General features: G+C 37.8%; 5 protein-coding genes across 7 annotated transcripts; 2 read left to right on the top strand and 3 right to left on the bottom strand.

Moving 5' to 3' along the window:
* Positions 1-10,025: 10,025 nt before the first annotated feature.
* On the bottom strand, positions 10,026-30,552 carry CHMP2B (Charged multivesicular body protein 2b). Its single transcript, XM_083124761.1, has 6 exons — positions 30,242-30,552; positions 24,951-25,042; positions 17,705-17,821; positions 14,178-14,358; positions 13,783-13,889; positions 10,026-11,216 (listed from the first exon to the last, which is right to left on the bottom strand). The coding sequence occupies exons 1-6, from the start codon at positions 30,273-30,275 to the stop codon at positions 11,103-11,105; spliced, it is 645 nt and encodes a 214-aa protein (XP_082980887.1). The 5' UTR covers positions 30,276-30,552; the 3' UTR covers positions 10,026-11,102.
* Positions 30,553-63,309: 32,757 nt separating this feature from the next.
* LOC145988820 (protein G12) lies at positions 63,310-106,578 on the top strand. Its single transcript, XM_083124030.1, has 4 exons — positions 63,310-63,354; positions 98,478-98,538; positions 100,773-100,972; positions 104,816-106,578. The coding sequence occupies exons 2-4, from the start codon at positions 98,478-98,480 to the stop codon at positions 105,194-105,196; spliced, it is 642 nt and encodes a 213-aa protein (XP_082980156.1). The 5' UTR covers positions 63,310-63,354; the 3' UTR covers positions 105,197-106,578.
* Positions 106,579-108,998: 2,420 nt separating this feature from the next.
* LOC145988821 (D-aminoacyl-tRNA deacylase 2-like) lies at positions 108,999-125,681 on the bottom strand. The gene is made up of 4 exons (XM_083124031.1): positions 125,604-125,681; positions 123,667-123,798; positions 111,435-111,504; positions 108,999-109,502 (listed from the first exon to the last, which is right to left on the bottom strand). Exons 2-4 carry the CDS (start codon positions 123,796-123,798, stop codon positions 109,174-109,176), a joined length of 531 nt encoding a protein of 176 aa, XP_082980157.1. The 5' UTR covers positions 125,604-125,681; the 3' UTR covers positions 108,999-109,173.
* Positions 125,682-125,929: 248 nt separating this feature from the next.
* LOC145989418 (recQ-mediated genome instability protein 1-like) lies at positions 125,930-147,101 on the top strand. Its single transcript, XM_083124760.1, has 8 exons — positions 125,930-126,117; positions 133,238-133,375; positions 134,226-134,450; positions 135,251-135,384; positions 136,875-137,088; positions 141,411-142,298; positions 143,627-143,722; positions 146,843-147,101. Exons 1-8 carry the CDS (start codon positions 125,998-126,000, stop codon positions 147,002-147,004), a joined length of 1,977 nt encoding a protein of 658 aa, XP_082980886.1. The 5' UTR covers positions 125,930-125,997; the 3' UTR covers positions 147,005-147,101.
* Positions 147,102-150,421: 3,320 nt separating this feature from the next.
* On the bottom strand, positions 150,422-186,152 carry LOC145988819 (uncharacterized). 3 transcript variants are annotated; one of them, XM_083124028.1, is made up of 4 exons: positions 186,032-186,152; positions 160,288-160,738; positions 156,416-156,533; positions 150,422-150,637 (listed from the first exon to the last, which is right to left on the bottom strand). In XM_083124028.1, exons 2-4 carry the CDS (start codon positions 160,722-160,724, stop codon positions 150,608-150,610), a joined length of 585 nt encoding a protein of 194 aa, XP_082980154.1. In that variant the 5' UTR covers positions 160,725-160,738; positions 186,032-186,152; the 3' UTR covers positions 150,422-150,607. The 3 variants fall into 3 exon arrangements, with proteins under 3 accessions (XP_082980154.1, XP_082980155.1, XP_082980153.1); XM_083124029.1 differs by lacking the exon at positions 150,422-150,637 and adding an exon at positions 150,691-152,052; XM_083124027.1 differs by lacking the exon at positions 150,422-150,637 and having other exon boundaries at positions 153,694-156,533.
* Positions 186,153-234,249: the final 48,097 nt, after the last annotated feature.

Raw genomic sequence — 234,249 nt, 5'->3', positions numbered from 1 at the left:
TATGACTTGAAGCCTTATCCATATGGATCATCCCCTGATTCGCGTCCATTCCATACAATTGTGGGATGTCTCTCCGATAGATAGGTGTCAGAATGGAGTCTTGGAAGTATCTGGCATTCACCTTCACGTTTTTGTCCACCTTGCGTATCATCAACTTACCCTCATATCCGAATCCCCTTGCCGTCAATGTCACGGTATGTGACCACCAGCAGTGAGATGGACATATGATTCATCCATTGTGATAACTTTCTTCCATTTGGAACCTGCCAAGTACTTTTCATACAGTTTCACAATGCGTACGTATGAAAACTTAGCATGGAAAAGGGCCATTACGTAACCCTCCCAATACCGGTTGATTTTTGGCACCATTTGATAACATTCACTACAAACACTCACGCACCTACAAGGTCAGACACAACACTGCTCCCGCCAGCAGACCCATAGTTCCAGCATGATATGCCAGGTGGCAGCACTGAATCGAAAATGGTCGGATATAAAGCAAACAACCTCTGTAATCACACACTGAGATTTTAGTGTAAGAATCTAGAGATCTTCGATCAGTATTTCTTTCAGGCACCTTTCCAGCACCGGAGGGAATCTACCGCCTCCCCGGACAAAATTGTACAACAAAACCAAAGTATAAAACTTTTCTGCTACCGTTGTTTCCCTCGCATCGGACCACATTACTTTGTGTGGCAGATATTTTTGCCTTTATATATCCCTCTATAAATAACAATGCCCACACTTGTCCAGTCTTTCAGAAGAAGCAGAATAAAACTGGCCTTATCTCCTCTCTCCCATATCGAATGTGGAGTAGTGCTTTCCACACCAAAAGTGCAGACTTGTTGTCTTCAAAGCCGACGTGGTATTTTCTTTGTAACTGATACACAACAGTATATTTGTAAACGATAAGAAAATCGATTGTTGAGTCAAAGGTGAACTGACTGAAAAGTGTTGAGTTAAAAAAAAAATCTTTATGAGATTGTTAAAATCTAGCCACCGCAATGCTTATTTGTACCTTCGAGAATGTACACGTTACAGACAAGTGGTGGTCTACAAAAGACAAGATGTATTTGAGCTGCATTGCAGTTGTAGCAGTGGGATATTACTGTTCTTTGCTGCACGACAAAAGAAGAATGAAAAGAACAATTACTCTTATTTTAGTATTTCACCGGCAGGACCTAGCAAGAAATCGCAGGAAGTTGTTGGCACGTCTCCTTCAACACAGTCTACCGTGGAATCTTCCAGTTCCATCCTGCATTCTTCAAAATCACCAGGTGCAAAGAAGAACGTCACTACAACAAACAGTGGGAAGAAAAGTGCAATTTGCTGGAGTATAGTGCTGAAAAAGAAAGCGTGTTTTGTAAACTATGCCAACATTTCATGATGAATGACGCGAAAGTTTTGCAAAGGACAGGTGGCATGTTCATAACTGCTCCTTTTACATCTTTCAGAATAGCTTTGGGAAAAAATGGGAAATTAGAGAAACATGAAAACTCTTCAGCTCATACTGTAAGTGTACAAATGGAAAACCTCAAAAGGCAGGCTATGATAAGAACCCGTTTATGCTCAAGTTGTTCAACAGAGTAAAAGTGAAAGAGTGTTAAATGGATTTGAAAATGTTTGAATGTATAATGTTTGAAAATACTTTGCAGGAGCTTGTACTTTTTGGTGAAGGAAGACGTAGCTTTCACTACTAAATATGAAAGCATCATTGAGAGTATTCTGGATCAAATGAGTGTTGAATTTAGAGAAGCTCTGAATGATAGATCAAATTACAGCAGCAAAGACACAGCATGTGAATTGCTGGTGTGTTTGGGAGAAGTATTGAGGGAGGAACTGAAGAAGATGAAGATGTTTTGTAATTTACTTTTACTATTGTAATGCTAATTGCACAAGATAATATTTGGAAATGTTAGACAACAGACTAATAAAAAAGAAACAGAGACAAATAAAAAGAAAAATCTATGTCTTTCCACATTGAATTACTAAGTGTACTTAGGAAACCACATCCTACTTCATTTTTGTTACTGTACGTCATTTCCCACCTGTAACGCTCAGCATCAAGTTCATTGACAAACCTCGAACAACCACTGGTAATTCTAAATGTTAAACGCACATATATGGGTCAATCCATATGAAATCATACCAGCTGGTTGCTTGACCATTTTTAAAAAAGTTTATTTTTTTGAGTGGTGTGAGCCTCATATACTGACAGTTCAGAACCACTCTTATTTTATTTTTACTATCACCAATTTGAAGATGGCGGGCATTTTTTTATCATGGCACGCGTCATTTTCTCCATTCGTAAGCATCAGCGGCAACTTTTTTTTTCTCAGCTCTGGTAAGTCCTACGACAATGAGACAAAATCTGTGATGTTAAGTACATTATAGGCTACAATTATATTTCTGTGTAATTTTCTAAATATTATTCCTTCATAATAAATTTTAAGGTTAAAATTGTGTATTTTAATCGCTCAAAATGACATTTTCGGAAATTTTTTTGAGGGGGAAGGCAGTTTACTTGACACTTGAATTTTTTTGTGCAAGTACCTGTGTACCAATAGAGTACGTCAAAATTATTTGAAGCTTAAGACTTTAATATTTGTTTTTCTAAAGTTCAGGGTTAAATATCTCTGGTGGGCAGTTGTTTAAAAATCTGAAATTTGTACACAATACAGTACTTCAGGATAAGTAACTTCAGTAAAAATTTTGAGTTTGAGATTTAATTGGTTTAGGAGATACAAAACTTGTGAAAAATTCAACATTTTGCATTAAATATGGCATGCCTAATTTCATTTCTTATTAACATTTTGTGTTGAAATTCTGCAAACTGTAATTTGGAATGTCAATGAACAACATTACAATCCTGAAATGGATCTACAATAAAGTATATATATGAGGGCGTGCTGAAAAGTAACGCTTCCTATGCTTTTATTTTCTTTGTTACCTTGTAAACGCATTTTGGATTTTGAGAAACCATACATTGCACTTATAAGACTTTCCCGCTTCTCTATTGAAGGTTTCAAACTTCTATCGCCAGGGGGTGCTGAACTATTGCGAGGAAAATGGCAGCATGTAACCATGCAATGTCGGTGGAGCGCCTGAAGTAGCGTTCAGTGATAGAGTTTCTAAACGCAGAAAATGTGCTACAAATTGACATTCATCTGAGACTGAGGGAATATTATGGGGATGAATGTGTTAGACATCAGTACTGCGCGATCTTGAGTTTATCATGCTCTTAAAGAAAACCCACAGCTGAAAAAATCTCAGCTATGTGAGAGAATGGAGTTAAAGGCCAGGAACTAGAACTGATGGAGGTCATCGGATTCGTGTTCAGCTTTTTAACAAAAAGTACATGTTTATGACCCTGTAGAAAAACAAATATTAAAGTCTCAAGCTTCAAATAATTTTGACGTACTCTATTGGTACACAGGTACTTGCGCAAAAAAATTCAAGTGTCAAGTAAACTGCCTTCCCCCTCAAAAAAATTTCCGAAAATGTCATTTTGAGCGATTAAAATACACAATTTTAACCTTAAAATTTATTATGAAGGAATAATATTTAGAAAATTACACAAATATAATTGTAGCCTATAATGTACTTAACATCACAGATTTTGTCTCATTGTCGTAGGACTTACCAGAGCTGAGAAAAAAAAGTTGCCGCTGATGCTTACGAATGGAGAAAATGACGCGCGCCATGATAAAAAAATGCCCGCCATCTTCAAATCGGTGATAGTAAAAATAAAATAAGAGTGGTTCTGAACTGTCAGTATATGAGGCTCACACCACTCAAAAAATAAACTTTTTTTAAAAATGGTCAAGCAACCAGCTGTTATGATTTCATATGGATTGACCCATATTGTATTTCGCAGATGAGATTCACAACGCCCTCCTTGTTCTCTGGAATCCCCCCCCAGCAAATTTTCTGAAAGAAACACTGTCTTCGATACAAATCTAGGCTATTAAATTTCTTCAAGTATTCATTGATCTTCGAAGAATTTTACCAAAGAAATCTAAAGAAAATTCTTATTGACTACTTAAGGGGGTTCTAAAGCCATGCTAAAGCATAGACCCAAATTTCTAAGGGTAACCGTACAACTAATATAGATTCGGTAAGAAAGAAATTTTCCGATATAAAAGATTGTTTTATTCACTAGAACATGTGAACCTTATAATTTTGTTACGATTGAAGGGATTTAAGTAAATAACAGAAAATATAAGGTCTCCGTCATGTTCAAACTGCTGCGTACAGATGGCACTGAAGTGGTAGTTTTGTTAATACCGGTGCATTTTCTTTCTTTTATGACTAGTATGGAAGACCTCGTGGTGAAACAAAGATCACATGTTCTTCCCGCAAGCATCTGAAATACTATGATGAAAAAATGAAAACATTTCGTACCTTCAGAGGGTAGTGCTTATCATTAAAACTTTTGAAGTGGCGTTTCGTCGCAATATACTCCGTGGTGCAGATTTTAGCATACACTGTTGCCAAGATTTCACTCCGTGCTTTCTAACGATATGATCAATGCAAGTTCTTGAAAGAGTGAAAATCAAACCAAGCTACCAGAGAATATCGAATTCCGTACAGATACGAGAACAAGGGAACAAATATTCCACGGAGGATGTTAAAAACCTGAACAAGCTCGAAGGTAAGTCTTAATATTTAATTACTTGTTGCTTAATATTATCCATCAAAGGCAAAATGTTTGAAATATAGGCAAAATGTATAATTTATTTACATGTTGAAGAAATATCTTCTGATGTAATATCGGTGAGAATATCGCTTGACACTGCATAACTTTTTGAACTTCCAAACGAATTATAACACCATGAAGCCTTGTTTCCATGATTATGAAAAAATATAAATATGCTGACCAAGGCAGTAATTTATTTTATTAAAAACATAAACTAAACGTAACGTTTCAACCTTCTAGCAAGGTCTTCATCAGACTCTGTATCAAGTACAAAAGTCTCTTTTTGTACTTGATACAGAGTCTGATGAAGACCTTGCTAGAAGGTTGAAACGTTACGTTTAGTTTATGTTTTTAATAAAATAAATTACTGCCTTGGTCAGCATATTTATATTTTTTCCAAACGAAGTTGATAATTCTTCGTAAACGTAAAATCAGAATAGAATGTTATATTTTACGTTAGGCATAATCCTAATAACTACCGTTTTGAGATCATTACTATAGCATAAAATATACGTAGCTTAATTAGATTATATTTGATATTATTAAATCAATATTGCATAAAATGCTCTATTTTCATTCCTGTAAGTTAATTTCCAAACCTACGAAACTCGTGCTATTCACATGTACAACATCGGAATGTTTATTACAAATCAGTAGTTTGTTGAAATGTTTTTTACTTTGCCCTTGTACATGGTTGAAATGAGTACTTGCTGACCTATTTTCTACAAGAGTTTTTCTCTTTTTTATTTTTGAAGCAGCTCGCAAATATTCATATGCATTAAGTAGGTCAGGCTAAGTTAGGTTTGATTCGAATAGATGTAATGTGAGATCCCTGAATGTTTGCAAGTTTCGGACACAGTTCTGTTATCTTCCTTTACAGAAACACGTCAGAAAACCGGTTTTGTAAACTGTATGAAGCTCTTCTGTTTTCTTGTCTTTTTATAATTTAGGACGGCTCATAATGAGAGTGCATTTCGTCCAATAACTTGATAACTAAAATCTTACCGTCTATCGAACACAAGTCTGTATGTTTACTGAGAATTTCCAAATGAGTACCGGTATAGATAAATGTTCCCATACTTGCAAGTACAAGGGCAATAATTTAATTGTGGATGACACAGAGCTTCATAGAAATCATAATTTGTCCTGATTATGCTACGTATATTTGGTTCAATATCAGATTGGATTTCAGTATCCGTTTGTACTAAATAGTTTACTTCGAATACCAGTGAGTTTGAAGCTTGACTAGTTTTTCTCTCAGACCTATGACTGATTGATTTTGCATGGAGGCCTATTATTAACATTCCATGCAGATAAAAGTTTTTTTAAAGCTTTTTTGCTTCTTGGCTGGTCTACTATAATAATTCAAATAAAAATATAGTAGGAACTGAATTTCAATTTCATAATGTATACCTGTTATTTTACCTCCAACTTCTGCTCCTTGGAACAATGATGATGAATAATGATTTGATAAAATGGATGATTGGAACAAAGATAATGATTAAATGCATACATGAAACCAGGATTCGAACCTGGAGGAACCTCTCTCCATATAGCGTTGCAATCATCACTCTACTATGAAAATATTTCTAACAATTATTTTGCCAATTTCTATTTTAAGCTCATCATATTTAACATTCATTGTAAAGTTAGATCATTGAAGTGAGCTCATATCGTGAACCAAACTGCCCTTTAATAACAGGACGATATCGTTAAGCATTATAGTGCCAATTGGATCCATTATTTTCAAATCCATTTACTCAACATCTGTAAGTTCCATTATTAACTCAACTTGTCTATGGTTGTAACAATGTAATATCAATATTCTTTAAACATGTTTTGTAAGTTCATAGTCTCATATACAATGTTAAAACTATTTTTATTTGTTCCTTTTGCAGATGAGCATTTGAGAAACTAATCGAAGTGTCTTCTACCAATAGTAAGGAGCACTATTGAAATTTGTACAAAAGGACAATAGGATTGACCGACAATGGCAGTTGCGTACCATGGCAGTTGGTGCATAAGCTTCTACGGAATATACTGTAAATCAACAAAGTGGACTGTTTGAACTTTACATGGAAGAGTACATACATTTTTGCTTGCTAGCGTAGACACTTGATTGAATGGTGATGATTTACTAGAAATCAAGAGTCCAAAATATGCTCAAGAAATTATGTTTCAAGCCTTAATATCTGATGGCAATTGGTCATCAATTGTATATTGTATATTGTTGTATATTAGGGGAAACAGGAGAAAAAAAACAGTGCCAGGGGCGTGACTTACTTGTCTTGTCTGTCAAGCATTGGTACGCATTCATTGATATTCTTGCAAGTTTAAATTTTTAGAGGTATTTTCAAAAATCCTAAGAAAATAAATTTCTTCCTGAATATGATGATGATTTGCAAAAAGCATATCTCTCAGACAGTGGCGGCAATTAGGGGGAGGAGCAGATGGCCCCCACTTTTACCCCAATAATATACAAAACCTCATCTACCAATGGAAATTAAAGTGTCCTTGCCCTCTCCCAGTTTTGGAACCCAATCGCCAACACTGCTCTCAGAGAACGAAATAATGTTTTGCAGGGTACGATAAAGAAAAATAATAAATATGCATTGAAACAACAACGTAAATATGATTTTATATATCCCGAAAATCTAGTTTTAGTAGTCCCTGTAAACAATTATTTTGTAAGTTATTGAACTTCTATTCTAATGGTATTTATTACTGTATTGTATCTTCCCTCGAAATACGTTTTTTAAATCTTCTTTATACACAGAAAGGCTAATTGGGACTGGACCTACAGTTTAAAGTGGGATCCAAACCACTATATATAGTCACCGGCAATAAAAATGGGACACCTATATTCTGAAATACCAGCATCCCTGAAATGCGTTATGTGTTGCCTAACTCAACGGCGGTGACAGAACTTGCCATTGAAAATTTGCTATTACAATTCACTCATCGCCGTAGATTTAGACAACACACAAGACGCATTGCAGAGAAGGGAGACTTTCAGGATCTAGTTGTCCCATTTTTATTTGACGATGACTGTACACTCACCGTCTATCGAACCTGGGACTCCTGTATTATTAGGCGATTACGTCACCACTTTGCCAAGGGGGAGGCTCAACTTCCCTCGCAATTCATACCAATATGTTGCTGAACTCTATGATATATCAGCAGTGTTTGAATAGTTACTCTTTAAAAGTAACTCCGAGTTAATCACTTGAGAAAGTAATTCGCATATAATTACTGTTATTACTGTTCTTTAGAAAGTACTTGACATAGTTATTATTATAGTTACTTTACTCTAAATTTGTTTCATCTCGTTCGGATCATGAGTTGCAAGCGCGATGTCCTTTTCACCACCGATGACCACTAAATGCTAAGCATTAAGTTTCATGAAATTATAGCTTATTTCTTACATTTCATGTACAAACATTGAGGCAATAAAATTCACAGTAAACTTCTGTTACAAAGCAATGACGATTAACATTTCATTTCATTTTGTTGAGCAAACCAAATATTTTTTAGAATTTTTGTTCAACTATAAAATTACTGTGTGTCCATGAGAATTGTTGGAGATTATGTATGTAATCTTATATGGTAAGTGTTCTAATACAAATAAACTTGGGATACATCCTGGCTCTTGACGAAAAAAATACAAAATTGTCCTCATGGTCTCGAGATTTTAATAATCATCAGTTGATTGATTGATTTGCTTTATTTTCCTTCGCTTTTTGTGCCACTCTTAGCTAGTTTACGATGATGGATATGAGTGGATATGATGAAATTGATGAATGGACACACACACGAACATCCATGCCCAGGCCAGGATTCGAACCCGGGACCACTGGCGTCGTAGCGCAATGTGCTAACCACTCCGCCACGGTGGCCGGCTTTAATAATCGTCAATTTACCCATTCTTTGAGGAGAACATTTGGTTCAAGCTAATATTTCTTTCCATGCAGTAAAGTAATTGTACAACTTACTAGTTAGGTGGAAAAATAACTGAGTTACAATTACTAATTTCATAACGTGAGTAGTTTACAGTTACTGTTACTTGAAAATGTTACTGATACTTCCAAAGATTCTACACCAGCTGCAGAACTGAAAACCAGAATAGACCAAATCCGTAAAGAACTATGGAACAGGACATTGTGTGGTGACATGTCATGCAAATAAATTAGATGCGCTACAAAACTGTATTTAATATTGAACTATTATAAAAATAACAAATATGTCTTCTATTGTGTATCCAGGATTCTTCTGACATTTTTCTTTCAAAATCGCGATATTAAAACTCAGTAAAAATAAGGGTGCAGAATTACATGTTTATTCACTTGAAGGATAAAAGATTGAGGATCGTTAGAGAGCGCTAATATTTATAAATATTTACAAGATGTTCACTGAAATTCTGCAAATTTATGAAGAAAATCTGCTAACGTCACCGATAAAAGATATAAATATGTTCAAGTACTGACACATAAAGTGAATTCTACAGTCAATTCAGCATTCGCTTCAAACATAATTGCAAAATGTTTTCAATTATTTTAATTACTCTTCTTTCTTCATGCATTTCATGTTTGAATTAACTACAGCTATCTTTGTATGTTCTCTTCTGCTTTCGAAATATTAAAAGAAATACATAATACAATACAAGGGATTTTATATTACTATTACGACTATTACTATCTTGCATTGCTGATAAATTGTTTTATTTTTTTAAATAAGAACATACAACTAAAATCACATGATAAACAATTACGTTGCTCCACATCTACTTAGATTTTTCAATAAAATCTGCTAACCAACGTGACGTCAAATGACCCATCAAGGAGCACCCTAATCGACCAACCTGTATGTATCTACCTTGATTACGCGGAGATCTGGCAACATGGCCCTCGGTTGCCATGGCAAACGGTGCTGCCATCTGTTATCGAAAAATTACCACAAAATTGCCTTTAGTACGGCCTTAACTGAAAATATAACATGTTTCATGTTCTTTAATTTAAAAGATTGAAGAAATCACACATATTTTTCATGATGTATGTATGAATTGAATATTCTCCAAAAGTGGCAACCTGGTTGATTGTAACTGAAAGTCACAGCTGCATTATGAAAGTTGGGACTCCTAATTTCAAACACTGCATGAAAATCAGGACTAAACTAGTTTTATCTGCAATCCAAAGTACTGTTCTATCAAAGCAATATTTACTCCCTTGTAAATTTTAATTAGCAATCCACCTCAAATGTTATTCACATAAAATTACACAGGGCATATATAAGAGTAGCAGAATAAACAATAGAGTTTACAAAAGGTAAGTTATTGTTTTTATTGGCTTGCAAATCAATTTATACACAAGTATATTCTCTTTATATTACAAAGCTCTACAAAACCAACATGTTAATCAAAATCCTATTTACACAAGACTAATTGTTGCTGGACAACACTTATCTCATAATAGGAAGAATAGGAACTTCGAAACATTGTCCTTTCTTGCCAAGAGAACAAAAATTAGGGGGTCCAATAACTGTCAGCATTGAAGACATGGCCAGTGATCACCCACACTCCATTTAAAGTCTGTGGAGGTTGAAACAGATCCATGGGAATGGTGTTCGATACATAAATGTTCAGAAGAAGAAAGAAAAAAAAAACAGTTCCATTGCAGAAGCATGTTCACTTGATATATGACAACTCAAGTATGTCTTTAGCACATAATGATAAGTAAGATAGGATTGAAAAATTTCCTCCATATTTACTTGTCAATGTTGAAAAACAATAGAGCAGTTTGAACCTTCTATGATGCACCAGCTTCCTAAATACTAATATATTTAAATTCGCTCCAATATTTCTTACCTTATTTTCAGTTCAAAATTACATCACATTATTCTTAAGCACTATTCCAGAAAAAAAACACACACACACACCAACCATCCACCCACCCACCCTTACAGACTTCAGAACAGAACGTATGAGAGGATATTTTTGTTTTAGTTCCAACACCAATGTAAAATAATGAACTGGTCGAAGTGAACAGATGCAAATCTAATTTTACAAAAGCATTTATTTCATACATCTGAACTATCTAGCAATGTACAAATTGATAAACATTATATTGTGTTCACAGGAGAAAATAGTTGCAGAAAAAAATGGCAAACTAAAAAAAATGGTACATTATAAATCCTATGAGTACACTGAAAACTTAAGAAAAATGTGAGTAGATAGATAAACAATATTATTTAGTGCATTTCTGTAAGATTTTTCTTTCTTTTAATATTGATATGCATCCATCACTTCATCTCATGCAGTTCATTAAGCACATTGTGTGCATATATAAATAAGTTGTACTTTTTAAAAGCACAATTAAGTGTAGGCACAAAGATTACTAAATATATTATCCTATGCTTTAAGTCTAGCGAGCTGTGCTTCAAGTTCTTCATCAGTTGGCAATCTTGCTTTGGAAGTTGAAGATTCGCCCAGTGATCCACCATATGCTGAAGGTGCTTCAGCCATCTAATCAAAATAAAATTATAAATTAATATTTGCAAATCCATTTCTAGCGTTGTTGAATAGGCAAACATAAAAAGGTCAAATTATTATTTTCTTTTCAAAAAAATAAATATTCAGTGCAAATTTTTACGGTTAAATTTACTAGTATATTGATTTTGTTTCAATTACGATTGCAACGTGATTGTAATTTTAAAAAAAAGAGATGTAAAGTAAGAAAACTACATCACTCTTGGCTGTATCGGTGGCAAAACACATTGAGTGGTGTGGACTTCCAATCTCACCACCAAAGTTCCAAGGTTTGAATCCCAACCTTGACATGGGTATTATTTGTGAGTGTTCCTTCATCCTCTTATTCACAAATAGCCACAAGTGGCAGAAAAGTCATGTAATATACATAATATAACAAAAATACAAATACATCACTCCTCAATTTTCCAAGGCTCTTTGTGATGAGGATGAACCATGATTACATGAAAGTGACGAAGAGACAATCACCAAGAACAACCACAACATTCAGTGGTGAGATTTAACTAGGTGTGCCAGTTAATAATTCTTAAATTCGTTGCTGGATGGCGCTGGAGGCAAGGGTTGGTGCACAGTCTGAACTGTTACGTCAGTGTGTTGCCAGGACAGTACCTGTCAAAACGCCGTGGATGTGCAACCAATTGCGAGTGATCGTGATATTGGGTTTGTGTGGGGAAACATGTTGACCTTCAAACCAAATAAGGAGCATGTGCGGCACGTCCTGCTTTTCTTGTTCAATCAAAAGAAAAACACGAGTGAAAGACATCGTACCCTTGTGGAAACGTACGGTGACAATGTCCTCACGCAAGACGCGTGTGTGCATTGGTTTCGACGATTCAAAAGTGGTGATTTCGACTTGAAAGACAAAGATTGCCCGGGTCAGCCGAAAAAAATCCAAGATGCGGAATTGCAAGAACTGCCGGAAGAAGATGATGATACGCAAATACAACAACAACTGGCAGAGAAGTTAAATGTTGGTCCCCAAAACAAATCTGATCGTCTTCATGCCATGGGAAAGATCTAGAATGCAGGAAAATGGATCCTACATCATCTGAACGACAAACAAATAGAAAAGTGAAAAAAGATGTGTGAAGTGTTGCTTTCTCGGCATGAAAGAAAGTCTTTCTTGCATCGGATAGTGACTGGGGATGAAAATGGATCTACTTCGAGAATCCAAAATGCAAAAAGTCATGGGTAGACCCAGGGCAACCTTCAACATCGACCACAAAACAACCGAATCACTTCGGAAGGAAGACAATGCTGTGCATTTGGTGGGATCAGAAGGGTGTGGTGTACCATGAGCTTCTGAGACTAGGTGAAACAGTGAATGCCGTTCCCTACCGTCAACAACTCATCAATTTGAACCATGATTGATCGAAAAGTGCCCAGATTGGGCGACAAGACACGGAAAAGTGATTTGGCAGCATGACAAAGCCTCATCACACACAGCGAAAGGCATCGACACCATTTCTGCACTTGGCTGGGAATTCTTGCCCCACCTGCCATACTCACCAGACTTAGCCCCTTCGGACTACCATTTGTTTTCATCGATGTTTCACTCACTTTCCCAGCAACACTTCAACAATTATGAAGATGTCGAACAATGGCTTGCTGACTGGATCACCTCAAAATGTGAACGATTTTTCTGGAAGGGCATCCACAATTTGACGGACAGATGGGCACAATGTATAGCTAGCGATGGTGCATACTTTGAATAAAGCATTTGTTACCTTTCTCCCCAGACACACTTGTTTTCTTTCGGATCAATTAAGAATTATTAACCGGCACACCTGGTATCAATCCAACAACAAGCTCAGGCACTGAAGCAGTTTTAACCCCACTCACATTATCTGAATATGAGGGTACCATGATATGCCTGGAGCAGGAAATGTGGTAGTGGTGATAAAATCACTGGTTAACATCAACTTAAAATCTAGAGGTCCTGGGTTTGATACCTGGTGGAGGCACACGGTGGTTCAGATTCCACTTTAATCTGTAGGACAGGTCCCAATTAGCCTATTTGTGCACAAAGTGGACTTAAAACGAGCTTCAAAAAAGACTTGTGATATTTCATTATTTTTTTTGCATAGCTGGTTTGATAATGAGACTTGCAATTGTTGCACCAAAACAACACAATTATCTTCTTCCACTTTATGACATGGAGATTTTACACAAAGTGCTGCAGATGCCACTTGGAATGGGTATTTTTTTTTCCTGTGACACATTCATCACTCTAGTGTTATCCTGACTGTGATTGTCACTTAGTATGGATGCAAACAGGATTGTCTCATGCAGTATGTTTTACACATAGGCTGATGATCTACTTAGGGCATTTATTTATTCAAAATATATTCTGCTTAGATCATTACCAAGAATTGCAAAAGAAGACAACAGTAACTTCGACACACACATGTCAATGTTCTAACCAAATACATTACCATGGGTCTTCAGCTTGCAATTCCTTACCTTTGTTTCCATTTCCTGATGGGTAAATGAAACAACCAATATACATACTCATGACAAATGAGGCAACACATTTACTCACCTTTCCAGAAATTTCAATTCCTATTTCATCCAGCACTTTCTGCACCACCTGGTCACTTTCCTCTTCATCGCCGGACTCAGACAAAATGTCATCCAAAGTGTCATTTACTATAGAACAAACAATAAATAAATTTTAAAAACAACATTGTAATGTTATTTTTCTGCAAAACAGAAAATAATCGACAAATAAGATGTTTACATGAAACATTATGAGATCTTACACTTGTTTTTTCTGTGAAGTGAAACAGCAGTGAAAATGTATCATTCACGGTAATTGAAATATTGTTTACATGGTAACAATTGCATATGTAATTAGTTTATCAGTTGTTGAAGGTTCCTTTCCATTGTTACAAGCAGAGAACAAATTGTGAGGGTGTGTAAATATTTATCACCTACCCATTTCTTCAGTCATATCCATCTTCATTGCAGCTCTCCCAAACTCCTGCATGTCATGAGCCACCTTTTCTGGTTTCATTATTTTGTTCATGGCACCCATCGTCTTTGCAGTTGTGTTCATTGCATCCGCCAGTTTAACATTGGCTCCCATTGCTTTCGTTTGGGCACTCACAGCTTGAACCTGTTGGAATATGCAATATTTTCACCATCGATAACATTGAAGGATAAATACATCAAACAATTTAATGATCCACCCATGTTATTCTCACGTGTCCCGAGGCTATGGTACATTACATGAGTTTTCCAGGTTAACAGTTCTGAATGTTTAATGATTTTACCCAAGTTTTATAGGAGCATTAGGAATTGCTTTAGAATACTGTGGAAGGAAATCTGAAGCTTGGAGAAAATAACTGGCACAGTTACAAGCTTCAAGGGATCCCGCGTAGCCAAGTGGTTAACGCTCTCACCTTTGGTGTGAGCAGGCCCAGGTTCAAATCCTGGTGTAAGTCACCAAAATTTCGGCACTGACCCAGCATCGTAAGGACAATTGGGGAGCTACTTTAAAGTAGTAGGAAGCACCTGTTTCAAAAGCCAGAAAACAGTGGCAATGGGACTCGATGTGCTGACCATGCATCACCCAATGAAAAACTGCTCTGGCAGGTCCTGGCCCTTAAAGGGCTGTTGCACCATGGAGTTTAACTTTAGTTAAAAGCTTCAGTAATTATCGTTTGCAAGATAAATTATGGTTTGAAAAGTAGCTTCGGCAGGAATCCATGCTTTGCAGCAACCAATCATTCTTGATTTACAGTCACAAAGTTCTGGTAGATTTTCGTGAGGCTCGAAAGAATGACCGAGACCAGAGCTTATGTGATCCGGTGTTGGAAGCACTTACGGATGTTATTTTAAAGATTAGAGCCCTAAATCTGGACTGCCTAACCTAACATCGTAAGCATTTATGGATGCACCCCACACACGTTAAGCAGGCCACAGCAGCAGTCAATATCCAAGATGAGGACGGCAGTAAACAAATGGCTGCTTGCAAACAAAGAATCATATAGCAGTGCATGGAAGAGAAAAATCATTCTCCAGAAAACATGCAGTAAATAATCACTAAAACTCTGAAGTGTGTTAGTAGACATGTATGGAAAGATGAAGAACTAATTTGTTAAGATGACATTGTATCTGGCAATCTTGTAGGAGCCTTTAAAAAAAAGTAATGCCAGTGATTTTTCTTTGTCTATGAAATGCTACAGCAAGCAATCTTTATAAAGTAGATTGCAATCTCTGGAGCATGTTGACACTATGCTGGATTGACAGAACATGTTCAAGCAGCCAATGTCTACAATGCTATCCTTCCACCACACACAAGTACAATATGGCTTCCCCGATGGTGCAGTGGTAGCGTCGTCGTCTTGTAATCAAGGGGTCCTTGGTTCGATACCTGGTGGAGGCACATAGTGGTTTGGATCCCACTTTAAGCTGTAGGTCCAGTTCTGATTAGCCTTACTGTGCATAAAGTGGACTTAAAAACATTAATCAATCAATCAACAAGTACAATATGTACTTAAAATGTAAGATTAAAGGAATTCAATATTTTTTTTTTGTGACAATAATCTTAACCAAGTTAACCTTTTGAGACCCAAGGCTTTTTCACATGTAAACCTCTCTGTCCCGAGCCGATTTTGAGCAAAATGCAGAGTTTCAATTAAATGAGTGTAGATCGGAGACTAATTGCCCTAGAGAGATGAGTGATATACCGTTGTACGCGGAATGAACCAGAGATTCAGACTATATGAAATTTATGCAAATTCGGCATATATGTGGTGGGGGGGGAGGGGCTAACTCTCAAAATTCCAAAATTTCGGAAAAAAATTTGGTTCCCCCACCCTCCCCCCAAGAAAAAAGTACATGACAGTTTCGACATGCACATGGAAATGATCGCTGACATGTAAGGAACACAAAAATATTTGCATTATTATCATATGACCAATGTAACTTGAGTTGTACCCATAAAAGGAATGGTCGGCACGCCACTGATTCAAGCTTCAAAATGCAGCGGTACCTTGAAATGACTATAGCTCAGAAACTAAATGCCCTAGAGATATGAAAGATATACCATTGTACGCAGAATGAATCACAGATTTAGACGATATATAATTTATGCACATTCGGTGTATATATGGAGGGGGAAAGGGGGGAAATCCCCTGTAAATACTTTTTTTTTTAAAAAAAAATGGGGTTTCGCCCCTCACCTTCCAAAAAAAGGATATGAAAAGTTCAAAATGCACATAGAAATTAACGCTGGCATGTAAGAAACAGAAAAATATTTGCATCATTGTCGTATGACCAATGTAACTTGAGTTGTACCCCTGAAAGGAATGGCCACTGATTCAAGCTTCAAAATGCAGCGGTACCTTGAAATGACTATAGCTCAGAAACTAAATGCCCTAGAGATATGAAAGATATACCGTTGTATGCAGAATGAATCACAGATTCAGACGATATATAATTTATGCATATTCGGCATACATATGGAGGGGGGAAAAGGGGGAAATCCACTCAAAAATACTTTTCTTAAAAAAATTGTTTCCCCCCCCCCGAAAAAAATGTCAAAATGCCCAAAATGCAAAATTTATGCAAATTTGGCATATATATGGAGGGGGAAGGGAGAAAATCCCCAAAAATTATTTTAAAAAATTGTCACTTCACCCAAAAAATGTCCTCGCACTTGGGCACAAAACGACACCTACGCACAACATTCACGGACGAAAAGCTAGAACGCAGTGAAAAATGAGCACTGATTCTTGCAGCTTCTTGAAATTCCATTTTTAGACAATGCAGGGTAACCCCTGTCCCAACTTGTGGACACTTGTGCTAAAGAAACAAAGGTTTCCTTCAGCGTGCTTCGAAATTCCATTCTCACAACGCAGATTGAGCAACCAGTCATCCGCCTCCCCCACCCCCTCACGGAAAACTTTCATTTTGACATCGGATACTGATAAACAAGCTTCCTTCGAAAGCAGTTCACAGGCGGGAGTGAAAAGCATTGCTTTAGAACAACAAAGCCGACCTTGAAAAGAGACGCAAAAGAGAAGTCCCTTTTCCTGCCTTTCCCCCTCCATTTTCATGAAGACAAAAGAAATGCAAAAAAACATTTCTGTTAAATACATGTGTTAGGAACAATATAAAAAACAATCGAAATTCTAGCCAAATATAGAAAAGTTATAACGTAAAAACTACAACCTTGACACAGCATCTCGATCGAGACGCTTGGGACAGTGAGGCTTAAATTTGGGTATCTCGATCGAGATGCTTGGGATCCAAAAGGTTAATCACGGAAAATGCTATTGTATCCATGAACCTGTTTAATAATTAATTAAACGGGTACATGAATACACTAGCACTTTTCATGTTTGTATTAATAGCTTACCGCATCTAAAGTTCCTTAACATGAAAAATTAAACTCATTTATAAAATGTTCAAGGAACATGAGTTTGAAGCAGAAATTATATAAAAATGCTACTTACCTTACTACTAGCCGTGAATGTTCTTGTTTTTTGTTTTCTGAGAAGAACTAGCTGTTTGGCCAGTAACTTGCAACCCTCTCTGTTACCCTCTTTGGCCAATTTCTTGATTTCCATCTCCTACACAAACAATGCAAAATTAAAAATGTCAAAAAAGCAGCATTGACTTTCCATTTTATGCTCAGTTAAAGTACCCTTAAGTTTAACTACGTTTTGCAGTTATTTTATATAATTACTACTTGGTATTGTTAATGATGATGTTAAAACACATGGTCAAGTTGGTATGGTATCTGCCTCCACCTGAAGACCTGGGTTAAATTCGCATGGTAGGTTATTTCAGGTGGAAATCTTTCCAACAATGTCTCAGCATGGAGCTGCTCCAGGTTTACCAGCCACCCATAAATGGGTACCTAGGGGCAACCCTGGGGGTATAAGGCAGCAGAGCATGATGATCATGATCATGTTAGCTGCACGATGGACAAGATTGTGAACGTTTGCAACCCTGTCTCCACTTTTTTTTTTTTTACTTTTTGCACGTTTTTAAAATATGGATTGAAATACAGGGTGGGTCAAAAGTCACGATCAGATACTGATAAAATATTATTATTCTGAAAGAAAATGCGGTAAACAATAGAAAAACTGCAACGAACCGAACAAGATACATGAAAGAGTGAAATAAGATGAGAACATGTGTAAGATTAATGTTAGTGCAGCTTTCAGTGGTCGAACTTCTCAGTTCGATCAGATTTAACTGATATCATCAAAATATTTTTGTAATCTTCCACAGTGTTGTACATCTAACACAGAACTAGTTCCAAAGGTCTTCCTCTTAAGTTTCTGTGAATTAATGTAAGTTGGAGCTGGTATATTGAAACGATGAAAAAGTTTTCCCTGATTTCTTTGTACACTTCACCAGTTCATTACTTTTCATGCACCCAAAGGCTAACAATGAGATGCTCCTCAATAAAGGTAAAAATAAGGTTAAGATACCACTGTGCATGTGGGGAGATCCACATATTCTTGACCTTGGTCATAGTTGGGATAATTTGATCAGCATCATGCCCGGCTGACTTCAGGTACCTATTGATACGAGGCTGGGTGGGCCTCAGAGCTGCGCAGAAACAGGGAAATGACTTGGAAAATTTCCTGGTCCAGATCACCTGCCCCGGGATTCTAACCTGTGTCTTCCACGTGGATGCTCTACCAACTGAGCTACCGTGGCCCTTGAAATAATGAATCACCATTTATCTGACATTGTTTATAACACACAAAAAAACAGTCACCTCAGAAACTGTTATGTCTTAATCTTCGTCACATAAACAGAAATACACATATCAACAGTAGAACTTCATAAATAAGTATATTTAAACTTATAACAAGGTGGATTTGCATCTTAACACTTAAAATCATACCTAAACAAGGTGTATATAGTTGCTATGCACAGACTAATGCACTTGGCCATAGCTGCCAGTTCACCATGCATAATAATGCATGTTAAGGTATATAACAGAAACATAAGGTGGGGAAACAAAACACGTGCGTAAAGCATGCTGCCACAATGTGGCTTTCAACTGCAGCATTAAGATGGACCTCTTATCGGAAAACCTGACTTCTAACCACAGTACTGGCATTGACTGACCTTTATCGGAAGACAGACGAATTATTACCACATAACATATGTGAGGAGAATAAACATTCCTCTCGATCTGTGACAAATTTTGATTGTGAATAATGCATTCTTGCACCATAAATATATCTAATCGTGGCTCTTGGTCTGACAGTGTATTTTGACATGCCTTTTCCTGAATAAGGGTACTAAATGTAAGTACTAAATGGTGGTGTATGTATATATTTCTGTCATTACATTATTATCCTTTCATTTGATGTAAACCTTGACAAAATTCAATGTGATCACATGTAAGTAGTATTTATTTATTTAGGTCAAACAGTATTTATAGTGCGGTATACAGAAAGTTCCAAAGTACAGCACTTTTACACATACATTCATAACTGAATATCACAAAGTAAAGGAGAAAATGAACATAAGAATAAAATACAAAATGTTTGACAAGGAGAAGAAAGATATAAAAATCTGAACAATAAAAAAAAATCAAGCAAAAAAACACATATGTCAAACAATAGAGAATCCAAACAAAACATGTATACATTCAAACATTCTTGGTAACATTATACACAGAGTTACTAAATCATGTCAAAATGACTTCCTCCCATTACCCTTATGCATCACTGTTACTGCTTGATAGTTTCGAACAACATATACTGGGGGTTTTTAGGGCCAATTTAATAAGAATATTGGGGAATGATATTTTGCTATTCAAAATATTAGCAACAGCGCAGCAAGTTCCAACGAGGATGGTGGCAGTGGCCACTGAAATTAATCGAAAAAGAAGAAAAAACAGCTTCGCGGATAAAAGTGAGTACTAGTTTCTCCCTATTTAGCTATAAAGTTGGATTTAATATTACTTCTGATATCTACTAATGACTTGAGATTCAATTTAAATTGGGAAAAAATAAATCTAACTAGTGTTTTCTGTACACACTCTTGGTGCAATTCCAGTTGCAAATAATAGTTGTAAATTCTAATATAGATACTGTATAACTTTTAATTTAAATAACATTACAATTAGAGAAATGCACTTTAGATGTCACCATGAATGTATTATGTTGCTCAGAATAACTCTAGCTTTTCCAATAGTTTGTAAAACATGCAAGTTGAAATTCAGATGAGAATTGAATATTAATCCTAAATTCCTTATACAAGGGTTGATCAAATGAAAAGGTACGAAACGTCGTAACAACGGGATCATTTATATAATACCGATGCCACGATGGGAGAACGTAGCGTGATATGTAGGGGTGCGATTGGAGTCGCCACGCGGCATCGGAGCATGCAGGGGAACGCGCATGCGCAGGAGAGAGCAGAGGCTCTGATACAGAGCGCCGTCCAAGTGACGCGGCAGTGCATGTTCGGACAGGATGGCGTTAACATTGGCAAATTCGACTGTTGAGGAGCAGCGAGGCGTTATCCGTTTTCTGACAGCGGAAGGTGTTAAACCGGCCGATATTCATCGCCGGATGGTGAACGTTTACGGGGAAGACTGTGTGTCTGGCAAATCAGTGAGGAAATGGAGTGCCCGTTTTCGTGCAGGCCATGAGAGTTTGCTTGATGACCCGAGACCAGGCCAGACGAACACTGTCATCACGGCCGATCTCCTCGACAAGGTGGACGACCTAGTGCAAAGTGATTGACGTGTCACATTGCGAATGTTGGCGGTAAAGATGGATGTCAGCTTTGGAACAATGTGGACAATTATTCACGACAGGTTGGGTTATCGGAAGGTGTGTGCACAGTGGGTTCCGAAGCATCTCACCGACCAACAAAAGAACCTGCATATGGGGCTAGCAATTCAACATCTGTGTCATTATCAAGAAGACCCTGCTTTCCTGGAGCAGATCGTCACAGGTGATGAGAGCTGGTGCCATCACTACGAGCCAGAGACAAAGCGGGACAGCATGCAGTGGAAGCATTACTCGTCACCTCCCCCTAAAAAGTTCAAAGCCCTGACGTCAGCAGGCAAGGTGTTGCTTACCATGTTTTTCGATGTGCAAGGTCCGCTACTTGTGGAATTCCTTGAACACAGACAAACCATTAACTCTGATGTGTACTGTGAGACACTCCGCAGCCTACGCAAGTCCATCAAGAACAAACGACCGGAGCTGCTCACGTAGGGTGTGGTTCTGCTCCATGATAACGCACGTCCACATGTCTCCAGGGTCACACACGCGGAACTGGCCAGGTTCAAGTGGGAGCAGCTAGACCATCTGCCCTACAGTCCGGACTTATCCCCCTGTGACTTCCATGTGTTTGGTCCCCTGAAAAAGCATCTCAAAGGAAAGCGCTTCACCTCGGACGATGAACTCAAGTAGGCTGTGAAGGACTGGGTTGCGTCACGGCCAAAGGAATTCTGGGAAAAAGGAATCATTCGGCTCGTTCATCAATGGGATCAATGTGCTCAGGCCTATGGAGGATACTTTGAATAAAGTATTCATTTACACCGACAGTGTCGTTTTGTACCTTTTCATTTGATCAACCCTTGTGTAATCAACCTTTTCAATTTTGAAATTCTATATACCTAAAATATTTTTAAAAAATCTGGTTAGATTTTAGGACAAACGTTCAATGTTTGGATTTATCTTTGTTCAAATTTAACCCATTAATTGAGAACCAGTTATTGACCGAATTAATATCTGCTTTAAGATATTAACTTTAAGTGCAAACATTAAATAGTTACTATACTTAATTGTTTTAGCTATTATGTTATTTATATAAATAAGAAATAATAAAGGACCTAAGGAAGATCCCTATGGAACACCAGATTTGATCATACCTTCCTTAGAAAGTCTTCCATCAATCTTAACTTTAAAAGTTCGATCAGTTAAGTAATCCTAAAACCATTTACAGAATTGGTGATTAACACCATACCTACGTAGCAAGTTTGCATATCCATACTTGGTGGCTTACTTTATCAAATGCTTTGGAAACATCCAAGTATATGACATCGACTTGATCGTGTCTATTTAGAGAATTAATCAGTCAGACATGCTAAATTAGTTGTAACTGATTGATCATTAACAAAACCATGCTGATTTTCATTTAGAAAGCACATATTAAAATAAAGGCACTTTATTAATCTTTATTATTTAAGGTAAATAATACTTTCAAATATTTTTGAGAAAGGATCAAAGATAGAAATTGGTCTGTAATTTGTCAACGAGTCTACTCACCTATCTCTGGGTACTGGGGAGATAATAGAAGTTTTCCTACTAGGAAATGTTCCAGATTCCAATGATTTATTGAACACATTGGAAAATGGAACATTTCCTCGTAAATGGAAAACAGCTATTGTGAACAAAGTTGAATTAAAATAAATCTGGTATGATGAGGCTGGATATACACTGATGAGCCATTACATTATGACCACCCTGACCAGGGAACACTTAACGCACCTGGAGAGCAGAGAGTAAAACATGACACACTAGCAGCATGGTATACATTGGGCTGGGCTACAGGCTCGTTGTTAGTAGTCTCTCCGGCGTCAGAATGGGAAAAGTGGCCGATCTCTTCCAGTTTCATAGAGGTCAAATCATGATGGCACGGCACCTTGGTACCAGCATCTCTGAAACAACGCAGCTTGTTGGCTGCTCTCTTGCCACTGCTGTGAGCATATATCAAAAGTGGTGTAACGATGGGCAAACAACGACATGTCGTTCAGCCCTGTGTCGACAGTGGCTCATTGATGCCAGAGACCAGCAGAGACTGTCACGCATTGTTCGGTGTGACCGCAGGGCCACAGTGCATGAAATCGCCTACAAGTACAACAATGGTGACCAGGACAATGTTTCACAGCACATGGTTCATCGAACACTGCTGCACACGGGACTGTGAAGTCGAAGACCCAGTCGTACCCCAATGCTGACTGCACTCCACCGAAAGCAGCACATGAGATGGGCACAAAGTCATTGACACTGAACTGTGGATGATTGGAAAAAGGTCATCTGGTCTGAAGAATCCAGATTCCTGGCTCATCACAGCGACTGCCGATTCCATCGGTGTACGCCAGTTTCCATCAGAGGCTATGGCACATGATTGTACGGTTGGGAGGAGACATAATGGTCTGGGCGATGTTTTCATGGGACACATTGGGGCCCATTATCCTGGTACACTAATCCCTGACAGCTCTCCAGTATCTGGACATTATTGGGAACAAAGTCCATCTGTTTATGTCAACAGTGTTCCCTGCTGGTGACGGCCACTTCCAACAGGACATGCCACACTGCCAGGATTGTGAAGGACTGGTTCGAGGAACATGACAGTGAATTTGCTTCAATGCTGTGGCCCTCAGATAGCCTGGATATGAACCCCATTGAACATATGTGGTTCGACTTGGAGAAGCAGGTTTGTGCTACATCACCACCACTCGCAGTGTACACCAACTGGAGGATCTGCTGTTGCACTTGTGGCATGAGATACCGCAGCATACCTTCCTCAACCTCGTTGAACCGATGCCTCGTCGAGTGGCTGCAGTTTTGTGGGCTAAAGGTGGTCCTACATTGTATTAGGTAGGTGGTCACAATGTAATGACTAGAGACCGGATGTTTAGGCACTAAAAACATATAAAATAGGCAGGCAAATAAGCACTTATAATTTTCAAAATAGGCAGTAAAATAGGCATTAAAATACAAATAGGCAATAAAAAGGCAATGAAATTTAACTCAAAATAATGAAGATAGACATACAACAAGAAATAGGTGTTTAAATAATATAAAGACTTACCTGTACATTCTTTATAGTTGCTTAAAATAAACCAGGAGCAGTCCAATGTTGTACTTAATAAATCACTGCAAACAGGAGTCACGTCAGCCCAAAATTTTTTGTTGTATAATGGCTACACACAATAGTCTGACAAAAGAAATTGTTGGCTACTTCCAACCAGTACGCAAATTATATAAATATACACTTTATCACTGCACACAGGGTTATTTCAGTTAAAAAATTTACACTGTATATTCCACACAGCAGTTCGAACTGAGAAACTGTTTAAATGCATTTCAAGTTTGTACTGTACGGTTTGGCAGTCTCTGAATAAGAAGCACTAATTGCGGTACAAGGTATTTCTTCAGGTGATCAACCGACAAGTTATGTCTACGATCGGACAACACATTTTTAGAATTGAAAAAGATCTTTCAACCTCCACAGATGTTACCGGAACATACTTAAAGCACGCGAGAACATGTAGATCTAACTAAGTTTGTATATTTTCAGCTTTCAGAACTTGTTGAATTGCCCTTAATTTGTCCAAGTTCTTATTAGCTGCAATAACTCGCTAACTGTTATTTTTAAATTTCTTGGAAGCATCGGAAACTAATCCTGGGGACAGGAAATTGTATGCGCAGAGTTCAGTCATGTCCCAATTTTAAAGAAAATGCCTAAAATAGGCAATATCTGGCATTTATGAAATAATATAGGCAATATCGTATGAAATAGGCAAAATTAAATTGGCTTTAAATGAAGCTAATCCCTCCCCCCTGGCCTTCACAACATTCGTTTTCATCATATTTCTAACAGGAAAGAATAGGCATTTTGCCTAACATCCGGTCTCTAGTAATGACTCACCGGTGTACATGGTTTAATGTTGCTGAGGAGAATATCTGAAACAAATAAACTTACAAGCTTTTTCTCTTCTCTCTCCAGCTCTCTTCTATCCCTTTCGATTCCTCTGTTGACATTCCGGAGTTCTCTGTCATTTTGTCTTATTTGTTCTGAAAGAAAAGATCACTGCAGTTGATAATTGTATCATTGAAATTTTAATAAAAATGCAAATTATGGAAGAATACAGCATTAAAATGGGCAACAGTATACCCCCACCCCCTAAAACCTCTTGGCATTCAGGAGACAAAAATTGTTTTGGAGCAAGACAAATTCCCTGTTCCCTCTTTATTTTCTTCGTTTGGGTGCTAAACCCTATGATCCTAACCAACAGTAACTGAAAACTGCACAACTGTTTAATGTTTTTCTTTATAATTACACATATTACATTGTTTAGTTATGATGGTTCTCAAGTCAGGCAATAAGGTTTGTTCTCCAACAATATTTATTTTTCAGTTATCATGATAGTTTACCTTCCTAAATTGCGTTTGTTTCCTTGTGCTTTTGTATCTTCTTTCTCTGTCTTCCTCCTTCTCCTATTAATTCATGAGAGTCAATACTGAACACTTGTAAACCATTCGTTTCTCTTTCAGTATTTTGGAAACGGTAATACAAAATACACATTTCCCATTATTTTATTAAGAATATAAAATTTCGAACTATTGATAGTTTCCATAACTAAAATCTTACATTCGAGTTAATTATTGTTTTACAGCAGTTAAAAAGTTTAAAAATAATTGTTTCGTTTGACTGACATATAATTTATGTTTTGTTTAAAAGACATTTCTTCAATGGGAGGCATTCTGTCAAAAACTGAACAATGAAAACTTTTAAAAAAAGTCAAAGGTTGTTTTTATTCCACTTTGTACTAGATAAGGTAATTGAGGGAACGACTTAAGATGACCGGACCCCTATCCGATTTTCTTCATATTTGGCATACTCGCTAATTGAGGCCTCCTAATCACGAATCTGGGTATATATATATATTTTCCTGATACTACGACGACACCAAATTTTAACTATGTATGCCTAACCTAACCAAAACGGTAAATTTCTCGTATTGGACAAACAGCTGAAATTTGCTACTTCATCTAATTTGAATATTTGTACTTACGTATTCTGCATTGAGAAACATTGCTGAAGGTGGCATTTCGCTTATTTCGTGGAAATAAGCTCTATTTACGACATATCGAGTAAGTTTTCTTCGTTTCTTTTTGCCTTCGGTAACACGCAAAATGGCGGTCACAGTTTCACTACCGTACTCGGCATGCAGTGTTTACACCCCACTGCACCCAAAAATACCTACGTAGCCCCACAAACCATTGACGCATAGCCCCACGAACCATTCATACATAATAGTCCCACGAACCATTTCCGGTAAGGTCACGTATAGGTTACAATAGTTATAAATTGGTTTCGAAAAAAATATGCGTAGCCCCACACACCATTCTCGCATAGCCCCACAAACCTTTGACACATAGCCCCCCAAACCATTTGCGGAAACGTACCTTCTTCAGTTACAAAAACAAGTGTTTGGAAACACTGACCGGGATTACATCATCACACACAAGCTACATCCACCTGGAAGTGAATGGATGCAAGAGCTTTCATGCATCGGTCACACATTTATATCAAAAAATAGATGATTTACCGGCAAAATTCAATGAACAATGCGAGAAAACACTTCCCCAAACTTCCAGAAGTATAAAGAAACTGCATTCGGTAAGTAATTTCTCCTGTAAATTTGAAGAAATCAGGGTAAATTTCTCGTATCGGACAAACGTATTTCTTCAAGTTTACAGGAGAAATTGCTTACCGAATGCAGTTTCTTTATACTTGTGGAAGTTCGGGCAAGTGTTTTCTCCTATCGTTCATTGAATTTTGCCGGTAAATCATCAATTTTTCTATATAAATGTGTGACCAATGCACGAAAGCTCTTGCATCCATTTACTTCCAGGTGGATGTAGCCTGTGTCTGATGACGTAATCCCGGTCAGTGTTTCCAAACACGCGTTTTTGTAACTGAAGAAGGTACGTTTCCGCAAATGGTTTGTGGGGCTATGTGTCAATGGTTCGTGGGGCTATGCGAGAATGGTGTGTGGGGCTACGCATATTTTTTTTCGAAACCAATTTTTAACTATTGTAACCTATAGTGACCCTACCTAACCTAACCTTACTGGAAATGGTTCGTGGGGCTATGTATGAATGGTTTGTGGGGCTACGTAGGTATTTTTGGGTGCAGTGGGGTGGAAACACTGCATACCGAGTACGGTAGTGAAACTATGACCGCCATGTTGCGTGTTACCGAAGGCAAAAAGAAACGAAGAAAACTTACTCGATATGTCGCAAATAGAGCTTATTTCCGTGAAATAAGCGAAATGCCACATTCAGCAATGTTTCTCAATGCAGAATACGTAAGTACGAATATTCAAATTAAATGAACTAGCAAATTTCAGCTGTTTGTCCGATACGAGAAATTTACCGAAATCAGTTTGTCCGATATGAGGAATTTAACACCGAAACTAACCTAACCACATGTCAATGGTTCGTGGGGCTAGCATCAATGGTTCGCAACTATTTTGCAATCCTGATACTACCAAGCCACGGTGGCTCAGTCAGTAACGCGTCTGACTACTATGCTAAAGGTCCCGGGTTCGATCCCTGGCCGGTTCAAATCCGGGAACTTTTCTAACGGTGGAAGCGGCCCCGGCGCCTACCCAGCGTCGAATAACATGGGTACCTGGGGGAAACCCTGGGGGGTAAAGGCGGTCAGGGGCGTGATGCTGATCACATCACCCCCACTCACGACCGGATCAAGAAAGTGTGGGGCGTTACCCCCACACCCCCTATACGCCTTCATGGCGTGGTGCTAAGCACAGGGGAACACTTTACTTTTTTTTTTTTTTGATACTACCAAGACATGGAATTTTAACTATGTTTGCCTAACCAAACCACACGTCAATGGTTTGCAATTATTTTGCAATTTCTAGACGTTTCCGGCAAATTTTGGTAACACTTTACTATACCAGAGACGGATTTCTTCAAATTTACAGGAGAAAGTACTTACGCAAATCATTTTATGTAGCGTTGTTGATGTTCGGGAATGTAGTTTTGATCCATTTTAATGCGAATGCATGTGGTTTTCTACGAAAATCTCTTTCCGACGCGCTATTGCTGCTGCCGCCATTTGCTTTCTGCACGAGAGCACAATACGCTCTTGTATTGTCCGTATATGCTAAATTGAACGAAAGGAGTGCTAATGGAACCTAACCTAACCTAGTAGGCATACCTCGTCCCCGTGATAGTTCGTGGGGCTATCGTGAAGTTTTGGGCTACCTGTGGATGCTTTGTGGGAAATAAGGAACAACAGTAAGTACTCGTTAATGTAAGAAATAGACATTATTTTCGTTAGAAATTCATTATTTCACCTAAAGAAATGTTCCGCAATGCAGAATAGTACGTTATCAATGTAAAAAATTGCGAAATAAATCATTGATAGGTGTCTCCGGTATAGTAAAGTAGTACCCAAATTTTAACTTCAGATTCGTCATTAGCAGGCCTCAATTAGTAAGTATGCCAAATATGAAGAAAATCGGAGAGGGGTCCGGTCATCTTAAGTCATACCTAATTGAGACTGGTTCTACAGTTCAAAGTGGAATCTGAACCCCGGTAACATTATCGTATGGGTAAAACGGATTCCTTCAAATTTCCTTCAAATGTACAGGAGAAAGTACTTACGGAAATCATTTTCTTGAGCGTTTTGGAAGTTCCTGAATGTAGATTTGATCCATTTTAATGTGAATGCGTGTTGTTTTCTGTGAAAATCTCTGTCCGACACGCTGTTTCTGCTCACGCCATTTGCTTTTTGCATGAGAGTGCAATGTTCCGTGTGTTAAGACGATGCAACCCCGTAGCCAGTGTTTCAGCCTCGCCGTGTTTTCACTAGAACCACCTGTCGAGTTCGGAACAAGCCATTTTTCCCGAATGGGTGTCACTTATCGCACAACATTGTAGCAACATTGTGTTCCGACGTCACAGGAGAGAGCTGTTTTTACAATTTTTCTTTGTATTTATGCTAATGGAACCTAACCTAACCACGTAGGCATTCCTCGTCTGACGTCAATATTCAAGGTTGCAAGGAAGAGAATTAACGAATTACGAAAGAAAGATGGTTCCGACCCGAATGGGTGTCACTTATCGCACAACACTGTAGCAACATTGTGTTCCGACGTAACAGGAAAGATCTTTTTCATGTTAGGCAATACAAGCTAACACGTCTCTTAGCGAAAATAATAATTTTTCTTTGTATCTATGCTAATGGAACCTAACATAACAGGCCTAACCTAACCACGTAGGCATTCCTCGTCTGACGTCAATATTCAAGGTTGCAAGATTGTTGCGCGTAAAGGAAGAGCATTAACCAATTTCGAAAGAAAGATGGTTCCGACCCGAATAGGTGTCACTTATCGCACAACACTCTAGCAACATTGTGTTCTGACGTCACAGGAGAGACCTTTTTCATGTTAGGCAATACAAAGGTAACGCGTCTCTTAGCGAAAACATTATTTTTTCTTTGTATGTATGCTAATGGAACCTAACCTAACAGGCCTAACCTAACCACGTAGGCATTCCTCGTCTGACGTCAATATTCAAGGTTGCAAGAGAGTTGTGCGTAAAGGAAGACCATTAACGAATTGCGAAAGAAAGATGGTTCCGAATTGCTGTGTATGGACAATGAACGTGGTAAATCGCAAGGTTATTTTACAAGTTCTACACGTAAATGCGACGTATTAGCATAATTTCAAATAGGGGCACGAAAGTAGATATTTTCCGGTGAACGAGGTTGCACCACTGCATAAATGGACAAAACACTCTCAGAACGCCCCCTAAACCAGTATGCTATCACGGCCATAATGTGTTACAGATTCGAAACAACAAGTAACAGTAAGTACTCGTAAATAGAGAAAATAAACATTATCTTAGTTAGAAATGCAGTATTTCGCCTTAAGAAATGTTCCGCAACGCGTTAGCAATGTAAAGAAGTCCGAAATATATGATTCGTAGGTGTTTCACCCATACGATAATAGTACCCTGAACCCCTGTTCAATTTGCCTCGGGAAACAAACCTAGGATCCACTGGTAAAGCTCTTACGAGAATGTAAAATAAAGTATAAGACTACGAGAAAAGAACCATAATTTTACTTTCCTGTTGCCGATCTGTGTTGAATCAAACAGGTATAGGAAACAGAACCGCTGCAGCAATAAATAAATTAGAGCCATTACATTAATGCTAAACACATTGTGTTTTCTTACCTTTCACAGTTGGTTTCTTTCCAAAAATATTCATTGTAAAATAAAACAAGAATTGAAGGACAAAAGCAGTCTCACTCGTTGCAATCCTAAATTATCGTCACTGAGTCATCATCACATGTACGAACCTAAACACTATATTACTTTCATGTTTCACGTCAATTTATTATTAATAATTACGAAAATTCAGGTGTACCTCAATTCATGATTTTTGCTAATATGAAAATCAACAGAATTTGGCAGACACACAAAAGAAAATAATTTAACAACACGCATTAGCAGAGAAAGCAAACTACGTTGATGATTCGCGCATTCTAACTTCATTTATTTACGGGTCTTCCTCTCCGCACAACATTTTTGCTACCTTGCGTTCTGACGTCAGATTAAAACTGCCTGTGAGTTTAGGTTAGGGCTCTTAGGTTAAGTTCCATTAGCATAAATACAATGAAAAATTATTATTTAGAATAAAAGAACTAAACATAGCTAGCCTAACCTAACAATGTAGGCATTTAGCCTAAAATTAAAAAGCATTTTTCCCGTGACGTCAGTAAAAAGTTTGCTCAAATGTCGTGCGATAAGTGAGATCCTTTATTTACCTACAGAGAGAGTATCAAAGTACACATAACGCGAATTGTCCATTGCCAATAATCATTTTCCATTTTCAATAGTCGGTTTTCTAGTACAATGAATGGATGTAAAACATATTTCATGTCATAGTGCAAATGCCCATTGAACATTTATTCTGTTTGTAAACTACATCCTGACATGACAAGTGTCTGTCTGGTTGACAAGTGACAAGGGGTAGGAGAACAACATGTTGCGAGAAAGGGAAATTGAACCATTTAATTGTGGCTACACTGTGATCAAGATGGCGCGTCTATTCAACAGAAGACTCAATACATCGTTTTATTCAAAGTATATATAATATAGGTAATGTGTGGCATAGGGATTGATTTCGTTGTAAGGTTATGTATTTCAAGGAACTTTCATTTGCTAATGTTTCTTTTTATAAAACTATCATATGCGGGAATAGAATAGAATAGAATACTTTATTAGTCATTAGACAACATGATTGCAATAGACTTCGTCATAATAAGTATATAAATACTAATATAAAAAATTACAAAAGAAAAGAAAATTAAAAATACATATTAAAATATTACACATTCAACAATACAGTTTGCAAATTACACTACATGTTTTATTACAGCGAAAGCAATTGGAAAATAGTACTCTATTTTGATTACAATACAAGTCATGTACAAAAACCCATTTTACAGCTCTGTGATGCATTATGAGTAGACATTTACATTTTACAGACCCTGACGGAAGTGTTCTTCAAATTCCGTGACACTATATATACAATATCGGGTACTTTTTGGTAACAGTAGGATAAGCCGGAGACACTTTAAACTCGGTTGTTTTCAAATAAAAATCATTGCTACTTACCTCATATGCATAGCGGAAGATTTTTCAAGGTGGCCATAACTTTTTTTCATGAAAAAAGCGTTATTTTTAACATTATAAACATTTATTGGTCGTTGCTAATTCGGCGCGCAAATTTTGACTCACGTTGTCTATCGTCAGCTGATATGCAGTATCGTCAGCTGATGTGCAGTGTTTCCAAACTTATGAACCGATAAATGCTGCACAAACTATTCACGAAAGGTTTTTAAGCGAAAATTGAGGCTAGACTCTACTTTACGTCCTTATCTGCATGGTGATTGCTTCTTTACGTTGGCGGTGCGCGATCGTGGTGCAGCACCCGGCATCTCTTCGGGTAAGTACCTTTTTCTTTTTACACTTTCTGTTCACAATAGAACCACTATCCATTGACGGGGTCGAGGTATGCCTACGAGGTTAGGTTAGGCCTGTTAGGTTAGGTTCCATTAGCACTCATTTCACCCCTAAATATGTGCTTCATCATCTAAAAAATTCCTCAGTACGTTCAATTGCGCATATCCGGACAACATCGGTTTTTCTCGATCTACTTCTTCAGGAAAGTTTTGCTCGCTTTGGGATTTACGTTGTTCGATTAATTATAAAATAAGCTTTCCAACGATATATGACACGTATTCCTTAGGAAAAGGACGTAAACTAAAGTCTCACCTTACATTGGAAACAAAAAACCGCTCACACGTCATCTTGTCAAACTTCCGCGTGGTTGCTACACTGTGAGGGGGTTACATAACCGAACGCACGGAACATTTGATTCACGTAGTCTACGGTAATGGCGGCACGAGCTATCGCACAACAGAGATGCATGATTGACAAAAAATACCTTATTTACAGGCAAAATACGTAGCACGATTCTAAAAAACAATATCTCTGGCTTCAGAAAGTGCTCAAGAACACAATTCCGTAAGTACTTTCTCGTCTTTTCTCCTGTAAATTTTAAGAAATCCGTCTCCGACTTATCCTACTGTTACCCAATATCGTACTAATATATTATTAATGTGTTTAGCAAACTGCTTGTTTTCTAAATTACGTATAGAAGCTGGTAGCAAATTGAATAATCTCATTCCATTATGTTTAAAATTTTGTTGAGTCTTGCATAGTCTAGCATAAGGCATTTCTATATTCAGATTGTGCCTTGTATTATAGTCATGTACATTAGAACGCAACCTAAAACTGGGGAGGTTTTTCTTTATGTACATTAAACTATGATAAATATTTATAGAGGGCACTGTCATAATACGGTATTCCTTAAAGAATTCCCTACATGACTCCATATCCTGTACTCCTTTAATACAATGTATAGCCTTCTTTTGCCATTTAAAGACTTCCTTTGCACCTGTAGAGTTTCCCCATAGTAAATTTCCATACAGTAAGTGTGAATGGAAAAGAGCGTAGTACACAGAGATCATCATTTCTTCACTTACAGACCTTTTTAATTTCCGCAATAGATATAAGACACGGGCAAGTTTCTTACATAGTTCATGGGTATGAATTGACCAGCTTAATTTTGTATCTAAATATATGCCAAGCAATTTTACATAATCCTGATTATTTAAGGTGCATGGTGGGTTATTTAAGTAGAAAAAGTGAGTTTCTGTTTTTGTCGTATTTAACACCAAGCTATTTGTTTTAAACCATAAAGAGGAAGCATTTAACATTTCTTTATTTTTGATACTAAGGTTAAGAATACTATGATCATTTGTAATAAAGGTAGTGTCATCAGCATAGATAGCTGTTTTATACGGTAGGCAATTAGGTAGGTCATTCATATAAACTAAAAACAAAAATGGACCTAATACTGATCCTTGGGGGACACCAGACAAAACGTCTAGCTCATCAGATTTCTTATTATTAAATTTTACTATCTGTCGTCGATTAGTGAGATAAGACTTAAGAAGGGATAGTTCAATACCCTTTATTCCATAATACTGTAGTTTTTTAAGCAAGATTTCATGCGCAACTGTATCAAAGGCCTTACTTAAATCTATCAAAGTTGTACATGTATATGAGCCAGACTCGAAACCATTAATTATCTCATTTACGACCGTCTCTACCGCATTAATAGTAGATAGCCCCAATCTGAATCCAAAGTGGGCTACATTAATAAGTGAATTCTGTTCAAAATAAGGGGTCAATTGTTTTTTTACACAGTACTCTATAATTTTAGAAAGCACTGGAACAAGGGATATAGGTCGGTAGTTACCAGGGTTATCTCTGTCACCCTTTTTGTGGATAGGGACTGTTATAGATATTAGGTATAATTTAACAATACAGGGAATTTCTCCAATTTGTTTGAATTTTCGGTTACTTACTAATTTGGGTCTCCTAATCACGAATCTGCACTTAAAATTTGGCGCTCACGTAAAAATTTGGCGCTTATTTGGGGCAGGTGAATCCGGCCACTTTCTAACATGCCCTTAACAGGGAGTCTATAGATATAGGCGGGGCCGCGATAGCGGTTGGGGGCGGTAGGTCGATTACCCCAGGGGCGGAGCCCGGAACCGGCGGGAAATTCGGAAATCGAGGGTGTGGAAATAAGAACTTAATTTCGATTATTTTGCTATTTCCACGTGTGAGCGCCAAATTTTGACTGCAGATTCGTGATAGGGGGGCCAAAATTAGTGAGTATGCCGAATTTCAAACAAAATGGAGAAATTCCCTGTATTGTAAAATCGCTCCGATATTTTTAGGTTATCAGGAAAAATACCATCATTTAATGTCCCATTAATAAGATATGTAATTGGAAGTGCTATTATGTCAATTATATACTTTATAATAAATGTTGATAGACCGAAAAAATCTTCACTATAGGAGTTTTTCATTTTTGACACAATAATTAAAATTTCATCTTTACTAATCTGTATCCACTTAAAATTTATATGATTAAATTGTGGGAAACTTTGCTTACCAAGATAGCCATTAAGATCATTGTTGACATTTTCTTCATAGTTCACAGGAATTTTGTTTAAATGTTCTTGATTGTTTATAAAGAAACTATTAAACTCATTGGGTGTGATACTTGGCAACTTTGTTTCGTCCGTTATCTTTGTTTCCTTTTTGATTATTGACCAGGCAGCTTTGCATTTGTTACTTGCCTTAGCTATGTACTCTTCATTAGCTTTTAGCTTAGCTAATTTTATTTCCTTTCTAAATTTTTTTTTAATCTCATTATAGTTCAATTTAGAAGTTTGATCGCCATTTTTGGCATTATCATGTAGTCTGAGCATAATAGCTCTAAGGTTCGCTAATTTAGGAGTGAACCATGTTAGATGTGTTCTCATTTTCTTCTTACCAGTGCTGATAGTTCTGTATTTTATTGGACAGCACTCATTATAAATATCGACAATTGAATGTGTAAATTTGTTCCATGCTTCAGTCAAATTATTACAGGTACTTAACAATTCATAGAAATTTATTTCATTAAGGCTATCTCTGAGGTTTCTTATGTTAGTTTCACCAAGCAATCTAAAACTTGTAGTTTTTGAGGTGGGGGGTGTGTTATAAATTAAAATTGGTAAAATAAGCCACAGACCGCTGTGGTCTGATAAACAGGGATCAATAGTTCCACAGGATATCATATTTCTGTTAACATTAGTGATCACATTATCAATGCAAGATTTCATTCTAGTTACTTGATCATTAGCATAATAATAATCATAAGACCTGAGAGTATCACAGAATGATTTCTTTACAGCATTATCAATTAGAACATTTATGTTTATATCTCCCAAGTAAACAACATCAAATTGCTTGTACTTATCAATGGACCTTGTAAGTTTTTCCCATTGTAACAAAAACACATTTAAATCTGAATTAGGAATGCGGTATATGGATATGACCACCACTTTCAAACTGTTAAATACAATGCCGGTAACTTCGAATACTCCTTCAACACATAAGTGATGTATATCTAACGGTTGATACTCCTTATTAAAATCGAGTCGTACATAAATACCAACACCTCCATGGATCATAGACTTTCTAGAAAAAATACTAGCTAACTTGTAATTTGAGGGGATGTACATATCTATTTCATCGTTAACCAACCAATGTTCATTAACGGAAAAAACATGACGAGGAAAATCATCCAAAAAAAGTTCCAACTCCGGTAATTTATTTCTAATAGATTGTAGATTAATATGAAAAAGTAATAAATTAGTTGCACTTTCAGGCTGTGAAGTTTGTTTTTTCCCACTATTACTATTCGAACGTACTACTTTATAAAGGCTATCTTGAAGTGGTTTCGTTAGATTTGATTGTTTGACCTGGCTCCACACTGAAGCAGTTTTTTTTATGGAGTCAGGTTCACAAGGGAGTTTCCCTGTTCATACCAGTTCATTGGTATTATTTCCTTGTACATATTTGCAAATATTTTATTGCTTACCTTTTGTATTTCATAACAGACATATTTCTTACCTAGCCTATTAAGGTGAAGTCCGTGGCTAGTGTAAAACCTTCTGCCTATCAAACTTATGTCTACAACACTTACATTTTTGAAATGTTTGCTAAGTTTATAAATTTCTTGATTCACACGATCTATTTCTACATTTACACATGACCAAGGTAGGAGATCGTAACGGTGAGGCACTGTGAACAGAAGAACATTTGTGTGCAGAAGAAGTTGTAATCGTCTCCTCAAAGTTCTCATAAACACACTTGCTTCATTTCTAGCAATGTCATTTGTTCCTGCTAGTAAAACCACGAGATCCTTTGAGCATAATTGCTTGTTTTCTTGAGACACCTCCATTGTGGCTTCCTTGAAAGTTGCACCAGGTTTCACCATACTGAATATTGAGTTACTTACTTGATTTTGTAGTTGCGTAGCTACATTCCTTCCTTGACTATCGGTATACAAGCATATTTTCCCCTTATAACTTGTGTTCTTCAAAGACTTTCTACCAGCGGAAATGCGCTTTGTACTATAGGAGTCTGCCTTGCACTTTAAACTGTTTGTTTCTTCAGGTAAGGTGGACACATCTTGTAGTATCTCGAAACGGTTTCGTGATTGGAAATTGACGGAATTTTCCTTAATGGGGGGGCTCTTAGATCTTTTCTTGTTCTTTATTACAGATGTCCATGTATTGCTAACATTAGAATTTGGCCTACCCGGTAGAGTTGGCCAGTCTTTACTGAGACTATACCTGTAAAGGTCCTCGGATTCTCCTCCTTTGCACTCTAATTGTTTTTGGAGGATTTGATTTATTGTTCGTAAAGACTCCATTTCCTCCGTAAGGTTTCTAATTATACTTTCATAGTCTTCTTTCTGAATATTATAATCATCACGTTGTGCACTTTCCTTTGTCACAGTTTTCTGATAGTTTACGCAAGTTCCACACGCCCACACATTTTCTGGTATATTGGCCTCATTAACATTAGAACATTTTGAGAAATGATACCATTTATCACAGATATCGCATAAAATTCCATTTTTCACTGAATGAGAACATTTACCACATTTACTATCTTGTAAAAACGTTGAGAACTGAGAGCACGAGATACCTACGTCTACCTTGTTAGGCGCCATCTTCTCCATCTAACTCGTTCATTATCTACTTTTTTACGTTCGTACTTACCTATTCTGCATTGCAAAACATTGTTTAACAAGGGAAATTAGTATCTATTGTCGACATATCGAGTAATTATTGTTCTGGTACTACTTTACTATACCGGAGTCACCTATCAATGATTTACTTCGCAAATTTTTAATTTGATAACGTACTATTCTGCATTGCAGAACATTTGTTTAGGTGAAATAATGAATTTCTAACGAAAATAATGTCTATTTCTTACATACGATAGCCCCACGAACCATCACGGGGACGAGGTATGCCTACTAGGTTAGGTTAGGCCTGTTAGGTTAGGTTCCATTAGCACTCCTTTCGTTCAATTTAGCATATACGGACAAGGCCTGTTAGGTTAGGTTCCATTAGCACTCCTTTCGTTCAATTTAGCATATACGGACAACATCGGAATTACAAATTCCACGGCATCATCCACACCCGGCAACAACTTCTCGACACATCATGTTGTAGCAGCAGCGGTAACACTTTACTATACCGGAGACGGATTTCTTCAAATTTACAGGAGAAAGTACTTACGCAAATCATTTTCTGTAGCGTTGTTGATGTTTGGGAATATAGTTTTGATCCATTTTAATGCGAATGCATGTGGTTTTCTACGAAAATCTATTTCCGACGTGCTATTGCTGCTGCCGCCATTTGCTTTCTGCATGAGAGCACAATACGCGCTACTGCTGCTGCTACAACATGATCTATCGAGGATGCATCGTGAAGTTGTTGCCGAGTGTAGAAGATGCCGTGGAATTTGTAATTCCGATGTTGTCCGTATATGCTAAATTGAACAAAAGGAGTGCTAATGGAACCTAACCTAACAGGCCTAACCTAACCTAGTAGGCATACCTCGTCCCCGTGATGGTTCGTGGAGCTATCGTATGTAAGAAATAGACATTATTTTCGTTAGAAATCCATTATTTCACCTAAAGAAATGTTCTGCAACGCAGAATAGTACGTTATCAATGTAAAAAATTGCGAAATAAATCATTGATAGGTGTCTCCGGTATAGTAAAGTAGTACCACAGCAGCAATAGCGCGTATTGTGCTCTCGTGCAGAAAGCAAATGACGGCAGCAGCAATAGCACGTTGGAAATATATTTTCGTAGAAAACCACATGCATTCGCATTAAAATGGATCAAAACTGCATTCCCGAACATCAACAACGCTACAGAAAATGATTTGCGTAAGTACTTTCTCCTGTAAATTTGAAGAAATCCATCTCCGGTATAGTAAAGTATTACCAATTGTTCGTTCTTTTCTCGCTTTCTGAACACGCAAAATGGGGGGCAGATCTTGACTAGCGTTATGTGTCAAACGGCATGCAGTGTTTCAACCTTCTTAACAGAAAAATTCCCGCATAGCCCCAAAAACCATTTGGGATAGTAAGACCATCCACGAATAGCCCCAAAAACCATTCACGCATAGCCCAAAAAACCATTCTGGATCATATAACCATCCACGAATAGCCCCCAAAACCATTCACGATAGCCCCACGCACCATCACGGTAAGGTTAGGTTGCTTTAGGTTGGGCAATATAGTGAAAAAACTGTGCGTTTGGAAACACTTGCTGGGGGATTACGTCGTCAGATACTTGCAACATCCGGTTCAAGTACATGGATGGAAATGCAAGCAACAGCTTTTGTGCATCGGACAGACATTATTATAGAAAAATACATGATTTAGCAACCAAATACATTGTAAAATGCGAGAAAACACTTCTACGACCTTCCGAAATTACACAGAAACTCAATTCCGTAAGTAATTTCCTAATAAATTTGAAGAAATCCATTTCCTGGTTATGACATTTTTGGTAACAGTTTCAACAGATCGGAGACACATAAAATCTGATATTTTGTGTTTCGCATGGTTCGTACTTACCAATTGTGTATTGCGGAACATAGTTCAAGGTGCCATTATGCTTTTTACATGAAAACAAACACAATTTTTCACATTCTGAGTGTTTTTTATATTCCTTTCTTTGCTTCCGGAACACACAATATGGTGGGCACATCTTGACTCACGTTGTGGCTATGCAGTGTTTCAACCTTCTTCACTGAAAAATACCTACTATCGTGTTCATCACCGGTGGAAATTATACATTATGCATGGGTAGCTGACGGATAGCGTCACGAACCATACACGAATAGCCCCACGAACCATTTTCGATAAGGTCAGGTTAGGTTTGGTTACGTTAGGCAAGCATAGTAAAAAATAAAAAAACGGGGGGAGTTGAAACACTGACAGGGGCTTACGTCATCAAACGTTCGCAGCATCCAGTTGTAGTAGGGCAAGCAAATGAAAGCAATGGCAATTGTGCGTCGGTAAGATATTTCTCAAGAAAAATACATGATTTCCCGGTCAAATGTATTCCACAATGAAAGAAAATACCTTGATGAACATTGTAAACCTTGGAGAAACTCATTTCCGTAAGTAGTTTCTAGTGTAAAATTGAAGAAATGTGTCTCCGATGTATGAAACTGTTACCACATTTTTATCAGTTGACTAACTTTTAAGGTAACTTCAACGTGTCCGGTACACAAAATCATAGCCAAGTTAACATATCTAATTCAACAATAAAGAATACAACAAATACGAAATACTGACTTGTGCAACACGTGTGTACACATGAACGAACATACATAGCGTAACGAATTTCACAAAGTTGACGAATGCACTTTCATGTGAAAACTGATATATTAAAAATTAGTATCTTACGCATGCAATAGCGTTACGATTGGTGGAGGTGCGATCTCTGCTTTATACAGCGGAGGGCGGATCCTAGTTCCCCCCCCAGAAATTGGTTGTCTAGATACTTTAATTGTAGGTACAGTGTTGCCTCTTGTGTTTTCTTGGTAATATTTGGTTCGAAAGTGTTAGTTCTCGTTTTGTTGGTTTCTGTTGTATTGGTTCCGCTGGTTTGAAACTTTATTCTTATGGTATATTGAGGTATCCGCCGTGTTTGTTGTCAGAAATTATGTGGTTTTAATGGTTCTTACACGTCAACAGACGTCTGGTGAACGCAAACCCCTGCTTACTGCGACCTTTACGTGTCCTCTCCCTGCTTGCTCGAAGGAAATAATACATACAGAGTTACCTGCCAAAGTGGTGTATTTGAAATACCGGACACATGTGTGTCAAATTCTTCACAGACAGCACTGAAATTGCATTATTAATTTTTATCTTTATGCATGTTGATTTTGTACAGGCTTTTGTGACAGAGGAAAATGTACACATAGATGCAGGCATTGACATTCTTCCCGCAGTCCTACCACAGGACTCTGCAGCTTTTCTTTATGTTATTCATGATCTTAGCACATTTCTACATGAGGCTCTACGTAGACTGGTGACTTCCGAGTCAGGTTGTGCGTGCTACAGAGCTACGAAATTTCATTGGGTCAATCGTTCAGGAAGCAGGAGATCTACGAACTCTTCATACCTGCCTGGATACTGACAATGGGTCATTATACTACTGGCCTGTTTACCTTGAGGCTAGAGTGGGCTTGTACGAACTGTAGTTCATTTAGTGTGTGTATATATATATATATATATATATATATATATATATATATATATATATATATATATATATATATATATATATATATATATATACATACATATAAGTATTTTGTACATATAGTTATATTTGCAGTCTATATACCTGGCTTACGTACTCTCTATTATTATTATTATTATTATTATTATTTTTGGCAAGTTATTACTGTGAGTATTTACCCTTTGCCAATGTTGTAATATATTGTACCAATATCATCATATATACTTGTGAGCATTATTTTTTTTTGTTTCCTTTGTTTTGCAACTAGGTGTAGTTTTGCATTAATTTACATCTTTTAGTACCATTTTTCCTTTACTTCCGTTCAACAATCCATGTCTGGCTATGATTTGGGTCACAATTTCTATTTAGTCTTTTACTTGCTTCCGGTCGAAGCAATATTCCCAGGAAGAAATATACAGGGTGTCATTTTAATGGTGCCCACGGGCCACAGATTCGTATAGAGGACATCAAAACAAACAACATTTCCCAGTAACATTTTTCTCGTTGGTGCGTCGATTCGACGCTACAGCCGTTCAAAAAAGTATGTTTTGCCGCCTGGATGCTGGCAACCCAACACAACATTTGATCGTACCTGCGGCGAAGCAGCACACGGCAGGGTTGCAAGGAACACACAAATTTTGTGAAAAATGACAAACTACCAACCACATTATTAGCTGTAAAACGAAGCGAGAAACGCGTCCAGCAGACCGAACACCATAGCCTACCAGCCAAAAGATCAGCAGTCATCTCAGGGGAAGGGGGAAGTGAACCAACGATATAAGAAATGGTTAAAAACATATTCAAAATGAAATGTCAATGTCGGATTTTGTCTCAGTCTACATCTAAAATATCAACAACAATACATTTTATTGGACTTGCAGCTTACATGTGGCTGTTTGCACCCAACTACAGGGTGCGGCACTTAAAACCTGCCCGTCCCTTCATAAGATATCATTAGATGAACAATTTGAATGATTAAGTGAAATTAAAATCAAACAAAAGCAATACACCAAATAAAATTTAATGTTGTGTGTTAAGATTTCTCACCTTCACAATAGATGCTGAAAGTGTCCTCCACCCACTTCAACACACGTCTGAGCACGTTTCAGGAGATTCATGTACACCTTTGTTAATTCTTGAGTGGTGATGCTGTTCATGATATTCTGGATGGAGGTCTTGAGTTCTTCAATTGTGTGTGGATTTGTTTCGAACACTTTCCCCTTTAACATTCCCCACAAGTAAAAGTCACAAGTTGACAAGTCGGGTGACCGAGGAGGCCAGAGGCCTTTGCTAATTGTCCTCTCTGGAGTAAACATTTCATGCACACGGGATAGTGAAGCATTTGATGTGTGGCTTGTTGATCCGTCCTGCTGAAAGTAACAGAACTGACGCTCCTCTTCTGTCAATTGTTCATAAAACTCTTCCAGAATTCCCAAATACACGTTACTGTCTACTGTGGTTTCAAAAAATATGGGCCCCATAACGTGTTGTGCAGAAATGGCACACCAAGCACCAATCTTTTCGTCATGCAATGGCTGCTCGTGGATTACGTGTGGATTCTGTGACGACCAATAGCGATTGTTTTGGGAATTTACGTATCCCGACAGGTGAAACCACGCCTCGTCACTCATGATGAGCATCAATGGATCCAAAACACCACTGGCAACATTCGTCAATAGCCATGAACAAAAATCCACCCTCTTCCCCGGGTCAAGCTCCCTCAGTTGTTGCACTACACTTATCCGGTAAGGTTTTAACTTCAGCACCCTTAACACACGTCTACAACTTCGCTCACTAGCTGGAACCTGTTGACTTAATTTCTTCGTTGATTTACGAGGACTTCTCGCCATTATGTTCTGCATCTGCCTCCGTAATTCAGGTGTGCAAACAGATGGTCATCTGTCCCTGGGAGCATTTGCAACAGATCCTGTACGCCTCCATTTCCCAATCAAATCCTGTATTGTGCATTTTGCTGGGACAGGACGTTCTGGAAATTTCTCCTGAAACAACTTCCTTGTTTGCACAAAGGATCCGGTGCGCACAAAAGCTTCAACAATTGCAACACGCTCAGGAATCAAATACGGCATTATCACGGCTTCACCCAACAAGGCCTGATTCTCAACTGCTTTCACTCGACCACGGGTTCACAAGCCACCTGTTGGTGAGAAACAGAATTAGTAACTCATGCAATGCCATCTTCTGTTGACATGTTCATTTAGATGTTTTACATGTTCATTAGCAAAGCAATTACATCGGGATTACAGCGGGCTGGTTTTACGTGCCGCACCCTGTACTTGTCAAATATTTGCAAATCTCGTTGCAAGGTTGATATCTACAGGTTTGTGTCCAGATGCCATGCAGTACTTTTGTGCTGATAACGGAAGTATCCGAGGTTCACGTTGTTACATTACGGCTAAAACAAGTACAACCACAGTAACAATCTAATGATGAATCAGTACTGAATATACTGCCCTGTTCACATTTGCAAACTATTACATGTGTATCCGGTGCATAGATAAACACATAGTCGTCTTAGAGCTTGTATTGCTACTACTTATATCCCTGTATTTTCAATCATTTTTGACACTTGCCTCATAATGCTCTGAATATACATTATATTATCTGTTGCTTACCTTTGGAATTTTGAGTTATTTCATTTCTATTTTGTCATCTGTTCATTGTGTCACAGACAACTAGTATCAGAAGAACGAAGTGGATAGACTAAATTGTAGATGCCAACTTGGTAACTAGATTTACAAATATTTGACATGTAAGCTGAGACATGAATTCTATTTTCTTTCTACTATTTTTCGTATCGTTTGTTTACTTCCTGCTAGGTTACAGAACGTGTTTTCTCGTTTTGTGTTACGGTACATAATGTGGCTGATTGTATCTATGTCATTTTTCACAGATTATGTGTGTTCCTGGCAACCCTGGAACGCATCGCTTCATGATGGGATATGACGTCACAAATGCAATAAAATGTTGTGTGAGGTTGCCAGCATTCCGGTGGCAAAACGGGCTTTTTTGAACGACTGTAGCGCCGAAACGACGCACCAACGAGAAAAATGTTACTGAGAAAAGTTGTTTGTTTTGATGTCCTCTATACGTTTCCGTGGTCCGTGGGTGCCATTAAAATGACACCCTGTATAAGTGTATAGTATAGGCACTTATGCTATCTCAAGTTTCAGATATTCAAGATGCTTTTGATATACCTAATTTTATTTTTGGATGATGTTTGGACCATCCCGACTATTAGGCTCATGCCTGGAGCTTACTGGCACCAACTACCCAAGGTCATCCTCTATGAAGGAAGTGTTCCCCTTACCTACATGGAGACTCTTCCCAACCAAGATGTTATCGACTATTCTATGATGAACATCACTAAAAAGGATAAGTTAAATTACGTGGAAACGAAGTAGAAATATTTCATGCCTTGGACAAAATGGTAAGTGAATTTCAACACTTATTTAGTGTTTATTTGAATAATACACACATTGAATTTCCCACACCTCCTGAGGAGTATCCCAGAGCTAAACGTGGACTTGGACTAAACTTCATTGGAAATTTTACTAACTGGTGCTGCGGTATTTTGAGAGAGAACCAGTTCAATGAACACACTCTTAACGTCGAAATACATAAAGTCACGTCTAGTCTTAAAAATGGACATCAGAAAGTTCACCTACTGAAAACGCAAATTCGTGATTTAATTCAACAGACTAACGATATGCTAGTTACCGTTGAAACTCAGGTAAATTTACTAAAATCTAGTTTTGGTAACAAACTTTCAGAATTGGCCAAAATCACCAATAAAACTACTCAAAACTTGAATATAATGGCTTTAAGATCTCTATTATTGCATCAGCTCTTGTTAAGCACTATGATTAATTCCGATATACGAGAATTAAGAACATCATGTTTTGCAAATAAAATTCCATTATATTTAATCAGACCTCAAACATTAAAATGAGACCTGAAACAAATAAAATTTACCTTAGCCATAAATGGATATCAGTTAGCTATACCTACTACTAATCTAATGAAAAATTACACAGTCCCTTTAGCTCATTGTTTGTTCTCACCTAAACAAGTAGTCATCACGCTAAAAATTCCGATCACGAAAATAGCCAAAAACCCTATTCTAGAAGAATTTCTCACGGTTCCATTCCTTTGGCTAAATAGCACTTGCAACATTATCCATCCGCCATTATACTCGGCTACGAGTCCAACTTCGGTTCGACTCTTGTCAGGTACTTTTTTGGCCACCTGCGACCCCCACAATTTACCAATGTGTTACTTACCCCGTTTCGGTCATGATGCCACTTTATGCTCTTCTTGTGCTCAAAAGATACGTCAAGGTGCGACTATTCACGAGTTAGCTGGACATCGCATGTATCAACGTTACGAAGGAAGTAACATAAGTATCGCAGGATCATTACGTAATCACCAACCCACTGCCAAAGATTAAAGGAGAAAGCAACGGTAAAGATATCATCTTTGGCACTTACGAAACTGAAACCGGAGCTTTGGAAGTCATTCTACCATGTAATGGTTCGTTGTCAATAACCGACGTAACACATATCACTAAAACTTTCCCCTGCTCTAGTCAGATGAGCGACAAACTGCATAGTTATCATATTCTGCCGGCCTCGTGGGGTAAAATACCGACGATGAAAATAGATGTTTAAACATTTCAACGACTGTTTAGACTCTAATTGGCCCACGAAAATACTATTTTTAAAGATAACAACTCAAACAGAACCGCTTGAGGAAAATGATGATTTAATTGACGATTTAGACGACTTAGACACCGATATCTCTAAGGGAAACCTTCCAAAATTTCATTAAGTCTAATTTGGAATGTAGCTCTCACTCTAACCACAGCATGGTTGATATATAAATATCGCTTACTGACCACACAATTGATTGCTCTTAAACAAGTACAAACCACAGAAGCACTGGAACCCTCACAGGAAGTATTCCATACAATCATAGATTACTCAATAGTTATAATGATTTTGCTATTAGTTCTCGTGTTTATAATTTGTTTAATCAAGAGATATATATGGAATGTTGTTGCCAACGCAAACCTACTCGGAAAACCCCAACTGCTTCTACCAGTGTACTATTTCATAATGACAAGGTGCAAATGACACCAAAAACACCATGACCTATACCACGTACATTCATACCATCCCATAGCCCGATACACATGAGTATGACAGCATGACTAGCCATCCTGACAATCTTGGTACATTCATCTACATTAATTAACGGCTTATCAATGAAAACCTTTGTCTCTCGGTGAATTTATTTGATAGAAATAGATTCCCCTATCTTATATACAAGTTCTGTTCCTCTGTTGTACCACTTACAGTACAACGCAGCCTTTACTGAGATTGTTGATTGGGAAAATTTACCCTCTTCTTTGGGAAATACCACGATTGCTACTGATCCCGCTTTACAGGGATGGGAGTTATTTTCTTACTTCCAAAACTCACATTCGCTCACTTTTTCTAAAAGATCTAGATATGAACAGAATCCAAACCAGAATACGGCAATTTCCTGCCGGTGATTGGATAGATATTAAAGAACTCGCACGAAGCATCCAACCCCAAATTCTAAATATATTAATTTCTGCTTGTCAGAATAGGAAGATTCATCCTGCTCTGTTACCATTTCACATTCTGTTACAACATATTCAAGCTCTCACCAATAAATTACGGAATTATAACTATACTCTTGCCATATCTTCTGATAATCTCGGACAGTACTACAACACACCATTGGACCCACATATGCACTCATTGCATTGAAAATACCCTTAATACAACGAAGTTCCAGAATTAGGATCTTTGATCTAAATCCCCTGCCCTTCCAGTATAACGATCAAATATATCAAGTGCAAATAGTAAAAGAGACCGTTATCTTCGATGAAATCAATCAAACATATTTCGACCATTTATGTTCCTATGTTCCTTAACCACAGACACGTTATGCTTCATTTCTCCGATTCGGAATGTAGTTGCTGCAGAACACCAATGTGAACATCAATTTTTAACCAGAATGTTCCTTCTGTTGTACGAAACTGTCCCCTACACTGTCATACTGATTCAATAGTTAATTTACCTGTGTTACTAAATGTTTCCACCTATTTAGTACTCTCTCCAATGGACATTGAAATCAAACGTGAAGTGTGAAAGCATCTTATTTAGCTTCAAGAGGAATTCTCCCTATGGCACACTAGTTGTACAACTTGGTTGTCAATGTACACTCTGCGTTCTTTCTAAGTGTTATGAAACACAATTTTTTTGCATATTACCCAATCAGACAAGGGCTCAAATCTCTCACTTTATTCCTATCCATTGAGTAAATTATCAATCCACAAACATCACTAACTACGAATGCACAACTGAATTAATTGACGAACCTGCTTGCTCTTTGGTCGGCCATCAGATACAAGTTGTATCTGATGTTGTGTTGTATTATACAACACTTGAATGAGGACCCAATATCATTAGTCCCTACTCATGCCTGGTTGAGCATTATGACAGGCCTACTCTTCCTTATCATACAAAGGTCATTGCAAAAAATCTAAGCCATCGAGAACTACTTCCGTTCCGGTGGGCACGAAAACAAATATCCTGAGAGCTCCATCTTATGAAGCACCAAAAAGCCCCATTTATGAATGTATTCTCGAATAAACTTCTCTTTACTAATGACACACTGGTTTCAGAGTAAGGACATCTTTATTTTCCAAGATGACCAGGGCCTGAGACAAGTCATCCTTGAGAAGACTCCTGACTCTCCAAGAATCCTCAAACTTAATGGAATCAACTTTGGTGAGGCACTTCTTCAATTCAACATCAGCTGTGTCCTGTGTACACCGCCAAGAGACCCTATGCGCAAGAACTTCCATAAGTAAAAAGTGATGCCTACATAAAAGACAATAATAGCCAGATAATAGGCCAAATTTATTAGTGTAATTATATCGTATGTAAACCAGTACTTCAAAGGCCATATCCATGAACTATATATATATATATACAGGGTTATTATAAATGATGGAGCCATTTTCAAAACGTCATAGGTAGGGAAGTACAGATCCAAATTGAACAAGCTATATACCAATGGAAAGAGGAAGGTTCAAAGTTTCTGGTGGGCTGTGGTGGTTGCGGAAGCGGCCAGTAGAGTTCGCGAGAGGACTGTCTTGTCAGTTGTGAGCGAGATGGCGACCTTGGAGCACAAGGTTTTCTGCGTGCTTGAGTTTGCGAAAAGTGAGTCGCAAATTGCAGTGCAGCGGGCATTCCGTACCAAATTCGGTAGCAAACCACCAGCTAGGAAAAGTATTAGCCGTTGGTTTCAGCAATTTCAAGTGTGTGCAAAGGAAAAAGCACAGGCCGACCGCATGTGTCAGAGGACGATGTCCAACGGATTGAAGAAAGTTTTGTGCGTAGTCAAAAAAAAGGCTACCAACAGACCTAGTAGAGAGCTTGGAATACCCCAACCAACGGTATGGAAAGTTCTGAGAAGACATTTGCTGTACAAGCCCTACCAATTACAAATGGTACAGGCTCTCACACTCAATGACAAAGAGAAGTGTATCACATTTTGTGATTATCTGCTAGCAAAGATGGAGGATGACGCATTTCTACAGCGTGTAATTTTTAGCGATGAAGCCACGTTCCACCTCAGTGGAAAAGTCAACAGACACAATGTTCGCATATGGGGTTTGGAAAATTCACATGCAACCGTGCAACATGAAAGAGACTCACCGAAGATCAATGTGTTCTGTGCCATATCCAGTGCAAAGGTTTATGGACCATTTTTCTTTGCGGAAAGAACTGTAACGGGCATCACGTACCTGGACATGTTGGAACAATGGTTGTTCCTTCAAGTTATGGAAGATTCCCAGGACTTCATCTTCCAACAGGATGGGGCTCCGCCCCATTGGCACTGATCTGTACGAGACTTTTTGAATGACTCCCTTCCTCAGTGCTGGATAGGTCACAGGGGAATTGAGGACCTGGCTCTGCACTTCTGGCCACCCAGATCTCCGGATCTCACACCCTGCGACTATTTCTTGTGGGGTTATGTTTACGTCCCGCCTCTACCAACAACTCTGAACGATCTGCGTAACCGGATCACTGCTGCCGTGCACTCGGTAACAGCAGATATGCTTACGCGTGTGTGGAACGAGTTTGGCTACCGCGTCGATGTTTGCCGTGCAGCCAATGGTGGTCACATTGAACATTTATAACAGTTACAAACATTGTGGTAACAAACTTTGAACCTTCCTCTTTCCATTGATATTTAGCTTGTTCACTTTGGATTTGTACCTCAATAAATATGATGTTTTGAAAATGGGTCCATCATTTATAATAACCCTGTAGTACGCCTGCACCAAGCCCTAACTACAGCGCCTAGAATAACGTAGTGTGGAAAACGGCATGTTTCTGCGCTCTCAGGCTGGTTCCACTCGAAAATGATCCGCTAGAGGTGCTGGTGTTGACCCCGGTGCTTGGTGTTCGACTGCTTATAATGGAAGTAAATGGAGCTTTCGCTGCAACGTCTGATTCTTTTACATGAAGCATTTCTATGAATGTGATAATTGCTATGATATTTGGTACAGTGGTCGCGAAGATATTAACGAACATTCTAGACAGTCGACCACGTCCTGTTATCGTCATACTTTCGTTAATAATACGGGAGAAAAAATACGCGTGGAATGTTCTTGGCAGCTAAATTTTTGTGTATGAATTAGGTTCATTATTATTATCATCATCATCATTTCTTTTAAAGATATACACATTTCTAACGGTGGAAGCGGCCCCGGCGACCACCCAGCATCGAATAACATGGGTACCTGGGGGAAACCCTGGGGGGTAAAGGTGGTCAGGGGCGTGATGCTGATCACATCACCCCCACTCACGACCGGATCAAGAAAGTGTGGGGCGTTAGCCCCACACCCCCTATACGCCTTCATGGCGTGGTGCTATGCACAGGGAACACTTTACCTTTTTTACCTTTTACTGTCTCTTTTCTTCCGCTTTAAACTAATCACGGCGATGATGATGATGATGATTGCATGAAACGACAAGGGGAACCCCACAAAACTTTCTTAGTGCCATCGACATGAGTGTAAGGCAACTTTCAAACCAATGGGACAAGCGACACGGGATGTTCACACTGTCACACTACTGACACACACTTCCAGACTGTAAAATAGCATTCATTGCACATGAGGGTCAAAACAGCAAACGACACGTTCATATGGCATATTCGCGTGCTACTTGTTACTTCGGTCGGAAAGCTCCTTAAAGGAAGGGTGCTGAGACCGAAGCGACGTGCTACAGGGGGAGTTCCCAACTAAGTGACAAGCGACATGGTGCCTTCAGTCTATTTGGAAGCGTTGCTTGCGAACAACAAATAGGCGACACGATAAACCGCACATTACAACAACAGATCTAGGCGACACGATAAGCCACACGTGTCGCTTTGTCGCTTCTGCCTTGCTCAAACTGGGCCATTTCCTCAATAGCTTGCAACATGTTGCCGTGGTTTGTTGTTTGCGCATACACGATGCAATCAGTGTCTTGCTTTAGTGAGATTGCGCACCAAAGCGACAAGCGGCACGCGACACTTATATGACGGTATCAGTATGACTACCATCATAAAGTGAAAAATAAAATAATTTTATTACTTGAAATTTACGATTTGAGGTCGTATTTGGTACTTTATATTTGTACAAAATTAATTTGCACCACTTTGACTTAGTTCTTATTTAAGTACATATCCAAACTTCACGTATTTACAATATTTTCATGATTTAGCGATGTAATTTGGTTTGTGTTCAATAATATGCTTACCGAAAAATTGCCAATTTATGCATAATCGCACATATGTTCGGTTTCAACAGCTTTTATTTGCTCTTTCATTATTATATGGGCGCAAACATGTATTTAAAATGTATTATTAGCATGTACAAACCATTCAAAATTAATTTTGGTTCAATTTCGACAAAAACTTACGATTTGCTAAAATGAGCGCCTTGAAGAGTAATCCTAAACTTGGAAGTAATCCTAAACTTGGAAACATAGCCAACTCACATAAAGGGAAAAATCTAACTTGTGAGTAAATAACCTTTTTCCCATCAAAATTGTAAAACTTAAAATAACGGTAAAAGATGAAAATAAAGTACGTAAACATGTAAAAGAATATTGTAATAACTATTTTATTGTATCTAATCTATTTTACAAACATTTTAATGTATAATAACTGTACAATTCTAAATTTGTAACTTGAAATGTATCCGCGTGTTTGTATTCTGTGAAAAAAGTGGTAACAGTGAGAGTTTGCATACACTGTTTCATCTTTAAGATCATCTTGGACTGACGAGAAGTCAAAAAATGTTTCGGAAAGTGAAATTTGAAGAATTTGATTAAAAAGGAAGATCCGTCGATATTTCATGGCATATCAGCGCAGATAAGTATTATGTTTACTTTTAAAAGTTGAAACTTCATCGCAAAAGGCGTAAAAGGTCCAAAGGACATAAATTTGAGGACCGGCTGGAAACACATAAAATGGCAGCCATCTTCGTTTTATAAAGAATCTACGAATAAATATTATACATGCATGTAGATACTATAAATGAAAGGCCTATTATCGTAAATATACAAAAGTGCTTAATTGGGATGTGGAAAGTGAATGGAACATATTATTTTACATAATTCGTCTTGGTTTTCGCCGATTGATAATCGAGTATTTCTTGCTGAATTACGACGTACAAATCTGCGAAATATCGGAAGAAAATCTTCTTAGAAACAATTTGACTTGAAGTAATAAAAGTAAATATAAACCTGAAATATGAGAAAAGGTTGATGTAAAGCAATATTTATACTTCATTGTACAAATATATACAAAAGAATGTACAGAATTTATGTGTGAACTTGTCTAATTCGTTGTTCAATTTTGTTTAAATATATAGTGCATTAATACTTGATTTTGGTAATTTTCCTTGAGTACTAAGGGTGAATACATACTTGTGTCAGTAATTCAACATCGTATAAATATTGAAAATTGAACTTTTCGTACTTTATCATGTAAAAGATTGAAAACATTTTTTTTTTTTATTATTTTAAATTTGAATACTATCCCGACCGTATATTTCAACAAGCCGAGGAAAAAAGGTCGCGTGAAAATAGATTATAGAGACTCATTTTGTCTCTTAATTCTTAAGAGGTAATTTGTCAAAAATATATTTAATTTGTGTAATTTTGTGTTTAACTTGCTTGTCTATTCCAATATTTTAACAATGACAGAAATTGTTGAAAGAAATTTCACACTTGCGGACATAGTGGGATTGATTAATGCACAAAATAGTAAAATAGACTCACAAAATAGTAAAATAGACGCACAAAATAGTAAACTAGATGCGCAAAATAGTAAAATAGACACTGCTTTGCAGGTGCAAGCAGAACAAAATAGTCTGCAAGCAGAACAAAATGGTGACATTAAAACTGCTTTACAAGTGCAAGCAGATCGCACTAATAGTAAATTGGATACTGCTTTGCAAGTGCAAGCAGATCAAAACAAAAAGGTGGATGCAGCTTTGCATGCATTAACTGAAGCAAACAAAGCACATACCAAGGAGTTCAAAGATCTTAAAATTGACATAGGTCAATTTAGAAACGAATGCATGCTTAGATATGAAAAGGTAGAGAAAGATTTGCATATGCTTGACTCTAAGGTAAACGTTGAATTGGTATCGTTAGCGGAAGATGTTGATAATAAAATCGAGAGTGTGATAGACGATTTGTCAAGACAATTTGACAAGAAGCTAGAGAAATGTTACCAAGCTTGTGAAGAGAATGAAATGTCTTTGAGTAAAGTTAGTAAAAATTTAGGTCAGGTTCATAGTGTAATAGATCAATTACAGTTCAAAAAACCGTTTATGAATATGACAGCTAAGGGTGATCGCTATGACAAGTGTGATGTTGATTACGAATCAGATGTCGTGAAACACGCCAGTCAGTCATCCAAACTTACACCTGACGTTAATAATGATAGTGAAGATGGTAAAAATGTACAATATGTTAAGTTTGCCCCAAAAAGTGACATGGTAAATGATTGTGCAGTTACTCATTTAAATGTCAACATTAGAAAGGCTATGTCTCTGATTGAGTCAAGTTTAACGACCATGGTCAATGATGTACTGACTCCTGTTACGGTTAGAACAAATTTGACATCGAAGAATGAAAATGTGAATTTAAAGCAAGATGATTTTCATGAGCTTGATGCTAGACAGATTGATTTAAATCATGAAAGCCATGAAGGTGAAAGTAGACCTAGTGTTGGTTACGTTCCGCATGACTACAATAAATGTAGACACCTTTCGGGTACAATTTCTAACTCAGAAAGTGATTGTGAGGTCAACTCAGTTCATGATAGTACATGCGTATATGATGGTCCGTATTGTAATACTAGACTGGCTAATAAGCGAAATAAGTTAAAGCATGACAAGTTAACTAGTAGGGTTAGACAAAATGTAAGCAATACTCCTCAGATAACTCCTCCGACAAATGTTCCAAATGTTAAACATTCGGAAGTTGATCCGACAAGAGATTCATCAAAGGTCAGGTATAAGCCAATAATTAAACCACAAGATTTGAGGCACTTCCCTCATTTTGATGGTGTTTCCGCAGACATTATACCATCTGAATTTTTAGAAAAGGTAGAGGAAAACCTGGAAATTTACAATATACATGAGAGTGAGTATATGAATTATTTACCTAAATTACTCACAGATTGTGCGCGTACCTGGTACATTGAAAATAAATTAAAGTTTAAGTCTTATGCTGAGTTTAAGACAGATTTCTTATCCCATTATCAAAACGATAGGTGGAAATCTGTAAATTTAACTAAAGTTCTAAATTCACCTTATGACAAAGACAGCAAAGAGAATTTATTGCAGTTTGCGAATAAGAATTACAAAAAATTGAAATCTATACAACCACACGCTGATGAAGCACATCTTATTGCTCAGTTATCTTCGTTGTTACCTTACAAAATAAGTGAACACTTGGTGGTGAATAATATTCATACACTGAGACAAACATTGCAAGCCATTGAAAATTTTCAGTCTTTGAAAAATAATCCAATTAGGTATATGGATTCTTGTAAAACTTATGGTAACCAAAAGAATAAATCTAAGATAGCTAATGTGTCTATGTTTAAGGAGCAAAATGACCGAAGCATGTCTAATAGAAGTGGGTCAAGAAATTTAGACCGTAATAATTATGTTGGATCTGCTCGTAAATCCTATACTAATGGTAGGACATGGGTAAAAAATGATCAAATTTCTAGAAATATGAATTTGGGTTCGAGGCAGGAAAACTCTTAGATGCTCCTGATACAGGAGGTGTCTTGAGCATCAAAGCGGTTGAAAATCCTCCTTTTACCAAATCTCAGTATAATGCACGCTCAAGTGAAGTAAATAATAATCATCATTGTGATTTAGGTGAGTTCGTTCCTAAGTTAGGAGATCATCAATTACTTGGTGACAGTATGTTAGTTAGGTATGCCAGCTGTATTTTGGGTTACAAATGGAATATGAATGAATCTGCTTCCAGATTCACAGGGTTGTGTGTCTCGGGACAAACCATTGATGATCTGCATAGGCGTGTATCAAACGCTAAGAAACTCTCAGACAAAATATTGGTCATGATAGGTACCAATGATTTAATTAGGAAGCGCAGCTTAGAACAAATGCAGGTGTCTTTCAACAAACTCTTGAATACATTGAAATCTAGATGTGCTGAAATTGCGATACTATGTTTGCCACCTCTTCCTAAATATATGTCATCTCCGCATGAACATTTGTGGCAGACATGGAATAATTTTAATCTATATTTGATGTCATTACAAGATGATTTTAAAGTAAAAGTTTACAATATAGCGCCTTTATTCTTCTTAGAGAATGATTGCATAGATAACTCTTTGTACCAGAAATTCCTTGGTCACCCTTCCAGAGGTAAAGTAGACATGATACATTGGAATTATGCTGGTATGACTAAGGTTAAACAATTTTTGTATAGTATGGGTTTTGGCTGTACACCTTGTACATCCAATGATAAAGTGGGTAGTGATATAAAAGTGCAAGCTACCGTACACAATGTCAATGTTAGTCATTTTAGTGATGCAAACAGCATTGAATGTTATCCCGATGAGAATAACGTTATGTCTTTTCAGAAAAACTAACAAGCGACCTTTGTCTTAAAGTGGGTGATGAAGGTCAAGTTAAGAATCCCACTACTGATAACATTAATCTAGGGAAATGGGAAGAATTTCATAATAGTGATGAATATGAATCAAAAGAAATTCCTACACCAATTAATGCTCTCGGCAGTAACACACTTACTGCAAAATTAAAAGTTTTAATATTTGATAAATTTTATACTGCTCTCTGCGACACAGGCGCAGAAATTAGTCTGCTTTCTAATACTGTTTGGAAAGAAATTAATATTAAAGCCAGTAGACCCAGGCTCACACCTGCGGATAATGTGAGATTAGTAGATTTTTCTGGTAATAAGAAAACCAAAGTATTAGGTATGGTCAAACTGATCATTCAAATAAGTAATTTACAATGTTACGTTCAGTTTTTGGTGGTTCACAATTTACAAGTGGATATCATTTTGGGATTAGATGTGTTATATGCACTTCAAGCATCATTAAATTTTAAAGATCAGACAATAACATGTGGCTCCGATGAAGAACGCACTTTCGCGCGCTTCATGCCAATAATGGAAGATGGCAATAATTTGTCTTATTTTGAGTGTTCTCATGTCAGTAATTATAATGGCTTGGAGGATAAGTCCAAGTTCAACCTACATAAGTTTGAAGAGTACATGAATAATGCTGATTCACTTACAAACGAACAAAAAACTTTGTTCATAGAGTTACTACTCCAATATCAAGAAATATTTTCTAATAAGCCTGGTTTGTGTAACGATTACGTTCACAAAATGGTTTTAGATACAGATCTACCTATAGTAGGCAAAAATTATCCTATACCTTTTGCTTATAGAGATCAAGTACGTGAACAAATAAAAATCATGCTTGATTGGGATGTTATTGAGTTGTCTAATTCAGAATATCTGTCTCCACTTTTAGTAGTTCCCAAATCTGGGGGAGGTATCCGCTTATGTGTAGACCTCAAAAGAGTAAACCAGCATGTTAAGCTTATTCAAGTGCATCCCATAAAAATACGAGACTTATTGGTAGAATTCCAAAATTGTAAATACTTCACTTCGGTGGATCTTTTAAATGCTTTTTGGCAAATAAATCTACATCCTGACAGCAGAAAATATACTGCGTTCATGTTCGAAGGTATCCTATATCATTTTAAAAGAGTTGTATTCGGTTCAGTAAATGGTACAGCTGTATTCGTCGATGCGTTAAATCGTGTGCTTAAGGACTGTAGAGATTTCGTTGTAGTTTATGTTGACGATGTTATCATAAAGTCTCAGGATTTTGCATCTCACATAATGCATGTAAGAACAGTTCTTGAAAAATTAAAGCAGGCAGGCATGACGTTGAAGCTTGAAAAATGTGAGTTTTGTAGATCGGAAATTAAATTTTTGGGTCACATTATTACATCACAAGGATATAAGAAAGATCCTAAGTATGTAGATTCTATTGTTAATCTGCCTGTTCCCAATTCAGTTAAGCAACTGCAAAAAATCTTAGGTTGTTTTAATTGGTTGAGCAAATACATAAAAAATTATGCCATCATAGCACAACCTATGTATGACTTATTGAAAGCTGGTAAGAAATGGCAATGGAATGACCAAGCTTCCACAGCTTTTATAACACTAAAAGATAAAGTTAGTGAACAAGTACTTTTATCTTTTCCTAATTTTTCACACACTTTTTATGTACAAACTGATGCATCAATAATAGGTGTTGCAGGATACTGCTATCAGCTGATTGATGGTAACATCAAACCTCTCGGTTTCGTGAGTAGATTGCTCAGAAGTTATGAAAAATCATACACTTCTACAGAATTGGAGGTTTTAGCAATATTATTTACTATTGATAAGTTCTGTTCATTATTAAAAGGCAGACATTTTATTATCATAACTGACCATAAGGCACTTACCTGGTTAGAAACGGCGCACACATGGAATGCACGTTTAACTCGTTGGTTTGTACAATTACAACAGTATTCCTTCCAGGTTCAATACTGTAAAGGGTCGGAAAATATAATTGCTGATGTTCTAAGTAGAACATTTCCGATGCAAGAAGACCTCTTGTATCATGTAAATTCTTTGCAGTTTAAAGAAATATTAGAATCTTTCATTGAAATAGATGATTTAATAATAGCTCAAGAAAAGGATGACGAATTGAAGGAAATTAGGCAATATATTTTGCACTCTTCAATTCTTAATGATAATCCAAGAAGTAGGACTTGGAATGAGCGTTATCTTCTAAGGGACAATATTTTGTGTGTCAGAGACTTTCATAACGTGCAAAAAATTAGAATTTGTGTTCCAATTGCATTAGTAGGTTCAATATTGAACAAATTTCATGACTTATCGGGACACTTTGGTGCTAGTCGTACACTTTCTCAGATATATAGATACTTCCAATGGAAAGGTATGAAGAAAGATGTACAACAATATGTAGCAGACTGTGATTTATGCATTCGTACTAAACCGAATAAGCATCCGTCTAAACATTTAGCCAAAGTACACATTACTGGCAAGCCTGGGAAAATATTGTTCATTGATTTACAAGGTCCATTCACCATGGGTCCTAAACGTGAACGTTTCTTATTTACCATATTGGATGCAGCATCCAGGTATTTGGTGGCATATCCAGTGACAAACAGTAACGCTGTTACGGTACTGAACAAATTGTGCCATGTATATTTTGTTCATCTAGGTATTCCAGAAAAAATAATTTCAGATAATGGACCACAGTTTCGTTCATGTCTTTTTAATACTAAAATGAAAGAATATGGTGTCAAACTTATGTTTACTCCACCTTACCACCCTTCATCCAACATGGTTGAACGGTATCATTCGGAACTTAACCGTTTAATGAGAGTGTTGTGCATAGATAACCATGCAAAATGGCCACAGCAAGTAACCATGGCTTTGCATTGGTTAAACAATACAATCTCCTCACAAACTGGTTTCGCTCCAATAGAATTAAGGTTAAATAAGGAACCTAACCTACAAATAGGAAATGTCATATTTGATGATAGTACACATCACTCATGGAATGACAAACTGCTTATGGCTCAGATTAAAAGTCATGCAGCTAGATCAAATAAGTTAAAGAAATTGAATAGTAAACAACAAGATAAGATATCAATTTCTTCTGGAAATCTTGTTTTTATCAGAAATAGACAAAGAGATATGGATGATAATCCAATTAAAAAATATTGTTTTCTGTATGAAGGTCCATACTTGTGTATAAATAACTTTGATGACTCTCGTATATCTGTCTTACGTTGCAGTGATGGTATTCTTCTGGAAGACATTGCTATTGAACATGTAAAATTGTGGAAATGTTCAAAAGACAAGAAAATTTCTTGGTTGAACACTTTGCATAATGCGAGTAGCACACATAAAGATATAGTGCAAAACATACTTGATCAAACAGTGCAAGATAAAAGTGTTATTTCTTCATCTGTCATTACAGATGTGTGTACAGTTTGTTCTTGAAACAAGCTTACCTTTAGTGAGGTTAGCCTAAATTGGTAGTACACCTCGTATAAAATATATTAATGGTTAAGTAACCCTTATAGTTATTCAATATTTTTTTTATTGTTGGCCTATAAATGGTCGTACTTTAAATACATTTCTATTAGAGTAATAATTTAGATTTAGTTGTTAGGATTTACCTCATGGACAATGAGATAATAAATAATACATGAAACAATTCAGTGCATCAATGTCACACTTTAGCAATAATTGATAGTTGAGCTGTGATAATATGTAATTTTATGCCTATTTGTCTAAGGTGCAAGTTACTCAAGTTTTGGTTTATAATACCCAGGGAATGATACCAAAAATCCAAATGCTAATTTTATTGTGAATTATTTTGAGTTATTTGATTTCATAAAATGAATCAAATACTCACTGTGTGTAGCAAAAAGTAAGCCAAGAGATCCATGAGTTGATCCGAGCTCGTTGCACATGCGGTTATGCCATAGAGCATAATAACTTGGGGTAGGTTCACGTAAAAGGCAATAAGTAAGTCCTATAGTGCCACTCAAGAAACTGAATATGAAAAATGTTATTAATATTTTTTGTCAATATTATTGAGTATTAACCATTTTATTCTAAATGGCGAAGGTTGACAAAAAACTTAATATGAAAAGTGTATAATTTTATTAGCATAGGATATTGAATGGTACATTTTCTTCAAAAGTTGAAACCTTACTCGAGCGGTTTCTTTTTGTATGATTAGATTAAGTGAGTAATAAGACATTATTTGTACTGGGCAAGCGAGTAGTGCTGGAAAGTTAAGATTGACTTCATGAAATGTTTCGCATACTCAATAGCACCTGGACTGTTGGGGTGATGATTGCTTAAATTAGTAACATTTACATCTGGTATATGGTCATGCTACTTGAGATAGCAGTGCATACAGTTTTGACATTAAGTATACTCTAAAATACCTGTTTAAAATTTCAATCGAAAGTTTTCTCACGTCCACAGCAGTGTGAAATTCCTTTCAACAAAGTTTTCGTATAGTATGGTATAGAACTGATACTTATTGTATGTGTTGTCAATTTTATTGAGCAGTAACCATTTTATCTTAAATGGCGAAGATTGACAATAAATAATATTGAGCAGTAGCCATATTATGAATGATGAAGTTAGTGTGTATTCTTTCACATATTATGTTTTGTATTAATTTAACTAAAGTATTGATGTATAATTTTTGGTAGCTCACTCTACTAGTAATGATGTAGCTACAAATGTGTTAATGTATTAATCTTTGCTTTTGTTTGTCATTTGACATATATTACACGATATGCTATTGAACTTCACCATAACTTTGAAGTTTGAACTTCATTTTAAATGTGTTTTAATATAAAATTATACCATGGTCTTTAATAATAGTTCAGCTCAGAAACATATTAAAGTTTCTTAATATATAGGTAATAAGCATGTTGCCATATAATGTTGGCATTGTATTGGTACTCTTTTCTTTTAGCAATTTTTGTTTTATTGGCAATAACAGATCTTATTATGATCTCATGTGTTGTTACAAGTTTATAAAATTGTAATTTATAATTTGGCGTGGGTAAGCCCATTGGGCGCCAGTATGACGGTATCAGTATGACTACCATCATAAAGTGAAAAATAAAATAATTTTATTACTTGAAATTTACGATTTGAGGTCGTATTTGGTACTTTATATTTGTACAAAATTAATTTGCACCACTTTGACTTAGTTCTTATTTAAGTACATATCCAAACTTCACGTATTTACAATATTTTCATGATTTAGCGATGTAATTTGGTTTGTGTTCAATAATATGCTTACCGAAAAATTGCCAATTTATGCATAATCGCACATATGTTCGGTTTCAACAGCTTTTATTTGCTCTTTCATTATTATATGGGCGCAAACATGTATTTAAAATGTATTATTAGCATGTACAAACCATTCAAAATTAATTTTGGTTCAATTTCGACAAAAACTTACGATTTGCTAAAATGAGCACCTTGAAGAGTAATCCTAAACTTGGAAGTAATCCTAAACTTGGAAACATAGCCAACTCACATAAAGGGAAAAATCTAACTTGTGAGTAAATAACCTTTTTCCCATCAAAATTGTAAAACTTAAAATAACGGTAAAAGATGAAAATAAAGTACGTAAACATGTAAAAGAATATTGTAATAACTATTTTATTGTATCTAATCTATTTTACAAACATTTTAATGTATAATAACTGTACAATTCTAAATTTGTAACTTGAAATGTATCCGCGTGTTTGTATTCTGTGAAAAAAGTGGTAACAGTGAGAGTTTGCATACACTGTTTCATCTTTAAGATCATCTTGGACTGACGAGAAGTCAAAAAATGTTTCGGAAAGTGAAATTTGAAGAATTTGATTAAAAAGGAAGATCCGTCGATATTTCATGGCATATCAGCGCAGATAAGTATTATGTTTACTTTTAAAAGTTGAAACTTCATCGCAAAAGGCGTAAAAGGTCCAAAGGACATAAATTTGAGGACCGGCTGGAAACACATAAAATGGCAGCCATCTTCGTTTTATAAAGAATCTACGAATAAATATTATACATGCATGTAGATACTATAAATGAAAGGCCTATTATCGTAAATATACAAAAGTGCTTAATTGGGATGTGGAAAGTGAATGGAACATATTATTTTACATAATTCGTCTTGGTTTTCGCCGATTGATAATCGAGTATTTCTTGCTGAATTACGACGTACAAATCTGCGAAATATCGGAAGAAAATCTTCTTAGAAACAATTTGACTTGAAGTAATAAAAGTAAATATAAACCTGAAATATGAGAAAAGGTTGATGTAAAGCAATATTTATACTTCATTGTACAAATATATACAAAAGAATGTACAGAATTTATGTGTGAACTTGTCTAATTCGTTGTTCAATTTTGTTTAAATATATAGTGCATTAATACTTGATTTTGGTAATTTTCCTTGAGTACTAAGGGTGAATACATACTTGTGTCAGTAATTCAACATCGTATAAATATTGAAAATTGAACTTTTCGTACTTTATCATGTAAAAGATTGAAAACATTTTTTTTTTTAATTATTTTAAATTTGAATACTATCCCGACCGTATATTTCAACAAGCCGAGGAAAAAAGGTCGCGTGATACTTATCGCTTGAGGATTTCACCAACCGAACGCTGGCCTGTGCTTCCCGTCATGCCGCTACGATGTGAAATGTTGCTCTTGATTGGCTCCTTTCCAAGCAACATGTGTCACTTCGGTATGAAAGTTGCCTTGGACCGAATGACCCGTGTCGCTTTGGTGTGAAATCCTCGTATCGTTTGTCGCGTGTCGCTTTGGTGTAAAATCTCCTTGAGGAAACGGTACAGTCAGAGCTTTTGTCCCTACGGTTCGAAAGGCTGCATTGATTTCCGACTGCTCCCTTTCAAGCGACATTTGTGGTTTGTCGCCTTGGTATGAAATATCTCTCAGGATACTATTTATATTCTAATAACATAGAAAAATAAACTTTAATACACAGTCCAAGACCTGACGTCCTTAATCACATTGCGATGTTTCTTCTTGTGTTACGCATGCTATTTATTTATTAATTTTATTTTACTTTTCTTTCCAAATTAATGCCATTTCGTGACGGCAAATCACTCCACAAATATAACTGTTTCCATCAATTCACTTACCGCCTTTCTAGAGAAACATATCTACACAATATATTCCAAAAACTAACTAAGCCGCATTACTTTCATAAGAAAATTAGCACCTGGGTCGATCGCACTGCCATCTACTTGTCATCGTCTCGGGGAACCAGTTTCTTGGGTCGTTTTCCACACTAAGTTATTCAAGGCGCTGTACCCTAACCAACCGTGGCTACCCCTCCACCCTCATCAACAAACAAATCACTAGAGCCAACTCCCACAACCTCACCAAACAACCCAAAACCAACCCTCCAACTCTGATCACCCAATACCACCCCCACATTACAAAAATCAGACATACCCTCAACTCCCTCCTCCCCATCCTGCACAGTGATCCTGACACCAGGGACATCTTTCGGGATAAACCTAGGGTCGTCTTCCATCCTCCCCCGAACCTCCAAAATATCTTGGTCCGTAACACTCCCACCCTTTCCACACCACTCCCCCCAGCTCACAGGTGCAACAAACCCAGATGCAAGACCTGCCCCATACTCATCACCTCCCCCACCCTCCTGATCCCCACAGCGGCAGGTGAGTTCACCCTTCACCCTAAGGGCACCTGCCACTCATCCAATCTAATTTACACCCTCATCTGCCAAATCTGCGGCAACTTCTACGTAGGCGAAACCTCTTCTCCCTTGAATTTAAGGATCAATAATCACCGTTCCTCCACCCAAAACTCTGATTTCACAGTTGCCATCCACACCAACAGCCATAACACCACCTTCAATAACTGCTTCCGTGTTGCCATCATCCATCTTTTACCCCCCCCCCGCTCTGACACATCTTTCCGTAGGCGATGGGAAAGGGCCTATATAGCAGGCATGCACACCACTATACCCCCCGGACTCAACCTAGCCAACCAGTAACCCTTTCCTCTCCTCCCCAAAACTACCCACCCACCTTACAGTAAACACTGGTTAAAGTACTTTTTCGTCATCTATCAACTGTTTCTGGCAACACTGATCGTAGAGACCCTACGGTCAGTATTCTGTGCCTCTTCTCCTAGTAACGCCGATCTTTTTCCTTCTAACTTGAAAATGCGACTCAGATCGCGAAATATAGAATATTTTCACTTCGTGTGGTAAGTGTTTACTGTCTCCTTCATCATTAGTATTTATCCGCTCTTCTGGCATCTTTTCTGATCCTATTCCTGTGTTTTTATATATATATATATTCTTATTTTTATTTTTAACTCTGACTGCCACATACATTTTATATACAGGGCATGTCAATAATTAGCTTAGATGGGGGCCATCTAAGATAAGGAGGGGCGTTATGTAACACACAGCTCATTGTGTTGCAAAAAGGGCATAGCCTCCAAGGAAATATTAACACACTAACAGGAAGTAAGGACTTATGTCACATACACTTGTGTCATCCTCAAGGCATGTGATTGAGACAAGGCCTTTCCCTCCCCCCTTCTTAGTCAAGGACAAGGTTACCGACAAGGCGACCAACAGGATGTTGAGGTGGCTTAGTAAATATAAACAAGGCCAAGACCTTGGCCCTGACGATAGACCACAAGGCCTCCTAACCACAAAAACCTCCGTCGGGGCCAGCAAGGCCAAATGGACAGATTACTAAAATAGCCACAAGTTTGGTAGCAATAAGAGCTGGGTTGAGGATGAAGACAAGGTGTCGTATTGTGAATATATACTTCTTGCACACAACCGTGTGTGTGTGTCCTGCAGACTGGTGAGACAACGAGAGGCTGCCCTGATTAACGTCGCTGCTGTCTTAGAGGGTAAGACCCATTTTATCTAAGTGGACTTTCCACTTAGAACTTGCTTTCTAGTTAATAGTTAAACGATTGGCCATGAAGTTAGTAATTAGTACTTATATACTATGATGTTAAGATTTAGGCGAATAAACAATTATTATGTCCTGGAACAGTGTTTTTAAATGAAGTCTTAGTATTAAGTATATCATAAATAGTACCTTACGCAATAGCGTTACAGAAAACACTTCCACAACCTTTTAAAAGTCTACAGAAACTCAGTTCTGTAAGTACGTTCTCCTGTAAAATTGAAGAAGTGTGCTTTCCCTATAACAGACTGTTACCGATTTTCTATGTCAGGCTTATCGGGGTGTTTTGTGCTCAGAGTCCTGATGTTGGGTGATCATGTGTTGGAAGCATGTAGGAATGGTATTGTAATGCTAAGACTAGGGTGACCATATGTCCCTTTTTGACCAGGACAGTCCCTTTTCAGAGGCATGGCTTGGGCCAGTCCTGTCCATATTATTAAAAAGCCACTTTTTGTCTCGTTTTATAAAAGCCTAGGAGTTGTCTTGAAAATGAAGTCTAAATTTCAGACACATTTCAAGATGTTTTGTGTGTGTTCTGTTATTTGTAGATCAGTGAATATGCATGCAGTTTTTCTATGGAATTACAAAAAGAAATTAACCTTTCTTTGGTATATCTCTTCCGAGTAACGTGCTTAGTATATCATGCTCACATGTGAATGTTATTGTTTTTTGTCATTTTTTAAAAATATCTTTTCCCATTACTAGAGACAAATTATCAAGAAAACATTACAATGTTTATAATTTTATTAAGAATTTATTTTTGATGTTTACTAATTTGCAAAATATTAGCATTGTTGACAGAGTTATACATTCTACTTTGTAGTTTCAACCCAACCAATATATTGAGGGGGAAACAAGTAAAAATAAGTTAAACTTCATAAGGAGATTGATTCCTTGTTGCTGTCATTATCACTTTTCGGCAAGAATTTACAATACCGGACCCTTCTGTAATTTCTATGCTACTACTTATACTCACGAATAATTAGTCGCGATGATTTATCTGAGGTTAACATGTTGCGGTGAGGTAGAAATTGTTCCTTAATGTGTAGAAGTTGTAAAATACGTACTTACCAATTGTGTATTGCAGAACACAGTTCAAGGTGCCATTATGCTTTTTACACGAAAACAAACACAATTTTTCATATAGAGAGTAATTTTTGTTATTCCTTTTTTCGCTTCCTTAACACACAATATGGCAGGCAAAACTTGACTACTGTAGTGGGTATGCAGTGTTTCAACCTTCTTCACCAAAAAATACCTATTATCGTGTTCGTCACGTGTGCAAATTGTACATTATGCACAGGTAGCTGACGGATAGCCCTACGAACCATTCCGATAAGGTTAGGTTTGGTTAGGTTAGGCAAGCAATGCAATTGTGCATCGTTGAGATATTTCTCTTGAAAAATACATGATTTCTCGGTCAAATAGATTCCACGATGAAAAAAAAATACCTCGACAAATGTTGGAAACCTTAGACAAACTCATTTCCATAAGTAGTTTCTTCTGTAAAATATGAAGAAATGTGTCTCCGATATATGAAACTGTTACCCAAGTATGGAAACCATATTTGTTGATATGAACAATTGACGTTCGCAATTAGTTATGCTGTCTACAGCATTGCTACACTGTTGATTTCTTACTGGATAGCATGGATCGTGTAAGAATGGCAGAAGAGAACAGTAAAAAAGTTGTTAATGTTGTATAGATTGATCGGGCCGTACGTTAGAATTCTTCTGCCTAACCGGTAAGCTCTACGATCCCACACAGAAATGCGTCAAGGATGACAAAGAAGTGACAGTGACAATCACGATGTAGAAGAGCATGTGGAATGTGGACTGATTTGATTACAGGTAAGTTGGGCAACAATGCATCGATCGTAAAATTGCAGGATACGAAAATGGCATCTTTGATGAAGAACGTTTGCCATTAAAGTACTACGAAAATAAGATTTTTTATCGGTTCGTTATCACAATTAGCGTAGAACCATTCACGGATAGCCCCACTGACCATTCTCAGTAAGGTTAGGTTAGGTTAAGCAAACAGTTAAAATTTAAGGTCTTAAAACCATGCACGCGTAGCCCCACGAACCATTCACGGTTAGGTTAGATTAGGCAAGCATAGTTAAAATTTGGGGTCGTAGTAATGTCAGGAATATATATTTCGTTCCTTAAGTATTCGAAACGCAAAATCTTGTGATAAATAATGAGCAATTTTGCATTGGTGACCCCCAAATTTTAACTTCAAATTCGTGATTAGGAGGCCTCAATTAGTGAGTATGCGAATATATTACAAAAATCGGGGAGGGGTCCGGTATTGTAAATTCGCTCCTATTTTTCAATGACTCGTCAGCAAGCATTGTCTGAACACAAAAACGATATTTGATCAAAAGGTAGAGCATTTTTTTTGGTTCATGTTCATGTTCGTATAACAATTTCAAACATTAAAAATCATATCATACCATTAGGTTCTATTAAAAACACATACAAAACTACTCTAGTTATGTGAATATGTTTACTACATAGATATATCTAAGAAGCCTACCGAAATATGAAGATAACACTCGGAAAAAAAAAAACATTCCAAAAAGCCAGCTTTTTTGAAAGCACTGTTTGTCTAGCTACCAATTTCATATTGTAAATTGTATTTTATATTTAGAAATGAGTGTCTATTTTACAGTAGGGAGATGAAAACCATGGAAAATACTGCCAACTCCTGTATTTTCATTGATTTGAGACACTTTTGTGAAAAAAGTCCAACCAAGAAAGCTGTGGGGGGAAAAAAACTCCAGTTTTTTCCAAAAAAAGCCGGTTATTTTCCGACCACTTCCAACTCTACTTTAAACGCTGCTCCCCACCAAAAGAGGAAAAAGTTTAATTTGCGTACTGCAACCACATAGGGCCGAATCCATCTCCAGACAGGCAGAGGGGTGGGAATCATCGTCTCTGATTTTCCTGAAATTTTAATATGTGAAACTGAGAGAATCTGAGAAATATGTATTTTTTATTATTTTTTTTATTTTAGTTTTCAATCTAGATATAGCTGTATCAAAGTTGATCGTGCGGCAGCCACTTTGGATCTGTCAATTCTTTTATCTCAACAAGTAGAGATAAATAGATGGATCTTTTGTTGTTTTGAAATATTTGTCTTTCTACATATTATAAACAAATATCTCCAAAACCAACAGTGGAAGAGCAATTGAAACATAAACATTTTTTTAAAAATTGTTTATCTCAAAACTCCAATCTCAAAAATTCTAAAAATAATAAGGGAGTTGTATATCTAAGGGTACTATATATACTAAAAAGGAGAGCATGCCATTTTGCTTCTCGAATTTTTTAAAAAATCCATTTTAGGACAAATTTGGAACCGTGGAAATGTTACATTAATACACTTATAAATTGTTTTATGCAATATATATTATGCATCCATGCTATAAGACACTGTTTGCTGAAGCAATTTATAAGCACTGAACAGTTGCTGAATAGATTTAGTGTCAGCATCTAGTATGAAATGAACTCTTGCTGATGCACCAACAGGGACAGGAGGATCAATTGTCTTTAGAATATCATGCAACTGGATAGAACATGTGTGATGAGTTTGTTGTTTCTTGTCAGGAAAACGGTACCCACTAGATGGGCCATGAGGCAGGTTGAAGTTAACAGAAACTTTCTGTAACTCATTGCTGACCTGTGTAAATTCTGCCACCCACCATTCACCTGCATACACACAGGCCACAAACATTCCAGTCTTTAAACTTTAGAGATCATGCAGTTTAACAGCTGTACTATCCTCACTGTTGCCAAATGAAACATATTGCATGATGCTTCCTGCTGTTCTTGAAATGGAGATCTTGTTTCCATCACAAGCCCACACATGAGATTTTTGGATTCCTTTCACTGGTCCAATTGTTTTCCAATCTTCCATTTTTCTAGCTCGAAAATCTTCCACACTATTTTTGTGTAAAAGTATCAACCTGATTGCAGTAGTGTACTGTGTAACTGTTTGGACAAAGTCTGTTGCACTCTGAATGGCCTGTATTACAAGCTTAGATAGATTGTTTAGTGGCATGATGTTTCACTAGACCTACGACCCCATCACATGGCCCTTTTCCATGTCCAGTTGCACTAAAAATCCATTCTGAGGGAGCTGGTGACTTTGAAAGTTCATAAAGTTGAAATCTGTTTTTATAAAGTGACTAGCAGCCCCATCTGAGATTATGCTAGTTCTGGTTGGTTTAACACCAAGGTTTTCTTTCATCTTCTAAAGTACTAATAAAGCATGAGAAGAATTGTGTTCTGTGTCATCACTAATAATTGCAAAACTTGTTGTCTCATTGTTGAAATAGGTCTCTGCTGTACAAATTGATATTAGGTCATTCTGCCAGTGCTAGCCCTGTACTTCTGCTGGTAGAACAACAGGCCAATTTTCTGCAAAATCACAATGAATGACTAAATGTTGGGCAGATGTTGTTGATTTGTCTTTGATATGTGAGATGTGTTGTCTTTGCACATTTTTCATATAAATATAGGTTACGGCCTTCATAGTCCATTTGGAAAATTCTTGGAAGAAAATAATCGATTGCCACTGTCTTTTTTACAAGTTGACAGCCTTCCCATGTCATCATTCTCTTCTGCTGCTTCTTCAAGTCGTAAGGTTTGTAGAGTTACTCCACCCTGACCTGGACATTTGTGACATTCTTGTAATAAGCATGATTCACTCTCCATAGGACACACAACTAATGATAACGCCTTACTCACAAGACTATCTGAACAATCATATTCTTGCAGCAGGTTTTTCAGGGTAACTACACAGAGATTGAAGTTTGAACAGTACACAGACACACAAACATCTCTTGTTGTATGTGGTATTACCCACTTAGGACACAAAGAGAAAAATTTTGTTCTACCTATCTTTATTTCTGGATACTTGTGTTGAAAAAGGCTGTATGTTTTACTAATACTCCTTGTCATATAGCATTTTATTTTGGGAATTCTTTGACCTATTTCTAGCTCAGTAACAGTATTCTGTTTATTAGCACTCTGCCTTGATACTGCTGTCTGCACGTCATAATGGGTTGTCCACAGTAGGAGTCTGGTATGCCAAAAAAAATCCTTTCTCCACTACCAGTCTTTGTGATTTGTCAGTCATGGGTTTGGTAGAATTTGGAATGTGTTCTAAAATCTGCTGTTTAGTAACAGATCTGTGAACAATAGACATAACTTGAACCTTTTGGTTGTAAGTTGTGCATGACTCAACAGCTGTATTTATATATTTTTTAACCATAATTCACAACACCCACATTGTGGAATAACATTATGTTCTGCCAAAGGGGAGGTCAATTCAGCTTGAAAAATTCTGGACAGACTCCTTCCAGTTGCCACATCTACTGCTGTTACAAGCTCTTTTCTTTTTCTTCTTACATATAACCAGGCTGACACTACAACTGCTGATGCTGTTGTATTTAGTTGCTGCAACTCTTCATTTTCAAAGTCAAAGGGTGTGTCACTGCCATTTTCAGTTGCAACAGTAGTAGGTGGCTCGTATTGTTCATCATTAAAATCTATTGTAGCATTTGGAGCACAAGTGATGTTTTGGATTCACTCCGTCATTAGGAAACCTCTCAGAAAACACATCACTTAGATGGCCAACCACAATAAAATTTGGTCTTTTCCTTGTTTTGTAACACACTGTCTTGTGCACATTTAATTCTGTTCTGTCCCCACTGTGAAGCCATTTTTTCCTCTCAGCAGACCGGTTACAAAATGTTATGGATTTGGATCCTATGTAATCACCTAACTAACTAACTGACTCTCTAGCCTTCTTAAACCCGAAGGTTCATGGCTGCAGCAACAAAGGCCTTCCATCTGTCCCTATTCTGAGCAAGATCTATATACTCTTTTCCATCCATACCGATTTCCTTTAAGTCCATCTCAACGTTATCCCTCCATCGTCGTCTTGGCCTTCCTACAGGTTTCTTACCACCAGGTTTCCCAAAGAGAATCCTGTAAACTCTTCTTTCCTCTCCCATTCGTGCCACATGGCCTGCCCACCAAGTCTTCTTGATTTAATCATTCTAATAATATCTGGACATGAAACAAATTATGTAGTTCTAAATTATGTAACCTTCTCCACTCACCTGTCTCCTCATCCCTTTTAGGTCCAAATATTTTCCTAAGGATCTTATTTGCAAAATACTCTCAATTTATGTTCCTCTTTCAATGTAAGGGACCAAGTTTCACATCCATAGAATAATATGCTTCGTGTCATACCATTTTTGTTATTAATACGTTGCCAAGTTAACTAAGAGTGCATTTTTTATCACTTGACCCACCCGTTACTTACATGTGATTGTTATTTGGGAATTTTTTTTTTCAACGAACCACTTATTTGTTAGCTTTCAGAAAAAAACGCTGAAATAAGTTCCATACAATGAGCAGTTTTTTCTCAATTCATCTTTTTATGTGGAAAATTGTAATTTTTTAAAAAACAATGGAAATTGGATTACCTCAAAAACTACTAATTTTCGGACGGGGTATCATATGGACAAATTTATTGAAATTGTCTCTACTTTAACCCCTTTCAGGGAATACATCTAATTACAAGTCACCCTGTATAATTTATCTCTTTTGACTGAAATATTCTTTTTTGAAATCAATGAATAGCTGATGGACACTTTGATTATATTCCCACTTCTTCTCAAGTGTCTGTCTGATGAGAAAATTTGATCTGTTACGTTTAAATCCACATTGATAATCACCTATAATTTCATTAGCATATGGGGTTAGTTTTGTTAAAAGAATGTTAGATAATATTTTATATGTTGTTGAGAGTAGAGAAATTCCACGGTAATTATTGCAGTTCATTTTATTACCTTTTTTAAACACAGGAACAATTATGGATTCTTTCCACTGTTGAGGGATTTCTTCTTTATTCCATATTAAACAAATTAATTTATGAATTTGACATTAATGAATTTCCACCATATTTAATTAACTTAGCTGATATTAAATCAATACCAGGTGCTTTGTTATTCTTTAGCCTTTTAATAGCATCTGTAACTTCAGTGAAGTTAGGTTCTGGAAGTAAAGGTTCTGCTGTGCGTACTTCATTTACTTCTGATTTATCTCCTACATGAACATTTAAGAGGTCATTAAAGTAGTTCTTCCATCTATTTAAAATATCGCTTGGATCGGCCAAAAAATCACCATTTTTATTTTTTATCAAGTTTACTTTAGGTTGCTACCCCTTTCTAAATTCATTTACACCTTTATATAAATCTCCTTCATTTTTGTTTTTGCTGTTTGTTTCAATTTCGTTAATTTTACTTTTCAAGTAATCCCTTTTTTTTTACTTCTAAACGTGAAGTTAACCTCTCGCTTTATTCTATTATAATTGCTTAGATGTGTATCATCAGAGTTATTTAACCACCTAAGTCTAGCCTGATTTCTTATTTCTATTAGATTATGGCATTCATTATCAAACCATGGCTTACTTTTTCTTGGTTTATGGTATCCTATACTTTCTCTAGCTTCTGATTCTATTGCATTACGTGTGTGTTCCCAATTCTTATTTACGTCTGTTTCATTTATATTTTCATCATCATTTAAATCCTGCAAAACATCGAATCTACGTATTTGACAGTTTGGCCGCGGTGGCTCAGTCGGTAATGTGTCTGACTACCATGCTAGAGGTCCCGGATTCGATCCCCGGCCAGTACAAATCCGGGAACTTTTCTAACGTTGGAAGTGGCCCCGGCACCCACCCAGTGTCAAATAACATGGGTACCTGGGGGGTAAAGGTGGTCAGGGGCATGATGCTGATCACATCACCCCCACTCACGACTGGATCAAGAAAGTGTGGGACGTTACCCCCACACCCCCTATATGCCTTCATGGCGTGGTGCTAAGCTCAGGGGAACACTTTACCTTTTTTTTCTTTTTACCTGTATTTGACAGTTTAATTTGCTAATCTTTGTTAATTCTTTCATCAGCAAATTTTCCTGTATTAAATTTTAGAACTTTTAGATTTTGTTGCTTATGAATTAACTCTGAGCCTTTCTCTTAATTTAGCAATTACTAAATAATGGTCACTGGCACAGTCAGCACCTCTATGTGAACGAACATCAATTATACTAGTATGTACTCTGAGCCTTTCTCTTAATTTAGCAATTACTAAATAATGGTCACTGGCACAGTCAGCACCTCTATGTGAACGAACATCAATTATACTAGTATGTCTTCTCTTATCAATGAGAATATGATCTATCTGATTATGAGTTTTACCATCTGGAGAAGACCAGGTATATTAATGGATATCTTTATGTTTAACAGTGGTACTTTTCACAATTAAATTATTTGAGGTTGCAAAAGTAATTAATCTTATACCATTATCATTACTAATTCATGAAGACTTTCTTTACCAATCGTGGGTTTAAATGTCTCTTCTTTACTAATCTGTTCATTACAGTCACTTTCATATCATACTGGGAAATTTATCAAAGACCTGTTATCATCTTTATCTTCCATTGGTGCATGTATGTTTATTAAAATAATTTTACTCCACCTACCCTGTAAAATTGCATGATGATATCCTATCATTAATAAATTTTACTGTTTTAAGAGCAGAGATAATTCTATTATTTATGAAGAAGCCTGTTCCAAAATTATGATTTTCAGTACCACCATAGAAAAAAGTATAATTTTTAGTTTTACAATTCCCTTCTCCTGGCCACCTAACTATGTAATCACCTACAATGAGTAATCCTTGCACAAAAGCTTTTAAGTACTGGTGGACCACAAATTTGGTGAACTGCTCTCTCTTTGCCTGTTGACAACTGAACTGTGAATTCCATGTGTCCTCCCTTTTATATGCTAGGCCAAAATCCAGAATTATCTGAAAAATTCAAGAAAGTTCTGTTACAATCTGGAATTATCTGGAAGGTTCCAGACAGTTCTAGAAGATTATGTTACATTCTGGAAGGCTCCAGATTGTTCCGGAACATTTCCATGGTTCCAAATTTGTCCAAAAATTGATTTTTTTTAAAAAAGAATATTAAAAATTTGAGAAGCAAAATGGTGTGCTTCCCTTTTCAGGATATGTAGTACCATTAGATATACAACTCCTGTAATATTTTTAGAATTTTTGAGATTGTTGTTTTTGAGATTAACAATCTTAGTAAAAAAAAATGTATATTTTTTAATTGCTGTTCCAATGTTGGTTTTGGAGATATGATTTGTTTATAATATGTAGAAACACAAATACTTCAAAACAAAAAAAGATTAAACCATTTATCTCTATTTGTTGAGAAGATATTGCAAATTTTAAAAAAGATGACATCCAAAGTTGGTGCCGCACATATTAAAATTTCAGGAAAATCAGAGATGATGATTTCCCCATTTTCATTTTCACCGCCTGTCTGGAGATGGATTCGGCCATAGTTATTCGAGCAATAAATATCAAACTGGCCTGAAGATTGTTTTTCTTGTACAATTTACGATACGTTTTGTACATTACAAGATAATTTCTAATAAGCCTATTTCTTTCACATAATGTAATTCATCTCCTGTGCCACTTCATTCCATAGCACATCATTTTTGTCATTATTGTGCTCAGTCGATGAATAATAGTACAGCAGAGGCTTCGTTTCCACAAGAACGATTAGCTGTTCTGGATCAAGCTCTATTTTTAACCTTGACCGCACTGTCAAACTTACATATAATATGTGCTGTCAAACAATACAGTGACGAGTCACATGCAGGTGGTGTGCTGAGAAGAAAGGATTCACACATGCACAAAGAGTTTTTGTCGCATTGTGCTCCTCCGAGTCCAAATTCCCAGGACCTTCACTGTTTTGTCGCAATGTGACTCAAGTCAAATGTTTTTTTTTGGTGTGTGGTGGCTCATAAGAGCCCCATGTTAAACGTTCCCCAAGTTGGTTTGCAACAAAAATGACTCCTCGTGTCGGATCCGGTGTGCAGTTGGCCTAAGAGGTTTTGTAAAATATAACAAGATTGTTATCATGCCTCTTTTCCTCAAAAGCAGTTAGATATTAAATTCAACATATCAAGTGTAATGTGCATTGAACACACCCAAAAACACTTATACCAGATAATTAAGTATCCAAGTGTTCATAAACTTGTCAGCATGTAATTGAGTGGTTCTGCATTGGATCCTCTGTGGGACACATGTGATGTGGTTTTGATTCCACTTTATAGCCCAGTCAATAAAGGTTTCATGTCGGGAATAATTTCATAAAAGCTGAATTTTGGTCAGTTGTTAGAGCACTACTAGTAGTGCAAAATCCCAAAAGTTTCTGCACCTCCTCACGGTGCTTCCCCCCCAGTGCCCCCCCAAACATCAATTTCGTAGACTCAGTTATTGACCCATATCTCCGTAACCAATGGTCATAGGCAGGAAATCTTTTTTTTTAATCTTAATCCTCATTAGATGGGCTACAATAAAGATTCTGTTTAATTTTTTGATAATGTTGGTGATTTTGCTGTAATTTAAAAAATAATCTTCAAAAAGTGAATTTTTTCTAGTACTTTATGAAGTTTTTGCCTTGTAACTTTTGAACAAATTAAATGACAAAAAATTGTTTCAAATAAAAGTTGTAGCCTAATTTATAAGCTTTAAAACTATATCAGTTTTAATATATTTTAATGTAAGATGCACCATAAAATGTGTGTCTAAATGGAGGACAGCACTAAAAAAGTGCATCTTTATCACAGACCGGCAGTTATGTCTGGAATCATTGACTTTTCAATAAAAACATGAGACTTGGTAGAATTAATTGTTATACCACATATAAGACATGTTCAGTAGAGTAGCCAATCGCCATCTGCATGCTGATGGCCGCCATCTTGAAAAGAGTGTACCATATTGGATATTTTTGATTTGATATATCTCTGGAATGGTGGCACCTGTCAACTTCAGAATTTTTCAGAAATGCTCCAAATAGTGTAAACTTTCATAATATAGCAATAAATCTATTTTTGAAAAATAAAAATAGTGGCCTTGTAGAAAAACTCACTATAATACTTTATGTCAATAACTCCGAGTTAAAAGTCTTAATAATTCTCGATCCATACAATCAAACCCCAGAGGAAGAAGTCCAGCGGAGTGAGGTCAAGTTAACGTGGCGGCTACTGTATCGGTCCATCACGTCCAATCCAGCGATTAGGAAATGTCGAATTGAGGACCTCCGAACATCCAGATTGCAGTGTGGGGGAGCCCCATCTTGTTGAAAGTTGACGTCCGGTTGTAAAGCAACTACCTGGGGGTACACAAACTGCTCCAACATGTCCAAGTACACAGGGCATTGCAAACAAACGGACCGATGATCCTGTCCTTCATTAGACCACACCAAACATTCAATTTTGGGCTATCGCGGACATGTTCTCTGTACACATGTGGATTTTAAGATTCCCAGATCCGTACGTTATGCCGGTTGACAATCCTCAACATGTGAAACGTTGCTTCATCTGAAAACAGGACGTTGTCAAGGAAGTGAGGATTCATGTCAATATGCTGCAGCATTTCCATACCAAATTCTTTGCGACGCAGCTTATCATCTGGCTTCCAATTGTTGCACAATCTGCACTTTATACAGATACAACCGAAGCTGCTTGTGCAGAACTCGATGCATTGTTGTTGGAGGCACATTGAATTGCCTAGATGCCTAGCGGATGGATTTACTCGGGCTTCTCTGAAACCCCACTAGAATTTCTTCCACCTTTTCCTCTGACACACAACGCCGAGCTCCACCAGATTGTTTTAGGACACTGTCAGTTGTTAGAAACTTACTAAACCACAGCCTAATTGATTTAGCATCAGGTGCAACTCATCCGTACACTCGTCTGAAATTTCATTGCGTTGCAATCACAGATTTTGTCTCAGCATACCACACCACTGCCTGTGCACGTTGTTGAACAGTCGCCATTTTTATTTATGCGACCGTGGCACTGCGTAGTGAGCAAACGGCAACTTCAAGTCATGAAAACAAAACTTGAAGATCTGGCCTTTCATTTGGTGTTACAGTTATTTCACAATTCATCGTACTTCATTCACAGTAATTAATTGAAATTAGGGAGATTTAAACGGAACACACTGTATACTAATGAAGCACACCTGAAGGACTAGGAAATATAGTTCTGCCTGCTGGTAATAATAATTGCAACTGCATTTACTTCAGTTCAACTCCCAGAAAATCTTTGTCGTTAGTTATATGCACAAAGATGAAATTTTATTCTTGCATTAGTTTTGTTATTCCTGTCAGAAAGTAGTAGTAATATGAGGGTCATATTGAAAATAATGAGCAACAGCTTTTCATTTTTGGTTTTATTAAAGGAAAACATGCTACATCATAATTTACAGACTTTTCTTTACTTTTCGACAAAGTCTCCATTTCTTTGCACATATTTTTCCCACCTTTCTGGAAGCTTGAAAATACCCTTACGATAGAACTCCGTTCCAGCTGTTCGCAGACAGACACATTGCTTTCTGTTTGTCCTCCATCGTCTGGAAGCATTGGCCTCGTAACTGTTCCTTCACAAAACTGAACAGATGATAGTCTGAGGGTGTAATGTCGGGACTGTAGAAAGGGTGAGGCAGAAGTTCCCACCCCAATGCACGATGGAGCTTGCGAAGTGTTTGGATATATAACAGTAAGCATTTATGGTTACCCCAGGTTCAAGAAATTCAACCAGAATGCAACACTCTGCTTTCCATGTTGCATTCCTTGGAGGCAGTTCATGTGTGACTGCTCCAAGGTTGATCTTTGAAGCTTGTGTTTCTTGCTTTACAATGTTTTCCCCCATTTTCTAACACTGCTACCACCCATGCATACATCTCTATATGCATGCTGAAGGCTATTCTGAATTTCAGCAGCAGGAATTCACTCTTTAACAAGTAATTTAATCACAGCACGTTGTCGAAACGAAACATCACCATCAGCCATTTCTAAACAACTGACTGCGCTCACGCAATCGAAGCTAATGATGTCACACTACCTCGATGTGTTCAGTAAAGTCTATATTTTGCGATGATTTAGTTTGTTTGCGTGTGTTGATGGATTGTGCTTTTTTTTAAATTGTTGCTCATTACTTTCAGTATGCTCCTCGTAATTAGGGACGAACTGACATGAAATGTTTGGTAATAGCAATAAACTATCAATACAATAAAATTTATTGATGGTGATAACTGATATTCTACTGATCTAATATAAAATTGCAAATGTCCCTTGAAGTACGTGAATGGTTCATTCACCCACTAAATAAATGTATGTAACTAAGAAATAACAATGGTTTTTGCCTTTGAAAAAGATATGCATACTTAGACATTTACTTTACAAAACTATAACATATGAATAATGTTCTTATTCATAAAGTAATAACTGAATTTTGCACTAAATTACAAACTGTTTAGAAATACAAAGGCTGTCACAGAGAAGGTGAGACACATTTTTTCCTGGCTTGGCAACACTGCCTATGGTTTCGGCACTAGTTATGTCGTGTAGGATGACTCATTCTGTTTCCGTAGCAAGTTGTCACATGTTGCGAAACCACGTGAGCAGCTGTGTTGATTTACGTGGAACGTGTTTTGTTTACCCCTCCAGGTTTTTGTGTATAACATTGCTTTTCGCGATGAGCACTCAAGATGAACAGCGACATGCCATAAAATATTGTTGGCGTTTAGGGAAAAGTGCTGCGAAAACATATGGAATGTTTCAACAGGCATATGCCGATCAAGACAGACTGAGTAGAGCCACAGAGTACCGATGGCACAAGTTGTTTGAAGATGGGCACGAATCAGGCGCATCCTAGACAAAGACCGTCCATGATTAACGACACTAGTGAATACGGTTGCATACCTCGTGGTCTTTTTTATTATAGACATTTTCCTGCATACAGCATACAGCCCGGGCCTTGCACCCTGCGACTTTTGGCTATTTCCACCTTTAAAGGCCGCTTTACGTGGTCGTCATTTCATGACGAACAAAGAAGTGATCACAAGTTTTCTTCAGTTTGCTACCTGACGACGAATTTTCAAAGACATTCACAAAGTGGCAGGAGCGTATGAACACTTGCTTAGCTGTCAATGGTGCCTATTTTGAAAAAGATGTACGTCTACTCAATATGGCTGATTATGAATTAAAATTTTGTGGTTTGAACTTTTTTTGTTTAATTTTAATGATTCTTGGAGGGGTCCATGTACAGTGGTGGAAAAAAGTTCTTCCCCATAAGACTTTAATGGCAGTAAATAATACCGGAAAGGTAGGCAAAACACATTGCACCTTTAGGTAATCGGGTGATTCTGTCTGTCTCAAGGAGCACCTCGTCTTGCATGCAAAAGCCAACAGGCACAGGAAATGCAGGAAAGTCACGTGGTTTTGTCAGGTGGAATGTTGTTCGTCAGAAAATCGCCTTTTCTCAACCCAGGTCGCAGAACCGACAAGAGCTACCCGTTATATCTCCGAAAATGATTCCCCTAAAAATCTTGAACGAAACGCTAAAACAATTCTTGCCTTAATTACTGTATGTGCCGCAGTAGCACAGTCGTTAGGGCATTTTATTATCATGCGAGAGATCTGGGTTCGATCCTCGACGGGGGATAATCGGGATTTTGTCCACCTGTTCAAGCTGCTTCGGTGCCCACCCAGCGTCGTATAAAGTCGGTACCTGGAGGAAACTCTGGGGAAAGGGGGGGGGGTATGGCGGCCAGGGGCGTGGTGCTGATCACATCATTCCCACCTTCGGCCTGATGAAGAAAGCGTGGGGCCCTAACTCCACTAACTCCCCACCCCCTATACGCCTTCATGGCTTGGTGCAAAGCACAAGGTAGGACTTTGCATTTTAATTTACCATACATCCAAATTTTGTCGTAACAAAACTTCCCAATCTCTACGTGGGCTTTCTTCCAAGTTCCGTAGGGATGTGAATAGGCTCCAATATTTCTTGAGACAATTCATACATGTTATATTTCCTTATAAGAACAACAGCCGATATATATTTTGTCTTTTTCTTTTTGGCGGGGAGGTATAATCCAAACATGTGAGGTGATCCTTTTCCCACTACTCACTCCATTCTCAGAAATAAATCGCAATTCCAAACACTGAAAATGCAGCACTTTCTACATCTTAGCATGGAAATATCTACATAGTAGCAAAGTAATGTGTGGAAAGAGAAAAATTTTCGATTTGTAACGGCACTCTGGAAATCTTTTACAAGTAGTTTATTTTTTTCAATTTGAATTGACAATCATAACATTCATTAACGATTCCAATATTGACAAAAGAATAGCTTAGGCGTTCTGCTACTTTCAATTCTTCATTATCGTACTCACCGTAACACACACACACACACACTCACTCTCTCTCTCTCTCTCTCTCTCTCTCTCTCTCTCTCTCTCTCACTCTCTCACTCTCTCATTCACTCACTCACATCCTTCCTGATGGCGCTGTAGTAGAGGAGTCGCATTGTAATCAAGGAGTCCCCTGTTCGATACCCGGTGGAGACACAGTGGTTAGGATCCCACTTTAAACTGTAGATGCAGTCTCGATTAGCCTTTGTGTGCATAAAGTGGACTTAAAATACCAAATGAAAATAAAAATAAAAATCACCGTAACTCTCTACAAAGCCAGAGGATCCATTTTTGAAACCTGTTGAGGCTTAGATGTAGCATTGCATTCGTATCATTACCCATCATCTTCGTCGTCGCGACTATCGCAAGAGGTAAAAATGCGACACAAAATAACCCAAACAGAAGCTTGGAATCAATCTGAATATTGGTTACGTTGGATACGTGGTAGAATTGTTTTAAATATCACTTCCTGTGATGTAATAGGGTTTTTGATTAAGGACCATTTGTATAATACATATCGTTGATGCGAACAATAAGTAGTTTCACGTTCACCACACTCTTCGGTTGTTTAGAAATCGTAAGGAAGAAGGATCTCTAAATTTTCGCTTTCACATGTCAATGAAACTTTAAAATAAGTTCAGTGTAGGTCACAAGAGAGATTTACATATTGTTATGATATCTTTTAAACACCACGAAATCTAATTCCAATAGAATACGATACTACTCCTTACGTTCCTGTAAATGTTCACCATTAGTCTGGCGAAAGAAAGTAACTAAGATTTCCGTGTTTCCTTGAGGAAAGATAAGGCGCCTGCTTGTAGTAAGCAAGCACCAACTGCTTCGATCAGTGACCTTCACTGCCAGAGTGACTCACAGCAGGCCTGCGCTCGTTCCAGTGTGCGTATAAAACAGGTATTTTATTTCGTTCGTTCCAATCCACAGTTATATCAAGCTAACATTCTAATATTTTCGTAAAATATGTAGTAAACAAGTTGTATACATTATGGTCTTCCAGAGTGTTGTTGCCTGCTATTTACACGCGGGAGATGGGGGTGTTGTAAACATTTCTGAACCCAAAGGTCGAGCACGAAGGAAAAGTTGTGTAATCATTGGAGGTAATAATAAGGTAATAGAAGTTGAAGGAAATGCTGGAATAAATCATATCAGAAATTGAGTAAAAACAGTTCTCATTACACATAGGGCTATCAGATCACTCGTCAGCGGAAAGTAGGACAAATTGTCTCAAAATGTTGAACATGATCGTATTTGCAGTAACTATAATATGTTACTAGGACATCTTAGCATATAACGAGAATATGACACATCTTCAGCTGAAAAATTAATGTTGAAGTGAACGTTTGAGTTCAAAATTCCTCAACTGCTAATTAATAGCATGGCTGTATGTGATTTCAACTTGTGTATGTAAGACAGAACGTTGTTCGTCGATGTGGGGCCAGGAAGAGAAAACAATCCATGAATTCGGGAAGGAAAAAATTCACAATTTCGTAAACAAAGTCTGGAAGTTCTTGTTTATTAATATGTAAAAAAACTACTATACACTGGAAAAAACAGAACTGTGTGCCTTATTTCTCCAATAACGAGAAAAATTACTTGTTACTTCGAACAAATTACCGACACTTATATCGATAAAACTTCACAAAGTAAGCATTTTTATACATATATCCGGACTTTTTCGGATCTAGAAAATCGTGAAGTAATTTCTGAGCTGGGATTGTAATTGTTTTTCCGAACATCCAGTAGCAACCATGCACACTCTTTGATTTAAGCATACTTCTCCAAGGAACCACGTTATCTTAGACTTCCCTCAGTTTTTCTGTTTCTCCACCTAATTTGAAGTTACGTGATGCTCAAAATATGTATAAGACATTTGAGATTTCTTTCAAATTCCTTCCGGAGGCCAGACACAACTATAAAATGTAGGACACGTCCGGAAATAAGATTGATTCTTATAAGTCTTTTTATTTTCTTATTTAGCGTCGTTTTTCTTTCACCTCTTGCTAATCGCGACGACGAGGATGAGTGATATGATGAAATTGATGAAGGGGCACTCACAAAGAACACCCATACGCACGACGGGATTCGAACCCAGGACATCAGACATCGTAGCGCACTGTGCTCACCACTCCGTCACGGACGGAATTCTTATAGCCCTAATCGTTCCTCAAGCATATTTCTTATCTTTAACTATACATGAAACATAATGAACAATCTAAATAAACAGGTGCCAGTTCACACTCTAACCATAAAAAAAACATATGCATGTGAAAATGCAAAATAATATTTATTTTTAGGTAGTTGTGACTTATTATTGTATATTAAAGAAATATATTAGTGATAAAATGACGGAAGTAGAGGAACATCTCCAATGAAACACTCATGCCTTATGGATATTTTTATTTCTTGCCGAACAAGGTTCCGAGTTCCGAGTTCCGACCAAAATGGATTCATTGTGTATGTTCATTCATGTCTTTAATGTAATCATAAATCGTCGTCATGAATAATTTAACTTCTGAGGAAGAAAACTGAGGTAATTACTAATAAAAACAATAACAAAACAAATTTGATCTTAAAGCCCTGGCTTTGCGCTACATATTGCATCACGGGGATCATAGGCGTGCGCCCATGGGGCCAGGGGGAGGGCAAATGCACCTCTAATCATGGACGTCTGCAGATTTTTTCCACGAAGAGACAAGCAAGATATTTTTCCATGGGGCATATTACCCCGATAATAGTGTTGCATTATCGCATTCTGCATCCTCATTATAATAATTAATGTAAATTATTATGACAAATCAAATTATACGTGTGAAAACGTACTTTTTGGTTGACATTCGTTTTCTAAGGGGAAGATGTGGCAATCCTTGCCTCCCTTTCAGACATCTATGCCCCTATATTATTATATTTTCACCTAGAAATTTAGGATAGATGAATCCTATCGCCGTTATTAAACTATATTATACTCTTAAAGAAAATTAAGTATTTTCAAGCCGATGAAAGTTCAAGGCAACTAGTGTTGCCCACGGGATGAGACGGGACAGGCTTTTATAAATTCGAGACGAGACGAGATTGATCATGTGTCCCGAGACAAACGAATATTTTCGAGACGAGACAGCATTTCACAGCATTTCCACGAGACAGGCCAAAGTCTCGTCTCGTGGGCAACACTAAGGCAACTACGGGGGAAGGGGGTGCAGTGGCGAAACCACAGCCCCCCACAACCTTGAACAGAAATCAATTTTAGGGGGCAAACATGGAAGTAAAGGAAAGCAAGAGTAGCAGAATCTAAGAGTAGCAGGACAAAAGGATACTCAAGATGGATTTTGTTTTCACGTCTTTCTTGCATTATTTCTTCCTGACTGCCAAGAGCACCTGCGGGAGGTGTGGGGGGGGGGGAGGGACAGAGCTGCAATTGCCCCCTTGATTTCAAATTTTATACAAATATAAATACCTTTTGTAAAATGTTCTTGCTCACTTCGCTCGCAATGTCTGCTTTTCTTGCAGTCTAGTCAAGTTCAGAGCCGTAGCTAGGGGTCGGCGGGAGTTAACCCTGGAAGCCAAACGATCTAAATGAAAAAAATTGTAAAAGAGAATAATATGGCGCTCCATGAATTTTTTTCCCATATTAAATCGACATTGTTTTCATTTTGCAAAAATTTGGATCTGAAAATTTATTGGTAGCTTTGCTCGCAATTCGTTTTCTGTAATGCATTTTATATTACCGAAGAGAGAAGTACTGCTGCTAAAAGGTTTTCTCTTAAGTGCATGAACAATTGTTTGGAGGAAAAGGAACGCGCAGATTTGAGAGACAATTTATATGATTTTTACTGTTGGTATATATGTATATATATACAGGGTGTCATTTTAATGGCGCCCACGGACCACAGATTCGTATAGAGGACATCAAAACAAACAACTTTTCTCAGTAACATTTTTCTCGTTGGTGCATCATTTCGGCGCTACAGCTGTTCAAAAAAGACCGTTTTGCCGCCTGGATGCTGGCAACCCAACACAACATTTGATCGTATCTGTGACGTCATTTCCTGCGGCGAAACAGCGCACGGCAGAGTTGCAAAGAACACACAAATTTTGTGAAAATTTACAAACTACCAATGACGTGATTAAGTGTAAAACGAAACGAGAAACGCGTCCAGTAGACCGAACGTCATAGCCTACCAGCCAGAAGGTCAGCAGTCATCTCAGGTTAAGTGGGAAGTGAACCAACGATATGAGAAATGGTAAAAACGTATTCAAAATGAAGTGTCAATTTCGGATTTTGTCTCAGCCTACATGTCAAATATCAACAACATATACATTTTATTGGACTTACAGCTTACATGTGGCTGTTTGCGCCCAGTTACATGTCAAATATTTGCAAATCTCGTTGCAAGGTTGGTATCTACAGGTTTGTGTCCAGATGCCTTGGGGTACTTTTGTGCTGATAACGGAAGTATCCGAGGTTCACGTTGTTACATTACGGCTAAAACACGTACAACCACAGTAAGAATCTAATTATGAATCAGTAGCGAATATACTGTCCTGTTCACAGTTGCAAACTATTACATTACATGTATATCCGGTGCATAGATAAACACAGTCGTCGGAGAGCTTGGAGCTTGTATTACTACTACTTATATCCCAGTTGTTTCAACAATTTTTATCACTTGCCTCATAATGCACTGAATATACATTATATTATGTGTTGCTTACCTTTGGAATTTTGAGTTCTTCCATTTCTAGTATTTTGTCATCTGTTCAGTGTGTCACAGAAAACTAGTATCAGAAGGACGAAGTGGATAGACTAAATTGTAGATGCCAACTTGGTGACTAGATTTGCAAATATTTGACATACAAGCTGAGACAAAATTCGATATGACCACTTCCACTTGATTTCTGTTTTCGTGTCGTTTGTTTACTTCCAGTTAGGTTAAAGAACGTGTTTTCTCGTTTTCTTTTACGGTACATAATGTGGCTGATTGTAGCTATGTCATTTTTCACAGAATATGAGTGTTCCTGGCAACGCTGGAACGCATCGCTTCAGGACGGGATATGACGTCACAAATGCAATTAAATGTTGTGTGTGGTTGCCAGCATTCAGGCGGCAAAACGGGCTTTTTTGAACGACTGTAGCGCCGAAATGATGCACCAACGAGAAAAATGTTACTGAGAAATGTTGTTTGTTTTGATGTTCTCTATACGTTTCCGTGGTCCGTGGGCGCCATTAAAATGACACCCTGTATATATATGTGTGTGTGTGTGTGTGTGTGTTGTATATATATATGTATGTATGTATTTATATGTGTGTGTGGGGCGGGGGGAGGGGTGTATATATAAACACACCCATCAATGCAATAAAATTTAAACAAGTGAGATGAAATTACGTTATTATTTTCCGGCCTGAAATATAATCAAGGCTATCCCCCTCTAATCAGAGGGTCTGCGTACGCCTATGACGGGGACTGACACTTTACATAGGTGTAGACACGCTTCGTACAATTTGATGATATCCCGATTACGTAATGGATGTGCAGCCACTTAACTGAAGCCCCCAAAATTCACATTTTATTACTAAATTGTAAATTAGCATAATATCACATAGTTTACCTATTCATAATATCCGCCGCTTTGGTGCACTTTGTGGATTGTGCATTAATCAACATCAGGTTAATCGCGGCAGGCAAAGTGGAGGGAAAATGACAATGAAGCACAACGAGGGGGCCCTTGGTTCCCGATTAATGAAACTTTGTCTACATGCAACTGAGTCGCTGCGTGAAATCGCTCAAAATGTCATTTATTAATTTCTTAATTTTGCTTATTTTATATTGCTTTTCTAGCACTTGGCGTCAACAAAGGCGATGAGGATGATTAATGAAGTTATGAAATGGATGATAGGACATGATGATCCATGTCTTACACAAAATTCTAAGTTGGGACTAATGAATATCGATTCGTCTTATCATTTGTCAAGTAGTTGTTTTAACTCCAATCTTTTTCAAGGACTTCTGGGTTGACAGCATGTGTGTTGCGCGGTGATGATACGACGAAAACCACCATTTCAGTGTAATTCTTGACAATGAATCTAATATCAGTAAAGAGAACATTTTCTTACGAAAAGCTGTTGATAAGAAACCAATTCCTGAAACTTTTTCTGGTGGTCTCACGGCACCCAGCTGTTGTTTGTTATGGCTGGGCCTGGGGGTATGACTCACGCTTCTGTCAATACTCAATCATTCCCGAGAATCCAGGTCCGCCAGGCAAACCCAAGCGACAATTTTGTTATTTGGGTTGCATAGACAACAGGCTTTAAGATGTTACGATATCGTAGGTCTCGTGGCCCAAGAACTATTTTCCATGACTGTACATGCTTGTCTTTTAACTGCTACACAGTCACGACTTTTTGAACTATTGTGCTCATTTTGGTCTCAATCGGCAGCTAATGAACCAAATTGTCACCCTAGTACATTTACTAGCCAATGGAGGTCGCTGTTTTCCTATACAGGAATTAGTCTCACCTTCTCTGTGACAGCCTTTGTACATCTGGTTGGTAAAATTACTTGAAATTGTAGTGATAAACCTATATCTGCTGATACCAGGCTATAAGGTTACCAATTAATTTGTACCATTCCTAATAATAATAATAATAATAAAGAAGGTGAGAATTGTGTGATTATTAGGGGATATGGAACAGGTCATTGTAAAATTAAAGTAATTAGCTGTGTATCAATTACTTTGGAAACAATTGAGGATTCTGGAAAACTTGGGGAAAATACATTTGAAGTTTATGTGGGAACTAAATTTTCTACATATAAATTTTTAAAAACCTGGTTTCTATCAACTTGGAAATCCTAGGAAAGTCAGTTAAAATTGGCCTGTAAGTGAAGAAGTCAAATAATATCATATTGCCTTCTTGAATGTTGAACAACCTTTAAATATAGCATGCAGTTGAACACTTAAAACATGATTGTATGATTCTGAGCATGTTAGAGGACCACAGCATAGTCTGAAAATATATTTTAAAATTGCCTGGAGAACTTTGCTATGAAGGCTGCAATCCCCCTTATCCCTATAAATCATCCCTGTGTAGAATGCAGGCAAATATGGTCTTCTCATCTCCAGAATTAGAAATTAAGTAGAACTAAAGTTAGTACAGAATGCCTGGGGGGAAGGGACACTGTGGAGTAGTTGGTTAGCATACCACATTTGTAGTAAAATCATTGGTCTGTCATATGTTCCATCACCGGCAAAAATAAATTAGTTCAGCTGAAGACAAGAGAAGGGCCACTTTGTCAAAGCATATAGTATTATAATATGTATAATTAGAATCACTGGACAATGGATTGTGCCCAATTAACTTTGCATGCTAAGAGCAATCACTTTGCTTCAAGTGCACAGGATTCTACAGAGCTGCAAATCGGCCAGATTCACTTACTATGCCCACTTGGCTGGCGAGCGGGTGGGTAAAACTATATAGGCCTGGGGATTGACCCGTCAAGCATCGAAAACCCACAGGTACAGGCTGGCCTTGCAAAACCCAGCTCGCTTATCTGCAGTGAACGCTCATTCCGGTTTTGCACCGTCTCCAGATACATGAGTCATGCAAACTGTTGCCAACTAATAGATTCTAAATTGTTCAAAGAGCACTTGAAATGTTCATCACGTTTATTAATTTGAAATTGCAGAGATTTATTCCGTGGTAGAAAACATTTGTATCACTCACACCCAGTGGTGGTGATTGCACCTCTTGCTCCCACCCCTAATCACCGCCACTGCTGACACCTGTAGAGGAGTACGAATCAAGTTTCGCAAAAAGTGCCATCGTAAATATTTTGGAACTTTGTGTGACTGGTGGTTGTTCTACATTAAACATTTTTTTTTGGGGGGGGGGCTCCACTATGGTGCAAATGGTAGCATCGCCGCCTTGTAATCAAAGGGTCCTGGGTTTGATACCCGGTGGAGGCACATGGTGGTTCGGATCCCACTTTAAACTGTAGATCCAGTTCTGATTAGCCTTATTATTAGAGACCGGATGTTTAGGCACTAAAACATATAAAATAGGCAAGCAAATAAGCACATAATTTTCAAAATAGGCATTAAAATACAAATAGGCAATGAAATTTAACTCAAAATAATGAAGATAGACATACAAAATGAAATAGGGTGTTTAAAAAATATAGAAACATACCTGTACATTCTTTATAGTTGCTTAAAATAAACCAGGAGCTCATCATTAGAGACAGCAGTCCAATATTGTACTTAATAAATCACTGCAAACAGAAGTCACGTCAGCCCAAAATTTTCCATTGTATAATTGCTACACACAATAGTCTGACAAAAGAAATTGTCGGCTACTTCCAACCAGTACGGAAATTATGTAAATCTACACTTTATCACTGCACACAGGTTTATTTCAGTTAAAAAAATTACACTATACAATTCCACACAGTAGTTTGAACTAAGAAACTGTTTAAATGCATTTCAAGTTTGTACTGTACAGTTTGGCAGTCTCTGAATAAGAAGCACTAATTGCGGTTGCACATCACAAGGTATTTCTTCAGGTGATCAACCGACAAGTTATGTCTGCTATCGGACAAAACATTTTCTATAAAATTTGGGTTGTGCTGCTTAATGTATATAATGTATGAGAGCCTTTTAGAATTGATAAAGATCTTTCAACCTCCACAGATGTTACCAGAGCATACTTAAAGCACGCGAGAACATGTGGATCTAACTCAGTTTGTATATTTTCACCTTTCAGAACTTGTTGAATTGCGCTTATTAGCTGCAAAAACTCGCTGACATTTCTCACGAACAGCCTGACCTTTAGCACCAGTACAGCACAAATTTGGTCAACTGCAGAATGAAAACGGTCCATAGAATTTATCAGTGTTTCACTTCTCTCTTCCAGTAATGTTATTGTGTCTGGCAAATTTGAATAATTGGTGGTGATGAATCCTAACAGAATTGTTCAAAAGATGCTGTGTTACTGATGTTGCATCGTCTTGAGATAGGGAATTAATTACTTCAGCCACCTTCTGATAGTTGGTCCTGTAATATACTGTAGCAGATATCCAAGTAGTACCCCATCTAGTTAGTATTGGCTGTGGAGGCAAAGCAAGTTCAGGGGCTGTTTCTTTACACAAAAGAACCCGGGATGGTGCTTTGAGGAATATTTTCTTAGCATTGGAAATTAAAGAGTCAACTTTGGGAACTGAAACACGAATTTCCTCTGCAACTTGATGGACAGCATGCGTGAGACATGTTATGTGCAGCATAGCGGGGAAAATAACTTTAAGGGCCGTTGCTGATTTTTTCATATATGGCCCTGCATCTGTTACAAACAAAAGCACATCTTCATGCTTAACACCATCCGGCCAAAGCAAATTTAGTGCGGAAGTGAACAACTGAGCAATTGCTGTACTATTAGTTTATTCCAGTTGCTCACATGCAAGAAGAAATATTTTGGGCTCTACATTGTGTTCCATTGTACCAATTACAACATTAGCAAGAAACCTTCCCATAGCATTGGTTGTTTCATCAATAGACACCCAAATGTTTTCCCCCTAACTTCTTCCCTAATTCTTTCAATGACACCCATGTAACACCCTTCGACATAATTTTAACACAGTGTTGACTCATTCGGTACATATTCACCTGTGTACTTCGATAGGAATTCCCTTAAAGAGGCATTATGCAATTTCCACATATCTCTATGAATGCCTTACACAAATCTGCAGAAAACTGAGACTGCCTAGGAGAAATAGCATATGATGTAATTAGTGACGGTTTTACCTCGCATGACTTTTGCTTCTCAATAGAAACCGATTTGTGTTTAGCAGTTTCTAAGTGTTGCATAACATAATATGTTTTCGTGCAATTCACAGACTTTTCACATAACTTACAATATAACACCGATCCATCAGTTGTAAACACACTGGACCTGAATTCTTTCACATAGTTGCTCAATTTGGTTCTCACAGAAGATGCTTCCTTGGGCATTTCTGTGAGGAAAAAGCACAAATACACACAAAATTTCCACCACAAACCACGAGAGAGAAAACTACAATGATCCTTTGAAGAGCTTTCTCCAGACTACGTGCACCTGTGGAATGCAACAGGGAAGTGAAAGGGTTGAGGCCAATCACCCACTTTGTGACATTCTTCCAATGAATTGGGGTGGAGCTTGACCTTGAGCAGGCCATTCAGCTTTCTACTGTAAACTGTTATTTTTAAATTTCTTGGAAGGATCTGAAACTAATCCTGGGAACAGGAAATTGTATGCACAGAGTTCAGTCATGTCCCAATTTTAAAGAAAATGCCTAAAATAGGCAATATCTGGCATTTATGAAATAATATAGGCAATATCATATGAAATAGGCAAAATTAAATTGCCTTTAAACTAAGCTAATCCCTCCCCCCCCCCTGGCCTTCGCAACATTCTTTTTCATCATATCTCTAACAGGAAAGAATAGGCATTTTGCCTAACATCCGGTCTCTACTTATTATACATAAACTTAAAATGCCAAATCAATCAATCAAACAGATTTTCTCTCTGGTGTAATTTTGCCAATTCAGTATCTGAATTAGTTGCTCAAGATATCACCCCCTGAACACTAAAGCACAATGGTCCATAAAATGAAACATGAAATCAGAATTTGCATTACAAAAGGTTTTTGCATATTGTCATCTCTTTCACCAAATCGTCGTTCGCTCACGTTGTTTGCGAGTTATCTAGTTCTACAGACCACATTGGTAGTAACACGATGCAAAGTATAATTGTTAGTTTGTATCTTCAGACCGGTGCAAATAGCAGGCAATGCTATTTACACATTTCAACAAACAAACAACGTAAAAATGAAACTGAGAGAAGATTTATGATTTCAGGGAAATGTACTCATTTTTGAATTAACAGTATACAGTTAATGTGACACCAAACTTTATTCCTGGGGTTTGAATAGGTGTGGGAAGTAATGCCATTTGTGTTACATAGAAAAAATCGCATCTGGAAGGTGATGTCCATCTTACATAATGCAGTTTTCCAGTCGAGAGGTGAAGCTGCTTCACATGCGTTCCAATGTCTCCTGAGTGATCTGCTGCACCTCCCTATGAATAGCTGTCTTCAGTTTGTCTAATGAACGGGGTTTGTTGACGTAAACTCGCTCCTTTAAATACTCCCACAGAAAGAAGTTGCACATACTCAGGTCGGGAGATCGGGGAGGCCAAGGCACATCTCCAAACCTGGAAATCAAATGACCAGGAAACAATCCCCGTAGGCTGTTCATGGAATATCTGGCGGTGTGGGCTGTAAATAAATAAATGGCAATAGATCACACACATTACACACAAAAAAATAATAGTGTTTGGTGTACAATTAACTGTGTAATGTTCATTAAAAAATTATTACATTTCCCTGTGTCACCCTGTATATACGAGGGTTGGGGAGTAAGTCATGGCAAAGCAGTAATAATTCGACAATTGAAGGATGTATTAAAAATTTGTTATACACAACTGAATGAGTATCCATTATGGATATTTTGTTGGTAGGAATCATGAAAGAAAACCCAAGCAACCCTGTGACATACACATGTATTAATGTACAAGTTACAAAAACCTGTCTGACCCTGTGACATACACATGTGCACATGTTACAAAAACTTGTCTGATTATGACAAACCTTCGAAATAATCTCCTGCATTGTCCACAGCACGCTGCCATCGATGTGGAAGACGTCGAATACCATCGGCAGTACCATCCTCTTCAGACATGGTGAAGAATGAATGAATGAAAATAACTCTGCACAGATTTTGTCATCTGGTAGAAGGGCATGTCACAAAGTTGGCTACTCTCACCTGACCCTCAAGAGCTATGTTGCTATATTAATGTCAGTTAACTTTTGGAGAAAGTTGCACTGCCAACCATTGAATAATGAACTGGCAGCAGTGAGAAAAATGCAATTATACACAAAAAGTATGTGCACCAAATAGCTTATAGCACTGGCTCTATGGTTTTCTTATCACACTGTTTTTTATAAAAAATCTGATAATTTTTGGACATTTCCATGAAATTTTCAAATTCTGCCCTGTCTTAAGCCCTAATTGTTGCACAGGTTAAAATTGTAGGGGAAAAAAAGTTTTATCACTTACCTTCTTGCCTGTGTCATCATGAGAGGTGGTGCCACTGTTGGAAGCAGGGATCCAGGCAGTGTGTTGTACCATGAGACTTCTTCACTTGGCTCTTATCAAAGAACAACTGGTGCCTGGTGATGGCTGATGGACCAGCTCGTCACTTGGCAGATTTCCACTACTGCATGGATAACTGATTGTCACAAACCTAGAAGATAAATTGTAACTCAGTTAAAAATTAGATGAAAATAGTGGCTCAACAATTATTTTAAAATGTGCAACTTCTTATTAGTTTTGCACCAATATTGTGGCAAATGTTTATTCTATAATATAACAATAGGTATTTAAATAATCACAACATTTTAAATAAATCTATGAATATTTGAAAATATTGATAGACAAGTGTAACTTGATGGCCTAAATAGTCTTAAAATATCTTTAAATTATTTTGAAAACCCTATAAATTAACATAAACATTAATACATAAGCTCAAACTGTTCACCAAGATTGATGTACTAGGAGAGTACCTGAAAATATCGTGCGACCATTTCGATCTGCAGCCGAGAGATCGGGAGAAGCATGACGGGCGGCGCTGACGGAGATGCCGACATTTGCGGCCTGAAATGCCCACTTATTTTTATGGACATATGCAGACATTTATATAAATATTGCAAAACTAGCACTAACCTGTGTTATAAGAGTATGGTTTTAATTTTAGTAGCTTAGTGACTGTATGTGCCGATGATTTTGACACGCCCACCTCTTGTGAAACACGGCGTAGAGGTTTGTTTGGAGAACGTTCTAACGCTGCACCAATATCATCGAGTTTTGCTTCGGTTAGAATCCGTCGTTTTTGCTTAGGTGTTTTAAAATTTAACGATACAGTTTCTCGTAATTTAAGGACAAGATGTCTAACCGTATCTCTGTGTGGAGTTGAAACGCATGGGAATTTCTGTACAAATTACCTACACACGTCTCGACACGAGTTTGTTTTCACGTACGTGTCATACATAAAAAATCTTTGTTCTAACGTGAATCTTGTGGCTGGCATTCCAATCGTCTCACTGACACATAACACATACACACTACAATAACACAAACAAGTAACTGCAAGTAACCAAGAATAACACTCTTGTGCACAGTACGAAATTAACACGCTCTTGGTTTACATTGCTCGCCACTATATTTACAACTCTTTACATTGCTCACCACTATATTTACAACTCTGTCTTCATCTAGTTGCAAAGGAACAAAAAACTCGAGCTCGGATATTTCGGATTGCAAGGAAGCTCACGAAAACCATTCACTTTTATCGGTTTCGTCTGCAGTGTAATCCTGATACAGTGTTGCACATTCGAAACCTCCAAACGATTCCCATGGCCACAAAACTCTTTCAAGGATATAAACTTAAACAGGACGTTACTGGTCAAAACTATGATTAAAATGCATTATTATCTGTGGCTCGTAACATCGTTTCTATAGCATATTTATTTGTGTATATAAGAGCAGAACTTGGATGAATTACAGAAGAACTTTTGCGTGTTATAACACAGGTTAGTGCTCGTTTTGCAATATTTATATAAATGTCTGCATATGTCTATAAAAATAAGCGGGCATTACAGGCCGCAAATGTCGGCATCTCCGTCAGCGCCGCCCGCCACGCTTCTCCCGATCTCTCGGCTGCAGATCGAAATGGACGCACGGTACTAACATGGTGCACAGCCAGCTTTATTGGAGTCAGAAGAAACATTAGAGAATGAACTTACAGACGTACAAAAGTAATAATTTTATGTAGCCTATTCATTCCGTAATCACCTAATCCACTCAAATTGTATTTGCTAGTGTATTCAACGTTATTTTTCATAAGTACAGCAGTATGTTATTAAGTTGTTAGAAATATACATTACATTTTATGTGCTGCATACCAGCATTTCACGGAGCATTCCGTACTTTTCACATGTTCGAATCATCAAATATAATAAATATCCAATATTGATGTCATTAATATTCTTAATTATCATGTGCAAAATAAATTAGCGATGTCGAAGAGCTATAAACCCTTACCATGACATAGAGGCTTAACATGTTTACGCAAAAAATAACAACTAATTATTGTACGTTTGTTCAAGATATTAACTTTTACCACTCATATTCTGCTATCCCATTTTTTATCGACTTACATATCAGTGTAATATAGCTTCTTGAAACTAATTTATAAGCTTATTCTGTATTGCGCAATAATAATAATACAGAATAAGCGTCGAGGATTGCTGTCAAAAGGTGTTGTTTTTCTTCACGACAACGCACGACCACACACTGCAAATGTGACGAAAAACCTCCTACAGGGATTTGGCTGGGACGTGTTTGACCATCCTCCGTACAGCCCTGACCTCGCTCCTAGCGACTTTCATCTGTTCTTACATCTCAAGTCTTTCCTTGGCGGTCAACACTTCAACAATGACGACGAGCTGAAAGAAACTGTTTCCAACTGGTTGAAGACACAGGCGGCAAATTTCTATGAAGAAGGTATACAAAAACTTGTGCCACGCTATGACAAATGCCTGCAAAATTTCGGCAGTTAGTAGTTTAAGAGTTGTAGAATTTTGTGCAATAAATAACTTTTCTGTATCTGTACACAATTTAATTTTATTACCAAACGGAACTTACTTTCTGGACGTGCCTTGTATATTTCCTTTATTTATATCCATTGGTATATATCTCAGCTGTTTGATTCGCATTCCAAGAAAAGAACCCATAACCCTAGAGATTAGCCGTGGTATACAGAGTGGCACCAAAAGGACAGGTGGCATCAATTAAGTGGCGCCCCTAACGTGTGGCCTTACATGAAGGGAGGTAGCAGGGCAATGATCAGATGAACAGATTACCTATCATGCTGCAAAACACTTTGCGTCCCAAAACCTGTTTACCACATGCCTTGGCTGAAAATGAGGAAAAGGAGTTATCCAATTTTATACTGCCACCAAACTTAATGCAATTAAAATAAGAATTAAGCATTTGTGGAGCAAATTTACTCTGAGACTCCGACAATGTGTGCAACACCAAGGGCGTCATCTTACTGACACCATATTAAAAAAATGAACATTTTTCAGGTACACTAGTAATTTCCACTCATGTACAGTACATTCATGTTCAAAAAATAAATAATATTTGCTCTCTATATTTTTGTGAATTTTTTAAACCTTCCCTCTTGACTGCCTCACCCTGTATATATGAATTGAAAGTTTTAACAATTTAGTTCTCACTTATAAACATTATGTATATGTATATATAATGAACCAATTATATTATCCCCGAATATAATGAAGGATATACATTTTTATCATCATAATAAACAAACATAATATCTTGTCTTTAAATGATGTACATTTGTTTTTAAAATCTTACAAGTTGCAGTTGCAAATGTCAGGTTGATATGGCATCAGTCATCAGACGTCTAATTATGATCTTCCAATAATTTCTTACACATTATTCTAATCGAAAAGTGGCTTTCTAGAAGAAAAAATTAATGCTACTTTCCGCCAGTTATTAATTTATATAATATTCTGAATGGAGTGAAATGATAATGTTAACCAGTGGCGGAGCGTGACCTTTCCAACAGTGTAAGCCTAGCATGATGAAGGCTTGTGTTTATTTTGGGGCTGGGTCAGTGATTTATCCACAATCATCAACCCCTCCCCCATTTTTTCAGAACACCTCCCTGAAATTTTTCACAAAACCCTAATTTTGGCACTAAATTTAACCTTACATCATTTAAAAACAAAGTTACACTACATCAGATTAAATATTCTGGATAAATCCCTGAGCCTGGTGTTTTCTTTGCTAGGCTGTATATCTCCTACATTTCAACTGATAATTACGTCGGTTTTATTCCTATCGCAATGAGTAACTTATCCATAAAAAAATGCAAAGTTAGATAAAATGAAGAATAATGATAATAAAGAAACGAAAACAGAAAAGTGCTGAATACTTTTTACAACCGCTGCATAACCAAGTATCAGCTCATACCATGATCACAAAATTGGGGCACTTTATTTTTCGTTTCTGTTACCGTGCCTGCTAGAGAAGTGGTGGGCCTACCTACATCCAGAAACCAACAACAGTTGTTCGTGCAAGAAGCACTTCGAAGCAAATGGTCGCCTGTTTTTTGGGGAAAAACTGACATATAGCTACAGTGCCACTAGAGAATCGTAGAACCGTAAATTCTGAATGGTACACAACCATATACAGCCATTTCGTATGTTGTTCGAAGAGTGTTTAAACCACGGACTATGTAATTAATAATATTTTGTTCACATTTGACATGAGATTTGTAAAACTGGTTCAATATTCAGTTTTAATTAAACATTTTAATTTTTGAAAAAGTTATTGCGCTTGTTAGCTCAATTACTACCAGCTGAGTTCAAATATAAACGAAAAACAGAAATCTTAATATTTCCAATGTTTGTGCTCTCCTACAAGCGAAAAACAGAAACAAGCGTTTGTATATCTAATTTTCCCGTTTCTCGCTCATTATTAGGTGTTTCTCCTTTTTTCCCTTCCTGTTAGTTTTTTGCTTCAGAATTCCCTGTTCCTGGAAAAAACCTCCTTGAAACACCACTGGCTCAAATTTCCTTTGCAGCCAACCATTCATTCATACCCGACAACGCTGGAGAACCCTCCTCTTGCAGGACCTGGGTCTCACTGGCGCGTGTTCACGGTTAGACAGTGAAGCCAACCCAAGCATAATGGTGCTAAATCTCACACAAGTTTCAAAAGTCGTTTGGAAGTTGGTGATATAAATGAAACAAGAGGGCCGCTGTTCGTGGTAGTTGAATTTTCCCAAACTTTTCACGTATGACGTCGAACTCATCCCGTTGGTTGAACCATTCGAATTTATATTTATTTCTTGATGCAAATTAATATTAATAATATGTAGATCGCAGAACAATTTAGTAGTATGTAGCATAATTACGGAGTTTAAAGGAGATCATGGATGTCCAGAAGGAGCAAGGGGAGGAAGCCCTTCCTGGAAAATGAATGTCAACCATAAAAGAATATATTTCACACATATAATTTCATTTCAGTCACATCAAATTATGTTAATTATTGTAAGGGCGTTGCAGAAAAATGTTAACTTCAAATTGAATTTGTATCTTTTGAGGAGGCAACTTTATTATGGGGGAAATATACCTAGTTTACCCCCACCCCTGGAAAAATTACTATGCTTAATCAACCCCGGTGGAAAGAAATACTGCGGACATCCATGAACAACACTTTTTGTAAGAACAACACTTTTTGTAAACATAAGGTCTGCAACGCTGTTGTAAGCCTCTGGCTGGAAGGTTTACACACGTGGGTTTTGGCCCGCTCTTCTCCACCCAGAGAACGGGCCTTGCACCCAGATAGGGTAGGCAGTGCTCTTTTGCGGTCAGAAATTTGTAAGGCAAGATTCAGAAGGCTTACAGCTTTCCACAAGCAGAAGGTGGGAGATCCCACGTGCTGCCTGGCACTGAAGTGTTGCAATCTAACAAACATGATCTCGAACACTGGTGTCGACCCGATTTGAACTTTGAAGTTGTTTACGAATTTTTACCAGATAATTACATACATTTTACTAGAACTAATGAAGTGTAAGCCCGGCTTACACGGCTTACATGGATGCTCCGCGCCTGATGTTAACCATTGAAAAATATCTCAATGGAGGCTTTAGAATGCAGAAAAACTGGTGTAAATATCTTGTACGGTTTCCATGATATAAATTTTCAAAGTTTGGGTTGTGCAACTTTTGAAACATTCTGTACAATGTATTGGATCTTACTTTAAACTGCAGGTCAAATTCGGATTATCCTATCCGAGATCAAAATAAGTTACATCAAACTCATTCCCTCCTATTTCATTTCAACGGTCATAGGTACCAGTGCTAACATTGGATATTTTTGAGCAAGTGGTCAGTTATTGGGATATTTTCTGCAAATTTAAGTGAAATAAAAAATGGGTAAAAGGGCTTCCTTCCTAATTTACACATAAGTATACTTATATTTCTAAAGTTTCCTCCAGTCTGTTTTGTTCAATTTGTACAGTGCTTAAATTATTCACAAAAGAGAGTAAATGACTAACAGATGCATAAGCTATACACCCTTCTTTATTGACCATAAAAATGGTGGTTTATGACCCATTCAGGAAACAATTAAACCATTCAATGGCAGTAATCAAAATAACATGGGATTTGAATTGCTCAAACTGCATCAGTGCAAAGTTAACATCCCACGTGAATTCTTAGCATCAAATAGGTCTTGTAAATTTATTTTCCGAGTATATAAGGTATTAATTTTACTGGATTAATTAATTAATTAACATGGTCAGTGTATATGCACATTTATCTTGTTATAATGAAAAGTTTAATTGAAGTGTATTGCAATGGGTTGCTGTGTTTGAGATTGCTTGAATTGATACGTAACTAAATTCATTAATTTTGGAAACTCCAATAGGTCTCTGACATTGCGTGCCAGTCTTACTAGACCATCCATAGTTCTACATATTATTCTCTGGTGTTTTATCCACATTGATTGAAAAGGATTAATAGAAATATAGCACACTGTCCAAAGACACTCACGGAATAAAGGAAGACTGAGTACTTAACAACTCAAGGTGTCTGCCACAGAATCCTTACAGTTCTCTTACACGTACTCCCCTAATTATTATTATTATTAATGATAAAAATAATTACGAAGAAATCGCATGCTGAACACAACAAAATTCTCAAATTTGATGTTTCTAAGATTGAATCCCTCAATCAATTCACTTCGTATGTTCAAACAAATTGAAAATATTGTAAACATAAAAGAAACTGTAATTATACATAAAGATAGATTCAATTTTTCTTCTTTTTCTCACTGCATAGATGAGGTCTGTCTTTGAGATTCTACTTATAATCATTGTAAGTCATACTACATTGTGTTCCGGTAAGTACCAGAATTCTTATGATATTTAATTTATTTTGGAATATTTCACACAAAATGCTAGCTGAATTATATCAGTCACAAAAAAAGTTAAATCCATTCCTTTTTTTAGCATGTAGAGTCAATGTATAGCTCAGTTAAAATATAGGCAGGGCTCGAAAAATACCAGTCGCCAGGTCACCATGGCGACTAAAAATTTCAGCCTGGCGAGCGTGATCTTTTGCTGTTATATGTACAAACTTTTGATGGTTCTAAGTTCAAATTGCAGTACAGCGTAAGTTAGCAAATGATTTTTTTTTTATCAACGTTGTGAACATTCCATAGAATCGGTAACAATTTCTTACCCTTCCTCCCCCATTTCCTGCTTTCTCAAATAATTTAGTGATGTTTTGAATACCGTGATGTTCAGCATCTTATACAGTGTGTTTCAAAAGTTGCACAATCAAATTTTGGAAATGTATATCATGAAAACCGTACGAGATATTTACACCGGGTTTTCTGCATTATAAAGCATCATCCATTGAGATATTTTTCAATGCTTAAAATCATTAGTTCACTCCGTACAGAAAATTATATAAATTAATAACTGACAGAAAGCAGCATTCAATTTTTTCCAGAAATGAACTTCTGAGTAAGAAAATTACGTAAGAAATTATCGAAGGGTCATAATTAGACATTTGATGAATGATGCAATATCAGTCTGTCATTTGCGACCAATATTGGTCATGTGCAACATTTGATGAATTTTTGACTGGCGATTTTATGGGTTGAGTGAAAAGTGCCATTTTTGGGACATATATCCGTATATGTTAACACTAGCAGGTCGAAATCATGCCAAAACAGTTGCATGATTTTGTGCCGAAATTGGACTCTTGAGAGAATCCTAGGCTGCCACTGGCTCACTTTCGCCACTACTGTGCCTGTTTTTTAAATTGATTCAGCATGACGTATTCATTGGAGCAGTGCGTGTGTATTGCTGAAGAGTATTTTACTACTCATTCTTACACTCATGTGCAAGGGGTTTTCCAATAAAAATGCCCTGCTTCTGCTGTACCTCACAAAGCAACTGTTTTACAATCAGACAAACACCAACAATTGATCCCACAAATTGTTTGAGTTGGTATTTATTGTTGAAAATCAGTTCTCAGATGTTTTCAGAAAATTAACAATGATTTTTAAAATAATGTAATTGCTTTTATTTAGATAAATGCTAACATAAATTTATGAATCCAGTGATAGCCTACAGGATTAGTTTAATGCAGAAAACCCGGTGTAAATATCTCTTATGATTTGCATGATATATATTTTCAAAGTTTGGATTGCGCAACTTTTGAAACATACTGTACGTAGTATGCACAATTGCTAGTAGGTGGTTTCCTGGCACATGATTTTCAGAGCTGGGGCCTAGCTTTAAAGAAAATTTTTCGAGCACTGAATATAGGTATCACAAAATACAAAATATGGAGAGGCCTTATGATTGATAACCAAGCATGTATGAAATCAATAGTAAATTATATTATTTATATGTGACACTTGTACATCTTTCATCTGTTCTGCATTATCGAAAAGGGTTAAATATGCCTGCACATCTACACATACCACTGCAAATTTTCATCTGCAGAAATTTTAGCTAGAATATAATTTTATGTTATATTAAGTATAGATGAACCAGAAAAACACACACATTATTGATATTGGTATTGAGTGGTCAAATTGCAATCTCAGTACTCTAGATACAGAGTCTGAATCCTACCTGGGTGTAGGTGTATCTTAGTGAGTGTCCTTCCATTAATTTCATCTTATCATCAGTCACGCTTACCACATCACGACTAGCCCTAAATAGGCAAGAAAAATACAAACTTCAACAATGCCAAGTTTTTATAGAGAATTAAATACTAAGGCAACATAATATCTACTATGGCCCACACTGGTGTGTTTATGCCTACCACACTTTCAATTTTAACTTCCAAAGCACTTAAAGCTGCTTATGTTCTTGAATCAATACATTTGTCTCAAGTAGGAGCAACAAATTATACATAAAGACATGTTCATCCTTATCTTTGCAAGTAATAGATGAAAGCAACAAGTACGACAAAAACGAGTTTGTCGGGCATTCAAAAGTATCATGTCAACACAAAAACCAAAATATGAAGGCCAAGTGATTCACCCAGCTTAGAACGAGTACTGATCTACTAGTCTAATTTAATACTGCTATGTATTTCTTTTCATTCTAACAGGCACGGCAAACAATGGGCAAAGAAACCTCAACAGTGTACTGGAAAAATTTGCTGATCTCATTCCAATGAACAAAATTACAGATATCATTTCGAAACACTTGGATTCCGATCCTGAAGTACAAGATGTAGCTAACTATCTCCGATCACCTGAATTCAGAAGATTCATAAACGTTCTTGAAAACATGGCAGCATTCACAGATGTAAGTAGGTTTGTGTTCAAATTCAAGTTCCATCCTCCAAGAGGGTGAAATAGCATTAAAGGGGTCAAACTGGTGGTTTTATGTGGTGAAAGTACTAGTTGCTACAACTTTTCTTATTGACAACCAAATACATGTAATTTTCTGACAGGAATAGCAGTTGGTGAGAAAAGTTTCTCATGCACATGTAGGGTAAACAGAACTGGACCTATAGTTAAAAAGAACCATTGAAATATACATCCAGTATTAGTTTAATCTGGGACCCTTTCATTGCAACACATCCATTTCTATTAGCCAAATGTAACTTTTATTAATTGCAATATTCTAAATAATTGTATTACTAGCATTGGGGTAGATTAATATGTGTGCTATCAATATTGGTCATTTTAAACATGCAAGGGTGGTGCAGGGAAATGGGAAATCTTGAATCTAGGATTAGCAACACTGTAGTGCCAGCATTTGTTCGGGACCGATGCAACATCATTGAGAAGGCATTGCATTTAGTCATGATGGTGCATTGGAGAGGTGTGGAATGTGTGTTCGCTGTGAAAGCATTTTATAAGAACAGTGATAGTGTGACTGCAGCGCAAATAATATTTCGGCACCATTACCAGCTAGGACGTCACAGTCGTATTCCATTTCCTTCTGTGGGGGCATCTCAAAAGCAAAGTATACAGCACACGTCCTGCAACTATCGCTCAACTGAAACAGAAGTTTGAAGAAGAAATCAGTGGCATTCCTCGAGGCATGATACACCAAGCATTCTAGAGTTTCCACAGCAGGCTGTCAGAATGTGTATGCTGAAATGGAACACATCTTTCCGATGTCATCTTCAACAAGTAAAGTGACATGTTAGTGCCATTGTTAATGAATTTCAATCATACATACTTTGTACATACATTTCCATGCATTAAATGTATTTTTTTCCTGTGTCTATTCGTGCATTTACGTCAACTGAAATTTTCCAGTTTCCCTGCACCACCCTGTATCAGCAAAGTGCCTAAAACTTTACAGATACAATGTTCTGTAAATAGCCTTTAAGTTAATGTAAAATTCTGTCTTATTTTTATGAACAAAAGAAGTTATAATTAGGGCTCGGAGGTTGATGACCTAAAATGTTGAAAAATAACCTCAAAATAATTCTCACTTTCAAATTGAAAGCTTGAATTTTTTGTAAATTACAAGAGTGGTTGAATAATTCGATAAAAGGCATTGTTTGGTGGTTTGAACTACCGAAGCAAAGGGGAAAAAATCAATTACAACCTTAGTGACAATGAAGTTCGACCAGTCACAAATATAGGAGTGCGTTGTGAAAGAAGGAGAACACATGCATATGCTGAACATATTTTATTCAGGAGGCTACATGGAACAAAGGAAAACATAAATTTCCGCTGCAACGCAGCAATGTATGATGTCCACACAAAATAAAACATTTTCGTCCATCTACACATCACATTGAAGTTCGACCACTGTTAGAGGGGATCCTGTTTACCATGGTGTGATGCCGCCCCGTCGGCGAATAACTGTGGCAATGCGTCGGGGCATGCTGCGGACAAGTCGTTCAAGGTATTCCACATCGATGCGGTACCATTCCTCCTGCAGGCAGGTGATAAGAGCAGCCACTGTCGTGGGTCCCCTCTGTTGCACACGTCGCTTAAGAACACGCCATACATTCCCAATGGGCAAGAGGTCGGGACTCGATGGTGGCCATGGCAGAGTTCGCACGTGATGGCGAGTCAACCATTCTCTTGTCAGCCATGCTGTATGAGGCCTGGCATTGTCGTGTTGAAAGATGAGACACCGCCTGTGGAACATGTGCCTTCGCACTGTGGGAAGATGCCGCTCCAGTATGCATGTATAGGCGTGTGCATTCACAATGGCCTCACAGACGTGTAGTGGGCCAAGCCCAGATGCCGTCATGCATCCCCATACCATTACTGACGCAGGTTTCTGTACCAGACGTGCATAACATTTTGCTTCATTCTGTTCCTCCTTCCAACAAATGACTGTTTTCCGTATTTTCCCGTACACAACATTGAAAATGGATTCGTCCGTCCACAAAACCCTGTTCCACTGCCGAAATGTCCATCCCCGGTACATTCGTGCCCACCGTAGTCGATTGCCTTTGTTCAACATGGAAAGGAAGGGTTTAAGTTTCGCCTTGTACACTCGGTAACCGCATCGCTGTAGGTAACGGCGAATGGTTCTGGTTGACACTTCAATGTGAAAGCGTTCTCGAGTCCACAGTCGTAATTCGGCCACAGAAACATGATTGTTGGTCTGGATATTGCGCCTAAATATCCGTAGGTCATGCACGCTCAGCAGGCGTTTTCGACCGGGGGCCTTACCTGGCTCTGTAGTACACGTATTTTGGTGGTGTTTAATGATGCAGTGGACGGTTGACTTGGGTAAGTTCAGTTGGCGCCCTATTTCCCATTCACTGAGTCCATCCCGTTGCAACTCCACCACTCTTCTCCTCACGGTGTTGCCAATAGGTTTGCCCCTGGCAATGGTGATGATGCACTGCGGTTCCTAGGTGCACAGGAAGCGCTTATATACGGCGGACTCCCTTATCGTGTCCGTGACGTCATGCTTCTGTCGAATGCGCCACTATCTGGAATTTTCCGTATGGATCTGGTGCCTGGTCGAAGTTCAATGTCACGCATATAGTTCCCCATTTTCGTTCTTTACGTGACCTTGGGTGCAACATGCTGGGATCACGATTCTTGCCTGCTCACATGCCTCCTCTTACACACATGCGTCACTTCTGCGGGTCACCCATGCCACTGCCTATGCCTCTGTGCATTTAATCACGTATTCCTTTCTGGTCGAACTTCATTGTCACCAAGGTTGTAAGTGCTACTGTAGTTTTATACAGGGTTACATAAAATACACCACAATATTTTTCTGTGTAAGTCATTCACCTCCTCTTAGAGTGAGCCTTACAAGATACAGTAGTCGGTCAGGATATGAAGATACAGTTGTGTTTCATGTACAGCAAATTATAATATTTTTTTAATGTTCTAACTAATTTTACTTTAAAGCCACAGATGAAAATGATAATAGTGGTCAGGAAGGAGACCCCAAAGTATTTCAAATTTGGTGGAGGAAAATAAATTTACCAGACATAATTATTTAATTAATTGCAAAAGATTTCAATTAAAAACAATAAGGTGTTTTTCCATTGATCGAATAATGGCAAACTTGCTAAACAGACCATAACAGCAAATTTAAATGTGTAAGCTATGACAGCAAATGTATTTAAAATTCACAAAACAACAGGAAAGAGAAAAATAAACCTCAAAACTGTAGAAAATTTCAATAAAAACGGTAAAACATACTGAAAAATGACCTAAAAGCCAAAAAGGCTGGAAAAAAAAAACATGCAAAATAAAAACAACGTTTTCTCATTCTAACTGAAGGGAAACTGACTGATATCAGGTTTGGCATTGTTTTCAAGGCTCAGAAAAAATATATAATTTTTCATCAACTTCAGAGCCCTAGTTATAATTGATATTCCTAAGTTTTGTAAAGTACAAGTCTTTTAATATGGCAAAAGTAATTGCAGTTACTCCGTGAATGTACCTTTCACCAAATATTTCATGGTAGTCCATCCTAATTTTTAGCATAATAAATGAAGACATTCTATTACCCATAAAACATTTACATTGAGTGAATGAAGTACAATTTCCGATTTCATTACTAACTTTATTTTATATAAGGCTGATGCTTTGTTCTAGTCCTAGTAATGGTATTTTATTATGTGTTGACTAGCAATGTAAATAAGTCTATTTAGATTTGGTCCAAGATGCCAAACATTTTCTCTTCTTATCTTTTTCATTACAGCTAGCTGAATATCTTAAAAGTGAAGGTGTGGATGTATATCAAACCCTGAATATAATCAATGTGCTATTTGAATTACCGCCAGTCACAGAAAGAACCATGACGCACAGATCTTCACGGTCAGTCCACGGCATGCTGAGCGAAATATTACTAGCTTTACCACTCGATAAGATTCTCAATTTATACTTGGATGTGGAAGTCAACGAACCTTCTTTCCAGAAGTTTCTTCTGCATTTACATTCACCCACAATGAGATCCATTGATGATACTCTTAAAAAAACACCGGAATATCAAGAGCTTGTGCGAAGACTTCATAGATATGGGATATCACTAGAAGCTTGGAAAGCATATATACTGTACATAATGAAAAACCCCACATACTAAAAAAAATGAAACACAACTTAAAATTCTGAAAGCCCAGGTAATTAAAAATATTGCACCTTGCACACAAACAATTATCATGCATATTTTTTTTCAAAAGTATTATGACTCCAGTGCAACTCAACATGAATAACATTTCTGTGAGTAAATGGGATATTCAAATATACTTAGTATATAACTCAGGTAAATTGATGTATGTAACAACAAGAATCTACAACCGATCTTCTTCAGGTATCTAGTAGTTCTGTCTGTCAGTAGAGAATTTCAGTAAACATGCCTGGTTTTCAAAAAAATACTTTAATACTCAATTATAACGTAAATCATGTGTAACTTGGTGGCTTAAGTTCGAAATCCCATGCAAGTGTGGCCAGTTATTGACATATTTAAAAGAATGATTTATACTTCATGTTGTATATCTAGTGGTATGCACATTTCATTTTTCACAGAAACATGAACTGTAAAACAACACACTGTAATGTTCATTTTTCATGGTTTTGAAAGGTATGAGGTAAATTTTCCTACCATGTCTTGTCATGAAACAATGCGAAATTGGCTGCAAAATGTGAAATAAACTCTCAAACATGAAATTTTGAGTTTATTTACCAACACAACACTTTCTGAACTCTGAATTATTCTGTAAGTTACGCAAAATTATGGAGAATTGTTCTCAGTTCTGTGAAAAATTTGAGAAGCACAACTGGAATCCTTTACATAGGAATAAACTTAAACTATTACAAAGGAAGTGTTTATTTTGTGTAATAAGTATAGTTTTTAAATCGAATTTGGGATTTTGTTCATCATTTTAACACCAAGATGTCATTTTATATACTGCTTTCGATCCCAAAATGTGTCGAGTTTTTGTACCGAAATTTTGATTGTTTATTCACCACGAATATGTGGCTCTATGTAAATCTTATTTATTAATATTGGCATGATTCATATTCTCAGTGTGATTAGTTGAACACTTACAGAAACAAAACTTGCAGAGGTAAGTTTCTATACTTCAAAGAATAAATAAAAAAGGGAAAGAAAGTGAGAGAGATAAAACTATTCATAAATTTTCTAAAGAATTCATACCATCACATATAATTTAGGGGTTGAGCCAATACTACTTTGAACTACCTTATTTACTCAGGTATAATGCACCTTTTTTCCAAAATTTTTGCCCCCAAAAAATGTGGTGCGCATTATGCACGGAATAATTCGGACAGCCAACATGAAACCGTACAGGGTTATTCCATGATTTTGTGACACTTGCATTGATTATTCATGTTTATGGAACCCTATCATGTTATATATCATTGTAAAGCTTAAATCCTGCAGTTTCTGAATATGGCAACAATATTCAATTCAAATTAGCGACACTAATGTAAAATGCGATTGAAATAAACTCATCACAAAATGAAGGGACATTCTGATTTTTATGGTACTTAGGATGAAAGAAAAGATAAGGAAAAATAAAATAATAATTAAAATGTATTACTGGCCAAATAATATTATACAGGGTGTACCAAAAGTCCCTTTACCCCCCTTTGAATTGTAGACAAACCTGCAAAATGTTATTTTAACAGCATGCGTATGATGAGAGGATGGTATACCATTAAATCAGACCAATGACCACCATTTACTCCAGAGGATCTGTGTGCACACACTGCCATTTTCATGGCACAGTATTATTTGCCGCCAGGTGCGATGTGAAATCCTCCGTAACATAAGATGTCAGTTCTGGATTTCGGGGTGGCCATTTTAAGAGAATTCCTCCATGATGTGTTCAGAGACAAATGGATTGGACGAGGATCACCAAATTTACCAGCACTTTTAAAATGGCCACCCCAAAGTCCAAATCTGACATCTTGTGATAATGCACTATGTGGGCACATCAAACAGAAAGTCGCCCATAATCGTTATGAGACAACTGAGGAACTTCAAGAAGCTGTTTGCAGTGTGTTTGCTTCCTTCACGCCAGCCAAGTTACGGATGATTTCACATCGCACCTGGAGGCGAATAATACTGTGCCATGAAAATGGCGGTGTGCACACAGAGTAAATGGTGGCCGGCCATTGGTCTGATATAATGGTATACCATCCTCATATCATACGCATGCTGTTAAAATAACATTTTGCAGGTTTGTCTACAATTCAAACAGGGGGTAATGGGACTTTTGGTACACCCTGTATATATGGAGTGTGTAAATGCTTTAATGGAAGAAATCTTGTCTTGCTAACTGCTAGTTTGAGGGTCCTGAATGTGCCTCGTATAAATGTTAAGTTAGTCATGGAAAAAGTAAAGGAGGAATGAGCAAAACCACATATAAAAGTTTGAAGGCCATTTCCCATGATTTTTCACTCTGTAATGTAATGTTCTGCGACACCAAGAAAAGCAGTGCCATTCTGGTGGAATTTGAGTATGCACCCCCCCCATCACATGGGATGCATGTCAGCGGTATTTGTTGGGCAAGAAATAATACGAGGCTTGTCCGGAAAGTAAAGATACAAACCAAAAATAAGATATAAAAGAAATTTATTGCTCGCAACTAAAGTTACACTTGATACACTGATACAGAGGCTATGTCTCCACATAAATGCCACCATTGTCCAAACATTTGTTTAGACGCGGAACAAGTTTTTGTATCCCTGAATCGTAGAAATCTGCCGCCTGCATCTGGAACCAAGTTGTGACTTCTTCCCTGACTTCATCGTCGTCGGCAAACTGTTTGCCACCAAGATTTTTCTTCAGGTACAGGAACAGGTGGTAATCGCTGGGTGCAAGGTCGGGGCTGTATGGCGGATGGTGAAGGACCTCCCATTAGAACTGTGCAAGCAGATCCTTGGTGACATTCGCTGCATAGGAGCGGGCGTTGTCATGAATAAAGCGGATTCCACTTGACAACATGCCTCTCAGTTTGTTTTGAATTGCACATTGAAGAAGTTTCACAGTCAGGCAGTAGGTTTCAGCATTAATCTTTCTTCCAGGCAGCATGAATTCTACCAGCAGGATGCCATGGCAATCCCAGAAAACGGTTGCCATCAGCTTGCGGGTTGAAATTGACGTTTTGAATTTTTTGGCTTTTGGACAATGGGTATGGCGCCACTGCAGTGACAGCTGTCCGTCGACCTTCTCCGAAGGCATGGTACCATTTCGCCACATTTTGACGATTCATTACGTTCCCGTACACAGTCACAATTTCTCGGTGGATATCCGATGGACGCTTTCCTTGTGCCTGCAAAAACCTGATCACGTCGCGCACTTCGCACTTGGTGGGATTCAGTATGCAGAGTGACCATACCCAGACAAAGACTGACTGCTGGCAGATGAGAAGAGAGAAAAGGTATGGCAATGCATTCGACTATCAACCGTAGCACGTACTGTGGTTTCAGCAGGAAGAGGGATGGAATAAGAATGCCATTCATGGCAAACATAATGTTATTGTCATTTTCAAGCCAGAAGCGGAATTAATCAGGATTTCTTACATTTCTGCTAATTCTGGCTAATCATGATAATAGTGTGAGTGTGCACATGAGTTAGCTAGTTTAGACATAAAATTAACTATTATATGTCTGTTTTATCACATGTACCATAATTCTTATGGATAACCCACAATTAGAAACCTGGAAAACTAGTGAAAGTCTTTCACACAGCTCACCAAACAGCAAAGTGCCTGCCACTGGTCAATTCTCACATTTTAAAGCTGCTATATTTTAAACAGAGCAAAAGCATTAAATGCTGTAAATGCCTCCATATAGTGCTGTTCTTGGGAGATCAAAAGCTTTCTTCACGCTACAAAACAAAAGAAAAGCAATTCCAGTAAATTGAATATCTTTATTTTTTTAATAACAAAACATATATACTTGACGATCAATAAATTTAAAATACAATCATCAAACAGCAAATGATATTACACAGAAAGTTTCACTATGGTCAGCGTATAATGAAAGATAATGCACTGCATTCTCAGTTCTTGTTCCAACTTTCTGCACTTCTTACGAAAATTCAAAATAATGTGAATATGGTCCGTTTGTCTCCATGCTTAATATCTGCCTTTCCCCATATTTTCCAGACTGCACCACACTACTATTTTCCAAAAACTTAGCACTTTTAGAAGATTCATCCGTTATCCTCTGAACAAGCTTGTGATAGAGTTTGCAACCTGTTTCTTTGTCGATGTTCCCATGGTATTGTATCACTTTTCCTTTGGCCTTGCCACCTAATGTCGCTTGTGGTACAATGAGTATGTCACCTGGCAAGTCTAAGACTGAAACAAACTTCCCACTTTCATCTTCACATATTTTAACTTTTAGAGCCAAAGTCACTGAAGTGGAAATGGAATTATAATCACACATGAGTGCAGTACATAAATATCGGTAGAAATAATTTAAACAAATATGCTAAGCAACAATATAATACTGAGGAAGGAGCATATTAATTAGTATTAATGAATTATCGGTGCTCGATCTAATATTTTTCACACAGAGTATAATTTTGTAGATGTTCTTATAATGAAGAAGGAAGTACATATTTTGTATAAAATTTATGCACCAAACAAGCAGCTTATTTTATTGAATAAAAATCTGTAGGCCTACAAACAATAAAATGCCATATTTCCAACATGGCTTTCCTGTAGGAAATTTTATTTAGACTATGTTCTTTTAAACCTTACAATGTTAGTGAAATAGATGTTACTAAACTGCAAAACAAGTACACTATTTTAATGGATGGGAATGATGAATTAGTACTCTTCTAAGTTCTGGATCAGCAAATATTGCTGACAATTTTACCATTTTATATTTCTTACATAAGCTGGTATCTGTGGTAGTGTTGTTAACCATGGGTCATAGGTTCGGATTCTGGCCAAGGAACATATGCATCACTGTGCCAGCATCCATGGCTGAGTGGTTAGCACAGCATGCTACGATGCCAGGGGTCCCAGATTCAAATCCTGGTTTGGGCATGTGCGTTCTTTGTGATTAGCCAAAAGTAGCAAAAAAGCAAAGTAAAGTACAACAAATCGACATTCATTATTATGATCATTTCAAGAGCTACAAAAGTAACTTAATAGAAATTTCTTTCATAAATTGCCTGCAGTTATTAACATTTCATAAAAGTAATTCAATAGGTAAATTCAAGCATCAAACTTTAATACTGTTTGAGCATTCAGTTGTTGTTGATGTTGATATGGAGTTTTAAGTCCACTTTATGCACAGTAAGGCTAATCGAGACTTGACCTACAGTTTAAAGAGGAATCCGAACCCCTATGTGCCCCCACCAGGTATTGAACCCGAGACTCCTTGATTACAGGGTGATGATGCTACCACTGCAGCATCAGGGAGGCCCTTGAGCATTTAGTGGTAATTGGAAGATTGCAGTCAATGTTTTTCATTATTTATGATAACTGATATTTCATTTCATTCTGTTTGTAACCCTTGAAAAAAAAATACATAATGAAATGTGTCAAAACAGTAATTCAGTGGTGCTGTGGCTGGCAGTGCGAAATGTTCCAATATTTTCATTGAAATGACAGTGATTGTTATAAATATGATTGTTCCAAATATGTGCTTATTTAGCATTTTTTACATGTAAAATGTATCTGAATTTGAAATATGTGTTTAATTTATAACTTAATGCAAGCAACCTAACCACACTAACTGAGCATTGAAAGTGTTAGATAGAGGCTGACTTGAGTGTCGCAAAAAAATCTTGAAACACTAAGGGCAAACAAGAAAGTTTGGGAACCCCTGCACTAATCACCAAAATCAACTTTTATTATTTTAAGTTCTATGTGAAACTGAACAAATATTTAACTTACTTTAGGATACTAGTACTTACTAGATACAGCATAACAATAACAAATCAACCAAGGATGGGATAAATTAATCAGCTGACAATGATCCATGCCCGATAATAGCACTCCAGCATATTGATACAATGTTCAGGTGTGGATCAATGAGCCAAAATTACTCACTTCACTGTCAAATAAAAACTAACATAATAATAACCAGAGACCAATTTTGCTAGTCTATTAATAAATTGGCATTGTAAGAATGAACTGGAATTTTGTTTCAAAAATATTTTCTGGCATCTAACATCCCATACCTAGTCATGACACACATTTTACTGAACAAAATACTAACATTTTTATGGATGAAATAAATGTTTTCATTTTGTACTGTAAATAAAGTTGATGTGGTAACACAGCATGGTGTAAATGCAAATAACTGTAAAGAACTCTTAGAGAAACACATACCTATTTTATCCACAGTTTCTTCTGATGCACCTTGTAAGAAGGAGATATAAATTATCATTCCTCTTCTTATCTGAAAGATAAAAAACAATAATAAGTTACATATACTTTTACACTGTTCCTTTCACACTTGCAATCCATGCAATGCAGTGAGTCTTAATAAAAGGTTTCTTCATTTAAGAACTATATTCTGAATAAAGCACATACAAGGCCAGCCAGAGCTGTGTGAAGACACCAGTGGGAAGAATGAGTGGTTCAGTATAAGTAACAGACTAAAACAGGGAAGTGCTCTTTCCCCACTGCTCTTCATAATTACAATGGATGCGATTAACAAAGAGGTGGGGAAAAAGATGGGAGAGGTAGAAATGAAGGCCCTGTTACTTGCTGATGACTTAGTCATATGGGGAAACGATGAAGAAGTAGTACAGAGACAGCTTGATAGTTGGAATGAGGAAATTAGAAGAGCAGGAATAAAATTCAGTGCAGAAAAGAGTAAGGTGCCAATAACAACAAGAAGCAGAGCCAGAAATGTACCAAGAATAAAGGTGGACACGGAAGAGTTGAGGGAAGTGGAGAATTTCCAATATCTAGGAAGCATAATTGAGACAAGTAGAAGAATAGGTGAGGAAGTAAACAAAAGAGGACAAATGGGTAGTGGCCTCTATCAAAGTGTTTAAAGATTAATATGGAACAGGGATGTACCTATGAAATGCAAGAAGGTAATATATAACACATATTATGTGCTAATAATTACGTACGGAGCAGAGTAAAAGAAAGATGCAGACAGTGGAGATGAAATTCTTAAGGAGTATATTGGGGAAGACTAGAAAGGACAGACAGAAAGTGGGTGTGGTGAAGCTTCAGGACAGGATAGATCAGGCACAGTTGAGATGGTTCGGACACATAAAGAGGATGGATGCAGAAAGACTACCAGAAACAGCTTGCAATGCACAAGGAATGGGAATAAGGCCAAAGGAGAGACTAAGATGTTGGTGGAAAGAGAGGAATAGTGGAAGACCAGAAGAAAATGAAGAGCCTCAACTTCTATGCCGACCCAGCCAGAGACAGGAAACGGCGAAGGATGATGATGACTCTGAATAAATGCAGATAATTAATTGATTGATTAATTTTATGTTTTAAGTCCACTTTATGTACAGGTAGGCTAATCAGGACTGGACCTACAGTTTAAATTGGGATCTGACACACTATGTGCCTCCATCAGATATTGAACCTGGAAGGCAACACTGATAATTAATTACTTAACGAAGTTTACTTATTCAGTTGCTATTAAGTACAAACAAAAAAATGGGAAATAATGGCATATCTTATAGTCAAGAATTAGAGTCCAACAAAGAACACACATCACAAACTAAAAAAAAAAGAGTGAAGTATATATCTTTAGTGCTTACCTCTTATAATATTGTTTTGTTCAGTTAGGCATGTTACGTTTGGTGTGGTTAGTGTTCCACATAAATTTTTGGCTTTATGTAGGCCCATACAATGTTATTCTGTTAAAAAAAAAGTTCAAAGTGTTCTGGGACAAGATGATTGGATGAATGCCTGTCATGCAGATACCGAGGCATTCACAAATACCTTTGTCGTTCCTGTAGCTATGTAACGGACTGTGCAGGCAAATTGAAACTTCCTTCCGAATTTTCTGCACCTGTTACTCAGTTTCCTTTCAATACTAGTGCCAAATACCTTTCAAGGAGATCGAAAATTGCATTTTCCATTCCCTCAACAGCATTTTGTTTTTAGTTGTTATAAAGTAAACTTTTTAGTGACACTAGTAAGTCTGGGTTGTGAGATTGCTTATCGTTGGAGAAAATTCAATTTTTCAAAAGTCCACAGCATTGAAAAGTGGTGTCAAACAGAAAAAAAAAACATTATTAGGAAAAGTTGCCGTAATACATTAGTGCCCTCAGTAAGATATATTAATTCTGTGCTCGGCGTTTTCCTTATAAACTGTGAAAGTTTAGTGGTGACATGCTGTTCATGTTAAATATTTCAAGACTCAAGACAAGAATGAGACAGGCAATCTAGACAAGACTGAGAATCTGCCAAGACTCTTCTTGATACTACTGCTAGAAATGAGTTAGCCAAAGTGAATAAATCACTTCGTTCTTGGGCTGAGCATGATGAGGTTTACAAGAAAACATGATGGTAATTTGATTTACATACATGGGCTACTCCTTGTAAATAACAAAATTAATTAATTTGAAAATTATTAGTGTTTTTAATTGCATTAAGATTTAAATGTTTGTGAATGCATGTAATTTGCATATTTCACCAACAAAAATTATTAGCATCTGCAACAAACCAATGAAGTCAAATCTTGCTACACTTTTAAAGCATCACACACAGAAGCATAGTTAACACATCTTCATTAATTATTTTCATGCATTCAGGCTATGCCACCGTATCATGCCACAGGCATGATTTGAACCTAGGGTCCCGGTCATCATAAATAAATAAGCTAATCATGTTATAAAGAGGGGTCCCACTGAAGCATTGGAAAAGAGCTTATTAAAAGCAAATCACGCCAGTGACCTTCAGTGCAGTTGCAAAAGTCCGCTGACATTGCACTAGGCCGGTAGAATATGAAAATCAGTAAATCAGCATTTTTGCTCAGAAATCGCCGTTGGCAAGGCACAGCAGATTTTAGCAATCAAAAGTTTGAATTTCAGTTAAATAGATCGCGTGAGAAAATATCGCTCTCAGTTGCTTTCTCTTTTTCATTGAATTACGTTATAGTGAATGAGCTCCCAATTAGTCGAAGTAAAAGGAAAAGGGGAGAATTACGAGTAGAAAGTGATCGTTGAGAATATCAAGACTAAGTAGGGTAGTGTTGGGAGATGACGGAGTACGCTCCGTAGTTGCATTTTATTACAGGTTAGGACCCCGTTGAAGAGAGGACCACCAAGGACAAGATCTTCCAACAGGGCTAAAGGTAACAAACATCTCCTATGTCTTTCCCCACCCTGCCTGTTCAGTCAAGTGAAGTGTTTAACACATTGGGGTCTCACGACGGGCATAGCCCTCAGTGCACTTAAAGTCAATTTGGACGAAAGACGGGCATAGCCCATCCTGCGGTATGCAATCGCTTTTGAACTACGGGCTATGTTCGTAGTTCGTCTCATGTGCGTGTTCCTTCAAGCCTCTTGGATGAAATCCCGACCGCTAGGTGACTCATGTCCTATTTTAATCTCGCACCTGGGACTGTTTGTTGTCAGGTTGATGTACATTGCATTGTTTAGAATGGCGTCGTTAGATCCAGACTGCATAGCGGAAATTCTGCATTCCATTTGTTCATTAGGTCAGTGGTGAATGCCTATGTAATTTATAAGAAAGTAAACAGGGAAAATCATAATATGTCTCTGGAAGAGTTCATCATCCCAGTAGGGGAAGCGCTACTCATCAAAGCGGGTGAAGATATTCAAGGTCAAACATCAATGTCAACTACAGCAGATAGGCTAACAGGCCGCCATTTTCCAAGGAAAATCCCCCCTACAGAGAAAAAGTCAAGGCCCTGTAGGTCATGTAAAGTTTGTGGAGACAGGCATAAAAAAGAAACGGGCAAGTGGGGAAAAAAAAAAAAGACACAACATTTTACTGTCCCAGCTGTGATGTTGCTCTCTGCATTCCAGAATGTTTCGAACTTTTTCATAGAAAAGCTAATTACCTGTAATTTGTAATTATTTTTTGTTATGTGCACATAAGAAGTATTCTTATGCAAGATTCAAAAGATGTATTGATAGTTTATGTAGTTTTTGCATGTCTGAAAATGAAAAGAAAATTTAACAAATTTTTGTTCATTGAAAAGAGGAAGTTTTGTAGATTTAAGAAATGTGTGGTAAATAAAAACAGATTAAAAATATTTTTTTCTATGATTTTTTTAAAAACAACCAAAAACCGCAGTTCAGAGGTAAAAATGCTGTATTATGAGGCCAGACCCGAATGTGTTAAATTGAATGTGTGTTCCTATTTCACAGGGGTTTGCCCCCTTTTACTGGTACAACCGTCCCTCTCGCTTGTGTGTATGGTGGAGGTGGGGGGGGGGGGTTGTCATGGGAAGAACCAAATGCATCGGTGTTACAGAAGTGGGTTTCAAGAAATTTTCATTTAATTTTTTATTTCAACACTAGGATCAAAACTAGATTTATCCTAAAGAAAGCAGAACCCCGTGACTTTAATGCCCCATCCAGCACCAAACCAAAACAGAGATAATTTTCAGAAAAATGTTGTGATCGTAACCTTCTTCACCTTTCTTTTTGGGTATAAAATCCCCCTAAAAATCTGTGTCGAAATAAACACGAATTCCACGAAAAATCGAGTTTAGAATTTCGAAATCCCATTATCTCTTTCCTTCTAGCTCTCTCTAATTGAGCTATCTCCAAAATTAAGTAAATTAATGTAAAATACATAAAAAATTCAATATTTAGATTTTTTTTAAATATATAGCCTATGCAATAATAATAATATTTTTTTATTTTGCTTATTCACTTTTCATATCAACTGGAGAGAAAAATCTCCCTAGAAACGAAACCATTGTAGACGGGTGTCTGAGAAGCTTATTAATTCTGACATTTCGACATCTCGATTTTTCGTAGAATTCGTGTTCAAGAATAGTTTTTCTTTTGTTTGTACTTTCCAATTTTTTGCAAACTGAAAACAATATGGATTAGAGAGTGCTCGAAGCAGGATTAGCCAATCTACGATCCCCAATCGACTTAAGATTTAGACGCCACCATACTCAAGTTTTTTCATTTGTTAGCAGACACCAGGGGCGATTCCTCCATGTAGGAACTTCCTACAGTTCATTTATACTTGTTTTGAGTTACGTACTTTTTCGGAATATAATGAGCATTATAAAATTATGATTAGGTTCGCTACTGTCAAGAGTCAGCTGTTATCACTCGCTGCTGGCCAAAGACGAAGGACCGATGCCGAGGCGAGGCACCTTACTCCTAGTCCTACATCCAGATGGACGAGTGTGGAAAGTGGGAAGTAGGGGAAGGGGAGGTTGCCCAGCAGCGAGGCACAGTGAGGAACAGGCCGCAGGTTTCTCAATCCACATGACAACAGGCAGGGAGAACACCACGAACGTTGAACCACAATCAGCTTTGTCACTTGCCATCCAGGCACGAAATTTTTGTAGTATACTGCGTTGCCACACTTATTACTGGCCACGAAAGTTTGGGGTTGTTTTTGAAGTAGGTGGCGCGACCAGGCCGCCGGTTAGCAGGTGAATGGGTCTCCCATTCTCTGCTTCCCCTGAAGTGCGGACGAAGGGTGATGTTGACAGAAGAGAGGTGTCGTATAGGACCGAGAAAATCCGAGCATACGGCAAAACGGCTTTGTCCATTTCACACTCCCACATCTGGAACAGTGATGTTCCCAGCATGAAATTTTCCCAGAAGAGGGGAATTTGGAGCCAAAAATTAAGAAAAATGGGAAAAAGGGAGAAACACCCTTAAGTGCAAGAAGCAGGGAAATCAAGCATCATGCATTAATGACTTAACAATTGCTTGTTTCAGACTAGCTCTTTTCTCTTCTAGTGGAGTAAAGTGCCAGCTGAATATGAATCAATCTGAGTTCAGCTGATTAATTGTGATAAGAAGTGTAAGAACTTACAAGTTGTAAGTTTAATTAATATTGAAATCTAAAGATATAGCAAATTTTGGAAATTTAACGTCTAATAAAATAGAAAACATTACATACATAGTACAAGATTTATCTATCCCAATTATCATCCTAATCATTTTTTGTGACACGCGCCCATAAAAGTATCCACAGAGGCTTAATTTGAAGCTAAATTTGCTTCCACACCCCTTAAAAAAGTTTGTACACCCTCCTACATGAAGTCTATGGATAAACCCTTAATAGGTTTTTTTGTAATTATTGTTTGCGAAAGAGGGAATTTTAAGATCGAAAAGGGAAATTTTTGGAATACGACAGGGAAATTTACTTCTGGTCCAGGAACATCACTGATCTGGAGACGAAAAGTCATGACGGCCTTCTGGTAGTGCAGCATGTGATTTCTCCTTCTGAGATGTCAATCTCATTTTTGTGGAAGTCTGCGTAGTGTGTCCAGCGTTTTTACTTGAGAAGTTCAATGGCTAGTACAAGTGATACGTGTGACTGTGTAATTGAACGTATTTTTCAAAAACCTTTCGGGAGCTTCTGTTTCAGTGAAAGAAAGAACATTGTAACATGTGGGCATCCAACTCCCCCCCCCCCCCAATTTGCTTCAACAAAGTAAAGCCATGAAGACTGCAGTGAGGTGAGTTGTCATTAATTAATATTTTTCATTATTACTTGGATTTAACTGTATTTTTTTTTTAAAATCGAATATATTACTCATTATTATTTTGCTCTTGTAACTTGCCCCCTAACTTATAAATTTTATTTAAGGACATGTGATACAGTTTCCACTGGAGTCTTCCCAAGCCCTTCCATCTGTCGCAGTGTGCCAACTTAGCTCTTTTGGAGCCAGATCTTTTGTGCACAAGTTCGGCTGTGAACTGGGACACCCCCCCCCCCCCACTATGATGCCATCACTGGTTCCGACCCACATAGACCAACTTTTGTCATAATTATACATTTTGCACGTGATGTGATATTGTTATAGCCCTATTGGTTGCGTCGCCCCACTCCCTCTTATCTCCCCAGCTACTTCTTTATATTTCTTTGACGTGAAATTGACATAATATTGTTATCAGGGAATTCTTTATTTTCGATTTCATACCACCATACATGGACTATTGAGATGATACCGCTAGATCTAGATGTTGAAAACTAAGAATAAATTGTCATCAATTTAGAGTTAACGATAATAGCAGTGCCACCCCCTTTGACAACTAACATTACCCTAGAAGGCAATTTATCCAGCCTTCGTAAATGTAGCTCCATGAAAGTCAGTTTTAACTCCATTTAAGGTGAAATTTAGTTCTTTTATGCACATCAGGTTTGGCAACACTGCCAGGAGGCAAGGAGAAAAGCATTGATCATATGGGAGTATATTTGATTCGTTCTCTTGGGAATATAAAACTTCGGATGGAATAGAAAGAGATGTCAATGGGAAGAGGGCAGTTTGAAGATGAATTTCACCAGCGGAAAAGTCAAAACTTCCATTTGATTAGCCGTAACTTGATGTTGAAGTTGATTCCCCATAAGGAATACATGGGATTCCGAAAATTCTTATTCATCATATCTTTCAAACACCCTGTTCAGCTTAAAAATCAACATAAAAAAATGCTTCCGCTTGCAACATGGAGAGAAATTCATACTCTTGGATACACCCAGGTTTTTTTTTAGTAGCAGTGCCCATTCTGGCAATATTGAAGTAAATGCATAATTGGTGCGTAATTGTATCTCCTCCCCTTAAGTTGAAATTTTTTGTTGGGGGGTTGCCCCCCCCCCCTTGCCCCTGTCTAGTTACTCCTATAGGCATCACACAATTAGCAAGATGCCCTATTATATAGTGCCGGGTATTCACCCAATAGCATATTGCATATATGTTCAGTACTTCCTACACAAAAAAAACAAAAAAAAACACGAGTCGCCGCTGGCAAACACCACAAAGTACTTAAGTGACCGTTTGCAAGTAATTTCGCTATCATCAGCTTCTGTTTCACAGATTAATATAAAATTGGTATCTTTCAATCTGCACTATCTTGAACATTGCATTCACTGAAGGTGTTTAATTTCCCTTAATTTTACAAGAAAATTGTAAAAACTGACCACAATAACAATACCTTCCACAATTCTGCAGAACTCGGTAGGTAAAACAGTGCTGAAAAGTGTACTGTGTGTATGCATCAGAACTGCAACATCTTGTCATCATATCAACTGTGTAAACGGTTCTTTTAACATTATTTTTGTTACTCAGTACAGTGGCATACATACAAGGGGGGCTGAAGGAGCTACAGCTCTACACTGAAATTTTGAGAAACAAACAAAAAGCACAGAAGAATTTGGATAAAACAGAATGGTAAATGCAAACTTACCTTAAAATCACAGTAACAGTTTGATATAGGGAAAATGCATTTCTTCAATTTTACAGGAGAAAAACTACTTACGGAAATAAATTTCTGTGGCATTTTCAAAGTTCGTGGAGGTATTTTCTTTCATCGTTAAATCTATTGGACCAGGAATTCGTGTATTTTCGAAGAGAAATATATCTCTGACGCACAATTGCCGTTCTTCCTCTACGTGGACCGGATGTTCCGTACGTTTGATGACATAACCTCCTGTCAGTGTTTCCAACCACATCATAGTTTTGCGAGAAGTGAAGGTGATTTTTTTTAAAAGCTGTATCACATTGTTTTACGAACAAAATTTTAACTATGCTTGCCTAACCTAACCTTGCCAGAAATGGTTTTTGGGGCTATCCATCTATGGTTTTTGAGGCTATTCAGGTATTTTTCGGTTACGAAGGTTGGAAACACTGCATACCCACATGATCCACGACGCGTCAAGCTATGCCTGCCATATTGAGTCTTACGGAAGCGAAAAAAGGAAGAACAATAAATATTCGTAATGTAAAAAAATAAAATTATTTCAGTGAAAAAAGCAAAATCCCACCTTAAAGAATGTTTCACAATGCATAATAGTTAATACGAATGTAAAAAAGACGTAATGAACGAGTGAAATGTGTTTTCCCGATATCAAACATGTAATAAAATGACTCCTGATTGCCATTTGTGAGAGTACAAAGTTTCTAATACACGAAATATCAAATTGTGTATGCCGGCTCCCTAGAAAGCCGCTATGCATTATCAGTGGTCGGAAGTGGCGTGCTACTGTAGCTAGCTACAAAATTTGTAGCTGTAGCTGTAGCAGTGCTACATTTTGAAAATTGTAGCAGTAGTGGTAGCGAAGCTACAAAATTCCTGTAGTTGTAGCGACAGCTACACTTCTTCTCAGCATTTTGAGCCTTTGAGATAAATTTTGAATGTGGCAACATCAAAAAAAAAAAAAAAAAAAAAAAAAAAAAAAATCGACAATAATGCTTACTTTTGCAGGAGGTTCATAAAGAGAAGTCTATTACATGGAAATACAAATAATCTAGATTGTAGATATCCACGTAATTTATTTCATTACTATCTGAATAATTCTAATATCCAGATAACTGACATACATGAATATATTCAAGCTAACAGCTACATTGTTTTGAGCTGCATCGCTATTTAGGGGAGAAACATGCCTCATTTGAGCCAGTCCCAGATCAAATCCTGTGGATATCCATGGTGTAAGAGACAGAAAATGTCATTAATTACTGTGTAAAACACAACTTGCAGTTTAAAAACAAGCGATCCATTTTCCACTAGAATGACAAAGCAATAGTGCCAGCAATCAATGGTTTAGTACGTTAACAGAATTGACCATTGTCTCACCAGTAAGAAATTATTGTTACAAGAACGATACACTTACACATTCTGGAATTAAAATTATTTTCGTCATAATATTTGTTCACAAATTTTCAAATTACAATGTGTTTGGAACACTAAGATTTACAGGTCAGTTTCCTCGATATATTTCTGTTTCGCTTTTCTGTTACTTTCACTGATCATGACAATGAGTTTATGTTTATGTTGATTTGCTTTGTTTTGTGCCACTTTTGGCTAATTTGCGAAGATGGGGATGAGTGATGATATGATGAAACTCATGAATGGACACTCACAAACAACCATACACAGACCAGGATTTGAACCAGGGACCCCTGGCATCGTAGCGCGATGTGCTAACCACTCTGCCACGGGGCCGGCCATGACAATGAGGATGAATGTTTTATTTTAGTAATTCTCTTACCTAGAGTCGCTTTCTACCTACCAGTAATTGTGAGAATGAGAAAGAGTGATGAATGATGATGAGCAGTGTGGGGAATGGAGGAGCAGGAGGATCCCATCCTCTCGGCATCTTTCCTAGTTTTTTTTATTTTCAGTCCACTTTATGCACAGATAAGGTAATCGAAACTGGTTCCGAACCGCTATGTGACTCTACTCAATATTTATTCTCAAGGAAAATTTGTTGATATATAAATGTAAATAAGGGAATTATGGGATATAGCCAGAACACCTCTCACTCGTTTATTTCGTTCATTTTATCATTGATACTTACCTATTCTGCATTGCGGAAGATTCTTTGAGGTGAAGTTATGCCTTTTTCCATAAAATAGTGACAACTTTTCATATTACAAGTCATAATTTGTCTTCCTTGTTCCGCTTGGGTAACAGACAATCTGGCGTGCACTTGTCATGGATCATCGCATGTCGTGCTTGTTTTGTTGATTTGGAGTGGGTCATTATGTCATCACAAACCATTGACAGATAGTCCCAAAAACCATTCACGATAGAACTGCTCGAAAAATTTTCTTCAAAGCTAGGCGCCAACTCTGAAAATCAGGTGCCAGGAAACCACCTACTAGCAATTGTGCATACTACAGATTGTTACAAAAGTCACGCAACCCAAACTTTGAAAATTTATATTATGAAAACGTAAGAGATATTTACACCTGGTTCTCTGAAATGATCATGTAGGCTATGACTGGGTTAATAAATTTATTTTAGCATTTATCCAAATAAAAGCAATTACATTATTTGAAAAAAACATTGTTAATTTGAATAGAACATCTGAGAATTGATTTTCAACAATAAATACCAACTCTTAACAATTTGTGGGATCATTTGTTGGTGTTTGACTTGTCGTAAAACAGTTGCTTTGTGAGGTACAGCAGAAGCAGGGTATATTTCTTTGAAAACTTCTTGCACCTGAGTGTAAGAATTAGTAGTAAAATACTCTTCAGCAAAGCACACACTTTGCTCCAATGTATACGCCATGCTGAATCAATTTTAAAAAAACATGCACAGTAGGGGCAAAGGGAATTCAGGATAACCAGGGGCAGTCTAGGATTCTCTCAAGAGTTCAATTTCCGCACAAAATCTTGATTTATGATTTTTCATGTACATGTATGGCCAGTACTTAGGCACATGTTGCATGCGTCTTTTGACAATATTTCGACCTGCTTGTGTTGCCATCTAACGAGAAATGTCCCAAAAATGTCACTTTTTCACTCAAACCATAAAAACCTGTCAAAAATCCATCAAAAATTGCACATGACCAATATTGGTCGTTAATGATAGATTGACATGGTATCAGTCATCAGACATCTAATTATGACCCTTCGATAATTTCTTACATATTTTTCTCACTCAAAAGTTCATTTCTGGAAAAATTTTAACCCTGCCTTCCGCCAGTTATGAATTTATCTAATTTTTTGTATGGCATAAACTGACAATTTTATGCAATGAACAATAACTCAATGGATGACGCTTTATAATGTAGAAAACCCGGTGTAAATATCTCTTACGGTTTTCATGATATAAGTTTGGATTGTGCGACTTTCGAAACATTCTGTATAAGAAGCTGAGCATCAAGGTATTCAAAACATCGCTAAATCATTTGAGAAAGCAGGAAATGGGAGACAAAGAGTAAGAAATTGTTACTGAATCTATGGAATGTTCACAACGTTGACAAAAAAAATTGCTAACTTACGCTGTACTGCAATTTGAACTTAGAATCTTCAAAATTACGTACATATTGCAGCAAAAGATCACAGTCGCCAGGCTGAAATTTTTAGTCGCCATGGCGACCTGGCGACTGGGATTTTTCAAGCCCTGACGATAGCCCCAAAAACATTCACGATAGCCCTACGGACCATTTCCGGAAGTTTGGTTAGGTTGGGTTAGGTAAGCATAGTTAAAAAAAAATTCTCGTAAAAAAAAGGCACGTTTGGAAACACTGGGGCTTCTTTTGAATATCCATATGGTTGTTTAAGTTTTTATGCAGAAGTAGCGCAAAAGTAGCGAAATAGCGAGTAGCGAACAGAAGTAGCGTAGGGAGCTACTTCTTGGTAAATGTAGCTGTAGTTGTAACGAAGCTACATTTAAGAAGAGTAGCTGTAGCTGTAGCTGTAGCGAATCTACTTTTAAAATGTAGTGTTCTGAACACTGTGCATTATCCACCTTTAGAATTCCAGCCCTTCCCGTAAAAAAATCTGCTGACGCCAGTGATTTAGTATGACATTTCCTCTTATAGAATAGGCATTTAACTATGTATATTACAAATCAGTATTACATAGGTTTGAAAAATATATGTAATTTAGTTTTAGAATATTCGCTTTCCACCAATAGTAATAATAACAACAAAGACGAGATAATCCAAAATATCTTACTCCAAAAGGGCCAACACTTTCTTCGATGGATGTGGGGTGTTTCAACGTCGCACGAACACACTGCTGTATTAATATCCGTGCCTTTGTATTTTTTGTGTCCGTTGAAGGATTACTGCACTTCCTTTCAGTCATCTGTAACATCGAAAGAAACAAACATAAAATATATAATTCGCATGCTGACCTAAGTAAATATTTCAAATATCGGATAAAGAAATTAACGGCTAGACTCTACTTTACATCCTTATCTGCATGGTGATTGCTTCTTTGCATTCACGGTGCGCGTTCGTGGTGCGCCAGCTGCATCTCTTCGGGTAAGTACCTTTTCATTTTTGCACAAACCTGTCACGATAGCCCCACTAACCATTCACAGGGACGAGGTATGGGCTAGACTCTAGTGTACGTACTTCTTTCCCACTCCTTCATGCCCGTTTACAAAACCGTGCTAGCAGATAGCCGGCGCTCCGGCATCCGTAGGGTAAGTAAGTTTTTCTTTTTACACTTTCTGTCACTAACGAACGAGGTATGCCTATGAGGTTGGGTTAGGCCTGTTAGGTTAGGTTCCATTAGCACTCATTTCACCCCTAAATATGTGCTTCATCATCGAAAAATGTCCTCAGTACGTTCAATCACGCATATCTGGACAACATCAGGTTTTCTCGATTTTCTCCACCAGGAAATTTTTCCTAGCCTTGGGATTTACTTTGTTGAATTCCTTATAAAATAACCTTTCCAACGATATATGACACGTATTCCTTAGGAAAAGGACGTAAACTAGAGTCTTACCGAGGTATGCCTACGAGGTTAGGTTAGGTTCCATTAGCACTCATTTCACCCCTAAATGTGCTTCATCATCGAAAAAATTTCTCAGTACGTTCAATTACGCATATCCGGACAACATCGGTTTTTCTCGATTTACTCCTCCAGGAAATTTTTCCTCGCTTTAGGATTTACGTTGTTGAATTCCTTATAAAATAACCTTTCCAACGGTATATGACACGTATTCTTTAGGAAAAGGATGTAAACTAGAGTCTTACCAAATTAACAGTCTTTAAGACTTGAAAAATAGCGGAGCGAATTTACAATATAGAGAAAGTCTCCAATTTTGTTAATTTTCGGTATACTAACTAATTTTGACCTCCTAATCACGAATCTGTTGAAAGAAACCGGGGGTCACGTCTGAAAATTTGAAAAAAAGCCGATTGAATTTTTTATATATATAGGCGTATATGCGTAGTTTTACGAACAAAAATGTAATATCCTGTCATTGTGTCCAACCACGCCATTGTTTTACAAGAAAATGATTTATGATGTTCAATTCTAGTAGGATCCCTATTTATTCGATGAATGTAGGGGTGAAATGAGTGCTAATGGAACCTAACCTAACAGGCCTAACCTAACCTCGTGTGAATGGTTCGTGGGGCTACCCGTGGATGGTTTTTGGGGCTAACGTCAAAGGTTTGTGGGGCTACCCGTGGATGGTTTTTGGGGCTAACGTCAATGGTTTGTGGGGCTATCCGTGGATGGTTTTTGGTGCTAACGAACAATTTTTCATCAAAATGTACAATTTCCAGACGTGACCCCCGGTTTTTTACAACAGATTAGTGATTAGGAGGCCAAAATTAGTTAGTATACCGAAAATTAACGAAATTGGAGACTTTCTCTATATTGTACATTCTAGCCAAATAGCACCTGATGAATAACATCCAGTTTCTCACAGAAAACATTACTCATAATAACAAATACTATGCAAATATTTACTTTTAAAGAACCACTGATCTAATGGAACACCGGTACACCACAGCACCTGACAGCACAGCTGGCACAGCAATGCAAAAAGGAAATGTATAAATAACTTGTGTTGAGACAGAAAAAAATTCTGAGTTACTTAAATATTATTAGAAAGCACCCAAAAATCTGTTACAAACAACAACGCCTACAAGGGGGTATTTGATTGTAACTTGTTCGCACTCGAAGCGTTGTAATTGAAGTACTGCGAATATGGTGTATAAACATAATTTAAACGCTGAAAATGGCTGAAAAGTAGACCTTTCCTGGATGAGCATAAATCATGTACAAGTAACAAATTATCTCTATTTCACACATTCCAGCAAAAATGAGAATAAAACGATATTCTTCTTTCCAATTCTCTCAAAAGTTCCATTTATATTCAAATGATTAGTCAATATTTATTTCATAGCATGAAAAAATGCTTGCACCTGGTGCTCAGAAATAGGGATCTATGCACATCCTCCGTGATCAAATGTTGACAAATGGGAGGGAAATTTCAGCGCTGTGCTTTAGCATGTATGAAAAATGTACATTTTTAGGTAAATGCAAATGGATTCAAAAATACAAGCCATCAGGAATTTCCTGCAGAAACATTCACTACATTCAGCTGATACGTGGATAGAAGGTTTTATAGAATGGTTTCTGTCGGAACATAATGGTCAGGTAGGTTAGGCCTAAAGTCATAATTTTACATTTGAATTGAATTTCCATTTAAACCTACAAAGAAATGTACATTTTTTACTTAATTTTCTTACTTTTTTGGTACTACTTTACTATACCGGAGACACCTATCAATGATTTATTTCGCAATTTTTTACATTGCTAACGTACTATTCTTTAGGTGAAATAATGAATTTCTAACAAAAAACCATTGACATTAGCCCCACAAACCATCCACGGGTAGCCCCAAAGCCGGCATGAGTTTACAATACCGGACCACTCTCCAATTTCTATAAATTTTCGCCTACTTACTAATTTCGGTGTCCTGATGACGTATCTGTAGTTCATATTTGGCGGTCACTTGTTAAAATTGTACATTTACGTGTAGAACTTGTAAAATAACCTTGCGATTTACCAGGGTGATTGTCCATACACAGCAATTCGGAAACATCTTTCTTTCGCAATTTGTTAATGGTCTTCCTTTACGCACAACAATCTTGCTGACGTCAGACGAGGAATGCCTACAAGGTTAGGTTAGGCCTGTTAGGTTAGGTTCCATTAGCATAAATACAAAGAAAAATTAATATTTTAGCTAAGAGAACTATACCTTGTTGATTTCTTCGTTGGGAAAATGGCATGTTCCGTGGAGCTATTGTTCTTATGGTAGGGTTACGTTACGTTAAGAAAACATAGTTTATTTCGTTTTTTTTCTCGATTTCCATACTTGACCGCCAATTATTACATGCAGATTCGTGATTAGGAGTTCACAGTTAGTGAGTAGGCGAAATTTCATAGAAATTGGAGAGTGGTCCGGTATTGTAAACTCGTTCCAGCCCCAAAAACCATTGACGTTAGCCCAAAAATTCACGATAGCCCCACGAACCATCACGGGGTCGAGGTATGCCTACTAGGTTAGGTTAGGTTCCATTAGCACTCCTTTCGTTCAATTTAGCATATACGGACAACATCGGTTTTTCTCGATGACGTGCAGAAAGCAAATGGCGGCAGCAGCAATAGCGCGTCGGAAATAGATTTTCGTAGAAAACCACATGCATTCGCATTAAAATGGATCAAAACTACATTCCCGAACATCAACAACGCTACAGAAAATGATTTGCGTAAGTACTTTCTCCTGTAAATTTGAAGAAATCCGTCTCCGGTATAGTAAAGTGTTACCACTTTTTTCTGTTATATGGTAATCCCATTTAATCAACTAACTTACTCACTTACCGACACAGAGAGAGAGAGAGAGAGAGAGAGAGAGAGAGGCAGACAGACAGACAGAGAGAGAGAGGCCACACACACGCAGAGGTTAATATGCGATATCGCCCGAACGGATTTCTTCAAATTTACAGGAGAAACTACTTACTGAAATCAGTTTCTGTAGCATTGACGAAGTTCTTGGAGGTATTTTCTTTCGCGGAAACTGAAAACTTCACGATAGAATGCTGCAGAACAAGAAATAATCACTTTTTATGTAAGAAACTTGCATTTTCTGTAAAGCGACATTATGCCGTTGTTTCCATTATCTACCTGCAGATGGCATGACCGTCGAAAGTCTCGCCAGTGTTTCCAAATGTGCCTTTTTTTTTTACGAGATTTTTTCCTTTTTTTTAACTATGCTTACCTAACCTAACCTAACCTTGCCGGAAATGGTCCGTAGTGCTATCGTGAATGGTTTTTGGAGCTATCCATCAATGGTTCGTGGGGCTATCGTGAATCGTTTTTGGGGCTATCCATCAATGGTTCGTGGGGCTATCGTGAATAATTTTGGGGGTTATCCATCAGTGGTTTGTGGGGCTATTGTGAATGTTTTTTGGGGGCTATCCGTCAATGGTTTGTGATGACATAATAAACACGAAAGTAGGTATTTTTCGGTAAAGAAGGTTGAAACACTGCATACCCACTCCAAATCGACAAAACAAAAGCACAATGCATGATGATCCATGATGAGTGCACGCCATATTGTCTTTTACCCAAGTGGAACAAGGAACACAAATAATGACTCGTAATATGAAAAGTTGACACTTTTGTATGGTAAAAGGCATAACTTCACCTTAAAGAATCTTCCGCAATGCAGAATAGGAAAGTATCAATGATAAAATTAACGAAATAAACGACTGAGAGGTGTTCGGACGATATAGCATAATTATATACAGCGTTATTGGTAATCGACTTAATCGACACGTTGCTAACAGCTGACGAATGAGTGACTACTGGGGACAAAAATCATGCCCAAAATTCCCATACCCACAGAAAGAAACAGTCATTGGTGCACACGTCATGAAGAAATTTGGAAATTATCGTTTAAATCGAAGAGGATTACTCAAAAAATTGGTAACACACTTAGCGTAAACATTACGGAAAAAACTTCCTGGTTTCATAAGCTCTCCAAAAAGATACAAATGTTGTCAACTGACACACGGGTTGGGGGAAAATCTGAATAAAAAGCGGAGAAGGCACGTTGTAAACCTCTTCGTAAAGTGAAAAGAAGTTGTCTGTTGTGAGAAATAAAGGAACGAAAATGAGTGAAATAATAATGTTATTTGCCATTCTCATGATTCCAGGTTGTCAGAATTAACTGTTACAAAAACTACAAATCCTGTTAAAATTGCCTCCCCCAGTTACGTATGCGAGCATGCATCCTGCGGCGTACTTCAGACACAGTCACTCCCGTTGACACACTGTCTCAATTCTCTGTCTCAACTCTTCTTGGGAATCCACTGGTGTACTGAAGACTTACTCTTTCATGTGACCCCAAATGTAAAAGTCGCATGCTATTGAGGAGGGAGATCCTGTCAGAAGGATGGATTTTTGTCGATTTTTACTACAAACTGACACTGAAGACCCCCATCACCTGACAAGAATTCTGTGGACGGACGAATCCAAATTTGACGGCGATGGTATTATAAATTTTCATAATGCACATTTTTGGCCCCCTAAGGGTCATAACCCAAGAAAATGTAAAGAAAATGCTCACCATAGAAAATTCTCACTAAATGTGTGGATGGGAATCATCCACAATCATGAGATCGGGCCATTCTTTCTGCCACAAAACCTAACTTGTGTTACCTACGAAAACTTCCTAAGGGAAGAATTGGCGACGCTGCTGGAGGATGTGCCGCTCGCCACAAGATGGAGTTTGATTTACCAAGATGATGGCTGCCCAGCCCACTATTTCCAGGGTGTGCGACACTGGCTGGACAACAATTATCCCATGCAATGGATTGGTCGAGGCGGCCCGAAACCCTGGCCGGCGAGGAGTCCGGATTTGACGCCATGCAACTTTTGCATTTGGGGTCACATGAAAGAGTTAGTCTACACCAGTGGATTCCCAAGAAGAGTTGAGAGAGAGAATTGTGACAGCCGCCCAATACATAAGAGACAAGTGTCAACGCGAGTGACTGTGTCTGAAGTATGCCGCAGGCTGCGTGCTTGCATACGTAACCGGGGGAGGCAATTTTAACAGGATTCGTAGTGTTTGTAACAGTTAATTCTGACAACCTGGAATCATGTGAATGGTAAATAACATTATTATTTAGCTCATTTTCGTTCCTTTATTTCTCACAACCGACAACTTCTTTTCACTTTACAAAGAGGTCTACAATGCGCCTTCTCCGCTCTTTATTCAGATTTACCCCCAACCCGTGTGCCAGTTGACAACATTTGTATCTTTTTGGAGAGCTTATGAAACGAGGAAGTTTTTTCCGTAATTTTTACGCTAAGTGTGTTACCAATTTTTTGAGTAATCCTCTTCGATTTAAACGATAATTTCCAAATTTCTTCATGACGTGTGCACCAATGACTGTATCTTTCTGTGGGTATGGGAATTTTGGGCATGAATTTTTTTCCCCAGTAGTCACTCATTCGTCAGCTGTTAGCAAAGTGTTGATTAAGTGTCCAGGGTGTATAGTGCGCGTCAAATCTCCTGCATATGGCGATAGCCAATAGCAGCGCACTGCAGCGGTGCCATGTCGAAATCTCACACGGAAAAGAGACAGCGTGGTTGAGCGAAACGCCTTGTCACGGAGAGCACGGAACATTAGATAATATAACATATAATAAACTTAATGGGAGAAAAGAACATACCTGATTAGGGACTGCATAATTCTTTCAATATTCTCAAGGTGGAAGTTGTAAGATATTTTGTCCCGTAAAGAGTACGTTATCTTTTTGGCAGTAGAAAATTCGCCACGATCGTAAATTTCAAAGACTGTTCTACGAACTACGTCTTTTTTCAAAGTCATCTAAATTTGTCGTTCTTTTCGGTATGTTAATGTGCTTTCTAGTCTAGGTTATTGAAACATTGGAGCAGGCCCCGATCCACATTGTTTTGCCCCCGAACATATCCGAGAAACGTTAGCTTGATTCACACCACACGCTTGAGCTGTTAGATCCTGGCACTTCTTAAAGTCAATTTCACTTCTTTGTTCGTCACTCGAACACTTTTTTTAAAAAAAAATTGTACACCGGAAAAATCACCTGTCGTGCCTGGCTTCGTACAACACTGTATTTTTCTCTCTTCTCTCGCCATCACTACCACTTGGTTTACTCAACGACATGCTGCACACACCCACTAAACACATGAAAAAAACGAACAATGACGGTATCCTCTTCGTCAACTTCTTCTACCATCACTGGGAACGAACGTGCCCTGTTCCCTTAGCTAATCGGAAAGTTTCAGAACGCAACAGGAACGAAGGGAGAGCAAAAAGGATACAATGCAAATACGTTTATAATAACATTGCTTCTACAGAGGGAACGGTATAAGCTACAATCACGCTTGTTTTTCGTACATACTCGCAAATTCATTATCTTTCCATCTGTTGAACTACTGACACTTGAAATAATCTATTTATATCCGAGCGCCAGGTACACGATTTAGTAGCGAGCAAAAATCTCTGTCCGACACACTGTTTCTGCTGCCGCCATTTGCTTTCTGCACGAGAGCACAATGTACCGTGTGTTGGATGACGTAAATCCCATAGTCAGTGTTTCAAACTTGCCATGTTTTCACTATAACATGACATGTCGAGTATTTTTTTTTTTAACTATGCTTGCCTAACCTAACCTTACGGAAAATGGTTTGTGGGGCTAACGTGAATGGTTTTTGAGGCTAATGTGAATAGTTTGTGGGGCTAACATGAATGGTTTGTGGGGCTAACGTCAATGGTTTGCGAGGTATTAGCATAATTTCAAATCAGGCACGAAAGTAGGTATTTTCCAGTGAACAATGTTGCAACACTGCATAAATTGACAAAACTCTCTCACAACGTGCGATGAACCAGTATGCTATCCCCATAATGTGTGTTACAGAATCGAAATAACGAGTAACAGTAATTACTTGTAAATAATGTAAGAAATAGACATTATTTTTGTTAGAAATTCATTATTTCACCTAAAGAAATGTTCCGCATTCCAGAATAGTATGTTAGCAATGTAAAAAAATGATTTATAGGTGTCACCCCTATAGTATACTAGTACCTGGAAATGAGTTTCTCTAAGGTTTCGAACGTTAATTGATGCATTTTCTTTCATCATGGAATCTATTTGACCGGGAAATCATGTATTTTTCAATAGAAATATCTCACCTACACACAGTTGCCATTGCTTTCCTACATGAACCGGATGTTTCATACGTTGGATGACGTAACCCCCTGACAGTGTTTCCAACCCCTTTTGTTTTTAACTATGCTTGCCTAACCTAACCTTATAGGAATGGTTCATGGGGCTATCCATGAATGGTTCGTGGGACTATCCGTCAGCTACCTGTGCATAATGTACAATTTGCACACGTGACAAACACGATAGTAGGTATTTTTCAGTGAAGAAGGTTGGAAACACTGATATTCGAAAACAAAAGAAGTGATATCGCACCATTACGTGCGTTCAGTAGCACTTAGAAAAATGCAGTATTTTAGTAGAAAAATGTTTGTGTTCGTGTAAAAAGCATAATGGCACCTTGAACTATGTTCCACAATACACAATTGGTAAGTACAAACCATGCGAAACACAAAAATATCTGATTTTAATGTGTCTCCGATCTATGAAACTGGTACCTTAACTTTTTGTTTTAAGTCAATTTTATGCACAGAAAGGTTATTCAGAAGTGGACCTACAATTTACAATGGAATCTGAACCACTTGATAGATTCGCCTGTTCTACAACAATGATTTCATTACATGCAGTGTTTTTCTGGGGTGTCACTTGGAAAAGAACCCTCAGAAATAAATGCAACATCTTGTAGAAGTAACATGACAATATGCACCTGTTATTTATCTTTTGCATGTTGTTCACAAGAAGCTGTGTTCTCAATAGCATGTTGCCACGATCTATTGGCAGCGCATCTGCACAGATTGCATGGAGCTTGTGTCATTTGTTTCTTTGGTCTGAAAGCTCCCTTACAAACCAACTTTCCAAAACCTTTCTTCCCAGGAAAGAAAACACTGGTTACATGTATAAATGCACATACTAAAGAGGCATATTATACATCCATATATGTGTTTACACTAAGCATTTGTTGACTATTGGGTAGGTAGCAGATGTGTTACCATCTTCAAAACATTTAATGTTAGTTTCAAGTGTACTTATTAGGTGATCTGATGAATTTGGAAGTATGCTCATTTATATTGTGTAAAATATGTAATTTACAAATAATCACATGCTGAATCTATTTTTATTCTTATCTGTGAAATATAATTCCCCTGCCTAAATGTTTATGTTGAGTAGAGTAGACAGATTCAGTTATATTTCCTTAAGAGTTTGCTTAATAGTTTTTTCTTCTCCGTTGAATGTATTTTGTAATCCGAAGAAATATCATTCCACTCCAGAAATTCTTATGTGAAAAGGTTAGGTTAGATTGTCTTCAAACAGGAGTTCTCAGTTTCCCAGCCAGGTTAAATCTGCATTAGCTTCCAATGTTTCAAGCACATACATTGCTCTCATCATGGAATCACGTCGCCAGGAAAGTTACAATTTCTAGATTTATTATTTTGGCATGCTGATTCTTTAGGTGTATATAACAATTATTTGAGCACGTCATTGAGGTAAAATTCATGAATACAAGAACTTCTGCAACCTACTTTTTGACAAATTTCAAACAATAATTTGCACTTTTTTTCAGTGGTCTGATCAAACTGCTTTCACCACGGTGAAGGATCAGTGGACATTGGCAGATTTGCGGCAGATAGGATGTGGATGCCTTCCTCCTAACCTTGGCAGTCATATGGTCTTTACATTACCAGGAAAATATGCTGTACAAGTAAGTTTATCTGTGATGTAGACATTCTTTCTTATATCCAGAGCAGTGACAGTGGTTTCTCTGTAATGACATAATTTTGAAAGGAAGGGGATCCTCCCCTAAGCTGTTTGGGTAGTAGGATAGCAAAGGGTGCCAGTACTGATCAGTCAGCAGTTTAAGTGGTCATTGCTCAAAACACATTCCGTGATCAACTCGTTATGGTGATTCCAGGTTTGATTCCCTATCATGAATCGTGGAGGTACACAGTGGTTCGAATTCCACTTTAAACTGTAGGTCCAGTTCCAATTAGCCTTACTGTGCATAAAGTGGGCTTAAAACACCAAATTAACCAACCAACCCTATCATGAATCCATGTTCCTTTGTGTGAGTTTACTTTAGGTCCATTTTAAACACAGATATGCTAATCGACACTGTACATACGTACAATTTAAAGTGCTATCCAAATCACTATAGGCCTGACTGGGTATTGAACCTAGAACCCCTTGATTAAAAGGTGATGGTATTGTCACTACATCATTGAGAGAGGGGGGGAGGTATGTTCCTTAGTGAGTTTCCCTTCATAAGTTGTATCAAAATATTATTCCTCTTCATCAGCAGAATTAGTTAAAAAGAGGTAAAAAAAGTACCAAAAAAACCTAGTTACCGTTTTCTCTTTATTTTCAAATGGATTTCACATTAAATGGCTTTGAAAATTTTATTTTTATTGCCTTATTTACTTAATTTTCATCATGTATGTTAACTGCAGAAAAATTAATCTTTTTCATGACCGATGTTCCAGTTTTTAAGAAGTGATGATGACTTAATATTAGATATCTTTTTTCCATAATGTTCCATTCATTCATAATTTCAGGTTGAATGGGTTAAAAATATTGGCCAGCCAGCATATTCACAGCTGCAGCAAGTACGTAAAGTTTCAATAGAAAATGTAGAAGCAACGAAGCAGCATCAGCAGGTTTGGGAACCCAAATCCACTCGAATGTTGAAGTTGGGTCTCTGTGATGGAATTCAGGAAGTTCTTGCAATAGAATATCAGCCACTGAGAACAATTAATGAGCATCTGATTCCAGGATCGAAGGTATCTGAATAACACTCCTTGCATAGTGTGTAAAAGAACAGTAGTGCCAAACTTTTTTAGAAACATTGGGTGGACTGAACCTGGAGAGTTTGGTATTCTTAGCATTATACTCCTACATGCTAACAGTGTTTTACTTATTTTAAATAGGTTAGGATTGTTAATTAGTTTAACGAAGTATTTCTACAATTCCTTTCCTCTTCTGCCTTTAATACTATTTTCACCAATATTTCTTCAGACTACTTCCACTCATTTTTAGTATCCTCAATGCCTTCATCATCATCATCCTGTGTGCGGTCATGTTTCTTATTAGCAGAAGGTGGAAAGTAAGGGCAACCAGGGTAGAAATTTGAGGAGGGAGTGACAGGGTGGAAAGTAGGGAAGGAGGTGCCAAAAATCCAACTCGCCTAGGTGAAAATTTTATCTTGAGCCATCCATCCCTGTGTGTTTATATACATTATGTATATGTGCATAGTACCTGATATAGGCCTATATGTTTTTTTTGTCAGTGCTAGTAATTGCAATTGCAATTTTTCAAAGATTAACTCAAGTGTGCTTATTTTTAGGTGCTCCCCCCCAGAAACTAAAACAAGCTGTATTCAATTCATGCTTTGCTTAGCTTTGCCCCCCCCCCAAATATCTGATGAAATCGGTGCCTATGCTGACAGGCATTCAAGTATATTAATTTAAGTCCTGAAATTAAAAACAGCTATGTAGAGATAAAATGTATACATGCTCATAACATTTATTTTGATGTATTATTAAATGATTGTGAAAGGCTGTTAAGTAGTACATTGTTGCAGATACTTATTGTTGGGCCTGTTATGTGCAGAAGAGGTGTGATCCTACTGAAAGAACAGAATGTAAAATTGCTGGGAGGAGAGGTGGATTCACTGATAGTGCCAAATGCACTTGAAAATGTCCTTGCCAGAACACTGTGAGTACATACATTTGTTTTGTTCAGTGTAGTGTGAATGGGTGACTAATGGATTTGTATTGTTGACGTTATTTATCTCAGTAGCATACAATGCTTGCAAACCAGGAGTTCTGCATTTGAATCCTGAGTAATACGCAGATATTTCATAATGTTTGTTCCTTCATCAAGTTATTATTTATTTTCATAATCATGATTAACCTACAGAGATGGAGAATTACAAAACATATACATAGAATGCACGTGGTACATGTGCACAATGCCTTACCTAATATTTAAATAGGGCCTCCCTGATGGTGCAGTGGCAGCGTCGCCACCTTGTAATCAAGGGGTCTGTGGTTCAATACCCGGTGGAGGCACATAGTGGTTCGGATCCCACTTTAAACTTTAGGTCCAGTCCTGATTAGCCTTACTGTGCATAAAGTGGACTTAAAACACCAACTCAATCAATGAATCAAATCAATATTTAAATGTAGGACCCCTTGTAAAATTTTCTTTTCCAGAGAGAACTTCCCTGATTTCGTAGTGGTAATGTCATCACCTTGTAATTAATGGGTCCAAGGTTTGATACCTGGTTGAAGCACATTGTGGTTCAGATCCCACTTTAAACTGTAGAGCCAGTCCCGATTAGCCTATCCGCATATAGAGAACAAAAAAAAGCCTTTAATGAAAATATTACAATGACAAATTAGGCATTTGTCATTCAATCTAAATTTGTTTTGCATATGAAGATCATTTTTCTTTTTTCAAAGGGTGTCTGCAGGACTTTTTTCCAGGGGGGAGGGGCATGCTAGGATTTTTTTTTCCAAGGGGGCAAGATCCCTCCCCTCCCAAACACTTAAGTTATCATGTTGCTGCAACAATCTGTATCAGTTGTGCTTGTAATCAGTAGTCCCTTATAATACTTAAGGTAAATCATTGAAACTGAAATGAAATTATATGTTCGAAATATATATACAGTGGAATCTTAAATTGAATTTTGGATAATTTGAATGTTTTTTGTGTTCCTTGGAGATTGAATGAAAAAGAGTCCAGTGTGTGTGTGTGTGTGTGTGTGTGTGTGTGTGTGTGTGTGTGTGTGTGTGTGTATATCTATATATATATATATATATATATATATAATGGATAAAAGCAAGGAGGGCCAAAAGGGCTAAGTAAAAATCAAAGAAGGTAAAAGGAAACACTCACCGGACAGTAGAAAAATTCAAAATTTTTCATCGGTGTGAGGAGAAATAAACGGAACTTCCGGTTTTACCTTCTTTGATTTTTATATATATATATATATATATATATATATATATATATATATATATATATATTTTTTTTTTCTTAATACACCCCCAGATGCTCATGCTAACATCATGAATCTGCATATGAAGGTAAAAAAAATACAACTTTAACTAATGTCTCCTAAAATAGGAATGTTTCCAATCTTCCTACTCGCAAATTGTTTGTGTCACTCAAATGAACTGAAATGATTTTTATCGTTGTAGCAATTTGGCAGAAAATCCAAATCCTACCGTATTGGAAAATTATGAACCAGCTGAACAGACTGTTGATAATGAAGCAGTTGACATTGTGCAGCGTAATCCTATAAACCACCACATTGCAAATCAACACACTGCAGCACGCATCATTGCAAATCAACACACTACAGCACGCAGCAACTGTCAGCAGAGTAGAAATCAGCCACCTTGCCCTTCAAAGGTATGTATTGTTATCAAATCAGTTTGCATATCTCTCATTTACTCAGTAATGCATGCTGGTATTCCAGATTCCGGACATTCTATGATATGTCCAAATCTCCAAGCAGCAGATAAATAATATTAATAATAATAATATAAAATGATGGGTGCCAAAAGGATACGTTTCTATGTAAAATAAACACTTTGTGTTAAATTCGAAATACATCCATTTTTTTTTTTCGAAGAACTTGCAATTTCAAAGCCATTAATTCTGATATGCTTACTTTAGCCAAACTACAAAGTAATGCATAGCTACCTCCCTGTGCAATTAAGGCTGGTTACGATAAAAAAAGAAACTGTATTTTAACAAGAGAATTAGTCTGGCTTTATTTAATATTTCTACTTTTGTATAAATATTAAATAATGTGACCACTACTTCACACCATGTGCATGCACTGCGGTACAGCAAGGCAAGCAGTGCTGGCCCATAGCATAACTGTTACTTCTTTAATTTTTGGTTTTTCATTATTTCTTCCATGTTGCCTCAAGAGAATCAACCTGCAAGCCTCCAAGGTTTGTCCTTTTCCGATATGGGGCCATCCACACCCTCTTGTGGCATGTTGACAAAACATATGCGACACATCACCCTGAATAACAAGTATTCTAAAACAATATATTTAAAAAATACTAAACTTATTTTACTTACGATTAGTGAGTATGTACTATTTCCAAACAACGTTTCAGGAATCAACTGTTCCCTTCATCAGGTTCCTTCTTGACTAGCGAGATCGCTTCATAGCCATGACAAATTGAATTAAAAACAAGGAAAAAGGATATAGGAATAACTATGGTAGAAAAGGAATTCTAAAAACTTGCCCAATCCTATTAAAACTTCCATACCCACTACCATCCTTTCGTAAAACCACATAAGTTAAAAAGTCAATCTTAAAAGAACATTTCAACTTGAAAAGTTAAAGACGCATGCCAATTCACTTTCATCCGTGAGCAGGGTTACCAGATCGCTATAAGGGAAAAGTAGGGCATAATGTCCCAAAATGTAGGACACAAAACATTCACAATAAATAATACACATTTCTAGAACACGTTAGAAATTAATGTAAAATTTACACTTTTCACCCTCAAAAAAAAAAAAAGAATGATTTCTTAATGAATTCTTAAATGCAAATTTTCCAAATGTGTAAACAATACTAAACAATGCACTTCTCACTACACATACTTTCAGAGGAGCCAATTTTTATCAGAATGTCAGTTTTAGTCAAAATATATTTATGAGAGACTGAACAATCAAACTCTCTGAAATTATACTGAGCTCCAGTACCAAACTTTTTGCAGACTTTTTGAAAAAAAAAAAAAAAATCTCCCATGACTCCGTTGTGCTGATGGTAATGAAAGTACTCTCTCATTATGACCTGGAATGGCAAACAAATATTCAGCAATTACCATAATTTGAAATGGTTCCAGAACTTTCATTTCATCTTGAGTATATTTTAGTTCAACATCTTTGTTCTCTATACCTCCTGCACAGGCCCTGCATTAGAATCAAAATATTGAATGAGAATGGGAAACACCTTGTTCCATCAGTATAAACCCCAAGGCAAGAAATTTTCTCAGGCATTGAACAGTGACATCATCAGAATGTGACCCAAAAAGCTTGTTCATTAATTCCTTCCATTTTTGTTCCAGCAGAAACTTTTCTTTTCTCTTTGGGCAATAACTGAAACAAAATAAAGTTCACTACTGAATTTGAGAGTGCAGTCCATAGACTTGTAACTTGCATGATTTCTCTTTGTTCAACTGAAACACGTATTTTCACAATATTATGTTACACTCAAAATGTAGGACATTTATGATAATTTTCAAATTCCTCCCAGACGCCAGACATGAGGCTAAAATGTAGGACATGTCCGGGAAAAACCGGACGTCTGGTAACCCTACCCGTGAGGGATCCAAATTCCTCACAGCTGTGCCTCACAATCCGGATCCCTCATGGGTGAAAGTTTAATTGACGTGCATATTTTAACTTTTCAAGTCAAAATGTTCTTTTAAGATTGACTTTTTAACTTATGTGGTTTTACGAAAGGATGGTAGTGGGTATGGAAGTTTTAACAGGATTGGGCAAGTTTTTAGAATTCCTTTTCTACCATAGTTATTCCTATATCCTTTTTCCTTGTTTTTAATTCAATTTGACGTGGCTATGAAGCGATCTCGCTAGTCAAGAAGGAACCTGATGAAGGGAACAGTTGATTCCTGAAACGTTTGGAAATAGTACATACTCACTAATCGTAAGTAAAATAAGTTTAGTATTTTTTAAATATTTTTTTAGAATACTTATTATTCTGTAATTGTGAGTAATTCACCCACCCACAAGATATGACATTACTCTGGTCAACGTGTACAAACCCACCAAGGGCTCATAATAGAAACAGGCGACTTGAATTACCCAATAGGAGACTAGCTTATGTGGAGGGAATCTTTGTTTTCCAATCGGTAAGGGATGAAAAAAAAAGTCAGATGCCATTGGTGAAGTCTGCTGATGTCTTCAGTGTTGCGAACTACATGATTAAGTGTCTACGTGTACTGTATACTTTCAGCGTTGTAGCATATCCACCAAGCTAGTTAAAATTTATATTCATAAATAAACTATAAAGTTTCAAAACACAAAAATATGATTGCTGATATACGGATGGCATATCTTATGTGAAGATAATTGGTAGAAAAGGCTACAAAGCCTTAACTTCGCCATGATAAACAAGACACAATAAAATAAAAAAATGTTTCAGAGCATTCAGTCTATTAAGACAGCTAACATGTCCATGGACACATCCGCCAAATAGTTGGTAAAATTCGCTGGCCGCTGTCACACCTTTTTTAAGCAGGTTGAGAGATTAAAAGTTAGTTTTTCCGACGGGTGAATTTCTATTTGTTTGCTTCAAAAACTTTAGTATTGGCAAAGTGCCAAAGTAGATTTGTGAATATTGCAATGTATGAAAATCTTGAAAATTCTTCCAATCATCCACGATTGTCTGTTAGATTAAATTTGTTTAACAACAGACCAACCGAAGTTCAAATAAATGAACAACTGTGCCAGGACAATCATTTTTCCCTTAGAGACGTTTACGTTAAGGAAACAGTATCAGGTAGAGTGCTCATGTTTTCAGTATAATGTACCATGTAGAAGCAATGAATTCTTGGTTTTCTTAATTTTTCGGGATCTGCCTCCCCAACGGAAAATGTCACCGCATGCCACTGCTTCACACATACAAGAATGTAATTCTTGAGAAACAACGTTGAACAAATCTTAACCACAACTTAGTACAATTTTATATTTTCCACAAATGTCAGGCAAAGCTTGCATATTATAGGATACGTGTAGACCTAAGAAAATAATAAAGCAAGGCAGCTATCACTTGGTGAACTGCTCAAGTTGTCATCATAAATTAAGAATAGGAACAATTCATCTGGTCATCATTGTGATTGCAGGGTGTAAGAAGTGATCCTTTCCGAAGACAACCAAATGTCGATCTCCCTTTCACATAGTACATCCTAAACTGCATTTTGCAGACTAGTGAGGTGCTGGTAACTGGGCTAACCACCAGTATTATCCTCTGTGGGGCTCGTAATTGTGTCGGCAATATATGTTTGTGATTGAAGAGGTTTTTTCGGGCAATCAGCCAGGTGACTTCAATCCCTGAAGATGAGAGTGACGATAGCTCTCGGAAGCCTATCCGGAAATCACCTGGCTGATTGCCCGAGAAAACCTCTTCAATATTTGCTGCCAGGAAAGCTTCAAAAAATATGTTTGTGATTGTCCCTTCATCCATGTCATCTTACCACCATTCATCCTCATCTTCGCAATTAGCCAAAAGGAGAAAAAATTAAATAAAACAAACAAAATCAATAAATCAATCATTGTGATAGCAAAAATTCTTGTCCACAAGCATAATTTCTTGACTTCTTAACCTGCCTGTCGATTTCTTTCCTTTTCTGATTAACTCAGTTGACCGATGAGCTACCAGATGGTGGTCCAAGGTAGTTTATAAATTGTATAGAATAAATTAACCTCAGAAACAACAGAACAACAATAGAAATTTGAACTCCCGATTTTTTAAATAAGAAAGGAGCATTTGAAGCAATTGAACCACAACTTTGAAACAGTGCCAAGGTAGACTTTCTTGACTGGTAGACACCTTGCATATATTTATTTCGGTTTTCATTTCCTAAATGTACTATTTGCATGCACTGTTTTTTGATATCTGCATAATATCAATACAAATTACAATATTTTATAAACTGTAAGTAAGAAGATGGGATTTCTTTCAACAGGTGGCACCAGTAATGCAAAGGAGGAAAACAACTGACTTTCCAGATGACGACGAATTGCTTGAATTTGAGTTGGAGGCCCAAGTAGCAGCCTTGGAGCAAAACCTTACTTCTTCCAATAGAGTAGGAACAAATCGTTCGAATGCTTCCAGCATACTCCAAAATACTGCATGTGTACATAATAGGAGTGATGAAACAATATTAAGCGATGATGAAGATGGACTCCTCATGCAATTATCAGTTGACGAACTTGAAGAAAAAACCTTTTCAGACTTGAAATCTGTTGTGCAAAAACGTAACAATGTTAACGATACAATAAAACAGTTTGGGAAGATTTTAGGTTCAAATGCAGCTACAGGAAACACAAATGCAACTAAAAAATTGAAGACTGAGTTCCATACGTACAATCATGCAAATTTACCAACCAACCAGCAGCATGTATCAAAACCAGTGCTTCCGTTTAAAGGCATCACAGCAAAACAAAACTCTTCCTTTAACCAAAACAGAGTTAAAGTAAACAATACTCAAGTTTCAGTGCCAAATGTTGGTCAAAAAAAGCAAAACAGTAGTAACACTTGTGTTATAAGTTCAACGCAAAGTAAGATTACATCGTTTCTGAAGAGAGACAATCAAGCGCCAGAACAAACGAGCAAATTGGAAAGCAGACACGTTGAACCAAGCATTAGTATTGTTCCATATGTAGTTCCACAGAGTCCTTTTGTGTATATTTCTCAGCTGCTGTCCTTGTCATTAACAAGTGAAGTTGAGTATGTTGTCAAAGGGTTCATCATTACATTGACTTCCAAGCTGCAAGTGAAGGACGAGAAATGGGATCTTGTAGCTAAGATAAATGATGGTTCTGGTGTCCTGGAAGTTAGTTTTTCAGAGGAGGTAAGTTCTGGTTATTTGTACTAAATGAAAGCTTCCTGGCTGAGCACATTAAGTGTTTGACGTTTTGACCTCACCATCAAAGTTCTCGGGTTCTTGGGAGTGTCCTTTATGAAATTCATCTAATCATCATTCATTCTCATTGTAGTGTTTAGCCAAAAGTGGCAGTTGCAAACTAAATAAAAATAATACAAATACCAAATTAAGCTTGTAACAATGTTGCAGTGTTCATTTTTTGAACTAGCAGTATGCATTATGTGAGCATTGTATTGTGCTTGCACCCATGGTGTAACACTGTAAGTTTGGTATCATATTAAGGAACATAACTTGCATGCTGAAGACTACAATGGTAAAAGTATAAAAACTGGTGTTCTTTCCTATGTAATACTACAGTTGTTTGGGGAGTAACCTAAATGTCAACCTCTCTTCCACACAGCACACCCTGTACTTCATTTTGTACACTAACAAGGCACCATTCATCATCGTGGCAGAAAAGCAATGTCAAATAACCAAAGCAATGTATCTCAAGTATTTAGAAATAAAAAGCACTTATTGTAGTTATATTAGGGATGTGACGAAGAAAGACTATTAAACAGAAATGGAATGTTATTTTCAGCATGACAAAAATAAATTTGCTATGTACATTTCTATTGCATATCATATGTATATACATATATATTCTCAAGAGATGCGAATGTACATTTGCATCTACAAAATGTTACGTGAACCTTTAAGAAGAACATGGATTCTCAAGAGATTTAACATTAGTACACAAGCAGTTCTTTGAAATGCAAAATGAATTCCTGTTCTGCCAGATTCAACTTCAGAAACACGAGATTTGGAAGCACTTCAGGAAGTAACCTACTTCTTCTCTTATCTCAAATCTGTTCAGCAACACTGAACACTCAATCACTGAATACTGATGCAGCAGGTATGCCCAAGTATTTTCTCAGCACTTGCTTCAGGTTTGAATATTCATTTTTGAATTTCCAATACAACAGCAGATCCTGGTTCAGCAATATACTGTTTTATTTCCGATTTATAGTTAGGTTGATCCTCTGGATGAGTTTGCAATAATTGTATTACAAAAACTCTAATAATGACGAATCATAACCAAATTTTCAATAAATCTTAGAAAACTAGAATATAAAACTTATTAGAAGGTAAAAACCCTAGTATAATCTGTACCGGTTTAAATATCGGATTTTTGCCGATTCCGATACCGATGCCGATGTGTCAATTTCGGCCGATTTTCATACATCTGTAATCGGCTTCGGCACATCCCTAAGTTATATTAAATTAGAATGATTTTATTTTGCTCTATATTCCAGGTGCTTGAAGATATTGTTGGATTCAGTGTACCAGAATTGCAAGTCATGCGGAAAAAGGTGTCTGGAAATCCAATATTTAAGGAGAAAATTGTCAATGTAAGTAGATTCATAATCTATGGTAGCAGGTACAATAACCCAGTCAATAAAGGTTTCATGTCGGGAATAATTCCGTAAAAGCTGAATTTTGGTCAGTTGTTAGAACACTACTAGTAGTGCAAAATCCCAAAAGTCCCCGCTCCTCCTCACTGTGCTTTCCCCCCAGCACCCCCTACAAACATCAATTTTGCAGACTCTCAGTTATTGACCTACATCTCCTTAACCAATGGTCGTAGGCAGGAAATATTTTTTAGTCTTAATCCTCATTAGATGGGCTACAATAAAGATTCTGTTTAATTTTTCGATAATATTGGTGGTTTTGCCGTAATTTAAACAATAATCTTCAAAAAGTTATTTTTTTCTAGTGCTTTCCGAGGTTTTTGCCTTGTAACTCTTGAACAAATTAAATGACAAAAAAATGTTTGGAATAAAAGTTGTAGCCTAATTTATAAGCTTTAAAACGATATCAGTTTTAATATATTTTAATGAAAGATGCGCCAGAAAATGCATCTCCAAATGGAGGACAGCACCAAAAAATTGTTGTGTCTTTATCAGAGTCCGGCGGTTAAGTCTGGAATCATTGACTATTCGATAAAAGCACGAGACTTGGAAGAATCAATTGTTATACCACTTAAGACATGTTCAGTTGAGTAGCCAATTGCCATCTGCATGCTGATGGCCGCCATCTTGAAAAGAGTCCGCCATATTGGATATTTTTGATTTGATATATCTCGGGAACGGTGGCACCTGTCAACTTCAGGATTTTTCAGAAATGCTCCAAATAGTGTAAACTTTCATCATATATCAATAAATCTATTTTTGAAAATTAAAGAGTGTGGTTTACTCACTATAATACTTTATGTGAATAACTCTTGAGTTCAAAGTCTTAATAATTCTCGAACCTTACAGTGGTATTGTATATTTGGTAACGTTACGAAATGTATGTTAGAAGACTTTAAATTAACTGAACCCTTAAAATACTATTTTTTGTATTTACAATTTTACCTTAAATTTTTTTTAGAGAAATTCAATTTACGAACAACCTAATTTGATTTCTGAAAGTAGAAGTAATTGAAATTGTATTAAATTGTTTTATTATTTGAAAGAAAGAAATCATTCATTGTAATTGATGATACGAAAATATTGACATTTGTTTTACAAAATATTTTGTAATTAATTGCTCATTACATTGGTTCCCTTTCTGATCAGGTTTTAAATTCAAATCCTTCACAGGCAAGATTTCCCTTTCAGCAACAAACACCTATATTCTATCCTGGGAATCTCGGGAGCAATCCTGCACATAACTGAAAAAAAGGGGAGAAAGCGAGCAAAGCAGTACACGCTGATGAAAACAGCTGGTAACTGCAGTCTCTTTTACCCGTCCATGCAATCCCATTTCATGGCAAGATTTCATTGTTCGATCCCCTCTTGGACAGACTTACTTTCGTTCGCTTGCTCCATAGATTCCTGGGACAGAGTATAGTACTCTGTGCTTGGTTGTAATGGTCTTGAGCGTGAAAAACCCACCGCAGATTGCACAAAGTTTTGATGTATAAAAGAAGTTTATTTCATGAAGGCTCATTCCCAGGTGAACAATGTGAAGTTCTCTCAATTTAAGTTGTTACACTGAGAGTTTTGGACTTTTTTAGTTCCTTGCATGCACTAGTCTTCGAAATTGAGATATCTTGAGTCAGGTTCTGTGTTACAATTGACAGTTTGTGGAGTACACACGATGTAGTCTGATGGGCATGTGCTGTTTTCCTCACATGTCAAGCATTACTAAATGAATCTTTTGTACCCAAAGAGTTTATATACAGAGTTTATATTTAGGCTCCTCCAGTAAGAACACCACCATGCATTTTAAGGCAGTCATTTGAAGGTGGAGCCTCCCAACATGATGACTCTTTTATCGTCTTCATAGAGTTGTGGCTATCCGGGAACCATCGATATTTTGAATGCATGTATATGTATGGTACGTATATTCAATATCAATATGCAAAAGTTAGAACTGTAGTGTTGTCAGAAGATTTACGGTTTTTTTTGAGTGACATCAAACCCATGTCACATCATTACGACTTATTTAGTCATTAAGAAACAAAAACAGCAGTTTCAGATCCATACAATACTACAGCCAAATTACTGGTTTTTTTTGTTGTTAATTTTAACTTTGTTTCATAGATATTATGTAAGACGATAAGAGTTTATGAAGAGAAATGTGTTTTGAACTTAAGGCCATCCGGAAATGTGTAGTTATTGGAAAATATCCCATTCGTTTTTACTCGTTATGACATGGTTAGAATGGGATATTGTGATCCACTTTTGTCAACATGAGGATGTTAGAATAATAAAATTTCTGTATCATGAAAGAACCTCCAGTACTTATAGCCATAGGGTTGGTATCTTTGTAAGTGTCTTTGTTGTCAACCCAGTTCTGCTGATTTCTGATGGAGGAGTAGAGCGACAGAGGTCCTTGGATATGTCAATGGCTGACAAATTGTCAGTGACAATGTATGTAAGTATTTGCTGGTGATAACTAGAGAGAAATCATAAAATACATGCAAGTAAACAGTACACCGGACATTCCAAGTGTTGAATGGAAAATATTGCCTCCACTACATTCCCTATGTACCCAGAGCCTAAAAATGTCTGATAAAACAAGCAAAGAAGTGGTTTCAAGGGTACTCTTGTTTGAGTTTGCCCATGAAGACATGAATGGTGTTTGGAGTCAATGGTGGAAGGTATCGTGAAGTCCACGAAGACAAATTGTTTTGGTGGAGGAGTTGTAACTGGACACTGGCTCTGCTAGGGTTACCAGGTTTGTATGTAGGCAGTGGTAAGTGGAGTCAGCTGGCAAGTAGCTTCACGCAGGTAATCATGAGAATTCAAGACCACCACTTAAAACATTCAATTAAGGTGCAGGTTATGCAACAGTGGAATGGTTAATGAAATGTTAAGAACACTGATATAGGGCTTTTTAATGAAATGTCATGAACACTTTGGAGTTAAACGTCTCCATTCATTTATAATGAGGCTATTGCAACCAATTAGTGTCCGCAACTGTACAAGTTCATCCATTCTTAAAAGTATCTAATTAATAATTATGTACTTTTTCCTTTGCAGGGCTTTCAACAAGCAAAGAACAAATTAATCAGTTTGAACTGCTTCTTCCATATCAAGATGTCACCTGGTGAAACTCAACCAGTTGTCACACAGTTAACAGATATAAGTAACAGACATAAAAGAGACCTGGAGAATAGAATCCATCAGGCCAAGAGTAAATAAATGCATGTTGATGCATGACTAGGCATCTGGACTGGTTGGGATGTAATACATTGTGTATTTCTGTATACCTCATTTTATATATCGTATTTGAGTCACATTGATTTGTATAATTTAGTGTTTTCTGCAAGTCCAATTGTAAATAGTAAAATGTTATTTTACATTTTATAAAGTGTTTCAAACCAGTTTCTTATCTGCTAGTTTGTTCACATATCTTTAGTATTTTTTCCCCTATAACCATTGCATCAATTTAAAGAAATGAACAATTTCTTAATTTCTATTTGGAATATTTCATTGAGTCTTGCGTTATTGAAATAAATATTTTATGCAAGCATAATATAAGTGGGTTGGAAATTTCATAGTGGCAGCACTGCTGTATGTACGTCATGAAACTGAACCGGTGCTTCTCATTTATACCACATTTTAGTTTGATACCTAAGCTACCTGCTAGTAAATTGACTCTTCCTTCCAACACTAGGTTCATGCCTTGGAGTTGGCGGTCTAAGGTTGTGTAGTCAGAACCCCACTAATGTGAAAGTTCTGGTGATTCTCGCCGTACCTCCAGGACAGACCATCAATGCGCAGTATTGCTGCTCATTTTTGGAACATAACATAACATTGCGAAAGAAGAGGAGACAATTTCTGCTGAATCCTCCCATAATTTTGCAGGACAATGATTGGGCACCTATAGCGCAACCTGTGGCTGATTTGTTAGCTTGATGGGGTTGGCAGATGCTCTACCAGCCCCTGTGACTGATTAGATGAAACTTCCGAACTGTTCCAGAGATTCTTCAGGCAATAGACTGCTTCATTCAAACCATCAACAGAACAGGCATACTACGACTTCCACATCGCTGGCAACAGGTTGTACACAATGCAGGGACTACATTGAGAATAAATAGTTGCCACTATTAAATTTCCAACCCACATACTTAGCAGAATGTGACTTGATATATTGCAAGCATTTTGCCACGAGCTTTTAGCAGAATCAATAATAATTTATTCATTCATAAACTGAGCATTTCAGTTTTTTGACTTCACTTTTGTACCACTTTTGGCTAATTGAAGATGAGGATGAGTGTCGATATGATGAAATTTATGAAGGGACACACAAAGAATGCCCAGGGCCCTCACTTTGTAGCCTGCTGTGATAATCACTCTGCCATGGAAGTCTGCATGTAGGAGTTGTCCAAAAACCTCCAATTAGGATTACATACATGAAGTTACGTGTTTCATGCAGCAGGAACCCATGCCACCATCCAACAGAAACCTAGACAATGGATAGGCACACCCAAAAATGGCATCCAGTTCTTCAAAAAAAATCCCAGAAAACAAGAAAAATGCAGCCTCCTAGAGGCACATATTTTTGGTAAATAAAAAAGCTAAATTTCGGTACAAAAACAGTCAATTTCGGGTTCAGAAGCAGTAAATAAAATGAAATTTCGCTGTCATAGCGGTGAAAAAGCGGTATATAAAATGACATTTTGGTTCTAAAAATGAATATAATCCCAAATTTGATTTAAAAATTGCACCATTACACAAAATTAACATATCCCTTCTAATAGCACATTAAATCATTACCAGAATATTAAGTTTATTCCTGTATAAAGAGGTCATTCTTGCTTGTCAAATGTTTGCAGCAAAATTAATCAATTTTCCGTGAATTGCATAACTCACAGAATACTTCAGACTTCAGAAAGTGTCGCATCGGTATTTAAACGGTAAATTTTGTGTTTGTCTATTTTGCATTTTGCAGTATTTCATGACATAACAGGGTAGGAAAATGCACCTGACACCTTTCAGAAACATTAAAAGTTAAATACGGAGAAACTAGTACTCACTTTTATCCGCGAAGCTGTTTTTTCTTCTTTTTCGATTAATTTCAGTGGCCACTGCCACCATCCTCGTTGGAACTTGCTGCGCTGTTGCTTGGCGTGCGTCTTTTGTTCGTAGTTCTCTGGCTGCCGTTAGGTGCGCTGTGCATCTTGGTGCGTCGTCTGCTATTTCCGGGCGATAACTGCTGCAGTAGTGGAATCCAAGTATGGTGCGCTTGCCCGCTATCGATGTTTAGTTCGTGCGGGAAGTGCATTATGGCGTGCGTTTCCTTGATTTTGGTGTCTATGAGCGTGTGGGCAGGAGAGGAGATAGCCACCATCACAGAAATAGCCCTGAAACATGGCTACACTGAATCACAACTTTCCACTTGGTGCAGTAAGGCGGAAATACAGGTCAGACACCCTAACCTACCACAATCAACCCAGCCACAACCAACCCCCAGCGACCAATATAAATGGTTTGCCTTCCCCTACCATCCCACCACTTCCAACCGCATAGCCAAAGCCCTTCTCCCATTTGGCATCAAAGTAGCGCACAAACCCAACTCCAAAATAACTGATAAACTGAACAAGCACAAACGGTACTTCCTCTCCCCCCTTGACAACCCAGGTGTATATGATGCAGAGTGTGAATGCAAGGCTCATTACATCGGCAGGTCCATCAGATCTGTCAATGAAAGAATCCAACAGCACCTAGGAGATGCGAAAAAAGCCCAACCCACTACTGGTCTTGCTAGACATATCAAATACAATAGCCATAAAATTCAAAAGGTTCGAGTCAAACACACTGCCCACACGCTCATAGACACCAAAATCAAGGAAACGCACGCCATAATGCACTTCCCGCACGAACTAAACATCGATAGCGGGCAAGCGCACCATACTTGGATTCCACTACTGCAGCAGTTATCACCCGGAAATAGCAGACGACGCACCAAGATGCACAGCGCACCTAACGGCAGCCAGAGAACTACAAACAAAAGACGCACGCCAAGCAACAGCGCAGCAAGTTCCAACGAGGATGGTGGCAGTGGCCACTGAAATTAATCGAAAAAGAAGAAAAAACAGCTTCGCGGATAAAAGTGAGTACTAGTTTCTCCGTATTTATATACTACCGCGTCTCTCTTTTCCCAATCATGAATTAAAAGTTAACATTAGAATGTGTTATTTCACATTTTGTGTTTTCGTCAAAAACTAAATAAGCATGCCTCTACAGCCTCCCCTCCCACCTACCCAAATAACATTAGCATTGCCACACCTAGCAACACCATGCAGCAGACAGCCCCATCACCACCCTCCAATGCCACCAGACAGAAACCAAAACAACTGCCAGCAGACTACACAAGCCAGACAGGAGAAAATAGAACCAACACTACCCAGGAACAAACAAATAAGTGACATGCTACCATCTCCATTCCAAACACCATCATACCCTTAGTGAATGAAGTAGTGAGCCTTCGAAATTAATTAGAAAAGACTGCAATTTGCAACGTGCAAACACAAAACTAAGTATGTAATACTTCAACTGCATTTATCACATCTATCATGAACTCCCACTAGGAATGCCACACAGTTATAAAAAATGAAAGTTCTGATTTTAAAATATGGTCAAGAAGATACCACGATGAACATAAAGTTCTGTAAGGGCATTGTTGTAAACACTGGAAAATACACACCCTGGGAATCGGACTTGATGTGTGGCAGTTAGATGTTCCTCCAAGTGAAAAAACCATGTGCAGTAGGAAGAGAAATTCAATGTGAAGACGGCGAATTAAATGCTGCTTCTGTAGAGGACCTGTAACTGTAACCACAACAGATGTTACTAATCACAGAACTAGTACTAGTATTCTGCACAAAACAAACTTTATTTAGAATCATTTATTCTTTCATAAAGAAATGATTATACTACTACTACATAATGTTTGGACATTTACAAATTTTGCATGAGGAAAATTACTCTACTACAATTTCTTCACATAATGCACATAGTGTTTGACACATAATAAAAGCTACAAATATTTCATAGAAATAACACAATGAATTCCATCTTACAGTGCATTTAAGGCAAATCTTTCACAATAATCTCACCTCGGAGGATTGAAATTCTCAACAAAAAATGCCTTTCTCACATTAGGTGAAATATGATGTAAATTTTCAGTACATAATCAATATGCAACTTTAGACCAAAGGAATAAAATATTCTTGTCACACATATTCTCTTCAAAAAATATTTCAATTAATCATGATTCTTCTTTAGAAAAAATAACATATATTGTTACTTTTGTTCTACTAAAAAATATAATCTTATACTCATGTATGCATGTAACTTTCTACAGAACAGTCATGTTAAAGGTAAATGTGACTTTTATTTCCGAATGTTTGAAAGCAAAAATTTAACATTTATACTTAAGTTTTTTAGAAAAAGTTACAATCTTTAAGTTATACTTATTTCATTTGGAATATCTATCAGTATATCATGTATTTACCAATGTACATCTTCATAAATTGCATTATTAAATGCCTAATTTAAATTAATCTATATTGCAGTACAAAATACAAATATACAGTTCTACAAATATACATGTATATTATTGTAAAATAAATTTTCATTACTTCCTTTCAGTAAACTAAACAAAAAGAAGTTATATTTAAGTTTAAAAAAATCAGACTTCTTTTCAATTCTCCCTCTTGTATACATTCCGTTCATTCAAATATTCATACAAACAACATAACTACCTTATTTTTCCTACATGTACACTTTTCATTTTATTACAGATTTAACCTAGCTCATCAAAATAAAATGCATATTATATAATCAGGATCAGCTTATGATGAAATCACATACCTATTTGCCTCTACATGTATTCTACTCTAGTGTAATGAATCTAAATATTCCTCTTAGTGGGTGGGTGGCAATGGTATATTTCTGGGCGGAAGCAAGGCTGTTGTTCATATTGGGCACGACTGGCGCTGCAGAATTAGATGCATCTTGGTCCATCTTCCACACAATGGTGAATGCCACCATGTTCATCAAAATCACTGCTTTTATGGAGCAACTGGATGACATGAAGTTCTACCTGCCCCTTCCAACAACATGGGGCGACGTGTCACCATCACGGTGAGCATGGCTCGAATCGAGTTTTTTCCCCTGATCATGTCATCTCGAAAGAACTTTGGCGATCAAGGGTGCCTGATACTTCATTCCCTGATTTCTGCCTGTGGGGTATGTTGAAAGGTAAAGTATACCAGAACAAACCACAGAGTATCACGGCTGGAAGAAAACATTCGCCGCGAAATTGAGCTTGTCATGGCCAGTGTCTTTATGCCAACAGCAGCTACTTTCAAATACCTAATGTAATCATTAGTCAACTCATGAACCAAGGTGAGTACACCTATAATTTCACTTCCATGTGCTGGTTATTTCGCATGTTATGTGGGAAAAAACTGGGGCCAATAGTGAGTGGGACACCCATTATTATTTATGCTATAGTTGTTAAATTTTTTTACAAAAATTCCTTTTTTAGCCATCTGTCAATATGTGGCAAGTATCACATAAAATTTCACCTTTGATACTTAATTCCTTTTCCCCCCCTTATCTAATAGTCAATAATTGTTTTCCTTCTCGTTATTACCTCAACATGAGAAGTGAATGTTCTAAAACTTGGTTCAGTGGGATTCTAAGTGCGAGTGTTAGCTAAAATATTGTTTTTTTCCAGACATGTTTAAGTCCACTAATTACTCTTGATTTAATCTGGAAAATGCTGGTTTTTGTTCTGGACAACCTTGAAAAGTCATTTGGGGGGAATTGCAAACACCCTACACCCTGAGCATACAGAACTCTGTGTGACCAGTTACATTGTCACCTGCTATATTTGCTTCACATAGGAAATATAGTGTGGCCCAGGAACGTATTCTCCCATGTTATTTGGTTTACCCTTTTTCATATGTATTGCATATACATAGAAACTGCCGGAAAATTTGAAATTGGTAGGACTTCTATATTTGATTTACTTGCATGCCTTCATTGGTGTTTAATTTTTATTGCATCTAATTGATATTTAATAAATATATACAGAAAATAATAATCGTTACAGTAAGTCATGTCACATTTGAGAATATTCCACCGGTGTGGCCACAGTTTTAAGGATTACAGATCCCTTGTAAATGTGAACTATATATTAACTCTTGTAGTAACCTAAAAGATTTTAAGCACATTTAAAAAGAATAGACATGTCTTCAGTTGTTGATAGAAATGAAAACTGGAATGAACATGGACACACACACACACATACTAACATTCACATGCTCACACTCTGTATGCAACTGGGTTTGTACTTAAAGAAACATGGCACAGTACATCTTGACAAATACAGTAAAAGTGAAGGGGACATTACACATTACCCTCATAGAAATGAACCCAAACTTAGCAGGAATATGCACACAGAACATACCTTTTAATTCTGGCAAAATTATGCCATTTAATATACCACACATGGGTCATTCCATATCAAATCAACCAATGGTCTGAACCTTGACATCTCAGAAACAGATAATTTTTGGTACAGTGGTAGTACCAGTAAAGTTGACGAAAACTGCCAAATTTCAGATTTTTTGCGTTACTGACTTTCAAAAAAAGCAAAAATCCCAAAATTTTACAACTTTTGGATATCTTTAAAAGCTATAGATCAAAAAGTATTTGACCTAGAGAGCTCAACTTGGTGTCATTCTCTTCTGCTTTTAATGAGCTTTAAGTTGAAATGCAACATGACTTTGCTGTTGGAATTTTGTAATTTTTCAGAAACCCGTAAAAACGTTTTTTTTTAAAATCTAAAAAAAAAACCTTTTAATTTCTTTTTTTAAAAAATATATGTTTTGAAGACATCAATCTACTATTTGGGTGCAGAATTTCCTAATGGGACGGCAATGGGTTCCTATGGAAATTATTGTTTTTGTATTGTAATGTGTGTGAAAATTGCTAAATTTATGAATTTTCATGTTAAAACCATAACTACAGGGTGAGTGGTTGATGTTGACGTCTTTATATTAGTCTATTTTATAATTTTTGACTACAAATAATATGAAAATACCTAAAATTTATCACTTATAATATCAGGTAAGCAAATTGAAAAATGTACGAGGAGAAGTCATTAAATAACAGGAATTTTATTCTAAACTTCATGGAGATTTATGCACAATGATAATTTGTATTTCGGGACTCAAAATGGTTCCTTAGTAACATGCCACAAAGATGATGTGATGATGGAGCAGTATGCGCCTGCGCAGTAGCTCGTGCAACATGGCTCTCCACTGTTGACTTGCACTGTAGAAGAACAATAAAGTGTTATTAGTTTTTGTGGTCAAAGGGAGTGAAACCTTCTGAAATCTACAGCAGAATGAAGGTTCGGTACGGAAACAATTGTTTAAGTCAGGGGAAAGTGTGTGAACGCATGGAAAAATTTAAAGATTGACGATGAAATATCAGTGATGAACACCAGAGTGGGAGGCCAGTTTGCATTGCAACTGAGGCAGTGAAACAGCAGTTCGACCAGTGAATCCTTTAATTTAGAACACACTCCACTGCTCCACCGTCAGGACATCTTTGTGGCATATTACTGAGGAACCACTTTGAGTCCCGAAATACAAATTTTCATTGTGCATAAATCTCCATGAAGTTTAGAATAAAATTCCTGTTATTTAATGACTTCCCCTCGTACATTTTTCAATTTGCTTACCTGATATTAAAAGTGATAAATTTTAGGTATTTTCATATTATTTGTAGTCCAAAAATTATAAAATAGACTAATATAAAGACGTCAACATCAACCACTCACCTCATAGTTATGGTTTTAACATGGAAATTCACAAATTTCATACACATTACCATACAAAAACAATAATTTCCATAGGAACCCATTGCCATCCCATTATGAAATTCTGCACCCCAATAGTCAATTGATGTCTTCCAAACGTATCTTTTTTTAAAAAAATAAAAGGGGTGTTTTTGAGATTTTCAAAAAAAGTTTTTTCAAGTTTCTGAAAAATTACAAAATTCCAACAGCAGAGTCATGTTACATTTCAAAATAAAGCTCCTTAAAAGCAGAAGAGAATGACACCAATTTGAGCTCTCTATGTCAAATCGTTTTTGATCTTCAGCTATTTAAAGATTTTCAAATGTCGTAAAATTTTGGGATTTTTTATTTTTTGAAAGCAATAACTCAAAAAAAGAGCCCAAAAAAATCTCAAATTTGGCAGTTTTTGTCCTCTTGATAGGCGCAATGAATAAACAAATAAACTTAAAAATCTGAATCCCGAAGGTTCAAAAATATTATTTTATTGGTTGATTTGACATGGAATGACCCACATGCATTAATTGTAGGTTTCCAAGTAACAACAGCGCATGCGTTACTACTTCTGAGGTCATTGGGTGTTTAAGCGATGCCAAATAGGCATACCATGAATCAACTCAGTCAATGTATATTTCCAAGTCTTGACTTTTGAAACATCAGATTGCAGTGAAATTTGGTATGGAGGCGATGGAGACCATGGGAAAGCGAATGCTGATGGGTAAAAAATAGTCTAAATTGTCACCACCAGGTGGAAATTTGGTGCACAGTGAACAAAATCACGCTTATGCTTCCAAAAGGTCACATTGACAGCAGACATATTGAACAATTCTGTACTGACAAAAAATAAAAGTTTTGCATGCCCGACTTCTGTTTGCTGTTATTTCAGCACCACATTTCCACCTGGTGGTGAAAATTTGAACTGTGTTTTTTCATCAGAATTTGCTTTCCCATGATCTCCATAGCTAATATACTAAGTTTCACAGCAATCTGATGCTTTGAACAGGCTCAAGAGGACTCTTAAGTGGGCGAACTTTAATTCTGACCATTTAGTACTTTTATATACAAGTATATGTGAATTCTATGATGGGAGATATGTTGCAAATGCTACAGAAGACATGCTTAATCATATATTATTTGCTAGGCATACATTAGGGAGAATCATGTATCACCAGAATACATGATAAACAAAACTAACAATATTTTCGACTCCAAGGCTAGCTGACATCCAGATTAAATCTAACATCTGGTCTGGAAATTGACAAACGAAGCATGTTTTTCATAATAGTTACCCTCTTTTCTAATGAAACAATCTTCAATTTGAGTCCTCCATTTACACTTTCGAGTTCTTTCAACTCCTCTTCCAATTTAAACTCTCGCGCCCTCCTTTTTTGTCTTGATACTTTACTAGCAAGATTGTTTTTGTCTCTAATTTTCCTATATACAGCATCAGGAGATTCACATTTATTATAATCAATTTTATGTGTTATTGATTTGGTGACAATTTCAACCTTGGGTTTTTCAGAATTACTTGAATTTGGGCCATTAGGAACTGACTGCGGCTGCACAACTGTACAATTTGACGATATGTTCACCAATGGTTTCTGAAATACTCTTGCTGGGTCTTGCACAGTGTCTGTTGGTGCTTTCGGCAGTATCAGTTTCAAAACCTTTTTTCTCTTATGTTGTGGTATATTAAAAGATGGTTTAGCTGTAAATGCTCTCGGAATAGGTACCTTTAGTGATGCAGTTGGTTCTTGTTTAGCAATTTTCACAGCTGACGGCTTCTGGGTTTCCGTTTGTTCCTGTAATTCCTCATCTTCTTCAAACACCATCACATAGTATAACTGAAAGCTGTATAATTCATACGTTACTGTCACAGTTTACTAGCACCATGAAAACAAAATCACATTATTTATAAACTTTTGCAACAAGCATGTTTCTAGAAATATATATCAGGAGAGGTCCTTCAACTTTAACCACAGGTTTTTGTTCAGACAAACCTCTGTTGTACACACCTTTTCATTCATAACGGCTTCTAACGGGCAAATTAATAAACACAATAATTTTAATTGCATGATAGTTCATTAAAAATAAATATTTATTAGTAACTAATAATGTAAATTTGCCTGTTTTTGCCCAACTTCCCCCTGTTTACAACAACAAAATTTGAAAATGATCGAGCAACCAATTATCGTTTGGTTTCCTTGCAGTGTGTGATGAAGATTAAAATGTAATTTTTCCTAGTTAGCTCAAGGTTATTAGAAGTATAGAGGTTGGGCCAATCGATGTTTACCTCGTGATGATGAAACAATGGTTAGAGACGTATTTATCTATGAAACAAATTCCAAATCTATGCCCTAGTGTTGCATAATCCAGATAGGAAAAATGTCAGAAACTGAACACACAAAAGTGAGAACACAAATGTGCAGAAAGTTCAGCAAATCACTTTATGAGTTTCATGTCGGTCGTGGTTCATGGCTTAGTAATGAGCAACTTGGAAGATATATATATATATATATATAAGAGGGTTATTTTTTAAGTAAGGTCCATCTTGCAATAAAAACGAAGTAAATGTTTTCCAAAAAAACATTTATTTTCTGAATTTACATACACTTCTCTATTTGCTACATAATTTCCTCGCCAGTTTAAACATTTATCATAACGAACTACGAGTTTTTGATCACCCTCCTCAGAACTGCCGCCTGTAGCCAGTTACTCACAGTCATTTTCACTTTTTCATCAGTGTCTAAATGCTTGCCACCCAGGAAGGTCTTACGATGGCGGAAGAGGTGGTAGGTGCTAGGTGCAAGATCTGGACTGTATGGGGATGATGATCTGATCAAATCTTTTGGCTGGGAGGTATTCGATCATCCACATACAGTCCAGACCTAGCAATTACCACCTCTTCTGCCATCTGAAGACCTTACTGGGCGGCAAGCATGTAGACACTGATTAAAAAGTGAAAACGACCATGAGTAACTGGCTATCTCACAGGCAGCAGTATTCTATGAGAAGGGTATCCAAAAACTCGAGTTCATTACGATAAATGTTTAAACTGGCAAGGAAATTATGTAGAAAAATAGAGAAGTGTATGTAAATTCAGAAAATAAAGGTTTTTTTAAAAAACATTTACTTACTTCGTTTCTATGGCAAAACGGGCCTTACTTAACCCATTGCCTTATCTAGTCGTCGAATCGGCGGCCTGCTATATTTGTCCTTGTGGTTCTTCTTTTTGTCAACAGATGGCAGAAGCTGACAGTTATGTTATGCTAGACTTCTTGTTGAATGTATTGCTAACTTTTTCATACTACTGAGGTGCTTTGTTTGCTTTGTTTCTCATATAAACAAAAGGTTGATTGTCCTTTGTTGGAAACATGGTGTGCAAGAGGCTTGTGGATGATACAGTTATCGAAAACCTGCTTTTGGAGAGTGATGATGAAAATAATTTGGAATTAGTTAGTGAAAGTGATGATGGTGGATCTTCTAGTGCTATCAAGAGTGAAAGTTCAGGCAGTGAAAGTGGTGATGAAAGTTGTGAAAGTGTTGCTTGTAACGGGAGTGGACCACATGTTGCTAATAAGAGCAAGGAAGAATTGTGGAAGTGGAGTTCTTCATGTTCCCCGAATGATTTACCTAGGAAAATAGCATTTTCAGGTACTCCTGGGTTTGATAATATTGTCTTATGATCATTAGGGGTTAGTTCTACAGCTTGTGAGGTTTCCACCAAATTTCTAAAACATGATTTCTGGAAAAATATTTCCAATGAGACAAATTTGTATGCAAAAAGCAAAAGAAACTCAAGTAGACACAGAAACTCAGTCAGGTAACAGTAATGAAACAAAATGGTTTGACACAACTCCCGATGAAATTAAAGCTTTTATTTGTCTGTGTGTCCTCCAGTCACAAGTGAAAAAAGAAAGTTTGCAGATTTATTGGAGCACAAGGAAAATAACAGAAACTCCTTTCTTTGCAACTGTTATGCCCTACATGAGATTTCTTCTCATTATGCGATATCTGCATTTTGTAAACAATGAAGACATCGACCCCCAAGATAAATTAGGCAACCTTTAGATTACATAAACAAAAAATTTCACAACATGTACACTCCAGAGCAAGATATTGCCATTGATGAGAGCTTTGTAAAATGCAGAGGAAGACTTTCATTTGTACAGTTCAACCCAACTAAAAGAGCAAGGTTTGTAATTTATTTGAGCGAAGTTAGTTAAGTGACACCATGAAACAGCTAGAAATACGCAAGAGATTCACTAAGTTTAGCGCATCGAAAGAAGAGCCCAGTTCTACACTCCGTGCCCAACCGTCCCGCTACCTTTTGTGTTGAGTGTATGGTGTCAGGTGGGCCAGGTCATCGCAGCAGGTCTGCGAATCCAAGGTCCTAATAAAATGACACATTGCGGGCAAGAAAATATTTGGATCCAATTTTTTTGCAGGCTCAATATTGATTTAATAGGGAGCAAATCATTTCACGGGACGCCAATGCATTCTCTCTTTTACAACTTTGTGCCTCCCTGATGTGGTTACATCGTCGCCTTGTGATCAAGGGGTCCCGGGTTCAATACCCGGTGGAGGCACATGGCACAGTGGTTAGGATCCCACTTTAAACTTTAGGTCCAGTCCCGATTAGCCTCTCGGTGCATAAAGTGGACTTAAAACCAAAAATCAACCAATCAATCTTACAACTTATATTCATTTAGATCGTTCGGCGCTCAGGACTGAATCCAGCTGCCCCCTAGCTATGGTCCTGAATTTGATAAGACTAAGAAAATTTTACGAAAAGTATTTTTTATTAGCATAAAATTTGAAGTTGTGGGCGGTAATTGCCCCCTACAGGTATACTTGCCCCCCCCCCCAGAATTCATTTCAGTCAAAGGTTGGGGGGCCACTGTATTACAGCAGGTTTCAAGTTCCCATTCAGAGGCTCCTGTCTGCTAAAGGTTACTTTGAGTTCTTGTCAACTCTTTCAGGAAGGGGTGTTTTGGACCCTTCTAAATACATCCTCAATACCCAGATGTTTATAAATCGTAACATGGGGCTCCCAAATTTCTGCAGTGCCCAAATATTGTGGGGACAATTAAAAGCTATCTGAATAGTACAAGTAGTGGACTCTGGTCTAGAAGACAGAAACCATGACAATGGAAGTTAATGCATAGAACATCCATCCATCCATCAAGTTACGAAAAGCCAATTGCCAAAAGGACTGTTGCTTCTCAGAGCTGAGTTTAGTTTTGATTAAATCTGAATATTTCATGAACATCATTCAATTTAAGATAATCACTATGAGATATATCAGAAGTCATTCCTTTGAGTCAAAATTTAAATGTAATTACTAGAGACTAATTTTAAGTTTCTTGAAAATTCAAAAAACTTGTGACTGATTGTTTACATAACACTTATTGTAAATCTTTGACATTTTAAAACTGAAAGTAACGTATACAACAAAAATAATAATTACTCATTTTGCATCTATTGAATTTCTCAAAGCTCAAGTATTGCATTTAAGAATATCTTAGAAAACGTCAGATGCAAAATATTTTGGAACAAGGAAGATCTTGTAACACACATAAAAATATAATTATGAACTACTGACCTGCCAACAGGGACATGGTTCTGAATCGAAATTTCTGGACTTGTTTCTTTCATCTTCTCACTTGAATCAACTCTACTGGAACTTGGTTCACAATATTCTTGTTGTTCCATTTCTGTTACACTTTCAGGAGAGTCATCCATCTTCACGACTTTATCATCATGCACAGGTGGAGCCTCACAAACTTTAATTTCTGAAGACACATTCGTTGGAGTTCCATTCAAAGTTTCGTCTACCTCTAAATTATCATCCCAGCTTGAGTTTGTAGAAATATGAACATTTTTATTATCTTCAGCAACGTTCCCAGGGAACTTGCAGTTCACAGGCACGAAATCGGACAATTTAAAAGGCTTACAATCTTCTTGACATGTCTCGAATTTCAAAGGCTTACAATCTTCTTGACATGTCTCCACATTAGCCATGTCAGAAAAAACACCCATCCAAATATTTTTCTCTGAAACAAAAATTAAACTGTATCAGAAAATTCTAGTTAGTACAAAGCAAGTACAGTGAACAACATCTGGGAAGAATCCAATTATGTGGATAACATTTCATCCTGGTCAAAACAAAAACTCTCCCAATTATTCTAGTCTTTACTGTTAATAATTTATTTATTATCCAAAGCGATTCTTCAACAACCAAGAAAAATGAACCCTTCTCTTTCTTGTTTTTCTGTAAAGGTAAAGTTCCACATGCATATAGCACTGAGCCATGAATGCACATTTAGGGATTGTGGGGGTAAGGCCCCACACATTCTCGATCTTGGTCATTTTAGAGGTGATGTGATCAGCACCAGGATCCTTGTGTTTCTGTGCATTCATTTTAATATTTAGTGGACAAGTAAGTGCCTCTCTGGACACAATCTTTTCACATGCATGCTTATCAAACTTGCTATGATGTGCAAAAAAAAAAATTGTATCAAGAAAACTAATTCTTTTTTTTATAAAAACAGGTCTCTTAGTGAAGGTGAAATTTATTTATTTAACTTCCCAACAATGAAAGTTAAAGAACGAAGAAAATCGAAACTTTACAAAAAAAAAAGTGTATTCAGCATACCTCTGCGGCCACCGCAATGCATCAAGGTGAATGCAATAATATAGTATGTAGCAGTGGAATATTCCTGAAACCATGCAAAGTTGCATTAAAAATAAGCAGATACTTCTTTGGGGGTGGGATAAACTGTTTAAGGAAAGCAGCATTGCCATATTAGGGTCATTCCTTGTGAAATCAACAAGAACCTCAACCTTACATTTTTTGATTCATTTGAAATTTGGCATACTGGAAGCGCCACCTGAGGTAGGGGAATATGCAAATTTGTAGATCCATATCTTTTTTATTCCCGAAATTACAGTGTTGCAAACTAGGCGATTTTGACCATTTCTTCCAACATCTTGTTAACTTTAAACTGCAATATTTCGGCAATCAGGGCACCTACGAAAGTGATTCTTATAGTGTTGGAAAGGTCTTGAAAGGCTCTTTCACACGAGGGAGCGGAATGGTCAGAGGATTTTCGATGAAATTTGTATTCCCTTTTTCCTGGGCTGTTTTCTACCTGTCGGAGTACAGAAATTCAGCTCACCTTTCGCCAACGACTTTTTTCCTTCTTTTAAAAATTGGCCTCCCCGATGACGCAGTGGTAGCATTGTGGCCTTGTAATCAGGGGGTCCCGGGTTCGATTCCCGGTGAAGGCACATAGTGGTTCGGATTCCACTTTAAACTGTAGGTCCAGTCGCGATTAGCCTTACTGTGCCTAAAGTGGACTTAAAACAACAAATCAATCCAATTCATTTAAAACTTGAGAAACCATCCATTTAGATACTCCCATGGCGGCGCTTGTGGACTCGACAACATTATACTTAAGTTTATGTAACTCCTTCTGATTTCGCAAATATGTTGCAACATTGTAAACAATTTCTCTGGCCTGTCCTCTAAGGGGCTTTCAGAGCAGATTGTGAGTTTTGTTGGACCCGGCATGATTTGATTTTTGCATTTCAAAAATATGCAGCCAAAAGTAAAGAGCAAAAATATTTGAATGCTTTAAAAAAGAACACAGGCAAGCATGTTATCAGATTGCCTTCTCATAGTGATTGTTGTACGATAAACAAAAGAACCCGCACCCCACTCGGCTTTTAAAAAAAAAAAGGCCACTGCTCGATGTAGTATTCAGAAAATGAAGTCATTCGCCCAGAAGTTTCTCTTCGTTATAAACCTCAACGCGCGTTCGTAATACTACAGTTTACAACTCGCGCACCTCACGCATTTTCAAAGACCGGATTAAATCAAATGAACCACTGATATGAGCCGGCAATGTCAATCCACACAGTAAAAGTAGTTTGTCATATTTGTTTTAGCTTAATTTTGCTGAGTTGGCACCACTCGTACTCTCAAGGCCAGACCAGTACCTAGAAGAGTGGTGGGGAGGATGACGTAATAGGAAGTGCTCCGCAGTGATCTGCACATATCGGAACTTAACTTGTCAGGCTATAACATATTTTGATAGACAAATTCCTAATATTCAAAAGTAAAAGTCTAACAGAAATGAAATACAATATTGTTTGAATTAACGTACATGAATCTAATGTTTAAATTCATATTTATTGCAAATACAGGGTGACTTAAAAGTCTGCTCCCATAGGTAATTATAGGCAAAATAAACAAGTATTAAAAACGTGAACATGTGACATACGCACACCCCTCCATTCACCAGACCTCTAGAAAAGGCTATAAACTCTCAAATGAGAATCATAACTACTTCACATTGTGTCACTGCGCATGTAGCACAATCATATTTTTATACTTTAGTATAAACATTTCTATATTTTACCTGTAATTACCATCATCAATTCTTAATTTACCCTGAACTGATGGTATTGCTATGCTATGCAGATTCAAGGCCAAGCATGTGGCATTTTCGGCTACCAACGAGGCTTGTACAGTGTAAAGCCTAAACAGTGGATGATACGTTGAAATTCAAGCACTTTAGATTGAAACTCGCCTATTTACAACTTTCCCCTCTTTCTATTTTTTGCTATGTGCACTAATAATGGAGTTACATATGGGACTGGACTTTTGAATCATCCTGTATTTACTGTGAATTTAAACATTACATTCAAACAATATTTTTGTTTTTATTTCTGTTAGACTTTTACTTTTGAATATCAGGAATTTGTCTATCAAAATATGTTATCCTGCATTACCTAACCTACCCTAAAATCTAACGTAACACCGGATCCCATTGGCGTCCCATTTTCAAATTTTGTAGTAATTGAGTACTAGTGTATGTATAACAATTTTTTAAAAAAAATTTAAGACCCATTTTTGAGAAATGAGCAATATGCACTAATAATGGAGTTACCTATGGGACCGGGCTTTTGAATCATCTTGTATTTACAAAAACTGTGAATTTAAACATTACATTCAAACAATATTTTTGTTTTCATTTCTGTTAGACTTTTACTTTTGAATATCAGGAAATTGTCTATCAAAATATGTTATCGTCCATTACCTAACCTACCCTAAATCTAACATAACACCGGATCCTATTGGCGTCCCATTTTCAAATGTTGTAGTTATTGAGTAATAGTGCATGTATGACAATTTTTTGAAAAAATGTAAGACCCGTTTTTCAGAAAATGGCTGCCAAAATGTTTTTTACACCACCTTCAATTGGTTTTTACCCTGACATAGGCATTCAATATTTTGTGTGAAAGAGCCCTTCAAGACCTTTCCAACGCTGTCAGAATCACTTTAGTAGGTGCCCTGATTGCCAAAATATTGTGATTTAAATTTAACAAGATATTGCAAGAAATGGTCAAAATCGCATAGTTTGCAACACTGTAATTTTGAAATAACATATGGATACACAACTTTGCATATTTTCCTACCTCATGTGACCTTTTCAGCATGCCAAATTTCAAATGAATCAAAATATGTGAGGTTGAAAAGTGCCTCTTCATTGTTGATTCCCCACATGGAATGGCCCATTATGGGGGGCGGGGAATCCATAAAATTGCTTATATCTACAGACCTATGGACGCTAGATGAACCAAATTTGCAGCCAAGCACGACAAAAGACACTCTTCAAGGACACATAATCCCTATTCCCCAATTTGTGAAAAAAAAATATGGTAAATAAGCAAAATTTTAGAAATTGGTGCCTCTTCATTGGCACATGCTGTGAACAATTTATTTCATTATTACATGTAAAAGTAAAGCATATCAGTAAAAATTGATGGTTGAAGAGTGGTTACATTACATAATTTTGGAGTAAAAAGATTGAAATTTTCAAAATGCTTTTATTTAATCCCTTCCGATCCTATGTCAGACCTCATCTGATATCATGATTTTCCTGTTCCACTCCAAAGTTGGAAGATGTCTGACACATGTTGTTTCTTTTTGGGCATGTGTTTGCCCACTCCACTCTCAGAGCCTGTCCAATGTGTTTCCTCATGTACGAGGGCCACTATTTATATTTTGAGCCTTGGCAACACTGATTGAAGTTAGGCACGATTTGACATTTGCACGGAATCGTCTGGCATTATTGACCATAACGTACTTCAAATGTTTTGTCAATAGCTTGATTTGTGTTGTTTATGTTGCCTTGGAGATTGCGCGACAACAATAAAATGGAATTAACTCGTGAACATTTTCGTGCGATGATTTTTTTACGATTTTCGACGTGGATTATCAAGACAAGAGTGCATCGATCAACTTACTTCCACATTTGGCGATGAAGCCCCATCCTTTGCCACTGTGAAACGCTGGTATAACGAATTTAATCGTGGCCGCCATTCGCTCACCGACGAGATTCGCGAAGGTCGTCCAAAATCAGAAGTTGTTCAAGAAAACATTGATGCTGTGCAAAACCTAATACTGCAAGATTGTCATGTGACATACTGTGAGATTGACGCAACCATAGGCATTAGTTCCACCAACATATATAAAATATTACATGATCATTTAGCTGTGAGAAAGGTATGTTCACGTTGGATCCCACACAATTTGATAAAAACTCAAAAAGACGCTCGCGTCAATTGGTGCAAACAAATGCTCAATAAATACAATCGTGGTGCTTCAAAAGACGTATATAAGATTGTAACAGGTGACGAATCATGGATATATGCATATGAGTCGGAATGTAAACAGCAGTCGACTGTATGGGTGTTTCAAGATGAACCCAATCCAACAAAAGTTGTTCGCGCTCGAAGCACATCGAAACAAATGGTCGCCTGTTTTTTCGGGAAAACTGGTCATGTGGCAACTGTGCCTTTAGAGGAACATAGAACGGTCAACTCTGAATGGTACACAACAATTTGTTTGACAGAGTCTTCGGTCAAATACGGAAAACAAACAAACGCCGTCGGATCATTCTTCAACAAGACAATGCCAGCTGTCACACATATTGTCTAACAACCGACTTTATGAACAGTCAAAAAATCGAATTGATGGGTCATCCGCCATACAGTCTTGATTTGGCACCCAATGACTTCTTCTTGTTCCCAAATGTCAAGAATAAATTGCGTGGACAACAATTTTCGTCGGCGGAAGAAAACCATATTATGGAGGTGTCTCAAGAAGATTGGAAAAACTGCTTTGACAAATGGTTCGAACGAATGCAAAAGTGTATTGACCATAAAGGAGAATACTTCGAAAAACAATAAAGCAGTTTTCAATGCCAAATTCCTGTTTTTTCATTGTTAGGCTCAAAATATAAATAGCGACCCTCGTAGTATGGACTCTAGCCAACAGATGACACAGGTTGTACTCTTTCTGTTCCTTATCAAGCCAAATACTTTGATGTAAACAGATAATTGTGTTGTATTCACGTAGTAGTGCTAGTAGGAAAATCACAGAGAGAAGGCATGTAAGTGACAAAGATTTCTGAAGACTGAATTTAGTCTAAATGGAACGATGCATTTTATAATGAAATAAAGTGAACAAAGGACTGCATGGTTTGCAGCAGAAGAAATTAGAAAGGTGGAAGGACACACACTATATTCTACTGTCACAGGAAACCTGGACTTCATCCTGGAGATTGCTTCAAGAAGTATTACACTAAAACAAAATTATAATAAAAAACACAGCAATTATTTATTCTAAAAGAGATAATAAAATCATGAGGTGAATTCAAAATTAAGTTTTTCTCCATTAAAACCGTACGATAATAATCCACAAGGAACGTTGCAAGGCACATGTGCTGAAAACATGATCTGCCATGTTGATATGCCACTGTTTAGAAGTTGGCTTGTCATCTGCCCTTCAAGTGATCAGTTGACCACAGTTTAGTTCGGAGCCTATGAAGAGTGAACATGTACAGCAATTACAATTAGTAGAGACTTAAATACAGAAATATTGGAAGGAGGAGGAACAGTGACAGAGAATGCTTTGATTTGTAATGATTTTTCTGCTTCTAAATATTTCTGTTGTCAAGACATATTAGGCAAATAGAACAAGGTTGCTTGCAGAGTTTGAAGTGGAAAATGTTAGTTGGGGCAATGACTGGATGAGCCTCGAGTGTAACTTGGGGGGCAGGGAGGATACTCCTATGGTTTAACATGGTAATAATGAGAAAGCTGGGAGATAACTGGGGGACACCATCCCCCTCATTTTGAGCATTGGTTATTTTAATTAAATTTGTTGGATTTAAATTTTATAATTAAAAAATCTTAAAATCACTTTTGAATTGAAGAATGTAGAAATAATTTATAGATTAATGTATAAAAACAATTTGTAGAACTCCTAATGACTTTCGTTTTAAGTCCACTTTATGCACTTACAGGCTAATCGAGACTGGACCTTCTGTTTATAAAGTGGGATCCAATTGACTATATGACCATGCATCGAGATCAAAACCTCTTACTTACAAGGCGATGACATTACCAGTGCGCCATCAGGAGGCTTACTTGGCCCTCAGACAGGGACAGCAACAGGGGTGGGCACGTGCCCACCCAATCAAATTCAATAAATATATACAATTACGAAATGTAAATAGTTCTGTAAGTATAGGCTGGTCCTCACTCCATGCATATTTTACTTGTGAATATTGTTGATACTAGAAAGTTCACAAGCTTCATCCCATAACAAGCTTTGATGTCATTTGGCGAAACTTTTGTCTAGTAAGTTTATGAAAATTTGAGCAAATATCCTGTTGAAGGAAATCAATTTAAGCTTTTCTTTCTTCTTTCTTAATTTTGTCATTGGAAAGTTAAAGGAACTCTCAAAAATGTGATCTAATGAACACTGCTATGATTAGAAGCAATCAACAGACTTAGTAAGTTTTATGGGATACTCACAATTATAAGGTTTATGATCAAGAGTTAATCAGAGTTTTGGACGATTTGCGGGGTTGCAGCTCCTAGCCTTCAATGGGCAAAAATTGCTTCGAAAGCAGGCATATATTGAAGAAAAAAAGATATTTGGAATGTGGAAAAATATTAAAAAATATAACTAACCATCTGACATGACTTGGCTAAAGGTTATAGACTAACTGAAACTACAAGAGTTCTTGATGTTGTCAGCACCAGACTAGGGATGGCCAGATCCGGATCCTAGCAGATCCGATTGGTTCCGGATCCTTAGGATCCGGAATTTTCAGATCCGGATCCGGTACTTTCGGATCCGGATCCGATACTTTTGGATCTGGAATTTGCAGATCCGGATCCGTTTTGCCATCCCACATGCGCTTCTTTGGAAAGTAAGAATGTGCTTATAACATATTGTTACCTGCTAATTAGCCGCGGCTCGTGCATTATTTTCCTGGGGGTTCACCGAAGTCATATGACACATATTCAGTTTCCGCAAATACTTTCTTCGCGAAACAAAGGGATTGGTTTCATAGCAAAGTTTCATAATAATTATCATAAATTACTGTGACTGAAATAAAATTATTTGTGGATAATAAATAGTTTTACGTTGACATTAATTTTCATAAATTACTGTGACTGAAATGAAATTATATGTGGATAATAAATAGTTTTACGTTGACATTAATTTTCCAGGCGGGTGTGACTCCCTTTTTTCCTTCGGAAGTCCATGCCTGCAATTATAAAAGGAATATTCACAATGGTTCTACAATTATTAAAGGAAAATGGCAACCAATATCATGTGCGTACCAGATACCTGAGACCCTATCATTGAAACGCTACATTTTTTTTTATTTTTTCAAATTTGGAGTTGGTCCACCAGCACCGCTTTATCTCTAATTTTCTGTCAACAGCCGAGAAAATTTGTTTCCATTAATTGTATGCATTTTAGCGGTTATTTCTTACCTGTGCAGACGTCAACACCTACACTGCATCAAATGACGTAACATAGTCCATCCTTCGGAGCATCAATACTTTGCAACAACTATCCAAGCACTTCGAAAACTTACAAACTTGAAACATCGACACCGACAGGATTTGTCACGTCTTCCTTTCTTGTCTAAGATCGCGGCATTCTTTTACTTTCACATATCCGAAGTGTTTCCATCTTTAAGAAAAAAGTCTGAATACATGCTCGAATTATTTTAGTAATGTATTTCTTTTATTTTAATTCATCGCGTCTATTTCCAGCTTTCATTCATTTTTACTCATCCTTCTCTACTCATCCTTCTCTGCCCAATTTTACATTTATTTTACATTTTACATTTATGACAAGAAGTTCGGCAAAAAAATTATTCAACAGAGAAGATTGAATATGTAACGAATGCGCTTCAAACTTGAACCTCACAGGGTAACACTGGAAGGAAGGAACCAGCTGGGTCCCGCTTGTGGCGAGGACGGTGCCTTCTGGCTTCTGCTGTGGCTTCTGAGAGAGCACGAACTGCGCATGACCGTTGGTTGGAGATCGAGGTTCCTCAGTATCCTCTTCCATGTATTTTGCTCATATAGCTACCCCGAGCTTCTGCCTCTCACCCGAACCTTCACTATGGTAGGAGCTCTCCTGTGGGGGTTCAGCTGAGGGTCTGCACGAGGGCGGCCGACTTGCGGTTTCTCTTTCTCAGCAATATAATTTGCCGTGTTACGGACACAAATACATGACTTCTTGTGTTGAAATTTTAGCTAAAAATTGTCAAAAGGTAAAGACATTGTTTATTGTCCATTCTCAAGGTAAATGCCGTATATTATAAGTGGGGGTTCATTGATCCTGTGCGCTATAGGGCCAACCGCGCCTGCTGCTAATATACATATATATATAATATACATACATACACACACATATATAGTGTGGGTACCCGCGTGTGCGATTTGTACTTGTATTTACACTTACAAGGGAGGTCTAAGTCTCTCCCTCCGATCTCCATGAAACTTGCCAGGTGTATAGAGCCCCCCTCCCCCTTCAAATGTCAAGATGAGGAGAAATTGAAGTGGGGATCTGACCCCGAAACCACGTAAATATGGCATAGGAAGAAACAGGGGGCATAGGGCCTCTCTATACACCTGTCAAATTCCATGGAAATCGGAGGGGGACACAGGGGTCAGATGATCCCCACGTCAATTTGTACTCATCTTGATATTTGAGGCGGGTTTTGGCCCCTAAAACAGTGTTTTAGCTGAAACAAAAAAAAAAGTATTTCTTCCTTTGGGCCCCTCTATACACCTTCAAAGTTTCATGAAAATCGGAGGGGGACACAGGGGTCAGATCCTTACTTCAATTTGTCCTCATCTTTTCATTTGAGGGGATTTTGCTCCCTAAAACAGTTTTTATCTGAAACAAAAAAACACGTATTTCTTCCTTTGGGACCCTCTATACACCTACCACGTTTCATGGAAATCGGAAGGGAACACAGGGGTCAGATCGCCACTTCAATTTGTCCTCATCTTGACATTTGAGGGGAGGTTGCCCCCTACAACAGATTTTTAGCCCAAACAAAAAAAACATGTATTTCTTCATTTGGGTCCGTTTATACACACACCTGCCAAGTTTCATGGAAATCGGAGGGGGACACAGGGGTCAGATCACCACTTCAATTTGTCCTCATCTTGACAATTGAGTGGGTTTTGCCCTGTAAAACCGTCTTTTAGCTGAAACAAAAAAACACGTATTTCTTCCATTGGGCCCCACTATACACCTGCCAAGTTTCATGGAAATCGAAGGGGGACACATAGGTCAAATGCACACTTAAATTTGTCCTCATATTGACATTTGAGGGGGGGGGGGGTTGAACCCAAAAACAGTTTTTTAGCCGAAACAAAAAAACACGTATTTCTTCTTTGGGCCCGTTTATACACACACCTGTCAAGTATCATGGAAATCGGAGGGGGACACAGGGGTCAGATCCTCACTTCAATTTGTCCTCATCTTGACATTTGAGGGGGTTTGGCCCGTAAAACAGTTTTTTAGCTGAAACAAAAAAACACGTATTTCTTCCTTTGGGTCCCACTATTTGCCTGCCAAGTTTCATGGAAATCGGAGGGGGACACTTAGATAACCTCCCCTGTTAGTCTTACACTTTGTGTATAACACTGCATATATTATAATGTTTTATTTTAATTTGTAAAACTGTAACTGTAGAACAATTGTATAATTTTTGTATAACATTTCTATCTTGTTATATGTGTTAAAGGTTTCATCCTGGAATTGAATGTCTCACATTTATGTATGTTTTCATTTCCAATACATTCGAATGAATACATATTCGTTTCAATGGCATTTACAAAATCACCTCTGACATTTTATGTTAAACAAGTAACATTAATTTTGTGCACGAGTGTGTTAGCCGATGCGTAGCAAAGTATTTTAGGAACAACACTTGAAAATAATTCTTGTAGGACTAACTAATGAAAAATTTCTTTGTAATCGAAGATCATAATACATTTTAATGTGTGTTAATATTATAATGGGATTGAGATACGAAACTCTCGGATCTGGATCCAAAAAATCCAGAATTTTCGGACCTGGATCCGGAACTCTCGGATCCCGATCCAGATCTGGAAGTTTCGGATCCGGATCCAGATCCGAAACTTTCAGACCCAGATCCGGGTCCAAAATTTTCGGATCCGGAACTTTCAGACCCAGATCCGGAATTTTTGGATCCGGATCCAGATCCGTTTGGCCATCCCTACACCGGACCTCCACATAAATCTCAGCGTGGGTATGATCAAATTAATAAACAATAAAAAAATAAAACATCATCTTCTACTTGCTTTCTTCAGATACACACGAAATTATATTGACCTTTTCAATTGGGTCCACACTGCAATACCAGGAAAGAAGACATGCAGAATTTTATGTTTGATTAATTTTTTTAAAAAATTACTTTTCTTCACTTGCAATGATGATATGATGAAAGTGATGAATGGACTCACAAAAACACCCATGCTCAGACTGGAATTCAAACCAGGGACCCCTGCATCATAGCGCACAGAGATAACCACTCCGTGGCTAATTTGATGTGCCACTTTCTATTATATCACATTTTTTACGTAGCTGTCATTTTCAAATAATGCAATGTATTTAAAATAACAATTTTTAATTTGTTCTAATTAATAACGAGTAATCACAATCACTACCATAACGAGGTGGTTAAATTTTAATGTAACAGTTTTGTAGGTTTGGAAAAATCTATAGAATTACTGAATTGATATAATTAGTGGCTAGCACTATTTACAAGTTCTCTTCCAACATATAAATTTTCACTATCAGTTATGCAGTTCTTATGATTAACTTGCATGAATTTCAAGAAGAGGAAGACACGGGTGGAAGGAAACCTTGATTCGATTTTGAGGGTCTCTGAGACCTATAATGAGGCAGGCAATTTAAAGAAAAAATTGCAAATAATCCAGTAGTGATTTTTTTAAATCCACATGCTCAATTAGGCTAATTGTCACTAGATCTCCATTTTAAACTGTAGTCCTAATGAGTGTGCATTGGCCTTCCACTAGGAATCAAACACAGGACCACTTAATTATAAGGCGAGAGTGTTATGCGATTGGAGAGATGTTATACATAAATAACTCCTTCAACCGTATCATTTTGTCATAACATAAGATGCATCCATTTAAGAGGTGGATTACACTATTATTATAATTTGCCCATGGATGTCCACAGAATTTTTTCCAAGGAGGGGCAAGCATGGTAACTTGTTCCGGGGGGGGGGGAACGAGACATATTTCCCCCTTAATAGTGCTGCCCCCTCAAAGAAACACTGATTAAAATTGAAGCTCTCATGTTCCTACAACACCCACCCTTCCAATAATTAATATAAATTACTGTGAACAAAATGCAATATATGTGGGTAATGTATAAGTTTATGGTAAGATCCATTTTCCATGGGGCATCCCCCCGTCACCTTCTCCCCCTTCCAGATGCCCATGGATTGGCCTGAGATTTAAACTATTTCTTTCACATACGGACGAAGACATTTGAGACTTAGATGAAACCACGTTGTTGTTCGCAGAGTTCTCTCTTTTGATCAAAAATGAAGCATTGTGGAGTTGAAATTACTCTATTTGTGGAAAGTAATCAAGACAAGATTTGACTCATTGTTATATTTCAAGTCGATTTTCTGCTAGTTTTGACAATTGGTGATGGTGAGGTTGAATGGTAATTAGATGAACGTCATGAAAAATTCTGGCGCTGCCCCTGCCCTGATACTTTTTAACATTGTCAAAGGAAAAGCACAGGAACAAAATATATATATATATACTGCAACGTGAAACTCGAGCTCATACAAAAAACCTTTGCTTCACAATTATATTTTAATCGACAAAGGCAGCAAACATTACTTTATGTGAAAATATGTACAAAAAGAAAAAAAAACAGACCAGACCATGTTAAAAGTGGTAAATAGTGAAAGGGTGTAAATTACTGATATAACTGACCAAACAGACTGACTAATTACTGAGCAATTTAATTACACAAACAAGCACGGAGGCACAAAACACAAAAAGAAATATCTTGGCTGTGGTTACAGGCACCAGAGATTCATTTGCCTACAAGAATACAGTTTCCAGGATGCAGGCACGTATCCAGAGGGGGGGCTTAGGGGGCTCGAGCCCCCCCGAAAGTTTTAGGTTTACATTAGATAAAATGAGGTTTTTGATTTATTGTGGTGTGAAATAAAATAATGTGACAATAATTTAAGGAGAGAAATAATTATCGAGGCAAGACGGAGAATGTTCCGTAACCCTGTTATTGATAATAGCACGTATCCAAGATGGGGCACAGGGGGCTCGACCTTCTCCCCAGGAATTTTTTCAGTTTACGTTAGATAAAATTAGGTTTTTGGCTTCTTAAATAATGTGAAAATAATGTAAGGAGAGAAATAATTATCGAGGCAAGACAGAGCATGTTTTATACCCTGTTATTGTTAATGGCTCGAGCCCCCCCCCCCTCCCTCAGGAAATTTTTCAATTTACACTAGATAAAATTAGATTTTTGGCGTCTTGAATAATGTGAAGATAATAAATTTATAAATCTAGGCTCGAGCTTCCCTTCAGGAATTTTTTTCTGTTTACACTAGATGAAATTAGGATTTTGGCTTCTTGAATAATGTGATGATAATTTGGGAGAAATAATTATCGAGACAAGATGGAGAATGTTCTATAACCCTGTTATTGTTAATAGCACGTATCAAAACTGGGGTTGAGGGGGCTCGAGCCCCCCCAGGATTTTTTTTATTTTACACTAGATAAAATCAGGTTTTTGGCTTTTTAAATAATGTGACGATGATTTAAGGAGATAGACAATTATCGAGGCAAGACGGAGAATGTTCTATAACCCTGTTGTTGATAATATTGCACGTACACTTTTCTTACGCTTTCGGTGTTGTCGCAGCGCACTTGAGAAACTAATCACTGGAAGGCGGGAGAGGGTACGTTCTTGAATGAGAGAAGGAGTCAACTACTGGCGATATTAACGAATCGTTTTATCTGCGGAACGTTCTAGAATATAATGAGGATATAAATACGCGGATTCAAATTTTTGCGGTTGATCTGTACAAAGAATCGGTTAATGAGATTTCAGAGGTAAGTGTGACAATTCATACAGTCGATTGGTGATCAGATCAGTCAGCGTCCTCTGATTGCTTTATGAGATATAGTGATTCGAAAATGACATTGACGACAGCAGAACTTCCGGCGCCTCAGTGTAGTGGTAGTTCCGTTCGAGGGCCGAAGAGATCAAAGGCCTCTCTCTAAAGTGAATATTTCAGCAGTACCGGATATTGGAATGGTTTATTAAAACAGAAATAAACTGCATAGATCAACTGAAAAGCAAAGTTTTGAGTGATGATTTAGTTTTGCCAGAACTAAATTTCGTATATGCAGTCCGAGAATTTCATGGTATAAAAAAAAATACTTTTCTTTAAGCCTACTGGGTTCGAAACAAATTCAAACACTTAACTACCATAAAGAGACAGCCGAAAATTTTATGAATGCCGAGAAGAGAAAGCAAGAAGATGTTGCATATGTAAACATTTTAGACGGAAATTACAGGCTCTACCAGGACCCAAATCAGGGCTCTACCAACCGAACCACCTAGCCATCCTTGACTTCAACCGATTTTTCGTTAAAATGTCGACATAGTATTATACATGTCCTGTGTATATCAAATCATAAGGTGTTGCCTGTATAGTGAAGAAGCACAGAAAATATAGGAGAGAAGAAAACTGAGGAGCATTATCACCGGTTGAGGATAATTTTTTGTGGTCAACAAGAGCTACTACTTCGAGGTGACAATGACAGTGGCCTAATAAGAGAGATTTCACACCGTGTCGCCTGAACGTTAGGTTTGTGCGGACTTTTGTGTCACTACGGTGTGAAACGTTGCTGTTGATTGGCCCATTCCAATCGACATGTATCGCGTGTCCCTTCGGTCTGAAACCTTCCTATCTTGAAAATCCAAGTCACAAGGATGAAAAATTAGGGCCTTGTTAAGGTTAGGTGTGAAGGCAGGCAGACGACAGCACCCTAAAGGATCATATCCAAATCCAGGAAGAACTCATCTTACTTCAATCTCCAATACGATGATAAAAACTTCTGGTGAGTTGATTTTAAAAAATGTGTCCGAGATAAAGAGAGGCGTGTCTTTGACGTTCCTCTTTTTTTTTTAAAGGAATACTGGGTCAAATGGGGTTATTACCTCACCAAACCTCCCTTCGGCACGTCACTGGAGATAAATGAGTAAGCATTTGATCATACTGGGAGACGAAACATTAGATGTGTTGGGAACGGAAGGGTTTTCACTGTGCATTAATTGTTTCGTAATCCACCTGTATTCGAGAAGACTTCCTTTGTTTCGTGCCGATACATGACAAAACAGCGGAAACTGTGACAGGCATTTTTGAACACTTGTGAGTGCTAAGGCCTGAATCTGAACAATTTGGTGGGTTTCGGCTTTTATAAGAGCTGCATACATGGGTGGACAAGACACTTTAGTGGTGTTCAGGCTCGAATCAGAGAGAAATATTCGAGAGCTGTCTGCGTTCAGTTCGCAACCCACAATTTGAATCTCCTGTTGTCGTCGAGTTGATTGTCCATCCCGTGCATGTGTATCAGCTTCGTAAAAACACTCAAAGACACCATAGATGTTTTTATACCTGATGAGAAGAAATGGACAAACCCACATACTGAGATGGTTCCGGCACACAATATTAATGCATGGAAACAGAGAAGTCGAGTGGTAAAAAATGTTCAGATTTCACGTTCTGATTAAAACGATAGCCTTACAGTGGCAACGATTTAAGGGATAGTTGCTCCCCATTTTTTTTTCTTTTTGCCTCAACATTATGACCTCTTAATATTAAGCCTTGGCTACCAAGAGAAAGTAAACTTTCCTTGCAACGCCCTCCGCACCCCCCCCCCCTGTATTGGAACCCAATTGCCACCTCTTGTCTTAAACACACAATTGTGAGGTTCTTACTATACCCCTTAAAAAATGGTGTTGAGCCCCCCCCCCCAAAGGAATTCCTGGATACATGCCTGCCAGGATGTACTATTCACGAGGGAATTTGACATTTGAGTGTGTTCAAAAAGGTCACACTTATAGCACAAATAATCAGTGAAAAAGATACGAATTACTGGATAAGATGATTATATTTGATGAATTCCTTGCTTTCAAATCGCTTTCTACACGAGGTAAGACAGAGATCTCGAATGAAAGAGAGAGAAAAACAGAGAGGGGCAGAATAAATGTTAGTCAAACTCACAAATAGCCTTACGTTTGTACTGCCCACCCTAATTTATCAATATACAGCTTTTGCCCACCCGGTCGAAAAATTCTGGCACTGCCCCTGCCCTGATACTTTTAAACATTTTCAAAGGAAAACCACAGGAACAAAATATATTTATATACTGCAACGTGAAACTCGAGCTCATACAAAAAACCATTGCTTCACAATTATATTTTAATCGACAAAGACAGCAAACATTACTTTATGTGAAAATATGTACAAAAAGAAAAAAAAACAGACCATGTTAAAAGTGGTAAATAGTGAAAGGGTCAAAATTACTGATATAACTGACCAAACAGACTGACTAATTACTGAGCAATTTAATTACAGCTCAGTGCTGGCCTCCATGGCAGAGTGGTTAGCACAGCATACTAAGGGTCCTGGATTTAGATCCCAGCTTGGACATGGATGTTCTTTGTGCGTGTCCCTTCATCACAGACAATACACTCCACTGTATATATCACTAATAACAAACCACTATTTTTTTTTCTGGCATAAACTTGAAGTATGTGTGCATTAAAGGACAGATGTATTATGAACAAAACAACCCAAGTTCTAAAAACAATAACTCACCACTAAATTAAAAAGGAACTGTCATTTACTTTAACATTTTTTTTTCTTTTTTGCATGCTCAACACATGCCCCCCCCCCTTTTCACATACACACTCTCATGTTTTGAAAATATTTCACGATTACATTAAGCAATGGCACATTTATTATATAGTTTGTGCACAGAAAGTTATTTAAAATTGTATCGTTCAGGAGACAAAAGAAGCAAAAATACATTCCCACATACTGCGGATTTGCTCATTGTGTGTAATGAAAAGATTAATACATAAAATCTGCTGCAAACTTAACCTGTTGCGGAGCTTAGTACATTATCACATTCTGACTGTAGTCAGAAAAATGGAGATGAGATTAAAAATGTCTCCCCTCCAGGGAACACCACTTTAAAGTAGCACTGACCGTGCGGGCGGAGGGGATTGTGTGCTTTGTTGAGGCTGAGAGTTATGCCAGTGGTAGAATCTACCGGCAGGGTCACCCATGCTGGACAGGTCTCAGAAGAGAAGCCAGACTAAGGTGTTCTACAACGTCCCATCTTTACCATATCCTATCCTAATATTCCTTCCTAGTCCCAAATACTGCTGGCTTGTACAGTCCGGCCAAGGAAGACGAAACTACCTGGAAAGGACGATTCCAAATGCGAGAGGGGAAGCAGGGAGATGCACTTCCCAAAACTACGCTATGGTATTTCATTTAGATGTGTTCGCTTGTTGTGTTTATTACCGCTTGCTGTGCTTATTATCGTTTGCTGTGTTTATTATCGCATGTTGTGTTGTGTTTGTGATTTGTGATGGCTCTTGCAATTCGCAAGAAACCGTTTTGAAATGGCATGAAGAAAATTGGGACGTTTCGGCCTCCTGTTGCACATTCTACAAAACACCTTCGTTATACTAGAAAATATCACAAACCATTCAGTTACTACATTTATATTTATAATACTATATACAATAATACTATTATTAGTTAATACTATCCTGATTAATCCTGTGTACATTTGTGCTAATTAAAATATTTACTAAGGAGATCAATTTAATTGAATGATCTAAAATAAAGCTACTGGTTTACAAACAAGTATATCTACTAATGTGACGTTTTGAATACTGTCCTGATATGTTCTGTTTGCTGATATAGTATATGCATGGCTTTAATTTCGTTCTGAACCCTTACATAATTCGTAAATATCTCTCTATGTATTTTGGCGGTGATGTTACTGCGCTAAGACTTTATTGTTGTTTCCACACCAGACGATTTTCAAGGAACCCGCTTCCTGCCGAAAGTGCAGTCACCCCTATTTAGCCACTGAACACGTCCGTTTGGCGCATGCGCACTTCCGTCCATGGTCTCGGCTAAGGCAGCCAGACAGTAGTCATAGAGGGAGAAGGCTAAGGGAAGAAAACCCTAACAGAAAATTACCTGGTCCTCCAGGTTGGGGGTTGGCGTGAGGCTGACAACCTTATCCGGAAAAAATCAATCGTTCAGAAACCACAACTTGTGCCTCAGAAAGTGGATAAACATGATGACAGACCAGCTAAACGGATAACGGACATGAATATGGCCACGTGGAATATAAAGACAATGCTAGCCCCAGGAAAGATGCAGGAGGTAGCACAAGAAATGGTATACAGATAGCAGCAGTACAGGAAATTAGATGAGTTGGAATGGGTAGAGTAGACAAAAAAGACTTCACAATGTTTTATAGTGGAACAGAACAAAGGACAGGGCAGAGAGGTACAGGCTTCATAATAACTAAGGAAGCAAGAAAAAGTATACTGCAGTTTGTGCCAGTATGTGATAGAATAATCAAGCTCAGAGTTAAAGGATCATTCAGAAACATAACAATTATAACAGTGTATGCACCTACAGAAGACAAAGGTGATCAAGAGAAAGAAGAATATAATGATAAGCTGGAGGAAACATTAGAAGAAACACCGAGATATGATTCAATTATTATCATGGGAGATTTTAATACACAAATTGGCAAGGAGGATAGGAGAAAAGGAATATGTGGAGTCTATACCTTACATAGAGAAAGCAATAATAATGGCAATCTACTCTATCAGTTTGCAATTAGAAACAAAATGATAATAAAAAGCACGTGTTTCCCACATAAAGATATACATTTGGGGACCTGGAGATCCCCAGATGGAACAACAACAAACCAAATCGACCATGTTTTGGTAGGTCACAGATATTCCTCCTCAATCACAGATATTAGAAGTTGCAGAGGACCTAACTGTGACTCTGACCACTTTCTTTTGAAAGTAAAAGTTCGAGAGAGAATAAGAACAACACAACAGACAGAAAAACTAAAAAGAATAAAATGGAATATGCAGAAATGGAAAAAATAAGAAATCAAACAAAGATACCAAGATGCAATAGCTCAAAAAACACAAAGTTGGACAGCAGAGGAGAGGAGCTCAACCGAAAAACACTGGGAGAAAATACAAGGAACTCTAAAAGAAGTAGCAGAAGAAATAATAGGAGAAGATAAACAAGTAGGGGAAAAAATGTGGTTAGATGAGGATTGTGAGAAAGTAATAAAGGAAAAGAACAAAGCTAGACAAAAAATGATACAAAGAAAAACGAGAGGAAATGTCGAAAGGTACCGAGAAAAAAGGAATATAGCTAATAAAACATGCAAACAGAAAAAGAAGGAGATAATGAAGAAACAGCTGATGGAGATAGATGACTTGAGTAGACAAAATGAAACAAGAAAAGTAGATACCGCAATCAAAAAAGTAAATAAAGGATACCAACCAAAGGAAATTGGCTATAAGGATAAAAACGGAGTAGTGATAGGAGATCAGCATAGAAAATTAGAGAGATGGGCAGAATATTATCAAGAACAACTAGGAAAAGAAGAGGAACTAGTGGGAACAACATGAATGGATGGATACAATGAGGGAAGCATTGAAGACCCACCAACAATGGAAGAGATAGAAATAGCAATTAGAAAAGCGAAAAATAACAAAGCACCAGGAGAAGACGGTATAATAATAGAAATGCTAAAGATGGCAGGACTGACAATGAAAATTGAAATCCATAAACTCCTGGAACGGATCTGGAAAGAAGGACAAATGCCGGAAGGATGGAAAGTTGGAATAATATGCCCAATACACAAAAAAGGGGATCGAACGGAATGTAGTAACTATAGACCAATAATCCTGCTAAATGTGGTGTACAAAGTCCTTACCAGTATTATTAATGAAAGACTGAAGAAATATACTGAAGCTATAGTAGGAGAATATCAATGTGGATTTAGACCAGGCAGGGGTACAACAGATCAATTATTCGTTATACAATTGAAATAGACCTCCTAATTCTATTCATTGGCTACAAAAGAGCATTTGATAGTATAAGGAGACCCGAACTGAGTAGAGCTATGCAAGAATTAAAAATCCCCATCAAGTTAATAAATTTAATAGAAATGACAATGAAACAGACCAGAGCAAAAGTGAAAATAGGGAATGAAACAAGTAGAGAATTTCCATATTACAGAGGAGTCAAACAAGGAGATGGACTGTCAACCACACTCTTCATACTAGCATTACACGTGGCCATTCAAAAGGTAGATAAGAGAGGATCAATTTTTACAAAGAGCACTCAAATATGCGCATATGCAGATGACATTGCAATAATAGCACGAACAGGAAACGATTTAAAGAAAACATACCAGAGATTAGAAGAAACTGCAAATAGGTTAGGACTAGAAACAAATGTCAATAAAACAAAGTACATGATTGTTACCCAAAAACCTGACAAATATAGAGAGGAAAGAATAGAAATAAATGGGAAGGAATTTGAAAGAGTCAGGTCTTTCCAATACTTAGGGCTGATCATAAATGAACAAAATAAAAAAGATAGCATGATAAAGGAAAGGATATACATGGGGAATAGAGCATATTATGCAAACATGCAATTATTAAAGAGCAAACTAATAAACAGGAATCTCAAAATTACCATATATAAAATGTTAATAAGACCTATAATAACATATGGTTCAGAGACATGGGTAATTAATAAGACAGAAGAGGAAGCATTGCGCAGATTTGAGAGGAGGGTGATACGCAAAATATATGGACCGGTTAATGAAAATAATTTCTGGAGAATAAGAACTAATTAAGAAATTAACCATATACTAGGGAAAGAGGATATTGTGAGATTTATTAAATCACAAAGAATGCGGTGGCTGGGTCACATACAGAGAATGGGAAAGGATAGAATGCAAAGGAAATTGATGCAAGAAAAATCTATTCAACAAGAAGAAGAGGAAGACCAATGACAAGATGGCTAGATGGTGTCCTGGAAGATTTGCATCACATGAAGGTGAAAAGATGGTGGGAGATTGCAGAGGACAGGAATAGATGGAGGCACATAGTTGAGGAGGCCAAAGCCCATGAGGAGCTGTAGCGCCATGTGGTAAGGTAAGGTAAGGTAAGGAAAAATCTATAGAATTACTGAATTGATATAATTAGTGGCTAGCACTATTTACAAGTTCTCTTCCAACATATAAATTTTCACTATCAGTTATGCAGTTCTTATGATTAACTTGCATGAATTTCAAGAAGAGGAAGACAGGGGTGGAAGGAAACCTTGATTCGATTTTGAGGGCCTCGGAAACCTATAATGAGGCAGGCAATTTAAAGAAAAAATTGCAAATAATCCAGTAGTGATTTTTTTAAATCCACATGCTCAATTAGGCTAATTGTCACTAGATCTCCATTTTAAACTGTAGTCCTAATGAGTGTGCATTGGCCTTCCACTAGGAATCAAACACAGGACCACTTAATTATAAGGCGAGAGTGTTATGCGATTGGAGAGATGTTATACATAAATAACTCCTTCAACCGTATCATTTTGTCATAACATAAGATGCATCCATTTAAGAGGTGGATTACACTACTATTATGATTGGCCCATGGATGTCCACAGAATTTTTTCCAAGGAGGAGCAAGCATAGTAATTTGTTCCAGGGGGGGGGGGGGGAACGAGACATATTTCCCCCTTAATAGTGCTGCCCCCTCAAAGAAACACTGATTAAAATTGAAGCTCTCATGTTCCTACAACACCCACCCTTCCAATAATTAATATAAATTACTGTGAACAAAATGCAATATATGTGGGTAATGTATAAGTTTATGGTAAGATCCATTTTCCATGGGGGCATCCCCCCCATCACCTTCTCCCCCTTCCAGATGCCCATGGATTGGCCTGAGATTTAAACTATTTCTTTCACATACGAACAAAGACATTTGAGACTTAGATGAAACCACGTTGTTGTTCGCGGAGTTCTCTCTTTTGATCAAAAATGAAGCATTGTGGAGTTGAAATTACTCTATTTGTGGAAAGTAATCAAGACAAGATTTGACTCATTGTTATATTTCAAGTCGATTTTCTGCTAGTTTTGACAATTGGTGATGGTGAGGTTGAATGGTAATTAGATGAACGTCATGAAAAATTCTGGCACTGCCCCTGCCCTGATACTTTTTAACATTGTCAAAGGAAAAACACAGGAACAAAATATATATATATATATATATACTGCAATGTGAAACTCGAGCTCATACAAAAAACCTTTGCTTCACAATTATATTTTAATCGACAAAGGCAGCAAAAATTACTTTATGTGAAAATATGTACAAAAAGAAAAAAAAACAGACCATGTTAAAAGTGGTCAATAGTGAAAGGGTGTAAATTACTGATATAACTGACCAAACAGACTGACTAATTACTGAGCAATTTAATTACAGCTCAGTGCTGGCCTCCATGGCAGAGTGGTTAGCACAGCATACCAAGGGTCCTGGATTTAGATCCCAGCTTGAACATGGATGTTCTTTGTGCGTGTCCCTTCATCACAGACAATACACTCCACTGTATATATCACTAATAACAAACCACTATTTTTTTTTCTGGCATAAACTTGAAGTATGTGTGCATTAAAGGACAGATGTATTATGAACAAAACAACCCAAGTTCTAAAAACAATAACTCACCACTAAATTAAAAAGGAACTGTCATTTACTTTAACATTTTTTTTTCTCTTTTTGCATGCTCAACACATGTCCCCCCCCCCCCTTCACATACACACTCTCATGTTTTGAAAATATTTCACGATTACATTTAAGCAATGGCACGTTTATTATATAGTTTGCACACAGAAAGATATTTTAAAATTGTATCGTCCAGGAGACAAAAGAAGCAAAAATACATTCCCACATACTGCGGATTTGCTCAATGTGTGTAATGAAAAGATTAATACATAAAATCTGCTGCAAACTTAACCTGTTGCGGAGCTTTGTACATTATCACATTCTGACTGTAATCAGAAAAATGGAGATGAGATTAAAAATGTCTAGTAGACTTCAGTGGCGTACCCAAAGGGTGGTTTTCCCAGTATTCCTAAAAGAAAAAGAACGTCAAAGGTAGGAAAATATGACAAAATCAGAGGTGACTACCAAAAAAAGGTATACTTAATGCCTCCCTTAAGAACATCCTGGGGTCGCCTCTGGTAGACCTACACAAGCTATTATTTGAAACTGCTCACGAAAAATGTTCAAAGAACACACTGCAAGGGACGTACTTCCACATCCAATGTGCCGGTTCATAACATAGTGCAATGTACAGGGAAGAGCTTATCTTATTTAAATCTTTATATTTAGACTTCCATGGCTACCCTCCGAGTTTTGTTTACATTAATCATTCTTCAGTACAATGCACCTATATAAATCATAATCTTCCTGGTTGTAAAATTTTATGTAATGGGAAGACATCTTGCACTTATTCTCAAACTACAATTTTCTACATCTTGAAACTAATTACAAAATAGCTTCATCATATGTCGACAGATCCATCCACAGGATAGAAAATTGCTAATTTTTGTGTGTGTACCGGTACACTTCAACACTGCTACAATTAGAAGACCTCCCGGCTAGACTCTACTTTACGTCCTTATTGCCTTTTGGTGGTAACCGATGGGAGTTAACAACACTGCAGACTCATCTTTGTGTCCGCTTTGTGAATGCGTGTGCTTTGCTCGTTTGCGTTCTGCGTGGTGATTGCTTCTTTGCGTTCGCGGTGCGTTGTGCGTGTGTATGGTGCATGAAGAAGAACAGGTTCCAAAAACTTGTAGATAGTGTAAACTACGTTTATCCTCAGTAATAATTTAGTGCATCGTTCAAAACCGTGCTTGCAGACAGCCGGCATCTCTTCGGGTAAGTACTTTTTTCTTTTTACACTTTCTGTTCACGATAGCCCCACTAACCATTCACGTTAGCCCCAAAAACCATGTATGGGTAGCCCCACAAACCATTCTCGTTAGCTCCAAAAACCAGGCACGGGTGGCCCCACGAACCATTCACGGGGAGGAGGTATGCCTACGAGGTAGGTTAGGCCTGTTAGGTTAGTTCCATTAGCACTCATTTCACACCTAAATATGTGCTTCATCATTGAAAAATTTCCTCATTACGTTCAATTACACATATCCGGACAACATGTTTTTTATCGATTTCGAAGCGAATTTACAATATAGAAAGTCTCCAATTTTGTTAATTTTCGGTATACTAACTAATTTTGACCTCCTAATCATGAATCTGTTGAAAAAAACCGGGGGTCACGTCTGAAAATTTGAAAGAAAGCCGATTGATTTTTTTATATATATAGGTGTATATGCGTAGTTTTAAGAACAAAAATGTAATCTCCTGTCATTGTGTCCAACCACGCCGTTGTCTTACAAGAAAATGATTTATGATGTTCAATTCTAGTACGATCCCTATTTTTTCGATGAATTTAGGGGTGAAATGAGTGCTAATGAAAGCTAACCTAACCTCGTGTGAATGGTTCGTGGGGCTACCCGTGGATGGTTTTTGGGGCTAACATCAATGGTTTGTGGGGCCAGCCGTGGATGGTTTTTGGCACTAACGAACAATTTTTCATCAAAATGTACAATTTCCAGATGTGACCCCCAGTTTTTACTACAGATTCGTGATTAGGAGGCCAAAATTAGTTAGTATACAGAAAATTAACGAAATTGGAGACTTTCTCTATATTGTAAATTCTTACCTCGATTTCCTCCTCCGGCTAATTTTTCCTCTCCTTGGGATTCATGTTGTTGAATTCCTTATACAACAACCTTTCCAACGATATATGAGACGTATTCCTTAGGAAAAGGACATAAAGTAGAGTCTTACCAACCTCCCAACTGCTAGAATCAAGGCCTGTTGAAGAATCCAAATTTTCGAACGCATTTGAAATACCAGGTAGTTTTTTCATTTTCATTCGCACTACTAAATTTTGGGCCGTTTACCCACTGTAACCCGTCGAGAATTACGTCGACGTTTTTTAATCGACAGATTTCAATATTTTACGTAATGTAGAAGTGGTTCCAGCGTTAGGAAAGCACAAATAATTTAGATGTTTGATCCCACAGAATGGCCCACGTAAGTTAAAACCTGCAATTTCGGAGTACTTTCACCTCTTTTTGTTAGTAAAAACTGTTCATGTACACTTAAATAACGAAAGGACACGTCGAACATAAATATCAATATCCAACCTAACAATCCTAACCTAACCTAACCTTGCTGCTGTTGTGGAAAGTATTTTTGGGTGTTATATTCACTTGCGTGAAGCCTTCTAACTATTTGCTTCACAGTAAAGTAGGATGCTAAGGAAACAGACCTACTTTACTTCACAACAAATTTCTGAGAGCTTCAATAAACTGAAAACGTTCATACACAACAAAATCTTGAAAACCATGCAAGGTATTTCACTTTCTACATGGGGTACAGAGGGTCAAGGATACCCACTCGTCTTGCAGACATATGTTTACAGATTTTTGATAACATGAAGTATGTATGTTGCTTTACATCCAGTATGAAACTGATTCATTAATACGCCATACCACCATACAGTAATTGTAAGTGTTGGTGCTATTGTCCTAGTGTAGGCGTGCCGTAACTTCACGAGCTAAGTTCGATCCACATTATCCAACTCATTCATTGTTCAACGTCCTAATACATGTAAGTGCAAACTTACCGTGTATATAATAGTAGATATCTGAAAATTTGGAAAATAAAGATTATCTTAGGTAAAATTATCAACTCCGTCGTTGATTGGTTCTCCGATGCTCACTGAAGTTTTCGTAACCAAACGTAACGTAACTGTGAAACGAAAGAATCACTGTGGCCAGCTGAAGCATATAGGCTTCCAACGCGAAATTTCACCATTCCACCATTTAACATCACATCACCATTTTAGTTGCATTCACGGGTAGAACAACAGAGGGTGCGTTCCGAACAAAGTTGGCAAAATTTGTGTTTTTTTAAAAAGAACAAAACAAACTCTTTTTTTGTTTATAACATGTTTTTTTCGTTTTAAACCTAGTTTTAAACATGAGTTAAAAAACATGTTTTAAACAAAAGAAAGTCAACCTTTTCCCAGTAAATTATAGTAAAGGTCGTTAAAGAAAAAATATTCATTTTTATGAGTATTCAGAGTTCCAGACATTTACAATGCAGAAAACGTCGAGAATTGACGACTTTTTAAAATGACCATTCGGTATTTCCCGACTGCTTGGGATCCCGAAAAGTCAAAAAGTCATTTCCCGAAGTCGGGATCGGGACGGGATTTTTTTTTCCCGATCCCGGTTCCGCTTGCTTGAACAAAAGTTGGGGTAATAACCCCCTTTTTCCTCCACTGCTTTCTACAGTAAAGCACGGGTCTTTCTTGTCGCACAACAGTTTGGCTACCTTGTGCATACGTAGCTAGCCTGCCTAACCTAACAACGTAGGCATTTAGCCTAAAATTTAAAAGCTTTCTCCTGTTTCGTCAGTACATAAGGTTGATCAAATGTTATCCGATAAGTGAGACCCATAAAACACGGATTAATTGACACTGACCGCGCTTTCCACATTTCACCAGCGTGCATCAGACTGGTACACCAAAAATGACGTCAATTTCGGTGAAATTCGGAAAGCTTCATGCTGCAGCAAATGGAAGCTAGATTCGGAATGCGCGCGCATATCTGCGTTTATCAGAAAAAAATCACCGTCAGTGAGTAAATCACAGAAGATATTTCATGAATATTATACATTTTCACTTAACGACATCTTATTTTGCATGTGCAGTACGAATTTAAGTGGTATTCTTTTGTAATGATATCGAATTTTGCAAATAGATGCTTTCCTGCATGTTGCAGCAGAAGATGGACACATGTTTTGATGCATCGGCATACTTTATTTCACTCTGCGTTCAAGTGAAGGAGTAGTAGTATTAAAAATGTCAACAGTTTGTGTCTGCATCCACTTTATTCGCCCTCCGTGCAACAAAATTGGCATGACATTCCGTACTATTGCCTACAGAACGCATATCACGAATCGGAAGGGAAGAAGCTTCCGTGCAGACGACGCCATTTTGATTCACCAGCCGCACCACCTCTTGAGGCTGGTGTAAATTGATGACGTCATGGTATAACCTGGGGAAAGCTTGGGTGCACCCCGGTGAAATTCAGAAAACCGAAGCGTGCATCACCGGTGAAATCTGGAAAGCGCGGAGATTTAATGAAAAGACAGGGTTGCCAAACAAAAAAATTATCACAGACTAGAAAATATCAAGTACCAAAATGTGTTTTAAACACTTCTAAAGAAAACATGTTTAAAACACATTGTTTTAAACGTTTAAAACAAGGTAAAAACAAAGCCGTGTGTTTTAAACGTTTAAAACAAAGTGTTGTTTTAAACATGCCAACCCTGGTTCCGAAAGTCTTAACGAAACGAACGCATTCAACGAAAATGACTGGGCCCATGAATTTGGTGAAACCAGTTATTTACAGACTTATGGGACGCTGTGCGAAAGCACAAGCTCAGCATTTTGTTTAGAGAAAGTTTCCGTATGGCGTCCAGCGGAAGGCATGTCCTTATGGCAGAAATAAACTCTACTGCGGACACTGTTACTCATTTTATCACATTCTAAGAACAGTTAAGGCATATACTCATCTTGTGCATATCGCTATCTGTTAAAATTACAATACAATTTTCGAACTAGTGCAGTTTGAATCCATCAAGCACGCGCGTTGTCTGCAAGCAGCAGACCAAACCAGCCTCCTGACCCGTACACAGGGACGTCGTTAGGGGGCAAACGTCCACGTGGCCCCGGCAATTTGTCTGTGTACTCACGTGCTGTATTGGAAATTTCACTTTGCTGATAAACAGTGCAAAATAGTTCTTCAGTAAATTTTGCTTACAGTTTGAAACACTGCTCTTAAATATTTTAGAAATCGGTAAATGTCCTCCTTTTTCAGAAAGAGTATAGCATCGACCAAATGTTCTGCATAGAAAATGCTTTCACACATAATGATATTCATATCACTTGGGGCGAGTTAAACATGAGAGCAATGCTCACCTAACATCTGGGAGCTGAACATGATCACTTTCCCGACTGAGTCATTAGTAGGGGTGTGCGGGATCCAGAAAAGTCAGTTAAAAAAATTCCCGTCCAGATCCCGACTTCAGGAAATGATTTCCAGACATTTAGAGATCCCGAGCAGTTCTGAACTTCCAAAAGGTCGTTTTAAAAAGTGATTAATTCTTGATGTTCTCTGAAATTGTTAACTTTTATTTCAGAAATCGAAAGAAAGGGAAATGACGTCAAATTCGCGATTTCCACAGCGTCGGAAATTTTTTATCATTACCCGTTCCTGAAAATTTCTCTGGAAATTGCAGATTTTACCCGTCCTGAACGTCGGGATTTAAAATGTTCTGTCTAGCACACCCCTAGTCATTAGTAGCTGTGTATTATTGTAACTCGTTGCTTCGCAATCAGACTTGTGAAACACATGTAATTTGAGCAGTTCCTTTTTGATTGACTGATATGGTTTATTTTAATTCCCTTTTCTGCCACTTTTGCTAATCGCGAAGATGAGGATGAGCGATGATATGATGATTTGATGAATTGGCACTCACAAAGAACACCCATGCCCAGGTTGGAATTCGAACCCGGGACCTCTGGAGTTGTGGCGCGGTGTGCTAACCACTCCGCCACAGAGGTCGGCCAGTTCATTTTTGAGTCATACATACGCGATATAGAAACGCGTAGTGAGAATTTTGATTATTAAGTCATATTTACTTTTATGAAATAACGAAGCGAAAGTGTAAATTCATCAATGATCTTGCAAAATAATATTCAGCTTTTAGAGGATGGAAGAAACGAATATGAGGTAAAGTGTAAGGTGGCTGTCACTTTCCCCTCCTGTTGAAAGAGTGCAAAAATGTTCGTGGCATTAAAATCATATTTCATGACACAATCTAAACCACCTAAAATTTAAGTTCTGTTTTTGGAAATAAGTTAAAGCTTACTTGTCACATTTGCATTCACTTATGGTGATATTGCATTCTAATATCCAAGAATTGTAAAAAGAGTAAAATTCTGTGCTTCAAATATGATATGATATGATATGATATGATATGATGATATGATTTATTTCATTCCATTGTACAGTGGTTGTTTTCCACACATGGTATGGAACATGTCAGCACATTACCGTTAATTATTTTCAAATAGGTACAAGTATGAAGATATTATACATAACATTTAAAAAAACATTGATTACATTATAATTGATTCTCCTTGTTCTTGCTGTTAGTGGCAAGGTTTACATTAATTTAAATACATATAATAGATAAAATCAATACATACATATACATGTCCTAGGAGTTCATTTAGGATGTGACAATTTGCAATTTATTGTCAGGTACTCTTTAACAGAATAAAAACAATGATCTAATAGGTATTTTTTTACATGCTTTTTATATGAGGTAGCTGATTGTATTATTTTTATGTCACTCGGAAGGTTATTGAAACAGTGAACAGCCATGTATTTAGGTCCTTTCTCAAATAATGTGGTGTTGTGTGATGGTATTGTGAGGTTGCTGCCATTACTTGTATAATATTTATGTGAGGAGTTGTTACATTTGAAGGAATCTAAGTCAGTTTTTACATACATCAGCAGATGAAGTATATACAAGCATGGTGAGGGTAATATGCCTAAATTTTTAAACAGTCTTCTGCAGGGTGTATTTCTCTTAGCTCCTGCTATTATTCCGACAATTTTCTTTTGCAGCACAAACATTTTATTACTATTAGTGGAATTTCCCCAGAAGATTATACCGTATGTTAATAAAGATTGAAACATGGTGTAATATAGTATTTTCAATGTTTCTAAGTTTGATATTGTTTTCAGTGTATTAATGCCAAATATAATTTTACCTAGTTTTGCGGAGAGGTGATCTATGTGTGGGTCCCATTTTAAGCTTTCATGAATCCATACTCCCAGGAATTTAACTGTTTTAGCGTGATTTACTGTCATATTACCTAATGTAACATTTGGTTCATTTATCATTTTATTCCTTGTGTGATGGAAATTGACAGCCACAGTTTTGCTGCTGTTTAATACTAAATTATTGTCGGAAAACCATTTGCTGAGTTTGATTGTTACATGTTTGATATTAGAGTTAAGGGTTTGTTCCTTACCACCAGTGATGGCTACACTTGTATCATCTGCATAAAGAGTCGTTTTTGCTGAATTTAAATTTATTGACAAATCATTAATATATATTAAGAAGAGTAATGGTCCAATAATACAACCTTGTGGAACTCCACTTGATATTGTGCAGGGTTTTGAGACAAAGCTAGATTGCACACCGTCATCCTTTCTGTGGATAATCTCGACTATTTGCATGCGATTGCTAAGATAGGATGTGAGCCAATCATGTGCGATGCCTCTTATGCGATAATGTTTTATTTTTTGTAATAGTTTTTCATGGGGTACTAGGTCGAAGGCTTTTGTCAAATCTAGAAAGAGTCCCGTGCATTGTCCCGTTTTGTCTAATGTTTCTCTTATATATTCCAAATATTGAAACACAGCAGATTCAGTTGATTTCCCTTTGCGAAGCCATGCTGAGTATTTGAAATAAGTTGTTGTTTTTCTAAAAATGATACAATTCTATTGTTCATGGTAGCTTCTAAAATTTTCGAGAATGGGGAGAGGAGAGATATTGGTCTGTAGTTGGTTAAGTTGTTTCTATCTCCTTTCTTGTATATTGGAATTACTTTTGCTTCCTTCAGCTTTTGTGGAAAAACTCCTGCGGTGAAGGACAAATTGATTATGTGGCACAGTGGGATTGCAATATATTCTTTGCATTGTTTGACAATATAAGTGGGGATTTCATCTACACTACTTGACCAAGTAGGTCTGAGTTTCTGTACGATTTTTTCAACCTCCATAGTAGTTGCTGGATGCAAGTACATTGTTTTGGTGCACGTTCCTAATTTCTTTAAGTTGTTTGTGTTGTGACTGGTATTAGTGTTGAGGGTGGAGTACATTTTCGCAACATTTGCATAGTATTCATTTAATAATGTTGCAACTTCGAGAGGTTCCTTTACAGTCTCAGAATTATGTTGTAGTGTAATATTTTCTTTTCTTTTGCTGCCTCCATGTAGCTCTGTGTTTACAATTTGCCACATTGTTTTAGATTTATTTTTGGAATTTATGATGGTATTCTCATTGTGCATTTGCTTAGCCTTTTTTATTATTTTCCTATAGATTGACTTGTACTTGTGGAAATATGTTTCAAAATCAGCAGTGGCATCTCCATCTTTTCTGATTCTGCTTAGATATCTCATTCTTTCACTAGATTTAATAATTCCAGGTGTTATCCAGTGGTTCTTTTGGGTTGCTGAAGTTCTAACTTGTTTCTTGGGAAAAGCTATTTCAAAATAATAAGTGAACGTTTTTAGAAATGACTTATATGCTTCATCTGTATCATTGGACTCATGAATATCACTCCACGTTTCTTTGCTTAATAAATAATGAAAATAATTAATATTTTGTTTGCTGAATGACCTTCTGCTTACAACTTGTGTTTCATTTTTGGTACTGTGTTTTGGATTAGTCACTGTGGTTGGTGATAAAGAAAACATTTGAGCTTGATGGTCAGAGAAACCTGTGTCAAATACAGATGTCTCACAGTTACATAGGTGTTGGTTTATGAGTATTTGGTCAAGTGCACTTTCTGTGTATTTGGTGATTCTTGTGGGTTGCTTGACCATGTGTTCTAAATTATACATGTTAAGGAGTGTGTTTAAATTATTGTTTAGATTTCCTTTTAGAAAGTCTATATTTAGATCGCCAATAACTGCTACAAGTTTGTTACTCTGTTGGTAGTAATTTAAGATGATATCCAGGTGTTTTATGAATATTTTTAAGTCGCTGTCTGGGGTTCTGTATATACATACAATAACCAGTTTATGTTTTGGTAATTCCATTACGCATGCTTCGAAATGTTTTTCTAAATTTAGATGCAAAAATTTTGTGCACTCATTTGCCTCTATGTTATTCTTTACATATATACATGACCCTCCCCTACTTATGGTTGGCCTAGCATAACTACATATGAGATTATAACATGGGATATTTATATATTTGAGTTGTTCTTGCTTTAGCCAATGTTCTGTGAGGCATAGTGCATCTATTTTTTCTGAGAAATTTGATAGGTGGATTTCTAACATAATTTTCTGATCCGTATTTAAGCCTTGAACATTTTGATGAAATATGTTCAAGGTTTCTGACTTTTTAGAGCTTACCATACCATCCAGTGTTCCAGTTACCTTACCCATAAAAAATTATTATCATGTGTTATTGGTACTTTTTTCTCCCTCGTAGATTTTCGAAGGGTACCTTTATTGTTTTCAATTGTTTCTTCATTTTCACCATTTCCTTTTATTGTGGTTACATTGCCTACACTGACACTAATTTTTTCTTCACCTTTTACCGTATCATCATTTTTGTTTGGAGTTATGAGGTTAGTATCACACTGCACTTCACACACTTCACTTTCTGGTTTTTCCTTAAGAGGGTACACTGATTTCTGCGAGGGTTGTGTATTAGTAAATAGTGCATAGAGATTATCACACAGAAGTGTTTTCCCTTTTCCGTTCAGATGTTGGCCATGGTTTGTGTGGCCATCTCTTCCAATTTCACTAACGCTTAGCATTTTTGCTGTGGGAGAGGATTTACACACTTTGTAGATTTTAGAGTTCACACTGTTAATTTCTAAATTTACACAGGAAGTTGGTATTAGGTCGTATCTGTGAGGAATGGCAGTAATGATGACGTTGGTATGTTTTGTTGTTTCAAGGCAGTTTTTAATTACTGAGATTACCAATTTTTCTTCATTTCTTGATATATCATTGGAACCGCCCATTATGATCACATGGTCGTTTTTTCCATAGTCCTTGCACATGTCAGGTAATGATTTAACAACTTCTGTCAATGGGGCGCCAGGTTTAGTAAATCCAGATACATTGTATTCACTACACTTCTCGCCCAACTTAGAAGCAATACCACGACAATGGCTATCACCCAAAATTAAGACATTACCTTTGTAACTTTTATTGATTAGAGTGTTTTGGTCGTATTTATTGGTTTCAGGACGTTTACTTGTTTTGTGTCGATTTCTCATTTTGCCGATGTGTTTCAATGGGAAAGCATTTGCACTTGATATGTGAGCCGATGCAGTTGTTATGGAGCTAACTTCTGCATTGTTTAGCACTTCAAACGGGTTTGGATGCATAACTGTATTTGATACACTGTGATTGGCTGCATAGTTGTTGTTGGACAAGTTTATCGCGGACTTCTTGTTTATGTTTCGTTTGACCACATCTGACCATGTACCATGTTCCATCTTCTCTTCTCCTTTCCGGTTTAACAGTTCTAACTTGTCTGCTTCGAGAATTTTGATGATCTCATTTCTTGTTGATAGTTCACGTTGCAGTTTTTCTATTTCCAGCTTTGCTTTGTAACAATTACAACAGCCTGGCATTTTTATGATTTTTCCTTAAGTTATACCTAATTTTCACCTGTTTATCACTACACTATGTCCTGAGATAATTACGATGTTCGTATCGTCTGTGTGGCAGGTTTTCAGAAGTTTTTCCCAATTATCTACAAGTATTTTCTGACGAGCGCAGCAGCACGTATAACTCAACTTGACGCCATTTTTTTTTTTTATAGTGTTGCCCACGAGACGAGACGACACGAGACTTTGGTCTGTCCCGTCCCGTCTCGTGAAAATGCTGTCTCGTCTAGTGTCTCGTCTCGAAAATATTCGTTTGTCCCGTCTCGTGTCCCGTCTCGAAGGGTTCTGTCTTGTCTCGTCTCGTCCCGGTCTTTTTTTAAGGACTGTGTCAAATGGGGTTATGACCCCACCAACCCTTCCTTGGGCACTTCACTGGAGATACCTAAATGAGTAAGCATTTGATCATATTGGGAGAAGAAACGTTAGATGTGTTGGGAACGGAAGGGTTTTTCACTGTGCAATAATTATTTCGCGATCCAGCTGTATTCTCTATAAGACTTCCTTTGTTTCGTGCCGATATATGATAAAACTGCGGAAGCTGTGACAGACAATTTTGAACACTTGCGAGTGCTTAGGCCTGAATATGAACAATTTGGTGGGTTTCGGCTTTTAAAAGAACTGCAAACATGGGAGGACAAGACACATTAGTGGTGTTCAGGTTCGAATCAGAGAAATATTTGAGAACTGTCTGCGTCCAGTTTGCAGCACACAGTTTGAATCTCGTGTTGTCGAGTGGATTGATTGTCCATCCCGTGCATGTGTAACAGCTTCGTAAACACACTTTTGGTTACCTGGTACACAGATGTTTTGATGCCTGATGAGAAGAAATGGACGAACATACATACTAAGATGGTTCCGGCCAGGGCCGGATTATGGGCAACTGGGTCAGTTGCCCCGGGGCCCCCACCAAAAGGAAGCTGTGAAGGGCCTCCACCAAATAATAATAATAATAATAACCAGCTGGCTATGCTTGTGAAAAATTACATAAGAAGTTGTATTGAAAAATCAAAGAAAGAAAAAAATCAATATTGTTGTATGTCTACACTCTTCTGGATCCAATTGCAGCACAGCTGTCAGTCGATCTATTTGTAGATATCTGAAGCTCAGTATACTTTATACCATGCAGGGGTGCCCATCCCTCCAAGAACAATGACGCAATCCCCCCAAAATCTTGTCATGCGTGTATGAATGAATGAAACACCCTCCCTTGCCCGGGAAAACAAATGCTACCACTACCTAAATAGAGGCGGCAAAATCTCCCTCGGACAAGCGAAATAGCGTTACGGTCCAGGTTAAGTTCGTGTGTAGGAACCGGTGACCAACAGTGCATAGTGATACGCCATATCGAATAAAAACAAAGACATATGTACTTTCAAATTACCACCTCTTTACCTGTAGCCGGGAAGCGGCTAGCTGCATACCTGAAAATCACGGGTAGCGACATGCATACGAAAATGATATAGCCCAAAATTAACATGAAAATAAAAAGTATATTCTATTCATAACCAACAAAAATGGAATCATTACAGGTCCCCACACTTGCACTCTCACATTCTCTCTCAGATTCAAACCTCATGGGGTCATCGACACAAGAAATTATACATGACATGTACAGGTTTTATGACGACAAGCCCTAATTATTGCATTCTCAATTAATTTTATCTTACTTTTTGTCTAATCAGGTCATTTGTGATTTTGCTCCAGTGCTACTTAAATCCTAGCCAGCCCTTACTTAAGTTCACCTTTTGTTTTTAAAAAAGAAACTAGTCGGCGCGGTGACCATACATTACTTGACCAGTATAAACAAAGGCGCCTCAACGGGAATTACATTCACGTGGGCGGACGTTTTCCTTTTACAAGACCTCACGTGGTTCCAAACATAACAAATAACCTCCGTTGAGTGACGCAAACATATACTCTCTAGCAGGCGGGACTTAAACACTTCGCCGCGACGAGCAATTCACATTACCAGGCAAATACTTTAACAAATAATCACATATGCGACCGGACATAGCTAGCATTGACACATAAAAATGAACAAACCTCCGGTAGATTAAACAATTAAGTGGGCGGCGTTTTACTCTAATAGTACGCACTTTAAACAAATACAAAGGAGCACAAACAACAATGAATTTAAGATCAAAAAAAATATCACAAGGAATAAGAAAAATTGACCTGAGACGGATAGATTACACATGACAAGCGCGACGGGAGTTCGATATAAAATTTCGAGTTGAGTGAGCGTTTGCAAAATGTCGACGAATTTCAAGGGCGTTCTCTAAATCAATCGGGCCGTCACGTGTTAAGGTTCACACAGATGAATACTTTACCATCTCTCAGCTTCCGGGGTGCATCCAGGCGTCTTTATGGGCGATTGAAACACATAGTATCCACGCGAAAGGTTCCTTTGGTCGCGACGATGAAGATGCGAGAAGGATTCAAACACCTAGTTTCCCGGCTCCTCTTCCTCTCGGGATCGGTGGATCTCCGTGGTATGGCGCGGTTCGGACGTCGCATCTGAGCGGTCGTTGTAGGCGTCGTCGGCGTCGTCGGGGCGTCAACGTGGCGGATGGTAGGCGTCGTCGGCGTCGTCGGGGCGTCAACATCTCTCTCTACGTCTCTCTGTCGCGGCTGGTAGGCGTCGTCGGAGCGTCAACGTGGCGGATGGTAGGCATCGTCGGCGTATCAATAGGGCGGCGTTCGACGTTCTCTCTCTCTCCATGGCGGCGGATAGGCATCATCGGCGTAGTTTCTTCTGACATCAGGCGAATCGACGTAACGCCCTCATCTCTCTTCTCCCTCTAGCCCGCCATAGTTTCCGGTGTTCCTCGTTTCTCAAAAATTATAAATGGCGTAAGGTAATCACGGAAACAGTTTCGCTTCAACTTCCCCCAGCGGTTGAGGTAGGCGCACTCGTGTAGACTTACTGCCTATCACACACACTGGTGTTCGCACAACACGACAAAGTCCACTGTACACGAAAGGTAGCACGAAGGTGCTCTCGTTCCAAGAATCGCGGCAAAACTGTATATGGAGAGGTAGCACGGAGCTGCTCTCCCTACAAAGATCGCGGTAAGACTGTCTAACGAAAAACCATGTCCTTCGTTTTATTTAGATTTTGAAAAACGACGCTATGCGCACGTTGGAGTGACGCTTCCGAAGGGGTCAGTCCACTTTGCTCTATTGTCTCCAAACTAGGACGTACCGTGTCCGAAGTTGACTTGTGCGGATTAAGCTTCCGCCTGGCTGTCGCCCATAGCTCAATTGCAATCGCTGTCCACAAACTGATCAATTAGAACCGATTTGATCTGGCGTCCGTAATTGTCGCTTGATCGTGACGAAACTCCACATATCCGTCCTTGCACACATGCCGCTGCGCTGGTATAAGTTTCACATGAATCTGACCGTTGGAAACCGAGATATTTAAATGTTTGTCATTACGGTCGAATTTCCTAAGCTTTAGACGCATAGCGTGACCCTTCAGGTGCTCACCCTTAACACAAGCGAATGTCTCGTTCCTCCCGTCGGCTTGGCAAAAATCAAATATGTAATCTTACAAATTAAAACACTTAACACTTTGAATCAACACGTCTTTTTACCGCTACATACATGAATAATAATAATAATGACGGTAAATCTGACTGTCACAACCTCGCCCCTCTCCTTCTTCCAAGGATTTCGTAAGCGTGAAAAATTCGCTCTACACAGGGACAGAAACTTTTTTTTGTTACAAATCCTTGAACACTCTGTATATAAAAATTGGCAAACAAATATATGAACACCCTGTATATAAAAATTGACAAGCAAATACATGAACACCCTGTAGATAAAAATTGACTCTCTGCACTGCACTGACACTGTGACCTTTCAGTTACATAACACATATAATAATATCTTGAATATCAACATAATATGAAGATTATATGTACAAAACAAGAACAAGATGTGAGCATTTACGTGTCAGCTTGCATTCCTACGTCGCTCTTACTCTCGTACATGCCGAAGTTGTGGCCTGCGCACTCCCTTTGTCACGCGCCGCCAAGTTGCCTCCGAGCATAAGCTTGCCTCACTTCCCGTGTCTAGGAGCCCCATCACAATTTCATCGCCCACTCGCAGTTGTACATGTGGCGATTTCGAAGGCCAGCGGTCCTCGTGACTTTCCTCGGCTTCTTCGTCGGCGTGGATCTCCTCGTCCAGCCAAGCGGCACGAATCCTGATCGGCGTGGTCTTTGTTACATCCGGGTGGTTCGGCTCAAGCGAAGGTGGATCAGGTGTAGTCTGCCCCGCATCCGAGCCCTGACGCGAGACTTTTATTAGTTTCCCGGATGCTGGTATCCCGACGGTCCTGGCCTGGGCGAACCGCGTCTGGAATTCGGCCTGGTCTCTTCTCTCGCTGGGCTCCGTTGCGTCCTCGCTCCACGGCGTCCTGCATCTCCCCGATCTGACTCCGGGCTGACCGACCTGCTATCCGCGTGGCGCTGATAAAAGCCATCCCGGACTTGGCCGTTCTGAAAGAAGCTGTCGTTCCTCCTTGGCGACGCACGAGTCGGACCTCCACGCCGTCTCCTGCCTCGGAATGGGCGTCTTCGTTGCGGTGAAGGTGGATCTTGCAGCTGGCGGTTCCTTTCAGCCCCTGGAGCGTGGTGCTGTCCTCTCCATCCCTGCTGGACTAGATGAACGCGCGGGTGTTTATTCCGGTGCGACGAATCATCTTCCGGTCGGCGCCGCTTGCTAAACTTCTCACCCCTGGTTTTCTGCCTCTCCTCCTCGCACTGAAACAGGTTTTCCAGTGTGAGGGACATCACGTCGGCGTCAAACACGCATGCTCCATTGAGGTGACGACGAATCTCGTGTGGAAAATGGTACACCAGAGCGGCTATTATCTCCGCCGTGGTCATTTGGGGTTGCAGAGACTTGAACTCATTGTACCGTTTCCAAAAGTACTGGGCATACGTGAGTCCTCCGCCCCTGTCGTATCGTTCGTTTCGCACCTGCATCAGCATCCTCTCGACCTGCAGGGGACGTTGAAAATAAGTGAGAAACGCTTCCTTGAACTCCTCATATGAATTGAAGTTCCCCTCGTTCCTGTCCATCCAGTTCTTGGCCCGGTCCTGCATTAAACCTTTCAGAATCAGAAGCCTATCCTCGTCTGTCAGACCTAACTCTCGGGCGGTGGAATTAAATTCCTCGAGGTACGTGGAAGGAAGAATTCTGTCAGCACCCGAAAATTTTTTGAAGTGCTTCCGGTATTCGGGCGGAAACAGAGCTCTCCTGGCGGACGGTTGTAGTAACTGTAAATCCTCGTCCCTCTGCTCGCGGCGCGGACTCAACCGTGGTGACGCAGTGTTTTCTCTTCGAAGGGGGCGGGGCGTTCCTGGAGCTCGCTGGTCGCTTTCCCCGTTCGAACAAGTGGCGACGTCGGCTGCCGGTGGTGACACCAATCTGGGCTCCCGCGACGATTGTGAAGTGCCGCTGTTAGTCATGCTCAGTTGACGCACTTTCATCTCGAGGTCCTCAATCCGTTCGGAATTCCCTTCGGCTTTAACTGAAATTTCCCGCACATGTCGCCCCAGGGAGTCTATGTCACGGTCACATGTCGCTTCCAGCTGCACGCATTGTCGGGCCATCTGCTGCATACCTTCCTCCTGGTCGCGCACGCTCTGAGACAGTGTTGCCATCTGGTTCTCTTGCCGTTCGATCCGCACGTTGATTCCGGCGATTTTGGCTTCGACCCGGGATTCGCATTCCTGTACCCGAGTGACGAGTTCTTGCGTTATCACCTCACCGGAAGTACGGATGGTCTCCTGGAGGCGGTCTTCCGTCACTTGCATCTGGGTGCTGATGGCCTCTATCTTCCTTTGGGTGGCTTCCATCCCGCTTCGCGTGGCTTCCATCCCGCTTCGCGTGGCTTCCATCTTAGCCTCCATCTTGGCTTCCATCCGTAGTAGCATCTCGATGATCTGTTGGGAGTTGGTACCACTGAGGCTAGCTGCTCCGTTGACCCGTTCTGCACCCCCCGGAGAAACCGGTTGCGCGCTGACCTCATTGGCTTGCCCCCCGCTGTTCGGTAGACTGGTTTCTTCAAGCGGACTTAACGGGACATCGCACCGGGAGCAAACGAGGCTAGCTGTGCCGACGTTTTCACTTTCTGGGAACTCCTCGCTGCAGACATCGCAAATCACCCTTACGTCACTCATGTTCAAGTTCTCGATGCGGCGGTTGCGCAATCTCATGAAATCAAAAATTCAACCCTCGGTCGATTCTCAATGCTCGCTGACAAGCGTAAACGTGAGCGCTCACAATATATACCAATATATATTTAAACAATTCACAAACGAAAAAAGATAAGGGCGGTCGATTCCCCTTTTGCCAGAACTCAACTTAACGCCTAATGCCATATGCCAAACAAAAATTTAAAAATGCCTAACGCCTTAAGTAGCTGCCCTACTACCTTGACAAAAATAAACGCCTAATGTCTAAATTACCACCTCACGTCAAAATAAAACAATAAAATCTCACAATGAAACACAGTAACATGACACCAAAATACGCCTGACGTAGCCCTTACAAAAACGACATATGCACTTGCACTGAGGGTGCTTTCGATTTAAAATATACCGGTCCCTGTGTTCGCGGCGCCAAAATGTATGAATGAATGAAACACCCTCCCTTGCCCGGGAAAACAAATGCTACCACTACCTAAATAGAGGCGGCAAAATCTCCCTCGGACAAGCGAAATAGCGTTACGGTCCAGGTTAAGTTCGTGTGTAGGAACCGGTGACCAACAGTGCATAGTGATACGCCATATCGAATAAAAACAAAGACATATGTACTTTCAAATTACCACCTCTTTACCTGTAGCCGGGAAGCGGCTAGCTGCATACCTGAAAATCACGGGTAGCGACATGCATACGAAAATGATATAGCCCAAAATTAACATGAAAATAAAAAGTATATTCTATTCATAACCAACAAAAATGGAATCATTACAGGTCCCCACACTTGCACTCTCACATTCTCTCTCAGATTCAAACCTCATGGGGTCATCGACACAAGAAATTATACATGACATGTACAGGTTTTATGACGACAAGCCCTAATTATTGCATTCTCAATTAATTTTATCTTACTTTTTGTCTAATCAGGTCATTTGTGATTTTGCTCCAGTGCTACTTAAATCCTAGCCAGCCCTTACTTAAGTTCACCTTTTGTTTTTAAAAAAGAAACTAGTCGGCGCGGTGACCATACATTACTTGACCAGTATAAACAAAGGCGCCTCAACGGGAATTACATTCACGTGGGCGGACGTTTTCCTTTTACAAGACCTCACGTGGTTCCAAACATAACAAATAACCTCCGTTGAGTGACGCAAACATATACTCTCTAGCAGGCGGGACTTAAACACTTCGCCGCGACGAGCAATTCACATTACCAGGCAAATACTTTAACAAATAATCACATATGCGACCGGACATAGCTAGCATTGACACATAAAAATGAACAAACCTCCGGTAGATTAAACAATTAAGTGGGCGGCGTTTTACTCTAATAGTACGCACTTTAAACAAATACAAAGGAGCACAAACAACAATGAATTTAAGATCAAAAAAAATATCACAAGGAATAAGAAAAATTGACCTGAGACGGATAGATTACACATGACAAGCGCGACGGGAGTTCGATATAAAATTTCGAGTTGAGTGAGCGTTTGCAAAATGTCGACGAATTTCAAGGGCGTTCTCTAAATCAATCGGGCCGTCACGTGTTAAGGTTCACACAGATGAATACTTTACCATCTCTCAGCTTCCGGGGTGCATCCAGGCGTCTTTATGGGCGATTGAAACACATAGTATCCACGCGAAAGGTTCCTTTGGTCGCGACGATGAAGATGCGAGAAGGATTCAAACACCTAGTTTCCCGGCTCCTCTTCCTCTCGGGATCGGTGGATCTCCGTGGTATGGCGCGGTTCGGACGTCGCATCTGAGCGGTCGTTGTAGGCGTCGTCGGCGTCGTCGGGGCGTCAACGTGGCGGATGGTAGGCGTCGTCGGCGTCGTCGGGGCGTCAACATCTCTCTCTACGTCTCTCTGTCGCGGCTGGTAGGCGTCGTCGGAGCGTCAACGTGGCGGATGGTAGGCATCGTCGGCGTATCAATAGGGCGGCGTTCGACGTTCTCTCTCTCTCCATGGCGGCGGATAGGCATCATCGGCGTAGTTTCTTCTGACATCAGGCGAATCGACGTAACGCCCTCATCTCTCTTCTCCCTCTAGCCCGCCATAGTTTCCGGTGTTCCTCGTTTCTCAAAAATTATAAATGGCGTAAGGTAATCACGGAAACAGTTTCGCTTCAACTTCCCCCAGCGGTTGAGGTAGGCGCACTCGTGTAGACTTACTGCCTATCACACACACTGGTGTTCGCACAACACGACAAAGTCCACTGTACACGAAAGGTAGCACGAAGGTGCTCTCGTTCCAAGAATCGCGGCAAAACTGTATATGGAGAGGTAGCACGGAGCTGCTCTCCCTACAAAGATCGCGGTAAGACTGTCTAACGAAAAACCATGTCCTTCGTTTTATTTAGATTTTGAAAAACGACGCTATGCGCACGTTGGAGTGACGCTTCCGAAGGGGTCAGTCCACTTTGCTCTATTGTCTCCAAACTAGGACGTACCGTGTCCGAAGTTGACTTGTGCGGATTAAGCTTCCGCCTGGCTGTCGCCCATAGCTCAATTGCAATCGCTGTCCACAAACTGATCAATTAGAACCGATTTGATCTGGCGTCCGTAATTGTCGCTTGATCGTGACGAAACTCCACATATCCGTCCTTGCACACATGCCGCTGCGCTGGTATAAGTTTCACATGAATCTGACCGTTGGAAACCGAGATATTTAAATGTTTGTCATTACGGTCGAATTTCCTAAGCTTTAGACGCATAGCGTGACCCTTCAGGTGCTCACCCTTAACACAAGCGAATGTCTCGTTCCTCCCGTCGGCTTGGCAAAAATCAAATATGTAATCTTACAAATTAAAACACTTAACACTTTGAATCAACACGTCTTTTTACCGCTACATACATGAATAATAATAATAATGACGGTAAATCTGACTGTCACATGCGTACCCCCAAAATCATATCATTCGCGCCCTCAAACCATATCGTAATTCCCAGGAAGTATTAAATTACGACATCATGTCTACCGAAAGTAACTTTTTCTTAGCTTTACTGAACACTATACTTGATCTGTCCTTCCTCCCTAAACAGAAGTGCCCATCACTTAAGACTGGCCCTAAAATCGTTCATCATAATCCCCCGAAAATAGTTTGCATGAATAAGTAATAATTGAGGTCTATTTGAATGAAATACCATGTTAAACTGTCATAACTTTTTAATTGTTCGATTTTCGAAAAAGAAAACTTAAAGCTTTGATTGGTTAAATGTAATAAATTAAATTATGTAAATGTACATATAAATAGTGTTTGTGAGTGGGTTTATAAAACTTGCAATTTGAGTATTTGACACAAATTGTTACACAACTTGAGATAGAGATAGAAAATTCAATCTTGGCAAACCAAATAAGATGCTCCAGACATATGACCGATTAAATAATTGTTTCACAGGACATTACAGAACCCTAGCTAGAAATTCTTAAGCTCAGGGCGATTATATAATACGGTTGCTCTTTCAAAGAACCCCTCCCCGTTTTCTTGGGGTAAATATAATTATTTTATTATCCCATAACAATAATTACGTGGATTTTACCTTCAGTGCAAATTTAACTTGTTAAAGTAAAATTTTCCTGTGACAAGAAGTTAGAAATGCAGATTCGATATATTTTGTTCCAAATGATGCACCTGCTTTAAATTAAGCAGTATACCAACACTAAGCATTATATTTTAAGAAGTGATGTTATTAATGAATATCAAGAATATCGCTTATGTCTTGTAATGCAACTGTAGTATAAAACTTCACATTCACCTCAGTAAAGCGCCAACCATCATTCTCGCAACAGATTATTTCGAGCGAAGCGAGCAAGAAAATTTTAACATCCATTTCCTTGCAAGCTTTCAAGAATATTTATTTAATGGGGTGTTAATACTTTCTTAGGATCCCGAGATATTTAATCTTTTCCAGCTTCTCTTTTGTCACGTTCGAGGTCGAAAACGTGTGGATTTCATATCGCTAAATACAGTCTCCAAAATTTAATGTTCGAACTCTCTCTACTACAGAAATCCCTTGACAATCTATGATCTAATTAACACTTTATCAAGAGCTTCCTATCTCCCCCTTTAAATTTAATACTCAATTCTACCACCAACATTTCCATGCCCATTTTAGACTTACTGTTGATATTGAAGAGTGAATATTACCTACTAAAAAAAAATTCTCAGTCTCCACACCAGAATTTCCGCAACAGCCTAAGACAATAGTAATATACAAGAATTGGATCCCCCCCTCAATTTAATTCTCAATCGTACTCTAACTAAATTACTCGCCATAATCTAAAACCTAGAGTTGGATACTGTCCACCCCAACGTTTAATTCAGATTCCCCCCCCCAAGAACCCACGTGTCAATTAATGCCTAAAATGTAATAGTTGGATATCCCCCCCCCCTCGATAATACCCTTAAACACTTTCTTTTCTTCATCTAATGGATTAATTACGGTTCATTTAAGGTGTAAAATTTGCACATATATTTTGGAGAAATATATAATGTTGAATTTTATATTATTTAAAGGGGACCCCCCCAAATCTCGATGTCGCAACCTGCGCCATAATCCCCCCCTGTGGACACCTCTGGTGCCATGGATTGATTTGGCTGTGGTGAGGAAATAAGGCACACTTATTCAAATTTGTGAGCATCTACGAGGAGTATCTGGAACCCTCGTAGAGAATGAGCTGATACAGTTTGCACACCTAGTAAGCAGTAACAATGTCAAACATCAGGAAGACATCCCAATGGACGGTCTATGTATAATATTGTACGTAAGGACCGTTCCGCAGTACATTTCCCAATGTCGAAATTCTCTTAAGAATGTATTTGGTCTTAATGGTAACGAACTGCAGCGGAGAAGGATCTTTCTCAAAATTGAAATTAGTGAAAACAGGCTTCGTGCTGCCATGGGACAGGATCGCTTATCCAATCTTTGTTTACTAAGCATTGAACATGAACTTCTTCGTGAATTGGACTTCGATGATATAGTAGATGAACTTTCGGCGAAAAAGGCAAGAAAAGGGTGTCTCTAAGTGTTAAGCCTTCGGTAATTTTCTTGAAGAAAGTGTAGTTACTACAATTTCCGCAATGAACCTGTCGGTAATAGTCCAGTAGATGGACAATGCATATGTAGTGACATATTTACTCTTAATACTACTTACTCTTAAATAATATAATTTATAATAAATTATGTACGTAAGTACAGTCTACTGCTCAGTTCTCTGTTTCCGTCTGAACCAAGGACGTATTTAGGGGGTCCAGGGGGTCCGGACCCCCCGAAAGATTTATCAAGTACTAAAATTAAATGATTCATTCGTTTCGGCGTTGTTATATAAATTCCTCTGAACTTATTGGAAGACAAGGATTATATTGGGATCATACGGCTTTGAATCACATTACAGAGAAGATTTATATACACTACTAATCAAAATAATACTCATAAAATTCTAATCAGAAACTTATATTTGTCCAACTACATGTAACATTATTTTTGTTATTCGATAAATATTCAATTATTCATCTATTTGACATTAATTTCTTTGCCAGGGCATTTGTTTTTATGTAAGTTATTCCGATCATAACTGCAGGTAAGCTACGTAATGAATATGCACTGTTATATCTCTATCCTTATAGTCTTTTTACCTAATCGTGTGATAATATAATTTTAATTTATGTATTGTAATTAGTATTAATTTGATTTAATATAATTATTTTAATTTAAACATTATTATTATATTATTATTTATTTATTATTATTATTGTTATTTTATTATTACTATTTTATTATTATTATTCCTGAGACACTTGGTCGGACCCCTCCCCCCCCCCCCCCCGAGTAGTGTTGCCCACGGGACGAGACGGGACAGGCTTTTAAAAATTCGAGACGAGACGAGATTGACCATGTGTCATGAGACAAACGAATATTTTCGAGACGAGACAGCACTTCCACGAGACTTCCACGAGACGAGACAGGCCAAAGTCTCGTCTCGTGGGCAACACTACCCCCGAGAAACATATTTCTAGATACGTGCCTGGTCTGAACACCCTTAGTATTTACTATATGTTGTAGTTACAGTGTTCACTCTTCATAATATACTGTAGACATGTAGACGCAGAATTTTACTGCTGCTATAGCGCTGTAATTTTGGCCCTGTAACATTATTTTACTGCGCTATTCTCCCTGCAAACCTATCTGCGATATGTTCTATCGTGAATGACTACTGATTCTAAAATCAGGTCTACCATTTCAACTGCTGAAAATTGGTGGTTAACATATTGAGCTAATAAAGCTCCTAGTAAAAAAAAAATAAAAAAATGGGGGCCCCCTACCAAACATTTTGCTCAGGGGCCTCCACCAACCTTGATACGGCCCTGGTTATTGCACACAAGGTAATGGAAACTGAGGAGTCGAGTGGTAAAAAATGTTCCGATTTCACGTTCTGATTAAAATCACAGCCTGACGATTTAGGGGATAGTTGCAAGTAAATTGCCCTTGCAAACCCCCCCCCCCCCCGTTTTGGACCCAAATTGCTACCACTGACCTTAAACATATAATTGTGAGGTTCTATCTATATCCCTTGACCTCCTCCGTGGCCGTGCGGTCAAAGGCACCTTGCTTTGGATGGCGGCTGCGGGACGGCATGGGTTCGGGCCGACCCACCCTATATTATATACTTACTTTGGACCCACCATCGTGAGGAAATTGGGGAGCTCCGAGTGAGTGAGCGTAATCCGGTCGCGAAGTCCTACAACTGCAGGGGGTTGGTCGGACCACCCGTCCCCCTAGTCTGACCCGCGTGGGAGGGAGGCAAGCAGTCGGTAGGTAAGCCGAGGCCCAATATTGGGCTGTACTCCTTAAAAAAATTGTGTTCAGCCCCCCCCCCCCCGAAAGGAATTCCTGGATACGTGCATGAATGAATAGGTTGTCTCTGGAAAAAGGCAGACTCCAGAAGTCTGCAGTTTACTATATTTAGAAATTTTAGTTTTATAACCATTTATGCTAAGCTACTAAATGTTTCAATTTGTTTTATTTTTTTTTACCATATCTACTCCCTGTTTTTACTCCTTTCTAACTGAGAAAATGTCCTTTTTTGTGGTTAATTCACAATCAGACATGTTCTTCATTATAAGGATAATTCCATAGCGTTGGTGGTCACATTCGGGGTACGAATTCCCATGGCGGAAGGTGGATCATCCACCTTTCCGCCAACGATCTTGTTCTATTAAAATTTTTCCCCCATTAAAATTTTCCGAGGGTAAGAGTTTGTGTTATAACAACAAAGATAAGCAATTAGTTTGGACTTCAAACATACTTTACTAAGAATTACATCATAAACACATACAAAGAAGGAATAACAAAGAATGATGTCAGCCTGTGTGTGAATGTTGCATACATCTCTTCTCTCTCTCTCTCTCTCTCTCTCTCTCTCTCTCTCGGACTGGGAACAGCATGGGGTAAAAAAGTACTTCTACAGGCATAGATAAGATTTTAAAATTATATCAAATTGGACTAGTAAGAAATGTAGCCGTGACTGGGAAGGTGGTTGTCATTGTCACCCTAGGCCTCTGGAACATAGAAATTAGACCGACCTGTCATTTCTCCTCCATTTCTCACCTCCTTTCGTCGGGAATAAAACGTAACACTTACATGTTAATTTAATAGGAAACTAATGTCTTCTTAAAGTTTCTCATTTTTTGTCTCTCAACCCCTAGTTATCTTTAATTTGCAATCGATTTTGCAGATGTGAACAATAACACACACTTAATAAAAAGCAATAATTAAATAATATCTAACACTTATTAAAAACATTTCACCTATCTTCTAATTTCTTGACATTTTGAACCAGTCGTAAAAGAAATTAATTTGCTAGTTTATAAATGTAGCAAATTAATTTATTTATATATGGTTATAAATATAAATATATATAAATTGGTTAATTAATGAATGATATTAATTAATTATTTAAAAATTGACATATATTTCATGATAATTTTATATATATATATATATATATATATATATATATATATATATATATATAACCTAGGTTTCGGGCTTGCCCCCCCCTCAAAAAAATCCTGAGTACGGCCCCGCTCTCGGACCACCAAACCCCTGCTTCGCAGTTAACAGTCAACAATTGTCCAGAATGGGGTAAAAAGCGAGAGAGGTTTCTTGGAAATAGGTGCGGAAACTTACTGCGGAGGGAAGTCGGTACATTACAAATAGGGTGACCAGACACATACATGTAAAAAGGAGGACAGAGCATGGTGCAAAAGGAGGACAAAGTCATAAAAAAGAGGACACCGCAAGAAATGGCAACTCATTTGCCATTACTCATAATTAGGGACGTGAAGTTTTCGTTTTATTTTCAACTGAATTTCGATGTTATTTTTTTACTGCAATTCGGTATTATTTTTCGCGGTTTATGGCAAAATTCGGTGTTATTAATTTAAAATCGGTTATTTATACATGCATATTTACTGTTTCTTCTATGATGAAGATTTTCACATTGCTTTTGTTCTGGAAAATTAAGGCAAATTTTAGTTTTAATGACAAAAAATAAATTTAAGGTTTACCTTTGTTAGGAATTACCAAATTTCTTCCATTTGGAAAACTATTTCGTCTCATCAGCCAATAAATATGAAATGTTTATTGAATGATATCACCCAAATCTTTGAAAATAGACATACATATAACTTTCTCCAACAATGCCAGGAAAATCCCTCTGCGACCTCAAATTAGGTGTTTTGAGTAAGCACACTCGCATACACAACCTCTCCCCCTTCTCCCGAAACACAAAAGGTGATTCTCCCTGAAAATTGTCCCGTTCCTAATAAATTTCCCTTCTGTGAAAATCCCCTCCAACCCCCCCCCGCCCCGAGCAAATTCTATTTCAGGAGGAGGTTAAATAGCCTACTGTCAGTCATATCTACGCCAAACTGCAATAATGGAGCGTGATAATTTCGATTTAATCGAACTTTCACCATCTAGACTAGAAACGACAGATCAAATAGCACTTCATGAACAAAAGAAGTGTTATCCCTAGTTCATATTGCATATTTCGCGACGTTTTTCGTGTTAAAGTGCAAAATTCGGTGTTATTCTGAAAAATGGCATAATTCGAGTTATTTCGTGATTCCGAAACACCGAAAACTTGCCTCCTTAATTTACCCAAATCCATTTTAGACACTTTATTGTGCTTTCTTCAAGTATTCGGTGTTATGGTTAAAACGAAAACTTTACGTCCCTACTCATAATTTAATCAATACATATCTGATGATTTTTTAAATAATTTCCTATTACCTTTAAGCAACGAAAGCAATCTCCTAATCATATTATTTAGCACAGGACAATCATAATTAAGAATATCTATAGTTTGAAGCTAGTGTTGGTCACGGGACGGGACATGTCCTATCTTTAAACAACCACCCTTTCCCGTGTATGTGTAAAATAATCCCACTCTGTCTCAGAAAACCTCTTCCTAAGATCAAATGAAGGAAACAACTCTCAAGTCTCAACAATTATAATTTTTTGCTTAAATTCCCTATCATTTATACAAACAGTAGCACATATCACGTCCTTTGGTGCAACACTGTCAACAGCTAATGTTACTTTCCTCGTCCTAATAAATTTACTTCCAACCAGTGACGGCGCCAGGGAAATTTGACTGGGGGGGGGAAGCCTGGCAACAAAATATTGTAAGGGGGCAGTCACATTAAAACGCCTGAAAACACTACAGATATATATACTTATATAATAATAATTATAATAATAATCATTATTATATTCATGTATGGTGTTTTGTGTGTGTCTTTTATTTACAGTGGACGTTTACTGTCTAAATTTACTTCTTGATTACGAGTTTATCTCCACATGATTCATTTTAATAAAGACATTAATTCTTTTTTATTGGTAAGTTGCGTTGTCTCTAGTGGCCTATTTCAGTATTGAAAGACATTCATAATTTTATAATTCATCGTCTGAGATGAAACTACTGATATAAATATTTAAGTTATAAGATAATAATATAAATGATGAAAATAATGCTTCGAAGAGTTTAATTTTCTTGTAAAATAAACGTGACGTTGGAAGAAATGAATCTTCTTAAGTATTAGAAACAATGTGAGGCACTTAGTGAAGTGCAATTCTCCTGTAGGAGAATTCTGCTCTATGTGCTTTGGAGAACACATTGCCCACCTTTGGTACGTTCAGGACTTGACATTTCTTGTCAGTGGCAAGAACAGCCAAATGAGGCAGTTTGCATCCAGCATCCTGTTTCGAGCAAGCCTTTTCAAAGATTTTAAGGACAACCATCTTCGTAATGCTGAAGAGTTTTGGGCAAAATTTGTGTTTCACCTTTCAGGGAAATGTTATCACAGGATAAAAAAATTGGACAAAGGTTACAGTTATCTCATAATTCAAGAAATATTCTGACCCTGGCAATACTTACTCTTACTCTACCACTCCAACGTATGTCTGTGCTACCCAATTACAGGCACCTATGGAGTACGTGGGAAGAAGTTCTTCGATTTTGATATGTACGAGAAAGAGCGAACCTGCATCTAATGATTGAAGAGTGGCAAATCCTAATAAGCGTTCTCTTACCTGCCCGCGATATGTTTTGAATCGAATTTTAAGTGTAATTTGCATTTTAAGGTTCACGTTCAATACATTTCCAAATAATATCCCCTCATTAGCTTCAAGAGTATCGAAAAATTCCCTTTCTTAAGATTTGGCTCAGACTCATCATCTCGAAATTCAAGTCCCTGAATAGTAAGAAACCGCGATGAATCCACAACAACTGACATGTAGTGTCCGGTTTTCTTCGAACACCTTTGGTCCTGGGTTCGATACCCAGTGGAGGCACTTTAAACTATAAGTCCAGTCACGATTAGCCTTACTGTGCATAAAGTGGACTTCAAACGCCAAATCAACCAACCAACCAAATCTTGAATCAACTTTCAATGTCTTTTAATAATTAGCGTTGTCACTAACGACCACGATTAGAATAATTTGCCCGTACTACAGATGATGTCTTGTGGTCCTGAAAATATTCGTGATGTTTTAAAATCATCCACATTCAACACTTTATCCCAGTTCTTAAGACTGGTTAAAACTTAGGTTAATCTCGGCTATTACAGGACATAAAAGAATGAGTAATCACCCATGCCCAGGTCGGCGCTAGAATCTTTGACGAAGAAAATTAATATTTGTTAATCAAGTTGGTATTATAAGCAGGAAAGTGATATCATGCAGAATACACCACTTTGAAAAGGTGAAAATCGTCATACTCATATAAATGAACTCTCTTATTATTCGATATTTAATTAACTTCAGTTGGGGGGCCCGGGTGGGGGGGGGGCGAAGTGTCTGACATGGGGCGTCCCCCTGCCTCTCTGGCGTCGTCACTGCTTCCAACCCTCTAATAACTTCGCTGCTGATAGCCTCACCTTCGAAATGGAAGCTTGTGTTTCGGCGAATAATACAAATAACTTGTGTTCACTGTCCCTCTTTCATTCAAAGTCTGCCGTTTTCCTTTTCAGCTTTTCCTGCAAAACTTCCTGTCAGCAAGCAAAGCAAATTACAGAATTTTTATTGCCCCTCCCTTGCATCAACCTTCATTCTTAGGCCTGGATTTATGGCACTTACCCGCTACTGCAGGTCAACCTCGCCCCTATGTTTGGTGTTTGCCCCCTGAAGCAACGGTGTCCATTGTTCAAAGCGAAACCTCTGTCAGTGGGGAACGGCGAAAAATAGTCTCGGAATACACCCTGGACGTAAACAGGCTCCCGCCACCCTGACATTGGTGTCAGCTTCCCTCTGAAGTTTGATAAAACTACTTTGTGAAATTTGTTTAGTAACGATTGAAAATGTAGACAGTAGATACTATATGTATTTTGCTCATAAACTTGAAGGCTTAATTCACAGAATAAAAAGAACAGCTACAACATTCCTTCATCTAATTCACAGAAAGGCTAATCGGGACTGGACCCACACTTTAAAGTGGGATTCAAATCACTATGTTCCTTCACCGGGTATCGAACCCGGCAACCCCTTGCTTTCAAGGTGACAACGCTACCACTGTACCATCGGGGAGTCCCCATAGAACAAAGTTTCCTTCTACGACGATTATACAGAACTTAGTGCACTTCCGTCATTTGAAATCTGTTCTATATCAGGCTCAGCATTTCGTTATTACAATCCAAGAAATAGTATTCTCCTTAAATAAGAAATACATAAATAAAAAAAAGCATTGGAAATGATCTTCAAACGGACGTAAAAAAATCGAATCCAACCACCTGCAGAATGCCTGAGGGAAACAACAAGAATTTTCTCAACAAAGACATATCCGAAATTTCCATAACATTCTAATAATTTCGCAACCCGTCCAAATAAGCATGTGGTAAAATCTTGTCGTGGTTCCCTGTAAACACTAAAATCACCAAATTACTTCTTTCCATATTTCCCGTATTTTCTCCTCCTCTTTAGCTCTCAGCTGTTCGGAGTGGAATAATGCAAGATTATTTGTCCCTAATTATCTCCTTCTCTTAGTCTTGCTAATATCTTGGACTCCTTAATAACTTTCCCAACAACTCCTTATCAATTTGTACTGCCATGTTTCCCACAATGCTTTTCCTACTTCCTAATAACATTCACTTCTGTACACCCTTTGATGTAAAAATTAAATAATAATAATAAACCATATCCGTCGGTCCGTTTATCTTTCCAACCTATAGTGCTGAGACTATTTTTACAAGATAAACCTCGGACGCAGACACTCCACGATCTTTTGGCCCCTCCTTCCACCTTCTCTACCTGCCCTTTTACTTGATGTTATTCAGAATTGTATTAGTATCTGGAGTACTATCGTTACATAAAGTTATTAACCTGGAATAAATTGAAAAAAAAAATGGGAAGTAATGCTATGTTTCGAAAGAGTATTGAAAATAAGTTTAAGTATTCATTCATTCCTCTCTTTTGACTTAATACACGTTTATCAACGTTTCTAATTGAAATACTTTATTCCAAGCAAACAAGTATTTGCAACTCATTAAATATTTTGCTTTTATTTTTTCGAGACATTCGAGACGAGACGAGACTTTTCAAAAGCCGTCCCGTCCCGTCTCGTGTCTCGTCTCGAAAACAAGACGAGAAAGGCATTCCGTCTCGTCCCGTCTCGAATTTCAAAAGGCTCGTCCCATCTCGTGTCTCGTCTCGAAAACGAGACGAGACACGAGACGAGACGGGACATGTACCGTCCCGTGAGCAACACTAGCTTCAAACTATAGATATTCTTAATTATGATTGTCGTGTGCTAAATAATATGATTAGGAGATTGCTTTCGTTGCTTAAAGGTAATAGGAAATTATTTAAAAAATCATCAGATATGTATTGATTAAATTATGAGTAGGGACGTAAAGTTTTCGTTTTAACCATAACACCGAATACTTGAAGAAAGCACAATAAAGTGTCTAAAATGGATTTGGGTAAATTAAGGAGGCAAGTTTTCGGTGTTTCGGAATCACGAAATAACTCGAATTATGCCATTTTTCAGAATAACACCGAATTTTGCACTTTAACACGAAAAACGTCGCGAAATATGCAATATGAACTAGGGATAACACTTCTTTTGTTCATGAAGTGCTATTTGATCTGTCGTTTCTAGTCTAGATGGTGAAAGTTCGATTAAATCGAAATTATCACGCTCCATTATTGCAGTTTGGCGTAGATATGACTGACAGTAGGCTATTTAACCTCCTCCTGAAATAGAATTTGCTCGGGGCGGGGGGGGGTTGGAGGGGATTTTCACAGAAGGGAAATTTATTAGGAACGGGACAATTTTCAGGGAGAATCACCTTTTGTGTTTCGGGAGAAGGGGGAGAGGTTGTGTATGCGAGTGTGCTTACTCAAAACACCTAATTTGAGGTCGCAGAGGGATTTTCCTGGCATTGTTGGAGAAAGTTATATGTATGTCTATTTTCAAAGATTTGGGTGATATCATTCAATAAACATTTCATATTTATTGGCTGATGAGACGAAATAGTTTTCCAAATGGAAGAAATTTGGTAATTCCTAACAAAGGTAAACCTTAAATTTATTTTTTGTCATTAAAACTAAAATTTGCCTTAATTTTCCAGAACAAAAGCAATGTGAAAATCTTCATCATAGAAGAAACAGTAAATATGCATGTATAAATAACCGATTTTAAATTAATAACACCGAATTTTGCCATAAACCGCGAAAAATAATACCGAATTGCAGTAAAAAAATAACATCGAAATTCAGTTGAAAATAAAACGAAAACTTCACGTCCCTAATTATGAGTAATGGCAAATGAGTTGCCATTTCTTGCGGTGTCCTCTTTTTTATGACTTTGTCCTCCTTTTGCACCATGCTCTGTCCTCCTTTTTACATGTATGTGTCTGGTCACCCTATTTGTAATGTACCGACTTCCCTCCGCAGTAAGTTTCCGCACCTATTTCCAAGAAACCTCTCTCGCTTTTTACCCCATTCTGGACAATTGTTGACTGTTAACTGCGAAGCAGGGGTTTGGTGGTCCGAGAGCGGGGCCGTACTCAGGATTTTTTTGAGGGGGGGCAAGCCCGAAACCTAGGTTTTATATATATATATATATATATATATATATATATATATATATATATAAAATTATCATGAAATATATGTCAATTTTTAAATAATTAATTAATATCATTCATTAATTAACCAATTTATATATATTTATATTTATAACCATATATAAATAAATTAATTTGCTACATTTATAAACTAGCAAATTAATTTCTTTAACGACTGGTTCAAAATGTCAAGAAATTAGAAGATAGGTGAAATGTTTTTAATAAGTGTTAGATATTATTTAATTATTGCTTTTTATTAAGTGTGTGTTATTGTTCACATCTGCAAAATCGATTGCAAATTAAAGATAACTAGGGGTTGAGGGACAAAAAATGAGAAACTTTAAGAAGACATTAGTTTCCTATTAAATTAACATGTAAGTGTTACGTTTTATTCCCGACGAAAGGAGGTGAGAAATGGAGGAGAAATGACAGGTCGGTCTAATTTCTATGTTCCAGAGGCCTAGGGTGACAATGACAACCACCTTCCCAGTCACGGCTACATTTCTTACTAGTCAAATTTGATATAATTTTAAAATCTTATCTATGCCTGTAGAAGTACTTTTTTACCCCATGCTGTTCCCAGTCCGAGAGAGAGAGAGAGAGAGAGAGAGAGAGAGAGAGAAGAGATGTATGCAACATTCACACACAGGCTGACATCATTCTTTGTTATTCCTTCTTTGTATGTGTTTATGATGTAATTCTTAGTAAAGTATGTTTGAAGTCCAAACTAATTGCTTATCTTTGTTGTTATAACACAAACTCTTACCCTCGGAAAATTTTAATGGGGGAAAAATTTTAATAGAACAAGATCGTTGGCGGAAAGGTGGATGATCCACCTTCCGCCATGGGAATTCGTACCCTGAATGTGACCACCAACGCTATGGAATTATCCTTATAATGAAGAACATGTCTGATTGTGAATTAACCACAAAAAAGGACATTTTCTCAGTTAGAAAGGAGTAAAAACAGGGAGTAGATATGGTAAAAAAAAATAAAACAAATTGAAACATTTAGTAGCTTAGCATAAATGGTTATAAAACTAAAATTTCTAAATATAGTAAACTGCAGACTTCTGGAGTCTGCCTTTTTCCAGAGACAACCTATTCATTCATGCACGTATCCAGGAATTCCTTTCGGGGGGGGGGGGGGGGCCTGAACACAATTTTTTTAAGGAGTACAGCCCAATATTGGGCCTCGGCTTAGCTACCGACTGCTTGCCTCCCTCCCACGCGGGTCAGACTAGGGGGACGGGTGGTCCGACCAACCCCCTGCAGGACCGGATTACGCTCACTCACTCGGAGCTCCCCAATTTCCTCACGATGGTGGGTCCAAAGTAAGTATATAATATAGGGTGGGTCGGCCCGAACCCATGCCGTCCCGCAGCCGCCATCCAAAGCAAGGTGCCTTTGACCGCACGGCCACGGAGGAGGTCAAGGGATATAGATAGAACCTCACAATTATATGTTTAACGTCAGTGGTAGCAATTTGGGTCCAAAACGGGGGGGGTTTGCAAGGACAGTTTACTTGCAACTATCCCCTAACGTGAAATCGGAACATTTTTTACCATTCGACTCCTCAGTTTCCATTAACCTTGTGTGCCGGAACCAGGGCCGTATCAAGGTTGGTCGAGGCCCCTGGGCAAAATGTTTGGTGGGGGCCCCCATTTTTTTATTATTTTTTACTAGGAGCTTTATTAGTTCAATATGTTAACCACCAATTTTCAGCAGTTGAAATGGTAGACCTGATTTTAGAATCAGTAGTCATTCACAATCGAACATATCGCAGATAGGTTTGCAGGGAGAATAGCGCAGTAAAATAATGTTACAGGGCCAAAATTACAGCGCTATAGCAGCAGTAAAATTCTGCGTCTACATGTCTACTGTATATTATGAAGAGTGAACACCGTAAATACAATATATAGTAAATACTAAGGGGGTTCAGACCAGGCACGTATCTAGAAATATGTTTCGGGGGGGGGGGCGAACCAAGTGTCTCAGGAATGATATTAATAATAAAATAACAATAATAATAATTAATAATAATATAATTAATAATGTTTAAAGTAAAATAATTATATTAAATCAAATTAATACTAATTACAATACATAAATTAAAATTATATTACCACACGATTAGGTAAAAAGACTATAAGGATAGAGATATAGCAGTGCATATTCATTACCTAGCTTACCTGTAGTTATGATCGGAATAACTTACATAAAAACAAATGCCCTGGCAATGAAATTAATGTCAAATAGATGAATAATTGAATATTTATCGAATAACAAAAATAATGTTACATGTAGTTGGACAAATGTAAGTTTCTGATTAAAATTTTATGCGTAGATTTGATTAGTAGTGTATATAAATCTTCTCTGTAATGTGATTCAAAGCCGTATGATCCCAATATAATCCTTGTCTTCCGATAAGTTCAGAACAAATTATACAACAAATGCTAAACGAGTATATTTTCATAATTTCATTTTCGTACTTAATAAGTCTTTTGGGTGGGGGGGTTGCCCAGACCCCCGAAATACATCCTTCGTATCCTTCAAAGCCGTAAGATCGCAATATAATCCTTGTCTTACAATAAGTTCAGAGGAATTTATATAACAACGCCGAAACGAATGAATCATTTAATTTTAGTACTTGATAAATCTTTCGGGGGGTCCGGACCCCCTGGACCCCCTAAATACGTCCTTGGTTCAGACGGAAACAGAGAACTGAGCAGTAGACTGTACTTACGTACATAATTTATTATAAATTATATTATTTAAGAGTAAGTAGTATTAAGAGTAAATATGTCACTACATATGCATTGTCCATCTACTGGACTATTACCGACAGGTTCATTGCGGAAATTGTAGTAACTACACTTTCTTCAAGAAAATTACCGAAGGCTTAACACTTAGAGACACCCTTTTCTTGCCTTTTTCGCCAAAAATTCATCTACTATATCATCGAAGTCCAATTCACGAAGAAGTTCATGTTCAATGCTTAGTAAACAAAGATTGGATAAGCGATCCTGTCCCATGGCAGCACGAAGCCTGTTTTCACTAATTTCATTTTTGAGAAAGATCCTTCTCCGCTGCAGTTCGTTACCATTAAGACCAAATACATTCTTAAGAGAATTTCGACATTGGGAAATGTACTGCGGAACGGGTCCTTACGTACAATATTATACATAGACCGTTCCATTGGGATGTCTTCCTGATGTTTGACGAGGGTTCCAGATACTCCTCGTAGATGCTCACAAATTTGAATAAGTGTGCCTTATTTTCACAACACAGCCAAATCAATCCATGGTATCAGAGGTGTCCACAGGAGGGGGGATTATGGCGCAGGTTGCGAAATCGAGATTTGGGGGGGGGGTCCCCTTTAAATAATATAAAATTCAACATTATATATTTCTCCAAAATATATGTGCAAATTTTACACCTTAAATGAACCGTAATTAATCCATTAGATGAAGAAAAGAAAGTGTTTAAGGGTATTATCGAGGGGGGGGGATATCCAACTATTACATTTTAGGCATTAATTGACACGTGGGTTCTTGTGGGGGGGGAATCTGAATTAAACGTTGGGGTGGACAGTATCCAACTCTAGGTTTTAGATTATGGCGAGTAATTTAGTTAGAGTACGATTGAGAATTAAATTGAGGGGGGGATCCAATTCTTGTATATTACTATTGTCTTATGCTGTTGCGGAAATTCTGGTGTGGAGACTGAGAATTTTTTTTTAGTAGGTAATATTTACTCTTCAATACCAACAGTAAGTCTAAAATGGGCATGGAAATGTTGGTGGTAGAATTGAGTATTAAAATTAAAGGGGGAGATAGGAAGCTCTTGATAAAGTGTTAATTAGATCATAGATTGTCAAGGGATTTCTGTAGTAGAGAGAGAGTTCGAACATTAAATTTTGGAGACTGTACTTAGCGATATGGAATCCACACGTTTTCGACCTCGAACGTGACAAAAGAGAAGCTGGAAAAGATTAAATATCTCGGGATCCTAAGAAAGTATTGACACCCCATTAAATAAATATTCTTGAAAGCTTGCAAGGAAATGGATGTTAAAATTTTCTTGCTCGCTTCGCTCGAAATAATCTGTTGCGAGAATGATGGTTGGCGCTTTACTGAAGTGAATGTGAAGTTTTATACTACAGTTGCATTACAAGACATAAGCGATATTCTTGATATTCATTAATAACATCACTTCTTAAAATATAATGCTTAGTGTTGGTATTAGTGTTGCCCACGAGACGAGACTTTGGCCTGTCTCGTTTCGTGGAGTCTAGTGGAAATGCTGTCTCGTCTCGAAAATATTCGTTTGTCTTATGACACATGGTCAATCTCGTCTCGTCTCGAATTTTTAAAAGTCTGTCCCGTCTCGTCCCGTGGGCAACACTAGTTGGTATACTGATTAATTTAAAGCAGGTGCATCATTTGGAACAAAAATATATCGAATCTGCATTTCTAACTTCTTGTCACAGGAAAATTTTACTTTACGAGTACAAGTTAAATTTGCACTGAAGGTAAAATCCACGTAATTATTGTTATGGGATAATAAAATAATTATATTTACCCCAAGAAAACGGAGAGGAGTTCTTTGAAAGAGCAACCGTATTATATAATCACCCTGAGCTTAAGAATTTCTAGCTAGAGTTCTGTAATGTCCTGTGAAACAATAATTTAATCGGTCATATGGCTGGAGCTGGTTATTTGGTTTGCCAAGGTTGAATTTTCTATCTCTACCTTAAGTTGTGTAACAATTTGTGTTAAATACTCAAATTGCGAGTATTATAAACCCACTCACAAACACTATTTATATGCACATTTACATAATTTAATTTACTACATTTAACCAATCAAAGCTTTAAGTTTTCTTTTTCGAAAATCGAACAATTAAAAAGTTATGACAGTTTAACATGGTATTTCATTCAAATAGACCTCAATTATTACTTATTCATCCAAACTATTTTTGGGGGATTATGATGAACGATTTTAGGACCAGTCTTAAGTGATGGGCACTTCTGTTTAGTGAGGAAGGGCAGATCAAGTATAGTGTTCAGTAAAGCTTTAATACTTCGTGGGAATTACGATATGGTTTGAGGGCGCGAATGTTATGATTTGGGGGCCACGCATGACAAGATTTTGGGGGGGATTGCGCCATTGGCCTTGGAGGGATGGGCACCCCTGCATGGTATAAAGTATACTGAGCTTCAGATATCTACAAACAGATCGACTGAGAGCTGTGCTGCAATTGGATCCAGAAGAGTGTAGACATACAACAATATTGATTTTTTTTCTTTCTTTGATTTTTCAATACAACTTCTTATGTAATTTTTCACAAGCATAGCCAGCTGGTTATTATTATTATTATTATTATTATTATTATTATTTTTGGTGGAGGCCCTTCACAGCTTCCTTTCGGTGGGGGCCCCGGGGCAATTGCCCCAATTGCCCATAGGTTAATCCGGCCCTGGCCGGAACCATCTTAGTATGTATGTTCGTCCATTTCTTCCCATCAGGCATCAAAGCATCTGTGTACCAGGTAACCAAAAGTGTTTTTTCGAAGCTGTTACACATGCACGGGATGGACAATCAATCCACTCGACAACGCGAGATTCAAACTGTGTGCTACGAAATGGACGCAGACAGTTCTCGAATATTTCAAAATTGTCTGTCACAGCTTCCGCAGTTTTATCATATATCGGCACGAAACAAAGGAAGTCTTATAGAGAATACAGCTGGATCGCGAAATTATTATTGCACAGTGAAAACCCTTCCGTTCCCAACACATCTAATGTTTCTTCTCCCAATATGATCAAATGCTTACTCATTTAGGTATCTCCAGTGAAGTGCCAAGGAAGGGTTGGTGGGGTCATTACCCCATTTGACACAGTCCTTAAAAAAAGAACGTCAAAAACAGGAAAATATGGCAAAATGCGTAACCCCTCTCCCTGCCGAAAATCGTTGGCACGCCACTCTATCTCCGACACATTTTTAAATATCAACTCACCAGAAGTTTTTATAATTTCGTATTACAGACTGAAGTAAAGCACCTTTAACACGATCAAATGAACCATGAACAAGTCCTTGAATTGAACGTTTAAAAGGAAATTATGTCAGAGACAACGCCATTTTTCTCATTGGATCCAAGGTTCGGTCAAAGAATTTCTATTTAGGAATGGTTCTAATTAACGGGTACTTATATCCTCAGTATATTCTAGAATGTTGCGCAGATAAACGATTCATAAATATTTCCAATAGTTCGACTCCTCTTATTCAAGAACATTCCCTTCCAGAGATTAAAAATTACAACGAATCACTCTACGTGTGGCGATACCTCTGCTATGTAGCTTCCAAACAGGGGCGGCGCCAGAAATTTTCGACCGGGTGGGCAGAAGCTCCATATTGATAGAGTAGGGTGGGCAGTATAAATATGTGTATGTAAGACGTATGTGTCCCCCTCTCTCTTACACTTCCGATTTTCCTCTTACTTCTTTTCCCTTTCCTTTTCTTGTCTTCCTCTTTATTCTTTTCTAATCTATTTTCGCATCTTGTTCCATTTCCTCTCGCTTTGTCTCTGATGGACAATTATTTCAAGGAAGTGTTTACCCATGCACAGCCATACATCTGATCACAATCTTTCATGCATGTTAATACAGTGAAATAAATGTGAATTAGGTTTAAGCTTGTGTTGCAAATACAAGGCACATACTTGATTTTGTATTCGGAGACAATGATAGAAAGTGTGATGGTAGACAATCGTGAAGTTTCTCGTAATTTAAATGCATGTTTCTGAGCATAGTATTTTCATCGTATGAGTTTTTGACTGAAAGAGTTATCTTACTTCTTGGGGGTAACTTTTCTTAGCTTACAAGGTTTGTACATACAACTGACAAATCTATCTGAATGTTTGTAGTAGCGGCGATTGGGTGCTAACATTTGAGGGGCAAGGACAATATACTTTTTCTTGGCAGAAAAGGCTTAGCATAAAGAGGCCATAGTGTGGGGGCAAAAAGTGGCGGGGGGAACTTTATCCCCCACTTCTCGCTCCCCTTAATCGCCGCCACTGAATGCTTGGATTAAAATGAACGTCTTATTAGGAATAATTTAAAACACACACGGAAAACCAATTCTTTGTTCATTGTCCATGAAGTATTCCTAGGCTTATGAAAGGCTATTTTGACAAAATATCACTCATAAGTAATAAACAAGTACACAGTCCGTCCAGTAGGAAAGGTGACTCATTTTTTTTTTTTGCCACGGAACCACCAGTGCCATCTATAGAGAAGTATAGGTACTACGTAGCGACACATTTCGACTTTCTTCCGGAAAAGTTGCAAAGCACTAGCGTCGACGGTTGACGCATACGGATCTCGTGACTGACAGTACCTGCTGAACATTGGTCGGAAACTGAGCAAATTCTGTTTCACATTGGGTAAAAGTGCAACAGAGACGTTTCAAATGATTCAAACTGTTTACGGTATTGAGGCATTGAGCCGTAAGAACGTGTTTACGTGGTATGCAAGATTTCGTGATGGTCCAGGGTCCAGGCTCTCCAAAACCGAAGAAAGAGCGCATGCAGAAGAACCGAATCAAAATCCTGCTCTGTTTTCTTCGATTACAAAGCCATCATCCACAAGAAATTCACTCCAGACGGTCGCACTGTGAACGCTGAGTATTACGTGGGTGTTTTGCATCGTCTATTGGCCAGGGTTCGTAGAGTTCGGTCTGAATATCTGGAACAGGGCTCATGGTCTCTGTTGCACGACAATACACCCGTGCACAAGAGCACGTTGGTACACCAGTTTTTGGTCAAATTAGGGATAGTGGAGCTCAACCACCCCCCATATTCTCCAGATTTAGATCCATGCGACTTCTGGGTATTTCCAAAACTGAAATTGGCGTTGAAAGGAATGCGTTTCGACACCATTCCAGACAACCAAACGGCTTCGACCGCGATTTTGTAGGCAATTCCAAAAGAGGAGTACCAAGACTGCTTCACAAAGTTCTACAACCGCTTCAGTGCATGTATTGACTCACAAGGTGTCTATTTTGAATTGTTTACATTATTGTAAACAACCAGTCCACAACGTCTTGTATTTCATTTCTCGTTAGTCACCTTTCCCACTGGACGGACTGTGTAAGATTGAAAAATCTGTTCAGAATTAAAGAGATTATTAGTTAAGTTGCTATTCGTTTTCTGAACTGTCATGTTACTAATGCGGGAGAAGCAAGCAATACACGTATGGTTACTTGAACATATTTTTTGAGGTAACAAAATGATTTAGGACACAAGGAATTCAGCGAAGTTGATCACCGTACCAGTAATAATTCATCTATTTTTCATGGATGACTTGGGTTGTATTGCATGATCATTTCGAACACACTAGAATGTCAACCTCTATCCTGCGCAGCATACCCTGCAAACTTTATTCTTTCAGGCCAACGAGTCCTGGCGCCTGGAATCACTGTCAAAGTAATAATTTATGAGGGTTTGTATTTTGAGTGTCATGTGTTTGTTTCCGCCTCTTCGTTATTTTCATCTAATGACGATTGAACCTTACCGTCGTCATTATCAAAATTAGCAGAAAAATGACTTAAAATATAACAAATAAACCACAAATTACTCTTGAAAAAATGGAGTTTCATTAGTTCATACTTCTTAGAAAGTTGAGGTCAATCGCACAGCGTGTCATTAGTGGATCAAGGCAGCTAATTCCGTGAACTTGGACGTTGTTTTCCGAAAATCTCAAATATTTTTCTCAGGCAATCACCCTTTTAAAATGGACGCATCTTCTGTGGTGATAAAATGACACGTTTGGTGCGAGTTCTTTCTGTATATTTTTTCCCCAATGGCATAACACTGTCGCGATATAATGAAGAGGTCCTGCGTTCGACTTCCCCTTCCTCTGGTAGATGCACAATGCACACTGGTTCGGACTACACGTTAAACTGTAGGTTTATTCCCGATTAATCTATCTGAGCATAAAAGTGGGTTTAAAAACTAACAAAATCGTCTATTGGATACTTCGTGACATAACTTTTTTTTTCTTTACTTCAGCTGCATCTACAGATACTGTTGACATTTTCGGTTGATTCATGTGGCAAAATTTATGTGTGGGACGAGGATTTCTAAATGGGATAAGCCACTCATTCGCAATTGAACAATTCTGTAGCTTTTTCCATACTTAAATTTTATTCACTTCGGTATTGTAGTGATTATTGTGATTCCTTCTTATGAGTAGAACGAATATAAAGTTGATATTTCGCATACTATATTGATATTTGAAGATGGCAGGTATATAAAAATTGTAATGAAATAAAAAAGGGACACTCCTGGAATTTCAATAAAGAGCTAATTAAAACTACATTATAGCATACTTGAACCCGAAGGTTTATGGCTGCAGCAACACAAGCCTTCCATATGTCCTTATCTGGGGCAAGATCAATCCAATCTTTCCCTACGTCCATCTCAACGTTATCCCTCCATCCTCGTCTTTGCCTTCCCACTGGTCTCTTACCATCAGTTTTCCGAACAAGAATCCTGTAAACTATTCTTTCCTCTGCCATTCGTGTCACATGGCCTGCCAATCTAAGCCTTCTTGATTAAATTATTCTAATAATAATAATTAAAAAGTCGAAATAATTTTTTGTCTTATTGGAGGAAGTAAGGCTAAGCTAAGATGATGTTTTGATTTCTTTATTTGGAGATTATTTTAACCATCCCCACGCCGGGATATATATAGCTCGGAGCTGCAGTCCTCAAGTTCACCCTAAATTCTGATTTAATCTTGATCATACCCTGCATAATTTTGAGCCGCCTAAGCCTACTAACTGCTTTTTATCATGGAAGTGTTCATTTGATCACAGTTTTTGTTTCAATAGCTCTAGTAATTATTTTCACTTTCTAATTACAAAATTGGTTATTTATGGGTTGATAATATGTGAACATTTCTAGCATAGATAATATTCACAAGTAAAATATACATGTTATGAACACCAGAATACACTTATTTATCGAATCATTCATATATCCCCAAGTACATGTACTTATTGAATTTGATTGGGTGGGCACAGGAATTTTTGGGCGGGCGCTTGCCCACCCGTGCCCACCCCTGTCGCCGTCCCTGCTTCCAAATGCTGACAAGTCTCTACATAGTGCTCAAGTTTGCTGTGACAATACTGAAAGCTCAAGAAAAGTTTACGTGCAATATTATCAACAACAGGGTTATAGAACATTCTCCCTCTTGCCTTGATAAGTATTTCTCCCCTTAAATTATCGTCACATTATTAAAAAGGCAAAAATCCTAATTTTATCTAATGTAAACAGAAATATTTCCTGAAGGTGTGTGTGTTGGGGGGGGGCCTCGAGCCCCCTGATTTCCACCTTGGATACGCGCTATTAAAAATAACAGGGTTATAGAACATTCTTCGTCTTGCCTCGATAATTGTATCTCCTTAAATTATCGTCACATTATTCAAGAAGACAAGAACCTAAATTTATCTAGTGTAAACTGAAAAAATTCCTTTCCTGGGGAGGGGCACTCGAGCCACCTGATTCCCACCTTGGATACGCGCTAGTAACAATAACAGGGTTATAGAACATTCTCCGTCTTTTCTCGATAATTATTTCTCTCAAATTATCATCACATTATTCAAGAAGCCTAAATCCTAATTTTATGTAGTGTAAACAGAAAAAAATCCTAAAGGGGGCGGGGGCTCGAACCCGCTGATTTCCACCTTGGATACGCACTATTAACAATAACAAGAATACAGAACATTCTCCGTATTTCCTCGATAATTATTTCTCTCCTTAAATTATCGTCACATTATCTTATTTCACATCACAAGAAACCAAAAACTTCATTTTATCTAGTTTAAACCGAAAACTTTCTGGGGGGCTCGAGCCCCTAAGCCCCTCTTTCGATACGTGCCTGTATTCATTTATACAAGAAGAAAATCAAAATTCTTGCAAAATATCAAAAATTATCCATGTTATTTTTGTAGGTTTCCATTAAAATATTTCATGGCTCGAGGGGGGGCATGGCCCCCTTGCACCCCCCTGGATACGGACCTGTAAACGCGAGAGGGTAGAATCACGGGGTATATGTGATTTCGTTTTCGTGAAAGCCCTGGACAATTTTACAAAGAAACATCGTTAATGGTTGCTTTGCATCTCCTCTAATTGCAAGGCAAGTTCTGAAAATATTATGTATTGTGTATGAAGGTAGTAATTTTTTACAATATTTATCATCAATTGTCTTCTACTATCCATTATATTTTTCAATTTTTGTGAAATTTGTCACAAAGTTTTGTGTTCTAAAATAGCCTGTGACCACCACACATGAGCCCCGGACTCGACTCCCAGGGTCGTTAATCTTAGGTGGAAATGCATAAAATGCGAAGCCATGTATAAAATTAAGATATGTCCTTTCTTTCACATATGTCCTGCGAAATGTCCTGATTTCTACTCTTAGGTGGAAATTTTCCGTCTATATCCCTGCATAAGTCGATTTCGGACACACTCTCAGCCTTTCATAAATGGTGGGAAAAGGGTAATAGTCGGTAACTTATGGCACATGGCCTCGAAACTTTTCTGGATCAGCCACTGGGTTGCGTGTGATAGAAGATGCAAGATAGACTTTCGAGGGGGAAGGGGGTTGCCACTAACACAGGCGCTGTAATGAAGAATAATTCACCCCTCGCTAAAAGGAGAAAACGAGGTATGTAGTAAGTCTCACAATCGTTTGCATGGTCTAGAAATGGTAGGTTTCAAAATTCCGCCTGTCGTTCTGACTTTCAGTGATTTTTCTTCATTTCCACCAGAAAATGCGGCAGCTGCTTAGATGTAAAGTTCTTGAACAGACATACAAATATAATTAATGCAAATTTATATAGCGAGAGCTGCGGTAGCGTAAAATAAATATAGTCGTTAGGGCGTCTGAACTACCATGCGAAAGACTCGGGTTCGATCCCGGCGGGGGAGAACCGGGATTTTTTTTCCACCTGTTCAAGCGGCTTCCGCACCCACTCAGCGTCTTATACGAGTAGAGGGGATACCTGGAGGAAATTCCGGGGTATAAAGGCGGCCAGGGGGTGGTGCTTATTACATCACCCCACCTTCGGCCGTGATCAAGAAAGTGTGGGACCTAACTCCTCCACACCACCTAAGCCCAGCGACAGGTTAAGTTTGCAGCAAGTTTTATGTATTAATCCGTGCGACAACAGGGCTCAGAATTAGGGTGACCATCCGTACTGATTTTCGCAGTACAGTCCTTTTTTTGATGGGCTGTCCTGCAGAATGCGAAGCCATGTATAAAATTAAGATATGTCCTTTCTTTCACATATGTCCTGCGAAATGTCCTAATTTCTACTCCAGTCTCCGAAGTCCAAATATTTATTTTCCATTTATATTTTCTTTTGTTTTTTCCATGTCAACAGTTTATGCAGTACATACTTTTCTGTTGTGGTAGAGCTGGAGAGAATGAACATCCGGTTAGAGCAATGCGTAGTTACCACGGCAGAGAGCAGGTTGTAGATAGTTGCAAACAAAAGGGTCAGGTGGCGCCGATCTGTCCAGTTGTTGCGGGGTGCGTAGAGTGAAAGTCTCGTTCCTGAAGTGCACGTCTCGTATTTCAACACTGTCGGGTGAAGATGCCTCCTAGGAGGAAATGTGCATTTAATTCAGAACTGATATCTCTTTATCAATTTCTTAAGAGAGGCAAAAGCGATAGTGATGTTCACTGTGAAAAATGTTCAGGTCAGTTTTCAATTGCAAACAGTGGAAGGTCTGGAATAACACATCTGCAAACGGCAAAATACAAATCTGAAGCTGCTGCTGCATCTAGTGCTACTCTTTCTACATTTTTTCGGAACAAGAATTTTGGGCCTAAAGAACAAAAATTGGGCCTCCCCGATGGCGCAGTGGTAGCGTCGTCGCCTTGTAATCAAGGGGTACCGGGTTCGATACCCGGTGGAGGCACAAGTGGTTCGGATCCCACTTTAAACTGTAGGTCCAGTCCCAATTAGCCTTCCTGTGCATAAAGTGGACTTAAAACAACAAATCAACCAACCAACCAGAACAAAAAGTGGCAGCAGCAGAAGCGTGTTTTGCATTTCATACAGTGCAACATAATCAATCGTTTCGTTCTACAGACTGTAGTTCGAAACTTGTTAAGAAGTGCTTCGAACCACAATATGCTTGTGCAAGAACCAAATGTGAAGCGATCGTGACAAATGTGATAAGCCCCTATGCAATTGCAGAGTTTAAGAAAGAGTTGGATCAGGTAAATTACATTACAGTTGACACAGATTCGTCGAACCATAAAGCTACTAAATTGTTTCCATTGTTGGTGCGCTACTTCCTTCCTTTGAGCGGAGTGCACGTTAAAGTTCTGGATTTTCAAGATCAGTGTGGTGAAACGTCCGATATTGTGTCTTCGTATATCCTGAAGACATTAAATAAATACAACATTGAAACTAAAGTTGTTGGATTATGTGCTGACAACGCCAACTGCAACTTTGGAGGAGCAGCAAGAAAAGGTAAAAAAAATATTTACAATATTGTTCAGGAATGCTTAAACAAACCAATTGTAGGTGTAGGTTGTTCTGCACATATATTGAATAATTGTGTACAAACTGCGATGGAGTGTTTACCGATTTGCATAGAAAGTGTGGTGCACAAAATATACTCATATTTTTTACATATATACAGTACGTGAACATGCTTTACGTGAATTTTGTGACTTCGTGGAGATAGAGTTCTCAAAGCTTCTTTCTTACAGCAAAACTAGGTGGCTCTCTTTGTTGCCAGAAGTAGAGCGCATACTTAAACTCTATCCAGCATTGAAATCATACTTTCTATCACAGGACAAGTGTCCCACAACCATTAAAATGTTCTTTGAGGATCCCCTATCTGAAATATGGCTTTATTTTATCTATTTCAATGCAGCACTTTTTAACAGGGACGTCGTTAGGGAGGGGCACGGGGGGCACTGGCCCCCCGAAACATTCACGTGGCCCCGGCAAACTGTTCTACATTTGCTGGAAAATTTTACATTCATGAAAATATTGCGACTTTTTGTGATTTTTCTTCATTTAGCCTCCACCAGGGTTGTCAAAGCTTCAGGAACCCATAAATTCTAATGGGTTTTGTTGGGTTCCGTTGCAGGACCAGAAGCTTTTTCTCGCACAATTTAAATTCGGTCCAAGTAGTGCATTGTTCCATTAAAAAAAGGTTCGTGGACCGTATTAAAATTCAACCAGAAAAAGGGTTCCTGCACGTATTTAAATTCAGCCGCAAACAATCTTCCTGAACAATATTTAAAATCAACCGGAAAAAGAATTCCTGCACAGGATTTATATTCATACGGAAAAAAAAAGTTCCTGGACCGAATTGAGGCCTAGAACGCTAGTTGATTTTCTCTCCCGGATGGGAAATGAATTTATTTACAATTCCTGGACTATTAACAACCGTGGGATTGTTAAAGGATCAAGGAACGCATACATTTAATTTGTTCTATAGGGTTAGTTGGTATATTTGGGAATTTAAGTCCACTTTATGCACAATAAGGCTAATCGGGACTGGAGCTACAGTTTAAAGTGGAATCCGAATCACCATGTGCCTCCCGCGGTATCAAACCCGGGACCCCTTGATTACAAGGCAACGACGCTACCACTACGCCATCGGGGAGGCCCTGTTCTATAGGGTTCCGTAACAGGACCGGAACCTTTTCTCTCGCACAATTTAAATTCGTTCCAATTTGCGAATTGTTTCATTTCAATACGGAACTTCGACCCTATTTAAACTGATCCGGAAAAAATGTTCGTTGGCCGTATTTAAATAATCAGGAAGAAAGGGTCCTGGACCGAATTTAAATTCATCTGGAAAAATATTCCTGGACCGAATTGAAAACTTTACAGATGAAAAGGTTCTTTACGGTCCAGAACCCATTTACGCTTGCTGATTTTCTCTCCTGAACGGGAATTGAATTTATTTAAAATTCCTGGATCTTTAACAACCCTGGCCCAACAAATGCAGACGCTGTGGCTGCTACTTAGGCGGGAAAGTTGACTACACATACAAATAGAATTAATCCGAAGTTACAAGGGTCGTTCAAGGTTTGGACAAGACTTTTATTTATAGACAGGAAATATACATACAAATGCATAGAAGCACCGAACTATGTCAGTTTTTCAAAGTATTCCCCCTGAACATCCAGACACCATTGCCGTCGTTGTGGAAGTTCCTTGATGCCTTTGGCATAAAAAGAAGTAGGTTGGGGGCTACATATGGGCTGTAAGGACTGTGGGGTAAAACCTCCCAGTGTTGTTTGAGTCAAATGGGCTGTGTGTGCCCTGGCATTGTCATGGAGAAGAATGACATGTTTCGACAACAGTCCACGTCTTTTCTTCCGAACGACCCCACGTACACCACCGTGAAGCAGTGTTGAGTAATGCTGGGCATTAATTGTGGCACCCTTCTCCAAAAAATCCACATGGATAACTTGCTCAACACCGATATTCACCGAGTGACTGCAGTTGGGCGAACGTGTCCGTACGATTCATTTGCTACCAACTCCCGTCCTTCACTGAACTGTTCACACCATTCGTACACTCTTGCCCGTGACAGTGTTTGTTCGCCATACTGTGCTTGCAGTCTACTCCAAATTTCAGCAGGTTTCACCTTCTACTTCACGAGAAATTTCATTATACACCGCCGTTCCACAGCAACAGATACACTACATGCCGCCATCTTTGTTTACATTACTGCGCATGCGCCAAATGCGTCCCAAGGGATCATGGTTACTCGTAAGGAATCATGGTCTGTCCTGCCGAAGTAATGCAGCGCTACATTGATTAATGAATATTTTACGCACGAAAGTAGTGTAATAGTTACTTACATAATAATATCATGAAATACGGAGAGCCAAATTACTTATCAAGCATTTTCTGTTATTTGTCTATCCTAGTGGGAGCGAAAATCTTTTGCCCATGGAGGTGAACTCTGTACCTGCAAATTCAAGACGGCATTTTTTAATTTTCATTTCTATTTGGGCCGACAACTCCGTGGTGGAGTGGTTAGCAGGTTACGCTACGAAGCAGAGTGTCCGGGGTTCGAATCCCGGCCTGGGAATGTGTCTTCTTTGTAATGGTCCTTTCATCAATTTAATCTTAACTCATTCTCATCTTCACCATTAGCCAAAAAGTTTCAGAAAAGTGATGTAAAATGAACCAAGTCAATCAATCATCTCTATTTCGTTATTTTACACCGCTTTCCTACCTCTTGGGTTAAATGCGACGATGACATTGAATGATGAACCGAAGGAATAGCCATGCGAGAGTCATGATGCAACCACACCTGTTAGAGGTCCGAACCTGGGACCTCTGGTTTCGTAGCGCGTTATGCCCATGCTTTGGGAGTGGAATCATTTGAATGTATAACTATAGAAGTAGGATGAAAGAAAGCAACATTGTACTGTGCAAAATAGCAATGTTTAGTTACTCTAAAGAAAACTACAATTATTCAATAAAATTAATTTTGAAGGACAAAGCCTGGGAAGTGTTTTTTTTTTTTATTCGGTGACGCGAGGTCATCACATCGAGTCCCATCTAGTTTTGAGAGTGGGATTCGCTTACATATTGATTTCAAGTAGCTTCACAATTGTCCTCACGATGTTGGGCCATCACAGAAATTTTGGAGTTCCTTGCAGGGATCAAACCTTGAACCTGTCGTACCAAAGACGAGAGCGGAATAGTTTTAGCGCGCGGGAATTTTGTTATTTCTATTGCCATCTATTGTATAATCAGTTTCCCACGCACAAAGATGATTACTTTTAAGAAATTAGATGTGTGCATAAAATTTCCTATATATCGTCATCATTCTTCAATGTGTACAGTACGACGTCACAAAAGACTCGGGCATGTCCCATAGAATAGTGATTAACGGTGTCGCCTTGCACTAAAGGGCGCCGGATTTGATACAATATACATGGGATGCCTATCTTGAACTCATTACACAAACATTTCATTTTCGCACCGTTGTCATACTTGAGCACCTGATTCCAGCACCTTTTTATATCTAAACTGACGGAAGAGGATTTTCTCAACTTCTCAATTTTCTTCCAGCAAATTTACAAATCTAAGGAGTAAGGACTAATGACATTGGTTTTGGTGTCTCAAAAATCTGACATAAGAGAAAGTAAAGTGAAAAGTGTTCCCCTGTGCATAGCACCACGCCCTGAAGGCGTATAGGGGGTGTGGGGGAAGTTCATTCTGCATTTAGATTCCCGAATAATGGCCGTGGATTTCGCGAGTCTATTATTCGTAAATTTTAGGGGGCTATATATAAATAAAGCACACACACATACTGTACATATATGTAGGTCTATATGGTATATTAATAGTTTGTTAGTTTTTAATGGTTTGATAGAAAAAAATCTTAAGTTTGGGCCCCCCCAAACTGATCAACCTAGCTACGTCCCTGCTTTTTAATGACTTTGTTCACTTTCTAGAGGGTCAATATGTTTTGCCTCTTATAGTGCAGTCGAAACTGAAAAGTCTGGAGGAAAATGGGTTTGTTTGTATGTCAAATTTTAAGGAACATGTGCGTTCATTTTATTCAACTTGTATTGAATATATTAAGCAGTGGTCTTCTCCCTTTTCTGAAATGACTGTGTTGGATTGGGTAAAACTGGATTCGATGATCGAATGGGACAGGGTGCAAAATAGCGTACAATTTTTCAACAAATGCAGGGACGGCGACAGGGGTGGGCACGGGTGGGCAAGCGCCCACCCAAAAATTCCTGTGCTCACCCGATTGCCCACCTAATCAAATTCACTAGGTACATATACTTAGGGATATTTGAATGTTGCAATAAATAAGTGTATTCTGGTGATCATTACATGTATATTTTACTAATGAATATTATCTATATACTAGAAATGTTCACATATCATCATCCCATAAAAAGCTGATTTAACTTTGTCATTAGCACACAAAAGGAATTACTAGAGATCTTGAAACAAGAAAAATGTGACCAATTGAATACTTCTATGATTAGAAGCAGCTAGTGGGCTTAGGAGGCGCAAAATTATGCAGGGTATGGTTAAAATGCGATCAGGATTAAGGCCGAGCTTGAGAGCTGCAGCTCTGGGCCTTCACTGGGGAAAAAACTGCTTTGAAAAGTAACTCAGTAGTGTGTTTTACGGTACGGACAGCGCGAGAAAGTATGAACCCCCCTCCAGCAGATTTGCTTACACTTAAAACAGGCTCAACATGCCCACATGAGCTTTTTGCTCAAGTGTGGAACCCCCTATAATCCAAGATTTTTGTAAAAATTCCCTCATGGATTCCATGAGAAAGTATGAGCCCCCCTCAGATTGATTTGTTTACACTTACAAAAGGCACTTCTGTGAGATTGTTGTCTATAAATTTGTTAAAAATATGCCCCTCTTGTTGCCCACACACCCACACCCATACACACCCACCTATACACACCCACCTATACACACACACACATACACACACACACACACATACACACACACACACACACACACACACACACATACATACACACACACATACATATTTACTTCTGGTTTAAGTTCAATTGGATACCAGCTTCAATTCTTCTAGAATTTTGGAGATAAGCAGCAACAACAACAGGGGCCATCTATGTGCAAATGTCTGAACTCGGTGAACACTTGGGAACAAGTCAATTTTTTTCAATACTACATCATTTTATACTCTCTTTGCCAGTAATAGGGTTTGGTAGTAAGCATTAGACAAAGTACTTTGGAGCCGAATATGCCTTTCTTAAGACGTCGTATATTACTAAAATATCTTTAATTCACATATTTCTCATACCGCAGTATCTTGTTCTATTAGGCCTCTTCAAGAAAATTGCCAATTAGTGAAAATTAATTGAGCACAACAGCAAAAGGGGTACCAATAGGGCAAGCATACAATGATATGGGGATATGTGAATTGTTGGTTTCTTCGATTCAGATAAATGGATTGAATTGAAACTGGGATATTTTGCATTTTGTTACATCCAGCTTGTTTTGTTGTAATCTATTCATATATAAAATCAAGCACCGAGAGGGTGTAAGATCAATACTTGAACAATCTGTGCGCATGACGGCCCCAAAGCAATGGGATCGATACTTGGCACGGGAGTTCTATTGCCTGTAAATTCCTGCGGCGAGTCTTATTAACAAAGCTCCTGCAGTTTTATTAACATCGATTAGTTCCAGACAATTCCGCTCGCCTCACCGTGGAGGCGCTACTGCATGCAATTGCATGTACACTCAGCAGAAAAACGGGATGTACGCTCAGAAGAAAGTACTTCAGCAAAAATATTAGAGAAGAGCTCATGTTTCTGAATGCACCCCCAACACACCCCCACACCTACCCACCCACATCCATACATATTTACTTTCCGGTCCACTTCTATTGTATTATGTTGTGCAATATTAA

Source organism: Lepisma saccharinum, chromosome 6, assembly GCF_977018435.1.
Source record: "Lepisma saccharinum chromosome 6, izLepSacc3.1, whole genome shotgun sequence".
In the NCBI taxonomy this organism is placed as follows: domain Eukaryota; kingdom Metazoa; phylum Arthropoda; class Insecta; order Zygentoma; family Lepismatidae; genus Lepisma; species Lepisma saccharinum.
Note: the sequence above shows the minus strand (reverse complement) of the source record. Positions and strands in the feature narration are given on the sequence as shown.

Bases quoted from the DNA above. Each gene is read 5' to 3' on its own strand.
- LOC145988820 (XM_083124030.1), top strand. From the start codon at position 98,478: ATGAGGTCTGTCTTTGAGATTCTACTTATAATCATTGTAAGTCATACT. The intron at 98,539-100,772 runs GTAAGTACCAGA...TCATTCTAACAG, and splicing joins TCATACTACATTGTGTTCCG to GCACGGCAAACAATGGGCAA. The intron at 100,973-104,815 runs GTAAGTAGGTTT...TTTTCATTACAG, and splicing joins ACATGGCAGCATTCACAGAT to CTAGCTGAATATCTTAAAAG.
- CHMP2B (XM_083124761.1), bottom strand. From the start codon at position 30,275: ATGAATATTTTTGGAAAGAAACCAACTGTGAAAG. The intron at 17,822-24,950 runs GTAAGTTTATTT...TTGTTTGTGTAG, and splicing joins AGAGAGAAGAGAAAAAGCTT to GAGATGGAAATCAAGAAATT. The intron at 14,359-17,704 runs GTAAGTAGCATT...ATATTCCAACAG, and splicing joins CATTCACGGCTAGTAGTAAG to GTTCAAGCTGTGAGTGCCCA.
- LOC145988819 (XM_083124027.1), bottom strand. From the start codon at position 160,724: ATGGGTGTTTTTTCTGACATGGCTAATGTGGAGACATGTCAAGAAGAT. The intron at 156,534-160,287 runs GTCAGTAGTTCA...TGAATTATACAG, and splicing joins AACCATGTCCCTGTTGGCAG to CTTTCAGTTATACTATGTGA.
- LOC145989418 (XM_083124760.1), top strand. From the start codon at position 125,998: ATGCAAATGGATTCAAAAATACAAGCCATCAGGAATTTCCTGCAGAAA. The intron at 133,376-134,225 runs GTAAGTTTATCT...TCATAATTTCAG, and splicing joins CAGGAAAATATGCTGTACAA to GTTGAATGGGTTAAAAATAT. The intron at 135,385-136,874 runs GTGAGTACATAC...TTATCGTTGTAG, and splicing joins AATGTCCTTGCCAGAACACT to CAATTTGGCAGAAAATCCAA.
- LOC145988821 (XM_083124031.1), bottom strand. From the start codon at position 123,798: ATGACTGAAAGGAAGTGCAGTAATCCTTCAACGGACACAAAAAATACA. The intron at 111,505-123,666 runs GTAAGATATTTT...TTTATCTTTCAG, and splicing joins AAAGTGTTGGCCCTTTTGGA to ATAAGAAGAGGAATGATAAT. The intron at 109,503-111,434 runs GTATGTGTTTCT...TTTCCACTTCAG, and splicing joins AGAAACTGTGGATAAAATAG to TGACTTTGGCTCTAAAAGTT.